Below are 265330 nucleotides of genomic sequence, written 5' to 3'. Positions count from 1 at the left end.
AACTCGCCCACGCCTCCCTGCCACCTCTTTCCCTCCTAACTCGCCCACGCCTCCCTGCCACCTCTTTCCCTCCTAACTCGCCCCGCCTCCCTGCCACCTCTTTCCCTCCTAACTCGCCCACGCCTCCCTGCCACCTCTTTCCCTCCTAACTCGCCCCCGCCTCCCTGCCACCTCTTTCCTCCTAACTCGCCCACGCCTCCCTGCCACCTCTTTCCCTCCTAACTCGCCCACGCCTCCCTGCCACCTCTTTCCCTCCTAACTCGCCCCCGCCTCCCTGCCACCTCTTTCCCTCCTAACTCGCCCACGCCTCCCTGCCACCTCTTTCCCTCCTAACTCGCCCACGCCTCCCTGCCACCTCTTTCCCTCCTAACTCGCCCCCGCCTCCCTGCCACCTCTTTCCTCCTAACTCGCCCACGCCTCCCTGCCACCTCTTTCCCTCCTAACTCGCCCACGCCTCCCTGCCACCTCTTTCCCTCCTAACTCGCCCACGCCTCCCTGCCACCTCTTTCCCTCCTAACTCGCCCACGCCTCCCTGCCACCTCTTTCCCTCCTAACTCGCCCACGCCTCCCTGCCACCTCTTTCCCTCCTAACTCGCCCACGCCTCCCTGCCACCTCTTTCCCTCCTAACTCGCCCACGCCTCCCTGCCACCTCTTTCCCTCCTAACTCGCCCACGCCTCCCTGCCACCTCTTTCCTCCTAACTCGCCCACGCCTCCCTGCCACCTCTTTCCCTCCTAACTCGCCCACGCCTCCCTGCCACCTCTTTCCCTCCTAACTCGCCCACGCCTCCCTGCCACCTCTTTCCCTCCTAACTCGCCCCCGCCTCCCTGCCACCTCTTTCCTCCTAACTCGCCCACGCCTCCCTGCCACCTCTTTCCCTCCTAACTCGCCCACGCCTCCCTGCCACCTCTTTCCCTCCTAACTCGCCCCCGCCTCCCTGCCACCTCTTTCCCTCCTAACTCGCCCCCGCCTCCCTGCCACCTCTTTCCCTCCTAACTCGCCCACGCCTCCCTGCCACCTCTTTCCCTCCTAACTCGCCCACGCCTCCCTGCCACCTCTTTCCCTCCTAACTCGCCCCCGCCTCCCTGCCACCTCTTTCCCTCCTAACTCGCCCACGCCTCCCTGCCACCTCTTTCCCTCCTAACTCGCCCACGCCTCCCTGCCACCTCTTTCCCTCCTAACTCGCCCACGCCTCCCTGCCACCTCTTTCCCTCCTAACTCGCCCACGCCTCCCTGCCACCTCTTTCCCTCCTAACTCGCCCACGCCTCCCTGCCACCTCTTTCCCTCCTAACTCGCCCCCGCCTCCCTGCCACCTCTTTCCCTCCTAACTCGCCCACGCCTCCCTGCCACCTCTTTCCCTCCTAACTCGCCCACGCCTCCCTGCCACCTCTTTCCCTCCTAACTCGCCCACGCCTCCCTGCCACCTCTTTCCCTCCTAACTCGCCCACGCCTCCCTGCCACCTCTTTCCCTCCTAACTCGCCCACGCCTCCCTGCCACCTCTTTCCCTCCTAACTCGCCCACGCCTCCCTGCCACCTCTTTCCCTCCTAACTCGCCCCCGCCTCCCTGCCACCTCTTTCCCTCCTAACTCGCCCACGCCTCCCTGCCACCTCTTTCCCTCCTAACTCGCCCACGCCTCCCTGCCACCTCTTTCCTCCTAACTCGCCCACGCCTCCCTGCCACCTCTTTCCCTCCTAACTCGCCCACGCCTCCCTGCCACCTCTTTCCCTCCTAACTCGCCCACGCCTCCCTGCCACCTCTTTCCCTCCTAACTCGCCCACGCCTCCCTGCCACCTCTTTCCCTCCTAACTCGCCCACGCCTCCCTGCCACCTCTTTCCCTCCTAACTCGCCCACGCCTCCCTGCCACCTCTTTCCCTCCTAACTCGCCCACGCCTCCCTGCCACCTCTTTCCCTCCTAACTCGCCCCCGCCTCCCTGCCACCTCTTTCCCTCCTAACTCGCCCACGCCTCCCTGCCACCTCTTTCCCTCCTAACTCGCCCACGCCTCCCTGCCACCTCTTTCCCTCCTAACTCGCCCCCGCCTCCCTGCCACCTCTTTCCCTCCTAACTCGCCCCCGCCTCCCTGCCACCTCTTTCCCTCCTAACTCGCCCCCGCCTCCCTGCCACCTCTTTCCCTCCTAACTCGCCCACGCCTCCCTGCCACCTCTTTCCCTCCTAACTCGCCCCGCCTCCCTGCCACCTCTTTCCCTCCTCACTCGCCCCCGCTCCCTGCCACCTCTTTCCCTCCTAACTCGCCCCCGCCTCCCTGCACCTCTTTCCCTCCTAACTCGCCCACGCCTCCCTGCCACCTCTTTCCCTCCTAACTCGCCCACGCCTCCCTGCCACCTCTTTCCCTCCTCACTCGCCCCCGCCTCCCTGCCACCTCTTTCCCTCCTAACTCGCCCACGCCTCCCTGCCACCTCTTTCCCTCCTAACTCGCCCACGCCTCCCTGCCACCTCTTTCCCTCCTAACTCGCCCACGCCTCCCTGCCACCTCTTTCCCTCCTAACTCGCCCACGCCTCCCTGCCACCTCTTTCCCTCCTAACTCGCCCCCGCCTCCCTGCCACCTCTTTCCCTCCTAACTCGCCCACGCCTCCCTGCCACCTCTTTCCCTCCTCACTCGCCCCCGCCTCCCTGCCACCTCTTTCCCTCCTAACTCGCCCACGCCTCCCTGCCACCTCTTTCCCTCCTAACTCGCCCCCGCCTCCCTGCCACCTCTTTCCCTCCTAACTCGCCCACGCCTCCCTGCCACCTCTTTCCCTCCTAACTCGCCCTCGCCTCCCTGCCACCTCTTTCCCTCCTAACTCGCCCACGCCTCCCTGCACCTCTTTCCCTCCTAACTCGCCCACGCCTCCCTGCCACCTCTTTCCCTCCTAACTCGCCCACGCCTCCCTGCCACCTCTTTCCCTCCTAACTCGCCCCCGCCTCCCTGCCACCTCTTTCCCTCCTAACTCGCCCCCGCCTCCCTGCCACCTCTTTCCCTCCTAACTCGCCCACGCCTCCCTGCCACCTCTTTCCCTCCTAACTCGCCCCCGCCTCCCTGCCACCTCTTTCCCTCCTAACTCGCCCCCGCCTCCCTGCCACCTCTTTCCCTCCTAACTCGCCCACGCCTCCCTGCCACCTCTTTCCCTCCTCACTCGCCCACGCCTCCCTGCCACCTCTTTCCCTCCTAACTCGTCCTCGCCTCACTGCCACCTCTTTCCCTCCTAACTCGCCCACGCCTCCCTGCCACCTCTTTCCCTCCTCACTCGCCCACGCCTCCCTGCCACCTCTTTCCCTCCTAACTCGCCCACGCCTCCCTGCCACCTCTTTCCCTCCTAACTCGCCCACGCCTCCCTTCCACCTCTTTCCCTCCTAACCCGCCCACGCCTCCCTGCCACCTCTTTCCCTCCTAACTCGCCCACGCCTCCCTGCCACCTCTTTCCCTCCTAACTCGCCCACGCCTCCCTGCCACCTCTTTCCCTCCTAACTCGCCCCCGCCTCCCTGCCACCTCTTTCCCTCCTCACTCGCCCACGCCTCCCTGCCACCTCTTTCCCTCCTAACTCGCCCCCGCCTCCCTGCCACCTCTTTCCCTCCTCACTCGCCCACGCCTCCCTGCCACCTCTTTCCCTCCTAACTCGCCCACGCCTCCCTTCCACCTCTTTCCCTCCTAACCCGCCCACGCCTCCCTGCCACCTCTTTCCCTCCTAACTCGCCCACGCCTCCCTGCCACCTCTTTCCCTCCTAACTCGCCCACGCCTCCCTGCCACCTCTTTCCCTCCTAACTCGCCCACGCCTCCCTGCCACCTCTTTCCCTCCTAACTCGCCCACGCCTCCCTGCCACCTCTTTCCCTCCTCACTCGCCCACGCCTCCCTGCCACCTCTTTCCCTCCTCACTCGCCCACGCCTCCCTGCCACCTCTTTCCCTCCTAACTCGCCCACGCCTCCCTGCCACCTCTTTCCCTCCTCACTCGCCCACGCCTCCCTGCCACCTCTTTCCCTCCTCACTCGCCCACGCCTCCCTGCCACCTCTTTCCCTCCTAACTCGCCCACGCCTCCCTGCCACCTCTTTCCCTCCTAACTCGCCCACGCCTCCCTGCCACCTCTTTCCCTCCTAACTCGCCCACGCCTCCCTGCCACCTCTTTCCCTCCTCACTCGCCCACGCCTCCCTGCCACCTCTTTCCCTCCTCACTCGCCCACGCCTCCCTGCCACCTCTTTCCCTCCTCACTCGCCCACGCCTCCCTGCCACCTCTTTCCCTCCTCACTCGCCCACGCCTCCCTGCCACCTCTTTCCCTCCTCACTCGCCCACGCCTCCCTGCCACCTCTTTCCCTCCTAACTCGCCCACGCCTCCCTGCCACCTCTTTCCTCCTAACTCGCCCACGCCTCCCTGCCACCTCTTTCCCTCCTAACTCGCCCACGCCTCCCTGCCACCTCTTTCCCCCCTAACTCGCCCCCGCCTCCCTGCCACCTCTTTCCCTCCTAACTCGCCCCCGCCTCCCTGCCACCTCTTTCCCTCCTAACTCGCCCACGCCTCCCTGCCACCTCTTTCCCTCCTAACTCGCCCACGCCTCCTGCCACCTCTTTCCCTCCTAACTCGCCCCCGCCTCCCTGCCACCTCTTTCCCTCCTAACTCGCCCACGCCTCCCTGCCACCTCTTTCCCTCCTAACTCGCCCACGCCTCCCTGCCACCTCTTTCCCTCCTAACTCGCCCACGCCTCCCTGCCACCTCTTTCCCTCCTAACTCGCCCACGCCTCCTGCCACCTCTTTCCCTCCTAACTCGCCCACGCCTCCCTGCCACCTCTTTCCCTCCTAACTCGCCCACGCCTCCCTGCCACCTCTTTCCCTCCTAACTCGCCCACGCCTCCCTGCCACCTCTTTCCCTCCTAACTCGCCCACGCCTCCCTGCCACCTCTTTACCTCCTAACTCGCCCACGCCTCCCTGCCACCTCTTTACCTCCTAACTCGCCCACGCCTCCCTGCCACCTCTTTACCTCCTAACTCGCCCACGCCTCCCTGCCACCTCTTTCCCTCCTAACTCGCCCACGCCTCCCTGCCACCTCTTTCCCTCCTAACTCGCCCCCGCCTCCCTGCCACCTCTTTCCCTCCTAACTCTCCCACGCCTCCCTGCCACCTCTTTCCCTCCTCACTCGCCCCCGCCTCCCTGCCACCTCTTTCACTCCTAACTCGCCCACGCCTCCCTGCCACCTCTTTCCCTCCTAACTCGCCCACGCCTCCCTGCCACCTCTTTCCCTCCTAACTCGCCCCCGCCTCCCTGCCACCTCTTTCCCTCCTAACTCGCCCACGCCTCCCTGCCACCTCTTTCCCTCCTAGCTCGCCCACGCCTCCCTGCCACCTCTTTCCCTCCTAACTCGCCCCCGCCTCCCTGCCACCTCTTTCCCTCCTAACTCGCCCACGCCTCCCTGCCACCTCTTTCCCTCCTAACTCGCCCACGCCTCCCTGCCACCTCTTTCCTCCTAACTCGCCCCCGCCTCCCTGCCACCTCTTTCCCTCCTAACTCGCCCACGCCTCCCTGCCACCTCTTTCCCTCCTAACTCGCCCACGCCTCCCTGCCACCTCTTTCCCTCCTCACTCGCCCACGCCTCCCTGCCACCTCTTTCCCTCCTAACTCGCCCACGCCTCCCTGCCACCTCTTTCCCTCCTAACTCGCCCCCGCCTCCCTGCCACCTCTTTCCTCCTAACTCGCCCACGCCTCCCTGCCACCTCTTTCCCTCCTAACTCGCCCACGCCTCCCTGCCACCTCTTTCCCTCCTAACTCGCCCACGCCTCCCTGCCACCTCTTTCCTTCTAACTCGCCCCGCCTCCCTGCCACCTCTTTCCCTCCTAACTCGCCCACGCCTCCCTGCCACCTCTTTCCCTCCTAACTCGCCCACGCCTCCCTGCCACCTCTTCCCCTGCTAACTCGCCCCCGCCTCCCTGCCACCTCTTTCCCTCCTAACTCGCCCCCGCCTCCCTGCCACCTCTTTCCCTCCTAACTCGCCCACGCCTCCCTGCCACCTCTTTCCCTCCTAACTCGCCCCCGCCTCCCTGCCACCTCTTTCCCTCCTAACTCGCCCCCGCCTCCCTGCCACCTCTTTCCCTCCTAACTCGCCCACGCCTCCCTGCCACCTCTTTCCCTCCTAACTCGCCCCCGCCTCCCTGCCACCTCTTTCCCTCCTAACTCGCCCACGCCTCCCTGCCACCTCTTTCCCTCCTAACTCGCCCACGCCTCCCTGCCACCTCTTTCCCTCCTAACTCGCCCACGCCTCCCTGCCACCTCTTTCCCTCCTAACTCGCCCCCGCCTCCCTGCCACCTCTTTCCCTCCTCACTCGCCCACGCCTCCCTGCCACCTCTTTCCCTCCTAACTCGCCCACGCCTCCCTGCCACCTCTTTCCCTCCTAACTCGCCCACGCCTCCCTGCCACCTCTTTCCCTCCTAACTCGCCCACGCCTCCCTGCCACCTCTTTCCCTCCTCACTCGCCCACGCCTCCCTGCCACCTCTTTCCCTCCTAACTCGCCCCCGCCTCCCTGCCACCTCTTTCCCTCCTAACTCGCCCACGCCTCCCTGCCACCTCTTTCCTCCTAACTCGCCCCCGCCTCCCTGCCACCTCTTTCCCTCCTAACTCGCCCCGCCTCCCTGCCACCTCTTTCCCTCCTAACTCGCCCACGCCTCCCTGCCACCTCTTTCCCTCCTAACTCGCCCACGCCTCCCTGCCACCTCTTTCCCTCCTAACTCGCCCCCGCCTCCCTGCCACCTCTTTCCCTCCTAACTCGCCCCCGCCTCCCTGCCACCTCTTTCCCTCCTAACTCGCCCCGCCTCCCTGCCACCTCTTTCCCTCCTAACTCGCCCACGCCTCCCTGCCACCTCTTTCCCTCCTAACTCGCCCCCGCCTCCCTGCCACCTCTTTCCTCCTCACTCGCCCCCGCCTCCTGCCACCTCTTTCCCTCCTAACTCGCCCCCGCCTCCCTGCCACCTCTTTCCCTCCTAACTCGCCCACGCCTCCCTGCCACCTCTTTCCCTCCTAACTCGCCCACGCCTCCCTGCCACCTCTTTCCCTCCTCACTCGCCCCCGCCTCCCTGCCACCTCTTTCCCTCCTAACTCGCCCACGCCTCCCTGCCACCTCTTTCCCTCCTAACTCGCCCCCGCCTCCCTGCCACCTCTTTCCCCCCTAACTCGCCCACGCCTCCTGCCACCTCTTCCCTCCTAACTCGCCCACGCCTCCCTGCCACCTCTTTCCCTCCTAACTCGCCCCCGCCTCCCTGCCACCTCTTTCCCCCCTAACTCGCCCACGCCTCCCTGCCACCTCTTTCCCTCCTCACTCGCCCCCGCCTCCCTGCCACCTCTTTCCCTCCTAACTCGCCCCCGCCTCCCTGCCACCTCTTTCCCTCCTTCCTCGCCCACGCCTCCCTGCCACCTCTTTCCCTCCTAACCCGCCCACGCCTCCCTGCCACCTCTTTCCCTCCTAACTCGCCCCCGCCTCCCTGCCACCTCTTTCCCTCCTAACTCGCCCACGCCTCCCTGCCACCTCTTTCCCTCCTAAGCTCGCCCACGCCTCCCTGCCACCTCTTTCCCTCCTAACTCGCCCACGCCTCCCTGCCACCTCTTTCCCTCCTAACTCGCCCCCGCCTCCCTGCCACCTCTTTCCCTCCTAACTCGCCCCCGCCTCCCTGCCACCTCTTTCCCTCCTAACTCGCCCACGCCTCCCTGCCACCTCTTTCCCTCCTAACTCGCCCCCGCCTCCCTGCCACCTCTTTCCCTCCTAACTCGCCCCCGCCTCCCTGCCACCTCTTTCCCTCCTAACTCGCCCACGCCTCCCTGCCACCTCTTTCCTCCTAACTCGCCCACGCCTCCCTGCCACCTCTTTCCCTCCTAACTCGCCCACGCCTCCCTGCCACCTCTTCCCTCCTAACTCGCCCACGCCTCCCTGCCACCTCTTTCCCTCCTAACCCGCCCACGCCTCCCTGCCACCTCTTTCCCTCCTAACTCGCCCACGCCTCCCTGCCACCTCTTTCCCTCCTCACTCGCCCACGCCTCCCTGCCACCTCTTTCCCTCCTACCTCGCCCACGCCTCCCTGCCACCTCTTTCCTTCTAACTCGCCCCCGCCTCCCTGCCACCTCTTTCCCTCCTAACTCGCCCCCGCCTCCCTGCCACCTCTTTCCCTCCTAACTCGCCCACGCCTCCCTGCCACCTCTTTCCCTCCTAACTCGCCCACGCCTCCCTGCCACCTCTTTCCCTCCTAACTCGCCCCCGCCTCCCTGCCACCTCTTTCCCTCCTAACTCGCCCACGCCTCCCTGCCACCTCTTTCCCTCCTCACTCGCCCACGCCTCCCTGCCACCTCTTTCCCTCCTAACTCGCCCCCGCCTCCCTGCCACCTCTTTCCCTCCTAACTCGCCCACGCCTCCCTGCCACCTCTTTCCTCCTAACTCGCCCACGCCTCCCTGCCACCTCTTTCCCTCCTAACTCGCCCACGCCTCCCTGCCACCTCTTCCCTCCTAACTCGCCCCCGCCTCCCTGCCACCTCTTTCCCTCCTAACTCGCCCACGCCTCCCTGCCACCTCTTTCCCTCCTAGCTCGCCCACGCCTCCCTGCCACCTCTTTCCCTCCTAACTCGCCCCCGCCTCCCTGCCACCTCTTTCCCTCCTAACTCGCCCACGCCTCCCTGCCACCTCTTTCCCTCCTAACTCGCCCACGCCTCCCTGCCACCTCTTTCCCTCCTAACTCGCCCACGCCTCCCTGCCACCTCTTTCCCTCCTAACTCGCCCACGCCTCCCTGCCACCTCTTTCCCTCCTCACTCGCCCACGCCTCCCTGCCACCTCTTTCCCTCCTAACTCGCCCCCGCCTCCCTGCCACCTCTTTCCCTCCTAACTCGCCCACGCCTCCCTGCCACCTCTTTCCTCCTAACTCGCCCACGCCTCCCTGCCACCTCTTTCCCTCCTAACTCGCCCCCGCCTCCCTGCCACCTCTTTCCCTCCTAACTCGCCCACGCCTCCCTGCCACCTCTTTCCCTCCTAACTCGCCCACGCCTCCCTGCCACCTCTTTCCCTCCTAACTCGCCCACGCCTCCCTGCCACCTCTTTCCTCTAACTCGCCCCCGCCTCCCTGCCACCTCTTCCCTCCTAACTCGCCCACGCCTCCCTGCCACCTCTTTCCCTCCTAACTCGCCCACGCCTCCCTGCCACCTCTTCCCCTGCTAACTCGCCCCCGCCTCCCTGCCACCTCTTTCCTTCTAACTCGCCCACGCCTCCCTGCCACCTCTTTCCCTCCTAACTCGCCCACGCCTCCCTGCCACCTCTTTCCCTCCTAACTCGCCCCCGCCTCCCTGCCACCTCTTTCCCTCCTAACTCGCCCCCGCCTCCCTGCCACCTCTTTCCCTCCTAACTCGCCCACGCCTCCCTGCCACCTCTTTCCCTCCTAACTCGCCCCGCCTCCCTGCCACCTCTTTCCCTCCTAACTCGCCCCCGCCTCCCTGCCACCTCTTTCCTCCTAACTCGCCCCCGCCTCCCTGCCACCTCTTTCCCTCCTAACTCGCCCCCGCCTCCCTGCCACCTCTTTCCCTCCTCACTCGCCCACGCCTCCCTGCCACCTCTTTCCCTCCTAACTCGCCCCCGCCTCCCTGCCACCTCTTTCCCTCCTCACTCGCCCACGCCTCCCTGCCACCTCTTTCCCTCCTAACTCGCCCCCGCCTCCCTGCCACCTCTTTCCCTCCTAACTCGCCCACGCCTCCCTGCCACCTCTTTCCCTCCTCACTCGCCCACGCCTCCCTGCCACCTCTTTCCCTCCTAACTCGCCCCCGCCTCCCTGCCACCTCTTTCCCTCCTAACTCGCCCACGCCTCCCTGCCACCTCTTTCCCTCCTAACTCGCCCACGCCTCCCTGCCACCTCTTTCCCTCCTAACTCGCCCCCGCCTCCCTGCCACCTCTTTCCCTCCTAACTCGCCCACGCCTCCCTGCCACCTCTTTCCCTCCTAACTCGCCCACGCCTCCCTGCCACCTCTTTCCCTCCTAACTCGCCCACGCCTCCCTGCCACCTCTTTCCTTCTAACTCGCCCCCGCCTCCCTGCCACCTCTTTCCCTCCTAACTCGCCCACGCCTCCCTGCCACCTCTTTCCTTCTAACTCGCCCCCGCCTCCCTGCCACCTCTTTCCCTCCTCACTCGCCCACGCCTCTCTGCCACCTCTTTCCCTCCTAACTCGCCCCCGCCTCCCTGCCACCTCTTTCCCTCCTCACTCGCCCCCGCCTCCCTGCCACCTCTTCCCCCTGCTAACTCGCCCACGCCTCCCTGCCACCTCTTTCCTCCTACCTCGCCCACGCCTCCCTGCCACCTCTTTCCCTCCTAACTCGCCCACGCCTCCCTGCCACCTCTTTCCCTCCTCACTCGCCCACGCCTCCCTGCCACCTCTTTCCCTCCTAACTCGCCCCCGCCTCCCTGCCACCTCTTTCCCTCCTCACTCGTCCACGCCTCCCTGCCACCTCTTTCCCTCCTAACTCGCCCACGCCTCCCTGCCACCTCTTCCCTCCTAACTCGCCCACGCCTCCCTGCCACCTCTTTCCCTCCTAACTCGCCAACGCCTCCCTGCCACCTCTTTCCCTCCTCACTCGCCCACGCCTCCCTGCCACCTCTTTCCCTCCTAACTCGCCCACGCCTCCCTGCCACCTCTTCCCTCCTAACTCGCCCACGCCTCCCTGCCACCTCTTTCCCTCCTAACTCGCCAACGCCTCCCTGCCACCTCTTTCCCTCCTAACTCGCCCACGCCTCCCTGCCACCTCTTTCCCTCCTAACTCGCCCACGCCTCCCTGCCACCTCTTTCCCTCCTAACTCGCCCACGCCTCCCTGCCACCTCTTCCCTCCTACCTCGCCCACGCCTCCCTGCCACCTCTTTCCCTGCTAACTCGCCCCCGCCTCCCTGCCACCTCTTTCCCTCCTAACTCGCCCACGCCTCCCTGCCACCTCTTCCCTCCTAACTCGCCCACGCCTCCCTGCCACCTCTTTCCCTCCTAACTCGCCAACGCCTCCCTGCCACCTCTTTCCCTCCTCACTCGCCCACGCCTCCCTGCCACCTCTTTCCCTCCTAACTCGCCCACGCCTCCCTGCCACCTCTTCCCTCCTAACTCGCCCACGCCTCCCTGCCACCTCTTTCCCTCCTAACTCGCCAACGCCTCCCTGCCACCTCTTTCCCTCCTAACTCGCCCACGCCTCCCTGCCACCTCTTTCCCTCCTAACTCGCCCCCGCCTCCCTGCCACCTCTTTCCCTCCTAACTCGCCCCCGCCTCCCTGCCACCTCTTTCCCTCCTAACTCGCCCACGCCTCCCTGCCACCTCTTTCCCTCCTCACTCGCCCCCGCCTCCCTGCCACCTCTTTCCCTCCTAACTCGCCCACGCCTCCCTGCCACCTCTTTCCCTCCTCACTCGCCCCCGCCTCCCTGCCACCTCTTCCCCTGCTAACTCGCCCACGCCTCCCTGCCACCTCTTTCCCTCCTAACTCGCCCCCGCCTCCCTGCCACCTCTTTCCCTCCTCACTCGCCCCCGCCTCCCTGCCACCTCTTCCCCTGCTAACTCGCCCACGCCTCCCTGCCACCTCTTTCCCTCCTCACTCGCCCCCGCCTCCCTGCCACCTCTTCCCCTGCTAACTCGCCCACGCCTCCCTGCCACCTCTTTCCCTCCTAACTCGCCCCCGCCTCCCTGCCACCTCTTTCCCTCCTCACTCGCCCACGCCTCCCTGCCACCTCTTTCCCTCCTAACTCGCCCACGCCTCCCTGCCACCTCTTTCCCTCCTAACTCGCCCCCGCCTCCCTGCCACCTCTTTCCCTCCTAACTCGCCCACGCCTCCCTGCCACCTCTTTCCCTCCTAACTCGCCCCCGCCTCCCTGCCACCTCTTTCCCTCCTAACTCGCCCACGCCTCCCTGCCACCTCTTTCCCTCCTAACTCGCCCCCGCCTCCCTGCCACCTCTTCCCTCCTAACTCGCCCCCGCCTCCCTGCCACCTCTTTCCCTCCTACCTCGCCCACGCCTCCCTGCCACCTCTTTCCTCCTAACTCGCCCACGCCTCCCTGCCACCTCTTTCCCTCCTAACTCGCCCCCGCCTCCCTGCCACCTCTTTCCCTCCTAACTCGCCCCCGCCTCCCTGCCACCTCTTTCCCTCCTAACTCGCCCACGCCTCCCTGCCACCTCTTTCCCTCCTAACCCGCCCACGCCTCCCTGCCACCTCTTTCCCTCCTAACTCGCCCACGCCTCCCTGCCACCTCTTTCCCTCCTAACTCGCCCCCGCCTCCCTGCCACCTCTTTCCCTCCTAACTCGCCCCCGCCTCCCTGCCACCTCTTTCCCTCCTAACTCGCCCACGCCTCCCTGCCACCTCTTTCCCTCCTAACTCGCCCCCGCCTCCCTGCCACCTCTTTCCCTCCTAACTCGCCCACGCCTCCCTGCCACCTCTTTCCCTCCTAACTCGCCCCCGCCTCCCTGCCACCTCTTCCCTCCTAACTCGCCCCCGCCTCCCTGCCACCTCTTTCCCTCCTACCTCGCCCACGCCTCCCTGCCACCTCTTTCCTCCTAACTCGCCCACGCCTCCCTGCCACCTCTTTCCCTCCTAACTCGCCCCCGCCTCCCTGCCACCTCTTTCCCTCCTAACTCGCCCCCGCCTCCCTGCCACCTCTTTCCCTCCTAACTCGCCCACGCCTCCCTGCCACCTCTTTCCCTCCTAACCCGCCCACGCCTCCCTGCCACCTCTTTCCCTCCTAACTCGCCCACGCCTCCCTGCCACCTCTTTCCCTCCTAACTCGCCCCCGCCTCCCTGCCACCTCTTTCCCTCCTAACTCGCCCCCGCCTCCCTGCCACCTCTTTCCCTCCTAACTCGCCCACGCCTCCCTGCCACCTCTTTCCCTCCTAACTCGCCCCCGCCTCCCTGCCACCTCTTTCCCTCCTAACTCGCCCACGCCTCCCTGCCACCTCTTTCCCTCCTAACTCGCCCACGCCTCCCTGCCACCTCTTTCCCTCCTAACTCGCCCCCGCCTCCCTGCCACCTCTTTCCCTCCTAACTCGCCCCCGCCTCCCTGCCACCTCTTTCCCTCCTAACTCGCCCACGCCTCCCTGCCACCTCTTTCCCTCCTAACTCGCCCCCGCCTCCCTGCCACCTCTTCCCTCCTAACTCGCCCACGCCTCCCTGCCACCTCTTTCCCTCCTAACTCGCCCCCGCCTCCCTGCCACCTCTTTCCCTCCTAACTCGCCCACGCCTCCCTGCCACCTCTTTCCCTCCTAACTCGCCCACGCCTCCCTGCCACCTCTTCCCTCCTAACTCGCCCACGCCTCCCTGCCACCTCTTTCCCTCCTAACTCGCCAACGCCTCCCTGCCACCTCTTTCCCTCCTAACTCGCCCACGCCTCCCTGCCACCTCTTTCCCTCCTAACTCGCCCACGCCTCCCTGCCACCTCTTTCCCTCCTAACTCGCCCCCGCCTCCCTGCCACCTCTTTCCCTCCTAACTCGCCCCCGCCTCCCTGCCACCTCTTTCCCTCCTAACTCGCCCACGCCTCCCTGCCACCTCTTTCCCTCCTAACTCGCCCACGCCTCCCTGCCACCTCTTTCCCTCCTAACTCGCCCACGCCTCCCTGCCACCTCTTTCCCTCCTAACTCGCCCACGCCTCCCTGCCACCTCTTTCCCTCCTAACTCGCCCCCGCCTCCCTGCCACCTCTTTCCCTCCTAACTCGCCCCCGCCTCCCTGCCACCTCTTTCCCTCCTAACTCGCCCCCGCCTCCCTGCCACCTCTTTCCCTCCTAACTCGCCCCCGCCTCCCTGCCACCTCTTTCCCTCCTCACTCGCCCACGCCTCCCTGCCACCTCTTTCCCTCCTAACTCGCCCACGCCTCCCTGCCACCTCTTTCCCTCCTAACTCGCCCCCGCCTCCCTGCCACCTGTTTCCCTCCTAACTCGCCCACGCCTCCCTGCCACCTCTTTCCCTCCTCACTCGCCCACGCCTCCCTGCCACCTCTTTCCCTCCTACCTCGCCCACGCCTCCCTGCCACCTCTTCCCTTTTAACTCGCCCACGCCTCCCTGCCACCTCTTTCCCTCCTAACTCGCCCACGCCTCCCTGCCACCTCTTTCCCTCCTAACTCGCCCCCGCCTCCCTGCCACCTCTTTCCCTCCTAACTCGCCCACGCCTCCCTTCCACCTCTTTCCCTCCTAACTCGCCCACGCCTCCCTGCCACCTCTTTCCCTCCTAACTCGCCCCCGCCTCCCTGCCACCTCTTTCCCTCCTCACTCGCCCACGCCTCCCTGCCACCTCTTTCCCTCCTAACTCGCCCACGCCTCCCTGCCACCTCTTTCCCTCCTAACTCGCCCCCGCCTCCCTGCCACCTCTTTCCCTCCTAACTCGCCCACGCCTCCCTGCCACCTCTTTCCCTCCTAACTCGCCCACGCCTCCCTGCCACCTCTTCCCTCCTAACTCGCCCACGCCTCCCTGCCACCTCTTTCCCTCCTAACTCGCCAACGCCTCCCTGCCACCTCTTTCCCTCCTCACTCGCCCACGCCTCCCTGCCACCTCTTTCCCTCCTAACTCGCCCACGCCTCCCTGCCACCTCTTCCCTCCTAACTCGCCCACGCCTCCCTGCCACCTCTTTCCCTCCTAACTCGCCAACGCCTCCCTGCCACCTCTTTCCCTCCTAACTCGCCCACGCCTCCCTGCCACCTCTTTCCCTCCTAACTCGCCCCCGCCTCCCTGCCACCTCTTTCCCTCCTAACTCGCCCCCGCCTCCCTGCCACCTCTTTCCCTCCTAACTCGCCCACGCCTCCCTGCCACCTCTTTCCCTCCTCACTCGCCCCCGCCTCCCTGCCACCTCTTTCCCTCCTAACTCGCCCACGCCTCCCTGCCACCTCTTTCCCTCCTCACTCGCCCCCGCCTCCCTGCCACCTCTTCCCCTGCTAACTCGCCCACGCCTCCCTGCCACCTCTTTCCCTCCTAACTCGCCCCCGCCTCCCTGCCACCTCTTTCCCTCCTCACTCGCCCCCGCCTCCCTGCCACCTCTTCCCCTGCTAACTCGCCCACGCCTCCCTGCCACCTCTTTCCCTCCTCACTCGCCCCCGCCTCCCTGCCACCTCTTCCCCTGCTAACTCGCCCACGCCTCCCTGCCACCTCTTTCCCTCCTAACTCGCCCCCGCCTCCCTGCCACCTCTTTCCCTCCTCACTCGCCCACGCCTCCCTGCCACCTCTTTCCCTCCTAACTCGCCCACGCCTCCCTGCCACCTCTTTCCCTCCTAACTCGCCCCCGCCTCCCTGCCACCTCTTTCCCTCCTAACTCGCCCACGCCTCCCTGCCACCTCTTTCCCTCCTAACTCGCCCACGCCTCCCTGCCACCTCTTTCCCTCCTAACTCGCCCCCGCCTCCCTGCCACCTCTTTCCCTCCTAACTCGCCCACGCCTCCCTGCCACCTCTTTCCCTCCTAACTCGCCCACGCCTCCCTGCCACCTCTTTCCCCCCTAACTCGCCCACGCCTCCCTGCCACCTCTTTCCCTCCTAACTCGCCCACGCCTCCCTGCCACCTCTTTCCCTCCTAACTCGCCCCCGCCTCCCTGCCACCTCTTTCCCTCCTAACTCGCCCACGCCTCCCTGCCACCTCTTTCCCTCCTAACTCGCCCCCGCCTCCCTGCCACCTCTTTCCCTCCTAACTCGCCCACGCCTCCCTGCCACCTCTTTCCCTCCTAACTCGCCCACGCCTCCCTGCCACCTCTTTCCCTCCTAACTCGCCCACGCCTCCCTGCCACCTCTTTCCCTCCTAACTCGCCCCCGCCTCCCTGCCACCTCTTTCCCTCCTAACTCGCCCCCGCCTCCCTGCCACCTCTTTCCCTCCTAACTCGCCCACGCCTCCCTGCCACCTCTTCCCTCCTAACTCGCCCACGCCTCCCTGCCACCTCTTTCCCTCCTAACTCGCCCACGCCTCCCTGCCACCTCTTTCCCTCCTAACTCGCCCCGCCTCCCTGCCACCTCTTTCCCTCCTAACTCGCCCACGCCTCCCTGCCACCTCTTTCCCTCCTAACTCGCCCACGCCTCCCTGCCACCTCTTCCCCTGCTAACTCACCCACGCCTCCCTGCCACCTCTTCCCTCCTAACTCGCCCACGCCTCCCTGCCACCTCTTTCCCTCCTCACTCGCCCCCGCCTCCCTGCCACCTCTTTCCCTCCTCACTCGCCCACGCCTCCCTGCCACCTCTTTCCCTCCTCACTCGCCCCCGCCTCCCTGCCACCTCTTTCCCTCCTCACTCGCCCACGCCTCCCTGCCACCTCTTCCCTCCTAACTCGCCCACGCCTCCCTGCCACCTCTTTCCCTCCTAACTCGCCCACGCCTCCCTGCCACCTCTTTCCCTCCTAACTCGCCCACGCCTCCCTGCCACCTCTTTCCCTGCTAACTCGCCCACGCCTCCCTGCCACCTCTTTCCCTCCTAACTCGCCCCCGCCTCCCTGCCACCTCTTTCCCTCCTAACTCGCCCCCGCCTCCCTGCCACCTCTTTCCCTCCTAACTCGCCCACGCCTCCCTGCCACCTCTTTCCCTCCTAACTCGCCCACGCCTCCCTGCCACCTCTTCCCCTGCTAATGGTGTTAACCCATCTCAATTAATAGTGACCAAAAGAAGCATCCCAATAGCCAGCTACAGGCTACTGTCCCACAGTCACTCCTACCACCCACTGTGACCAAGCACTGCCATCTACAGCACCTATTCCCTCACCTGCTGTATATAACGCTCCCATTTTACCACTTAGATTGTAAGCTCTCATGGGCAGGGATTTCCTGTCATAATGTCTAATTTTGCTGCGCTTCTTGTATTATTCCCTGTACTGTATTGTCTGTGTGAAGCGCTGAGTACATTGTCGGCACTATATAAATAAAGCTACACATACATACTATCACTTCAGATAAAGGCCACGAGACCAGACTTGAACACTTCATAATCTTTATTCAACATAAATATCTTTTCACTCCATCTTTTATTGTTCCACTTTTACATCTGCTCCATAATACTGTATACTTTATATTCGGCGACGTTTCCTTTTCCAAGCGACCGACATTAAATTGATGCCTACGAATGTGGAAAGGTTATGATCTAGAGACACAAATAGAGGCTGGTACCCTGGTGGCCAGGAGAATAGACAAACAAAAGGTTGACGTGATGCCTTTAATGGCCAACTCGGGGTTAAACGGAGTGCTAGCTTCCAGGACCAGAAAGGTCCCCAACATCTGCCTGATGATGGGACTCTTGTGGTCCTGAAAGCTAGCACTCCGTTTAACCATGAATTAGCTATTAAAGGCATCGCGTCTACCTTACGTTAGAACTAGAGACGCCGAGCCGGACGCAGGGAATGGGCCGGCGGCGCGGAATGGGCCGGCTGCGCGAACAAAAGTCGAACAATATATATATATATATATTAAGTAAGTATGTGTATATATATATATATATATATATATATATATATATATATATATATATATATATATATGTGTGTGTATATATATATGTGTGTGTATATATATATATATATCTCTATCATTTTGAATATTTCCCAATTAAATAAATGCTTTGGTGTCTTTTTTTACGCTCTCTACCTAATCTCTTGTGATGAGACCGTGTATAAGCTGTTTTGTGTACACACACGCCTTTTCCCCTTCTTCTGTTGCGATGCTTAAACTAATTAAGCCGCCATCGGTAGAGATAAAGGCGAGAACAGTCATTACCAGAAGAGGTTAGAATTAAACATCTTCAAGAAAATAGTAAATTATTCATTTTTTATTTATTTTTTTTAACCAGGGAAACACAAGCAAGAAATAGTACTTTTTCGGGGGGAATAAATGTTTGTAAGGAAAGCCGATTCTGGGGATACGTGCTTGGAAAATCCTTTTTTTTTTGTTGCTAGCAATGGGGGGCTGCCCTTTAAATCTAAGTTTATATACAGAACACATTTGTAACACAGGCAAAGCCTGTTTTTTTTATTTTTTAAATATAAAGTGCCTAAGGTTTTGACGGCTTCCGTGATGTTTCGGTGCGTGGCGGTTCAGAGACCATTCTTATCGGCCCTTTAAATACGTCCATGATATTAAGGGCTCAGCCTCTCAGAAATGGAAAATGACACAGACACTAAGACAAGGTACAAGAGAGCAGGTCTGGCATTATCAAAAGGTACAAAGGGGGTGGGGGGGAGGGAGTCGGAAGCGGAGCCATCTTGGCTTTATAACGTCATGTATTCCCCTCGCTGGCTGAAGTACATTAGGATTCCCTGCGGATCCTGGCTTCTACTTCTCAAACGACCGTGCAAACCCGTTCCCTCTTGCTTATTTCATGTGGCTACACCAGGAACTCGGGCGGATTTGTGCTGCTCCAGGAGACGCAGAAGGCAGATGGGTCAGCGGTGAATCTGGCATTTGTGATACTGAACGCATTAAACATGGCTGCCTTGGTAGTGGGTATCTGACATGGCTGATTCGAAGGGTGCCATCCTCTAACTTTATTTAAAAATAAATACATTTAAAAAAAAATGTATTTGTTGAGGCCAACTTCACATGCTCTGCACTGATTCTTGCTTATCTTTATATTATGCTCCAGAAATGTTTCTTTGTAACAGGTTTTTTTGTTTGGGAGGGTGGGATGTATAAAATATGGCTACAATTTTCTCCCAGAGAAAGCGTCTCCGTTGCTGCCACACGGTATGATACAGTTACTAAGAATACTGACTTTTTTTCTTCTTCACATTGCACCTTTAAAATAAACAGACTTTAACAATAACCCCACCCAGTGTCTCAGCTGCACAAGGGCGTAAGTCCCATACATTTACAAGGATCGCTACGTTAAATATGATTGTAGCATTTTATAGCTGTTCGGGTTGATAGCTCAGCCTCTATATTTCTGCATTTCATGCTTTGTCTAAAAAAAATATCTACTCATCTAAAACAGAACGTTCACCTAAACACATCGTACGTACGTACGTACGTGGCATGTGGAGGTTCCTCTAAGACAGGTTGGGCAACTCCCGTCCCCAAGGGTCACCAACAAGTCGGGTTTTCAGGATATCCCTGATTCAGCACAGGTGACTTAGTCAGACTGCCATCTGTGCTGAAGCAGGGATATCGTGGATATCTGGCCTGTTGGTGGCCCTTGAGGACTGGAGTTGGCCGTCCCTGCTCTAAAGTATGTGCTTTGTATTTCATTATTTTTTTTAAGTGTTTGATCACACCCCCTCCCCCCCTCTGTGCTAATTCGTCCCTTGTGTCAACAACCGGGGGAAAATATGGTGTTTTTTGGTACCATCTTCCTAGCCGGCACATGAACAGGACCTGTGCTTTTTACTGCTCCGTTAACCGCAGCTGATTTGGGGGCTGGAATTTTCAATTGAGGTATGAAGGAAATGTGTTATTTCCTTTATCATGACTTTTACGTTGCGATAAACCGTTTCTGTAAATATATAGCAAGGAAACACTTAAAGACTCCATCAGATGCGTCAACTTGCGCTTATTATCTGTATTTCACTGATTTGTAGCGCCAGCATCGAATACATTTCTGTGCTGTCTCACTGATTAAACATGAGAACTTTTCCATGACAATACCACTATTTGGTCCAGAAATCTCACTGATTTTTGTTTGGGTCCATCCGTACCTCCCCGTTTCCCAAACATCATACAAAACCGCTTGTCCGCCCCGATCCCATCTTCTGGGAACTGGGAGGATGCAGTGCCATTCATTGGCTTGCCACCAATAAGCATGTGGCTAAGGATCTGATTCGTGTTGGTCCTGGGCAGAGCTTGGGTTATACCTCCCTGCTGTGTTGGGGACCTTCAAGTGACTACCAGGAGTTTCCTGGAGATAATTCTCAATCATCGGGGTACACACATCAAGGCAAAGGGAGAGCAATTCTGAAACTCTTAGAGTCCAGACTGAGTCCAAGGTTAAGTGTGTGGGGAATAAGGCAGACAGAAATAAAACTACAATATGTTTTCTTTTCTGTTCCTTGTACCCAGAAACTCAGAGTGTATTCAAATATACTTTAATATAGTTTTAATGTGTTTAACCATTCGGAACCTATGCCCAAACAGGCAGCCAGTGCAAACCCATAGGCGCCGGTATGTCTGCTGGACATCGGAGTTCAAAGCAGCCAGAGGATGCCCAGAGGTGTGAACAGCATTTGGTCAGTGGGGAAAGGTGGAGTACTAAGTCCAGAGATCAATGGCAGTCCTCCGGGATGCCACTTGCTCTGCCAGACCTGGTGGAGCCTGTCCAGAGGGTGGCATTGGGGTGGCTGGGGGGGTATGTGGCAGGCTTGCACATGCCCCTTAGCTGTTTCAAATTTCCCGCTGACCCGGCTTTTCTAACCGTCTCAGCACCGATTGGCTGCTTGGGAAAGTTCCCACGTGCTGATTGGCTGTCCACTCTGCTTCTATCTTATGAATGAAGCAGAGAATACTATAAGAAGCCCTGAGCCAATCAGATTGTGTGTTCCCATTCAGTCTGAGCAGAAAGAGCGCGGGCCGGCTTTTCAAAGATGCTTTGTTTGTAATAGCAAAGCAACCGGCTTCGATTTCAAGCCTGAAAAGCCTGCCTGCCAGAGACTAGCATTTTTACATAGTTACATATAGTAGTTACATAGTAGATGAGGTTGAAAAAAGACATACGTCCATCAAGTTCAACCTATGCTAAATTTATGCAACAGATACTTTATCCTATATCTACACTTACTTATTGATCCAGAGGAAGGCAAACAAAAACCCCAGTGTCATATCATCCAATGATATCTCATAAGGGGAAAAATAAATTCCTTCCTAACTCCAAGAATTGCAATCGGATTAATCCCTGGATCAACATCTTTCCCATGTTTACTTATTTGGTATATCCCTGTATACCTTTCCCATCAAAAAAGATGTCCAACCTTTTTATGAACAAATCTATTGTGTCTGCCATCACAGTCTCCATGGGTAATGAATTCCACATTTTAACTGACCTTACTGTAAAGAACCCTTCCTTTGTTGCTGGTGAAATCTCCTTTCCTCCAGCCTTAAGGGATGCCCCGAGTCCTTTGTACTGCCCGTGGGATGAATAGTTCTTTTGAAAGCTCCTTGTATTGTCCCCGAATATATTTGTATATAGTTATCATATCCCCTCTTAGACGCCTCTTTTCTAATGTAAATAAATCTAATTTAGCTAGCCTCTCCTCATAAATTAAATTGTCCATCCCCTTTATTCATTTGGTGGCTCTTCTCTGCACTCTCTATAGTTACGTAATGTCTTTTCTTGGGATTGGTGCCCAAAATTGTACTCCATATTCAAGGTGAAGTCTTACTAATGCTTTGTAAAGGGGCATAATTATGTTTACTTCCCTTCCATCCATTGCCCGTTTGATGCAAGATAAGATCTTGTTTGCCTTTGCAGCTACTGCATGACATTGGGCACTATTGCTAAGCCTGCTGTCTACAAGCACTCCTAAATCCTTCTCCATCAAGGATTCCCCCAATTTATCCCCATTTAATTTGTAATTCGCCTTTTTATTCTTGCATCCCAAATGCATAACCTTACATTTATCTGTATTAAACCTCATCTGCCATTTACCTGCCCACGTTTCCAGTCTCTCCAAGTCCTTCTGAAGAGAAATTACATCCTGCTCTGATTCTATTACCTTACACAATTTAGTATCATCAGCAAAGATGGAGACTTTGCTCTCGATGCCAACCTCAAGGTCATTAATAAACAAGTTAAAAAGCAGGGGTCCCAGTACTGATCCCTGAGGTACTCCACTCACGACTTTAGCCCAACCTGAAAAAGTTCCATTTATGACAACCCTCTGTTGTCTGTCCTTTAACCAGTTTTCAATCCAGGTGCATATATTATTACTGAGTCCAATTTGCTTTATTTTGTACACCAACCTCTTGTGTGAAACCGTATCAAAAACCTTTGCAAAATCTAAGTAGACCACATCAACTGCATTACCCTGGTCCAAATTCCTACTTACCTCCTCAAAGAAACAAATAAGGTTAGTTTGGCATGATCTATCCTTCATAAATTCATGCTGACTATTACTAATAATTTATTTTCCATTAGGTATTCCTGAATATTATCCTGTATTAAACCTTCAAGAACTTACCCCACTATTGAAGTCAGGCTTACAGGTCTGTAATTCCCCGGTTGTGATCTAGCTCCCTTTTTAAATATAGGCACCACATCTGCTTTACGCCAATCTTGTGGTACTGAGCCTGTGGAAATGGAGTCCTTGAATATTAAATGTAATGGTTTGGCTATTACTGAGCTTAACTCCTTGAGAAGTCTTGGATGTATGCCATCGGGGCCAGGTGCCTTATTTACTTAAATTTTTTCACGTCGCTTATGAACTTCTTCCTCAGTTAACCAATTGTTCATTAATATGGAGGTTGTGGCTTCCTCCTGCGGCACTACTATTGAACTTGATTCTTCCCTGGTAAACAAAGAGGCAAAGAATTTGTTTAATACCTCTGCTTTTTCCTTATCTCCAATAATCTGCCTACCCATCTCACACTAAAAGGGTCCAATATTTTCTTTACTCATTTTTTTGTTATTAAGGTACTTAAAGAACTTTAGGGTTGACCATACTTTCTATTGCAATCCTTTTTTCATTATCCATTTTTGCTAATTTGATTGCCCTTTTGCAATTTTTGTTACATTCCTTATAATTCTGATACGATGTCTCCGTCCCTTCTGACTTAAAGAATCTAAACGCCTTCCTCTTCTTGTCCATTTCCTCCCCTACCTGTATATTTAGCCACATTGGTTTTGACTTATTTCTTTTATACTTATTACCCAAGGGTATACACTGATAAGTGTGCTTTTCTAACAATGTTTTAAAGACTGCCCATTTATCTTCTACATTTTTCCCTGCAAAAACATCATCCCAGTGTATTACTTGTAGATTAGACCTCAGTTTATGAAAATCTGCCTTTCTAAAGTTTAAGGTCTTTGTTGAACCCAAGTAATCTGTTTTTTTTGATAATTTATTTCAAATTAGACCATGTTATGGTCACTGTTACCCAAAATGTTCCAGGACTTGAATATTTGTTATTACTTCTACATTGTTTGACATGACCAAATCCAGTACCGCCCCTCTCCTGGTTGGTTCCTCAATAATTTGAGTCATATAATTGTCTTTAAGCACCCCCAAAAACCTGTTCCTTTTGTTGTAATGCTAATCTCATTGCCCCAGTCTATGTCTGGATAATTAAAATCCCCCATTATGCAAACATGACCCAGTTTTGATGCTTTCTCCATTTGCAAAAGTATTTTAGCTTCCTCAATCTCACAGATATTTGGTGGTTTATAGCATATTCCCACAAACATTTTCTTTATACTTTTACCTCCACTGCTAATTTCTATCCACAAAGTCTCTACATTTTCATCATTCCCTTCATAAACATCATCCCTTATAATAGGTTTTAGATCCGGTTTAACATATAAACATAGTCCACCTCCCCTTCTATTTGTTCGATCCTTCCGAAAAAGGGAATAACCCTCTAAATTAACTGCCCAGTCATGAGTTTCATCCCACCATGTTTCAGTAATGCCTATGATATCATACGGCTCCCTTGCAGCTATTAATTCAAGTTCCCCCATTTTATCTGTCAGGCGTCTTGCATTAGCAAGCATGCATTTAAGTTTTTGTTCAGCCTGTACTATTATCTTATCTGCTACTTCCTTTCTGCACCCACTTGGTTTAGTCTTTAGAAGTTTTCTAGTATTATCTGTAATTACTATGGGTGTCTCGCTGCTTGTCAAACTCGCACTTGCCCCCATTCTACCTCCATACCCCCTTGTATCCTCCTCTAGTCCATTTAGTTCATTATCTGTTTCATTCCCCTCCCCCCTCCATCCTAGTTTAAAATCTCCTCCAACCTTTTTAGCATTCTCCCCCCTAGCACAGAAGATCCCTCTTCATTGAGGTGCAATCCGTCCCTAGAATATAGATGGCACCTCTCAGAAAAGGAGTCCCAGTGCTCTAAAAACCCAAACCCCTCCTTCCTGCACCACTTTCTTAGCCATCCATTAACCTCCCTGGTCTCTGACTGTCTCCCTGCGGTAGCGCATGGCACTGGTAGTATTTCAGAAAATACTACCTTGGAGGTCCTTGCCTTAAGCTTTTGGCCTAGATCCCTGTAATCATTTTTTAGGACCCTCCATCTTTCTCTAACTTTGTCATTGGTGCCAACATGTACCAAGACCGCCGGGTCAATCCCAGCCCCCCCAACAATCTGTCTACATGATCCGCAATGTGCCGAACCCTGAGCACCCGGGAGACAACAAACTGTTCGGTTCATGCGGTCATGGCAACAGATTGCCCTATCTATCTTCCTATTAATGGAGTCCCCTACCACCACTATCTTTCTTTGTATCTGAGCATCCTGAGTCCCCACTGTGCTGGAGGAACTATTCCTCTGGCTGCTAGAGGAATTAGTCTCCCCCAGCCTTGCCATTTCTGCCCCGACATTCCCAATATCTTCACTCAACATGGCAAATCTATTGGGGTGGGTCAGCTCAGAAATGACCTGCCTCTCCCTATTGCCCCTGCTTCCCCTTCTGTCACCCAGCTACCTACCTGCTCCTCACTAACAGCAACCAAGCTACCTACCTGCTCCTCACTAACAGCGCCACCATCTGCACCACTAGTCGAAGCAAGGGCCTGCTCTAAACCCCTTTCAAGATTGCCACTGTCCCTCAATATTGCAAGATGCCTCTTCAGATCAGCAATCTCTAACTCTAAAGAGACCACCCGCTCACACTTCTCACAGCGGTATGCTCCTTGGAACAGCTGCTCCAAGTGCACATACATGTGGCAAGATGTGCATTGAGTGGCATTTTCAACCCTGCTCATCCTAGCAACTATGAAGTTTATAAGTACTAACAGTAAACTGTACTTCAATATACTATACCTTGTTTAACCGCCTCCTTGTTCAAACTGCTTTTGTTTCTAACTGCACACACTTGAAAAAACCAGCACTTCAAATCAAGCACACAGATCAGTCAGTACACATAAGCTCAGGATTCGTTAGAAGCCTCTGTTTAAATAGGGACACCCACCAGGTGTGTTAGGTTATCAATGAACTAACCTCACTCACCCTCTGCAGGTGTGTTAGGCCAGCCAATTAACTAACCACACCCACTCTGCCTCAGGAGAAAGGGAAAAAAAGCTTCAGTCTTCAATTACAACACACTTTAGATATAAATTAACCCACTGCACACTCCCCAAAAACAACCACCCCTGCTAGTATACACAGCACTTCCCTTTACTTCTGTTTCTAACTGCACACACTTGAAACAACCAGCACTTCAAATCAAGCACACAGATCAGTCAGTACACGCAAGCCCAAGTTCTCAGAATCAAACGTAGCGGTCGCGGCTGGGATTTCGTGCCGATTTGTGTTCCAGGAGATTTGGACTAACTCACGGTCAGGAGGGACCAAGTTCTCAGAAGAGAATGTAGCGGTGGCGTATGGAATTTTATGCCGACTTGGGTTCCAGGAGATTCCGGGCTAAGTCCCGGTCAGGGTAAAACTCTCCCATAGAGTTCCCTGCACCTAGGACAGTCTAGTTTCCAACCCTAGTCCCAAAGTAAGTGTGTCTTTTTGTCTGTATTTTGTGTTCCATTGTGTGTGTAAGCAATTTATTTAATTACCTTGTTTGCTCAATGAATGATCCCGGTAAAAAGGTGTAAATAACCTGGTCTCCCATGATAGTGTATAATGCGGAAGTACTTTGTATCTGCCTATGTGGACACAGCTAGCAGAACAAAAAGGGCCCCAGTAATTGCACTAGCTACTGTATCTTTGGATGGTACACTTTTCTTGTTATATTAGGGATTCTTCATAGCCTTAGATGTTGCAGATCGTACAGACAAGCCTCAGAGTAACCCATTCACAGCCAGGGGGCAAACAGAGATAAAGGGGCTTGCTAAAGTCATAAATATGTGATTGGACCCAACTGGGGTCTCTCACTTCAAAAGGCTGTGCTGCTACCACTAGAGAACTCCTTCTCCATAACTCAAGCCTTGTTATACACTGTATCTCTGCACAATAATATCCCGGAGAACATTGCAATTTAATTGTTAGTGCCGGAATAACAAGGAGGTTGGAACGTTCTATTAATCAAGGTCTCCACTGAAACAGTGTCAGTGGTTCCCGACCCAGCCCTCAAGAACCCCCAACAGGGATATCCTTCAAACGTGACCTCTTGGGAAACACTGGTGTAAGTGAACTGAACCCGCAAGCTCATGTATTTAGACTATTGGCCTTATTCTATAACTGCAGTAGTGGTCCATGGGGCTATTTTCACAAATCCTCAAAGACTTTATTTTCCCCTTATGACATATCATTAGATGATATTTCACTGGGGTTTTTTGTTTACCTTCCTCTGGGTCAATATACTGTAAGCACGGATATAGGATAAAGTATCTGTCGTCTAAATTTACCATAGGTTGAACTCGATGCACATGTGTTTTTTCAACCTCATCTACTATGTAACTTCAATATGGGTTTTAAGCGCAAATCGTCCTGAGTGGACTCTTCGGCTGATATATCATTTACCCCCAACACATGAAACCATTAGAGTGTAAGCTCTTTGGAACAGCGGTCCCTTTCTACCGGTGTCCCATTCTCTCATTGTGTGTTAAAATTGTTGTTTACCACCTAATGTAAAGTGATTCATAGGCTCTATAAAAAAATAAATAATAATATTATTCACTATGCCACATACCTCTCCTCCTATATATACTATGACCCACGCATCCCTTATATAATCCTAAAGCACCTTATAGAAACCATATCATCTTCTGTAAGCAGTTATGTTGCTTTCCAGCAATATACTGTATAGTGGACGACTTCTTTAAATAATACTGGAGTTGACCAGCTAAGGCAATAGCAGGATAATAATGACACGTGTACCGTTGGCCCTACTAATCCATTGGAATAACACCAGCAATAATACTAGCATATAACAGAGCAGACTCATACCATGAACGATGGTAAAACCATCGCTGGGAACCCCCCCTCGCTAGAAACATTAACTGATAATACAGATACTTTGAAACCTTTGCGGCCACAGAGGAATGGCAGGACCTTCGGGGTGTGAATGGGTAAACTCAGGGGGTTCACAACTCCAGTCCTCGAGACGCCCGAACAGGTCAGGTTGTCAGGATATTCCTGCTTCAGCACAGGAGGCTCAATCGGTGGCTGAGTTGGATGCTGAGCCACTGATTGAGCCAGCTGATTGAAGCTGGGATATCCTTAAAACCTGACCAGTTGGGGGGGTGCTTAAGTGGAGGACCCCCGAGTTAACCCCTAATGTCATGAAATCTGCGCGATCCTCGTAGTGTACGCAGAATATATTCTCTATATATTTACGTAACTGTAGGGTTGGGACTAGCTTTCCTTGGGTCATGAATGGATTTAAACATGGTGGTGCCTCTGTTTCCCCAACCAATTTAGTTAAACACAAAACGGTTACTCCGAAAACCCTCTACTTATAGGGGGATCAGAGTTAACCTCCCAGAAACCAAACCATGTAAGGGCACAGGGAATAGATTGGGTGCCCCTGAATTAGCCGAGTTCCTTAGTTAACGTATCCCTTTGAGCCTACGCTTAAAAAAAACGCAGCAATTTCTTGGCAAATGATCAAGTAGGGGATGAATAACGCAAGTAAACGCCGTGACGTCCCTCACTGGAGATGGATTTTTTTCTGCACGTTTGGGATCTTGATAAATTTTTTTGACATTTGCGGCTGTTGAAAAACCACATTAAAATCACAAATTTATTTCTTAGAGATCCCCTTTGACCCTGCAATGAGTGAATCTGACATCACACGAGTATCCATAACTCTTTACCAATTCATCTTTGGATACAACTATCCTGTACTCTTCAGTATATATCAAAGCACATCAGGAGTTATTCATTAAACTGCCATGCTGCCAATCGGGGGCTCAATCGCACAGAAACTTCTATTAGTTCCATATCCAATGAGTTTTCATGCAATATTACCCCGATCGGCACTATCACGGTGTAATAAATAACTCACGTTGTGTCTGACCAATAGTTATCGGATGTCATGAGATAAATAAGATAATATATCTGCAGAATGCACCCAGCTTGGCGTGCAGGAGACGGTTACCACGAAGCATACAATTCACTCTGTGGCTAGAGGTACCGAGTATGACAAATATTTGTAATACAAACAGTACAGCTTGATATGCATTGGGCAGCCGGCTTCAGGAAAGAGGGGTTTGTCTTATTTATTGTTTCCTAGATAAATTGGGATGCCAGCCTATACTATGCATGTGTACCCCCTCTGCTTGTATGCAGACCCCCCCTTAATTCAATTCCAAAGTACTGATGTAAGGGGTTGCAGCAAAAATATTGCAATCAACAACAGATACCTGGTTGCCCAACGCCAAAGCATCAAATGCAGTTCTTCTAACCCAGTCTGTCAATCTTAAATAAGCAAAATAAATACTCTATTACCTAGGGAGAGCAATTGTGAGGTTAGCAGTGTGCTGTTGTTTTGCCCTGGTAGTTCTCTAAAGTGCCACAGTATTCTTCCAGTATATGCTATCTCACTGCACTCTATCTGATCTATAGAGCCAGACGCAATCCTACCTACATTACGCACCTCTGCATTAATACACTTAGACACTCCTATTCCTGGACAATATGATTAACTTTCCATGTAAGGAATAGACTTGAGGAGAGAAGACGATTACAGAAGATGAGACATACAAGTGCGAGACCCTGGATTCCAATTGCAGGCCCTAATGCTTCTACATACAACGATACGACCCACAAGTTCTTTTCTACCGTCGGTCCCCATAAAGTGCGTTTTTGCAAAACCTTCTAGGGATGCTGTTTCCATGTCCTCCGTAAAAAAGATATCATTCAGCGAAACCAGAGAGCATCTTTCCTTGTTCAGAAGAACACACATTGTACAGCCGTCGAAAGAGACCGCGTCACCTTCCATCCATGATCAATGGTGCAAATCAACGAAAGAAGGCTGGTAAAAAAAAGAAGTGGTATGTAGAAGAGACAGTGTCCCATGTAGCACCTGGTGTCTGTGGAGCTATCTTCATCTGGGTCCAAAGCTGGACAAGAGTGTTTTAGATGCATGCTCCAAAATGGTTCGCCCAGCAGTTCGAGGTTAGTAGCACATCGGAGACGGATGATTTACATACTGGTGGGTTTTCCCCTTCATCTTCACTTTCCCACAGGGTCTCTTCACCACTCTAGTGTGATATGTTGATTGAGTGGATTGCAGGTATCTTTTCTTGCCGCATCCAAGACCGTTACTTTGTCACGAGGGAACTTCACACAGTGAGTAGAGACGTTTGATTATCTTCCCAGGAACAGGGTCCCATTACTAGATGGCTCTGTTCCTTATGCTTAACACGAGAAGCAGCTGCTGTATATAATACTCTGAACATAATTTAATTGGAAAAACCTGCTGGTTTCCGCTGATGTATTTTTTTCATCTTCTTTTTATTTTAAATAGTAGTATATATATTTATATTTAAAATATTGATATATATATTTATATACAGATTTCTGTGTATATCTCACTGGACACAAACACAAATAATAGGCTTCACACAGACATTCATATTTTTTTTTGCAAAGTGCCTCGGATATCCTTGAAATGCTACATCTGGACCAGTTTTCAAGAGAGGGGTCCGTGTTTCTTGGCTACAGTGATAAATTCACAGAGAACATCAACAGCAAAAAAAACAAGATAAGGAACCCTGAAGTTTGGTGTTCTAGTTGACCAGCCAACTTTGAAGAAGAGGTCCATCAGAGGCTTGTTTGATTCCAAGTCCTTCTTGTTCTCAATAACACTGCTTGCCATGAAGGCCTTCCAGACACACTCTTGTAAAGTATACGTATATTTGGCAACAGGTATTGGTGGTGGCACGTCCCATGGGGATACTGCACAGTTAACTCTGGGTATTGGGAGTCTTCAGGAGACCTCAGGTTCACAAAGAAGAGTCTGTCTGATACAAAACGGGGTTAGCAGCCTTCTTCCACCTTAATATGTAAGATCTTGGAAAACCCAGGTCTCTTCCTCAGCGCCTGAAACACAAGAAACATGCGTTTTCAACCCACGCTCAAATGAATCCGTCATGCAGCCCCAGTACAGATGCATAATGTCTGTTATCAATGTGTGGTACTTTAGCCCAAACCTTAGAGTGTTTCTTGCACGTTCTTTGGACGACTCAATAGAAAACCAAGCTCATGCTCCAAAATATCCAAAATACCCCAAATGAAATAAATGAAAATATTGGAGATAAAAAATAAATATTTGAAAATAATAATAATAATAATAACAACGTGCAAAGAAATATAAATAAACTAAAATAAATCACAATAAACGACGGGTGACTTTCTTTTTAATTGACTTAATTTTGGGTGGGCAGAGAATGTCCTGGGAAAGGACTACCTCATACTTACCCCGGTGGACACTTTGGACCAGCAGATGTTGCATTGGCACCATATAAACCAGGTGGCGAGGTTTGTTTTAACCTAAGTGCCGTAGGGAAACGCCCAAACTGAAACAAGCTACAACAGATCACTTTTATGGATGTTTTTTTTTATTATTTCTTGCAGAAGGTATTTAGAAAAAATATACCACAGCAATAGTACTGTTATGTGCAAAGAATACGGGGGTGAGTTCTTAAAGGGTGCCGCGGATCTTAAAAGTGGAAAACCTATGGGATAGGTGACTTATAGTTGTGCTGCCAAAATCTTAAGATCCTCCCGAATAAAACCCAACAAAGTATTCAGAGCTGTAACCAATGATAAGAATCAGCCCTCCTAACAGAGAGGCAAGAATTACGTATAGGTGCCGGGAACCCAGAGGAACCTCTGTATCCCTCAAAATCAATTCTAGACAAGAGAAGCTGGGAGCCGACACTCAAAAAGATGTAACGCAATCTCAGAATAAGAGTACGCCAGGTGCTGAATATCTGCTGAATATCTGCTGAATATCTGCTGAATATCTGCACAGTAGCACACAGATAAAGTAGCCTGCGGTTCCTGCAGATCGGATCCCACCATGGATGTGGCTGCGGGCGCTGTTCTGCTCTAGATTCTCCTGCCGGATTATTCTGCGCTACTGCTCCTGTGTATTGGTAACATATAAAAGGGTACCCGTCCAGGCGAGCTATAAAAGGGAAGCCCAACGGTTACACAGAAATGTTGGGAAGGGGCCTACAGAAAGGGGTTCCCCCCCCCCGAAACGTTACCCCCTGAAACATTGCCCCCCCCCCCTGTTTTGTTGTTTGTATACTGTTTTAGTTGTTGTTATTAGGAGGTTTTGCGCTGGCTGTCCCAGTGTTACCCGCCCTCACCTCTCACCGCTCTTTAATCCCTTTGTTCTCAGAAAGAAGTGTCGCTTATCCTTGTATCACTGCTGCACACGTCACTATTCCACCACTGCCCTTAGTTTCTGAGCTCTGACTTAGTACGTGTTCTGTTGCTACACGTCGCACAGTGCGCGCTATTGGGCAGATATTCACTAAATGACTTATTCTTCTTCTGATATTGATCTTTTTGAGTGCGGGATCCCACCTTCTATTTTGTATAAAGTATACAGAGATGTAGCAGACTTCATTTTACCCAATCATATCCAGTGCTTTTTTTGGGGGGGTTACGCCCCGGTATGGTCCCCTCGCTTTCCGAGTGACGTCACGCAATGCGGAGGGGCTGATAACCAGGCGGGAGAACCGGGACAATTGTCACAGTGACTGCGGGGGCCCGGCGGGGAGTGGCCGAGTCCCAACTCTCCCCAGAGGTTGCCTGCCGTTATCCTGGGCCACACCTCCCTCCTCCACCGTCAGCGCAACCTCCGAAATGGGAGCGCGGGATCCGCAGGACACCCAAGGCCTCTCCCAGAAGGTAAAATATTTTGTGCATTAACAAAATGTGGTAATATGGATTTATTTTTTTGTGGGGGGGGGAGGTTGTGGGGTATTGTGCTGTAGGGGAGGGGGGATGTGGGGTATTGCGTTGTAGGGGAGGGGGGATGTGGGGTATTGCGTTGTAGGGGAGGGGGATGTGGGGTATTGCGCTGTAGGGGGGGGATTGTGGGGTATTGTACGGTAGGGGAGGGGGGTTGTGGAGTATTGCGCTGTAGGGGAGGGGGGATTGTGGGGTATTGTACTGTAGGGGAGGGGGGTTGTGGGGTATTGTGCTGTAGGGGAGGGGGGATTGTGGAGTATTGTACTGTAGGTGAGGGGGGTTGTGGGGTATTGTGCTGTAGGGAGGATTGTAGGTATTGTGCTGTAGGGGGGTGATTGTAGGTATTGTGCTGTAGGGGTGTGATTGTAGGTATTGTGCTGTAGGGGGATGATTGTAGGTATTGTGCTGTAGGGAGGATTGTAGGTATTGTGCTGTAGGGGGATGATTGTAGGTATTGTGCTGTAGGGCAGGGGGTATTGTGCTGTAGGGGGGTGATTGTAGGTATTGTGCTGCAGGGGGGGTGTAGGTATTGTGCTGTAGGGGGGATTGTAGGTATTGTGCTGCAGGGGGGGGGTGTAGGTATTGTGCTGTAGGAGGGATTGTAGGTATTGTGCTGTAGGGGGGTGATTGTAGGTATTGTGCTGTAGGGGAGGGGGGATTGTGCTATAGGAGGGTGATTGTAGGTATTATGCTGCAGGGGGGGGTGTAGGTATTGTGCTGTAGGGGGGATTGTAGATATTGTGCTGTAAGGGAGGGGGTTTTGTGCTATAGGGGGACATTATGTGGTATTGTGCTGTGGGGTGGCAGGGTAGGATTTGTGGGGTATTCTGCTGTAGGGTGCTGGAATTGTGTGTGTGTTTCATTCTCTTTGGGGAGAGAGCCTCACCTCTATTTTTTATCTGGGACTGTGTGACTTTATATGATTTATCATTTGAGGTTTTTTAATTCTACTAATTTCTGTATTTACTTATCTCACGTGATCTGTAATGGTTTCATTTTTGGGAGTTTTACTGTCGGGTCGCACATCGACCATCTTCAGCTTGCGTTGGTCTTAGCGCCTGCGGCTTTTTTTGTGCTGTTCACAGGACTTTCTCCTATTTATTTTCCCGTTGGAAAGCCTTATAGTATTTCCGTCTTTGTTAATAAATTACCCCAACATTGAAAAAAAATAAAAATAAATAACAAGTTTCTTTTCACCTCCCGTGAATAAAAAAAAAAAAAATGCTAGAACAAGTGATGAAGTGACAGAAAAGGAATGAACTGTTCCCGTTTTATCTGTTGTGGAAGAGCAGGCCGGAGACGACACCTCGCTGCTGGACTTCAGATCAAAAAAAATGATTTTTTGCACGAAATACGATTGGCTATCTATTCGCAGTAAGAAATTAGGCTGAACGCCGTGCCGAAAAAGTTGGAATTCGCCGAGTCGAAAAAAAAAGACAGGAATGAAAGTATCTGAAATAACGGCCAACAACGAGATAACCGTAATCGGCAGTTTCGATCACAAGGAAACCGCGGGACATAAGAGCTGCGTGAACGTTGGTTGCCGAAGCCGACACAGACACCCTTGTCTCTGCGTATAAAGTGGCAAAAGAAACCCAATCGTTTCATCATTTTCAATCTGAAATTGATTTGCAAAAACTAAAACGGAATTGACACGGGGTCGTATGCTTCATTCTTCGACCGCGCGTATTAACATCGTGAATCGCATTAGTGAGGAAATGAGAATAAAATGTGGCTGAAGAAATCATTAGGTCGAAAAGTAAAATGTCATTGATAAATCGACACGTCAATTACCCTAAGCCAAAAATCTCCCCATATCGTGTACATTCGAGTTTGAGTCGCGGATAGTGGAATGAACTCATCGGTAAATTTATTTTTGGAGTTCAGAAACTACGGAAGGTTACATTTCCTTCTTTAATAGTGCGGCACTGTGCTAATCGCAGATTAGAACCATCGGTCGGTGATGCAGTAAATACAAAAATAGTCCCGGGAACCAATGAAAGAGTTAATTAATAAGTTTAATGTCTTGTATCACGCGTCAACAAAAAATAGTAGAAAGCGAACGTGTGCGCGAACTTGCTGGAGGTTCAACTGTTAAAATTGGCCGAATTTTAAGCACGCGATGGCTGGCATCCAGTTTGCGGTCAGTTTCAGCGGTGTGGGAAAACTATGACGTTTTGGTGCAACATTTGGAAGAAGCGAGGCATGATTATACGAGAGACAAAAAGGAGAAATGCACATCGGAGGGCTTACAGAGCGAAACGACATCGACAGAATGTTTATTGGATCTTGGATTGATGTGTGATGCTCTCCAAGAGTTATTCCAATTGAGCTTGGACTTGCAAGAGTGCCACATGGATCTGTACAGAGCAGATCAAAACATAAAAAGCTCTTGCACAGGTTTTTGAGAAAGACGAATGTTCCCACGCCCTTATTAAAATGATCTTCCAATTGATCCAGATGTTTTTTTTTTTTTTTACTGAAATTTAAAATAATCAATCGAAAAAAGGTCGCCTTGTAATGAAGATGCTGATTTAGGACAATGGTCTCGCGTGCTTGATTGTATTGTATTGTATGTCTTTATTTATATAGCGCCATTAATGTACATAGCGCTTCACAGTAGTAATACACGTGGTAATCAAATAAATAACAGATAATATAAATAACAGATCATGGGAAAAAGTGCTTTAGACATAAAAGAAACATTAAGGAAGAGGAGTCCCTGCCCCGAGGAGCTTACAGTCTAATTGGTAGGTAGGGAGAACGTACAGAGACAGTAGGAGGGAGTTCTGGTAAGTGCATCTGCAGGGGGCCAAGCTTTATATGCCATGTGTTCAGAATATCCACAGTGCTATTCATATGCTTCTTTAAGCAAGTGTGTCTTAAGGTGGGTCTTAAAGGTGGATAGAGAGGGTGCTAGTCGGGTACTGAGGGGAAGGGCATTCCAGAGGTGTGGGGCAGTCAGTGAAAAAGGTTTAAGGCGGGAGAGGGCGTTAGATACAAAGGGGGTAGAAAGAAGACATCCTTGAGAAGAACGCAAGAGTCGGGATGGTGCATAACGAGAAATTAGGGCTGAGATGTAAGGAGGGGCAGAAGAGTGTAAAGCTTTAAAAGTGAGGAGAAGAATGGAGTGTGAGATGCGGGATTTGATCGGAAGCCAGGAGAGGGATTTCATGAGGGGAGATGCTGAGACAGATTTAGGAAAGAGTAGAGTGATTCTGACAGCAGCGTTTAGGATAGATTGTAGGGGAGACAGGTGAGAGGCAGGAAGGCCGGACAGCAGGAGGTTACAGTAATCAAGACGGGAGAGAATGAGGGCCTGAGTCAGAGTTTTAGCAGTCGAGCAACAGAGGAAAGGGCGTATCTTTGTAATATTGCGGAGGAAAAAGCGACAGGTTTTAGAAATGTTTTGAATGTGAGGGGCGAATGTGAGAGAGGAGTCGAGTGTGACCCCTAGGCAGCGTGCTTGGGCTACTGGGTGAATGATGGTAGCTCCAACGGTAATATGGAAGGAGGTAGTAGGGCCAGGTTTGGGAGGAAGTATGAGGAGCTCTGTTTTAGCCATGTTGAGTTTAAGGCGGCGGAGGGCCATCCAAGATGATATAGCAGAGAGACATTCAGAAACTTTGGTTTGTACAGCAGGTGCAAGGTCGGGTGTTGAAAAGTATATTTGTGTGTCGTCAGCATAGAGGTGATATTTAAACCCAAAAGATGTTATTAGGTCACCTAGAGAGAGTGTATACAGAGAAAAGAGAAGAGGTCCCAGGACAGAGCCCTGGGGTACCCCCACAGAGAGATTGATAGAGGAGGAGGAGGTGTTAGCAGAAGAGACACTGAAAGTACGATGGGAGAGGTAGGATGAGATCAAAAACATTCGCCAGAAGATGTTAACAATCAATTGACATTCGGAGGGATGGAAGTTAGAAAGTTGTCAATCCTTGGGGAGAGTCAGTAGGAGTTGGGGAGGAGTTACATGGTGCAGAGATTATAATGAGATGTATCACATTCTGCGTCTCTGTCCCAGCATGCACCTTGGGGAGAGTCAGAAGGAGGAGTTGGGGAGGAGTTAAATGGTGAACAGATTATAATGAGATGTAACAGACTTCACGTCTCCGTGCGTCACTTTTGTATCTCTTGTATTTCCGTCAAACAAATCTTCCAGGTCAGAGGCGGGGTAAACTTTTCGGGCCAACAATCAGATGTAAGAAACACTTTGACGCACACGCGAGCATACACCTCCCCCCGCTTGTCCCAGTGCAAACCATTCTGATGAATTATTGAACTGATAAGGAGAAGACACCGGAGCTGCTGGTTATCCCTGAAAATAGAACATCCTATCACCTTACCTGCAATTTATTGACCATTTCCTCGAACAGCTTCCGTGCCTCGGTGCTGCTGGGGTCCTTGAAGTAATCTGCTATACCCACTTGCACCACGATGGACTTCAGGTTGCGACACACACCTGTGGAGTATGCATTGGAATGACTGCACTGCCCGGAGGGGCGATTCCAGCTTCAGTGCCAGGCCCTTGTGACCCCGAGCGGATCACTAACTCCCTGTGCTTTAGATGTCAGATTGAGCTGCAAAATCTAATATAAATAAGATTTATCCAAGTTTCCCCTGCTGCAAAATAGGGCAAAAAAAACCCAAAAGCACCTGATTTAGCAAAAGAAGAAAATACGATTGAACGCAACTGGACTGTTTTGCGCCAACATGGCCTCCGTTTCACAGCTGCGAGACTTCGACATATAACCCCCAAAGGGCTACGTACAAGGCACTACTTTGTAGGCGCACGGCCCGGAGAGACATTGGGGATTATTTCCTAAAGTGGGACAGAACCAGTGCACAAACAGCACCTGATTCATCAAAGACGAGGAATGGGATTGTTCCCTTTGATATATCTGGTGCTGTTCTTCTGGACTTGTTCTGCCCCAGTTTTGCAGTCAGAAGGCTATGACTACAGTAAATAAACCCCCTGTTGTCTCCAAACACAGGGAGAGCAGGAGCCGTCTCTGGCGGTACACTTGTGCAATGGGTGTGTGAGGGGTTAATATTGAGGTGGAAGATCATCATTTAAACCTAATAGGAATATCGTTTACGGATTCATTGAATCCAATAAATACGTCCATCAGCCTCATGGGAAATCTGAGGTGCAACACGTACTGTTAAAATGCAGCAGGGCTTTTGGGGTGACGGGGGTAGAAGTCAACACCAGCATCTCCAGCCCCTTCAGGCCCTCCCGGCAAACCTCCGCTGCCACCTCCTGGTTGATTTCTGTCACGTGGTCCAGCTCCAGCACCTGTAGCCGCATGCAGTTACGGGCTGTGGGGACACAAGACAGAGAGAGTCATGGATAAGAGAGACGATAGGGAAAGTTAGGGGGGGGGGGGGCGGGGGCATTTGGTGGTTATCCCTCATAGATACATAAAAATTGATGGCCGTTGAGGACCCGCGGGCCCATCTCACCTGCCGATTTTCCTACCTGCGGTGGAGCCTCAGACCTTTCACCAAAGTAAAGAGCCAGCCCTCCAGAAGACCTTTGGTGTAAAGTTGAAGGTTTATTGAGAGACTGTTTTCGTCCGTATTTGGACCTTCGTCAAGATACCTTATCTTAACTCAAGTATCTTGACAAAGGTCCAAATCGGGACCAGCTCTTCACTGTCCTCATCTGAACTCCGCTCCGTGTGGACATCTGAGCACCTGTGGCAGTTACCACTGGACTACTGCGAGTACTCGTTTTCTATTTATCTTTGACCTTGAAGACCTCTATTTCTTACACTATGAAAACATCTCACCCAAGGTGGAGAAGAGATAGGCTCCGTGGAAACGAACAAGGTTAAAATATTCTCTAGCAATGTGGAAGATGTCTTCCCGGCATATTGAGTAAGGGGCATCAGTGGTTAACAATAAAGTCTGAAGGAGAATTTTAGCACCCCCCAAAAAAGGTGAAGACAGCTACAGTGTTCAGTAGTGTAATGATCATGGTGAGGAGGGAGTGAAGATGGTACAAAGAGGCAGGGAAGAGGGGAGAGTGGGGAAGTGTCCACAAATATGCACGTGCTATTCAATAATCTCTGAAGACTGAATGCCACTGAGTCACATGAGATATATATCTCAATGTCTTTGTCGCGGGAGACCAGTGCTTTTAACACTTTTTTTTACCTTATCGGGATCAATTCACGAGGCAGGACAAGATTGTTGAATAAATTGCGTTTATTCGGGCAAGCCCACAAACATACATAAATTGCACAAAATACAGTAATACCAACTGGGGATCTGGGGTGAGTCTGTAGCCTCAACTAGGTGCAGGGCGCCCGCTTCAGAAAGGCTTACCCTGCCCACTGCACGTCCAGGAACACCCGGTCTTCTTTCCGGGAGAATCGCAGTGCTCTCCCCACTACGTTCTCCGCTCAGAAATTGGCCGCGAAATACGGGACTTAGCCTCAGATCGGCCAGGCTTTCCTCCGGCAACTCCGTGCCGAGCCCTCTGCTATTCGGAGCAGAGCACTTTCATAAAGCCCGCCATCGCTTCACCGGCTCAAGCCCAAGGTTGCTCTGGTTCTCTGGTCGGCCAGTCTCCTGACATAGACCCCGCTGGGCTATCTTTTACATGGAAGACAGACTGGCGACCAATCAGAGAGGTGGTGTGACGAACGGCCGCCACGGAGAGGTCTGGTCACGCCGGAGCGCCAAACCGTCGGTACCCAAAATAGTGGGACACCGGTATACGGAGTCTATCCAGGCTCCACCAGCTGCCAACGTGCTCGGGCTAGGGCAAAAAAGGGGCCCAAAAACATCCCCTGCTATCCCTAGCCTTACACTGCTAGAAGGGTAGTTACCACCCAGAACCACTAGGGGCCCACTCCAAGAGCCACGCTCTTATACCTGGGATACTGCCCACCCACTATGGGAGTCACTGACCCCAATTACACACCCCAAGAGCCACGCTCTTATACCTGGGATACTGCCCACCCACTATGGGAGTCACTGACCCCAATTACACACCCCCAGCCTGAACTCACTAGTGGGCAGCGTCTGAGCACATATCACCATACACAGTGTGTCAAACGTTACACAAACCCCTGTGGGCTCACACTCAGTCATGGCAATAGAGCGATTGAACAAGGGTTTAATCGGGAGGGTGCAGTACCCAGAATATAACATACAGCCAGCATCAGTAAATAAACTGGGAGGGTGTTATAACTCAGCGGTGCGCAAAGTGGGGGGCGTGAGACTCGCTGCGGGGGGCGCGGTGTGTACAGAGGCCCCCGCACGCTTCCCAAATTTAAATGAACGCCGGGGGAGCTGCGGGGCCTCTGTACACTTCTACTCACCTTGTTTCAGACGCTCCTGGTCACGCGTCTCCATGGCAAATTATGCCGCGGGGTCATGTGACGTCATGTTGCCGCATGATGCCTGGACGTCTGAAGCAAGATAAGCAGGGAGGGGCGTGGGGAGGGAGGGGCGCGGGGAGGGAGGGGCACGGGGAGGGAGGGGCACGGTGAGGGGGGAGGGGAGGGAGGGGTGCGGGGAGGGGGAGGGAGGGGTGCGGGGAGGGGGAGGGAAAGGCGCGGGGAGGGGGGAGGGAGGGGCGCGGGGAGGGGGGAGGGAGGGGCGCGGGGAGGGGGGAGGGAGGGGTGTGGGGAGGGAGAGGTGTGGGGAGGGAGGGGCGTGGGGGGGAGGGAGGGGGGGGAGGGAGGGGGGGGAGGGAGGGGGAGGGAGGGGGGAGGGAGGGGTGTGGGGGGGAGGGAGGGAGGGGGGGGGGAGGGGAGGGAGGGGGGAGGGGTGTGGGGGGGAGGGAGGGAGGGCCGTGGGGGGGATGGAGGGGGGGGAGGGAGGGGGGAGGGAGGGGAGGGAGGGGCGTGGGGGGGAGGGAGGGGGGAGGGGTGTGGGGGGGAGGGAGGGGCGTGGGGGGGAGGGAGGGAGGGGGGAGGGGTGTGGGGGGGGGGGAGGGGGGGAGGGAGGGGGGAGGGGTGTGGGGGGGGGGAGGGGGGGAGGGAGGGGGGAGGGGTGTGGGGGGGGAGGGAGGGGGGAGGGCCGTGGGGGGGAGGGAGGGGGGGGAGGGAGGGGGGACGGAGGGGGGGAGGGAGGGGGGAGGGAGGGGCGTGGGGGGGAGGGAGGGGCGTGGGGGGGTGGGGGGGAGGGAGGGGCGTGGGGGGGAGGGAGGGGGGAGGGAGGGGCGTGGGGGGGTGGGGGGGAGGGAGGGGGGAGGGAGGGGCGTGGGGGGGAGGGAGGGGGGAGGGAGGGGCGTGGGGGGGAGGGAGGGGGGAGGGAGGGGCGTGGGGGGGAGGGAGGGGCGTGGGGGGGAGGGAGGGAGGGGGGAGGGGTGTGGGGGGGAGGGAGGGGCGTGGAGGGGAGGGAGGGGGGGGGAGGGGAGGGGGGGGAGGGGAGGGGGGAGGGGCAGGGGGTTGCAGGGAAAAAAGATGGCGCTCCCTTGTATAAATGACAGTTTTTCCTGTCTAACTAACAAGGAGTCAGTGTCACCCGGGGGAGCAGTAACACAGTCTCTGGGAAGGTGCAGGGCAGTGAGGTAACTGTGCAGGCCGCCATGTTACATCGAGCTCACAGCAGCTAAAATGTCTTCCCCCAGACAGTCTCCCCTCACAGGCTGAGCTGAGCTGAGCTGAGCTGGCTCCATTCAAACCTATGAGAGACCGCTGCACCAATCAGGGACTGGTTGCTAGTGGAGGGGGGCCAATCAGGGGACTCTAACATGCTGACCTAATAGCCCTGCTCTGGGGCCTATGATTCGGGAAGGGGAGAGGCTTGTAGCAGGCCAATCGGAAGGCCCAGATTCACTAGCACAGAACTCTCCCCCTGGCGGGAAACCCCGCCCCTGCGCAGGGAGAGGGAGGTGCTGGGGTCTGGGAGAGAGGTGCTGGGGTCTGGGAGAGAGGTGCTGGTGTCTGGGAGAGAGGTGCTGGGGTCTGGGAGAGAGGTGCTGGGGTCTGGGAGAGAGGTGCTGGGGTCCGGGAGATTGGTGCTGGGGTCTGGGAAAGAGGCGCTGGGGTCTGGGAGAGAGGTGCTGGGGTCTGGGAGAGAGGTGCTGGGGTCTGGGAGAGAGGGGCTGGGAGAGAGGTGCTGGGAGAGAGGTGCCGGGGTCTGGGAGAGAGGTGCTGGGGTCTGGGAGAGAGGTGCTGGGGTCTGGGAGGGAGGTGCTGGGGTCTGGGAGAGAGGTGCCGGGGTCTGGGAGAGAGGTGCCGGGGTCTGGGAGAGAGGTGCCGGGGTCTGGGAGAGAGGTGCTGGGGTCTGGGAGAGAGGTGCTGGGGTCTGGGAGAGAGGTGCTGGGGTCTGGGAGAGAGGTGCTGGGGTCTGGGAGAGAGAGGTGCTGGGGTCTGGGAGAGAGGTGCTGCGGTCTGGGAGAGAGGTGCTGGGGTCTGGGAGAGAGGTGCTGAGGTCTGGGAGAGGGAGGTGCTGGGGTCTGAGAGAGAGGTGCTGGGGTCTGGGAGAGAGGTGCTGGGGTCTGGGAGAGAGGTGCTGGGGTCTGGGAGAGAGGTGCTGGGGTCTGGGAGAGAGGTGCTGGGGTCTGGGAGAGAGGTGCTGGGGTCTGGGAGAGGGAGGTGCTGGGGTCTGGGAGAGAGGTGCTGGGGTCTGAGAGAGAGGTGCTGGGGTATGGGAGAGAGGTGCTGGGGTCTGGGAGAGAGGTGCTGAGGTCTGGGAGAGAGGTGCTGGGGTCTGGGAGAGAGGTGCTGAGGTCTGGGAGAGAGGTGCTGGGGTCTGGGAGAGAGGTGCTGGGGTCTGGGAGGGAGGTGCCGGGGTCTGGGAGAGAGCTGCTGGGGTCTGGGAGAGAGAGGTGCTGGGGTCTGGGAGAGAGGTGCTGGGGTCTGGGAGAGGGAGGTGCTGGGGTCTGAGAGAGAGGTGCTGAGGTCTGGGAGAGAGGTGCTGGGGTCTGGGAGAGAGGTGCTGGGGTCTGGGAGAGAGGTGCTGGGGTCTGGGAGAGAGGTGCTGGGGTCTGGGAGAGAGGTGCTGGGGTCTGGGAGAGGGAGGTGCTGGGTCTGGGAGAGAGGTGCTGGGGTCTGAGAGAGAGGTGCTGGGGTCTGGGAGAGAGGTGCTGGGGTCTGGGAGAGAGGTGCTGAGGTCTGGGAGAGAGGTGCTGGGGTCTGGGAGAGAGGTGCTGGGGTCTGGGAGGGAGGTGCCGGGGTCTGGGAGAGAGGTGCTGGGGTCTGGGAGGGAGGTGCCGGGGTCTGGGAGAGAGGTGCTGGGGTCTGGGAGAGAGGTGCTGGGGTCTGGGAGAGAGGTGCTGGGGTCTGGGAGAGAGGTGCTGGGGTCTGGGAGAGAGGTGCTGGGGTCTGGGAGAGGGAGGTGCTGGGGTCTGGGAGAGAGGTGCTGGGGTCTGAGAGAGAGGTGCTGGGGTCTGGGAGAGAGGTGCTGGGTCTGGGAGAGAGGTGCTGGGTCTGGGAGAGAGGTGCTGGGGTCTGAGAGAGAGGTGCTGGGGTCTGGGAGAGAGGTGCTGGTGTCTGGGAGAGAGGTGCTGGGGTCTGGGAGAGAGGTGCTGGGGTCTGGGAGAGAGGTGCTGGGGTCCGGGAGATTGGTGCTGGGGTCTGGGAAAGAGGCGCTGGGGTCTGGGAGAGAGGTGCTGGGGTCTGGGAGAGAGGTGCTGGGGTCTGGGAGAGAGGTGCTGGGAGAGAGGTGCCGGGGTCTGGGAGAGAGGTGCTGGGGTCTGGGAGAGAGGTGCTGGGGTCTGGGAGGGAGGTGCTGGGGTCTGGGAGAGAGGTGCCGGGGTCTGGGAGAGAGGTGCCGGGGTCTGGGAGAGAGGTGCCGGGGTCTGGGAGAGAGGTGCTGGGGTCTGGGAGAGAGGTGCTGGGGTCTGGGAGAGAGGTGCTGGGGTCTGGGAGAGAGGTGCTGGGGTCTGGGAGAGAGAGGTGCTGGGGTCTGGGAGAGAGGTGCTGCGGTCTGGGAGAGAGGTGCTGGGGTCTGGGAGAGAGGTGCTGAGGTCTGGGAGAGGGAGGTGCTGGGGTCTGAGAGAGAGGTGCTGGGGTCTGGGAGAGAGGTGCTGGGGTCTGGGAGAGAGGTGCTGGGGTCTGGGAGAGAGGTGCTGGGGTCTGGGAGAGAGGTGCTGGGGTCTGGGAGAGAGGTGCTGGGGTCTGGGAGAGGGAGGTGCTGGGGTCTGGGAGAGAGGTGCTGGGGTCTGAGAGAGAGGTGCTGGGGTATGGGAGAGAGGTGCTGGGGTCTGGGAGAGAGGTGCTGAGGTCTGGGAGAGAGGTGCTGGGGTCTGGGAGAGAGGTGCTGAGGTCTGGGAGAGAGGTGCTGGGGTCTGGGAGAGAGGTGCTGGGGTCTGGGAGGGAGGTGCCGGGGTCTGGGAGAGAGCTGCTGGGGTCTGGGAGAGAGAGGTGCTGGGGTCTGGGAGAGAGGTGCTGGGTCTGGGAGAGGGAGGTGCTGGGGTCTGAGAGAGAGGTGCTGAGGTCTGGGAGAGAGGTGCTGGGGTCTGGGAGAGAGGTGCTGGGGTCTGGGAGAGAGGTGCTGGGGTCTGGGAGAGAGGTGCTGGGGTCTGGGAGAGAGGTGCTGGGGTCTGGGAGAGGGAGGTGCTGGGGTCTGGGAGAGAGGTGCTGGGGTCTGAGAGAGAGGTGCTGGGGTCTGGGAGAGAGGTGCTGGGGTCTGGGAGAGAGGTGCTGAGGTCTGGGAGAGAGGTGCTGGGGTCTGGGAGAGAGGTGCTGGGTCTGAGAGAGAGGTGCTGGGGTCTGGGAGAGAGGTGCTGGGTCTGGGAGAGAGGTGCTGGGTCTGGGAGAGAGGTGCTGGGGTCTGAGAGAGAGGTGCTGGGGTCTGGGAGAGAGGTGCTGGGGTCTGGGAGAGAGGTGCTGAGGTCTGGGAGAGAGGTGCTGGGGTCTGGGAGAGAGAGGTGCTGGGGTCTGGGAGAGGGAGGTGCTGGGTCTGGGAGAGAGGTGCTGGGGTCTGAGAGAGAGGTGCTGGGGTCTGGGAGAGAGGTGCTGGGGTCTGGGAGAGAGGTGCTGGGGTCTGGGAGAGAGGTGCTGGGGTCTGGGAGAGAGGTGCTGGGGTCTGGGAGAGAGGTGCTGGGGTCTGGGAGAGAGGTGCTGGGGTTTGGGAGAGAGGTGCTGGGGTCTGGGAGAGAGGTGCTGGGGTCTGGGAGAGAGGTGCTGGGGTTTGGGAGGGAGGTGCTGGGGTCTGGGAGGGAGGTGCTAGAGTCTGGGAGAGAGGTGCCGGTGTCTGGGAGGGAGGCGCTGGGGTCTGGGAGAGAGGTGCTGGGGTCAGGGAGAGAGGTGCCGGGGTCTGGGAGAGAGGTGCTGGGGTCTGGGGGAGAGGCGCTGGGGTCTGGGAGAGAGGTGCCGGGGTCTGGGAGAGAGGTGCTGGGGTCTGGGAGAGAGGTGCTGGGGTCTGGGGGAGACGCTGGGGTCTGGGAGAGAGGTGCCGGGGTCTGGGAGAGAGGTGCTGGGGTCTGGGAGAGAGGTGCTGGGGTCTGGGAGAGAGGTGCTGGGGTCTGGGAGAGAGGTGCCGGGGTCTGGGAGAGAGGTGCTGGGGTCTGGGAGAGAAGTGCTGGGGTCTGGGAGAGAGGTGCCGGGGTCTGGGGGAGAGAGGTGCCGGGGTCTGGGAGAGAGGTGCTGGGGTCTGGGAGAGAGGTGCTGGGGTCTGGGAGAGAGGTGCTGGGGTCTGGGAGAGAGGTGCTGGGGTCTGGGAGAGAGGTGCTGGGGTCTGGGAGGGAGGTGCTGGGGTCTGGAAGGGAGGTGCTGGGGTCTGGGAGGGAGGTGCCGGGGTCTGGGAGAGAGGTGCTGGGGTCTGGGAGAGAGGTGCTGGGGTCTGGGAGGGAGGTGCTGGGGTCTGGGAGAGAGGTGCTAGGGTCTGGGAGGGAGGTGCTGGGGTCTGGGAGAGAGGTGCTGGGGTCTGGGAGAGGGAGGTGCTGGGGTCTGGGAGAGAGGTGCTGGGGTCTGGGAGAGAGGTGCTGGGGTCTGGGAGAGAGGTGCCGGGGTCTGGGAGAGAGGTGCTGGGGTCTGGGAGAGAGGTGCTGGGGTCTGGGAGAGGGAGGTGCTGGGGTCTGGGAGAGAGGTGCTGGGGTCTCGGAGAGAGGTGCTGGGGTCTGGGAGAGAGGTGCTGGGGTCTGGGAGAGAGGTGCTGGGGTCTGGGAGAGAGGTGCTGGGGTCTGGGAGAGAGGTGCTGGGGTCTGGGAGAGAGGTGCTGGGGTCTGGGAGAGAGGTGCTAGGGTCTGGGAGAGAGGTGCTGGGGTCTGGGAGAGAGGTGCTGGGGTCTGGGAGAGAGGTGCCGGGGTCTGGGAGAGAGGTGCCGGGGTCTGGGAGAGAGGTGCTGGGGTCTGGGAGAGAGGTGCTGGGGTCTGGGAGAGAGGTGCTGGGGTCTGGGAGAGAGGTGCTGGGGTCTGGGAGAGAGGTGCTGGGGTCTGGGAGAGAGGTGCTGGGGTCTGGGAGAGAGGTGCTGGGGTCTGGGAGAGAGGTGCTGGGGTCTGGGAGGGAGGTGCTGGGGTCTGGGAGGGAGGTGCCGGGGTCTGGGAGAGAGGTGCTGGGGTCTGGGAGAGAGGTGCTGGGGTCTGGGGGAGAGAGGTGCCGGGGTCTGGGAGAGAGGTGCTGGGGTCTGGGAGAGAGAGGGGCCGGGGTCTGGGAGAGAGGTGCCGGGGTCTGGGAGGGAGGTGCTGGGGTCTGGGAGAGAGGCGCTGGGGTCTGGGAGAGAGGTGCTGGGGTCTGGGAGAGAGGTGCTGGGGTCTGGGAGAGAGGCGCTGGGGTCTGGGAGAGAGGCGCTGGTGTCTGGGACTCGGAGAGAGGTGCTGGGGTCTGGGAGAGAGGTGCTGGGGTCTGGGAGAGAGGTGCTGGGGTCTGGGGGAGAGGCGCTGGGGTCTGGGAGAGAGGTGCTGGGGTCTGGGAGAGAGGTGCTGGGGTCTGGGAGAGAGGTGCTGGGGTCTGGGAGAGAGGTGCTGGGGTCTGGGAGAGGGAGGTGCTGGGGTCTGGGAGAGAGGTGCTGGGGTCTGAGAGAGGTGCTGGGGTATGGGAGAGAGGTGCTGGGGTCTGGGAGAGAGGTGCTGAGGTCTGGGAGAGAGGTGCTGGGGTCTGGGAGAGAGGTGCTGAGGTCTGGGAGAGAGGTGCTGGGGTCTGGGAGAGAGGTGCTGGGGTCTGGGAGGGAGGTGCCGGGGTCTGGGAGAGAGCTGCTGGGGTCTGGGAGAGAGAGGTGCTGGGGTCTGGGAGAGAGGTGCTGGGGTCTGGGAGAGGGAGGTGCTGGGGTCTGAGAGAGAGGTGCTGAGGTCTGGGAGAGAGGTGCTGGGGTCTGGGAGAGAGGTGCTGGGGTCTGGGAGAGAGGTGCTGGGGTCTGGGAGAGAGGTGCTGGGGTCTGGGAGAGAGGTGCTGGGGTCTGGGAGAGGGAGGTGCTGGGGTCTGGGAGAGAGGTGCTGGGGTCTGAGAGAGAGGTGCTGGGGTCTGGGAGAGAGGTGCTGGGGTCTGGGAGAGAGGTGCTGAGGTCTGGGAGAGAGGTGCTGGGGTCTGGGAGAGAGGTGCTGGGGTCTGGGAGGGAGGTGCCGGGGTCTGGGAGAGAGGTGCTGGGGTCTGGGAGAGAGGTGCTGGGGTCTGGGAGAGAGGTGCTGGGGTCTGGGAGAGAGGTGCTGGGGTCTGGGAGAGAGGTGCTGGGGTCTGGGAGAGGGAGGTGCTGGGGTCTGGGAGAGAGGTGCTGGGGTCTGAGAGAGAGGTGCTGGGGTCTGGGAGAGAGGTGCTGGGTCTGGGAGAGAGGTGCTGGGTCTGGGAGAGAGGTGCTGGGGTCTGAGAGAGAGGTGCTGGGGTCTGGGAGAGAGGTGCTGGTGTCTGGGAGAGAGGTGCTGGGGTCTGGGAGAGAGGTGCTGGGGTCTGGGAGAGAGGTGCTGGGGTCCGGGAGATTGGTGCTGGGGTCTGGGAAAGAGGCGCTGGGGTCTGGGAGAGAGGTGCTGGGGTCTGGGAGAGAGGTGCTGGGGTCTGGGAGAGAGGGGCTGGGAGAGAGGTGCTGGGAGAGAGGTGCCGGGGTCTGGGAGAGAGGTGCTGGGGTCTGGGAGAGAGGTGCTGGGGTCTGGGAGGGAGGTGCCGGGGTCTGGGAGAGAGGTGCCGGGGTCTGGGAGAGAGGTGCCGGGGTCTGGGAGAGAGGTGCCGGGGTCTGGGAGAGAGGTGCTGGGGTCTGGGAGAGAGGTGCTGGGGTCTGGGAGAGAGGTGCTGGGGTCTGGGAGAGAGGTGCTGGGGTCTGGGAGAGAGAGGTGCTGGGGTCTGGGAGAGAGGTGCTGCGGTCTGGGAGAGAGGTGCTGGGGTCTGGGAGAGAGGTGCTGAGGTCTGGGAGAGGGAGGTGCTGGGGTCTGAGAGAGAGGTGCTGGGGTCTGGGAGAGAGGTGCTGGGGTCTGGGAGAGAGGTGCTGGGGTCTGGGAGAGAGGTGCTGGGGTCTGGGAGAGAGGTGCTGGGGTCTGGGAGAGGGAGGTGCTGGGGTCTGGGAGAGAGGTGCTGGGGTCTGAGAGAGAGGTGCTGGGGTATGGGAGAGAGGTGCTGGGGTCTGGGAGAGAGGTGCTGAGGTCTGGGAGAGAGGTGCTGGGGTCTGGGAGAGAGGTGCTGAGGTCTGGGAGAGAGGTGCTGGGGTCTGGGAGAGAGGTGCTGGGGTCTGGGAGGGAGGTGCCGGGGTCTGGGAGAGAGCTGCTGGGGTCTGGGAGAGAGAGGTGCTGGGGTCTGGGAGAGAGGTGCTGGGGTCTGGGAGAGGGAGGTGCTGGGGTCTGAGAGAGAGGTGCTGAGGTCTGGGAGAGAGGTGCTGGGGTCTGGGGAGAGGTGCTGGGGTCTGGGAGAGAGGTGCTGGGGTCTGGGAGAGAGGTGCTGGGGTCTGGGAGAGAGGTGCTGGGGTCTGGGAGAGGGAGGTGCTGGGGTCTGGGAGAGAGGTGCTGGGGTCTGAGAGAGAGGTGCTGGGGTCTGGGAGAGAGGTGCTGGGGTCTGGGAGAGAGGTGCTGGGGTCTGGGAGGGAGGTGCCGGGGTCTGGGAGAGAGGTGTTGGGGTCTGGGAGAGAGGTGCTGGGGTCTGGGAGAGAGGTGCTGGGGTCTGGGAGAGAGGTGCTGGGGTCTGGGAGAGAGGTGCTGGGGTCTGGGAGAGGGAGGTGCTGGGGTCTGGGAGAGAGGTGCTGGGGTCTGAGAGAGAGGTGCTGGGGTCTGGGAGAGAGGTGCTGGGTCTGGGAGAGAGGTGCTGGGTCTGGGAGAGAGGTGCTGGGGTCTGAGAGAGAGGTGCTGGGGTCTGGGAGAGAGGTGCTGGGGTCTGGGAGAGAGGTGCTGAGGTCTGGGAGAGAGGTGCTGGGGTCTGGGAGAGAGAGGTGCTGGGGTCTGGGAGAGGGAGGTGCTGGGTCTGGGAGAGAGGTGCTGGGGTCTGAGAGAGAGGTGCTGGGGTCTGGGAGAGAGGTGCTGGGGTCTGGGAGAGAGGTGCTGGGGTCTGGGAGAGAGGTGCTGGGGTCTGGGAGAGAGGTGCTGGGGTCTGGGAGAGAGGTGCTGGGGTTTGGGAGAGAGGTGCTGGGGTCTGGGAGAGAGGTGCTGGGGTCTGGGAGAGAGGTGCTGGGGTTTGGGAGGGAGGTGCTGGGGTCTGGGAGGGAGGTGCTAGAGTCTGGGAGAGAGGCGCCGGGGTCTGGGAGGGAGGCGCTGGGGTCTGGGAGAGAGGTGCTGGGGTCTGGGAGAGAGGTGCTGGGGTCTGGGAGGGAGGTGCTGGGGTCTGGGAGGGAGGTGCCGGGGTCTGGGAGAGAGGTGCTGGGGTCTGGGAGAGAGGTGCTGGGGTCTGGGGGAGAGAGGTGCCGGGGTCTGGGAGAGAGGTGCTGGGGTCTGGGAGAGAGAGGGGCCAGGGTCTGGGAGAGAGGTGCCGGGGTCTGGGAGGGAGGTGCTGGGGTCTGGGAGAGAGGCGCTGGGGTCTGGGAGAGAGGTGCTGGGGTCTGGGAGAGAGGTGCTGGGGTCTGGGAGAGAGGCGCTGGGGTCTGGGAGAGAGGCGCTGGTGTCTGGGACTCGGAGAGAGGTGCTGGGGTCTGGGAGAGAGGTGCTGGGGTCTGGGAGAGAGGTGCTGGGGTCTGGGGGAGAGGCGCTGGGGTCTGGGAGAGAGGTGCCGGGGTCTGGGAGAGAGGCGCTGGGGTCTGGGAGAGAGGTGCTGGGGTCTGGGAGGGAGGTGCTGGGGTCTGGGAGAGAGGTGCCGGGGTCTGGGAGAGAGAGCTGGGGTCTGGGAGGGAGGTGCCGGGGTCTGGGAGAGAGGTGCTGGGGTCTGGGAGAGAGGTGCTGGGGTCTGGGAGAGAGGTGCTGGGGTCTGGGAGAGAGGGGCTGGGGTCTGGGAGAGAGGTGCTGGGGTCTGGGAGAGAGGTGCTGGGGTCTGGGAGAGAGGTGCTGGGGTCTGGGAGAGAGGCGCTGGGGTCTGGGAGAGAGGTGCTGGGGTCTGGGAGAGAGGTGCTGGGGTCTGGGAGAGAGGGGCTGGTAGAGAGGTGCTGGGAGAGAGGTGCCGGGGTCTGGGAGAGAGGGGCTGGTAGAGAGGTGCTGGGAGAGAGGTGCCGGGGTCTGGGAGAGAGGTGCTGGGGTCAGGGAGAGAGGTGCTGGGGTCTGGGAGGGAGGTGCTGGGGTCTGGGAGAGAGGTGCCGGGGTCTGGGAGAGAGGTGCCGGGGTCTGGGAGAGAGGTGCTGGGGTCTGGGAGAGAGGTGCTGGGGTCTGGGAGAGAGGTGCTGGGGTCTGGGAGAGAGGTGCTGGGGTCTGGGAGAGAGGTGCTGGGGTCTGGGAGAGAGAGGTGCTGGGGTCTGGGAGAGAGGTGCTGCGGTCTGGGAGAGAGGTGCTGGGGTCTGGGAGAGAGGTGCTGAGGTCTGGGAGAGGGAGGTGCTGGGGTCTGAGAGAGAGGTGCTGGGGTCTGGGAGAGAGGTGCTGGGGTCTGGGAGAGAGGTGCTGGGGTCTGGGAGAGAGGTGCTGGGGTCTGGGAGAGGGAGGTGCTGGGGTCTGGGAGAGGGAGGTGCTGGGGTCTGGGAGAGAGGTGCTGGGGTCTGAGAGAGAGGTGCTGGGGTCTGGGAGAGAGGTGCTGGGGTCTGGGAGAGAGGTGCTGAGGTCTGGGAGAGAGGTGCCGGGGTCTGGGAGAGAGGTGCCGGGGTCTGGGAGGGAGGTGCCGGGGTCTGGGAGAGAGCTGCTGGGGTCTGGGAGAGAGAGGTGCTGGGGTCTGGGAGAGAGGTGCTGGGGTCTGGGAGAGGGAGGTGCTGGGGTCTGAGAGAGAGGTGCTGGGGTCTGGGAGAGAGGTGCTGGGGTCTGGGAGAGAGGTGCTGGGGTCTGGGAGAGAGGTGCTGGGGTCTGGGAGAGAGGTGCTGGGGTCTGGGAGAGAGGTGCTGGGGTCTGGGAGAGGGAGGTGCTGGGGTCTGGGAGAGAGGTGCTGGGGTCTGAGAGAGAGGTGCTGGGGTCTGGGAGAGAGGTGCTGGGGTCTGGGAGAGGTGCTGAGGTCTGGGAGAGAGGTGCTGGGGTCTGGGAGAGAGAGGTGCTGGGGTCTGGGAGAGGGAGGTGCTGGGTCTGGGAGAGAGGTGCTGGGGTCTGAGAGAGAGGTGCTGGGGTCTGGGAGAGAGGTGCTGGGGTCTGGGAGAGAGGTGCTGGGGTCTGGGAGAGAGGTGCTGGGGTCTGGGAGAGAGGTGCTGGGGTCTGGGAGAGAGGGGCTGGGAGAGAGGTGCTGGGAGAGAGGTGCCGGGGTCTGGGAGAGAGGTGCTGGGGTCAGGGAGAGAGGTGCTGGGGTCTGGGAGGGAGGTGCTGGGGTCTGGGAGAGAGGTGCCGGGGTCTGGGAGAGAGGTGCCGGGGTCTGGGATTGAGGTGCTGGGGTCTGGGAGAGAGGTGCTGGGGTCTGGGAGAGAGGTGCTGGGGTCTGGGAGAGAGGTGCTGGGGTCTGGGAGAGAGGTGCTGGGGTCTGGGAGAGAGAGGTGCTGGGGTCTGGGAGAGAGGTGCTGCGGTCTGGGAGAGAGGTGCTGGGGTCTGGGAGAGAGGTGCTGAGGTCTGGGAGAGGGAGGTGCTGGGGTCTGAGAGAGAGGTGCTGGGGTCTGGGAGAGAGGTGCTGGGGTCTGGGAGAGAGGTGCTGGGGTCTGGGAGAGAGCTGCTGGGGTCTGGGAGAGAGAGGTGCTGGGGTCTGGGAGAGAGGTGCTGGGGTCTGGGAGAGGGAGGTGCTGGGGTCTGAGAGAGAGGTGCTGGGGTCTGGGAGAGAGGTGCTGGGGTCTGGGAGAGAGGTGCTGGGGTCTGGGAGAGAGGTGCTGGGGTCTGGGAGAGAGGTGCTGGGGTCTGGGAGAGAGGTGCTAGGGTCTGGGAGAGAGGTGCTGGGGTCTGGGAGAGAGGTGCCGGGGTCTGGGAGAGAGGTGCCGGGGTCTGGGAGAGAGGTGCTGGGGTCTGGGAGAGAGGTGCTGGGGTCTGGGAGAGAGGTGCTGGGGTCTGGGAGAGAGGCGCTGGGGTCTGGGAGAGAGGTGCTGGGGTCTGGGAGAGAGGTGCTGGGGTCTGGGAGAGAGGCGCTGGGGTCTGGGAGAGAGGCGCTGGTGTCTGGGACTCGGAGAGAGGTGCTGGGGTCTGGGAGAGAGGTGCTGGGGTCTGGGAGAGAGGTGCTGGGGTCTGGGGGAGAGGCGCTGGGGTCTGGGAGAGAGGTGCCGGGGTCTGGGAGAGAGGCGCTGGGGTCTGGGAGAGAGGTGCTGGGGTCTGGGAGGGAGGTGCTGGGGTCTGGGAGAGAGGTGCCGGGGTCTGGGAGAGAGAGCTGGGGTCTGGGAGGGAGGTGCCGGGGTCTGGGAGAGAGGTGCTGGGGTCTGGGAGAGAGGTGCTGGGGTCTGGGAGAGAGGTGCTGGGGTCTGGGAGAGAGGGGCTGGGGTCTGGGAGAGAGGTGCTGGGGTCTGGGAGAGAGGTGCTGGGGTCTGGGAGAGAGGTGCTGGGGTCTGGGAGAGAGGCGCTGGGGTCTGGGAGAGAGGTGCTGGGGTCTGGGAGAGAGGTGCTGGGGTCTGGGAGAGAGGGGCTGGGAGAGAGGTGCTGGGAGAGAGGTGCCGGGGTCTGGGAGAGAGGTGCTGGGGTCAGGGAGAGAGGTGCTGGGGTCTGGGAGGGAGGTGCTGGGGTCTGGGAGAGAGGTGCCGGGGTCTGGGAGAGAGGTGCCGGGGTCTGGGAGAGAGGTGCTGGGGTCTGGGAGAGAGGTGCTGGGGTCTGGGAGAGAGGTGCTGGGGTCTGGGAGAGAGGTGCTGGGGTCTGGGAGAGAGGTGCTGGGGTCTGGGAGAGAGAGGTGCTGGGGTCTGGGAGAGAGGTGCTGCGGTCTGGGAGAGAGGTGCTGGGGTCTGGGAGAGAGGTGCTGAGGTCTGGGAGAGGGAGGTGCTGGGGTCTGAGAGAGAGGTGCTGGGGTCTGGGAGAGAGGTGCTGGGGTCTGGGAGAGAGGTGCTGGGGTCTGGGAGAGAGGTGCTGGGGTCTGGGAGAGGGAGGTGCTGGGGTCTGGGAGAGGGAGGTGCTGGGGTCTGGGAGAGAGGTGCTGGGGTCTGAGAGAGAGGTGCTGGGGTCTGGGAGAGAGGTGCTGGGGTCTGGGAGAGAGGTGCTGAGGTCTGGGAGAGAGGTGCCGGGGTCTGGGAGAGAGGTGCCGGGGTCTGGGAGGGAGGTGCCGGGGTCTGGGAGAGAGCTGCTGGGGTCTGGGAGAGAGAGGTGCTGGGGTCTGGGAGAGAGGTGCTGGGGTCTGGGAGAGGGAGGTGCTGGGGTCTGAGAGAGAGGTGCTGGGGTCTGGGAGAGAGGTGCTGGGGTCTGGGAGAGAGGTGCTGGGGTCTGGGAGAGAGGTGCTGGGGTCTGGGAGAGAGGTGCTGGGGTCTGGGAGAGAGGTGCTGGGGTCTGGGAGAGGGAGGTGCTGGGGTCTGGGAGAGAGGTGCTGGGGTCTGAGAGAGAGGTGCTGGGGTCTGGGAGAGAGGTGCTGGGGTCTGGGAGAGAGGTGCTGAGGTCTGGGAGAGAGGTGCTGGGGTCTGGGAGAGAGAGGTGCTGGGGTCTGGGAGAGGGAGGTGCTGGGTCTGGGAGAGAGGTGCTGGGGTCTGAGAGAGAGGTGCTGGGGTCTGGGAGAGAGGTGCTGGGGTCTGGGAGAGAGGTGCTGGGGTCTGGGAGAGAGGTGCTGGGGTCTGGGAGAGAGGTGCTGGGGTCTGGGAGAGAGGGGCTGGGAGAGAGGTGCTGGGAGAGAGGTGCCGGGGTCTGGGAGAGAGGTGCTGGGGTCAGGGAGAGAGGTGCTGGGGTCTGGGAGGGAGGTGCTGGGGTCTGGGAGAGAGGTGCCGGGGTCTGGGAGAGAGGTGCCGGGGTCTGGGAGAGAGGTGCTGGGGTCTGGGAGAGAGGTGCTGGGGTCTGGGAGAGAGGTGCTGGGGTCTGGGAGAGAGGTGCTGGGGTCTGGGAGAGAGGTGCTGGGGTCTGGGAGAGAGAGGTGCTGGGGTCTGGGAGAGAGGTGCTGCGGTCTGGGAGAGAGGTGCTGGGGTCTGGGAGAGAGGTGCTGAGGTCTGGGAGAGGGAGGTGCTGGGGTCTGAGAGAGAGGTGCTGGGGTCTGGGAGAGAGGTGCTGGGGTCTGGGAGAGAGGTGCTGGGGTCTGGGAGAGAGCTGCTGGGGTCTGGGAGAGAGAGGTGCTGGGGTCTGGGAGAGAGGTGCTGGGGTCTGGGAGAGGGAGGTGCTGGGGTCTGAGAGAGAGGTGCTGGGGTCTGGGAGAGAGGTGCTGGGGTCTGGGAGAGAGGTGCTGGGGTCTGGGAGAGAGGTGCTGGGGTCTGGGAGAGAGGTGCTGGGGTCTGGGAGAGAGGTGCTGGGGTCTGGGAGAGGGAGGTGCTGGGGTCTGGGAGAGAGGTGCTGGGGTCTGAGAGAGAGGTGCTGGGGTCTGGGAGAGAGGTGCTGGGGTCTGGGAGAGAGGTGCTGAGGTCTGGGAGAGAGGTGCTGGGGTCTGGGAGAGAGAGGTGCTGGGGTCTGGGAGAGGGAGGTGCTGGGTCTGGGAGAGAGGTGCTGGGGTCTGAGAGAGAGGTGCTGGGGTCTGGGAGAGAGGTGCTGGGGTCTGGGAGAGAGGTGCTGGGGTCTGGGAGGGAGGCGCTGGGGTCTGGGAGAGAGGTGCTGGGGTCAGGGAGAGAGGTGCCGGGGTCTGGGAGAGAGGTGCCGGGGTCTGGGAGAGAGGTGCTGGGGTCTGGGGGAGAGGCGCTGGGGTCTGGGAGAGAGGTGCCGGGGTCTGGGAGAGAGGTGCTGGGGTCTGGGAGAGAGGTGCTGGGGTCTGGGGGAGAGGTGCCGGGGTCTGGGAGAGAGGTGCCGGGGTCTGGGAGAGAGGTGCCGGGGTCTGGGAGAGAGGTGCCGGGGTCTGGGAGAGAGGTGCTGGGGTCTGGGAGAGAGGTGCCGGGGTCTGGGAGAGAGGTGCTGGGGTCTGGGAGAGAGGTGCTGGGGTCTGGGAGAGAGGTGCTGGGGTCTGGGAGAGAAGTGCTGGGGTCTGGGAGAGAGGTGCCGGGGTCTGGGGGAGAGAGGTGCCGGGGTCTGGGAGAGAGGTGCCGGGGTCTGGGAGAGAGGTGCTGGGGTCTGGGAGAGAGGTGCTGGGGTCTGGGAGAGAGGTGCTGGGGTCTGGGAGAGAGGTGCTGGGGTCTGGGAGAGAGGTGCTGGGGTCTGGGAGGGAGGTGCTGGGGTCTGGGAGGGAGGTGCCGGGGTCTGGGAGAGAGGTGCTGGGGTCTGGGAGAGAGGTGCTGGGGTCTGGGAGAGAGGTGCTGGGGTCTGGGAGGGAGGTGCTGGGGTCTGGGAGAGAGGTGCTGGGGTCTGGGAGAGAGGTGCTGGGGTCTGGGAGAGAGGTGCTGGGGTCTGGGAGAGAGGTGCTGGGGTCTGGGAGAGAGGTGCCAGGGTCTGGGAGAGAGGTGCCGGGGTCTGGGAGGGAGGTGCTGGGGTCTGGGAGGGAGGTGCCGGGGTCTGGGAGAGAGGTGCTGGGGTCTGGGAGAGAGGTGCTGGGGTCTGGGAGAGAGGTGCCGGGGTCTGGGAGAGAGGTGCTGGGGTCTGGGAGAGAGGTGCTGGGGTCTGGGAGAGAGGTGCTGGGGTCTGGGAGAGAGGTGCTGGGGTCTGGGAGAGAGGTGCTGGGGTCTGGGAGGGAGGTGCTGGGGTCTGGGAGGGAGGTGCCGGGGTCTGGGAGAGAGGTGCTGGGGTCTGGGAGAGAGGTGCTGGGGTCTGGGAGAGAGGTGCTGGGGTCTGGGAGGGAGGTGCTGGGGTCTGGGAGAGAGGTGCTGGGGTCTGGGAGAGAGGTGCTGGGGTCTGGGAGAGAGGTGCTGGGGTCTGGGAGAGAGGTGCTGGGGTCTGGGAGAGAGGTGCCGGGGTCTGGGAGAGAGGTGCCGGGGTCTGGGAGGGAGGTGCTGGGGTCTGGGAGGGAGGTGCCGGGGTCTGGGAGAGAGGTGCTGGGGTCTGGGAGAGAGGTGCTGGGGTCTGGGGGAGAGAGGTGCCGGGGTCTGGGAGAGAGGTGCTGGGGTCTGGGAGAGAGAGGGGCCGGGGTCTGGGAGAGAGGTGCCGGGGTCTGGGAGGGAGGTGCTGGGGTCTGGGAGAGAGGCGCTGGGGTCTGGGAGAGAGGTGCTGGTGTCTGGGACTCGGAGAGAGGTGCTGGGGTCTGGGAGAGAGGTGCTGGGGTCTGGGAGAGAGGTGCTGGGGTCTGGGGGAGAGGCGCTGGGGTCTGGGAGAGAGGTGCCGGGGTCTGGGAGAGAGGCGCTGGGGTCTGGGAGAGAGGTGCTGGGGTCTGGGAGGGAGGTGCTGGGGTCTGGGAGAGAGGTGCCGGGGTCTGGGAGAGAGAGCTGGGGTCTGGGAGGGAGGTGCCGGGGTCTGGGAGAGAGGTGCTGGGGTCTGGGAGAGAGGTGCTGGGGTCTGGGAGAGAGGTGCTGGGGTCTGGGAGAGAGGTGCTTGGGTCTGGGAGAGAGGCGCTGGGGTCTGGGGGAGAGGTGCTGGGGTCTGGGAGAGAGGTGCTGGGGTCTGGGAGAGAGGTGCTGGGGTCTGGGAGAGAGGTGCTTGGGTCTGGGAGAGAGGCGCTGGGGTCTGGGGGAGAGGTGCTGGGGTCTGGGAGAGAGGTGCTGGGGTCTGGGAGAGAGGTGCTGGGGTCTGGGAGAGAGGCGCTGGGGTCTGGGGGAGAGGTGCTGGGGTCTGGGAGAGAGGTGCTGGGGTCTGGGAGAGAGGTGCTGGGGTCTGGGGGAGAGGTGCTGGGGTCTGGGAGAGAGGGGCCGGGGTCTGGGAGAGAAGTGCTGGGGTCTGGGAGAGAGGTGCTGGGGTCTGGGAGAGAGGGGCCGGGGTCTGGGAGGGAGGTGCCGGGGTCTGGGAGAGAGGTGCTGGGGTCTGGGAGAGAGGTGCTGGGGTCTGGGAGGGAGGTGCCGGGGTCTGGGAGAGAGGTGCTGGGGTCTGGGGGAGAGGTGCCGGGGTCTGGGAGAGAGGTGCTGGGGTCTGGGAGAGAGGTGCTGGGGTCTGGGAGAGAGGTGCTGGGGTCTGAGAGAGAGGTGCCGGGGTCTGGGAGGGAGGTGATGGGGTCTGGGAGAGAGGTGCTGGGGTCTGGGAGAGAGGTGATGGGGTCTGGGAGAGAGGTGCCGGGGTCTGGGAGGGAGGTGCCGGGGTCTGGGAGAGAGGTGCTGGGGTCTGGGAGAGAGGCGCTGGGGTCTGGGAGAGAGGTGCTGGGGTCTGGGAGAGAGGTGCTGGGGTCTGAGAGAGAGGTGCTGGGGTCTGGGAGGGAGGTGCTGGGGTCTGGGGGAGAGGTGCTGGGGTCTGGGAGAGAGGTGCCGGGGCCTGGGAGAGAGGTGCCGGGGTCTGGGAGAGAGGTGCCGGGGTCTGGGAGAGAGGCGCTGGGGTCTGGGAGGGAGGTGCTGGGGTCTGGGGGAGAGGTGCCGGGGTCTGGGAGAGAGGTGCCGGGGTCTGGGAGAGAGGTGCCGGGGTCTGGGAGAGAGGTGCTGGGGTCTGGGAGAGAGGTGCTGGGGTCTGGGAGAGAGGTGCTGAGGTCTGGGAGAGAGGTGCTGGGGTCTGGGAGAGAGGTGCTGGGGTCTGGGAGAGAGGTGCTGGGGTCTGGGAGAGAGGTGCTGGGGTCTGGGAGAGAGGTGCTGGGGTCTGGGAGAGAGGTGCTGGGGTCTGGGAGAGAGGCACTGGGGTCTGGGAGAGAGGGGCTGGGAGAGAGGTGCTGGGGTTTGGGAGAGAGGTGCTGGGGTCTGGGAGAGAGGTGCTGGGGTCTGGGAGAGAGGTGCTGGGGTCTGGGAGAGAGGGTCTGGGGTCTGGGAGAGAGGTGCTGGGGTCTGGGAGAGAGGTGCTGGGGTCTGGGAGAGAGGTGCTGGGGTCTGGGAGAGAGGTGCTGGGGTCTGGGAGAGAGGTGCTGGGGTCTGGGAGAGAGGTGCTGGGGTCTGGGAGAGAGGTGCTGGGGTCTGGGAGAGAGGCGCTGGGGTCTGGGAGAGAGGGGCTGGGAGAGAGGTGCTGGGGTTTGGGAGAGAGGTGCTGGGGTCTGGGAGAGAGGTGCTGGGGTCTGGGAGAGAGGTGCTGGGGTCTGGGAGAGAGGTGCTGGGGTCTGGGAGAGAGGTGCTGGGGTCTGGGAGAGAGGTGCTGGGGTCTGGGAGAGAGGTGCTGGGGTCTGGGAGAGAGGCGCTGGGGTCTGGGAGAGAGGCGCTGGGGTCTGGGAGAGGGGCTGGGAGAGAGGTGCTGGGGTTTGGGAGAGAGGTGCTGGGGTCTGGGAGAGAGGTGCTGGGGTCTGGGAGGGAGGTGCTGGGGTCTGGGAGAGAGGGTCTGGGGTCTGGGAGAGGTTCTGGGGTCTGGGAGAGAGGTGCTGGGGTCTGGGAGAGAGGGTCTGGGGTCTGGGAGAGAGGGTCTGGGGTCTGGGAGAGAACGGCTGGGAGAGAGGTGCTGGGGTTTGGGAGAGAGGTGCTGGGGTCTGGGAGAGAGGTGCTGGGGTCTGGGAGAGAGGTGCTGGGGTCTGGGAGAGAGGTGCTAGGGTCTGGGAGAGAGGGGCTGGGGTCTGGGAGAGAGGTGCTGGGGTCTGGGAGAGAGGCGCTGTGGTCTGTGAAAGAGGTGCTGGGGTCTGGGAGAGAGGTGCTGGGGTCTGGGAGAGAGGTGCTGGGGTCTGGGAGAGAGGGTCTGGGGTCTGGGAGAGAGGGGCTGGGAGAGAGGTGCTGGGGTCTGGGAGAGAGGGGCTGGGGGCTGGGAGAGGGTCTGGGAGTGAGGTGCTGGGGTCTGGGAGAGAGGTGCTGGGGTCTGGGAGAGAGGTGCTGGGGTCTAGGAGAGAGGTGCTGGGGTCTGGGAGAGAGGTGCTGGGGTCTGGGAGAGAGGTGCTGGGGTCTGGGAGAGAGGTGCTGGGGTCTGGGAGAGACCGTGCTGGGGTCTGGGAGAGAGGTGCTGGGGTCTAGGAGGGGGCTGGGGCAGCCCCCACCATCACAGGGGGTTTGTCCCCAACCACCAATCACGAGCCGGGGGCTCTTCTGGCTTTACCCAATCAAAGAACGGGGCGTACTTAGGTTCAGGATGCCGGCAAAGCGGGAAATATGAACTGGCCAATGGAAATCGCGCCTGCGAGCTCCATCTCGGCAACGGCTTTCCCTGTCCCGCCCATTACCGCCCGCTGGCAGGCGCCTCAGTCTCTGCCAAATACAAAGGGTCTCACCCGCTGATAGCCCACCCAAAGACATGTTCCTCCACCCTTCCCCGCTGGGGTCTGGGAGAGAGGTGCTGGGGTCTGGGAGAGGGGTGCTGGGATCTGGGAGAGAGGTGCTGGGGTCTGGGAGAGGGGTGCTGGGGTCTGGGAGAGAGGTGCTGGGGTCTGGGAGAGGGGTGCTGGGGTCTGGGAGAGGGGTGCTGGGGTCTGGGAGAGAGGTGCTGGGGTCTGGGAGAGAGGTGCTGGGGTCTGGGAGAGAGAGGTGCTGGGGTCTGGGAGAGAGGTGCTGGGGTCTGGGAGAGAGGTGCTGGGGTCTGGGAGAGAGGTGCTGGGGTCTGGGAGAGAGAGGTGCTGGGGTCTGGGAGAGAGGTGCTGGGGTCTGGGAGAGAGGTGCTGGGGTCTGAGAGAGAGGTGCTGGGGTCTGGGAGAGAGGTGCTGGGGTCTGGGAGAGAGGTGCTGGGGTCTGGGAGAGAGGTGCTGGGGTCTGGGAGAGGGGTGCTGGGGTCTGAGAAAGAGAGGTGCTGGGGTCTGAGAAAGAGAGGTGCTGGGGTCTGGGAGAGAGGTGCTGGGGTCTGAGAAAGAGAGGTGCTGGGGTCTGAGAGAGAGAGGTGCTGGGGTCTGGGAGAGAGGTGCTGGGGTCTGAGAAAGAGAGGTGCTGGGGTCTGAGAGAGAGAGGTGCTGGGGTCTGGGAGAGAGGTGCTGGGGTCTGAGAAAGAGAGGTGCTGGGGTCTGAGAGAGAGAGGTGCTGGGGTCTGGGAGAGAGGTGCTGGGGTCTGGGAGAGGGAGGTGCTGGGGTCTGGGAGAGAGGTGCTGGGGTCTGGGAGAGAGGTGCTGGGGTCTGGGAGAGAGGTGCTGGGGTCTGGGAGAGAGGTGCTGGGGTCTGGGAGAGAGGTGCTGGGGTCTGGGAGAGAGGTGCTGGAGTCTGGGAGAGAGGTGCTGGGGTCTGGGAGAGAGGTGCTGGGGTCTGGGAGAGAGGTGCTGGGGTCTGGGAGGGGGCTGGGGCAGCCCCTACCATCACATGGGGTTTGTCCCCAACCACCAATCACGAGCCGGGGGCTCTTCTGGCTTTACCCAATCAAAGAACGGGGCGTACTTATGTTCAGGATGCCGGCAAAGTGGGAAATATGAACTGGCCAATGGAAATCGCGCCTGCGAGCTCCATCTCGGCAACGGCTTTCCCTGTCCCGCCCATTACCGCCCGCTGGGCAGGCGCCTCAGTCTCTGCCAAATACAAAGGGTCTCACCCGCTGATAGCCCATCCAAAGACATGTTCCTCCAACCTTCCCCGCCTGCCAGCTGTCCTGACACCTTGCCCATCCGTCCCTTTGATCCCCTATTGCCATGCAGACCCCTCGGCTAATTACATTACCTGTAATTGTCTGTCTGTATAGCAATGGATACCCATCTTTCTACATTGAGAACTTGGTCCTTAAAACATGGTCCCTAAAACTAGGTTTATTAAAACAGGCTCCTTCACTGTGTTTTAAAACTCGATTGTAGAACATGCTTGTGGGGTAAAGATTCCCCACAGAGTTACATTAATCCTCCTGTGACGGGGAGGAGGTAACCAGGCCATCAATAAAGGTCTTCTGCCCGGCTGGTTACCTCTGAGCCATACTGGGGAGATTAGAGTGTCAGCTCTTGAACCCAGTCATGGCACATGCATTGTACTGTAATAAAGAATTTGTGTGTGTTTTACCTTTGCAGGAGTGCTACCCAGCGGAGATTCCCAGGCAAGAGTTTCAGGGTGAGTTTTGCGGTGAAAGTGTTGTTGGAATGTGTCTAGGTAGAAGGGGTCTATAGTTGCTGGCCACCCCAAAAAGGTATCCGGTAATCAGGTCAGGTTCCCAGAGACATGTAGTCACAGACCTCCGGGCAAAATTCTCCCTGGAAAACAGTTGCGTGACTCACCGCCAGGTTCCCCTGCTTCAGCACAGACCAGAATGGTAAAAGACGGCATAGGGATATGTGTATCTCGGGTACAATCTGGGGTCCCTAGGTTAATGGGAGTCCCCCAGTATATGCCCAATCACCAGAACCAAGCAAAGAGCTTCTGGGGTGCTTCAACCATCAGTAAGGTTGCAAGCTGATTTTATTTTAAGCCATCAGCCAATCCGGTCCTGAGATTCTAAGCGCCAAGACAGCAGCGGCAAATTCAGAATCACCAAAAGATGCTCTTGGAGAAATAGACGCGAGCCGGCTTCAGAAATTTCAAGGCAAGAAATTTTCTAAGTCCCACTTTTCGGGGCCAAGTTCTGAGAATAGAACGCAGCGGTCGTGGCTGGAACTACACGCTGAAAAGAGTACCAGGACGTTTGGTACTATCTGCCGGTCATGGGATTTTGGCACCTCCGGAAGAGACACAGCGGTGGCGTCTGGAACTACCTGCCGATTGGAGTTCCAGGACTTTTCGGGCTAAACCCCGGTAACTTAAAGACTTTGTTTTATGGACTGTCAAAGTTAGGAAAGGCCAGTTTTCTCACACAGACCCCCAGTAAGTGTGTTTTTCCATTGTACATTGTAATCCACTGTGTGTACGTCTGTTTCCAAGGAATAAATCACAATTTATTTTACCTCCTTGTTTTGCTCAATGTTATAATCCCGGTTAAAAAGGGGTAAATGCCTGGTCTCCCGTGACACCTCCATAACACACCGTTTTATGTACATACGCGTACCCGCAAATCATACACTATTTGCGGGTAAAATAACAGTACTCCCAGTATAACCGGTCAGCAACACTTTACACCATTTTTAACCCTCTTTGTCCCCCCCCAACATACACCCTTAAACTCCCGTTCCCAAAGTCCCAGTCCTGCAGTTATTTCCTATAAGGGACCCTAACCACTCAGGGCATCCCCAGATTATAACCCTACAGGGGACAGTATAATGGGAACATGGTTACAGGGGAACACAATAATATACATTTACTGGACCCAAGAGCTAACACTCATAGCTCGTAACACACGGTTTTTAGGGGCAGCCAGCCGGGCTTCACCATTATTATGAAGGCCAGCTACCCCTACCGTCACACCTTCACCTCCATCACTGCGGCGAATTGAAATGCGAAGCTGCCTGGACCTGTGGTTTTCAGAGGGACAGAAAACCGAGGGATACATACAGAAACACATACAAGGAATGTATCCATTCAGCATATAATCACAGATCCAAAAGACATCTGGACCGATCCGGAGGGAGGCCAACTGAATTTAGTAGGACAGTCCGGAATTTGTAGGGAATGTCCCAATTCAAGCTAATCAGCACGGCATAATATCCCACATTAGAAGATGATATGCCTTTCTTTGATTCAAATGAATGGGTCATAAGGTGTATCAAGGCTTAGCACTGCTTAATAAGTAGGACCTATTGTTACCTAAATGTGCTGCTAGGTTGTCCACCAGTGGTGGCTGTGTGAGAGTACCTGAGTTATTACTGAGACCTAGTTGTACAATTCCTGGTATTCCTATATGGATGAAGCCTCTATATTATATTATGTGCATGTTCAATGTTATAATGCCCCCCAGGATGTCTCTGCTTCTGAGGCTGAACGTCGCTCAGCTCCCCCTTCTACTTACCTAAGGAAGACAGACCCTGCACCCCACAGCCCGCTCCCCCAACACCCAGCGCCCTCAGGTGGGGCCAGCATCGTCCAATCATCTGCAGGCATCGGTTACTGAAGCGCGTGGGCTGCTGGCTGGGAGAGAAGAGAACAGGCGCTGATTTACTGCACAATATCTTCATGGGAAATGAGACCGAGGAAATCGCAGCACTGTGGAAATAACCCGAGCTCAGGTTTTATTCTGCCCCACTAAGGAATAATGGTAAAACCGTGAAGATGGCGCCCGCCAGGATGCGGGAGAAAAGGACCATTGTTTTATTGAAGTCAACGATTCTGCGGTATAACCACACCTTCGTCAGGATTGTCATGTTCATGTCCCGACGAAGGTGTGGTTATAGCGCCACACACACACACACTCTGCAGTCCTCCCTCTCTACACACACAGACACACTCTGCAGTCCTCCCTCTCTACACACACAGACACACACTCTGCAGTCCTCCCTCTCTACACACACAGACACACACACACACTCTGCAGTCCTCCCTCTCTACACACACAGACACACACTGTGCAGTCCTCCCTCTCTACACACACAGACACACACTCTGCAGTCCTCCCTCTCTACACACACAGACACACTCTGCAGTCCTCCCTCTCTACACACACAGACACACACTCTGCAGTCCTCCCTCTCTACACACACACAGACACACACTGTGCAGTCCTCCCTCTCTACACACGCACACACACACTCTGCAGTCATCCCTCTCTACACACACAGACACACACTGTGCAGTCCTCCCTCTCTACACACGCACACACACACTCTGCAGTCATCCCTCTCTACACACACAGACACACACTCTGCAGTCCTCCCTCTCTACACACACAGACACACACTCTGCAGTCCCAGCCTCTTCACACACAGACACACCCTGCAGTCCTCCCTCTCTACACACACAGACACACACTCTGCAGTCCCATCCTCTTCACACACAGACACACACTGCAGTCCCATCCTCTTCACACACAGACACACTCTGCAGTCCCATCCTCTTCACACACAGACACACACTCTGCAGTCATCCCTCTCTACACACACAGACACACACTCTGCAGTCCTCCCTCTCTACACACACAGACACACACTCTGCAGTCCTCCCTCTCTACACACACAGACACACACTCTGCAGTCCTCCCTCTCTACACACACAGACACACACTCTGCAGTCCTCCCTCTCTACACACACAGACACACACTCTGCAGTCCTCCCTCTCTACACACACAGACACACACTCTGCAGTCCTCCCTCTCTACACACACAGACACACACTCTGCAGTCCTCCCTCTCTATACACACAGACACACACTCTGCAGTCCTCCCTCTCTACACACACAGACACACACACTTTGCAGTCCTCCCTCTCTACACACACAGACACACACTCTGCAGTCCTCCCTCTCTACACACACAGACACACACTCTGCAGTCCTCCCTCTCTACACACACAGACACACACTCTGCAGTCCTCCCTCTCTATACACACAGACACACACTCTGCAGTCCCCCCCTCTGCACACACAGACACACTCTGCAGTCCTCCCTCTCTACACACACAGACACACACTCTGCAGTCCCCCCCTCTGCACACACAGACACACTCTGCAGTCCTCCCTCTCTACACACACAGACACACACTCTGCAGCCCCCCCCCTCTGCACACAGACACACACCCTGCAGTCCCCTACTCTTCACACACAGACACACACTGCAGTCCTCACCTCTATACACACAGACACACACTGCAGTCCTCACATCTATACACACACAGACACACACTGCAGTCCTCACCTCTATACACACAGACACACTCTGCAGTCCTCACCTCTATACACACAGACACACTCTGCAGTCCTCACCTCTATACACACAGACACACTCTGCAGTCCTCACCTCTATACACACAGACACACACTGCAGTCCTCACCTCTATACACACAGACACACACTGCAGTCCTCACCTCTATACACACAGACACACTCTGCAGTCCTCACCTCTATACACACAGACACACACTGCAGTCCTCACCTCTATACACACAGACACACACTGCAGTCCTCACCTCTATACACACAGACACACACTGCAGTCCTCACCTCTATACACACAGACACACTCTGCAGTCCTCACCTCTATACACACAGACACACTCTGCAGTCCTCACATCTATACACACAGACACACTCTGCAGTCCTCACATCTATACACACACAGACACACACTGCAGTCCTCACCTCTATACACACAGACACGCTCTGCAGTCCTCACATCTATACACACAGACACACTCTGCAGTCCTCACCTCTATACACACACACACACTCTGCAGTCCTCACCTCTATACACACAGACACACACTGCAGTCCCCTCCTCTTCACACACAGACACACACTGCAGTCCTCACCTCTATACACACAGACACACTCTGCAGTCCCCTCCTCTTCACACACAGACACACACTGCAGTCCTCACCTCTATACACACACACACGGAATTTCATTAATGCCCAGAATTTAACAGCTTTAGCCTCTAATGTTTATTAGATTATTTATTGACAGAGCCACCTGTGCTGAAGCAGGGATACCCGGAAAACCTGACCTGCTGGTGGTCTTGAAGACTGGAGTTGGCCAGCCCTGTTACACAGTATTGTGAAGAAACCTTTAATTAAGAAATGAAGCCCACAGGGGGAACGGCCCCTTTTAAATCAGTAACACCCCTCAATGCCTCTTACCAAGGATGTAAGGGCGCCACCTGCAGGGAAATGATGTCTCTGCAGCCGGCCCCTAAAGCCCAAATGACCTCATGACCAACAGGGTCAGATGAACTCCTGAAAGTGAAGAATAAAACAAATCGTTACACTCGTATAAAGTGGGGGTCCCATGTGATTAACCCTTTCAGGCCCGGCGTGCCCGACTGTGCACATTACTTTGGTAATATAGAACCAGGGTTGCCACCACACCTGGGTTTGGCCCGGAGACCACGGGTTTTGGCTAGGAATCTTTGGGCTACAGGTTGAGAGGTGAAATCTCCGGGTTACAGCTGGGCCGCCTGGGCTGTTTGGTGCAGGGACATGTGCGGCACCTCGGCTCTTACCTTCTCCAGCGGCGGCATCGTCCGGCGGCATCTCCCCCCCTGCATGGTCCCATCAACAAGGCTCTGCCACGTCAAACGGTGTCGGGCTGCCACGATAACGGGACATCACGTGGCGTTGCGGAGCCATCTTGAATGGACCACATGGGAGATGCCGCAGGATGATGCTGTTTCCGGAGAAGGTTTGAGATAGGACGATTTCAAGCCAAATAATGAAGATGCTATATTGTCTATATACATATATATTCAACAGGTAACTTGTTAAAATAAGTCATTTAGTATTACGTTAGAAATGATATCGGAAATGATTAGCTGCCTCTGCACAGATAAGAAGATAAATCAGTCTGAAGACGGGCAGGTGTAGAAATGTTTTGAGCGATTTAAGAAACGTGGTATGTTTAATGTCTGCTAAGTTGAATAGTATATGATCTTGAGTTTGGAATCAAAGGTTAGTTAAATAGTTTGTTATTAGTAAAAGACAATACAATAGAGATAGGTCGTAAAATATAAGGAGCACAGGATTAACTATAGTTACATAGTGAGAGAACAAAGAAGGATCTGCTAAATCAAAGTAAATATTGCTAAAGGAAGAAACAGTGTTCTAATGCTGATGATTAACTAAGAACATTTCAGCTGACAGTGAGATAAAGAGGGATTGCTAAAATGTATAGAGATTGCATTTGCATTGGTAGAATTCAGAATCATTTAACACCTCAAAGCTAAGGGTTCTCCCCTCTATAACTAAATTCTATATGTACGCCGAAAGGATGGAACTGACTGACAAGAGGCTGAAAAGATGTTTTCTATTGTCTCTGAATACATTGAAAAAAAGAACTGGACCGTGGACTATTTGATATATCACTTAAAGCTGGGACATTTATTTGCACCCATCTAATGAATAGCACTCTGTTTCTGTATGAATTGGTGATTTATTTAAAATAACTTTATTAATTGACAATATCGTTAAAATATTGGGGTTTAAAACAATGATTAAATGATGCCAAGTGTGGCTAACTCTATGGATAGGTGTATCCAGAGGAGTATACAATGGTGTATTAATGCCCAGTGTTAGGGTAATTCACTGGCCCTAGTGTTCCTCATATGGAGAGAATGGGCTAGAGTTCTTGTAATGAAAGTAGCGGCTGTGTGGACCACAGATGTAGTGCCCCAGTATTGAAATACTAGTAGGTGCACTAGTTGATTGGACCTGTACTTAGCTGCTTTTGGGCTGCAGCTAATGGTACATTATAGACTTGTGTATACAGATCTAGGTCTATGTGCACCTATTATGAGTTTTTAACACCAGCATGTGTGGGTGGTGGTATTTAAATACAAGTGTGTGATACTTAACACGTGTACATCCCAAGTGTGTAATAACAGGGCTAGGATAGACACTAGTATTAGTTTTGCAATACTGGTAAGTTAGTGGCACTGCTGTAAATTCTGTATATACATATACCTAATTAACAGCTGAGTTTTGCTCCTTTTAGGGTATTAATATCGGTCTATTATGAAAGACCTTTCCCTAGTTGGTGTAGTGCTCTTCATATGTGGTAATGGTCTGGCACTCCAGAGGTTAATTGCTGGATTGGTTGCCGTTTTGCTCAATGTGTATACCCCTTTAAGCTAAATGCTGTGTTTGGGGATTAGCATTCAGGCTTCCTGCATTTATACTGTGATTTACTGCCAGATATTCTCTGTGCTTTACTGATGTGTGACTGCTAAGATCGTAGGATCTTGCAGCAGTCCATTACTGTGCACGGGCTGAGACACGCTGACTCTTTGAATCTCTCTGAGTCAGTGTACATGAACTTAGGCTCTGCTCGTGCACGTGGTCACGTGCTTGCCGACGCGCGCGTTTCGCGAGTGCTTTGTCAAGGCTAAGGTAATTAGAAGGTTTCCTATGTCTTTGGAGGTTATTTATAGCACTTGGATTAACCTGTAGTGACCCCATTCACTTTTAGCGCATGCTCACTGTGTGGCTGGTAATGGATAGGGATTCAGACCAGCACTATGTCTCCTTTGATGTACGAGACTGTGAATAGCTGTGGCATGTTGCTGTTAATTAATTATATATGTTGCAGTATGCTGTGTTAACTGTTTGTCATCTCAAATTTGCTACTGATAACTATCACTGTTGAGACACCATAATTCTGTTTCTTTATATTTCAAGAATAAATTATTTTACTGATGTTTATCTTTGACTGGTTTATTATTTATTTTGCTTCTATTTTATTTTAGTAGTTTTCTGTGTATGTGTATTGAATGGCAGAGTGTGAGGCAGGTATGATTGTATCCAGATGTGTGTTATTCAGAATGCAGTTATATAGTTTTGAAATATATTGTGTTTATACTGCATTACTTACAGTCTCTTACATTTGAATGAACTGGATAGCTTAGATGAAGGGACTATAGACAAATCCTTCATTGAGGCCTTTTGGTGTGAGTGCCTTGAGATTGTAAATCCACCGTGCTTCCTTCTGTAGGAGAACAGTGTCTATATCACCTTTCCTCTGACCTAAGGAGAATTGGTCTATCCCTGTGAAAAGTATAGACTTGGTGTTTCCTTGTTGGCAAGAGTTTATATGCCTCGCTAGTGGGGTGTCCACATTGTTGCGTATAGTGCCAATGTGCTCCAGTACTCGTTGTTTAAATTGGCGTTTTGTCTTGCCTATGTAGATCTTCCCACATTTGCAGAGGCCTTGATATATTACGCCAAAGCTTTGACAGGTAATGAATTTCCTAATCTGATAATTCTGTGAGTTATTCCAGTTTTGGAATGTTTTCGTAGTTGTGATATTTTGGCACGCTTTACAATGATGGCATGAATAACTGCCAAACGGTTTAGGTGGTAGCCATGTTTTTATGGGAGTTTCTGTATAGTGACTGTGGACTAAGATGTCTTTAAGGTTTTTCGCTCTTCTGCTCACCATTGATGGATGAGCAGGAATGACTTCCTTAATGTCCTCATCTGCCTCTAGGATGTGCCAGTGTTTGCGAAAAACCTCCCTGGCTAAATTCCACTGTTTGTTGTAAGTGCCTACAAAACGTATCACTTTGGTCTCATTAGTTGGTATTTTATCAGTTAGTAGATTGGAGCGTGGGGAGTATTTGGCTCTCTTGTATGCTGTCTTTATACTTTTGTTGCTATATCCTCTATTTTTGAAACGTTGGGTCATTGTTTTGGCCTGGATTTCATATTCTGCAGTCGTGCTACAGTTTCTCCTGAGTCGTAGGAATTGGCCTACTGGTATTCCCCTAATTAGAGTGTTAGGGTGATGGCTAGAGGCCTCCAAAAGGTTGTTTGTGGCCGTTGGTTTTCGATAGACAGTTGTTTCTATCAGATTGTCTTTCCCTCTTTTTAATTGTAAATCCAGAAAGCAAATGGATGCGTAGTCGTACTCTAAAGTGAGACGTAGGTTGAGTGTATTCTTATTGAGGATTCCAATGAATTCTTTTAACAACGTTGGTGTACCCTGCCATAACATGAACACGTCATCTATGAAGCGTGTCCAAAGTACGACGTGTGTCGTGTAGTGTTCCATTTCTTCAGTGAAAACGTGTTTTTCCTCCCACCACCCTAAGTAGAGGTTCGCATAGGATGGTGCACATTTCGTGCCCATCGCTGTCCCCTGTGTTTGATGATAGATTTTGGTATTAAATAGGAAATAATTTCTTGTTAAGACAAACCTCAGTAATTCTATCATAAAGTCGGAGTGGGCGGAGAAATGTCTACCTCTTGTTTGCAAGTAGTGATTCGTAGCTTCTAGGCCTATATGATGTAAGATGCTTGTATAAAGGCCTTCTACATCTAGGCTTACTAGAATGGTATCTGATGTGATTACTATTCCTTCAAGTCTCTGAAGGACATCCTTTGTGTCCTTCAGGTAGGAAGGTAATGATGCCACAAAGGGTCTCAGAATCTGATCTATATAGCTACTGGCATTTTCGGTGACATTTCCCAGTCCAGATACTATCGGACGGCCCGGTGGAGGTGTTTTACGTTTATGTATCTTGGGTACACTGTAAAATGTGGCTACTCTTGGGTTTTTGTTAAATATAAAGTCATACTCTCTTTGGGAAATGACTTTGTTTTGGAGTCCTTTCTCTAGAATGGTGCGAAGTTCTGTCAGATATTCTGAGGTGGGGTCCCTCATAAGGACTTCATAACAGGTACTGTCTGACAAGATTCTCAGATTTTTGGCCTTGTAATCTGTGGTGTTAAGTATAACTAAGTTCCCTCCTTTATCTGCTGGTTTTATTGTTATAGACGTATTGGATGTTAGTTCTTTTAAAGCTGTCTTTTCAGGGTTGCTCAGATTATCAGTCATCCTGAGCTTGGGTAGTTTCTCAAGATCTCTGGTGACGAGATCACAGAATACGTCTATGTTAGCAAATCTGTCCCCAAACGGTAGGAACTTCGACTTTGGTCTTAATTGGGTGAATGGCCCCTCTCCTGGGTTCCTGTTTGACTCCTCTAAAAGGGAGTTCAGGTCATTGATGGCGTCACTTTCTTGGAGGTTGAGGGGAGGAATGTCTAGGGATTGACTTATCCTCTGGTCTCGTAGGCGATGGAATTTATGTAATTTTAGTTTTCTGCTAAATAGATTCGTGTCCTTCACCCATTCGAATGTGTCTATATTGGATGAAGGTGAGAACGACAACCCTCTATTGAGTAGGCTTATGTGGTCCTTAGTGAGTTCAAAATCTGAAAGGTTCACTATAATGGAATCATTTAGTTCTGTAGGGGTTGTTAGTATCTGTGTTGTTTCCCTCTCTTTTTGCCCTGTGCCTGTGGGTTGTTGCTCCGCAAAACTCTTCCTTTTTCCTCTTCGAGTCTTCCTCGGCCTTTTGTCCCTGTTAAGACCTCTCTCTGTTGGTCTAAAAAATGTGGAACCAGGGATGTGAGAAATGAGCCTGAGGTGCCTTCACCACTTTCTAATCTTGTCTCCTCTGTGTCAGATGTTTCCCACTCTGTGGCAGATTCTTGTATTTCTACAGCTCTGGTTCTGTATTTGTTCTTTTTGGCAAATTTATATCTAAATATTTTGCCGTCTTTGAAATCCTTCTTATCTCTCTCGTACTTCCTGCGTTTCCTCTCTTTCAATTCTGCTGTGAATTTGGATATATTCAGTTCTAGCTTTCTTTCCAGTTCATTGAATTTTGGATCTTCTTTCCACTTTTCTGCCTCTTTTAGTTTGATCTCCAGCTCTGAGCTAAATGTTTCTAGCCTCTCTTTTTGGTGTTCTATTAACAGTTGCATAAGCATGATGGAGCATTGTTTAAGTATCAGTTCCCATGACCTATGGAATTCAGGGTCAGTTATGTAGTGGGCTGGTGCTACATTAGCTCTAAGGCCCCTTGGTATAGTTTCTGCTTTGAGGTAGTTCTCAAAGCTACTGACCTCCCACCAGGTTTTGAGGCGAAGTTTAAGTGTTCTGTCTAGTTCGTTAAAGAAGTTGGAGATGTTGGGTTTTGAAGTGGTTTCTAATGGTTCATTCTCTGAGGAAAACAGTCTATCTGACTCAATTTGCCATTCCTGGTAGTTCGGTAAGGTTGATAGAAAACCAGACATAATATGTTGTGGTTAGCGAGCTTGGGGCTAGAATGGGGTAGACTAGACCCCTATTTCAACAGGTTTATACGTATGTTTACCCCCGCTTCAGCTTTACTAATGGAACAATGAAACTGGTGCTGCAAAGGGCGTATAACTTAATACATAGTGGACAGACAGAGCCCCTGTAGATAGCACTCTGTTTCTGTATGAATTGGTGATTTATTTAAAATAACTTTATTAATTGACAATATCGTTAAAATATTGGGGTTTAAAACAATGATTAAATGATGCCAAGTGTGGCTAACTCTATGGATAGGTGTATCCAGAGGAGTATACAATGGTGTATTAATGCCCAGTTTAAGGGTAATTCACTGGCCCTAGTGTTCCTCATATGGAGAGAATGGGCTAGAGTTCTTGTAATGAAAGTAGCGGCTGTGTGGACCACAGATGTAGTGCCCCAGTATTGAAATACTAGTAGGTGCACTAGTTGATTGGACCTGTACTTAGCTGCTTTTGGGCTGCAGCTAATGGTACATTATAGACTTGTGTATACAGATCTAGGTCTATGTGCACCTATTATGAGTTTTTAACACCAGCATGTGTGGGTGGTGGTATTTAAATACAAGTGTGTGATACTTAACACGTGTACATCCCAAGTGTGTAATAACAGGGCTAGGATAGACACTAGTATTAGTTTTGCAATACTGGTAAGTTAGTGGCACTGCTGTAAATTCTGTATATGCATATACCTAATTAACAGCTGAGTACTGCTCCTTTTAGGGTATTAATATCGGTCTATTATGAAAGACCTTTCCCTAGTTGGTGTAGTGCTCTTCATATGTGGTAATGGTCTGGCACTCCAGAGGTTAATTGCTGGATTGGTTGCCGTTTTGCTCAATGTGTATACCCCTTTAAGCTAAATGCTGTGTTTGGGGATTAGCATTCAGGCTTCCTGCATTTATACTGTGATTTACTGCCAGATATTCTCTGTGCTTTACTGATGTGTGACTGCTAAGATCGTAGGATCTTGCAGCAGTCCATTACTGTGCACGGGCTGAGACACGCTGACTCTTTGAATCTCTCTGAGTCAGTGTACATGAACTTAGGCTCTGCTCGTGCACGTGGTCACGTGCTTGCCGACGCGCGCGTTTCGCGAGTGCTTTGTCAAGGCTAAGGTAATTAGAAGGTTTCCTATGTCTTTGGAGGTTATTTATAGCACTTGGATTAACCTGTAGTGACCCCATTCACTTTTAGCGCATGCTCACTGTGTGGCTGGTAATGGATAGGGATTCAGACCAGCACTATGTCTCCTTTGATGTACGAGACTGTGAATAGCTGTGCCATGTTGCTGTTAATTAATTATATATGTTGCAGTATGCTGTGTTAACTGTTTGTCATCTCAAATTTGCTACTGATAACTATCACTGTTGAGACACCATAATAGTGAACCTTTCAGATTTTGAACTCACTAAGGACCACATAAGCCTACTCAATAGAGGGTTGTCGTTCTCACCTTCATCCAATATAGACACATTCGAATGGGTGAAGGACACGAATCTATTTAGCAGAAAACTAAAATTACATAAATTCCATCGCCTACGAGACCAGAGGATAAGTCAATCCCTAGACATTCCTCCCCTCAACCTCCAAGAAAGTGACGCCATCAATGACCTGAACTCCCTTTTAGAGGAGTCAAACAGGAACCCAGGAGAGGGGCCATTCACCCAATTAAGACCAAAGTCGAAGTTCCTACCGTTTGGGGACAGATTTGCTAACATAGACGTATTCTGTGATCTCGTCACCAGAGATCTTGAGAAACTACCCAAGCTCAGGATGACTGATAATCTGAGCAACCCTGAAAAGACAGCTTTAAAAGAACTAACATCCAATACGTCTATAACAATAAAACCAGCAGATAAAGGAGGGAACTTAGTTATACTTAACACCACAGATTACAAGGCCGAAAATCTGAGACTCTTGTCAGACAGTACCTGTTATGAAGTCCTTATGAGGGACCCCACCTCAGAATATCTGACAGAACTTCGCACCATTCTAGAGAAAGGACTCCAAAACAAAGTCATTTCCCAAAGAGAGTATGACTTTATATTTAACAAAAACCCAAGAGTAGCCACATTTTACAGTGTACCCAAGATACATAAACGTAAAACACCTCCACCGGGCCGTCCGATAGTATCTGGACTGGGAAATGTCACCGAAAATGCCAGTAGCTATATAGATCAGATTCTGAGACCCTTTGTGGCATCATTACCTTCCTACCCGAAGGACACAAAGGATGTCCTTCAGAGACTTGAAGGAATAGTAATCACATCAGATACCATTCTAGTAAGCCTAGATGTAGAAGGCCTTTATACAAGCATCTTACATCATATAGGCCTAGAAGCTACGAATCACTACTTGCAAACAAGAGGTAGACATTTCTCCGCCCACTCCGACTTTATGATAGAATTACTGAGGTTTGTCTTAACAAGAAATTATTTCCTATTTAATACCAAAATCTATCATCAAACACAGGGGACAGCGATGGGCACGAAATGTGCACCATCCTATGCGAACCTCTACTTAGGGTGGTGGGAGGAAAAACACGTTTTCACTGAAGAAATGGAACACTACACGACACACGTCGTACTTTGGACACGCTTCATAGATGACGTGTTCATGTTATGGCAGGGTACACCAACGTTGTTAAAAGAATTCATTGGAATCCTCAATAAGAATACACTCAACCTACGTCTCACTTTAGAGTACGACTACGCATCCATTTGCTTTCTGGATTTACAATTAAAAAGAGGGAAAGACAATCTGATAGAAACAACTGTCTATCGAAAACCAACGGCCACAAACAACCTTTTGGAGGCCTCTAGCCATCACCCTAACACTCTAATTAGGGGAATACCAGTAGGCCAATTCCTACGACTCAGGAGAAACTGTAGCACGACTGCAGAATATGAAATCCAGGCCAAAACAATGACCCAACGTTTCAAAAATAGAGGATATAGCAACAAAAGTATAAAGACAGCATACAAGAGAGCCAAATACTCCCCACGCTCCAATCTACTAACTGATAAAATACCAACTAATGAGACCAAAGTGATACGTTTTGTAGGCACTTACAACAAACAGTGGAATTTAGCCAGGGAGGTTTTTCGCAAACACTGGCACATCCTAGAGGCAGATGAGGACATTAAGGAAGTCATTCCTGCTCATCCATCAATGGTGAGCAGAAGAGCGAAAAACCTTAAAGACATCTTAGTCCACAGTCACTATACAGAAACTCCCATAAAAACATGGCTACCACCTAAACCGTTTGGCAGTTATTCATGCCATCATTGTAAAGCGTGCCAAAATATCACAACTACGAAAACATTCCAAAACTGGAATAACTCACAGAATTATCAGATTAGGAAATTCATTACCTGTCAAAGCTTTGGCGTAATATATCAAGGCCTCTGCAAATGTGGGAAGATCTACATAGGCAAGACAAAACGCCAATTTAAACAACGAGTACTGGAGCACATTGGCACTATACGCAACAATGTGGACACCCCACTAGCGAGGCATATAAACTCTTGCCAACAAGGAAACACCAAGTCTATACTTTTCACAGGGATAGACCAATTCTCCTTAGGTCAGAGGAAAGGTGATATAGACACTGTTCTCCTACAGAAGGAAGCACGGTGGATTTACAATCTCAAGGCACTCACACCAAAAGGCCTCAATGAAGGATTTGTCTATAGTCCCTTCATCTAAGCTATCCAGTTCATTCAAATGTAAGAGACTGTAAGTAATGCAGTATAAACACAATATATTTCAAAACTATATAACTGCATTCTGAATAACACACATCTGGATATAATCATACCTGCCTCACACTCTGCCATTCAATACACATACACAGAAAACTACTAAAATAAAATAGAAGCAAAATAAATAATAAACCAGTCAAAGATAAACATCAGTAAAATAATTTATTCTTGAAATATAAAGAAACAGAATTATGGTGTCTCAACAGTGATAGTTATCAGTAGCAAATTTGAGATGACAAACAGTTAACACAGCATACTGCAACATATATAATTAATTAACAGCAACATGCCACAGCTATTCACAGTCTCGTACATCAAAGGAGACATAGTGCTGGTCTGAATCCCTATCCATTACCAGCCACACAGTGAGCATGCGCTAAAAGTGAATGGGGTCACTACAGGTTAATCCAAGTGCTATAAATAACCTCCAAAGACATAGGAAACCTTCTAATTACCTTAGCCTTGACAAAGCACTCGCGAAACGCGCGCGTCGGCAAGCACGTGACCACGTGCACGAGCAGAGCCTAAGTTCATGTACACTGACTCAGAGAGATTCAAAGAGTCAGCGTGTCTCAGCCCGTGCACAGTAATGGACTGCTGCAAGATCCTACGATCTTAGCAGTCACACATCAGTAAAGCACAGAGAATATCTGGCAGTAAATCACAGTATAAATGCAGGAAGCCTGAATGCTAATCCCCAAACACAGCATTTAGCTTAAAGGGGTATACACATTGAGCAAAACGGCAACCAATCCAGCAATTAACCTCTGGAGTGCCAGACCATTACCACATATGAAGAGCACTACACCAACTAGGGAAAGGTCTTTCATAATAGACCGATATTAATACCCTAAAAGGAGCAGTACTCAGCTGTTAATTAGGTATATGCATATACAGAATTTACAGCAGTGCCACTAACTTACCAGTATTGCAAAACTAATACTAGTGTCTATCCTAGCCCTGTTATTACACACTTGGGATGTACACGTGTTAAGTATCACACACTTGTATTTAAATACCACCACCCACACATGCTGGTGTTAAAAACTCATAATAGGTGCACATAGACCTAGATCTGTATACACAAGTCTATAATGTACCATTAGCTGCAGCCCAAAAGCAGCTAAGTACAGGTCCAATCAACTAGTGCACCTACTAGTATTTCAATACTGGGGCACTACATCTGTGGTCCACACAGCCGCTACTTTCATTACAAGAACTCTAGCCCATTCTCTCCATATGAGGAACACTAGGGCCAGTGAATTACCCTAACACTGGGCATTAATACACCATTGTATACTCCTCTGGATACACCTATCCATAGAGTTAGCCACACTTGGCATCATTTAATCATTGTTTTAAACCCCAATATTTTAACGATATTGTCAATTAATAAAGTTATTTTAAATAAATCACCAATTCATACAGAAACAGAGTGCTATCTACAGGGGCTCTGTCTGTCCACTATGTATTAAGTTATACGCCCTTTGCAGCACCAGTTTCATTGTTCCATAGTAAAGCTGAAGCGGGGGTAAACATACGTATAAACCCATCTAATGAAGCAAATCTTCAACGGTAAGAGAGTTAAATATATCAATAAAAACCTATTTAAAAAAGTCTCTGGGTTATTATCAAGCAAAGGTGGCAGCCCTGTATATAACTGTGTAATGGCTTGCAGTGCCCGGCAGTACCTGTATGTAACCGCTAGCAGTGCCCGGCAGTACCTGTATGTAACCGCGTGCAGTGCCCGGCAGTACCTGTATGTGACCGCTTGCAGTGTCCGGCAGAACCTGTATGTAAGCGCTATCAGTGCCCGGCAGTACCTGTATGTAACCGCGTGCAGTGCCTGGCAGTACCTGTATGTAACCGCTTGCAGTGCCCGCAAGTACCTGTATGTAACCGCTTGCAGTGCCCGGCAGTACCTGTATGTCACCGCTTGCAGTGCCCGGCAGTACCTGTATGTAACTGCTTGCAGTGCCCGGCAGTACCTGTATGTAACCGCTTGCAGTGCCCGGCAGTACCTGTATGTAACCGCTTGCAGTGCCCGGCAGTACCTGTATGTCACCGCGTGCAGTGCCCGGCAGTACCTGTATGTAACCGCTTGCAGTGCCCGGCAGTACCTGTATGTAACCGCTTGCAGTGCCCGGCAGTACCTGTATGTCACCGCTTGCAGTGCCCAGCAGTACCTGTATGTAACCGCTTGCAGTGCCCGGCAGTACCTGTATGTAACCGCTTGCAGTGCCCGGCAGTACCTGTATGTAACCGCTTGCAGTGCCCGGCAGTACCTGTATGTAACCGCTTGCAGTGCCCGGCAGTACCTGTATGTGACCGCTTGCAGTGCCCGGCAGTACCTGTATGTAACCGCTTGCAGTGCCCGGCAGTACCTGTATGTGACCGCTTGCAGTGCCCGGCAGTACCTGTATGTAACCGCTTGCAGTGCCCGGCAGTACCTGTATGTGACCGCTTGCAGTGCCCGGCAGTACCTGTATGTGACCGCTTGCAGTGCCCGGCAGTACCTGTATGTAACCGCTTGCAGTGCCCGGCAGTACCTGTATGTAACCGCTTGCAGTGCCCGGCAGTACCTGTATGTAACCGCTTGCAGTGCCCGGCAGTACCTGTATGTAACCGCTTGCAGTGCCCGGCAGTACCTGTATGTAACCGCTTGCAGTGCCCGGCAGTACCTGTATGTAACCGCTTGCAGTGCCCGGCAGTACCTGTATGTGACCGCTTGCAGTGCCCGGCAGTACCTGTATGTCACCGCTTGCAGTGCCAGGCAGTACCTGTATGTAACTGCTTGCAGTGCCCGGCAGTACCTGTATGTAACCGCTTGCAGTGCCCGGCAGTACCTGTATGTAACCGCTTGCAGTGCCCGGCAGTACCTGTATGTCACCGCGTGCAGTGCCCGGCAGTACCTGTATGTAACCGCTTGCAGTGCCCGGCAGTACCTGTATGTAACCGCTTGCAGTGCCCGCCAGTACCTGTATGTCACCGCTTGCAGTGCCCAGCAGTACCTGTATGTAACCGCTTGCAGTGCCCGGCAGTACCTGTATGTAACCGCTTGCAGTGCCCGGCATTACCTGTATGTAACCGCTTGCAGTGCCCGGCAGTACCTGTATGTAACCGCTTGCAGTGCCCGGCAGTACCTGTATTTAACCGCATGCAGTGCCCGGCAGTACCTGTATGTGACCGCTTGCAGTGCCCGGCAGTACCTGTATGTAACCGCTTGCAGTGCCCGGCAGTACCTGTATGTGACCGCTTGCAGTGCCCGGCAGTACCTGTATGTCACCGCTTGCAGTGCCCGGCAGTACCTGTATGTAACCGCTTGCAGTGCCCGGCAGTACCTGTATGTAACCGCTTGCAGTGCCCGGCAGTACCTGTATGTAGCCGCTTGCAGTGCCCGGCAGTACCTGTATGTAACCGCTTGCAGTGCCCGGCAGTACCTGTATGTAACCGCTTGCAGTGCCCGGCAGTACCTGTATGTAACCGCTTGCAGTGCCCGGCAGTACCTGTATGTAACCGCTTGCAGTGCCCGGCAGTACCTGTATGTAACCGCCTGCAGTGCCCGGCAGTACCTGTATGTAACCGCTTGCAGTGCCCGGCAGTACCTGTATGTAACCGCTTGCAGTGCCCGGCAGTAACTGAATGTGACCGCTTGCAGTGCCCGGCAGTACCTGTATGTAACCGCTTGCAGTGCCTGGCAGTACCTGTATGTGACCGCTTGCAGTGCCCGGCAGTACCTGTATGTAACCGCTTGCAGTGCCCGGCAGTACCTGTATGTAACCGCTTGCAGTGCCCGGCAGTACCTGTATGTCACCGCTTGCAGTGCCCGGCAGTACCTGTATGTAACCGCTTGCAGTGCCCGGCAGTACTTGTATGTAACCGCTTGCAGTGCCCGGTAGTAACTGAATGTGACCGCTTGCAGTGCCCGGCAGTACCTGTATGTGACCGCTTGCAGTGCCCGGCAGTACCTGTATGTGACCGCTTGCAGTGCCCGGCAGTACCTGTATGTCACCGCTTGCAGTGCCCGGCAGTACCTGTATGTAACCGCTTGCAGTGCCCGGCAGTACCTGTATGTAACCGCTTGCAGTGCCCGGCAGTACCTGTATGTAACCGCTTGCAGTGCCCGGCAGTACTTGTATGTAACCGCTTGCAGTGCCCGGTAGTAACTGAATGTGACCGCTTGCAGTGCCCGGCAGTACCTGTATGTAACCGCTTGCAGTGCCCGGCAGTACCTGTATATAACCGCTTGCAGTGCCCGGCAGTACCTGTATGTAACCGCTTGCAGTGCCTGGCAGTACCTGTATGTAACCGCTTGCAGTGCCTGGCAGTACCTGTATGTAACCGTTTGCAGTGCCTGGCAGTACCTGTATGTAACCGCTTGCAGTGCCCGGCAGTACCTCTATGTAACCGCTTGCAGCGCACGGCAGTACCTGTATGTAACCGCTTGCAGTGCCCGGCAGTACCTGTATGTAGCCGCTTGCAGTGCCCGGCAGTACCTGTATGTAATCGCTTGCAGTGCCCGGTAGTAACTGTATGTAACCGCTTGCAGGGCCCGGCAGTACCTGTATGTAACCGCTTGCAGCGCCCGTCAGTACCTGTATGTAGCCGCTCGCAGTGCCCGGCAGTACCTGTATGTAAACGCTCGCAGTGCCCGGCAGTACCTGTATGTAACCGCTTGCAGTGCCCGGCAGTACCTGTATGTAACCGCTTGCAGTGCCCGGCAGTACCTGTATGTAACCGCTTGCAGTGCCCGGCAGTACCTGTATGTAACCGCTTGCAGTGCCCGGCAGTACCTGTATGTAACCGCTTGCAGTGCCCGGCAGTACCTGTATGTGACCGCTTGCAGTGCCCGGCAGTACCTGTATGTCACCGCTTGCAGTGCCCGGCAGTACCTGTATGTAACCGCTTGCAGTGCCCGGCAGTACCTGTATGTAACCGCTTGCAGTGCCCGGCAGTACCTGTATGTAACCGCTTGCAGTGCCCGGCAGTACCTGTATGTCACCGCGTGCAGTGCCCGGCAGTACCTGTATGTAACCGCTTGCAGTGCCCGGCAGTACCTGTATGTAACCGCTTGCAGTGCCCGGCAGTACCTGTATGTCACCGCTTGCAGTGCCCAGCAGTACCTGTATGTAACCGCTTGCAGTGCCCGGCACTACCTGTATGTAACCGCTTGCAGTGCCCGGCATTACCTGTATGTAACCGCTTGCAGTGCCCGTCAGTACCTGTATGTAACCGCTTGCAGTGCCCGGCAGTACCTGTATGTAACCGCTTGCAGTGCCCGGCAGTACCTGTATGTAACCGCTTGCAGTGCCCGGCAGTACCTGTATGTGACCGCTTGCAGTGCCCGGCAGTACCTGTATGTAACCGCTTGCAGTGCCCGGCAGTACCTGTATGTGACCGCTTGCAGTGCCCGGCAGTATCTGTATGTAGCCGCTTGCAGTGCCCGGCAGTACCTGTATGTAGCCGCTTGCAGTGCCCGGCAGTACCTGTATGTAACCGCGTGCAGTGCCCGGCAGTACCTGTATGTAACCGCTTGCAGTGTCCGGCAGTACCTGTATGTAACCGCTTGCAGTGCCCGGCAGTACCTGTATGTAACCGCTTGCAGTGCCCGGCAGTACCTGTATGTAACCGCTTGCAGTGCCCGGCAGTACCTGTATGTAACCGCTTGCAGTGCCCGGCAGTACCTGTATGTAACCGCTTGCAGTGCCCGGCAGTACCTGTATGTAACCGCTTGCAGTGTCCGGCAGTACTTGTATGTAACCGCTTGCAGTGCCCGGCAGTACCTGTATGTAACCGCTTGCAGTGCCCGGCAGTACCTGTATGTAACCGCTTGCAGTGCCCGGCAGTACCTGTATGTAACCGCTTGCAGTGCCCGGCAGTACCTGTATGTAACCGCTTGCAGTGCCCGGCAGTACCTGTATGTAACCGCTTGCAGTGCCCGGCAGTACTTGTATGTAACCGCTTGCAGTGCCCGGTAGTAACTGAATGTGACCGCTTGCAGTGCCCGGCAGTACCTGTATGTAACCGCTTGCAGTGCCCGGCAGTACCTGTATGTAACCGCTTGCAGTGCCTGGCAGTACCTGTATGTAACCGCTTGCAGTGCCTGGCAGTACCTGTATGTAACCGCTTGCAGTGCCCGGCAGTACCTCTATGTAACCGCTTGCAGCGCACGGCAGTACCTGTATGTAACCGCTTGCAGTGCCCGGCAGTACCTGTATGTAGCCGCTTGCAGTGCCCGGCAGTACCTGTATGTAATCGCTTGCAGCGCCCGGCAGTACCTGTATGTAACCGCTTGCAGTGCCCGGTAGTAACTGTATGTAACCGCTTGCAGTGCCCGGCAGTACCTGTATGTAACCGCTTGCAGCGCCCGTCAGTACCTGTATGTAGCCGCTTGCAGTGCCCGGCAGTACTTGTATGTAAACGCTCGCAGTGCCCGGCAGTACCTGTATGTAACCGCTCGCAGTGCCCGGCAGTACCTGTATGTAACCGCTCGCAGTGCCCGGCAGTACCTGTATGTAACCGCTCGCAGTGCCCGGCAGTACCTGGCAGTACCTGTATGTAACCGCTTGCAGTGCCCGTCAGTACCTGTATGTAACCGCTTGCAGTGCCCGGCAGTACCTGTATGTAACCGCTTGCAGTGCCCGGCAGTACCTGTATGTAACCGCTTGCAGTGCCCGGCAGTACCTGTATGTAACCGCTTGCAGTGCCCGGCAGTACCTGTATGTGACCGCTTGCAGTGCCCGGCAGTACCTGTATGTGACCGCTTGCAGTGCCCGGCAGTACCTGTATGTGACCGCTTGCAGTGCCCGGCAGTACCTGTATGTAACCGCTTGCAGTGCCCGGCAGTACCTGTATGTGACCGCTTGCAGTGCCCGGCAGTACCTGTATGTAACCGCTTGCAGTGCCCGGCAGTACCTGTATGTGACCGCTTGCAGTGCCCGGCAGTACCTGTATGTAACCGCATGCAGTGCCCGGTAGTAACTGAATGTGACCGCTTGCAGTGCCCGGCAGTACCTGTATGTGACCGCTTGCAGTGCCCGGCAGTACCTGTATGTGACCGCTTGCAGTGCCCGGCAGTACCTGTATATAGCCGCTTGCAGTGCCCGGCAGTACCTGTATGTAACCGCTTGCAGTGCCCGGCAGTACCTGTATGTAACCGCTTGCAGTGCCCGGCAGTACCTGTATGTAACCGCTTGCAGTGCCCGGCAGTACCTGTATGTCACCGCTTGCAGTGCCCGGCAGTACCTGTATGTAACCGCTTGCAGTGCCCGGCAGTACTTGTATGTAACCGCTTGCAGTGCCCGGTAGTAACTGAATGTGACCGCTTGCAGTGCCCGGCAGTACCTGTATGTGACCGCTTGCAGTGCCCGGCAGTACCTGTATGTGACCGCTTGCAGTGCCCGGCAGTACCTGTATGTCACCGCTTGCAGTGCCCGGCAGTACCTGTATGTAACCGCTTGCAGTGCCCGGCAGTACCTGTATGTAACCGCTTGCAGTGCCCGGCAGTACCTGTATGTAACCGCTTGCAGTGCCCGGCAGTACTTGTATGTAACCGCTTGCAGTGCCCGGTAGTAACTGAATGTGACCGCTTGCAGTGCCCGGCAGTACCTGTATGTAACCGCTTGCAGTGCCCGGCAGTACCTGTATATAACCTCTTGCAGTGCCCGGCAGTACCTGTATGTAACCGCTTGCAGTGCCCGGCAGTACCTGTATGTAACCGCTTGCAGTGCCTGGCAGTACCTGTATGTAACCGTTTGCAGTGCCTGGCAGTACCTGTATGTAACCGCTTGCAGTGCCCGGCAGTACCTGTATGTAACCGCTTGCAGCGCACGGCAGTACCTGTATGTAACCGCTTGCAGTGCCCGGCAGTACCTGTATGTAGCCGCTTGCAGTGCCCGGCAGTACCTGTATGTAATCGCTTGCAGTGCCCGGTAGTAACTGTATGTAACCGCTTGCAGTGCCCGGCAGTACCTGTATGTAACCGCTTGCAGTGCCCGGCAGTACCTGTATGTAACCGCTTGCAGTGCCCGGCAGTACCTGTATGTAACCGCTTGCAGTGCCCGGCAGTACCTGTATGTAACCGCTTGCAGTGCCCGGCAGTACCTGTATGTGACCGCTTGCAGTGCCCGGCAGTACCTGTATGTCACCGCTTGCAGTGCCCGGCAGTACCTGTATGTCACCGCTTGCAGTGCCCGGCAGTACCTGTATGTAACCGCTTGCAGTGCCCGGCAGTACCTGTATGTAACCGCTTGCAGTGCCCGGCAGTACCTGTATGTCACCGCGTGCAGTGCCCGGCAGTACCTGTATGTAACCGCTTGCAGTGCCCGGCAGTACCTGTATGTAACCGCTTGCAGTGCCCGGCAGTACCTGTATGTCACCGCTTGCAGTGCCCGGCAGTACCTGTATGTAACCGCTTGCAGTGCCCGGCAGTACCTGTATGTAACCGCTTGCAGTGCCTGGCAGTACCTGTATGTAACCGCTTGCAGTGCCTGGCAGTACCTGTATGTAACCGCTTGCAGTGCCCGGCAGTACCTCTATGTAACCGCTTGCAGCGCACGGCAGTACCTGTATGTAACCGCTTGCAGTGCCCGGCAGTACCTGTATGTAGCCGCTTGCAGTGCCCGGCAGTACCTGTATGTAATCGCTTGCAGCGCCCGGCAGTACCTGTATGTAACCGCTTGCAGTGCCCGGTAGTAACTGTATGTAACCGCTTGCAGTGCCCGGCAGTACCTGTATGTAACCGCTTGCAGCGCCCGTCAGTACCTGTATGTAGCCGCTTGCAGTGCCCGGCAGTACTTGTATGTAAACGCTCGCAGTGCCCGGCAGTACCTGTATGTAACCGCTCGCAGTGCCCGGCAGTACCTGTATGTAACCGCTCGCAGTGCCCGGCAGTACCTGTATGTAACCGCTCGCAGTGCCCGGCAGTACCTGGCAGTACCTGTATGTAACCGCTTGCAGTGCCCGTCAGTACCTGTATGTAACCGCTTGCAGTGCCCGGCAGTACCTGTATGTAACCGCTTGCAGTGCCCGGCAGTACCTGTATGTAACCGCTTGCAGTGCCCGGCAGTACCTGTATGTAACCGCTTGCAGTGCCCGGCAGTACCTGTATGTGACCGCTTGCAGTGCCCGGCAGTACCTGTATGTGACCGCTTGCAGTGCCCGGCAGTACCTGTATGTGACCGCTTGCAGTGCCCGGCAGTACCTGTATGTAACCGCTTGCAGTGCCCGGCAGTACCTGTATGTGACCGCTTGCAGTGCCCGGCAGTACCTGTATGTAACCGCTTGCAGTGCCCGGCAGTACCTGTATGTGACCGCTTGCAGTGCCCGGCAGTACCTGTATGTAACCGCATGCAGTGCCCGGTAGTAACTGAATGTGACCGCTTGCAGTGCCCGGCAGTACCTGTATGTGACCGCTTGCAGTGCCCGGCAGTACCTGTATGTGACCGCTTGCAGTGCCCGGCAGTACCTGTATATAGCCGCTTGCAGTGCCCGGCAGTACCTGTATGTAACCGCTTGCAGTGCCCGGCAGTACCTGTATGTAACCGCTTGCAGTGCCCGGCAGTACCTGTATGTAACCGCTTGCAGTGCCCGGCAGTACCTGTATGTCACCGCTTGCAGTGCCCGGCAGTACCTGTATGTAACCGCTTGCAGTGCCCGGCAGTACTTGTATGTAACCGCTTGCAGTGCCCGGTAGTAACTGAATGTGACCGCTTGCAGTGCCCGGCAGTACCTGTATGTGACCGCTTGCAGTGCCCGGCAGTACCTGTATGTGACCGCTTGCAGTGCCCGGCAGTACCTGTATGTCACCGCTTGCAGTGCCCGGCAGTACCTGTATGTAACCGCTTGCAGTGCCCGGCAGTACCTGTATGTAACCGCTTGCAGTGCCCGGCAGTACCTGTATGTAACCGCTTGCAGTGCCCGGCAGTACTTGTATGTAACCGCTTGCAGTGCCCGGTAGTAACTGAATGTGACCGCTTGCAGTGCCCGGCAGTACCTGTATGTAACCGCTTGCAGTGCCCGGCAGTACCTGTATATAACCTCTTGCAGTGCCCGGCAGTACCTGTATGTAACCGCTTGCAGTGCCCGGCAGTACCTGTATGTAACCGCTTGCAGTGCCTGGCAGTACCTGTATGTAACCGTTTGCAGTGCCTGGCAGTACCTGTATGTAACCGCTTGCAGTGCCCGGCAGTACCTGTATGTAACCGCTTGCAGCGCACGGCAGTACCTGTATGTAACCGCTTGCAGTGCCCGGCAGTACCTGTATGTAGCCGCTTGCAGTGCCCGGCAGTACCTGTATGTAATCGCTTGCAGTGCCCGGTAGTAACTGTATGTAACCGCTTGCAGTGCCCGGCAGTACCTGTATGTAACCGCTTGCAGTGCCCGGCAGTACCTGTATGTAACCGCTTGCAGTGCCCGGCAGTACCTGTATGTAACCGCTTGCAGTGCCCGGCAGTACCTGTATGTAACCGCTTGCAGTGCCCGGCAGTACCTGTATGTGACCGCTTGCAGTGCCCGGCAGTACCTGTATGTCACCGCTTGCAGTGCCCGGCAGTACCTGTATGTCACCGCTTGCAGTGCCCGGCAGTACCTGTATGTAACCGCTTGCAGTGCCCGGCAGTACCTGTATGTAACCGCTTGCAGTGCCCGGCAGTACCTGTATGTCACCGCGTGCAGTGCCCGGCAGTACCTGTATGTAACCGCTTGCAGTGCCCGGCAGTACCTGTATGTAACCGCTTGCAGTGCCCGGCAGTACCTGTATGTCACCGCTTGCAGTGCCCGGCAGTACCTGTATGTAACCGCTTGCAGTGCCCGGCAGTACCTGTATGTAACCGCTTGCAGTGCCCGGCATTACCTGTATGTAACCGCTTGCAGTGCCCGTCAGTACCTGTATGTAACCGCTTGCAGTGCCCGGCAGTACCTGTATGTAACCGCTTGCAGTGCCCGGCAGTACCTGTATGTAACCGCTTGCAGTGCCCGGCAGTACCTGTATGTGACCGCTTGCAGTGCCCGGCAGTACCTGTATGTAACCGCTTGCAGTGCCCGGCAGTACCTGTATGTGACCGCTTGCAGTGCCCGGCAGTACCTGTATGTAGCCGCTTGCAGTGCCCGGCAGTACCTGTATGTAGCCGCTTGCAGTGCCCGGCAGTACCTGTATGTAACCGCGTGCAGTGCCCGGCAGTACCTGTATGTAACCGCTTGCAGTGTCCGGCAGTACCTGTATGTAACCGCTTGCAGTGCCCGGCAGTACCTGTATGTAACCGCTTGCAGTGCCCGGCAGTACCTGTATGTAACCGCTTGCAGTGCCCGGCAGTACCTGTATGTAACCGCTTGCAGTGCCCGGCAGTACCTGTATGTAACCGCTTGCAGTGCCCGGCAGTACCTGTATGTAACCGCTTGCAGTGCCCGGCAGTACCTGTATGTAACCGCTTGCAGTGCCCGGCAGTACTTGTATGTAACCGCTTGCAGTGCCCGGTAGTAACTGAATGTGACCGCTTGCAGTGCCCGGCAGTACCTGTATGTAACCGCTTGCAGTGCCCGGCAGTACCTGTATGTAACCGCTTGCAGTGCCTGGCAGTACCTGTATGTAACTTCTTGCAGTGCCTGGCAGTACCTGTATGTAACCGCTTGCAGTGCCCGGCAGTACCTCTATGTAACCGCTTGCAGCGCACGGCAGTACCTGTATGTAACCGCTTGCAGTGCCCGGCAGTACCTGTATGTAGCCGCTTGCAGTGCCCGGCAGTACCTGTATGTAATCGCTTGCAGCGCCCGGCAGTACCTGTATGTAACCGCTTGCAGTGCCCGGTAGTAACTGTATGTAACCGCTTGCAGTGCCCGGCAGTACCTGTATGTAACCGCTTGCAGCGCCCGTCAGTACCTGTATGTAGCCGCTTGCAGTGCCCGGCAGTACTTGTATGTAAACGCTCGCAGTGCCCGGCAGTACCTGTATGTAACCACTCGCAGTGCCCGGCAGTACCTGTATGTAACCGCTCGCAGTGCCCGGCAGTACCTGTATGTAACCGCTCGCAGTGCCCGGCAGTACCTGGCAGTACCTGTATGTAACCGCTTGCAGTGCCCGTCAGTACCTGTATGTAACCGCTTGCAGTGCCCGGCAGTACCTGTATGTAACCGCTTGCAGTGCCCGGCAGTACCTGTATGTAACCGCTTGCAGTGCCCGGCAGTACCTGTATGTAACCGCTTGCAGTGCCCGGCAGTACCTGTATGTGACCGCTTGCAGTGCCCGGCAGTACCTGTATGTGACCGCTTGCAGTGCCCGGCAGTACCTGTATGTGACCGCTTGCAGTGCCCGGCAGTACCTGTATGTAACCGCTTGCAGTGCCCGGCAGTACCTGTATGTGACCGCTTGCAGTGCCCGGCAGTACCTGTATGTAACCGCTTGCAGTGCCCGGCAGTACCTGTATGTGACCGCTTGCAGTGCCCGGCAGTACCTGTATGTAACCGCTTGCAGTGCCCGGTAGTAACTGAATGTGACCGCTTGCAGTGCCCGGCAGTACCTGTATATAACCGCTTGCAGTGCCCGGCAGTACCTGTATGTAACCGCTTGCAGTGCCCGGCAGTACCTGTATGTAACCGCTTGCAGTGCCTGGCAGTACCTGTATGTAACCGTTTGCAGTGCCTGGCAGTACCTGTATGTAACCGCTTGCAGTGCCCGGCAGTACCTCTATGTAACCGCTTGCAGCGCACGGCAGTACCTGTATGTAACCGCTTGCAGTGCCCGGCAGTACTTGTATGTAAACGCTCGCAGTGCCCGGCAGTACCTGTATGTAACCGCTTGCAGTGCCCGGCAGTACCTGTATGTAACCGCTTGCAGTGCCCGGCAGTACCTGTATGTAACCGCTTGCAGTGCCCGGCAGTACCTGTATGTAACCGCTTGCAGTGCCCGGCAGTACCTGTATGTAACCGCTTGCAGTGCCCGGCAGTACCTGTATGTGACCGCTTGCAGTGCCCGGCAGTACCTGTATGTCACCGCTTGCAGTGCCCGGCAGTACCTGTATGTAACTGCTTGCAGTGCCCGGCAGTACCTGTATGTAACCGCTTGCAGTGCCCGGCAGTACCTGTATGTAACCGCTTGCAGTGCCCGGCAGTACCTGTATGTCACCGCGTGCAGTGCCCGGCAGTACCTGTATGTAACCGCTTGCAGTGCCCGGCAGTACCTGTATGTAACCGCTTGCAGTGCCCGGCAGTACCTGTATGTCACCGCTTGCAGTGCCCAGCAGTACCTGTATGTAACCGCTTGCAGTGCCCGGCAGTACCTGTATGTAACCGCTTGCAGTGCCCGGCATTACCTGTATGTAACCGCTTGCAGTGCCCGTCAGTACCTGTATGTAACCGCTTGCAGTGCCCGGCAGTACCTGTATGTAACCGCTTGCAGTGCCCGGCAGTACCTGTATTTAACCGCTTGCAGTGCCCGGCAGTACCTGTATGTGACCGCTTGCAGTGCCCGGCAGTACCTGTATGTAACCGCTTGCAGTGCCCGGCAGTACCTGTATGTAACCGCTTGCAGTGCCCGGCAGTACCTGTATGTGACCGCTTGCAGTGCCCGGCAGTACCTGTATGTAGCCGCTTGCAGTGCCCGGCAGTACCTGTATGTAGCCGCTTGCAGTGCCCGGCAGTACCTGTATGTAACCGCTTGCAGTGCCCGGCAGTACCTGTATGTAACCGCTTGCAGTGCCCGGCAGTACCTGTATGTAACCGCTTGCAGTGCCCGGCAGTACCTGTATGTAACCGCTTGCAGTGCCCGGCAGTACCTGTATGTAACCGCTTGCAGTGCCCGGCAGTACCTGTATGTAACCGCTTGCAGTGCCCGGCAGTACTTGTATGTAACCGCTTGCAGTGCCCGGTAGTAACTGAATGTGACCGCTTGCAGTGCCCGGCAGTACCTGTATGTAACCGCTTGCAGTGCCCGGCAGTACCTGTATGTGACCGCTTGCAGTGCCCGGCAGTACCTGTATGTAACCGCTTGCAGTGCCTGGCAGTACCTGTATGTAACCGCTTGCAGTGCCTGGCAGTACCTGTATGTAACCGCTTGCAGTGCCCGGCAGTACCTCTATGTAACCGCTTGCAGCGCACGGCAGTACCTGTATGTAACCGCTTGCAGTGCCCGGCAGTACCTGTATGTGACCGCTTGCAGTGCCCGGCAGTACCTGTATGTCACCGCTTGCAGTGCCCGGCAGTACCTGTATGTAACCGCTTGCAGTGCCCGGCAGTACCTGTATGTAACCGCTTGCAGTGCCCGGCAGTACCTGTATGTAACCGCTTGCAGTGCCCGGTAGTAACTGTATGTAACCGCTTGCAGTGCCCGGTAGTAACTGTATGTAACCGCTTGCAGTGCCCGGCAGTACCTGTATGTAACCGCTTGCAGCGCCCGTCAGTACCTGTATGTAGCCGCTTGCAGTGCCCGGCAGTACTTGTATGTAAACGCTCGCAGTGCCCGGCAGTACCTGTATGTAACCGCTCGCAGTGCCCGGCAGTACCTGTATGTAACCGCTCGCAGTGCCCGGCAGTACCTGTATGTAACCGCTCGCAGTGCCCGGCAGTACCTGGCAGTACCTGTATGTAACCGCTTGCAGTGCCCGTCAGTACCTGTATGTAACCGCTTGCTGTGCCCGGCAGTACCTGTATGTAACCGCTTGCAGTGCCCGGCAGTACCTGTATGTAACCGCTTGCAGTGCCCGGCAGTACCTGTATGTAACCGCTTGCAGTGCCCGGCAGTACCTGTATGTGACCGCTTGCAGTGCCCGGCAGTACCTGTATGTGACCGCTTGCAGTGCCCGGCAGTACCTGTATGTGACCGCTTGCAGTGCCCGGCAGTACCTGTATGTAACCGCTTGCAGTGCCCGGCAGTACCTGTATGTGACCGCTTGCAGTGCCCGGCAGTACCTGTATGTGACCGCTTGCAGTGCCCGGCAGTACCTGTATGTCACCGCTTGCAGTGCCCGGCAGTACCTGTATGTAACCGCTTGCAGTGCCCGGCAGTACCTGTATGTAACCGCTTGCAGTGCCCGGCAGTACCTGTATGTAACCGCTTGCAGTGCCCGGCAGTACCTGTATGTAACCGCTTGCAGTGCCCGGCAGTACCTGTATGTAACCGCTTGCAGTGCCCGGCAGTACCTGTATGTGACCGCTTGCAGTGCCCGGTAGTACCTGTGTGTAACCGCTTGCAGTGCCCGGCAGTACCTGTATGTAACCGCTTGCAGTGCCCGGCAGTACCTGTATGTAACCGCTTGCAGTGCCCGGCAGTACCTGTATGTAACCGCTTGCAGTGCCCGGCATTACCTGTATGTCACCGCGTGCAGTGCCCGGCAGTACCTGTATGTAACCGCGTGCAGTGCCCGGCAGTACCTGTATGTCACCGCTTGCAGTGCCCGGCAGTACCTGTATGTAACCGCTTGCAGTGCCCGGCAGTACTTGTATGTAACCGCTTGCAGTGCCCGGTAGTAACTGAATGTGACCGCTTGCAGTGCCCGGCAGTACCTGTATGTGACCGCTTGCAGTGCCCGGCAGTACCTGTATGTGACCGCTTGCAGTGCCCGGCAGTACCTGTATGTCACCGCTTGCAGTGCCCGGCAGTACCTGTATGTAACCGCTTGCAGTGCCCGGCAGTACCTGTATGTAACCGCTTGCAGTGCCCGGCAGTACCTGTATGTAACCGCTTGCAGTGCCCGGCAGTACTTGTATGTAACCGCTTGCAGTGCCCGGTAGTAACTGAATGTGACCGCTTGCAGTGCCCGGCAGTACCTGTATGTAACCGCTTGCAGTGCCCGGCAGTACCTGTATATAACCTCTTGCAGTGCCCGGCAGTACCTGTATGTAACCGCTTGCAGTGCCCGGCAGTACCTGTATGTAACCGCTTGCAGTGCCTGGCAGTACCTGTATGTAACCGTTTGCAGTGCCTGGCAGTACCTGTATGTAACCGCTTGCAGTGCCCGGCAGTACCTGTATGTAACCGCTTGCAGCGCACGGCAGTACCTGTATGTAACCGCTTGCAGTGCCCGGCAGTACCTGTATGTAGCCGCTTGCAGTGCCCGGCAGTACCTGTATGTAATCGCTTGCAGTGCCCGGTAGTAACTGTATGTAACCGCTTGCAGTGCCCGGCAGTACCTGTATGTAACCGCTTGCAGTGCCCGGCAGTACCTGTATGTAACCGCTTGCAGTGCCCGGCAGTACCTGTATGTAACCGCTTGCAGTGCCCGGCAGTACCTGTATGTAACCGCTTGCAGTGCCCGGCAGTACCTGTATGTGACCGCTTGCAGTGCCCGGCAGTACCTGTATGTCACCGCTTGCAGTGCCCGGCAGTACCTGTATGTCACCGCTTGCAGTGCCCGGCAGTACCTGTATGTAACCGCTTGCAGTGCCCGGCAGTACCTGTATGTAACCGCTTGCAGTGCCCGGCAGTACCTGTATGTCACCGCGTGCAGTGCCCGGCAGTACCTGTATGTAACCGCTTGCAGTGCCCGGCAGTACCTGTATGTAACCGCTTGCAGTGCCCGGCAGTACCTGTATGTCACCGCTTGCAGTGCCCGGCAGTACCTGTATGTAACCGCTTGCAGTGCCCGGCAGTACCTGTATGTAACCGCTTGCAGTGCCTGGCAGTACCTGTATGTAACCGCTTGCAGTGCCTGGCAGTACCTGTATGTAACCGCTTGCAGTGCCCGGCAGTACCTCTATGTAACCGCTTGCAGCGCACGGCAGTACCTGTATGTAACCGCTTGCAGTGCCCGGCAGTACCTGTATGTAGCCGCTTGCAGTGCCCGGCAGTACCTGTATGTAATCGCTTGCAGCGCCCGGCAGTACCTGTATGTAACCGCTTGCAGTGCCCGGTAGTAACTGTATGTAACCGCTTGCAGTGCCCGGCAGTACCTGTATGTAACCGCTTGCAGCGCCCGTCAGTACCTGTATGTAGCCGCTTGCAGTGCCCGGCAGTACTTGTATGTAAACGCTCGCAGTGCCCGGCAGTACCTGTATGTAACCGCTCGCAGTGCCCGGCAGTACCTGTATGTAACCGCTCGCAGTGCCCGGCAGTACCTGTATGTAACCGCTCGCAGTGCCCGGCAGTACCTGGCAGTACCTGTATGTAACCGCTTGCAGTGCCCGTCAGTACCTGTATGTAACCGCTTGCAGTGCCCGGCAGTACCTGTATGTAACCGCTTGCAGTGCCCGGCAGTACCTGTATGTAACCGCTTGCAGTGCCCGGCAGTACCTGTATGTAACCGCTTGCAGTGCCCGGCAGTACCTGTATGTGACCGCTTGCAGTGCCCGGCAGTACCTGTATGTGACCGCTTGCAGTGCCCGGCAGTACCTGTATGTGACCGCTTGCAGTGCCCGGCAGTACCTGTATGTAACCGCTTGCAGTGCCCGGCAGTACCTGTATGTGACCGCTTGCAGTGCCCGGCAGTACCTGTATGTAACCGCTTGCAGTGCCCGGCAGTACCTGTATGTGACCGCTTGCAGTGCCCGGCAGTACCTGTATGTAACCGCATGCAGTGCCCGGTAGTAACTGAATGTGACCGCTTGCAGTGCCCGGCAGTACCTGTATGTGACCGCTTGCAGTGCCCGGCAGTACCTGTATGTGACCGCTTGCAGTGCCCGGCAGTACCTGTATATAGCCGCTTGCAGTGCCCGGCAGTACCTGTATGTAACCGCTTGCAGTGCCCGGCAGTACCTGTATGTAACCGCTTGCAGTGCCCGGCAGTACCTGTATGTAACCGCTTGCAGTGCCCGGCAGTACCTGTATGTCACCGCTTGCAGTGCCCGGCAGTACCTGTATGTAACCGCTTGCAGTGCCCGGCAGTACTTGTATGTAACCGCTTGCAGTGCCCGGTAGTAACTGAATGTGACCGCTTGCAGTGCCCGGCAGTACCTGTATGTGACCGCTTGCAGTGCCCGGCAGTACCTGTATGTGACCGCTTGCAGTGCCCGGCAGTACCTGTATGTCACCGCTTGCAGTGCCCGGCAGTACCTGTATGTAACCGCTTGCAGTGCCCGGCAGTACCTGTATGTAACCGCTTGCAGTGCCCGGCAGTACCTGTATGTAACCGCTTGCAGTGCCCGGCAGTACTTGTATGTAACCGCTTGCAGTGCCCGGTAGTAACTGAATGTGACCGCTTGCAGTGCCCGGCAGTACCTGTATGTAACCGCTTGCAGTGCCCGGCAGTACCTGTATATAACCTCTTGCAGTGCCCGGCAGTACCTGTATGTAACCGCTTGCAGTGCCCGGCAGTACCTGTATGTAACCGCTTGCAGTGCCTGGCAGTACCTGTATGTAACCGTTTGCAGTGCCTGGCAGTACCTGTATGTAACCGCTTGCAGTGCCCGGCAGTACCTGTATGTAACCGCTTGCAGCGCACGGCAGTACCTGTATGTAACCGCTTGCAGTGCCCGGCAGTACCTGTATGTAGCCGCTTGCAGTGCCCGGCAGTACCTGTATGTAATCGCTTGCAGTGCCCGGTAGTAACTGTATGTAACCGCTTGCAGTGCCCGGCAGTACCTGTATGTAACCGCTTGCAGTGCCCGGCAGTACCTGTATGTAACCGCTTGCAGTGCCCGGCAGTACCTGTATGTAACCGCTTGCAGTGCCCGGCAGTACCTGTATGTAACCGCTTGCAGTGCCCGGCAGTACCTGTATGTGACCGCTTGCAGTGCCCGGCAGTACCTGTATGTCACCGCTTGCAGTGCCCGGCAGTACCTGTATGTCACCGCTTGCAGTGCCCGGCAGTACCTGTATGTAACCGCTTGCAGTGCCCGGCAGTACCTGTATGTAACCGCTTGCAGTGCCCGGCAGTACCTGTATGTCACCGCGTGCAGTGCCCGGCAGTACCTGTATGTAACCGCTTGCAGTGCCCGGCAGTACCTGTATGTAACCGCTTGCAGTGCCCGGCAGTACCTGTATGTCACCGCTTGCAGTGCCCGGCAGTACCTGTATGTAACCGCTTGCAGTGCCCGGCAGTACCTGTATGTAACCGCTTGCAGTGCCCGGCATTACCTGTATGTAACCGCTTGCAGTGCCCGTCAGTACCTGTATGTAACCGCTTGCAGTGCCCGGCAGTACCTGTATGTAACCGCTTGCAGTGCCCGGCAGTACCTGTATGTAACCGCTTGCAGTGCCCGGCAGTACCTGTATGTGACCGCTTGCAGTGCCCGGCAGTACCTGTATGTAACCGCTTGCAGTGCCCGGCAGTACCTGTATGTGACCGCTTGCAGTGCCCGGCAGTACCTGTATGTAGCCGCTTGCAGTGCCCGGCAGTACCTGTATGTAGCCGCTTGCAGTGCCCGGCAGTACCTGTATGTAACCGCGTGCAGTGCCCGGCAGTACCTGTATGTAACCGCTTGCAGTGTCCGGCAGTACCTGTATGTAACCGCTTGCAGTGCCCGGCAGTACCTGTATGTAACCGCTTGCAGTGCCCGGCAGTACCTGTATGTAACCGCTTGCAGTGCCCGGCAGTACCTGTATGTAACCGCTTGCAGTGCCCGGCAGTACCTGTATGTAACCGCTTGCAGTGCCCGGCAGTACCTGTATGTAACCGCTTGCAGTGCCCGGCAGTACCTGTATGTAACCGCTTGCAGTGCCCGGCAGTACTTGTATGTAACCGCTTGCAGTGCCCGGTAGTAACTGAATGTGACCGCTTGCAGTGCCCGGCAGTACCTGTATGTAACCGCTTGCAGTGCCCGGCAGTACCTGTATGTAACCGCTTGCAGTGCCTGGCAGTACCTGTATGTAACTTCTTGCAGTGCCTGGCAGTACCTGTATGTAACCGCTTGCAGTGCCCGGCAGTACCTCTATGTAACCGCTTGCAGCGCACGGCAGTACCTGTATGTAACCGCTTGCAGTGCCCGGCAGTACCTGTATGTAGCCGCTTGCAGTGCCCGGCAGTACCTGTATGTAATCGCTTGCAGCGCCCGGCAGTACCTGTATGTAACCGCTTGCAGTGCCCGGTAGTAACTGTATGTAACCGCTTGCAGTGCCCGGCAGTACCTGTATGTAACCGCTTGCAGCGCCCGTCAGTACCTGTATGTAGCCGCTTGCAGTGCCCGGCAGTACTTGTATGTAAACGCTCGCAGTGCCCGGCAGTACCTGTATGTAACCACTCGCAGTGCCCGGCAGTACCTGTATGTAACCGCTCGCAGTGCCCGGCAGTACCTGTATGTAACCGCTCGCAGTGCCCGGCAGTACCTGGCAGTACCTGTATGTAACCGCTTGCAGTGCCCGTCAGTACCTGTATGTAACCGCTTGCAGTGCCCGGCAGTACCTGTATGTAACCGCTTGCAGTGCCCGGCAGTACCTGTATGTAACCGCTTGCAGTGCCCGGCAGTACCTGTATGTAACCGCTTGCAGTGCCCGGCAGTACCTGTATGTGACCGCTTGCAGTGCCCGGCAGTACCTGTATGTGACCGCTTGCAGTGCCCGGCAGTACCTGTATGTGACCGCTTGCAGTGCCCGGCAGTACCTGTATGTAACCGCTTGCAGTGCCCGGCAGTACCTGTATGTGACCGCTTGCAGTGCCCGGCAGTACCTGTATGTAACCGCTTGCAGTGCCCGGCAGTACCTGTATGTGACCGCTTGCAGTGCCCGGCAGTACCTGTATGTAACCGCTTGCAGTGCCCGGTAGTAACTGAATGTGACCGCTTGCAGTGCCCGGCAGTACCTGTATATAACCGCTTGCAGTGCCCGGCAGTACCTGTATGTAACCGCTTGCAGTGCCCGGCAGTACCTGTATGTAACCGCTTGCAGTGCCTGGCAGTACCTGTATGTAACCGTTTGCAGTGCCTGGCAGTACCTGTATGTAACCGCTTGCAGTGCCCGGCAGTACCTCTATGTAACCGCTTGCAGCGCACGGCAGTACCTGTATGTAACCGCTTGCAGTGCCCGGCAGTACTTGTATGTAAACGCTCGCAGTGCCCGGCAGTACCTGTATGTAACCGCTTGCAGTGCCCGGCAGTACCTGTATGTAACCGCTTGCAGTGCCCGGCAGTACCTGTATGTAACCGCTTGCAGTGCCCGGCAGTACCTGTATGTAACCGCTTGCAGTGCCCGGCAGTACCTGTATGTAACCGCTTGCAGTGCCCGGCAGTACCTGTATGTGACCGCTTGCAGTGCCCGGCAGTACCTGTATGTCACCGCTTGCAGTGCCCGGCAGTACCTGTATGTAACTGCTTGCAGTGCCCGGCAGTACCTGTATGTAACCGCTTGCAGTGCCCGGCAGTACCTGTATGTAACCGCTTGCAGTGCCCGGCAGTACCTGTATGTCACCGCGTGCAGTGCCCGGCAGTACCTGTATGTAACCGCTTGCAGTGCCCGGCAGTACCTGTATGTAACCGCTTGCAGTGCCCGGCAGTACCTGTATGTCACCGCTTGCAGTGCCCAGCAGTACCTGTATGTAACCGCTTGCAGTGCCCGGCAGTACCTGTATGTAACCGCTTGCAGTGCCCGGCATTACCTGTATGTAACCGCTTGCAGTGCCCGTCAGTACCTGTATGTAACCGCTTGCAGTGCCCGGCAGTACCTGTATGTAACCGCTTGCAGTGCCCGGCAGTACCTGTATTTAACCGCTTGCAGTGCCCGGCAGTACCTGTATGTGACCGCTTGCAGTGCCCGGCAGTACCTGTATGTAACCGCTTGCAGTGCCCGGCAGTACCTGTATGTAACCGCTTGCAGTGCCCGGCAGTACCTGTATGTGACCGCTTGCAGTGCCCGGCAGTACCTGTATGTAGCCGCTTGCAGTGCCCGGCAGTACCTGTATGTAGCCGCTTGCAGTGCCCGGCAGTACCTGTATGTAACCGCTTGCAGTGCCCGGCAGTACCTGTATGTAACCGCTTGCAGTGCCCGGCAGTACCTGTATGTAACCGCTTGCAGTGCCCGGCAGTACCTGTATGTAACCGCTTGCAGTGCCCGGCAGTACCTGTATGTAACCGCTTGCAGTGCCCGGCAGTACCTGTATGTAACCGCTTGCAGTGCCCGGCAGTACTTGTATGTAACCGCTTGCAGTGCCCGGTAGTAACTGAATGTGACCGCTTGCAGTGCCCGGCAGTACCTGTATGTAACCGCTTGCAGTGCCCGGCAGTACCTGTATGTGACCGCTTGCAGTGCCCGGCAGTACCTGTATGTAACCGCTTGCAGTGCCTGGCAGTACCTGTATGTAACCGCTTGCAGTGCCTGGCAGTACCTGTATGTAACCGCTTGCAGTGCCCGGCAGTACCTCTATGTAACCGCTTGCAGCGCACGGCAGTACCTGTATGTAACCGCTTGCAGTGCCCGGCAGTACCTGTATGTGACCGCTTGCAGTGCCCGGCAGTACCTGTATGTCACCGCTTGCAGTGCCCGGCAGTACCTGTATGTAACCGCTTGCAGTGCCCGGCAGTACCTGTATGTAACCGCTTGCAGTGCCCGGCAGTACCTGTATGTAACCGCTTGCAGTGCCCGGTAGTAACTGTATGTAACCGCTTGCAGTGCCCGGTAGTAACTGTATGTAACCGCTTGCAGTGCCCGGCAGTACCTGTATGTAACCGCTTGCAGCGCCCGTCAGTACCTGTATGTAGCCGCTTGCAGTGCCCGGCAGTACTTGTATGTAAACGCTCGCAGTGCCCGGCAGTACCTGTATGTAACCGCTCGCAGTGCCCGGCAGTACCTGTATGTAACCGCTCGCAGTGCCCGGCAGTACCTGTATGTAACCGCTCGCAGTGCCCGGCAGTACCTGGCAGTACCTGTATGTAACCGCTTGCAGTGCCCGTCAGTACCTGTATGTAACCGCTTGCTGTGCCCGGCAGTACCTGTATGTAACCGCTTGCAGTGCCCGGCAGTACCTGTATGTAACCGCTTGCAGTGCCCGGCAGTACCTGTATGTAACCGCTTGCAGTGCCCGGCAGTACCTGTATGTGACCGCTTGCAGTGCCCGGCAGTACCTGTATGTGACCGCTTGCAGTGCCCGGCAGTACCTGTATGTGACCGCTTGCAGTGCCCGGCAGTACCTGTATGTAACCGCTTGCAGTGCCCGGCAGTACCTGTATGTGACCGCTTGCAGTGCCCGGCAGTACCTGTATGTGACCGCTTGCAGTGCCCGGCAGTACCTGTATGTCACCGCTTGCAGTGCCCGGCAGTACCTGTATGTAACCGCTTGCAGTGCCCGGCAGTACCTGTATGTAACCGCTTGCAGTGCCCGGCAGTACCTGTATGTAACCGCTTGCAGTGCCCGGCAGTACCTGTATGTAACCGCTTGCAGTGCCCGGCAGTACCTGTATGTAACCGCTTGCAGTGCCCGGCAGTACCTGTATGTGACCGCTTGCAGTGCCCGGTAGTACCTGTGTGTAACCGCTTGCAGTGCCCGGCAGTACCTGTATGTAACCGCTTGCAGTGCCCGGCAGTACCTGTATGTAACCGCTTGCAGTGCCCGGCAGTACCTGTATGTAACCGCTTGCAGTGCCCGGCATTACCTGTATGTCACCGCGTGCAGTGCCCGGCAGTACCTGTATGTAACCGCGTGCAGTGCCCGGCAGTACCTGTATGTAACCGCTTGCAGTGCCCGGCAGTACCTGTATGTAACCGCTTGCAGTGCCCGGCAGTACCTGTATGTAACCGCTTGCAGTGCCCGGCAGTACCTGTATGTAACCGCTTGCAGTGCCCGGCAGTACCTGTATGTAACCGCTTGCAGTGCCCGGCAGTACCTGTATGTAACCGCTTGCAGTGCCCGGCAGTACCTGTATGTAACCGCTTGCAGTGCCCGGCAGTACTTGTATGTAACCGCTTGCAGTGCCCGGTAGTAACTGAATGTGACCGCTTGCAGTGCCCGGCAGTACCTGTATGTAACCGCTTGCAGTGCCCGGCAGTACCTGTATGTGATCGCTTGCAGTGCCCGGCAGTACCTGTATGTAACCGCTTGCAGTGCCTGGCAGTACCTGTATGTAACCGCTTGCAGTGCCTGGCAGTACCTGTATGTAACCGCTTGCAGTGCCCGGCAGTACCTCTATGTAACCGCTTGCAGAGCACGGCAGTACCTGTATGTAGCCGCTTGCAGTGCCCGGCAGTACCTGTATGTAATCGCTTGCAGCGCCCGGCAGTACCTGTATGTAACCGCTTGCAGTGCCCGGTAGTAACTGTATGTAACCGCTTGCAGTGCCCGTCAGTACCTGTATGTAACCGCTTGCAGCGCCCGTCAGTACCTGTATGTAGCCGCTTGCAGTGCCCGGCAGTACTTGTATGTAAACGCTCGCAGTGCCCGGCAGTACCTGTATGTAACCGCTCGCAGTGCCCGGCAGTACCTGTATGTAACCGCTCGCAGTGCCCGGCAGTACCTGTATGTAACCGCTCGCAGTGCCCGGCAGTACCTGGCAGTACCTGTATGTAACCGCTTGCAGTGCCCGGCAGTACCTGTATGTAACCGCTTGCAGTGCCCGGCAGTACCTGTATGTAACCGCTTGCAGTGCCCGGCAGTACCTGTATGTAACCGCTTGCAGTGCCCGGCAGTACCTGTATGTAACCGCTTGCAGTGCCCGGCAGTACCTGTATGTGACCGCTTGCAGTGCCCGGCAGTACCTGTATGTGACCGCTTGCAGTGCCCGGCAGTACCTGTATGTGACCGCTTGCAGTGCCCGGCAGTACCTGTATGTAACCGCTTGCAGTGCCCGGCAGTACCTGTATGTGACCGCTTGCAGTGCCCGGCAGTACCTGTATGTGACCGCTTGCAGTGCCCGGCAGTACCTGTATGTCACCGCTTGCAGTGCCCGGCAGTACCTGTATGTAACCGCTTGCAGTGCCCGGCAGTACCTGTATGTAACCGCTTGCAGTGCCCGGCAGTACCTGTATGTAACCGCTTGCAGTGCCCGGCAGTACCTGTATGTAACCGCTTGCAGTGCCCGGCAGTACCTGTATGTAACCGCTTGCAGTGCCCGGCAGTACCTGTATGTGACCGCTTGCAGTGCCCGGTAGTACCTGTGTGTAACCGCTTGCAGTGCCCGGCAGTACCTGTATGTAACCGCTTGCAGTGCCCGGCAGTACCTGTATGTAACCGCTTGCAGTGCCCGGCAGTACCTGTATGTAACCGCTTGCAGTGCCCGGCATTACCTGTATGTCACCGCGTGCAGTGCCCGGCAGTACCTGTATGTAACCGCGTGCAGTGCCCGGCAGTACCTGTATGTAACCGCTTGCAGTGCCCGGCAGTACCTGTATGTAACCGCTTGCAGTGCCCGGCAGTACCTGTATGTAACCGCTTGCAGTGCCCGGCAGTACTTGTATGTAACCGCTTGCAGTGCCCGGCAGTACCTGTGTGTAACCGCTTGCAGTGCCCGGCAGTACCTGTGTGTAAACCGCTTGCAGTGCCCGGCAGTACCTGTGTGTAACCGCTTGCAGTGCCCGGCAGTACCTGTATGTGACCGCTTGCAGTGCCCGGCAGTACCTGTATGTGACCGCTTGCAGTGTCTGGCAGTACCTGTATGTAACCGCTTGCAGTGTCCGGCAGTACCTGTATGTAACCGCTTGCAGTGCCCGGCAGTACCTGTATGTAACCGCTTGCAGTGTCTGGCAGTACCTGTATGTAACCGCTTGCAGTGCCCGGCAGTACCTGTATGTCACCGCTTGCAGTGCCCGGCAGTACCTGTATGTCACCGCTTGCAGTGCCCGGCAGTACCTGTATGTGACCGCTTGCAGTGCCCGGCAGTACCTGTATGTAACCGCTTGCAGTGCCCGGCAGTACCTGTATGTAACCGCTTGCAGTGCCCGGCAGTACCTGTATGTAACCGCTTGCAGTGCCCGGCAGTACCTGTATGTAACCGCTTGCAGTGCCCGGCAGTACCTGTATGTAGCCGCTTGCAGTGCCCGGCAGTACCTGTATGTAACCGCTTGCAGTGCCCGGCAGTACCTGTATGTAACCGCTTGCAGTGCCCGGCAGTACCTGTATGTAACCGCTTGCAGTGCCCGGCAGTACCTGTATGTAACCGCTTGCAGTGCCCGGCAGTACCTGTATGTAACCGCTTGCAGTGCCGGGCAGTACCTGTATGTCACCGCTTGCAGTGCCCGGCAGTACCTGTATGTAACCGCTTGCAGTGCCCGGCAGTACCTGTGTGTAACCGCTTGCAGTGCCCGGCAGTACCTGTATGTAACCGCTTGCAGTGCCCGGCAGTACCTGTATGTAACCGCTTGCAGTGCCCGGCAGTACCTGTATGTAACCGCTTGCAGTGCCCGGCAGTACCTGTATGTAACCGCTTGCAGTGCCCGGCAGTACCTGTATGTAACCGCTTGCAGTGCCCGGCAGTACCTGTATGTCACCGCTTGCAGTGCCCGGCAGTACCTGTATGTCACCGCTTGCAGTGCCCGGCAGTACCTGTATGTAACCGCGTGCAGTGCCCGGCAGTACCTGTATGTCACCGCTTGCAGTGCCCGGCAGTACCTGTATGTGACCGCTTGCAGTTCCCGGCAGTACCTGTATGTAACCGCTTGCAGTGCCCGGCAGTACCTGTATGTCACCGCTTGCAGTGCCCGGCAGTACCTGTATGTGACCGCTTGCAGTGCCCGGCAGTACCTGTATGTGACCGCTTGCAGTGTCCGGCAGTACCTGTATGTAACCGTTGCAGTGCCCGGCAGTACCTGTATGTTACCGCTTGCAGTGCCCGGCAGTACCTGTATGTAACCGCTTGCAGTGCCCGGCAGTACCTGTATGTGACCGCTTGCAGTGTCCGGCAGTACCTGTATGTGACCGCTTGCAGTGCCCGGCAGTACCTGTATGTGACCGCTTGCAGTGTCCGGCAGTACCTGTATGTAACCGCTTGCAGTGCCCGGCAGTACCTGTATGTGACCGCTTGCAGTGTCCGGCAGTACCTGTATGTGACCGCTTGCAGTGCCCGGCAGTACCTGTATGTGACCGCTTGCAGTGTCCGGCAGTACCTGTATGTGACCGCTTGCAGTGCCCGGCAGTACCTGTATGTGACCGCTTGCAGTGTCCGGCAGTACCTGTATGTAACCGCTTGCAGTGCCCGGCAGTACCTGTATGTAACCACTTGCAGTGCCCGGCAGTACCTGTATGTAACCGCTTGCAGTGCCCGGCAGTACCTGTATGTAACCGCTTGCAGTGCCCGGCAGTACCTGTATGTAACCGCTTGCAGTGCCCGGCAGTACCTGTATGTAACCGCTTGCAGTGCCCGGCAGTACCTGTATGTAACCGCTTGCAGTGCCCGGCAGTACCTGTATGTAACCGCTTGCAGTGCCCGGCAGTACCTGTATGTAACCGCTTGCAGTGCCCGGCAGTACTTGTATGTAACCGCTTGCAGTGCCCGGTAGTAACTGAATGTGACCGCTTGCAGTGCCCGGCAGTACCTGTATGTAACCGCTTGCAGTGCCCGGCAGTACCTGTATGTGACCGCTTGCAGTGCCCGGCAGTACCTGTATGTAACCGCTTGCAGTGCCTGGCAGTACCTGTATGTAACCGCTTGCAGTGCCTGGCAGTACCTGTATGTAACCGCTTGCAGTGCCCGGCAGTACCTCTATGTAACCGCTTGCAGCGCACGGCAGTACCTGTATGTAGCCGCTTGCAGTGCCCGGCAGTACCTGTGTGTAATCGCTTGCAGCGCCCGGCAGTACCTGTATGTAACCGCTTGCAGTGCCCGGTAGTAACTGTATGTAACCGCTTGCAGTGCCCGTCAGTACCTGTATGTAACCGCTTGCAGCGCCCGTCAGTACCTGTATGTAGCCGCTTGCAGTGCCCGGCAGTACTTGTATGTAAACGCTCGCAGTGCCCGGCAGTACCTGTATGTAACCGCTCGCAGTGCCCGGCAGTACCTGTATGTAACCGCTCGCAGTGCCCGGCAGTACCTGTATGTAACCGCTCGCAGTGCCCGGCAGTACCTGGCAGTACCTGTATGTAACCGCTTGCAGTGCCCGGCAGTACCTGTATGTAACCGCTTGCAGTGCCCGGCAGTACCTGTATGTAACCGCTTGCAGTGCCCGGCAGTACCTGTATGTAACCGCTTGCAGTGCCCGGCAGTACCTGTATGTAACCGCTTGCAGTGCCCGGCAGTACCTGTATGTGACCGCTTGCAGTGCCCGGCAGTACCTGTATGTGACCGCTTGCAGTGCCCGGCAGTACCTGTATGTGACCGCTTGCAGTGCCCGGCAGTACCTGTATGTAACCGCTTGCAGTGCCCGGCAGTACCTGTATGTGACCGCTTGCAGTGCCCGGCAGTACCTGTATGTGACCGCTTGCAGTGCCCGGCAGTACCTGTATGTCACCGCTTGCAGTGCCCGGCAGTACCTGTATGTAACCGCTTGCAGTGCCCGGCAGTACCTGTATGTAACCGCTTGCAGTGCCCGGCAGTACCTGTATGTAACCGCTTGCAGTGCCCGGCAGTACCTGTATGTAACTGCTTGCAGTGCCCGGCAGTACCTGTATGTAACCGCTTGCAGTGCCCGGCAGTACCTGTATGTGACCGCTTGCAGTGCCCGGTAGTACCTGTGTGTAACCGCTTGCAGTGCCCGGCAGTACCTGTATGTAACCGCTTGCAGTGCCCGGCAGTACCTGTATGTAACCGCTTGCAGTGCCCGGCAGTACCTGTATGTAACCGCTTGCAGTGCCCGGCATTACCTGTATGTCACCGCGTGCAGTGCCCGGCAGTACCTGTATGTAACCGCGTGCAGTGCCCGGCAGTACCTGTATGTAACCGCTTGCAGTGCCCGGCAGTACCTGTATGTAACCGCTTGCAGTGCCCGGCAGTACCTGTATGTAACCGCTTGCAGTGCCCGGCAGTACTTGTATGTAACCGCTTGCAGTGCCCGGCAGTACCTGTGTGTAACCGCTTGCAGTGCCCGGCAGTACCTGTGTGTAAACCGCTTGCAGTGCCCGGCAGTACCTGTGTGTAACCGCTTGCAGTGCCCGGCAGTACCTGTATGTGACCGCTTGCAGTGCCCGGCAGTACCTGTATGTGACCGCTTGCAGTGTCTGGCAGTACCTGTATGTAACCGCTTGCAGTGTCCGGCAGTACCTGTATGTAACCGCTTGCAGTGCCCGGCAGTACCTGTATGTAACCGCTTGCAGTGTCTGGCAGTACCTGTATGTAACCGCTTGCAGTGCCCGGCAGTACCTGTATGTCACCGCTTGCAGTGCCCGGCAGTACCTGTATGTCACCGCTTGCAGTGCCCGGCAGTACCTGTATGTGACCGCTTGCAGTGCCCGGCAGTACCTGTATGTAACCGCTTGCAGTGCCCGGCAGTACCTGTATGTAACCGCTTGCAGTGCCCGGCAGTACCTGTATGTAACCGCTTGCAGTGCCCGGCAGTACCTGTATGTAACCGCTTGCAGTGCCCGGCAGTACCTGTATGTAGCCGCTTGCAGTGCCCGGCAGTACCTGTATGTAACCGCTTGCAGTGCCCGGCAGTACCTGTATGTAACCGCTTGCAGTGCCCGGCAGTACCTGTATGTAACCGCTTGCAGTGCCCGGCAGTACCTGTATGTAACCGCTTGCAGTGCCCGGCAGTACCTGTATGTAACCGCTTGCAGTGCCGGGCAGTACCTGTATGTCACCGCTTGCAGTGCCCGGCAGTACCTGTATGTAACCGCTTGCAGTGCCCGGCAGTACCTGTGTGTAACCGCTTGCAGTGCCCGGCAGTACCTGTATGTAACCGCTTGCAGTGCCCGGCAGTACCTGTATGTAACCGCTTGCAGTGCCCGGCAGTACCTGTATGTAACCGCTTGCAGTGCCCGGCAGTACCTGTATGTAACCGCTTGCAGTGCCCGGCAGTACCTGTATGTAACCGCTTGCAGTGCCCGGCAGTACCTGTATGTCACCGCTTGCAGTGCCCGGCAGTACCTGTATGTCACCGCTTGCAGTGCCCGGCAGTACCTGTATGTAACCGCGTGCAGTGCCCGGCAGTACCTGTATGTCACCGCTTGCAGTGCCCGGCAGTACCTGTATGTGACCGCTTGCAGTTCCCGGCAGTACCTGTATGTAACCGCTTGCAGTGCCCGGCAGTACCTGTATGTCACCGCTTGCAGTGCCCGGCAGTACCTGTATGTGACCGCTTGCAGTGCCCGGCAGTACCTGTATGTGACCGCTTGCAGTGTCCGGCAGTACCTGTATGTAACCGCTTGCAGTGCCCGGCAGTACCTGTATGTCACCGCTTGCAGTGCCCGGCAGTACCTGTATGTAACCGCTTGCAGTGCCCGGCAGTACCTGTATGTGACCGCTTGCAGTGTCCGGCAGTACCTGTATGTGACCGCTTGCAGTGCCCGGCAGTACCTGTATGTGACCGCTTGCAGTGTCCGGCAGTACCTGTATGTAACCGCTTGCAGTGCCCGGCAGTACCTGTATGTGACCGCTTGCAGTGTCCGGCAGTACCTGTATGTGACCGCTTGCAGTGCCCGGCAGTACCTGTATGTGACCGCTTGCAGTGTCCGGCAGTACCTGTATGTGACCGCTTGCAGTGCCCGGCAGTACCTGTATGTGACCGCTTGCAGTGTCCGGCAGTACCTGTATGTAACCGCTTGCAGTGCCCGGCAGTACCTGTATGTAACCACTTGCAGTGCCCGGCAGTACCTGTATGTAATCGCTTGCAGTGCCCGGCAGTACCTGTGTGTCACGGCTTGCAGTGCCCGGCAGTACCTGTATGTCACCGCTTGCAGTGCCCGGCAGTAGCAGCTGGCCAGCCAGAGGGACCGGTCCGTGAGTATATTTGGGCAGTGCGATATACGGAGGATCAGCAGGTTTCCTCCCGTGGCTTTCAGCACAGATTCCAGGCCCGCTTCTAAACATCCTCTAGTAACAAGTAAACACAGAGCGGGGTCTGTACAGTATATCTCGCCACGTGCATCAGAGGACATAATCTCACTGCGCCACGTGCATCACTGCGCCACGTGTATCACTGCGCCACGTGCATCAGAGAACACAATCTCACTGCGCCACGTGCATCAGAGAACACAATCTCACTGCGCCACGTGTATCAGATAAACAATCTCACTGCGCCACGTGTATCAGATAACACAATCTCACTGCGCCACATGTATCAGAGAACACAATCTCACTGCGCCACGTGTATCAGATAACACAATCTCACTGCGCCACGTGCATCAGATAACACAATCTCACTGCGCCACGTGCATCAGATAACACAATCTCACTGCGCCACGTGTATCAGAGAACACAATCTCCCTGCGCCACGTGCATTAGAGGACATAATCTCACTGTGCCACGTGCACCACTGCGCCACGTGCATCAGATAACACAATCTCACTGCGCCACGTGCATCACTGCGCCACGTGCATCAGAGAACACATTAGAGGACATAATCTCACTGTGCCACGTGCACCACTGCGCCACGTGCATCAGATAACACAATCTCACTGCGCCACGTGCATCACTGCGCCACGTGCATCAGAGAACACAATCTCACTGCGCCACGTGCATCAGAGAACACAATCTCCCTGCGCCACGTGTATCACCTGTGCCCTGTGCCACGCCACGTGTATCTCCCTGTGCCACGTTTATCAGAGAACACAATCTCACTGCGCCACGTGCATCAGAGAACACAATTTCACTGCGCCACGTGCATCAGAGAACACAATCTCACTGCGCCACGTGCATCAGAGAACACAATCTCCCTGCGCCACGTGCATTAGAGGACATAATCTCACTGTGCCACGTGCACCACTGCGCCACGTGCATCAGATAACACAATCTCACTGCGCCACGTGCACCACTGCGCCACGTGCATCAGATAACACAATCTCACTGCGCCACGTGCATCAGATAACACAATCTCACTGCGCCACGTGCATCAGATAACACAATCTCACTGCGCCACGTGTATCAGAGAACACAATCTCCCTGCGCCACGTGCATTAGAGGACATAATCTCACTGTGCCACGTGCACCACTGCGCCACGTGCATCAGATAACACAATCTCACTGCGCCACGTGCATCACTGCGCCACGTGCATCAGAGAACACATTAGAGGACATAATCTCACTGTGCCACGTGTATCACCTGTGCCCTGTGCCACGCCACGTGTATCTCCCTGTGCCACGTTTATCAGAGAACACAATCTCACTGCGCCACGTGCATCAGAGAACACAATTTCACTGCGCCACGTGCATCAGAGAACACAATCTCACTGCGCCACGTGCATCAGAGAACACAATCTCCCTGCGCCACGTGCATTAGAGGACATAATCTCACTGTGCCACGTGCACCACTGCGCCACGTGCATCAGATAACACAATCTCACTGCGCCACGTGCACCACTGCGCCACGTGCATCAGATAACACAATCTCACTGCGCCACGTGCATCAGATAACACAATCTCACTGCGCCACGTGCATCAGATAACACAATCTCACTGCGCCACGTGTATCAGAGAACACAATCTCCCTGCGCCACGTGCATTAGAGGACATAATCTCACTGTGCCACGTGCACCACTGCGCCACGTGCATCAGATAACACAATCTCACTGCGCCACGTGCATCACTGCGCCACGTGCATCAGAGAACACATTAGAGGACATAATCATAAACCATGTGTATCACTGCGCCACGTGCATCAGAGAACACATTAGAGGACATAATCATAAACCATGTGTATCAGATAAACAATCTCACTGCGCCACGTGCATCAGATAACACAATCTCACTGCGCCACGTGTATCAGAGAACACAATCTCCCTGCGCCACGTGCATTAGAGGACATAATCTCACTGTGCCACGTGCATCACTGCGCCACGTGCATCAGATAACACAATCTCACTGCGCCACGTGCATCACTGCGCCACGTGCATCAGAGAACACAATCTCACTGCGCCAAGTGCATCAGAGAACACAATCTCCCTGCGCCACGTGTATCACTGTGCCACGTTTATCAGAGAACACAATCTCACTGCGCCACTTGCATCAGAGAACATAATTTCACTGCGCCACGTGCATCAGATAACACAATCTCACTGCGCCACGTGTATCAGAGAACACAATCTCCCTGCGCCACGTGCATTAGAGGACATAATCTCACTGTGCCACGTGCACCACTGCGCCACGTGCATCAGATAACACAATCTCACTGCGCCACGTGCATCACTGCGCCACGTGCATCAGAGAACACATTAGAGGACATAATCTCACTGTGCCACGTGCACCACTGCGCCACGTGCATCAGATAACACAATCTCACTGCGCCACGTGCATCACTGCGCCACGTGCATCAGAGAACACAATCTCACTGCGCCACGTGCATCAGAGAACACAATCTCCCTGCGCCACGTGTATCACAGTGCCACGTTTATCAGAGAACACAATCTCACTGCGCCACGTGCATCAGAGAACACAATCTCACTGCGCCACGTGCCTCAGAGAACACAATCTCACTGCGCCACGTGCCTCAGAGAACACAATCTCACTGCGCCACGTGCATCAGAGAACACAATCTCACTGCGCCACGTGTATCACTGTGCCACGTGCATCAGAGAACACAATCTCACTGCGCCATGTGTATCAGATAAACAATCTCACTGCGCCACGTGCATCAGATAACACAATCTCACTGCGCCACGTGTATCAGAGAACACAATCTCCCTGCGCCACGTGCATTAGAGGACATAATCTCACTGTGCCACGTGCATCACTGCGCCACGTGCATCAGATAACACAATCTCACTGCGCCACGTGCATCACTGCGCCACGTGCATCAGAGAACACAATCTCACTGCGCCAAGTGCATCAGAGAACACAATCTCCCTGCGCCACGTGTATCACTGTGCCACGTTTATCAGAGAACACAATCTCACTGCGCCACTTGCATCAGAGAACACAATCTCACTGCGCCACGTGCATCAGAGAACACAATCTCACTGCGCCACGTGCATCAGAGAACACAATTTCACTGCGCCACGTGTATCAGAGAACACAATCTCCCTGCGCCACGTGCATTAGAGGACATAATCTCACTGTGCCACGTGCATCACTGCGCCACGTGCATCAGATAACACAATCTCACTGCGCCACGTGCATCACTGCGCCACGTGCATCAGAGAACACAATCTCACTGCGCCAAGTGCATCAGAGAACACAATCTCCCTGCGCCACGTGTATCACTGTGCCACGTTTATCACAATCTCACTGCGCCACTTGCATCAGAGAACACAATCTCACTGCGCCACGTGCATCAGAGAACACAATCTCACTGCGCCAAGTGCATCAGAGAACACAATCTCCCTGCGCCACGTGTATCACTGTGCCACGTGCATCAGAGAACACAATCTCACTGCGCCACGTGTATCAGATAAACAATCTCACTGCGCCACGTGCATCAGAGTACACAATCTCACTGCGCCACGTGTATCAGAGAACACAATCTCACTGCGCCACGTGTATCAGATAACACAATCTCACTGCGCCACGTGCATCAGAGAACACAATCTCACTGCGCCACGTGCATCAGATAACACAATCTCACTGCGCCACGTGTATCAGATAACACAATCTCACTGCGCCACGTGCATCAGAGAACACAATTTCACTGCGCCACGTGCATCAGAGAACACAATCTCACTGCGCCACGTGCATCAGAGAACACAATCTCACTGCGCCACGTGCATCAGAGAACACAATCTCACTGCGCCACGTGCATCAGATAACACAATCTCACTGCGCCACGTGCATCAGAGAACACAATCTCACTGCGCCACGTGCATCAGAGAACACAATCTCACTGCGCCACGTGCATCAGAGAACACAATCTCACTGCGCCACGTGCAGAGAACACAATCTCCCTTAATAAGTAGGACCTATTGTTACCTAAATGTGCTGCTAGGTTGTCCCCCAGTGGTGGCTGTGTGAGAGTACCTGAGTTATTACTGAGACCTAGTTGTACAATTCCTGGTATTCCTATATGGATGAAGCCTCTATATTATATTATGTGCATGTTCAATGTTATAATGCCCCCAGGATGTCTCTGCTTCTGAGGGTGAACGTCGCTCAGCTCTCCCTTCTACTTACCTAAGGAAGACAGACCCTGCACCCCACAGCCCGCTCCCCCAACACCCAGCGCCCTCAGGAGCGGTCAGAGACAAGAATGGTCAGAGAGCCGGGATCGGTCAGAGAGACAGCAGCGGTCAGAGAGACAGGAGCGGTCAGAGAGACAGGAGCGGTCAGAAAGATAGCAGCGGTCAGAGAGATAGCAGCGGTCAGAGAGACAGGAGCGGTCAGAGACATAGCAGCGGTCAGAGAGACAGCAGCGGTCAGAGAGATAGCAGCGGTCAGAGAGACAGGAGCGGTCAGAGACATAGCAGCGGTCAGAGAGACAGCAGCGGTCAGAGAGATAGCAGCGGTCAGAGAGATAGCAGCGGTCAGAGAGACAAGAACACTCAGAGAGACAGGAAAGCTCAGAGAGACAGCAGCGGTCATAGAGATAGCAGCGGTCAGAGAGACAGCAGCGGTCAGAGAGAGCAGCGGTCAGAGAGACAGGAGCGGTCAGAGAGACAGGAGCGGTCAGAGAGACAGTAGCGGTCAGAGAGACATGAGCGGTCAGAGAGACAGGAGCGGTCAGAGAGACAGCAGCGGTCAGAGAGACAGCAGCGGTCAGAGAGACAGCAGCGGTCAGAGAGACAGGAACGCTCAGAGAGACAGCAGCGGTCAGAGAGACAGGAGCGGTCAGAGAGACAAGAACACTCAGAGAGACAGGAACGCTCAGAGAGACAGGAGCGGTCAGAGAGACAGGAGCGGTCAGAGAGACAGGAGCGGTCAGAGAGACGGCAGCGGTCAGAGAGACAGCAGTGGTCAGAGAGAGCAGCGGTCAGAGAGACAGGAGCGGTCAGAGAGACAGGAGCGGTCAGAGAGACAGGAGCGGTCAGAGAGACAGGAGCGGTCAGAGAGACAGGAGCGGTCAGAGAGATGGCAGCGGTCAGAGAGACAGCAGCGGTCAGAGAGACAGCAGCGGTCAGAGAGAGCAGCGGTCAGAGAGACAGGAGCCGTCAGAGAGATAGCAGCGGTCAGAGACAGGAACGCTCAGAGAGATAGCAGCGGTCAGAGAGATAGCAGCGGTCAGAGAGACAGCAGCGGTCAGAGAGATAGCAGCAGTCAGAGAGACAGCAGCGGTCAGGCAGACTATAAAATGACTCCGATATTAGAGGTCGCGGTCGGTCTTACCTTGTGCTTTTCATGTACTCCTCAGTGGTCTCTTTCTTCCCTCGCTGTCTGGGTTTGAGGTTCTGGAGCGTCAGGGAGTGAGTCTGAGTGCACCACTGAGACAGGGTGACCAAGAACTACAAAGAAGACCAATTAGATTGTCAGCTTCTAGGATTAACACTTCTATTCTCTACAATGTGGGGATCAATTATCCCGCAGGTCTACTGAGAAAACAAACAGGACAGGAACCCTCGTGTTACCAGAACATGGGACTTAGTGCAGGAAAGGGACCTTCTGCTCACCATAAGATAGGAGGATAAGAATAGGAGGATAGGAGGATAGGAGGATACGATGGGAGGATAGGAGGATAAGATAGGAGGATAGGAGGATAAGATAGGGAGAGGAGGATAGGGAGATAGGAGGATAGGAGGATAAGATAGGAGGATAGGATAGGAGGATAGGGATAGGAGGATAAGATAGGAGGATACGATGGGAGGATAGGAGGATAAGATAGGAGGATACGATGGAGGATAGGATAGGAGGATAAGATAGGAGGATAGGGACAGGAGGATAAGATAGGAGGATACGATGGGAGGATAGGAGGATAAGATAGGAGGATACGATGGAGGATAGGATAGGAGGATACGATGGGAGGATAGGAGGACAGGATAAGATAGGAGGATAGGATAGGAGGATAAGATAGGAGGATAAGATAGGAGGATAGGGATAGGAGGATAAGATAGGAGGATACGATGGGAGGATAGGAGGATAAGATAGGAGGATAAGATAGGAGGATAGGAGGATAAGATAGGAGGATAGGAGGATAGGATAGGAGGATAAGATAGGAGGATAAGATAGGAGGATAAGATAGGAGGATACGATGGGAGGATAGGAGGATAAGATAGGAGGATACGATGGGAGGATAGGAGGATAGGATAGGAGGATAGGATAGGAGGATAAGATAGAAGGATAGGAGGATAGGAGGATAAGATAGGAGGATAGGATAGGAGGATAGGAGGATAAGATAGGAGGATAGGATAGGAGGATAGGATAGGAGGATAGGATAGGAGGATAAGATAGGAGGATACGATGGGAGGATAGGAGGATAAGATAGGAGGATACGATGGGAGGATAGGAGGATAGGGATAGGAGGATAGGATAGGAGGATAGGATAGGAGGATAAGATAGGAGGATACGATGGGAGGATAGGAGGATAGGGATAGGAGGATAGGATAGGAGGATAGGATAGGAGGATAGGATAGGAGGATAGGATAGGAGGATAGGATAGGAGGATAGGAGGATAAGATAGGAGGATACGATGGGAGGATAGGAGGATAAGATAGGAGGATACGATGGGAGGATAGGAGGATAAGATAGGAGGATAGGATAGGAGGATAGGATAGGAGGATAGGATAGGAGGATAGGGATAGGAGGATAGGGATAGGAGGATAGGATAGGAGGATAGGATAGGAGGATAAGATAGGAGGATAGGATAGGAGGATAGGGATAGGAGGATAGGAGGATAGGAGGATAAGATAGGAGGATAGGATAGGAGGATAAGATAGGAGGATAGGATAGGAGGATAAGATAGGAGGATAAGATAGGAGGATACGATGGGAGGATAGGAGGATAAGATAGGAGGATAGGATAGGAGGATAAGATAGGAGGATAAGATAGGAGGATAGGAGGATAAGATAGGAGGATAAGATAGAAGGATAAGATAGGAGGATAAGATAGGAGGATAGGAGGATAAGATAGGAGGATAAGATAGGAGGATAGGATAGGAGGATAGGATAGGAGGATAAGATAGGAGGATACGATGGGAGGATAGGAGTATAAGATAGGAGGATAAGATAGGAGGATAGGAGGGTAGGATTGGAGGATAGGATAGGAGGATAAGATAGGAGGATAAGATAGGAGGATAGGAGGATAAGATAGGAGGATAAGATAGGAGGATAGGAGGGTAGGATTGGAGGATAAGATAGGAGGATACGATGGGAGGATAGGAGGATAGGATAGGAGGATAGGAGGATAAGATAGAAGGATAGGAGGATAGGAGGATAAGATAGGAGGATAGGATAGGAGGATAGGAGGATAAGATAGGAGGATAGGATAGGAGGATAGGAGGATAAGATAGGAGGATAGGATAGGAGGATAGGAGGGTAGGATTGGAGGATAGGAGGATAAGATAGGAGGATAGGAGGGTAGGATTGGAGGATAGGATAGGAGGATAAGATAGGAGGATAAGATAGGAGGATAGGAGGGTAGGATTGGAGGATAGGAGGATAAGATAGGAGCATAGGAGGATAGGATGGGAGGATAGGAGGATACGATAGGAGGATAGGATAGGAGGATACGATAGGAGGATAAGATAGGAGGATAAGATAGGAGGATAAGATAGGAGGATAGGAGGATAAGATAGGAGGATAAGATAGGAGGATAAGATAGGAGGATAAGATAGGAGGATAGGAGGGTAGGATTGGAGGATAGGATAGGAGGATAAGATAGGAGGATAGGATAGGAGGATAGGAGGGTAGGATTGGAGGATAGGAGGATAAGATAGGAGGATAGGAGGGTAGGATTGGAGGATAGGATAGGAGGATAAGATAGGAGGATAAGATAGGAGGATAGGAGGGTAGGATTGGAGGATAGGATAGGAGGATAAGATAGGAGGATAAGATAGGAGGATAGGAGGGTAGGATTGGAGGATAAGATAGGAGCATAGGAGGATAGGATAGGAGGATACGATAGGAGGATAGGAGGATACGATAGGAGGATAAGAGGATTTAAGCCTCCACCACATGTATATGGTTCCACAAAATATTCTCTTAAAAATCACATTTCCTTTTTCCACCGTCAAATCCGCCAGTGCTTTTCAACGTCACAGAAATATGGATGCCATGTATTTTGTGTGGGAATTAAACATGGACGCCCTCGTGCTTTGTATATGACATGCATTGTAACCCTGCTCCCTATGTATTCCTTTACAGCCTGCGCGCTCACACTGCTTAGCACGCACAACAATTGGAACTAGTGTAACCCCCCGGTGTCTGCAAGCAACACAGGGTACTGCCCCTAGCTGGTGTGCTCTCTATACTATAGGACATGTGACTGGGGTAAGTCAGTAGGAGGAGGACTATGAGAGGAAGTGAACCTTAAGTGCTGGGGCAGCCATTTTGGGATCAGAGCTGCACGGAGCTGAGACAGTGAGGTTGCATGCAGAGACCATCCTACATATAGGAACCTGCATGTGCCTCACAGAGAGCAGGAGAGCGGACTGAGTGGTGAGCCACAGCACAGGGAAGCAGAGCACAGAGAAACAGAACAGTGAGGAGCTGGCAGCACAGGGAAGCAGAGCACAGAGAAGCAGAACAGTGAGGAGCTGGCAGCACAGGGAAGCAGCACAGAGGAGCAGCACAGAGAAACAGAACAGTGAGGAGCTGGCAGCACAGGGAAGCAGAGCACAGAGAAGCAGAACAGTGAGGAGCTGGCAGCACAGGGAAGCAGCACAGAGGAGCAGCACAGTGAGGAGCTGACAGCACAGAGGAGCAGCACGGAGGGGCAGCACAGAGGAGCAGCACAGGGAAGCAGCACAGAGGAGCAGAACAGTGAGGAGCTGGCAGCACAGAGGAGCAGCACAGGGAAGCAGAACAGTGAGGAGCTGGCAGCACAAAGGAGCAGCACAGAGGAGCAGCACAGTGAGGAGCTGGCAGCACAGAGGAGCAGCACAGAGGAGCAGCACAGTGAGGAGCTGGCAGCACAGAGGAGCAGCACAGAGAAGCAGAACAGTGAGGAGCTGGCAGCACAGAGGAGCAGCACAGAGGAGCAGCACAGTGAGGAGCTGGCAGCACAGAGGAGCAGCACAGAGGAGCAGCACAGTGAGGAGCTGGCAGCACAGAGAAGCAGAACAGTGAGGAGCTGGCAGCACAGAGGAGCAGCACAGTGAGGAGCTGGCAGCACAGAGGAGCAGCACAGTGAGGAGCTGGCAGCACAGAGGAGCAGCACAGAGGAGCAGAACAGTGAGGAGCTGGCAGCACAGCAGTACTGGAGACTGAAAACTGAAGGGGGGAATCCCCCTGTAATCAGAGGAAATGGTACCACACTACATATGTCTCTGTGAAGCACAGGCCTGCAACTGATATCCCAACATGAGTGTCATGGAACAAGAACCACATTTCTGTTCCCTCCCCCCCCCTTTCCTTTGCAGCTTCTGCTTGCCACGTTCTCACTCCAGCTGCATGTATTTGGCTCTGTGCACTCACAGTGCTTGTGTGTTAGACACAGTGTTGCGATCCCTGTCTCTGCATTATGCCAGTGAGTTGCTACAGCAACCTCAGCCTTTCTGTCAGAATGGGTTAGTCTGCCTTCTCCCCCTCTGCTTTGCTGACAGATGGTCTGTCCCCAGGCTATCTTGCTACCCAGAATACACTGGCACTTCCTTTTCCACCTTCACACTGGCTGAGTGAGTACCCCTCCTGTAATTTGCTCCACTGGCAAGGACTTATCCTTTTTCACCTTTCCTCACTATCAAGCGCACTCACCATAGAGACATTCTCTCCCAACACCATCATCCACAAGTGCCTTTGTTAATCCATGTTTTTTCTCAATAAAGTGAAGAAAGACAAAGAACTTGTTGTGCTTGTAAAAAAAACGAGTTGAACCTATCTGGGCTAATCATACTACACATGACCCTGGCCTCCAGAATAGTGAAAAAAGGAGGACCGTGTGCCTTACAGACACTTAGAGGAGCTGCTACTCTAAGACTTTATGATAACACAGAGCAGTCTCTGCAGACTGACAAGCAGCAAGCAGCTTACACTGCACACGTAGCTTTGCAGACAGAAAGTTCATAACACACAGAACCTTGATTGCCTTCTCTGTTTTGTTGAGTCCACCCTCTGCACGATTTCTCAGTGAGGAGCTACCATCTCACCTACCCCCTGCTCACGTCTCCCGGCTAGCGCCATCAAGGGCCACGCCACCGGACACCCGCCAGGACACGGGTCAGAGCCACCGGACACCTGTGAGTACAGCTACCCCTATGCTGAACGCTGCAGGACACCACCCGGCATCATCTGAGACAGTCGCCCATCGCTGACACAGGTAAAAGACCGCACGCCACACGCACTGGCTAAAGGCCTACACACACCTACAGCATGGCAGAACTCAGAGCCTCACCAGATATCACGCAGGAGAGTGACCACTCAGACACAGAGACCGCTGCGCAACTGCAACAGGCGCAGGAAGACGCAAGGCCTAAACGGACAGTCACACTGACACAAAAGGCCTGCGAAAAATACGAGACTGACATTGAAGCGCACCACGCTAAATTAGAGTTGGCCTGGGAAACAACCACACTTGGGATACGCAATGTCGCCACCGCTGGCAATTCTGTACAACAGCTCGAGCAGGCAATAACTCAATTAAACATAGACCACTCATGCTACCAAGGGCTGTCAGAGGCATACGTCACTTACCTGGCCAGGGCTAACACCGGTGAAAGCCTGCAAGAAAGGGACTTACAGCACAATATTGACTTGACACGTGACAGCCGCGTGCGAACCGCCATCGTAGACGCCCAAAGCGAGAGAAAAGAGCTCCTCCTGGAGACCGCATCGCAGCGCTCAAGCACATCCAGGCACTCATCAAGGTCAGCAAGATCAGAGCAATCTAACGCGTCCAGCGCAAGCACAAACGCTACCAAGGCGCGAGCCGCCGCTGAGGCCGCACGTGCCAGGGCCGAATATAGTCGGAGAGAGGCAGCCATAAGAGCAGGAAGAGCACGCATAGAAGAGGAGGAGCAGACAGCCGCCGCTAATGCCGCCGCCACTGCTGCCGCCGCTACCGCCGCAGCCACTACACGTAGGAAAGCCGAATTTGATGCGGAACTAGAGGCACTTAATCAAGAGAAGGAAGCCGCCGCCGCTATAGCCCAAGCTGAAGTCCTAGAAGCAGCCGCGCAACAGGATGGCAGGGAGCAACCATACAGACGGATAGCCTCAGAGGATCCAATCCAACGCACTGAAGACTACGTAAGGAGCCTCTTCAGTGTAAACACCAGCGCACAATCTCAACACGGAGGGAGTGACTCCACAGACACAGAAGACTTGCTAGGTCCACGAGGAGAAGACGCTGCTCCTTCAATGGTACATGCTGCCTGGGATAGCTACAGCCGCAACAGTGATCCACACGCCAGCGCGCACACGGATGCACCACAACAGGCTCGCAATCCAGGTACACCCACACGGGAGAACACAGCCCCTCCCACTGACAAGCAGTCATCACGCGTCCACACCAAGGAAGAGGCGACCGCACGGACCCTCCCAGCAACTAGCTCAGAACGTGACCAACACGCCAATGCCTCAGGCCTGACAGACATAGCCAAGTACATGATCCGTCGTGACCTGGTGCAAACAGGACTCACCAACTTTGACGACCGTCCTGAGAACTACCGGACGTGGAAGTCCACGTTCAAGGACGCAATCAACAGCCTGGGCTTCTCAGCAAGGGAAGAGCTCAACCTGCTATCCAAATGGCTGGGAAACGAATCCAGGGAGCACGCGAAGATTTATTTATTTATAAAATATTTTACCAGGAAGTAATACATTGAGAGTTACCTCTCGTTTTCAAGTATGTCCTGGGCACAGAGTTAAGACAAATACAGTAATACATATTTACAAATACAGTTACATAAATGAACAGGGTATACATTATATACAAGACATTGCATGCACAGTTAAAGATAATTTGTATGAGACTCCGGACGGCAAACGCAAACCACCCCCAAGTAGGTCTTGACCTAGTGTGGGAAAGGCTAGAAGAGTGCTACGGTAGCCCCGAAGCAGTTGAGGATTCACTCTTTAAAAGAGTCGACAGCTTTCCCAAGGTCACAGCTAAAGACTACTCGAAGTTACGAGAGCTCGGGGACCTGCTGCAAGAGCTGGAGTTTGCAAGGAAAGACCATTCCTTAACAGGTCTCAACGTCTTGGACTCAGCTCGTGGAGTGAGACCCATCTTGGAGAAGCTACCCTACAACCTCCAAGAAAGATGGATTTCACAAGGCTCCAAGTTCAAAAGGGAGAAGCAAGTCGCCTTCCCTCCCTTCTCATTCTTCTTGAGTTTCATCCACGAAGCGGCAAGGACAAGGAACGATCCCAGTTTCATCTTGGGTGTGCAAACCACACACAGTGCAAGCAGCCTGAGGAATGAGAGACCAGTAGCGAGATACGGTAACACTCAAACACCCATCTCGGTCCACAGGACGGACGTGCCTCCCACGACCCAAACTACTCCCGATCAGTCGGTCGCCGGAGACAAGGAACCAAGGGACCCAAACAGGGAATGTCCCATACACAAGAAGCCACACCCACTTAACAAGTGCTTTGGGTTCAGGATGAAGTCCCTAGAGGAATGCAAGAGGTTACTTGGAGAATTCAGAGTTTGCTTCAGGTGCTGCGGTTCCACGACTCACCTAGCCAGAGACTGTAAAGAAGAAATCTAATGTACAGTGTGCAAAAGTGACAAGCACGTAAAATCGCTACATCCAGAGGCGCTGACACTCCACCAACTCAACCCATCCTCCGTATCTCACTCAACCCATCTCACCTACCCCCTGCTCACGTCTCCCGGCTAGCGCCATCAAGGGCCACGCCACCGGACACCCGCCAGGACACGGGTCAGAGCCACCGGACACCTGTGAGTACAGCTACCCCTATGCTGAACGCTGCAGGACACCACCCGGCATCATCTGAGACAGTCGCCCATCGCTGACACAGGTAAAAGACCGCACGCCACACGCACTGGCTAAAGGCCTACACACACCTACAGCATGGCAGAACTCAGAGCCTCACCAGATATCACGCAGGAGAGTGACCACTCAGACACAGAGACCGCTGCGCAACTGCAACAGGCGCAGGAAGACGCAAGGCCTAAACGGACAGTCACACTGACACAAAAGGCCTGCGAAAAATACGAGACTGACATTGAAGCGCACCACGCTAAATTAGAGTTGGCCTGGGAAACAACCACACTTGGGATACGCAATGTCGCCACCGCTGGCAATTCTGTACAACAGCTCGAGCAGGCAATAACTCAATTAAACATAGACCACTCATGCTACCAAGGGCTGTCAGAGGCATACGTCACTTACCTGGCCAGGGCTAACACCGGTGAAAGCCTGCAAGAAAGGGACTTACAGCACAATATTGACTTGACACGTGACAGCCGCGTGCGAACCGCCATCGTAGACGCCCAAAGCGAGAGAAAAGAGCTCCTCCTGGAGACCGCATCGCAGCGCTCAAGCACATCCAGGCACTCATCAAGGTCAGCAAGATCAGAGCAATCTAACGCGTCCAGCGCAAGCACAAACGCTACCAAGGCGCGAGCCGCCGCTGAGGCCGCACGTGCCAGGGCCGAATATAGTCGGAGAGAGGCAGCCATAAGAGCAGGAAGAGCACGCATAGAAGAGGAGGAGCAGACAGCCGCCGCTAATGCCGCCGCCACTGCTGCCGCCGCTACCGCCGCAGCCACTACACGTAGGAAAGCCGAATTTGATGCGGAACTAGAGGCACTTAATCAAGAGAAGGAAGCCGCCGCCGCTATAGCCCAAGCTGAAGTCCTAGAAGCAGCCGCGCAACAGGATGGCAGGGAGCAACCATACAGACGGATAGCCTCAGAGGATCCAATCCAACGCACTGAAGACTACGTAAGGAGCCTCTTCAGTGTAAACACCAGCGCACAATCTCAACACGGAGGGAGTGACTCCACAGACACAGAAGACTTGCTAGGTCCACGAGGAGAAGACGCTGCTCCTTCAATGGTACATGCTGCCTGGGATAGCTACAGCCGCAACAGTGATCCACACGCCAGCGCGCACACGGATGCACCACAACAGGCTCGCAATCCAGGTACACCCACACGGGAGAACACAGCCCCTCCCACTGACAAGCAGTCATCACGCGTCCACACCAAGGAAGAGGCGACCGCACGGACCCTCCCAGCAACTAGCTCAGAACGTGACCAACACGCCAATGCCTCAGGCCTGACAGACATAGCCAAGTACATGATCCGTCGTGACCTGGTGCAAACAGGACTCACCAACTTTGACGACCGTCCTGAGAACTACCGGACGTGGAAGTCCACGTTCAAGGACGCAATCAACAGCCTGGGCTTCTCAGCAAGGGAAGAGCTCAACCTGCTATCCAAATGGCTGGGAAACGAATCCAGGGAGCACGCGAAGATTTATTTATTTATAAAATATTTTACCAGGAAGTAATACATTGAGAGTTACCTCTCGTTTTCAAGTATGTCCTGGGCACAGAGTTAAGACAAATACAGTAATACATATTTACAAATACAGTTACATAAATGAACAGGGTATACATTATATACAAGACATTGCATGCACAGTTAAAGATAATTTGTATGAGACTCCGGACGGCAAACGCAAACCACCCCCAAGTAGGTCTTGACCTAGTGTGGGAAAGGCTAGAAGAGTGCTACGGTAGCCCCGAAGCAGTTGAGGATTCACTCTTTAAAAGAGTCGACAGCTTTCCCAAGGTCACAGCTAAAGACTACTCGAAGTTACGAGAGCTCGGGGACCTGCTGCAAGAGCTGGAGTTTGCAAGGAAAGACCATTCCTTAACAGGTCTCAACGTCTTGGACTCAGCTCGTGGAGTGAGACCCATCTTGGAGAAGCTACCCTACAACCTCCAAGAAAGATGGATTTCACAAGGCTCCAAGTTCAAAAGGGAGAAGCAAGTCGCCTTCCCTCCCTTCTCATTCTTCTTGAGTTTCATCCACGAAGCGGCAAGGACAAGGAACGATCCCAGTTTCATCTTGGGTGTGCAAACCACACACAGTGCAAGCAGCCTGAGGAATGAGAGACCAGTAGCGAGATACGGTAACACTCAAACACCCATCTCGGTCCACAGGACGGACGTGCCTCCCACGACCCAAACTACTCCCGATCAGTCGGTCGCCGGAGACAAGGAACCAAGGGACCCAAACAGGGAATGTCCCATACACAAGAAGCCACACCCACTTAACAAGTGCTTTGGGTTCAGGATGAAGTCCCTAGAGGAATGCAAGAGGTTACTTGGAGAATTCAGAGTTTGCTTCAGGTGCTGCGGTTCCACGACTCACCTAGCCAGAGACTGTAAAGAAGAAATCTAATGTACAGTGTGCAAAAGTGACAAGCACGTAAAATCGCTACATCCAGAGGCGCTGACACTCCACCAACTCAACCCATCCTCCGTAGCGGAGCATGGCGGGGAGGAAGGAGAAGGAGAGCCAACATCCGTCACATCTCAGCGCACCGAGGTTTGCGGAAAAGAAAGCGACAAAATGTCCTGCTCCAAAATATGCCTTGTCGCAGTGCACCCCCAGGGACAACCTGAGAAGGCTATTCGGATGTATGCAATCCTCGACGACCAAAGCAACAGATCATTGGCGAAGATGGAGTTCTTCAACTTATTCAACTTACAAGACAATGCCTCACCCTACACTCAGAACCTGTGCAGGGTTAACTGAGACAACAGGGAGAAGAGCAAGCGGTTACGTGATACGTTCAGTGGATAACAGAGTGAAGATAGCTCTCCCCACACTCATCGAGGTCAACCACATGGCCACAAACAGGGACGAGATTCCCACACCAGACGTGGCACGCCATCACCCGCACCTCAGAGGAATAGCCAACTACATCCCGCCGGTAGAACAAGGCGCCAAGATCTTGCTGCTGCTCGGTAGGGACATCTTGAAGGTACATAAAGTCCGTAAACAGCGTAACGGACCCCACAACGCACCATACGCCCAAAGACGACCTAGGATAGGTGATAGTGGGCAACGCGTGCACTGACAAAGGGCACGGACAAGACTATGTTGACGCCCGCAGAACGGTGATAACAGAATGTGGAGACACATCCCTCTCTGAACCATGTCTTGGCCATCTCCAAGTGACAGGAGGGCCATGTGAAGATAAGAGACAAGGTCATACCCCTGAGATCGACAAGAACATCTTCACATCAGGGGGATGTGACAATGGCCTAGGATGATTAGTGGTTAAGACAACCAAGGATAACGAGCCGACTCCACCGAAGGAAGAAAGTAGCCTCCCGAAAGTGACCGACAAAGGGATCTCCCAAAAGGAAAGAAACAATCAGACAGTTCCCCTGAGAGCAATGTCACAGCTGAGACGTACAGCCATTCCTCTCCACAGAGTATCAAGCGACAAAGCAGCCAGCTGTCACGGCTGGCATAGCCGCAAAAGATTGCGCCCTACAGGTGGAGCCACAGTGTCAAAAAGACTGTCCTCTCACACGTCAAAAAAGAAACAGTCGCAGAGACATCTCACAAAGGGATTTACAATGACAAAAGAGACTGTTTTTCGTCATGTCCAGGAAGGGAACAACCTCCTGAGGGCAGTCAACAAAGAGACACAAAGGCGTATCGCCAAAATGCGTGGAGACATTCTCTTGCAAGAGGAATGCACCAATGACTTAGGGTGCACAGCGTTCCAGACCACAAAGGACGACGACAAGCAAACACCATTGATGGGAGATGGAGAATTCACGATGTTAACGGTCAAGGAGCTCGTCAAAAACGGACCTGGCAGTTGGGCGAACCCGCTACCTTTCCGTTCACCAAGAAGGCGCTCCCCAAACAATGGAGAACATGCCATCTCTAGGTTCACTTCGCATCTCTGCGACCTACAAAGGGAACCAGAGACCAAAAACAACTTTGTGGCCTTCATCCAGAAGATATTCCTTACCGGCCATGCAAAGCCAGCCCCTCTAATAAAGGTGAAGAATGCTGGTACCTCCAATCATCTGGGGTCTACCACCCTCAGGAACCCAATCAAATCTGTGTAGTGTTCAGCTCCAGTGCTCAGCACCAGGGAGTCTCTCCGAACGACGCCCTCTTTACTGGGTTAGATTCAACAACTGATCTTCCAGGAGTGTCGATCCGCTTCCGCAAGGAGCCGAAGGCCATCTCCTTCTGCCAAACGCCAGGTGTTAGAGCGACAGGCTGCCACAGCTGGCATACCTACAAGGGGATGCACTCTGTAGGTAAAACCACAGAGACAAAAGGACTGTTCTTCCATAAGTTTAAAAAGAAACCGTGCCAGAGACTTTCACAGAGAGACATTGTGGTGAACCCAGCTAACCTGGACCGGTTCATCCGCCCAACATCCTTTGTTAAAAGACTTTGCCAAGGGATTTCAACGCCAGTGGTACCGGCCAGTATCGCCTCGTTATGTGGCCATGGACTTTGCATTATTATATTATGTTTGTTTGCATTACACATATGTTCCACATATTCAAGTTATATAGTGGTATCTCCAGATAGCAGACGATGAGTGTCATGGAACAAGAACCACATTTCTGTTTCACCCCCCCTTTCCTTTGCAGCTTCTGCTTGTCACGTTCTCACTCCAGCTGCATGTATTTTGCTCTGTGCACTCACGGTGCTTGTGTGTTAGACACAGTGTTGCGATCCCTGTCTCTGCATTATGCCAGTGAGTTGCTACAGCAACCTCAGCCTTTCTGTCAGAATGGGTTAGTCTGCCTTCTCCCCCTCTGCTTTGCTGACAGATGGTCTGTCCCCAGGCTATCTTGCTACCCAGAATACACTGGCACTTCCTTTTCCACCTTCACACTGGCTGAGTGAGTACCCCTCCTGTAATTTGCTCCACTGGCAAGGACTTATCCTTTTTTCACCCTTCCCCACTATCAAGCGCACTTACCATAGATATATTCTCTCCCAACACCATCATCCACAAGTGCCTTTGTTAATCCATGCTTTTTCTCAATAAAGTGAAGAAAGACAAAGAACTTGTTGTGCTTGTAAAAGGAACGAGTTGAACCTATCTGGGCTAATCATACTACACATGACCCTGGCCTCCAGAATAATGATCTCCAACGAGTTACACGTATCACACAGTACTGCCTGCTCACCCAGGACTGGGAGACTGGTTTCAGTGACACACACACACAAACACATGCGTAGCGCTGGGTTATTCTGGGGTGTTAGCAATTGTGTGGTGTGTTATACCCGTTCCTCTTATTCATAAGGCTGTTATATATATTCTGTTGTGGTGTCCCCCTTATTACTGGCCCGCACCAATGTGATACATTGTACAGTATGAACTCAGGTCCCCACCTCATAGACTGAGGTAGAGCAGAATAAAGAGGGTTTACACTAGCATACATGTTATATACAACATTCTGCATGTTTGACATATCTGTGTATATACAGTGCTCTACATAGTGATATAAAGGGACCTATGTATTAAGATTATATGTAACCCCCCCTGTGGGATGGACTCCATACACTCACTCTGACCCCTGGCAGGTTCCTCTCCAATGTGCTCTGGACATGTGACTGTGATGGACATGAGAGCAGCCAATAATAATGGCTGTGGAAGAGGAGGGACTATGAGAGAGAGAAGCCTTTAAAAAGTGGGGGGGGGGAGGGGGCAGCCACGTTGAGTCAGGTCTGCACGGACCTGAGTGCTATCAGGTTTGGTCAGGGATTGCAGAGTGTGAACGTGGCAGCAGGAGCAGCGAGGTACAGTCCGGACATAATCGCGAGTTTGAACGCCGTCAGAGGGGACACTCAAAGGCTACAAGACACGGTACGAAGCACCTTTTCGAAGTACAGGCCTGCACCAGTTAGTATACAAAGAGATGCCATGGTGTATATACCCAGGATTAGTCGGCTAACACACTGCTGACCCTGATTCACACCTGGGCAGTGTTATTGGGGACTATATTATTAGTAAGAGAGAGATAGCGAGGGGGGGAAGAGAGATGGGGAGAGAGGGAGAGGGGAGAAAGATAGAGGGGGAAGAGAGAGGGGAAAGAAAGACATGGGAGGAGAAAGGGGGGGGAAAGAGAGAGAGAGAGGGGAAGAGCGAGAGTGGGAAGAGAGAGAGAGGGGGAGGGAAGAGAGAGAGGGGGGAGAGAGAGGGGAAGAGAGAGGGCAAGAGAGAGAGGGGGAAGAGAGAGAGGGGGTGGAGGGAAGAGAGGGGGGAGGGAAGGAAGAGGGGGGGAGGGAAGGAAGAGAGGGGGGGGAGACAGAGGGGGAAAGAGAGAGAGACGGGCGGGGAGGGAGAGAGGAGGGGGAGAGGGGAGGAGAGAGAGGGGGGTGTGAGTGAGAGAGAGAGGGGGGGCATAGAGAGAAGGGGGGAAGACAGAGAGGGGGAAGAGAGGGAGGGGGGAAAGATAGAGGGGGAAGAGAGAGAGAGAGGGGGAATAGAGAGAAGGGATGAGAGAGAGAGAAGCGGGAGGGAAGAGAGGGGGAGGGAAGAGAGAAGGGATGAGAGAGGGGGAGGGAAGAGAGGGGAGGGAAGAGAGAAAGGATGAGAGAGAGAGGGGGAGGGAAGAGAGAGGGGGAAGAGAGGGGGAATAGAGAGGGGGAAGAGAGAGGAGGGGGAGAGAGATAGAGAAAGGCGGGAAAGAGAGACAGGAGGGGGAGAGAGATAGAGAAAGGGGGGAAAGAGAGATATAGGGGGGCAGAAATAGAGAGAGAGGGGGGAAAGAGAGGTGGGAAGAGAGAGAAGGGGGGAAAAGAGAGGGGGGGAAGAGAGAAGGGGGGAAGAGAGAGGGATGGGGGAAGAGAGAGGGATGGGGGAAGAGAGAGAAGGGGTGAGAGGGGAGGGGAGAGGGGGAGGGAAGAGAGGCGGGAGGGAAGTGAGAGAGGGGGAGGGAAGAGAGGGGGGAGGGAAGAGAGAGGGGGAAGAGAGAAGGGATGAGAGATAGAGGGGTTGGAGGGAAGAGAGGAGGGGAAGGAAGAGAGAGAAAGGGGGAAAGAGAGGGGAATAGAGAGGGGGGAAGAGAGAGAGGAGGGGGAGAGAGATAGAGAAAGGGGGGAAAGAGAGAGGGGGGGAAAGAGAGAGGGGGAAAGAGAGAGAGAGAGAGGGGGTGGAAAGAGAGAGAGAGAGGGGGTGGAAATAGAGAGAGAGAGGGCGGGGGGGGAGAGAGAGAGGGGGATGAAGCGAGAGAGAGGGGCGGGGGGAAGAGAGGCAATGTCCAAAAAGATGACATACATCATGCAGAAAGGCATTCAACAGATAAATCAATGGATTAAAACAACTAGTGTTGGATGTATATGGGGTAAAACAGGGTCACATAATAGGTAAATAATTTCACAGATTAATAGAGCTAAATATGATAGATGCCGACTGGGATAGGTGATAGACTGACAGGTATATGGAGATCAATTAATAGAGATGTATCAATGGTTATATAGTTGGATGGAAAGTCAGATAATAGATAGATATATAGACAGACAGGTAGACAGGGAGATAGATAGATAGACAGACAGGTAGACAAGCAGGTAGACAGGTAGATAGACAGACAGACAGATAGATAGACAGACAGACAGATAGACAGACAGACAGATATATAGACAGACAGACAGACAGATACAGACAGACAGACAGATATATAGACAGACAGACAGATAGACATATAGACAGACAGACAGACAGACAGACAGATAGATAGATAGATAGGCAGGTAGATAGTAAGACAGACAGACAGATATACTGTATAGACAGACAGACAGACAGATAGACAGACAGACAGACAGATATATAGACAGACAGACAGGTAGATAGTAAGACAGATAGATGGATTCCCAGTGATTCCCAGCTGCAGAGCAGTTTCAGTGTCCCCTGCCCTGCAGGGCCGCCGACAGGGTGGGGAGAGCCGGGACAATTGTCCCGGGCCTGGGGCCAGCAACCAACATCTGTGTCCGGATGCCGGGCCCCAGCATTCCCCCCCCCCCACCTGCAGCAGGCCTCTCTCCGCTGCTTTTGCGGCCTCCCGTGTAGGTCCCGCCCCCGCACTAGAAAGTTCGGCGGCTGGACAGCGCGGTACCAGAGGTGCGCGCACGTGTGATGTGTGTGTGTGTGTGTGTGGGGGGGGGGAATGTGTGTGTGTGTGTGGGGGGGGGGGGAATGTGTGTGGCGTGCAGGGTGTGTGTGTGTGGTGTGCAGGGTGTGTGTGTGGTGTGCAGGGTGTGTGTGTGTGTGTGTGGTGTGCAGGGTTTGTGTGTGTGGTGTGCAGGGTGTGTGTGTGTGGTGTGTGGTGTGCAGGGTGTGTGTGGTGTGCAGGGTGTGTGTGAGTGTGTGGTGTGCAGGGTGTTTGAGTGTGTGGTGTGCAGGGTGTGTGAGTGTGGTGTGCAGGGTGTGTGAGTGTGTGGTGTGCAGGGAGGGGGATGTGTGTGATGTGCAGGGAGGGGGATGTGTGTGATGTGCAGGGGGGGATGTGGAGGAAGGGGTATTATGTGTATGGGAGAGGGGTGTGAGGGAGAGAAGTGTGAGGGTGAGAGGTGGGGGATGTGGGAGAGGGGAGAAATGGGGGGGGGGGTGAGATATAGAGGGGGCGTCTCGCAAGGCCGCCAACACTGCGAGTGGGGGGGGGGGGCAGGGGTAACTGTAGAACCCAGGAGAGCTGTCTGCGGCCCCCCAGCATGCATCTCACCTTCGGGGACACTCTGGCATTTTCTAGAAACACACGGGTCCACACAGCGGGGTGCCGGGCTACGAACTTCCAGTCCCGGCTGACCTCGGCCGCCCGCAGCAGCGTCTTGGTGTCGAGGTAGGTGAAGATGCAGAACAACGCAGCTCGCATCTTCAGGATCTCCGGGCTGATCACCTCGTTAGAGCGGGACGGGCTCCCTCTCTCCGGCCTGGGCATCCTGCCATCGCAGTGACCTAACGCACAGGACGACCAAGAGAGTTACTCACCGCAGCAGCTCCAGTTGCGCAAGGATTTCCCACATGGGATATTACCGGGTATTTTTAAGGCTAAAACCTGAGTTTTTGTGTCCGTGGGAGTCACTGATCAGAGCTGCCATCGACTCGCAGATTACGAGATGTATTAAACCGGGGGTGGCCCAATCCAGTGCTCAAGGGCCCGCAACAGGTCAGGTTTTCAGGATATCCCAGCTTCAGCACAGGTGGTGCAGTCTTCCACTGAGGCTCTGATTAAGCCACCTGTGCTGAAGCAGGGATATCCTGGAAACCTGACCTGTTGCTGGCCGTTGAGGACTGAAGTTGGCCGCCCCTCGATTAAACTGTGCCCCTCTGGGCATCACCTTTTAAGGTGGTGTTAACCCCCTTGTTTAGAAAATCTGCAGATGTAGGAAATGTACAACCGGGCTACATGTGACACAGCTTGGAGCAGGAAATGGTGCGTGTGTGTTCTGCGTGCAATGAAACATGGGGGCAATGTACAGACCTTCCGCAGGTCAGAGTTGCGGTGGTGGGAGGCTACGGTTGTTGAGTGGGATGGTGAGGAGAGCCATGGCCAGAAGATGAGTGAGATGGTGAGGAGAGCCATGGGCAGCAGTTGATGAGTGGGATGGTGAGGAGAGCCATGGGCAGCAGTTTTTCAGTGGGATGGTGGAGAGAGCCGTGGGTAGCAGTTGTTGAGTGAGATGGTGGAGAGAGACATGGCAGCAGATGAGTGAGATGGTGAGGAGAGCCATGGCAGCAGATGAGTGAGATGGTGAGGAGAGCCATGGGCGGCAGTTGTTGAGTGGGATGGTGGGGAGAGCCGCGGGCAGCAGTTGAGTGAGATGGTCATGAGAGCCGTGGGCAGCAGTTGTTGAGTGGGATGGTGGGGAGAGCCATGGGCAGCAGTTGTTGAGTGGGATGGTGGGGAGAGCCGTGGGCAGCAGTTGTTGACTGAGATGGTGAGGAGAGCCATGGCAGCAGATGAGTGAGATGGTGAGGAGAGCCATGGGCAGCAGTTGTTGAGTGGGATGATGGGGAGAGCCGTGGGCAGCAGTTGTTGAGTGGGATGGTGAGGAGAGCCATGGGCAGCAGTTTTTCAGTGGGATGGTGGAGGGAGCCGTGGGCAGCAGTTTTTCAGTGGGATGGTGGAGAGAGCCGTGGGCAGCAGTCATTGAGTGGGATGGTGAGGAAAGCCATGCAGCAGTTGAGTGAGATGGTGAGGAGAGCCATGGGCAGCAGTTGTTGAGTGGGATGGTGGGGAGAGGCATGGGCAGCAGTTGTTGAGTGGGATGGTGGGGAGAGCCATGCAGCAGATGAGTGAGATAGTGAGTAGAGCCATGGGCAGCAGTTGTTGAGTGGGATGGTGGGGAGAGCCATGGGCAGCAGTTGATGAGTGGGATGGTGAGGAGAGCTATGGGCAGCAGTTGATGAGTCGGATGGTGAGGAGAGCCATGGGCAGCAGTTTTTCAGTGGGATGGTGGAGAGAGCCGTGGGTAGCAGTTGTTGAGTGAGATGGTGATCAGAGCCATGGCAGCAGATGAGTGAGATGGTGAGGAGAGCCATGGGCAGCAGTTGTTGAGTGGGATGGTGGGGAGAGCCATGGGCAGCAGTTGATGAGTGGGATGGTGAGGAGAGCCATGGGCAGCAGTTGATGAGTGGGATGGTGGAGAGAGCCATGGGCAGCAGTTTTTCAGTGGGATGGTGGAGAGAGCCGTGGGCAGCAGTTGATGAGTGGGATGGTGGAGAGAGCCATGGGCAGCAGTTGAGTGAGATGGTGAGGAGAGCCATGGGCAGCAGTTGAGTGGGATGGTGGGGAGAGCCATGCAGCAGATGAGTGAGATAGTGAGGAGAGCCATGGGCAGCAGTTGTTGAGTGGGATGGTGGGGAGAGCCATGGGCAGCAGTTGATGAGTGGGATGGTGAGGAGAGCTATGGGCAGCAGTTGATGAGTCGGATGGTGAGGAGAGCCATGGGCAGCAGTTTTTCAGTGGGATGGTGGAGAGAGCCGTGGGTAGCAGTTGTTGAGTGAGATGGTGATCAGAGCCATGGCAGCAGATGAGTGAGATGGTGAGTAGAGCCATGGGCAGCAGTTGTTGAGTGGGATGGTGGGGAGAGCCATGGGCAGCAGTTGATGAGTGGGATGGTGAGGAGAGCCATGGGCAGCAGTTGATGAGTGGGATGGTGGAGAGAGCCATGGGCAGCAGTTTTTCAGTGGGATGGTGGAGAGAGCCGTGGGCAGCAGTTGATGAGTGGGATGGTGGAGAGAGCCATGGGCAGCAGTTGAGTGAGATGGTGAGGAGAGCCATGGGCAGCAGTTGAGTGGGATGGTGGGGAGAGCCATGCAGCAGATGAGTGAGATGGTGAGGAGAGCCATGGGCAGCAGTTGTTGAGTGGGATGGTGAGGAGAGCCATGGGCAGCAGTTGATGAGTGGGATGATGAGGAGAGCCATGGGCATCAGTTGTTGAGTGGGATGGTGGGGAGAGCCATGGGCAGCAGTTGTTGAGTGGGATGGTGGGGAGAGCCGTGGGCAGCAGTTGAGTGAGATGGTGATGAGAGTCGTGGGCAGCAGATGTTGAGTGGGATGGTGGGGAGAGCCATGCAGCAGATGAGTGAGATGGTGAGGAGAGCCATGGGCAGCAGTTGAGTGAGATGGTGGGGAGAGCCATGGGCAGCAGTTGTTGAGTGGGATGGTGGGGAGAGCCGTGGGCAGCAGTTGGGTGAGATGGTGATGAGAGCCGTGGGCAGCAGTTGTTGAGTGGGATGGTGGGGAGAGCCATGCAGCAGATGAGTGAGATGGTGAGGAGAGCCATGGGCAGCAGTTGTTGAGTGGGATGGTGGGGAGAGCCATGGGCAGCAGTTGATGAGTGGGATGGTGAGGAGAGCCATGGGCAGCAGTTGATGAGTGGGATGGTGGAGAGAGCCATGGGCAGCAGTCATTGAGTGGGATGGTGGGGAGAGCCGTGGGCAGCAGTTGAGTGAGATGGTTATGAGAGCCGTGGGCAGCAGTTGTTGAGTGGGATGGTGGGGAGAGCCATGCAGCAGATGAGTGAGATGGTGAGGAGAGCCATGGGCAGCAGTTGTTGAGTGGGATGGTGAGGAGAGCCATGGGCAGCAGTTGATGAGTGGGATGGTGAGGAGAGCCATGGGCCGCAGTAGTTGAGTGGGATGGTGGGGAGAGCCATGGGCAGCAGTTGATGAGTGGGATGGTGAGGAGAGCCATGGGCAGCAGTTTTTCAGTGGGATGGTGGAGAGAGCCGTGGGCAGCAGTCATTGAGTGGGATGGTGGGGAAAGCCATGCAGCAGTTTAGTGAGATGGTGATGAGAGCCATGGGCAGCAGTTGTTGAGTGGGATGGTGGGGAGAGCCATGGGCAGCAGTTGTTGAGTGGGATGGTGGGGAGAGCCATGGGCAGCAGTTGAGTGAGATGGTGAGGAGAGCCATTGGGCAGCAGTTGTTGAGTGGGATGGTGGGGAGAGCCATGCAGCAGATGAGTGAGATGGTGAGGAGAGCCATGGGCAGCAGTTGTTGAGTGGGATGGTGGGGAGAGCCATGGGCAGCAGTTGTTGAGTGGGATGGTGGGGAGAGCCGTGGGCAGCAGTTGAGTGAGATGGTGATGAGAGTCGTGGGCAGAAGATGTTGAGTGGGATGGTGGGGAGAGCCATGCAGCAGATGAGTGAGATGGTGAGGAGAGCCATGGGCAGCAGTTGAGTGAGATGGTGGGGAGAGCCATGGGCAGCAGTTGTTGAGTGGGATGGTGGGGAGAGCCGTGGGCAGCAGTTAGGTGAGATGGTGATGAGAGCCGTGGGCAGCAGTTGTTGAGTGGGATGGTGGGGAGAGCCAGGGGCAGCAGTTGATGAGTGGGATGGTGAGGAGAGCCATGGGCAGCAGTTTTTCAGTGGGATGGTGGAGAGAGCCGTGGGCAGCAGTCATTGAGTGGGATGGTGAGGAAAGCCATGCAGCAGTTGAGTGAGATGGTGAGGAGAGCCATGGGCAGCAGTTGTTGAGTGGGATGGTGGGGAGAGGCATGGGCAGCAGTTGTTGAGTGGGATGGTGGGGAGAGCCATGCAGCAGATGAGTGAGATAGTGAGTAGAGCCATGGGCAGCAGTTGTTGAGTGGGATGGTGGGGAGAGCCATGGGCAGCAGTTGATGAGTGGGATGGTGAGGAGAGCTATGGGCAGCAGTTGATGAGTCGGATGGTGAGGAGAGCCATGGGCAGCAGTTTTTCAGTGGGATGGTGGAGAGAGCCGTGGGTAGCAGTTGTTGAGTGAGATGGTGATCAGAGCCATGGCAGCAGATGAGTGAGATGGTGAGGAGAGCCATGGGCAGCAGTTGTTGAGTGGGATGGTGGGGAGAGCCATGGGCAGCAGTTGATGAGTGGGATGGTGAGGAGAGCCATGGGCAGCAGTTGATGAGTGGGATGGTGGAGAGAGCCATGGGCAGCAGTTTTTCAGTGGGATGGTGGAGAGAGCCGTGGGCAGCAGTTGATGAGTGGGATGGTGGAGAGAGCCATGGGCAGCAGTTGAGTGAGATGGTGAGGAGAGCCATGGGCAGCAGTTGAGTGGGATGGTGGGGAGAGCCATGCAGCAGATGAGTGAGATAGTGAGGAGAGCCATGGGCAGCAGTTGTTGAGTGGGATGGTGGGGAGAGCCATGGGCAGCAGTTGATGAGTGGGATGGTGAGGAGAGCTATGGGCAGCAGTTGATGAGTCGGATGGTGAGGAGAGCCATGGGCAGCAGTTTTTCAGTGGGATGGTGGAGAGAGCCGTGGGTAGCAGTTGTTGAGTGAGATGGTGATCAGAGCCATGGCAGCAGATGAGTGAGATGGTGAGTAGAGCCATGGGCAGCAGTTGTTGAGTGGGATGGTGGGGAGAGCCATGGGCAGCAGTTGATGAGTGGGATGGTGAGGAGAGCCATGGGCAGCAGTTGATGAGTGGGATGGTGGAGAGAGCCATGGGCAGCAGTTTTTCAGTGGGATGGTGGAGAGAGCCGTGGGCAGCAGTTGATGAGTGGGATGGTGGAGAGAGCCATGGGCAGCAGTTGAGTGAGATGGTGAGGAGAGCCATGGGCAGCAGTTGAGTGGGATGGTGGGGAGAGCCATGCAGCAGATGAGTGAGATGGTGAGGAGAGCCATGGGCAGCAGTTGTTGAGTGGGATGGTGAGGAGAGCCATGGGCAGCAGTTGATGAGTGGGATGATGAGGAGAGCCATGGGCATCAGTTGTTGAGTGGGATGGTGGGGAGAGCCATGGGCAGCAGTTGTTGAGTGGGATGGTGGGGAGAGCCGTGGGCAGCAGTTGAGTGAGATGGTGATGAGAGTCGTGGGCAGCAGATGTTGAGTGGGATGGTGGGGAGAGCCATGCAGCAGATGAGTGAGATGGTGAGGAGAGCCATGGGCAGCAGTTGAGTGAGATGGTGGGGAGAGCCATGGGCAGCAGTTGTTGAGTGGGATGGTGGGGAGAGCCGTGGGCAGCAGTTGGGTGAGATGGTGATGAGAGCCGTGGGCAGCAGTTGTTGAGTGGGATGGTGGGGAGAGCCATGCAGCAGATGAGTGAGATGGTGAGGAGAGCCATGGGCAGCAGTTGTTGAGTGGGATGGTGGGGAGAGCCATGGGCAGCAGTTGATGAGTGGGATGGTGAGGAGAGCCATGGGCAGCAGTTGATGAGTGGGATGGTGGAGAGAGCCATGGGCAGCAGTCATTGAGTGGGATGGTGGGGAGAGCCGTGGGCAGCAGTTGAGTGAGATGGTTATGAGAGCCGTGGGCAGCAGTTGTTGAGTGGGATGGTGGGGAGAGCCATGCAGCAGATGAGTGAGATGGTGAGGAGAGCCATGGGCAGCAGTTGTTGAGTGGGATGGTGAGGAGAGCCATGGGCAGCAGTTGATGAGTGGGATGGTGAGGAGAGCCATGGGCCGCAGTAGTTGAGTGGGATGGTGGGGAGAGCCATGGGCAGCAGTTGATGAGTGGGATGGTGAGGAGAGCCATGGGCAGCAGTTTTTCAGTGGGATGGTGGAGAGAGCCGTGGGCAGCAGTCATTGAGTGGGATGGTGGGGAAAGCCATGCAGCAGTTTAGTGAGATGGTGATGAGAGCCATGGGCAGCAGTTGTTGAGTGGGATGGTGGGGAGAGCCATGGGCAGCAGTTGTTGAGTGGGATGGTGGGGAGAGCCATGGGCAGCAGTTGAGTGAGATGGTGAGGAGAGCCATTGGGCAGCAGTTGTTGAGTGGGATGGTGGGGAGAGCCATGCAGCAGATGAGTGAGATGGTGAGGAGAGCCATGGGCAGCAGTTGTTGAGTGGGATGGTGGGGAGAGCCATGGGCAGCAGTTGTTGAGTGGGATGGTGGGGAGAGCCGTGGGCAGCAGTTGAGTGAGATGGTGATGAGAGTCGTGGGCAGAAGATGTTGAGTGGGATGGTGGGGAGAGCCATGCAGCAGATGAGTGAGATGGTGAGGAGAGCCATGGGCAGCAGTTGAGTGAGATGGTGGGGAGAGCCATGGGCAGCAGTTGTTGAGTGGGATGGTGGGGAGAGCCGTGGGCAGCAGTTAGGTGAGATGGTGATGAGAGCCGTGGGCAGCAGTTGTTGAGTGGGATGGTGGGGAGAGCCAGGGGCAGCAGTTGATGAGTGGGATGGTGAGGAGAGCCATGGGCAGCAGTTTTTCAGTGGGATGGTGGAGAGAGCCGTGGGCAGCAGTCATTGAGTGTGATGGTGGGGAAAGCCATGCAGCAGTTGTTGAGTGGGATGGTGGGGAGAGCCGTGGGCAGCAGTTGAGTGAGATGGTTATGGGAGCCGTGGGCAGCAGTCATTGAGTGGGATGGTGGGGAGAGCCATGCAGCAGATGAGTGAGATGGTGAGGAGAGCCATGGGCATCAGTTGTTGAGTGGGATGGTGAGGAGAGCCATGGGCAGCAGTTAATGAGTGGGATGGTGAGGAGAGCCATGGGCAGCAGTTTTTCAGTGGGATGGTGGAGAGAGCCGTGGGCAGCAGTCATTGAGTGGGATGGTGGGGAAAGCCATGCAGCAGTTGAGTGAGATGGTGATGAGAGCCATGGGCAGCAGTTGTTGAGTGGGATGGTGGGGAGAGCCGTGGGCAGCAGTTGAGTGAGATGATGATGAGAGCCATGGGCAGCAGTTGTTGAGTGGGATGGTGGGGAGAGCCGTGGGCAGCAGTTGTTGAGAGAGATGGTGAGAGCCGTGGGCAGCAGTTGTTGAGGTGGATGGTGGGGGGTGTGGTGGTTGGGGGGAAATGCTTGTTGCAGTTGAGCAGCCGCCTGGGATATTAGTCATGGCTGTTCTTCCTTCTCCAGTCTCAGTGGCTCTTGTTATGTATCAAAATTTCTCAGTTGCAAAATTGGGGCAAAGGTGGAACAATATAACTGCACCAGATTTATCAAAGGGACGGTTCTTTTAGGAAGGAATTTGCTCTTTGATAAATGTGGTGTACTTTTTTTGTCCCCGTTTTGCAGCTGGAGACTTTGGTTTATGGTCCCCATAGACGTCTATAAATATTAATTAGGCTGCCAGACTGGGGAAAGATAGCCCCATTGAATCCCTATCCAATCAGTGGGAATGTAGTATTTGTCTCCGTCTACATTGTTTGTGTCCCAGTCCTGTCCCCGGAAGAGTTGTCTTGGCACACACCTTTTGGCCTGCAGCCTCCTGACCCTCTGTTTGAGTTGAGATCTGCTGACCCGATGCTCTCCTGTTCCCAAACCTCGGCCTCTGATTCCGTAGTCCTGGATCCCCCATCGGAGATGTCTCCTTCCTCCCCCTCTGTGCTGTTCCGGTACGGCCGGCGGTGCCAGTTCTGGATGGCCTGCCTGCGTAGGCCAGAGCTACGGCTGTTGCTGGTTCTCTCAAAGCTGCTGTCTTGACCCTGGTTGTTGTCGGGGTAACAGGGGCCCTCGGATTCCTCCTCCGCTTCCGGCTGCTCTGCGCAATCGCTGTCATAACAGCCAGAGCTCTGGGACATAGTCTTGATTCTGCCGGAGGCCCTGGGCAAACGGAATGAGCAGTGGTAATGCCAAGAAAACTTCTCACTCCTACGGACGGTACAGCACCACCTAGCTCACTCACAAAACATTTTGTCAACGCCATAATGATATTATCTGCAATGAACGCCTATGATGTCAAAGGCAACCTATAGGTTAAACTAGGGGGTCCTCAAACGTTTCAATATGACGTCCCAACATTTTGAAGGACCATCCTACTTACACTTAGCTGTGCTCATCAATAGATTTTTAAATAATTACAAATATATAACCTATGTTATTAAAACATATATACTGGGCCTGTACCAGCCATGCCAACCTCTCGATGATTGAAATCAGGGAGATTTGGTGGTTATATTTGAATGGGATAATACCGCTGTGATGGGAGGGGGTCACCAGGCTCTATAATAAAGGTCAAACCCGTTTAGGTTACCCCTGCTCCGTGTGTAAGGGTCCCAGAGAGTTAGCTCTTGGGCCCAGTAACATTGTATTATTGCATTATAGTGTCTGTAATAAAACCATTTTTTGTGTTTTTTCCCTTTCCGGGCATGCAGTCAAGCAGGGGTTGCTAGTGTATGAGTTTCAAGGGGGGTTTTGCGGAGGAACCGTTGACAGAATGTGACTAGGAGGTTGGGGTCCGGAGTTGTCGGTTCCCCCATAAATGTACCCGGGAATCATGCCTGATTCTCAGATACATGTAGGCACATTGTCCCAGCAATATCTCCCCTTGAAAACGCAAGCGTGACTCACCACTAGGGTACCCTGCTTCAGCACAGCCCAGAAAGGAGAATGAGGCACAGGGATAAACATGTATTCCTGTAGCTGAGGGAATCTCTAGGTTAAGGGGGATACCCCAGCTAGTGCCAAGGTGACCCACAGATAGTATAGGGTTTGTGGGTGCCCAACTGTATATAAGGTTGGGGGGGACTGTGAGAGTCCAGACTGAGTCCAAGGGAAAGTGTGTGGGGGATAAGGCCGATAGAAATAAAGAGACAACATTTTTCCTTTTCTGTTCCCTGTACCCCAAAGACCTTCACCTAGTCCCACATAGCAGAAGGGGTTCCCCGAGACTTAGTGGTTATTAAAATGTATTTCAGTGTGTTTTATATTTGGAACCGATGTCCAAACAGGCAGCCAGTGCAAACCCATAGGCGCCGGTAAGTGCTGGACATCGGAGTTCAAAGCAGCCAGAGGATGCCCAGAGGTGTGAATGGCATTTGGTCAGCGGAGAAAGGGGGAGTACTAGGTCCGTTGATCAATGGCAGTCCTCCGGGATGCCACTTCTTCTGCCAGACCTAGGGGCGTCTGCCCAGCGGGTGGCATTGGGATAGCTGGGGGAGGCTGGGGGGAGATGTGGCTTGCACATGTCTCATGGCTATTTCAAATTTCCCACTGACCTGGCTTGGTTCTGATTTGCTGCTGGAGAAAGTTCCCACGTGCTGATTGGCTGTCCGGTCTGCTTCTATTTTATGAATGAAGCAGGGAATACTATAAGAAGCTGTGAGCCAATCAGATCATGTGTTCCCCTTGAGTCTGAGCAGAAAGAGCGCGGGCGCTTTTCAAAGATGCTTTGTTTGTAATAGCAAAGCAACCGGCTTCGATTTCAAGCCTGAAAAAGCCTGCCCGCCAGAGACTAAGTCCAGCATTTTGCGCCCAAGTTCTCAGAATTGACCGTAGCGGACGCGCTGGGATTTTATGCTGATTTGAGTTCCAGGAGATTGGGGCTGACTCGCGGTCAGGAGGGACCAAGTTCTCAGAAGAGAACGTAGCGGTGGCGTGAGGAATTTTATGCTGATTTGGGTTCCAGGAGATTCCGAGCTAAGTCCCGGTCCGGGTAAAACTCCCAAAGAGTTCCCTGCACCTAGGAAAGTCTAGTTTTCAACCCCAGCCCCAAAGTAAGTGTGTCTTTTCGTCTGTATTTTGTGTTTCACTTTGTGTAAGCGAATTTATGCCGAATAAATTACAATTTATTTCTCTACCTTATTTTGCTCAATGAATGAGTCCTCCGGACTAGCATCCGCCCCACCAGACTGTGAGGGGCCCAACCCAGCGGGTGGCTTCTGAATAGCAAGTGGCAAACTTGCGCATGCCCATGGCTGATTCAGAAGTCCCGCTTGACCGTTTTCAGAAGACTGGCACCGCTCTGATTGGCTGGCATGAATGTTCCCACGCTGTGATTGGCTGTAGTATTTTGTGAATGAGTTCCAAAATACTATAAGAATCCTCCAGCCAATCAGTTCAGGGGATTCTCAGCGCCAGAAGGGAAGCGGGATATTTGAAACGACCAAAAGATGCTCTTGGAGAAATCGCAAGAGACCGGCTTCAGAAATTTCAAGTTGAAATATTTTCTAAGTCCAGCTTTTAGGGACCAAGTTCTCAGAAACGAACGTAGCAGTCACGGCTGGGATTTCATGCCGCATTTAGTTCCAGGACGTTTGGAGCTAAGTCCCGGTCATGTAAAAACTCTGGATTTAGAGTGCCAGCAGCTAGGAAAGTCTAGTTTTTTTACCCCAGTTCCCAAGTAAGTGTGTCTTTTCTTATGTACTTTGTGTATCATTTGTGTGTATCATTGTGTGTTTGCCTTTTCATGCGAATACATTTACAGTTTATTTCACTTATCTGTTTTGCTCAATGAATGATCCTGGTAAAAAGGTGTAACTGCCCGGTCTCCCATGACAGGGTTACATTGAATAAATATGGCGCTGTCTCCTGTTTGGTTTTGCCCCAGTGCTTAGTAAATAGATCGCTTGGAGAGGAGCTGAGGTCTGGGAAGGGGAACTGATATGAGGAGAACTTTGATGAAGCCAGGAAAGAATGGTGCAGCTCCAGAGAAGAACAGAAGGTGGCTTACCCGATGCTGGAGGAGCGCTGATTAGAGACTGAATATGAACCATGCACGGCCGAGCTGGAGCCGGAGTGTCTGTCCCTCTATGGAAAGAGAATGGAGAACGCATTGTCGCCGCTTCACACTAAGCACACAGACCAACGCAGGCGCAAAGGATTCTGGGTACGCATGGAGCCACAACAGGACGTTGCGATGCTCTGATGTGTCACGGTCTTCAGCCAAGTGGCAAATAAATAAAACAAGACACAAAATTTGAAAGGGGGCGTGAAAATGGAGCCACGCACACGTTAACAATAATTGGAATGTATGTAAGTAGTGTTTGGGTTTCACATAAAATATACAAATAGATCAGAGATGAGGCAGGGACAGATTATATCACATGCGATGCACATTGATAGCTTTTGAGGAAGTTATAGTGGACAAAGCTTATGAAATCTCAGAAGTTTCCTTAAGTGCAGATACCGCACACAATAGGGTAAAAGCCGCTCAGGGAAAATAACAAGGACTATTGTATACAAAATAAAATGGGGGAAGGGGGGGGAGGGGGGTGGATACGGATCAAAGTCTCCGGGCTGCAAAACTGGAGAAACAGGTTGCCCCTCATTTATTAAAGAAAATAGAGCTCACGATTCCCATTGCCTCCCAGTGCTTCCCAGTGCTTCCCATGGCTTCCCAGTGATCTTCAGTGCTTCCCAGTGATTCCCATTTCTTCACAGTGATTGCTTCCCATTGCTTCCCAGTTATTCCCATTGTTTCCCAGTGCTTCCCAGGGATTCATTCCCACTGCTTCCCAGTGATTGCTTCCCAGTGATTCCCAGTGATTCCCATTGTTTCCCAGTTATTCCCATTGTTTCCCAGTGATTCTCATTGTTTCCCAGTGATTCCCATTGTTTCCCAGTGATTCCCATTGTTTCCCATTGTTTCCCAGTGATTCCCATTTCTTCCCAGTGATTGTTTCCCATTGTTTCCCCATTGTTTCCCAGTGATTCCCATTGTTTCCCAGTGATTCCCATTGTTTCCCTGTTATTCCCACTGTTTCCCAGTGATTCCCACTGTTTCCCAGTGATTCCCATTGTTACCCATTGTTTCCCAGTGATTCCCATTGTTTCCCATTGTTTCCCATTGATTCCCATTGTTTCCCAGTGATTCCCATTGTTTTGCAGTGATTCCCACTGTTTCCCAGTGATTCCCATTGTTTCCCACTGATTCCCATTGTTTCCCAGTGATTCCCATTGTTTCCCAGTGATTCCCATTGTTTCCCAGTGATTCCCACTGCTTCCCAGTGATTCCCATTGTTTCCCAGTGATTCCCATTGTTTCCCAGTGATTCCCATTGTTTCCCAGTGATTCCCATTGTTTCCCAGTGATTCCCATTGTTTCCCATTGCTTCCCAGTGATTCCCACTGCTTCCCAGAGATTCCCACTGCTTCCCATTGTTTCCCAGTGATTCCCATTTCTTCCCAGTGATTGCTTCCCAGTGATTCCCATTGCTTCCCAGTGATTCCCATTGTTTCCCAGTGATTCCATCCCAGTGCTTCCCATTGCTTCCAAGTGATTCCCATTGATTCCCACTGCTTCCCTGTGATTGCTTCTCAGCGATTCCATTGTTTCCAGTGATTCCCATTGTTCCCCAGTGATTTCCAGTGCTTTCCAGTGATTGATTCCCATTGTTTCCAGTGATTCCCATTGTTCCCCAGTGATTCCCATTGTTTCCAGTGATTCCCATTGTTCCCCAGTGATTCCCATTGTTTCCAGTGATTCCCATTGTTCCCCAGTGATTCCCATTGTTTCCCAGTGATTCCCATTGTTCCCCAGTGATTCCCATTGTTTCCAGTGATTCCCATTGTTCCCCAGTGATTCCCATTGTTCCCCAGTGATTCCCATTGTTTCCAGTGATTCCCATTGTTCCCCAGTGATCCCCATTGTTCCCCAGTGATTCCCATTGTTTCCAGTGATTCCCATTGTTCCCCAGTGATCCCCATTGTTTCCCAGTGATTCCCATTGTTCCCCAGTGATCCCCATTGTTTCCCAGTGATTCCCATTGTTCCCCAGTGATTCCCATTGTTTCCAGTGATTCCCATTGTTCCCCAGTGATTCCCATTGTTCCCCAGTGATTCCCATTGTTTCCAGTGATTCCCATTGTTCCCCAGTGATCCCCATTGTTCCCCAGTGATTCCCATTGTTTCCAGTGATTCCCATTGTTCCCCAGTGATCCCCATTGTTTCCCAGTGATTCCCATTGTTCCCCAGTGATCCCCATTGTTTCCCAGTGATTCCCATTGTTCCCCAGTGATTCCCATTGTTTCCAGTGATTCCCATTGTTCCCCAGTGATTCCCATTGTTCCCCAGTGATTCCCATTGTTTCCAGTGATTCCCATTGTTCCCCAGTGATCCCCATTGTTCCCCAGTGATTCCCATTGTTTCCAGTGATTCCCATTGTTCCCCAGTGATCCCCATTGTTTCCCAGTGATTCCCATTGTTCCCCAGTGATCCCCATTGTTTCCCAGTGATTCCCATTGTTCCCCAGTGATTCCCATTGTTTCCAGTGATTCCCATTGTTCCCCAGTGATTCCCATTGTTCCCCAGTGATTCCCATTGTTTCCAGTGATTCCCATTGTTCCCCAGTGATCCCCATTGTTTCCCAGTGATTCCCATTGTTCCCCAGTGATCCCCATTGTTTCCCAGTGATTCCCATTGTTCCCCAGTGATTCCCATTGTTTCCAGTGATTCCCATTGTTCCCCAGTGATTCCCATTGTTCCCCAGTGATTCCCATTGTTCCCCAGTGATCCCCATTGTTTCCCAGTGATTCCCATTGTTCCCCAGTGATTCCCATTGTTTCCAGTGATTCCCATTGTTCCCCAGTGATTCCCATTGTTTCCAGTGATTCCCATTGTTCCCCAGTGATCCCCATTGTTCCCCAGTGATTCCCATTGTTTCCAGTGATTCCCATTGTTCCCCAGTGATCCCCATTGTTTCCCAGTGATTCCCATTGTTCCCCAGTGATCCCCATTGTTTCCCAGTGATTCCCATTGTTCCCCAGTGATTCCCATTGTTTCCAGTGATTCCCATTGTTCCCCAGTGATTCCCATTGTTCCCCAGTGATTCCCATTGTTTCCAGTGATTCCCATTGTTCCCCAGTGATCCCCATTGTTCCCCAGTGATTCCCATTGTTTCCAGTGATTCCCATTGTTCCCCAGTGATCCCCATTGTTTCCCAGTGATTCCCATTGTTCCCCAGTGATCCCCATTGTTTCCCAGTGATTCCCATTGTTCCCCAGTGATTCCCATTGTTTCCAGTGATTCCCATTGTTCCCCAGTGATTCCCATTGTTCCCCAGTGATTCCCATTGTTTCCAGTGATTCCCATTGTTCCCCAGTGATCCCCATTGTTTCCCAGTGATTCCCATTGTTCCCCAGTGATCCCCATTGTTTCCCAGTGATTCCCATTGTTCCCCAGTGATTCCCATTGTTTCCAGTGATTCCCATTGTTCCCCAGTGATTCCCATTGTTCCCCAGTGATTCCCATTGTTCCCCAGTGATCCCCATTGTTTCCCAGTGATTCCCATTGTTCCCCAGTGATTCCCATTGTTTCCAGTGATTCCCATTGTTCCCCAGTGATTCCCATTGTTTCCAGTGATTCCCATTGTTCCCCAGTGATTCCCATTGTTTCCCAGTGATTCCCATTGTTCCCCAGTGATTCCCATTGTTTCCAGTGATTCCCATTGTTCCCCAGTGATTCCCATTGTTCCCCAGTGATTCCCATTGTTTCCAGTGATTCCCATTGTTCCCCAGTGATCCCCATTGTTCCCCAGTGATTCCCATTGTTTCCAGTGATTCCCATTGTTCCCCAGTGATCCCCATTGTTTCCCAGTGATTCCCATTGTTCCCCAGTGATCCCCATTGTTTCCCAGTGATTCCCATTGTTCCCCAGTGATTCCCATTGTTTCCAGTGATTCCCATTGTTCCCCAGTGATTCCCATTGTTCCCCAGTGATTCCCATTGTTTCCAGTGATTCCCATTGTTCCCCAGTGATCCCCATTGTTCCCCAGTGATTCCCATTGTTTCCAGTGATTCCCATTGTTCCCCAGTGATCCCCATTGTTTCCCAGTGATTCCCATTGTTCCCCAGTGATCCCCATTGTTTCCCAGTGATTCCCATTGTTCCCCAGTGATTCCCATTGTTTCCAGTGATTCCCATTGTTCCCCAGTGATTCCCATTGTTCCCCAGTGATTCCCATTGTTTCCAGTGATTCCCATTGTTCCCCAGTGATCCCCATTGTTCCCCAGTGATTCCCATTGTTTCCAGTGATTCCCATTGTTCCCCAGTGATCCCCATTGTTTCCCAGTGATTCCCATTGTTCCCCAGTGATCCCCATTGTTTCCCAGTGATTCCCATTGTTCCCCAGTGATTCCCATTGTTTCCAGTGATTCCCATTGTTCCCCAGTGATTCCCATTGTTCCCCAGTGATTCCCATTGTTTCCAGTGATTCCCATTGTTCCCCAGTGATCCCCATTGTTTCCCAGTGATTCCCATTGTTCCCCAGTGATCCCCATTGTTTCCCAGTGATTCCCATTGTTCCCCAGTGATTCCCATTGTTTCCAGTGATTCCCATTGTTCCCCAGTGATTCCCATTGTTCCCCAGTGATTCCCATTGTTCCCCAGTGATCCCCATTGTTTCCCAGTGATTCCCATTGTTCCCCAGTGATTCCCATTGTTTCCAGTGATTCCCATTGTTCCCCAGTGATTCCCATTGTTTCCAGTGATTCCCATTGTTCCCCAGTGCTTTCCAGTGATTGCTTCCCATTGCTTCCCATTGCTTCCCAGTGATTCCCATTGCTTTGCAGTGATTGATTCCCAGTGCTTCCCAGTGTTTCCCAGTGATTGCTTCCCAGTGTTTCCCAGTGCTTCCCAGTGCTTCCCAGTGATTGCTTCCCAGTGATTGCTTCCCAGTGATTCCCACTGCTTCCCAGTGATTCCCACTGATTCCCATGGCTTCCCAGTGATTGCTTCCCAGTGATTGCTTCCCATTGTTTCCCACTGATTCCCATGGCTTCCCAGTGATTGCTTCCCACTGGTTCCCATGGCTTCCCAGTGATTGATTCCCACTGCTTCCCACTGGTTCCCATGGCTTCCCAGTGATTGCTTCCCACTGATTCCCACTGGTTCCCATGGCTTCCCAGTGATTGATTCCCACTGATTCCCATTGCTTCCCACTGATTCCCATGGCTTCCCAGTGATTGCTTCCCATTGCTTCCCATTGCTTCCCAGTGATTCCCATTGCTTTGCAGTGATTGATTCCCAGTGCGTCCCATTGCTTCCCATTGCTTCCCACTGATTCCCATGACTTCCCAGTGATTGATTCCCACTGCTTCCCATTGCTTCCCAGTGTGCACCAGTTTTGCAGCCGGACTGATTTGACACATCACCCCCAGCAGGGCGGCAGACGTGAGAGATCTGGGACAAGTGTCCCAGGCTCCACCGACCAGCACGGGAAGTTGATCCCTTTCTTCCACACCGGGCCTCTGTCCCCCGACGGTCCACATCTGTGCACGGGACCGGCACGGCTCCGGAGGCCCGAGTCCACCATTATCAGACTAGGGAAGAGTGTGTATGTTTTTGTGTGTATGTGTGTGGGGGGGGGGGCATTGTACGGGGGAGGAATTGTGGGGATATTGTGTGGGGTGGCAACCGTAGGAGTATTGTGTGAGGGAAGTGTGTGTGGGAGGAATTGTGGGGGTATTGTGTGGGGCTAGGATTGCGTGGGTATGTGGCACGTGGGAGGGGTGGCTGAATATGAGGGGGTGATTGTGGGAGAGGAATTTAGTGAAAGGTGGGGGTCATTGAGTTATAGAATGATACACACAGAGCGGGCTGACTCAGATACACACACATACACTGATACACACTGATACACACAGAGCGGGCTGACTCAGATACACACACATACACTGATACACACAGAGCGGGCTGACTCAGATACACACACATACACTGATACACACAGAGCGGACTGACTCAGATACACACACATACACTGATACACACAGAGCGGACTGACTCAGATACACACACATACACTGATACACACAGAGCGGGCTGACTCAGATACACACACATACAATGATACACACAGAGCGGGCTGACACAGATACACACACATACAATGATACACACAGAGCGGACTAACTCAGATACACACACATACACTGATACACACAGAGCGGGCTGACTCAGATACACACACATACACTGATACACACAGAGCGGGCTGACTCAGATACACACACATACACTGATACACACAGAGCGGACTGACTCAGATACACACACATACACTGATACACACAGAGCGGGCTGACTCAGATACACACACATACAATGATACACAGAGCGGGCTGACTCAGATACACACACATACACTGATACACACAGAGCGGGCTAACTCAGATACACACACATACACTGATACACACAGAGCGGGCTGACTCAGATACACACACATACAATGATACACACAGAGCGGACTGACTCAGATACACACACATACACTGATACACACAGAGCGGGCTGACTCAGATACACACACATACACTGATACACACAGAGCGGGCTAACTCAGATACACACACATACACTGATACACACAGAGCGGGCTGACTCAGATACACACACATACACTGATACACACAGAGCGGACTGACTCAGATACACACACATACACTGATACACACAGAGCGGGCTGACTCAGATACACACACATACACTGATACACACAGAGCGGGCTGACTCAGATACACAAACATACACTGATACACACAGAGCGGACTGACTCAGATACACATATATACACTGATACACACAGAGCGGACTGACTCAGATACACACACATACACTGATACACACAGAGCGGGCTGACTCAGATACACATATATACACTGATACACACAGAGCGGGCTGACTCAGATACACACACATACAATGATACACACAGAGCGGACTGACTCAGATACACACACATACACTGATACACACAGAGCGGGCTGACTCAGATACACACACATACACTGATACACACAGAGAGGACTGACTCAGATACACACACATACACTGATACACACAGAGCGGACTGACTCAGATACACACACATACACTGATACACACAGAGCGGGCTGACTCAGATACACACACATACACTGATACACACAGAGAGGACTGACTCAGATACACACACATACACTGATACACACAGAGCGGACTGACTCAGATACACACACATACACTGATACACACAGAGCGGGCTGACTCAGATACACACACATACACTGATACACACAGAGCGGGCTGACTCAGATACACACACATACAATGATACACACAGAGCGGGCTGACTCAGATACACACACATACACTGATACACACAGAGCGGGCTGACTCAGATACACAAACATACACTGATACACACAGAGCGGACTGACTCAGATACACACACATACAATGATACACACAGAGCGGGCTGACTCAGATACACACACATACACTGATACACACAGAGCGGGCTGACTCAGATACACACACATACAATGATAAACACAGAGCGGACTGACTCAGATACACACACATACACTGATACACAGAGCGGACTGACTCAGATACACACACATACACTGATACACACAGAGCGGGCTGACTCAGATACACACACATACACTGATACACACAGAGCGGGCTGACTCAGATACACACACATACACTGATACACACAGAGCGGGCTAACTCAGATACACACACATACAATGATACACACAGAGCGGACTGACTCAGATACACACACATACACTGATACACACAGAGCGGGCTGACTCAGATACACACACATACACTGATACACACAGAGCGGGCTGACTCAGATACACACACATACAATGATACACACAGAGCGGACTGACTCAGATACACACACATACACTGATACACACAGAGCGGGCTGACTCAGATACACACACATACACTGATACACACAGAGCGGGCTGACTCAGATACACACACATACACTGATACACACAGAGCGGGCTGACTCAGATACACACACATACACTGATACACACAGAGCGGACTGACTCAGATACACACACATACACTGATACATACAGAGCGGGCTGACTCAGATACACACACATACACTGATACACACTGATACACAGAGTGGGCTGACTCAGATACACACACATACACTGATACACACTGATACACAGAGTGGGCTGACTCAGATACACAAACATACAATGATACACACAGAGCGGACTGACTCAGATACACACACATACACTGATACACACTGATACACAGAGTGGGCTGACTCAGATACACAAACATACAATGATACACACAGAGCGGACTGACTCAGATACACACACATACACTGATACACACAGAGCGGGCTGACTCAGATACACACACATACAATGATACACACAGAGCGGACTGACTCAGATACACACACATACACTGATACACACAGAGCGGGCTGACTCAGATACACACACATACACTGATACACACAGAGCGGGCTGACTCAGATACACACACATACACTGATACACACAGAGCGGGCTGACTCAGATACACACACATACACTGATACACACAGAGCGGACTGACTCAGATACACACACATACACTGATACATACAGAGCGGGCTGACTCAGATACACACACATACACTGATACACACTGATACACAGAGTGGGCTGACTCAGATACACACACATACACTGATACACACTGATACACAGAGTGGGCTGACTCAGATACACAAACATACAATGATAAACACAGAGCGGACTGACTCAGATACACACACATACACTGATACACACTGATACACAGAGTGGGCTGACTCAGATACACAAACATACAATGATACACACAGAGCGGACTGACTCAGATACACACACATACACTGATACACACTGATACACAGAGTGGGCTGACTCAGATACACACACATACACTGATACACACAGAGCGGGCTGACTCAGATACACAAACATACACTGATACACACAGAGAGGACTGACTCAGATACACACACATACAAAGATACACACAGAGCGGACTGACTCAGATACACACACATACACTGATACACACAGAGCGGACTGACTCAGATACACACACATACACTGATACACACAGAGCGGGCTGACTCAGATACACACATATACACTGATACACACAGAGCGGACTGACTCAGATACACAAACATACACTGATACACACAGAGCGGGCTAACTCCGATACACACACATACACTGATACACACAGAGCGGACTGACTCCGATACACACACATACACTGATACACACAGAGCGGACTGACTCAGATACACAAACATACACTGATACACACAGAGCGGACTGACTCAGATACACACACATACACTGATACACACAGAGCGGACTGACTCAGATACACACACATACACTGATACACACAGAGCGGACTGACTCAGATACACACACATACACTGATACACACAGAGCGGACTGACTCAGATACACACACATACACTGATACACACAGAGCGGACTGACTCAGATACATACACATACACTGATACACACAGAGCGGGCTGACTCAGATACACACACATACACTGATACACACAGAGCGGACTGACTCAGATACACACACACAAACTGATACACACAGAGCGGACTGATTCAGATACACACATATACAATGATACACACAGAGCGGACTGACTCAGATACACACACATACACTGATACACACAGAGCGGGCTGACTCAGATACACACACATACAAAGATACACACAGAGCGGACTGACTCAGATACACACACATACAAAGATACACACAGAGCGGACTGACTCAGATACACACACATACAATGATACACAAAGAGCGGACTGACTCAGATACACACACATACACTGATACACACAGAGCGGACTGACTCAGATACACAAACATACACTGATACACACAATGCAAACGTACTCCGATATACACACATAGCAGACTGATTCAGATACACACACATACACTGATACACACAGAGCGGACTGACTCAGATACACACACATACACTGATACACACAGAGCGGACTGACTCAGATACACACACATACAATGATACACAGAGCGGACTGACTCAGATACACATACATACAAAGATACACACAGAGCGGACTGACTCAGATACACACACATACACTGATACACACAGAGCGGACTGACTCAGATACACACACATACAAAGATACACACAGAGCGGACTGACTCAGATACACACACATACAATGATACACACAGAGCGGACTGACTCAGATACACATACATACAATGATACACACAGAGCGGGCTGACTCAGATACACACACATACACTGATACACACAGAGAGGACTGACTCAGATACACACACATACAATGATACACACAGAGCGGACCGACTCAGATACACACACATACAATGATACACACAGAGCGGACTGACTCAGATACACACACATACACTGATACACACAGAGCGGACTGACTCAGATACACACACATACACTGATACACACAGAGCAGACTGGCTCAGAAACACACACATACAATGATACACACAGAGCGGACTGACTCAGATACACATACATACAATGATACACACAGAGCGGGCTGACTCAGATACACACACATACACTAATACACACAGAGCGGACTGACTCAGATACACACACATACAATGATACACACAGAGCAGACTGACTCAGACACACACACATACAATGATACACACAGAGCGGACTGACTCAGATACACACACATACACTGATACACACAGAGCGGACTGACACAGATACACACACATACAAAGATACAAACAGAGTGGACTGACTCAGATACACACACATACAAAAATACACACAGAGCGGACTGACTCAGATACACACACATACAATGATACACACACAGCGGACTGACTCAGATACACACACATACAATGATACACACAGAGCGGACTGACTCAGATACACACACATACAATGATACACACAGAGCGGACTGACTCAGATACACACACATACACTGATACACACAGAGCGGACTTACTCAGATACACAAACATACATTGATACACACAATGCAAACGTACTCCGATATACACACATAGCAGACTGATTCAGATACACACACATACACACACACACACACACACTATCCCTGCAGCCGCATACACAAAGGGCTCTGGGAGATTTGGCCAGTTCCCTGTCTGGACATTGATGGCCCACCGGGCATTTCCCCGGGCACCCAATGTTCCTGTTCGGACCTAGCTGGAGATGTGGTCATCTGGTGGTTACCTACCTGTCTGGGTGTCACTTTGTACTCGGGGACACTGGACCTCCCCAGGCTGCCGTTGGGGGTGTTCCCGCAGCTGGAGATGTGGTCCCCTGGTGGTTACCTACCTGTCTGGGTGTCACTTTGTACTCGGGGACACTGGACCTCCCCAGGCTGCCGTTGGGGGTGCTCCCGCAGCTGGAGATGTGGTCCCCTGGTGGTTACCTACCTGTCTGGGTGTCACTTTGTACTCGGGGACACTGGACCTCCCCAGGCTGCCGTTGGGGGTGCTCCCGCAGCTGGAGATGTGGTCCCCTGGTGGTTACGTACCTGTCTGGGTGTCACTTTGTACTCGAGGACACTGGACCTCCCCAGGCTGCCGTTGGGGGTGCTCCTGCAGCTGGAGATGTGGTCCCCTGGTGGTTACCTACCTGTCTGGGTGTCACTTTGTACTCGGGGACACTGGACCTCCCCAGGCTGCCGTTGGGGGTGCTCCCGCAGCTGGAGATGTGGTCCCCTGGTGGTTACGTACCTGTCTGGGTGTCACTTTGTACTCGGGGACACTGGACCTCCCCAGGCTGCCGTTGGGGGTGCTCCCGCAGCTGGAGATGTGGTCCCCTGGTGGTTACGTACCTGTCTGGGTGTCACTTTGTACTCGGGGACACTGGACCTCCCCAGGCTGCCGTTGGGGGTGCTCCCGCAGCTGGAGATGTGGTCCCCTGGTGGTTACGTACCTGTCTGGGTGTCACTTTGTACTCGGGGACACTTGACCTCCCCAGGCTGCCGTTGGGGGTGCTCCCGCAGCTGGAGATGTGGTCCCCTGGTGGTTACGTACCTGTCTGGGTGTCACTTTGTACTCGGGGACACTGGACCTCCCCAGGCTGCCGTTGGGGGTGCTCCCGCAGCTGCTGATGATCTGCAGCTGTTTCTCGGCTCTGTCCGCGCGGTCCAGAAGCTCCTCGATGAACTGCTGCAGGCGGACCTTGGCATTGGCCTCCCGGCTCGCCGTCTCCTTCAGGAAAAGGTCAATCTCCACCACCTCCCTGCGGGCAGTTATTATTAATGTAAGAGCTGTGAGGCTGGGGGAGCATCGGAAAAGCACCCCATTCGGTTTAACCCAGGGCGGCCAACAGGTCCAGTCCTCAAGGGCCACCAACAGGTCAGGTTTTAAGGATATTCCTGCTTCAGCACAGGGGGCTCAATCAGTGTCTCAGGCTTTGACTTAGCCACTGATTGAGCACCATGTGCTGAAGCTGTGACTGATTCAGCCACCCCCTGACCTCATCTCCTACCACCCCTTCCCACCCTCATCTACTACCCCAACCCTCATCTCCTACCACCCCTCCCCACCCTCATCTACTACCCCCCACCCTCCTCTCCTACCACCCCTCCCCACCCTCATCTACTACCCCCATCCTCATCTCCTACCACCCCTCCCCACCCTCATCTACTACCCCCCACCCTCATCTTCTACCCCCCCACCCTCATCTCCTACCCCCCCACCCTCATCTCCTACCCTCCTCACCCTCAGCTCCTACCACCCCTCCCCACCCTCATATCCTACCAGTTTCCCAACCCTCATCTCCTACCATCCCCCACATCTCCTACCCCACCCTCATCTCCTACCCCCTCCCACCTCCATATGCCCTTCCATCTTTCTTTATGTCTTTTCTCTCTCTTATGGGATTCAACCCCCTCCTGTCTCTCTTTAATCATGTGATACTAACCCCCCTTTCTCTTATTATGTGATACTAACCCCCCTTTCTCTTATGTGATACTAACCCCCCTTTCTCTTATTATGGGATACAATCCCCCCTTTTCTCTCTGGCCCTCCCCGTATAAGAAAATACTTCACATTCCTGTTCATTTGAATGGAGCTGAGCCCTTCCCCAGCACGGGGAAAGATGGCATCACAGCATATTAACTAGGTGCCTTTGTTCTGGAATTGGACCAAATCCTTGTCGATTGATAACAATTCCAGGGAGAATTTCTGCGCACTCCCCAGCCAGGAAGGAGTTAATTAATCGTGTCACAATAAATGAGATGTTCGCCTTCTCTGGTTTCTGGATTCATTGCACGGTGGGGAACATGTCTGTTTAACCCCTGCACTGCCGGGTGGACCAGCAAGGTAATGAATGCATCATTGTTTTGGGGACCTGATGGAAGGACGCTTGCTCAGCCTGTGGTTACTAGGGCGGTGCAAAGCAGGTAGGTATAATATAATCCTTCAAGTTAGGGTTAATCAGCCCAGTATATACACATGTACAATAGTCTGTGAACACTGGCAGCCACTTTATTATACACCATATCTTAGTGTTTGTTGGAAATAGAGTATATATTACATACATCAGTATTATAACTACATGCTTAGACATTTCGTTTGATTTCTTGCCAACAAATTCTAGGCTACAACACTGACTGTCCTTTGTACCGTTTTGTAATAACACAGGTTTTAAACTTGATTTCTATATAGATTACATTTTAATTTAATTCGTTTTAATTTTATGATGTTCTTATAAACTGCTGAGTTCACATTATATAATAGTGGGTCCTTTTGTGAGTGCATAATAACAGTGATCTTTTCTTATTTGTAATATTTAATTTAAGGGCTGCAGAACTCTGAGCCAGTGGCTCTACCATGGGCTTCAGCAGCTGGACAGCTTCTCTGCAGCTTGTGCTCTTTACTGAGCCCTGGAAGAACCATGCTTGTTATCACTTCTCTCTTCCTCCGGTGCCCAAATTAGCCTTGATCCTTGGTAAGCCCCTTTGGCTCCACTAGGTAACCCCCCCTCACCTGGCCACGGGAGGTACAAACTGACTCTCATTTTCTTAAACGGGGCGTTCACGCGTCAGTGTCGTCTCAGCTGTGATGCACTATTCCGATTCGCAGTTCTCGTGGAGCAGGGAGAACCAAAAATCGGGGACTTTTATATAAAATAAAACTCTTTATTAATGACAACAGGAGCAATGGATATGTGTAATCGGCAGTGCGTTCTCCTACTGTTAGATCACCTACCCCTCAATCTGATAGGGCACTTTATTACGGGGTGTTAAGATGGGGAGGTGAGCCCAAAATAGCCGTTACGTCATTTAGAAGAGGTGGCTTACCTTGGCTACACTCCGGGCTTCTCATGTTCTTGGAGCCTCTTGGTTCCTGCCTCAACTCAATATCGGGCACCTCATTAATATCCGGCACCCTAACATGGGTGGCTCCCAACTCTACACTGCCCACAACAGTCACTTGTGGGACCTTCACTGGGGCGACCGACCCAGAGGCCCCCACTTAACGCCATCCCTGAGCTAACTCACTAGCAGTGTTTCCACATTATGTTCATGTTATTTGCTCTGATTTAATAGCGCGTAGTGAATCTAGGCCTAAGTTGGCTATGAATCAAAGCCGCCTGGCTATAAACCTGGGGCAAAAAGTGGAACACTATATTTATCGGAGCATAATATCCCATTAAGACAACTACCTTTTTTTCCTTATCATTAATAAACCAGGCAATTGTCTTACCGCAGTTTTGCAGCCGAAAGGCTGATGCATAGTGAGTGCTGGTTTTCCAACGTCAAGCCACTGCCTTGTAATGTACAGTAGCACTTAGTATTTGTACCACCAGGGCTCCTAAATCCCAGATGAGGAACCGATGCTTTAATGCTGTGCTTTCCAACCTGTTCGCATGTATTGTGACTCCCCAGAGCCTCCCTGTGCTTCGTACATAAAGCCTCAATCACTGCAATAGGGGTAACGTTTTTACATAACATCTCTATCTGCCTCATAAATAATTAACCTTTATATATAAATAATAACTTTTCTGGACCATTAAATTACCAATCCAGAAAAAAAGGATGGCTTCCTGAAAAGCAGAATAACTGCCGTGATCAATTTATTTTTCATGGAACCGCCCAGGGTTTCCTTGCTCCCCCGCGGGGAACACAAGGTGAATCCCTTGGACTCATGGCATAAGCCGACCATTGGCTGAATGTAACCTCCTCGCACCAGCTCTGATCCATGCAGTAAAGCAGAGGACTTGAAGCCAATGAGAACCTTGCCCTCAGCCTTCTCCATGCAGAAGTACTGCCATCGAAAGCTCCGTCCCTTCTCACGCAGGAGCTCAGAACCAGAGCTGCCAACGTGTGCTTGTGATATTTAACCCCGTCACTGCCAGAGGGACGAGCTACACAGCGGCAGTGAAGGGGTTGGTCTCTTGGCTGCTGCCATGAAGACATTCTTCTGCATATTTATAACCTCCTCACTGTCAGTCGGGCCAGTAACACATTAATGATATACAGTTGTGTGAAAAAGAAAGTACACCCTCTTTGAATTCTATGGTTTTACATATCAGGACATAATAACAATCATCTGTTCCTTAGCAGGTCTTAAAATGAGGTAAATACAACCTCAGATGAACAAAAACACATGACGTATTACACCGTGTCATGAGTTATTTAACAAAAATGAAGCCAAAATGGAGAAACCATCTGTATGACTTTATCAGTCCCTAACACTAATATAAATTCTTAATAACCTGTGCATTAAACTAAAAGACCATTTTATTTAATAGATATCTATACATATATATTTAGGCACTGTTTGCACTGCTTGCAGTGTGATTGTGACAAATCTAATACAGAGTGCTTTTCCTGGTAATGTACAGGTTAATAAAAGCTTCAATCAGACTTAGAACTATGCAACTAATTTTGACAGATTTATTATAAATCATTCTTTCTGGTAATGCACAGGTTATTAAGAATTTATATTAGTGTTAGGGACCCTTGAGATGTGGTCTGCTGTGTAGTGGCTCAGAGGCTTACAACACTTTGGCTAAAATGTTAAACTAAAAGACCATTTTATTTAATAGATATTTATACATATATATTTAGGCACTGTACCGTGTATAGGTTTCACTGGATGTGCACTGAGCTCTGTCTGTGTTTCATGTTCTGTCTCTGGTTTTAAATATATATCGCCATGCTCAGTAGCACTCCTCTGTGACACCTGTATGCTTATATATGTTGTGGTTATTTTGGGGGTTTAATATGAGCTTGCAGGTATCCTGTATGCTTTACAGATTGATGGGCAGCAACAATTGCTTCTCTAAGATCATTGCTGATGTATTTCCTCCTTGGCATTGTGTTAACACAAACCTGAATGCTCCAGATCAGCAAACTGCTAAAACTTCGGCTTTTATAGAGGTGGTCACACCTGCTGATGATCAATTAATCAAGGGCATTTGATTAGCAGCACCTGTCTGCTACATCTTAATTCCTATGGAAGCAGTAAGGGTGTACTTCGTTTTTCACACATGGCTTCTCCATTTTGGCTTTATTTTTGTTAAATAAATCATGACACGGTGTAATATGTCATGTGTTGTTGTTCATCTGAGGTTGTATTTACCTAATTTTAAGACCTGCTAAGGAACGGCTGCTGGTGGTGGGGAATGTGACGTCATGCTCGTCTTGTTATTATGTCCTGATATGTAAAACCATAGAATTCAAAGAGGGTGTACTTTCTTTTTCACACAACCGTATAACAAAAGATGGCCACACTCGCTGAGGAATAGGGCCCTAAGGACCAGTTCTTGCATGGTAGGTAGTTAAGTATAAATCATTATTCATCCCAATGATGAGATGATTACCAGAACCAGATGGAGAAGTAGAATATTAAAATAATTACTTTATTGACACATGAATCACACCCAGATCTGATGTTTCAGTCTCCAGTGGGATCTTCATCAGAGTCCCTATGGGAATCCAAACGTGTGTGTGTACATATATACATATGCAAACACATATATACACACACACACACATACACATACACACACACACACACACACACACACACACACACACACACACACACACACACACACACACACACACACACACACACACACACACACACACACACACACACACACACACACACTTTCTGTCTCTGTGTGTTTGTGTGCATATAAATATAAATATATATAGGTTATTATATGTGGAGGAACAGATATTTCATACCCTTCTATCTAGCGCATAAAACCTAAGCGGGCGCCAGGCTTGGACTGGCCCTTAGGCTAACGGGAAGTCTCGGGTGGGCCGTGGAATTAGGTGGACTCTTTAGGTCTATGCTGACCAAGTATCCTGGACCTACCATGAGACTCCTGGAATATTGGGTAAACTCGGGACACTGACCAAATATCTCATTGCATTCTGAGAGTGCAGTCGGCTCTGTGTACTGTATGCATGCACCAATGAATGCATGTATAAGCCGATGTATGTACGCATAAGCAAAAACATTATTATAACTTTTTTGCCTATAACTGCCTAATATTGATGCCCTACAATCCGTGCCTCGATAGTCCAGTCGGACACTGGCTGACACACATAAATTCATCGGGGAAAGGAAGACTTACTGTTGTTTCTTGGTTAGTTCCTGCTCTTTCTGAACCAGGTCCTGTTTGAGGGAGGCCAACATCTCCACACTGACGTCCACCTGCCTCGTCAGCTCTGAGGCCCTGTCCTCCAGTTCCTGCTTCTCCTGGCCCAACATTACGCTCTCATGTTTGGCCTTCTCCAGCTCCGAGCTCTTCCTCTCCAACTCCACCTGCAGCCTTCCCACTTGGGTGGCTATCTTCTGTTCCACCTCTTCAGTCAGTTTCTCCAGCCTCTTGTCCACCTCCAGCTTCTCAAAGGCCCGGACCTTCAATCTAGCCAGACCTTCCTCGTAGGCTGCATCCACTGCGGCCGATGCCGCAGCCGCCGCGGCCACGGCTGCTGGTGGTGGGGAATGTGACGTCATGCTCGTCTTGGTGAATATCTCACCCAGGGGGATCTCTACCTCTTGCGTGTATTGGGGAGGGCTGGATTCCTCAGTTGGGACTAAGTCCCGGGTAAACCTCTGCTCCTTGCCCTGGAAAGACGTACTCTCGAAGACGTCCCTGCGGTGGGCCGGTGTTAGCAGGGCAGCCTCACTGGTCAAGGGGAAGACGGCGGCATCGCAAATGCTGTTGGTCTTGGACAGGACGTACAGGGTCTCGTAGGTGTGGTTGTATTCCAGATGGGCCCTCAGGGAGGACAGACTCCGGAAACGCTTGTGCTCACCGCACCGTGGGCACCGATAGGGCAGGTCCAAAGAGGCCATTCCTCAGCTCAAGAGGCGGTGCCTATCGGTCAGCCTCGAAAAGAGGAGGAAGGCGGTGAGGGTCATGGTGTGCCGGGGAGCCTGGACGTGGCAAAACCTCTAGGGGGGCACCACTGCGAAAATGTCTTTATCCACCAGGTCATTTCTGAGGCAGCTGAAAGATGAAACTGGCCCACGCTGCAAAGCTCCAGAGTTCTTCCGGTCGCCAGGTCAGATCTTCATGTTACGAGAGAGAGCTCCTTCTTCAGGGGGGTGCGACTGAAAAAAAAGACAGGAATCTGTATTCAAATGCAATGAAAAGATACTGTGCCTCAGTCCTGGCTGACACTGGTACTGCCTGGGCGATACTGTCTTTTAAACCAGGGGTGCGAAAACTTTTGACCCTGCGCCACTCTTGCCGTCTCGCTTCCCGGCTCGTGCCCCGCCTCCTGCAAGGCTCCGTCGTCAAATGATGCCACGGTGTCATGTGACGTCACGTGACCCCGCGGTGTCAATTGATGCTGGTTACCATGGCGACGTGTCGCTGAAGATCAGGTAGAAGCTGCAGAGGCCACGCGCGGCTCCCCCTCCCCCCTGGCACTTAATTTAAGTGCTTTGGTGGAGAGCACAGGACCTCTGTAGCCACCGCGCCCCCTCTGTAAATTCTCTAGCCTCCCACCGGGGGGTGTCCCTCCCATTTTGCGCACCCCTGTTTTAAACCACTTACTGCAGCACACTACGGGCCATGTTTACTAAGACGTGCTATGGCATAAGACCCGTTCTCTGCTGGAAGACCCTTAAAAACCACATACAGGTAAATGGGCCATAAAGGACCAAGTTTACTAAGCAGTGTTACTCTCTAAGACACCTTCCATGCCGCAAGAAACCTTACAACCTATTCACTTGAATAGGACCATGTTTACCAAGCCGTGCGGACGGGGTCTTCTGGAGCAGCACTTCTAAGTAACTATGGCCCTAAATCTATGAAGAACGTCAAGAGAGGTCTTCACTGATTTATTAGTATGTACGTTGCTTTCAGGTCTCAGGCCTCTTCTCCGTGAGTACAGTATAATACAGAACAATTCATGTACATATCAGTCTGCAAATACAGCATTGCCATGTTTCCCCTTGGCTCCCGGGAAGGACTACATGTTCAATTAAGACTTTATGCTAAGCTCAGATCAGTAGTCATGAAGCTGGAAGTGCTACCTAACGACAGGTTACTCCCCAGTTCAAGCAATATCCTGCATGTGTGTTCTTTCTTAAATAAATCAGTTCTGTACTATAAGAAAATACTTGTAGCATTTAAAAAAATCTAAATCAAAATGTAAACACCTTTTGAATGTATTCTAATTTAACAGGCATTTTTGTTTCTATAGAAACCATTTACAAAGTCCCACCCCCCTCCCCTTCTGACAGGCTCTGGCTCTTGAGCCCCGCTCTCTCTCTAGCGGTGCACCAATTGTATCTAGTGCCTGCCTGGTCACATGATCTTCCACACAGAACGTTGCATCGTGGGTAATGTAGCGCAGCAATAACTGAATTAAATAACCCAGAGCAAAGCGATCGATTACAGGAGAACGGATCGATCTGCAGCTTAGCCAATCACTTGTCAGTCTGCAGATTGTAATGATGCACATATTGAATGAAAAAAAAAAATATATATATTTTTTAAAGCGGCAGCTTTAAGAGAACGTTTAATCTGAATGTTTTCATGGGCGGTAATAACTTGGTGTACAGGCATACCCCGCATTAACGTACGCTTATATACATACATACCCCGCATTAACGTACGCTTATATACATACATACCCCGCATTAACGTACGCATATATACATACATACCCCGCATTAACATACGCTTATATACATACATACCCCGCATTAACGTACGCTTATATACATACATACCCCGCATTAACGTACGCATATATACATACATACCCCGCATTAACGTACGCATATATACATACATACCCCGCATTAACGTACGCATATATACATACATACCCCGCATTAACATACGCTTATATACATACATACCCCGCATTAACGTACGCTTAAGTTATATACATACATACCCCGCATTAACGTACGCTTATATACATACATACCCCGCATTAACGTACGCTTATATACATACATACCCCGCATTAACGTACGCATATATACAGGCATACCCCGCATTAACGTGCGCTTATATACATACATACCCCGCATTAACGTACGCTTATATACATACATACCCCGCATTAACGTACGCTTATATACATACCCCGCATTAACGTACGCTTATATACATACATACCCCGCATTAACGTACGCTTATATACATACATACCCCGCATTAACGTGCGCTTATATACATACATACCCCGCATTAACGTACGCTTATATACATACATACCCCGCATTAACGTACGCTTATATACATACATACCCCGCATTAACGTACGCATATATACAGGCATACCCCGCATTAACGTACGCTTATATACATACATACCCCGCATTAACGTACGCATATATACATACATACCCCGCATTAACGTACGCATATATACATACATACCCCGCATTAACGTACGCTTATATACATACATACCCCGCATTAACGTACGCTTATATACATACATACCCCGCATTAACGTACGCAATGGGACCGGAGCATGTATGTAAAGCGAAAATGTACTTAAAGTGAAGCACTACCTTTTCCCCACTTATCGATGCATGTACTGTACGGCAATCGTCATATACGTGCATAACTGATGTAAATAACGCATGTGTAACAGGCTCTATAATCTCCCCGCTTGCGCACAGCTTCGGTACAGGTAGGGAGCCTGTATTGCGGTTCAGGACATGCTGACAGGCGCATGCGCGAGCTGCCGTTTGCCTATTGGGCGATATGTCCTTACTCGCGAGTGTACTTAAAGTGAGTGTCCTTAAACCGGGGTATACCTGTATTTCATTTTCACTAAAGCCTTCCTGTCTTCAAAACCAAAAAACAGCACCAGATTCAGGAATGAAAATGAACCCCATGAAAAGCAATTGAAGTTTTCCCGTTAATATGTGGGGGGGGGGGGGGGGTGAGGGGGGCAATTCTTTAGTACTGATTCTGCCACGTTCAGTGTGCGCCACGTTCAGTGTTCTGCCACGTTCAGTGTTCTGCCACGTTCAGTGTTCCGCCACGTTCAGTGTTCCGCCACATTCAGTGTTCCACCACATTCAGTGTTCCGCCACATTCAGTGTTCCGCCACATTCAGTGTTCCTCCACGTTCAGTGTTCCGCCACGTTCAGTGTGCGCCACGTTCAGTGTTCCGCCACATTCAGTGTTCCACCACATTCAGTGTTCCTCCACGTTCAGTGTTCCGCCACGTTCAGTGTGCGCCACGTTCAGTGTTCCGCCACGGTCAGTGTTCCGCCATGTTCAGTGTTCTGCCACGTTCAGTGTTCTGCCACGTTCAGTGTTCCGCCACGTTCAGTGTTCCGCCACGTTCAGTGTTCCGCCACGTTCAGTGTTCCGCCACGTTCAGTGCTCTGCGTGTCACTTCTTGTGAAGTCATTCATCACTGTTTGAAAAGTGGCATTTTAGTCTAAAGTTTCCATCTGAACTTTGTCTTTGTAGCAGTGATGTATCTACAGCAGGGGTTCCCGTCAGTGACCGAGAACCCCCGCAACAGGCTAGTAATGCTTCAGCACAGGTGGCTCAATCAGGGGCTCCGTCATTTTGACTGCACCACCTGTGCTATTGGGGTTCTGCAGAACTTGAGTAGGGAACCCCTGATATACAGCGTCAGAAGGACTCGCATGGTGCTAGGTGATGTACATTAGTTACAGTGTCTGTTTCTGCCGTTTATGGAGAGTTGTGCAGCTAGAAAACAAACCCCACACCCAAACACCTTAGTGAATATCTATGTGGCCAGGCTCCCCCTGGCTCCCCCAACTCATGATCCAGACCAGATACCATCCGACAAACACCGGAATATCGTTCCCACCACGTGAGTGGGCATTCGCATGAGCTACCACTCACTTTAATACTTTGTTGCACTTTTGCACGATGTTACTTTCTTTCTTCTCACATGTTTGAGGGGAGTTTGTGCTTTTGGAGTTTTCTGTGACATTTATGGAGAGTTACAATATCGGTGAAATGACATTAAAGTCTGTGATACCTGAAGTGTCCTTCAGTTCCAGGGGAGGTCTTGTTCCCTGAGAAAGCAAGTACTATAGGCATGATGTACTGTACCTGGCACGTCTCAGGGATTTCTGGGTGTGCAACATGCCCCCAGGATGTACCAAGCGTGCCAATAAGGCGCTGTTTGGGGGAAATATTTTATTAAAACACAAGCACCTGTAGCACGGGTGTAGCTATCGCCCGGGCAAACCCCAGGGCCCCACTCTCTCCCCCCCTGCCGGCAGCACATTGCAGGGCCTGAGATGCAGGAAGGAAGCACAGAGGGACATTTCTTCCTCTGCAGGGCAGAGAGAGAGGAGAGAAAGAGGAGAGAGGGGGGAGAGAGAGAGAGAGAGAGAGAGAGAGAGAGAGAGAGAGAGAGAGAGAGAGAGAGAGAGAGAGAGAGAGAGAGAGAGAGAGAGAGAGAGAGAGAGAGAGAGAAGAGAAAGAGAGAGAGAGTGAGAAAAGAGAGAGAGAGAGGGGAGAGAGAGAGAGAGAGAGAGAGAGAGAGAGAGAGAGAGAGAGAGTGAGAAAAGAGAGAGAGAGTGAGAAAAAGAGAGAGCAGAGAGAGAAAAGAGAGCAAAGAGAGAGAGAGAGAGAGAAAAGAGAGCAAAGAGAAAGAGAGAGAAGAGAGAGAGAGAGAGAGTGAGAAAAAAAGAGAGCAGAGAGAGAGAGAGAGAAAAGAGAGCAAAGAGAAAGAGAGAGAGAGTGAGAAAAGAGAGAGAGAGAGAGAGAGAGGGGAGCGAGAGAGATAGAGAGAGAGAGAGAGAGTGAGAAAAGAGAGAGAGAGAGAGAAAAAGAGAGAGCAGAGAGAGAAAAGAGAGCAAAGAGAGAGAGCAAAGAGACAGTGAGAAAAGAGAGAGAGAGTGAGAAGAGAGAGAGAGAGTGAGAAAAGAGAGAGAGAGTGAGAAAAGAGAGAGAGAGAGAGTGAGAAAAGAGAGAGTGAGTGAGAAAAGAGAGAGAGAGAGTGAGAAAAGAGAGAGTGAGTGAGAAAAGAGAAAGAGAGAGAGTGAGAAAAGAGAGAGAGAGTGAGAAAAGAGAGAGAGAGAGAGAGAGAGAGAGAGAGAGAGTGAGAAAAGAGAGAGAGAGTGAGAAAAGAGAGAGAGAGAGAGTGAGAAAAGAGAGAGAGAGTGAGAAAAGAGAGAGAGTGAGAAAAGAGAGAGAGAGAGAGTGAGAAAAGAGAGAGAGAGAGAGTGAGAAAAGAGAGAGAGAGAGAGTGAGAAAAGAGAGAGAGTGAGAAAAGAGAGAGAGAGAGAGAGAGCAAAGAGAGAGAAAAGAGAGAGAGAGCAAAGAGAGAGAAAAGAGAGAGAGAGCAGAGAGAGAGAGAGATTCAGAGAGACACGAGGGGGAGAAAAGCAATAGAGAGAGACATGAGGGGCCCCTGACATTTTTTTGCCACACACGTCTAGCTGCGCCACTGGCCGGTACTGACAATGTGTGGCCTCCAGGCGGCTTTTAAGTGATTATAAAAGTTTTGATTAATACATTTAGTAAGTGTTATAAACCTGGTGTTTTTGTACCTTTACTGTACAATGTATACAGGACAGTAAGAAATGACATATACGCAGTGTAGGTAGCTGCTAAACTGAGGTTACCGTGACGAGGTTGGCGGCTTGAATCAGGTTTCGATAATAAAGATGTAACCAAATGACCCCTTTGTTACCCAGACTCAGGTTCTCAATGTAAACACGGCACTAATATATTTTAGCCCAATTGGTAGGAGCACAGGAACCGTTCTTGGTTTTCCATTACTGTATAATGCGCCAGATTCTGCCGGATTAGTATATATAGGGCATACTGTATATTACAACATCTCGTGGCTGCAAAAGTGGAGCAAAAAAGATTTGCTAAACCAACAGCATTCTTCCCTTTAATAAACGTGTCCGGTATGCAGCCGAGGACTTGGATAGACAAATAAACACGGTTGGTATCAGCATGGAATAAATCCGTGAGAGAGAGAGAGGGGGAAATTCTCCGTGCCGGAGTTTGCACACGTTCAGCCGATCTGGGGCTGCCGACAAAGTTTTCTAATTTGCCAAAAATGAGGAATCGAGCTTTTGATTGGTCAGAATTCTGGACATCAAACTCCTTCAGCGCCACGAGGACGCAGGGTGAACTTCTAGAAAACTGGCCTCTGCCAGTGTATTTAGGGGCTACACGTGATCGGATCGCGTATCACAATGGAGGAGGCTGCCCCCGTCCCCTCGCCGTCACGTCCGGCCCCGCGGCCGGAACGGAAAACTCATCACGCGATCGCTCCGAAAAAAGCTGTCACGTGATGCGGAAGCGCCGGAGGGTCCGTGGCCACGGAGGTGGCACCATGACCCCCTGGCACTGAAGGGGTTAAAGCAGCACTTCCCTCCCCTCCCCCCACTCCCTTCGCTGACCCCTGTTGTATTAAAGGTTTGTAACTGGCGGCCCACCGGAGCTAAACTGCAGCACCCCAAAGGGGGGATTTAAATGGCCGTCCAATGGGAAGTTGCAACTGCTGATGATGTGGCAGCGGACGATTGGCCAGAGATTTGGCAGCCATTTTGTTTCCCCTGGAGGCATATATAAATTCGGTTACTTCACTGATATCTCGGGATCCGGGGAAGATGGAGGACGGTGGCAGCAGGGATATCCCGAAAACCTGCCCTGTTGGTGGCCCTTGAGGACTGGAGTTAAGCTACCCCCTGCATTAGTGGGAAGAAGTGACAGATCAATGCTGACCCCGACGTGAACCAAATCACATCCGCTGAGTGCAGGATCTCTCTCTCCTGGTACAGGAGTAAGGTCAGACCAGTCCTGCTTCCTTTCCTCATCACCAGAACATGATCTTGTTAGCGGCCGTGCCTTTTTGTAACTGTAGCTTCCTACCTGGAGAAGCTGGATGCGTTTCCCACACACAGCTGTGCCGGGGTGAGTGGCACTCACTCCCTGTCCTGCCGCAGCCTGCAGGGTTGCAGGAGGGGGGTGTCGGATCGTTGCCACACGGCAGCGGGCTCATTGCTCTCTAGTTTACGTTTCCTCGGTGAGTAAATGGGACCTGGGAGGGATCTTCTGTAGATTTATTCCAAGCAAAGGCAGAAAGCCCGGGCAGTTACTGGGGTGGAAAGTGAGGAACAGGCGCAACATGTACCAGTGTGTTCCTGTACATACTTAATTAACCCCTTCTCTGCAGGTGTGGGGGGGGGGGGGGGAGCCTTTATTATAAAGGCAATAAAAATGCCCAATTTATTAAATCACAGGTGGACCCGGTGTGAGAGGCACCCAGGGCCGGCGCCAAGGGTCAGCAAAAGAGGCGACAGACTCAGGCGGCATTTTCTGTGCCGCCCGAGGAATAATACCAGGAACGAAATGAGACCCGGAAAACGCCGCCCCGGGGCTGGCGTGGTGGCACCGTGGCAGTGCCATCGGTGCCTCTGTAACCCCCGGCATCTCCTGCTGCTAACACACGGCGCCGCAATGTGACGCCACGCCACGTGGCACTGCGTTGTCATGGCAATGGGATTCCATGGGATGACGCCACGTAGCAGGAGGAGATGCCGGCTGGACAAGGTAAGATGCTCGCCTCGGGCGCCACATTCTGGCGCGCCGGCCCTGATGCCACTGTCACCTCGGGAAGGTCGTTTGATCTCCCCGTGCCTCAGGCACCAACATTAAATTACAAGCTCTTTGGCCCAGGAATTAATTCTGCCTCCAAACTCCTACATACTGTACAGCACTGCACACACTGTCAGCGATATATAAGAAATGTATACATACAGAACTGCACACACTGTCAGCGATATATAAGAAATGTATACATACAGCGCTGCACACACAGTCAGCGATATATAAGAAATGTCTACATACAGCGCTGCACACACAGTCAGCGATATATAAGAAACACGTCTACATACAGCACTGCATACACTGTCAGCGATATATAGGAAACACGGCTACATACAGCACTGCACACACTGTCAGCGATATATAGGAAACACGCCTACATAGAGCACTGCACACACTGTCAGCGATATATAGGAAACACGGCTACATACAGCACTGCACACACTGTCAGCGATATATAGGAAACACATCTACATACAGCACTGCATACACTGTCAGCGATATATAAGAAACACGCCTACATACAGCACTGCATACACTGTCAGCGATATATAGGAAACACGCCTACATACAGCACTGCACACACTGTCAGCGATATATAGGAAACACACCTACATACAGCACTGCACACACTGTCAGCGATATATAGGAAACACGCCTACATATAGCACTGCATACAATGTCAGCGATATATAGGAAACCCGCCTACATACAGCACTGCACACACTGTCAGCGATATATAGGAAACACGGCTACATACAGCACTGCATACACTGTCAGCGATATATAAGAAACCCGCCTACATACAGCGCTGCATACACTGTCAGCGATATATAGGAAACACGGCTACATACTGCACCGACACACTTTATTCGAGCAAATACCCAGTATGTACCTGGCAGATACCTGGAATGCGCCGCTCCTCACCTCTGACAAGCCCCGTTGCGTTTGCCTTCCCAGCCTGGGTTCATGCCTGGCTGACGGGCGGCTGATCTGTTAAATGATAATGATTAGGATTTAATAGGCTGCAATGCTTCGCGTGTCTACCAGATGGCATAAATTCATGAATTGTAATGCAGTATATATATATATACTGTGCAGTATTGCAGCCAGCGGGAATAAAATGCTTCAATCCCTGCCTGGAAAATACCTCAATGCACTCGGGCAGAAAACAGTCACAAACCTCAATACACCCGGGTATACCCGAATTCGTGGGACTAGCCGAGCTCGAATAAAGTGTGTCGCCAGTGTACAGCACTGCACACACTGTCAGCGATATATAGGAAACACACCTACATACAGCACTGCACACACTGTCAGCGATATATAGGAAACACGCCTACATATAGCACTGCATACAATGTCAGCGATATATAGGAAACCCGCCTACATACAGCACTGCACACACTGTCAGCGATATATAGGAAACACGGCTACATACAGCACTGCATACACTGTCAGCGACATATAAGAAACCCGCCTACATACAGCGCTGCATACACTGTCAGCGATATATAGGAAACACGGCTACATACAGCACTGCACACACTGTCAGCGATATATAGGAAACACGGCTACATACAGCACTGCATACACTGTCAGCGATATATAGGAAACATGGCAACATACAGCACTGCATACACTGTCAGCGATATATAGGAAACACGGCTACATACAGCACTGCATACACTGTCAGCGATATATAAGAAACACATCTACATACAGCGCTGCACACACTGTCAGCAATATATAAGAAACACGCCTACATACAGCACTGCATACACTGTCAGCGATATATAAGAAACACATCTACATACAGCACTGCATACACTGTCAGCGATATATAAGAAACACGCCTACATACAGCGCTGCATACACTGTCAGCGATATATAGGAAACACGGCTACATACAGCACTGCACACACTGTCAGCGATATATAGGAAACACGGCTACATACAGCACTGCATACACTGTCAGCGATATATAGGAAACATGGCAACATACAGCACTGCATACACTGTCAGCGATATATAGGAAACACGGCTACATACAGCACTGCATACACTGTCAGCGATATATAAGAAACACATCTACATACAGCGCTGCACACACTGTCAGCAATATATAAGAAACACGCCTACATACAGCACTGCATACACTGTCAGCGATATATAAGAAACACATCTACATACAGCACTGCATACACTGTCAGCGATATATAAGAAACACGCCTACATACAGCACTGCACACACTGTCAGCGATATATAGGAAACACACCTACATACAGCGCTGCATACACTGTCAGCGATATATAGGAAACACATCTACATACAGCACTGCACACACTGTCAGCGATATATAAGAAACACGCCTACATACAGCACTGCACACACTGTCAGCGATATATAGGAAACACGCCTACATACAGCACTGCACACACTGTCAGCGATATATAGGAAACACGTCTACATACAGCACTGCATACACTGTAAGCGATATATAGGAAACACATCTACATACAGCACTGCACACACTGTTAGCGATATATAGGAAACACATCTACATACAGCACTGCACACACTGTCAGCGATATATAAGAAACACGCCTACATACAGCACTGCACACACTGTCAGCGATATATAGGAAACACGCCTACATACAGCACTGCACACACTGTCAGCGATATATAGGAAACACGTCTACATACAGCACTGCATACACTGTAAGCGATATATAAGAAACACATATACATACAGCACTGCATACACTGTCAGCGATATATAAGAAACACATCTACATACAGCACTGCATACACTGTCAGCGATATATAAGAAACACATCTACATACAGCGCTGCATACACTATCAGCGATATATAGGAAACTCGCCTACATACAGCACTGCACACACTGTCAGCGATATATAGGAAACTCGCCTACATACAGCACTGCACACACTGTCAGAGATATATAGGAAACACGGCTACATATAGCACTGCATACACTGTCATCGATATATAAGAAACACGCCTACATACAGCACTGCATACACTGTCAGCGATATATAAGAAACACATCTACATACAGCGCTGCATACACTGTCAGCGATATATAGGAAACCCGCCTACATACAGCACTGTACACACTGTCAGCGATATATAGGAAACACGGCTACATACAGCACTGCATACACTGTCAGCGATATATAGGAAACACGGCTACATACAGCACTGCATACACTGTCAGCGATATATAGGAAACACATCTACATACAGCACTGCACACACTGTCAGAGATATATAAGAAACACATCTACATACAGCACTGCATACACTGTCAGCGATATATAAGAAACACGGCTACATACAGCGCTGCATACACTGTCAGCGATATATAGGAAACACGCCTACATACAGCACTGTACACACTGTCAGCGATATATAGGAAACACGGCTACATACAGCACTGCATACACTGTCATCGATATATAGGAAACACGGCTACATACAGCACTGCATACACTGTCAGCGATATATAGGAAACACGGCTACATACAGCACTGCATACACTGTCAGCGGTATATAGGAAACACGGCTACATACAGCGCTGCATACACTGTCAGCGATATATAAGAAACACGTCTACATACAGCGCTGCACACACTGTCAGCGATATATAGGAAACACGGCTACATACAGCGCTGCACACACTGTCAGCGATATATAGGAAACACACCTACATACAGCACTGCATACACTGTCAGCGATATATAAGAAACACGTCTACATACAGCGCTGCATACACTGTCAGCGATATATAGGAAACACGGTTACATACAGCGCTGCATACACTGTCAGCGATATATAGAAAAACACGCCTACATACAGCACTGCATACACTGTCAGCGATATATAGGAAACCCGCCTACATACAGCACTGCATACACAGTCAGCGATATATAAGAAACACGGCTACATACAGCAATGCATACACTGTCAGCGATATATAGGAAACACGGCTACATACAGCACTGCACACACTGTCAGCGATATATAAGAAACACGGCTACATACAGCACTGCACACACTGTCAGCGATATATAGGAAGCACGGCTACATACAGCACTGCACACACTGTCAGCGATATATAGGAAGCACGGCTACATACAGCACTGCACACACTGTCAGCGATATATAAGAAACACACCTACATACAGCACTGCACACACTGTCAGCGATATATAAGAAACACACCTACCTACAGCGCTGCATACACTGTCAGCGATGTATAAGAAACGCCTACATATAGCACTGCATACACTGTCAGCGATATATAGGAAACACATCTACATACAGCGCTGCATACACTGTCAGCGATATATAGGAAACACGGCTACATACAGCACTGCATACACTGTCAACTATATATAAGAAGTGTCTACATACAGCACTGCACACACTGTCAGCGATATATAAGAAACACATCTACATACAGCACTGCACACACTGTCAGCGATATATAAGAAACACATCTACATACAGCGCTGCACACACTGTCAGCGATATATAAGAAACCCGCCTACATACAGCACTGCATACACTGTCAGCGATATATAGGAAACACGGCTACATACATCACTACATAATCTGTCATCGATATATAGGAAACACATCTACATACAGCGCTGCACACACTGTCAGCTATATATAAGAAACCCGCCTACATACAGCACTGCACACACTGTCAGCGATATATAGGAAACACGGCTACATACAGCGCTGCACACACTGTCAGCGATATATAGGAAACACATCTACATACAGCACTGCACACACTGTCAGCGATATATAAGAAACACACCTACATACAGCACTGCACACACTCTCAGCGATATATAGGAAACACACCTACATACAGCGCTGCACACACTGTCAGCGATATATAAGAAACCCGCCTACATACAGCGCTGCACACACTGTCAGCGATATATAGGAAACACATCTACATACAGCGCTGCACACACTGTCAGCGATATATAGGAAACACGCCTACATACAGCGCTGCATACACTGTCAGCGATATATAGGAAACACGGCTACATACAGCACTGCACACACTGTCAGCGATATATAGGAAACACGGCTACATACAGCACTGCACACACTGTCAGCGATATATAGGAAACACGCCTACATACAGCACTGCATACACTGTCAGCGATATATAGGAAACCCGCCTACATACAGCGCTGCATACACTGTCAGCGATATATAGGAAACCCGCCTACATACAGCGCTGTACACACTGTCAGCGATATATAGGAAACACTGCTACATACAGCACTGCATACACTGTCAGCGATATATAGGAAACACATCTACATACAGCACTGCATACACTGTCAGCGATATATAGGAAACACACCTACATACAGCACTGCACACACTGTCAGCGATATATAAGAAATGTCTACATACAGCACTGCATACACTGTCAGCGATATATAGGAAACCCGCCTACATACAGCGCTGCACACACTGTCAGCGATATATAGGAAACACGGCTACATACAGCGCTGCACACACTGTCAGCGATATATAGGAAACACGCCTACATACAGCACTGCATACACTGTCAGCGATATATAGGAAACACATCTACATACAGCACTGCACACACTGTCAGCGATATATAGGAAACACATCTACATACAGCACTGCACACACTGTCAGAGATATATAAGAAACACGCCTACATACAGCACTGCATACACTGTCAGCGATATATAGGAAACACATCTACATACAGCACTGCACACACTGTCAGCGATATATAGGAAACACATCTACATACAGCACTGCACACACTGTCAGAGATATATAAGAAACACATCTACATACAGCACTGCATACACTGTCAGCGATATATAAGAAACACGGCTACATACAGCACTGCATACACTGTCAGCGATATATAAGAAACACGCCTACATACAGCACTGCATACACTGTCAGCGATATATAGGAAACACACCTACATACAGCACTGCACACACTGTCAGCAATATATAAGAAACCCGCCTACATACAGCACTGCACACACTGTCAGCGATATATAAGAAACCCGCCTACATACAGCACTGCATACACTGTCAGCGATATATAGGAAACCCGCCTACATACAGCGCTGCACACACTGTCAGCGATATATAGGAAACCCGCCTACATACAGCACTGCACACACTGTCAGCGATATATAAGAAACACGGCTACATACAGCACTGCATACACTCTCAGCGATATATAGGAAACCCGCCTACATACAGCACTGCACACACTGTCAGCGATATATAAGAAACACGGCTACATACAGCACTGCATACACTGTCAGCGATATATAGGAAACACGGCTACATACAGCGCTGCACACACTGTCAGCGATATATAGGAAACACGGCTACATACAGCACTGCATACACTGTCAGCGATATATAGGAAACACATCTACATACAGCACTGCACACACTGTCAGCGATATATAGGAAACACATCTACATACAGCACTGCACACACTGTCAGAGATATATAAGAAACACGTCTACATACAGCGCTGCACACACTGTCAGAAATATATAAGAAACCCGCCTACATACAGCACTGCATACACTGTCAGCGATATATAAGAAACACGCCTACATACAGCACTGCATACACTGTCAGCGATATATAAGAAACACGCCTACATACAGCACTGCATACACTGTCAGCGATATATAGGAAACACACCTACATACAGCACTGCACACACTGTCAGCAATATATAAGAAACCCGCCTACATACAGCACTGCACACACTGTCAGCGATATATAAGAAATGTCTACATACAGCACTGCATACACTGTCAGCGATATATAAGAAACACATCTACATACAGCACTGCACACACTGTCAGCGATATATAGGAAACACATCTACATACAGCGCTGCACACACTGTCAGCGATATATAAGAAACACACCTACATACAGCACTGCATACACTGTCAGCGATATATAGGAAACACATCTACATACAGCGCTGCACACACTGTCAGCGATATATAAGAAACACACCTACATACAGCACTGCATACACTGTCAGCGATATATAGGAAACACATCTACATACAGCGCTGCACACACTGTCAGCGATATATAAGAAACACGCCTACATACAGCGCTGCATACACTGTCAGCGATATATAGGAAACACGGCTACATACAGCGCTGCATACACTGTCAGCGATATATAGGAAACACGCCTACATACAGCACTGCATACACTGTCAGCGATATATAAGAAGTGTCTACATACAGCACTGCACACACTGTCAGCGATATATAAGAAACACATCTACATACAGCACTGCATACACTGTCAGCGATATATAGGAAACACGGCTACATACAGCACTGCATACACTGTCAGCAATATATAGGAAACACATCTACATACAGCACTGCATACACTGTCAGCAATATATAGGAAACACGGCTACATACAGCACTGCATACACTGTCAGCGATATATAGGAAACACATCTACATACAGCGCTGCATACACTGTCAGCGATGAATAGGAAACACGGCTACATACAGCGCTGCACACACTGTCAGCAATATATAGGAAACACATCTACATACAGCACTGCATACACTGTCAGCGATATATAAGAAACACACCTACATACAGCACTGCACACACTGTCAGCGATATATAGGAAACACACCTACATACAGCGCTGCATACACTGTCAGCGATATATAGGAAACACGGCTACATACAGCACTGCACACATTGTCAGCGATATATAGGAAACACGCCTACATACAGCACTGCATACACTGTCAGCGATATATAGGAAACCCGCCTACATACAGCGCTGCATACACTGTCAGCGATATATAGGAAACACGGCTACATACAGCACTGCACACACTGTCAGCGATATATAGGAAACACGCCTACATACAGCACTGCACACACTGTCAGCGATATATAAGAAAAACATCTACATACAGCGCTGCATACACTGTCAGCGATATATAGGAAACACGGCTACATACAGCACTGCACCCACTGTCAGCAATATATAAGAAACACGGCTACGTACAGCGCTGCATACACTGTCAGCGATATATAGGAAACCCGCCTACATACAGCGCTGCACACACTGTCAGCGATATATAGGAAACACGGCTACATACAGCACTGCACACACTGTCAGCGATATATAGGAAACACAGCTACATACAGCGCTGCACACACTGTCAGCGATATATAGGAAACCCGCCTACATACAGCGCTGCACACACTGTCAGCGATATATAGGAAACACGCCTACATACAGCACTGCATAAACTGTCAGCGATATATAGGAAACACATCTACATACAGCGCTGCACACACTGTCAGCGATATATAGGAAACACGCCTACATACAGCACTGCACACACTGTCAGCGATATATAGGAAACACGCCTACATACAGCACTGCACACACTGTCAGCGGTATATAGGAAACACGTCTACATACAGTACTGCATACACTGTAAGCGATATATAGGAAACACATCTACATACAGCACTGCACACACTGTTAGCGATATATAGGAAACACATCTACATACAGCACTGCACACACTGTCAGCGATATATAAGAAACACGCCTACATACAGCACTGCACACACTGTCAGCGATATATAGGAAACACGCCTACATACAGCACTGCACACACTGTCAGCGATATATAGGAAACACGTCTACATACAGCACTGCATACACTGTAAGCGATATATAAGAAACACATATACATACAGCACTGCATACACTGTCAGCGATATATAAGAAACACATCTACATACAGCACTGCATACACTGTCAGCGATATATAAGAAACACATCTACATACAGCGCTGCATACACTGTCAGCGATATATAGGAAACTCGCCTACATACAGCACTGCACACACTGTCAGCGATATATAGGAAACACGGCTACATACAGCACTGCATACACTGTCATCGATATATAAGAAACACGCCTACATACAGCACTGCATACACTGTCAGCGATATATAAGAAACACATCTACATACAGCGCTGCATACACTGTCAGCGATATATAGGAAACCCGCCTACATACAGCACTGCACACACTGTCAGCGATATATAGGAAACACGGCTACATACAGCACTGCATACACTGTCAGCGATATATAGGAAACACGGCTACATACAGCACTGCATACACTGTCAGCGGTATATAGGAAACACGGCTACATACAGCGCTGCACACACTGTCAGCGATATATAGGAAACACGTCTACATACAGCGCTGCACACACTGTCAGCGATATATAGGAAACACGGCTACATACAGCGCTGCACACACTGTCAGCGATATATAGGAAACACACCTACATACAGCACTGCACACACTGTCAGCGATATATAAGAAACACGCCTACATACAGCGCTGCATACACTGTCAGCGATATATAGGAAACACGGTTACATACAGCGCTGCATACACTGTCAGCGATATATAGAAAAACAAACCTACATACAGCACTGCATACACTGTCAGCGATATATAGGAAACCCGCCTACATACAGCACTGCATACACAGTCAGCGATATATAAGAAACACGGCTACATACAGCACTGCATACACTGTCAGCGATATATAGGAAACACGGCTACATACAGCACTGCACACACTGTCAGCGATATATAAGAAACACGGCTACATACAGCACTGCACACACTGTCAGCGATATATAAGAAGCACGGCTACATACAGCACTGCACACACTGTCAGCGATATATAAGAAACACACCTACCTACAGCGCTGCACACACTGTCAGAGATATATAAGAAACACACCTACATACAGCACTGCACACACTGTCAGCGATGTATAAGAAATGCCTACATATAGCACTGCATACACTGTCAGCGATATATAGGAAACACATCTACATACAGCGCTGCATACACTGTCAGCGATATATAGGAAACACGGCTACATACAGCGCTGCACACACTGTCAGCGATATATAGGAAACACGGCTACATACAGCGCTGCACACACTGTCAGCGATATATAGGAAACACGTCTACATACAGCGCTGAACACACTGTCAGAGATATATAGGAAACACGGGTACATACAGCGCTGCACACACTGTCAGCGATATATAGGAAACACACCTACATACAGCACTGCACACACTGTCAGCGATATATAAGAAACACGCCTACATACAGCGCTGCATACACTGTCAGCGATATATAGGAAACACGGTTACATACAGCGCTGCATACACTGTCAGCGATATATAGAAAAACACGCCTACATACAGCACTGCATACACTGTCAGCGATATATAGGAAACCCGCCTACATACAGCACTGCATACACAGTCAGCGATATATAAGAAACACGCCTACATACAGCACTGCATACACTGTCAGCGATATATAGGAAACACGGCTACATACAGCACTGCACACACTGTCAGCGATATATAAGAAACACGGCTACATACAGCACTGCACACACTGTCAGCGATATATAGGAAGCACGGCTACATACAGCACTGCACACACTGTCAGCGATATATAAGAAGCACGGCTACATACAGCACTGCACACACTGTCAGCGATATATAAGAAACACACCTACATACAGCACTGCACACACTGTCAGCGATATATAAGAAACACACCTACATACAGCACTGCACACACTGTCAGCGATATATAAGAAACACACCTACATACAGCACTGCACACACTGTCAGCGATGTATAAGAAACGCCTACATATAGCACTGCATACACTGTCAGCGATATATAGGAAACACATCTACATACAGCGCTGCATACACTGTCAGCGATATATAGGAAACACGGCTACATACAGCACTGCATACACTGTCAACTATATATAAGAAGTGTCTACATACAGCACTGCACACACTGTCAGCGATATATAAGAAACACATCTACATACAGCACTGCACACACTGTCAGCGATATATAAGAAACACATCTACATACAGCGCTGCACACACTGTCAGCGATATATAAGAAACCCGCCTACATACAGCACTGCATACACTGTCAGCGATATATAGGAAACACGGCTACATACAGCACTGCATACACTGTCAGCGATATATAGGAAACACATCTACATACAGCGCTGCACACACTGTCAGCTATATATAAGAAACCCGCCTACATACAGCACTGCACACACTGTCAGCGATATATAGGAAACACGGCTACATACAGCGCTGCACACACTGTCAGCGATATATAGGAAACACATCTACATACAGCACTGCACACACTGTCAGCGATATATAAGAAACACACCTACATACAGCACTGCACACACTCTCAGCGATATATAGGAAACACACCTACATACAGCGCTGCACACACTGTCAGCGATATATAAGAAACCCGCCTACATACAGCGCTGCACACACTGTCAGCGATATATAGGAAACACATCTACATACAGCGCTGCACACACTGTCAGCGATATATAGGAACCACGCCTACATACAGCGCTGCATACACTGTCAGCGATATATAGGAAACACGGCTACATACAGCACTGCACACACTGTCAGCGATATATAGGAAACACGGCTACATACAGCACTGCACACACTGTCAGCGATATATAGGAAACACGGCTACATACAGCACTGCACACACTGTCAGCGATATATAGGAAACACGCCTACATACAGCACTGCATACACTGTCAGCGATATATAGGAAACCCGCCTACATACAGCGCTGCATACACTGTCAGCGATATATAGGAAACCCGCCTACATACAGCGCTGCACACACTGTCAGCGATATATAGGAAACACTGCTACATACAGCACTGCATACACTGTCAGCGATATATAGGAAACACATCTACATACAGCACTGCATACACTGTCAGCGATATATAGGAAACACATCTACATACAGCACTGCACACACTGTCAGCGATATATAGGAAACACATCTACATACAGCACTGCACACACTGTCAGAGATATATAAGAAACACGCCTACATACAGCACTGCATACACTGTCAGCGATATATAGGAAACACATCTACATACAGCACTGCACACACTGTCAGCGATATATAGGAAACACATCTACATACAGCACTGCACACACTGTCAGAGATATATAAGAAACACATCTACATACAGCACTGCATACACTGTCAGCGATATATAAGAAACACGGCTACATACAGCACTGCATACACTGTCAGCGATATATAAGAAACACGCCTACATACAGCACTGCATACACTGTCAGCGATATATAGGAAACACACCTACATACAGCACTGCACACACTGTCAGCAATATATAAGAAACCCGCCTACATACAGCACTGCACACACTGTCAGCGATATATAAGAAACCCGCCTACATACAGCACTGCATACACTGTCAGCGATATATAAGAAACACGGCTACATACAGCACTGCATACACTGTCAGCGATATATAGGAAACACGGCTACATACAGCGCTGCACACACTGTCAGCGATATATAGGAAACACGGCTACATACAGCATTGCATACACTGTCAGCGATATATAGGAAACACATCTACATACAGCACTGCACACACTGTCAGCGATATATAGGAAACACATCTACATACAGCACTGCACACACTGTCAGCGATATATAGGAAGCACGGCTACATACAGCGCTGCACACACTGTCAGAAATATATAAGAAACCCGCCTACATACAGCACTGCACACACTGTCAGCGATATATAAGAAACACGCCTACATACAGCACTGCATACACTGTCAGCGATATATAGGAAACACACCTACATACAGCACTGCACACACTGTCAGCAATATATAAGAAACCCGCCTACATACAGCACTGCACACACTGTCAGCGATATATAAGAAATGTCTACATACAGCACTGCATACACTGTCAGCGATATATAAGAAACACATCTACATACAGCACTGCACACACTGTCAGCGATATATAGGAAACACATCTACATACAGCGCTGCACACACTGTCAGCGATATATAAGAAACACACCTACATACAGCACTGCCTACACTGTCAGCGATATATAGGAAACACAGCTACATACAGCGCTGCACACACTGTCAGCGATATATAAGAAACACACCTACATACAGCACTGCATACACTGTCAGCGATATATGGGAAACACATCTACATACAGCGCTGCACACACTGTCAGCGATATATAAGAAACACGCCTACATACAGCGCTGCATACACTGTCAGCGATATATAGGAAACACGGCTACATACAGCGCTGCATACACTGTCAGCGATATATAGGAAACACGCCTACATACAGCACTGCATACACTGTCAGCGATATATAAGAAGTGTCTACATACAGCACTGCACACACTGTCAGCGATATATAAGAAACACATCTACATACAGCACTGCATACACTGTCAGCGATATATAGGAAACACGGCTACATACAGCACTGCATACACTGTCAGCAATATATAGGAAACACATCTACATACAGCACTGCATACACTGTCAGCGATATATAGGAAACACGGCTACATACAGCACTGCATACACTGTCAGCGATATATAGGAAACACATCTACATACAGCGCTGCATACACTGTCAGCGATGAATAGGAAACACGGCTACATACAGCGCTGCACACACTGTCAGCGATATATAGGAAACACATCTACATACAGCACTGCATACACTGTCAGCGATATATAAGAAACACACCTACATACAGCACTGCACACACTGTCAGCGATATATAGGAAACACACCTACATACAGCGCTGCACACACTGTCAGCGATATATAAGAAACCTGCCTACATACAGCACTGCATACACTGTCAGCGATATATAGGAAACACGGCTACATACAGCACTGCACACACTGTCAGCGATATATAGGAAACACGCCTACATACAGCGCTGCATACACTGTCAGCGATATATAGGAAACACGGCTACATACAGCACTGCACACATTGTCAGCGATATATAGGAAACACGCCTACATACAGCACTGCATACACTGTCAGCGATATATAGGAAACCCGCCTACATACAGCGCTGCATACACTGTCAGCGATATATAGGAAACACGGCTACATACAGCACTGCACACACTGTCAGCGATATATAGGAAACACGCCTACATACAGCACTGCACACACTGTCAGCGATATATAAAAAAAACATCTACATACAGCGCTGCATACACTGTCAGCGATATATAGGAAACACGGCTACATACAGCACTGCACCCACTGTCAGCAATATATAAGAAACACGGCTACATACAGCGCTGCATACACTGTCAGCGATATATAGGAAACACGGCTACATACAGCACTGCACCCACTGTCAGCAATATATAAGAAACACGGCTACATACAGCGCTGCACACACTGTCAGCGATATATAGGAAACCCGCCTACATACAGCGCTGCACACACTGTCAGCGATATATAAGAAACACACCTACATACAGCACTGCATACACTGTCAGCGATATATGGGAAACACATCTACATACAGCGCTGCACACACTGTCAGCGATATATAAGAAACACGCCTACATACAGCGCTGCATACACTGTCAGCGATATATAGGAAATACGGCTACATACAGCGCTGCATACACTGTCAGCGATATATAGGAAACACGCCTACATACAGCACTGCATACACTGTCAGCGATATATAAGAAGTGTCTACATACAGCACTGCACACACTGTCAGCGATATATAAGAAACACATCTACATACAGCACTGCATACACTGTCAGCGATATATAGGAAACACGGCTACATACAGCACTGCATACACTGTCAGCAATATATAGGAAACACATCTACATACAGCACTGCATACACTGTCAGCGATATATAGGAAACACGGCTACATACAGCACTGCATATACTGTCAGCGATATATAGGAAACACATCTACATACAGCGCTGCATACACTGTCAGCGATGAATAGGAAACACGGCTACATACAGCGCTGCACACACTGTCAGCGATATATAGGAAACACATCTACATACAGCACTGCATACACTGTCAGCGATATATAAGAAACACACCTACATACAGCACTGCACACACTGTCAGCGATATATAGGAAACACACCTACATACAGCGCTGCACACACTGTCAGCGATATATAAGAAACCTGCCTACATACAGCACTGCATACACTGTCAGCGATATATAGGAAACACGGCTACATACAGCACTGCACACACTGTCAGCGATATATAGGAAACACGCCTACATACAGCGCTGCATACACTGTCAGCGATATATAGGAAACACGGCTACATACAGCACTGCACACATTGTCAGCGATATATAGGAAACACGCCTACATACAGCACTGCATACACTGTCAGCGATATATAGGAAACCCGCCTACATACAGCGCTGCATACACTGTCAGCGATATATAGGAAACACGGCTACATACAGCACTGCACACACTGTCAGCGATATATAGGAAACACGCCTACATACAGCACTGCACACACTGTCAGCGATATATAAGAAAAACATCTACATACAGCGCTGCATACACTGTCAGCGATATATAGGAAACACGGCTACATACAGCACTGCACCCACTGTCAGCAATATATAAGAAACACGGCTACATACAGCGCTGCATACACTGTCAGCGATATATAGGAAACACGGCTACATACAGCACTGCACCCACTGTCAGCAATATATAAGAAACACGGCTACATACAGCGCTGCACACACTGTCAGCGATATATAGGAAACCCGCCTACATACAGCGCTGCACACACTGTCAGCGATATATAGGAAACACGGCTACATACAGCACTGCACACACTGTCAGCGATATATAGGAAACACAGCTACATACAGCGCTGCATACACTGTCAGCGATATATAGGAAACCCGCCTACATACAGCGCTGCACACACTGTCAGCGATATATAGGAAACACGCCTACATACAGCACTGCATAAACTGTCAGCGATATATAGGAAACACATCTACATACAGCGCTGCACACACTGTCAGCGATATATAGGAAACACACCTACATACAGCGCTGCACACACTGTCAGCGATATATAGGAAACACAGCTACATACAGCGCTGCACACACTGTCAGCGATATATAGGAAACACGCCTACATACAGCACTGCACACACTGTCAGCGATATACACTGGCGACACACTTTATTCGAGCTCGGCTAGTCCCACGAATTCGGGTATACCCGGGTGTATTGAGGTTTGTGACTGTTTTCTGCCCGAGTGCATTGAGTTATTTTCCGGCAGGGATTGAAGCATTTTATTCCCGCTGGCTGCAATACTGCACAGTATATATATATATACTGCATTACAATTCATGAATTTATGCCATCTGGTAGACACGCGAAGCATTGCAGCCTATTAAATCCTAATCATTATCATTTAACAGATCAGCCGCCCGTCAGCCAGGCATGAACCCAGGCTGGGAAGGCAAACGCAACGGGGCTTGTCAGAGGTGAGGAGCGGCGCATTCCAGGTATCTGCCAGGTACATACCGGGTATTTGCTCGAATAAAGTGTGTCGGTGCAGTATAGGAAACACATCTACATACAGCACTGCACACACTGTCAGTGATATATAAGAAACACATCTACATACAGCACTGCAAACACTGTCAGTGATATATAAGAAACACGGCTACATACAGCGCTGCACACACTGTCAGCGATATATAGGAAACACAGCTACATACAGCACTGCACACACTGTCAGCGATATATAGGAAACACGCCTACATACAGCAGCGGCAGCTCTTATTCGAGCAAATGCCGCTGGCTGTATGAGGCTGGGAAGCGGGTAGCCGCGGCGCGTGGCGGCGCACTGTGACGTCACAGTCACAGGCGCGCCCGGCTTCCCCGTCTTCCCCGGCTTCCCCAGGCTTCCCCGACACCCCTGGACATCAAATTAAGGTAAGCGGGGGTGCGGGGAAGCAGAAGGGCAGAGCAGAAGCCGGGCTCGGGGTCCGGAAGGATAGTAAATTGCGCGCGAGGTGGAGGGGGGGTGCGTGTGGGAAACGCGGCGGCGCGCGGATATTACTGGCGGCAGCTGGGGTAGATCCCGGCATGCCACCGGCATTTAGTGCGATAAAGTATGTCGCTACTGTACAGCGCTGCACACACTGTCAGCGATATATAGGAAACACGCCTACATACAGCACTGCACACACTGTCAGCGATATATAGGAAACACATCTACATACAGCACTGCACACACTGTCAGCGATATATAGGAAACACATCTACATACAGCACTGCACACACTGTCAGCGATATATAGGAAACACGGCTACATACAGCATTGCATACACTGTCAGCGATATATAGGAAACCCGCCTACATACAGCACTGCACACACTGTCAGCGATATATAAGAAACACATCTACATACAGCACTGCACACACTGTCAGCGATATATAAGAAACACATCTACATACAGCGCTGCACACACTGTCAGCGATATATAAGAAACACATCTACATACAGCACTGCATACACTGTCAGCGATATATAGGAAACACGGCTACATACAGCACTGCATACACTGTCAGCGATATATAGGAAACCCGCCTACATACAGCACTGCACACACTGTCAGCGATATATAAGAAACACATCTACATACAGCACTGCACACACTGTCAGCGATATATAAGAAACACATCTACATACAGCGCTGCACACACTGTCAGCGATATATAAGAAACACATCTACATACAGCGCTGCATACACTGTCAGCGATATATAGGAAACACATCTACATACAGCACTGCACACACTGTCAGCGATATATAAGAAACACATCTACATACAGCGCTGCATACACTGTCAGCGATATATAGGAAACACATCTACATACAGCACTGCACACACTGTCAGCGATATATAGGAAACACATCTACATATAGTATACTAAATGACTTGCCTAGGCGCCACAGCTGTCTAATAAATTATAAAGTGTAATACAGTGGATAAAATGATGTTACCCGACAGGGTACTTCTCAAACCTTCCAGGGAAATATGCTCGGATTTCCCACAAGTACAGTCGTGATTGGTTGTGGAAAGTGAGCGACCCAGTCAGGAAAACAACATGTGAATAAAAAACATATATAGAAAACAAATTAATGTGCAGTATTGTGATTCAATACTAAATAAATGTGCATAGATCTTGGCTCTGGGGGAGAACCTACTTACAACACAGTGAAGGGTAAGTTAACTTATTTCTGATACTTATAGACGATGAAATGATTTGTGAGGTTTTCTTTGTGTAGGACTTTTTCTCCCCTCTTGAACTTCCCTTCTGAGGGTTACTCCAGGAAAGGTGTAGCTCAATTTCCCATGGTATGCATGTAAAAGAGGAGCAGAAAAAACGGCCAATAGTATAGCTTGCAGAGAACAAAGTTTTATAGGCAGTGAAATCGTAGGACATGTACTCACATTCAGTACACTGATATCATGCACATAAAGGTTTCTTTAGTGGACTGCGAGGCGCCGAACGGGGAATCACTGGGGAGTGCAGACGTCTAGGGTCTTTTGGTCTTCGCTTACAGTCAGCTGCAGCTTTGACTGAGTAAGCTCTGGATCAGGCTCTACGCGTTTCGCTGCGTCATACAGCTTCGTCAGGACTGCACTCCCCAGTGATTCCCCGTTCGGCGCCTCGCAGTCCACTACCAACGGATGCGACCAGATACCAACCGGAAGTGACGTCAGACGCCATTGGCGACGGCAGCACTAGGAACAGAGGAGGACAGGGAGACATCACAGCGGGCGCACACAGCGCAAAAGAAACCTTTATGTGCATGATATCAGTGTACTGAATGTGAGTACATGTCCTACGATTTCACTACCTATAAAACTTTGTTCTCTGCAAGCTATACTATTGGCCGTTTTTTCTGCTCCTCTTTTACATGCATACCATGGGAAATTGAGCTACACCTTTCCTGGAGTAACCCTCAGAAGGGAAGTTCAAGAGGGGAGAAAAAGTCCTACACAAAGAAAACCTCACAAATCATTTCATCGTCTATAAGTATCAGAAATAAGCTAACTTACCCTTTACTGTGTTGTAAGTAGGTTCTCCCCCAGAGCCAAGATCTATGCACATTTATTTAGTAATGAATCACAATCCTGCACATTAATTGTTTTTTATATATGTTTTTTATTCACATGTGTTTTTCCTGACTGGGTCGCTCACTTTCCACAACCAATCACATCTACATACAGCACTGCACACACTGTCAGTGATATATAAGAAACACGGCTACATACAGCGCTGCATACACTGTCAGCGATATATAAGAAACACATCTACATACAGCACTGCACACACTGTCAGTGATATATAAGAAACACGCCTACATACAGCACTGCACACACTGTCAGCGATATATAGGAAACACAGCTACATACAGCACTGCACACACTGTCAGCGATATATAGGAAACACGCCTACATACAGCACTGCACACACTGTCAGCGATATATAGGAAACACATCTACATACAGCACTGCACACACTGTCAGTGATATATAAGAAACACGGCTACATACAGCGCTGCACACACTGTCAGCAATATATAAGAAACCCGAATACATACAGCACTGCACACACTGTCAGCGATATATAAGAAACACGCCTACATACAGCACTGCACACACTGTCAGCGATATATAAGAAATGTCAACATACAGCACTGCATACACTGTCAGCGATATATAAGAAACACACCTACATACAGCACTGCACACACTGTCAGCGATATATAGGAAACCAGCCTACATACAGCACTGCACACACTGTCAGCGATATATAGGAAACACAGCTACATACAGCGCTGCACACACTGTCAGCGATATATAGGAAACACATCTACATACAGCATTGCATACACTGTCGGCGATATATAGGAAACACGCCTACATACAGCACTGCACACACTGTCAGCGATATATAAGAAACACACCTACATACAGCGCTGCTTACACTGTCAGCGATATATAGGAAACACGGCTACATACAGCACTGCACACACTGTCAGCGATATATAGGAAACACGCCTACATACAGCGCTGCATACACTGTCAGCGATATATAGGAAACCCATCTACATACAGCGCTGCATACACTGTCAGCGATATATAAGAAACCCGTCTACATACAGCGCTGCACACACTGTCAGCGATATATAGGAAACACGGCTACATACAGCACTGCACACACTGTCAGCGATATATAGGAAACACGCCTACATACAGCACTGCACACACTGTCAGCGATATATAGGAAACACATCTACATACAGCACTGCACACACTGTCAGCGATATATAGGAAACACGGCTACATACAGCACTGCATACACTGTCAGCGATATATAGGAAACACGCCTACATACAGCGCTGCATACACTGTCAGCGATATATAGGAACCACGGCTACATACAGCCCTGCACACACTGTCAGCGATATATAGGAACCACATCTACATACAGCACTGCATACACTGTCAGCGATATATAAGAAACCCGTCTACATACAGCACTGCATACACTGTCAGCGATATATAGGAAACACGGCTACATACAGCACTGCACACACTGTCAGCGATATATAGGAAACACGCCTACATACAGCACTGCATACACTGTCAGCGATATATAGGAAACCCGCCTACATACAGCGCTGCATACACTGTCAGCGATATATAGGAAACACGGCTACATACAGCACTGCATACACTGTCAGCGATATATAGGAAACACGCCTACATACAGCACTGCCCACACTGTCAGCGATATATAAGAAACACATCTACATACAGCGCTGCATACACTGTCAGCGATATATAGGAAACACGGCTACATACAGCACTGCACACACTGTCAGCGATATATAGGAAACACGCCTACATACAGCGCTGCATACACTGTCAGCGATATATAGGAAACACGGCTACATACAGCGCTGCACACACTGTCAGCGATATATAGGAAACACGCCTACATACAGCACTGCACACACTGTCAGCGATTATATAGGAAACACATCTACATACAGAACTGCACACACTGTCAGCGATATATAAGAAACACATCTACATACAGCACTGCATACACTGTCAGCGATATATAGGAAACACATCTACATACAGCACTGCACACACTGTCAGCAATATATAAGAAACACGGCTACATACAGCGCTGCACACACTGTCAGCGATATATAGGAAACACGGCTACATACAGCACTGCATACACTGTCAGCGATATATAGGAAACACATCTACATACAGCACTGCATACACTGTCAGCGATTATTTAGGAAACACATCTACATACAGCACTGCACACACTGTCAGCGATATATAAGAAACACGGCTACATACAGCGCTGCACACACTGTCAGCGATATATAGGAAACACGGCTACATACAGCACTGCATACACTGTCAGCGATATATAGGAAACACATCTACATACAGCGCTGCATACAATGTCAGCGATATATAGGAAAACCGCCTACATACAGCACTGCATACACTGTCAGCGATATATAGGAAACACATCTACATACAGCGCTGCACACACTGTCAGCGATATATAAGAAACACGCCTACATACAGCACTGCATACACTGTCAGAGATATATAAGAAACCCGCCTACATACAGCACTGCACACACTGTCAGCGATATATAAGAAACACGCCTACATACAGCGCTGCATACACTGTCAGCGATATATAGGAAACACATCTACATACAGCGCTGCACACACTGTCAGCGATATATAGGAAACACACCTACATACAGCGCTGCACACACTGTCAGCGATATATAAGAAACACGCCTACATACAGCACTGCACACACTGTCAGCGATATACAGTATAGGAAACACATCTACATACAGCACTGCACACACTGTCAGTGATATATAAGAAACACATCTACATACAGCACTGCAAACACTGTCAGTGATATATAAGAAACACGGCTACATACAGCGCTGCACACACTGTCAGCGATATATAGGAAACACAGCTACATACAGCGCTGCACACACTGTCAGCGATATATAGGAAACACGCCTACATACAGCACTGCACACACTGTCAGCGATATATAGGAAACACATCTACATACAGCACTGCACACACTGTCAGTGATATATAAGAAACACATCTACATACAGCACTGCACACACTGTCAGTGATATATAAGAAACACGGCTACATACAGCGCTGCACACACTGTCAGCGATATATAGGAAACACAGCTACATACAGCGCTGCACACACTGTCAGCGATATATAGGAAACACGCCTACATACAGCACTGCACACACTGTCAGCGATATATAGGAAACACATCTACATACAGCACTGCACACACTGTCAGTGATATATAAGAAACACATCTACATACAGCACTGCACACACTGTCAGTGATATATAAGAAACACGGCTACATACAGCGCTGCATACACTGTCAGCGATATATAAGAAACACATCTACATACAGCACTGCACACACTGTCAGTGATATATAAGAAACACGCCTACATACAGCACTGCACACACTGTCAGCGATATATAGGAAACACAGCTACATACAGCGCTGCACACACTGTCAGCGATATATAGGAAACACGCCTACATACAGCACTGCACACACTGTCAGCGATATATAGGAAACACATCTACATACAGCACTGCACACACTGTCAGTGATATATAAGAAACACGGCTACATACAGCGCTGCACACACTGTCAGCAATATATAAGAAACCCGCCTACATACAGCACTGCACACACTGTCAGCGATATATAAGAAATGTCAACATACAGCACTGCATACACTGTCAGCGATATATAAGAAACACACCTACATACAGCACTGCACACACTGTCAGCGATATATAGGAAACCCGCCTACATACAGCACTGCACACACTGTCAGCGATATATAGGAAACACAGCTACATACAGAGCTGCACACACTGTCAGCGATATATAGGAAACACATCTACATACAGCATTGCATACACTGTCGGCGATATATAGGAAACACGCCTACATACAGCACTGCACACACTGTCAGCGATATATAAGAAACACACCTACATACAGCGCTGCTTACACTGTCAGCGATATATAGGAAACACGCTACATACAGCACTGCACACACTGTCAGCGATATATAGGAAACACGCCTACATACAGCGCTGCATACACTGTCAGCGATATATAGGAAACCCATCTACATACAGCGCTGCATACACTGTCAGCGATATAAAAGAAACCCGTCTACATACAGCGCTGCACACACTGTCAGCGATATATAGGAAACACGGCTACATACAGCACTGCACACACTGTCAGCGATATATAGGAAACACGCCTACATACAGCACTGCACACACTGTCAGCGATATATAGGAAACACATCTACATACAGCACTGCACACACTGTCAGCGATATATAGGAAACACGGCTACATACAGCACTGCATACACTGTCAGCGATATATAGGAAACACGCCTACATACAGCGCTGCATACACTGTCAGCGATATATAGGAACCACGGCTACATACAGCCCTGCACACACTGTCAGCGATATATAGGAACCACATCTACATACAGCACTGCATACACTGTCAGCGATATATAAGAAACCCGTCTACATACAGCACTGCATACACTGTCAGCGATATATAGGAAACACGGCTACATACAGCACTGCACACACTGTCAGCGATATATAGGAAACACGCCTACATACAGCACTGCATACACTGTCAGCGATATATAGGAAACCCGCCTACATACAGCGCTGCATACACTGTCAGCGATATATAGGAAACACGGCTACATACAGCACTGCATACACTGTCAGCGATATATAGGAAACACGCCTACATACAGCACTGCCCACACTGTCAGCGATATATAAGAAACACATCTACATACAGCGCTGCATACACTGTCAGCGATATATAGGAAACACGGCTACATACAGCACTGCACACACTGTCAGCGATATATAGGAAACACGCCTACATACAGCGCTGCATACACTGTCAGCGATATATAGGAAACACGGCTACATACAGCGCTGCACACACTGTCAGCGATATATAGGAAACACGCCTACATACAGCACTGCATACACTGTCAGCGATTATATAGGAAACACATCTACATACAGAACTGCACACACTGTCAGCGATATATAAGAAACACATCTACATACAGCACTGCATACACTGTCAGCGATATATAGGAAACACATCTACATACAGCACTGCACACACTGTCAGCAATATATAAGAAACACGGCTACATACAGCGCTGCACACACTGTCAGCGATATATAGGAAACACGGCTACATACAGCACTGCATACACTGTCAGCGATTATTTAGGAAACACATGTACATACAGCACTGCACACACTGTCAGCGATATATAAGAAACACGGCTACATACAGCGCTGCACACACTGTCAGCGATATATAGGAAACACGGCTACATACAGCACTGCATACACTGTCAGCGATATATAGGAAACACATCTACATACAGCGCTGCATACAATGTCAGCGATATATAGGAAAACCGCCTACATACAGCACTGCATACACTGTCAGCGATATATAGGAAACACATCTACATACAGCGCTGCACACACTGTCAGCGATATATAAGAAACACGCCTACATACAGCACTGCATACACTGTCAGAGATATATAAGAAACCCGCCTACATACAGCACTGCACACACTGTCAGCGATATATAAGAAACACGCCTACATACAGCGCTGCATACACTGTCAGCGATATATAGGAAACACATCTACATACAGCGCTGCATACACTGTCAGCGATATATAGGAAACACGGCTACATACAGCACTGCATACACTGTCAGCGATATATAGGAAACACATCTACATACAGCGCTGCATACAATGTCAGCGATATATAGGAAAACCACCTACATACAGCACTGCATACACTGTCAGCGATATATAGGAAACACATCTACATACAGCGCTGCACACACTGTCAGCGATATATAAGAAACACGCCTACATACAGCACTGCACACACTGTCAGCGATATATAGGAAACACATCTACATACAGCGCTGCATACACTGTCAGCGATATATAGGAAACACGGCTACATACAGCACTGCATACACTGTCAGCGATATATAGGAAACACGGCTACATACAGCGCTGCACACACTGTCAGCGATATATAGGAAACACATCTACATACAGCGCTGTATACACTGTCAGCGATATATAGGAAACACATCTACATACAGCACTGCATACACTGTCAGCGATATATAAGAAACACATCTACATACAGCACTGCATACACTGTCAGCGATATATAGGAAACACATCTACATACAGCGCTGCACACACTGTCAGCGATATATAGGAAACACATCTACATACAGCACTGCATACACTGTCAGCGATATATAAGAAACCCGCCTACATACAGCGCTGCATACACTGTCAGCGATATATAGGAAACACATCTACATACAGCACTGCATACACTGTCAGCGATATATAAGAAACCCGCCTACATACAGCACTGCATACACTGTCAGCGATATATAAGAAACCCGCCTACATACAGCACTGCACACACTGTCAGCGATATATAGGAAACACATCTACATACAGCACTGCATACACTGTCAGCGATATATAGGAAACACATCTACATACAGCGCTGCACACACTGTCAGCGATATATAGGAAACACATCTACATACAGCGCTGCACACACTGTCAGCGATATATAGGAAACACATCTACATACAGCACTGCATACACTGTCAGCGATATATAAGAAACCCGCCTACATACAGCACTGCACACACTGTCAGCGATATATAGGAAACACGGCTACATACAGCGCTGCATACACTGTCATCGATATATAGGAAACACATCTACATACAGTGCTGCATACACTGTCAGCGATATATAAGAAACACGGCTACATACAGCGCTGCATACACTGTCAGCGATATATAGGAAACACATCTACATACAGCACTGCATACACTGTCAGCGATATATAGGAAACACGCCTACATACAGCGCTGCATACACTGTCAGCGATATATAGGAAACACATCTACATACAGCACTGCATACACTGTCAGCGATATATAGGAAACACATCTACATACAGCACTGCATACACTGTCAGCGATATATAGGAAACACGCCTACATACAGCGCTGCATACACTGTCAGCGATATATAGGAAACACGCCTACATACAGCACTGCACACACTGTCAGCGATATATAGGAAACACATCTACATACAGCACTGCATACACTGTCAGCGATATATAGGAAACACATCTACATACAGCGCTGCATACACTGTCAGCGATATATAGGAAACACGCCTACATACAGCGCTGCATACACTGTCAGCGATATATAGGAAACACATCTACATACAGCGCTGCATACACTGTCAGCGATATATAGGAAACACATCTACATACAGCGCTGCACACACTGTCAGCGATATATAGGAAACACGCCTACATACAGCACTGCACACACTGTCAGCGATATATAGGAAACACGGCTACATACAGCGCTGCACACACTGTCAGCGATATATAGGAAACACGGCTACATACAGCACTGCATACACTGTCAGCGATATATAAGAAACACGCCTACATACAGCACTGCACACACTGTCAGCGATATATAAGAAACACGCCTACATACAGCACTGCATACACTGTCAGCGATATATAAGAAACACGTCTACATACAGCACTGCACACACTGTCAGCGATATATAGGAAACACGCCTACATACAGCACTGCATACACTGTCAGCGATATATAGGAAACACGCCTACATACAGCACTGCATACACTGTCAGCGATATATAAGAAACACATCTACATACAGCACTGCATACACTGTCAGCGATATATAGGAAACACATCTACATACAGCACTGCACACAATGTCAGCGATATATAGGAAACACGCCTACATACAGCACTGCACACACTGTCAGCGATATATAGGAAACACATCTACATACAGCACTGCATACACTGTCAGCGATATATAAGAAACACATCTACATACAGCGCTGCACACACTGTCAGCGATATATAGGAAACACATCTACATACAGCGCTGCACACACTGTCAGCGATATATAGGAAACACGCCTACATACAGCACTGCATACACTGTCATCGATATATAGGAAACACGGCTACATACAGCACTGCATACACTGTCAGCGATATATAGGAAACACATCTACATACAGCGCTGCATACACTGTCAGCGATATATAGGAAACACGGCTACATACAGCACTGCACACACTGTCAGCGATATATAGGAAACACGCCTACATACAGCACTGCACACACTGTCAGCGATATATAGGAAACACGGCTACATACAGCACTGCATACACTGTCAGCGATATATAGGAAACACGGCTACATACAGCACTGCATACACTGTCAGCGATATATAGGAAACACATCTACATACAGCGCTGCACACACTGTCAGCGATATATAGGAAACACGGCTACATACAGCGCTGCATACACTGTCAGCGATATATAAGAAATGTCTACATACAGCACTGCACACACTGTCAGAGATATATAGGAAACCCGCCTACATACAGCACTGCATACACTGTCAGCGATATATAGGAAACACGGCTACATACAGCGCTGCACACACTGTCAGCGATATATAAGAAACACATCTACATACAGCACTGCACACACTGTCAGCGATATATAAGAAACACATCTACATACAGCGCTGCATACACTGTCAGCGATATATAAGAAACACATCTACATACAGCACTGCACACACTGTCAGCGATATATAAGAAACACATCTACATACAGCACTGCACACACTGTCAGCGATATATAAGAAACACATCTACATACAGCGCTGCACACACTGTCAGCGATATATAAGAAACACATCTACATACAGCGCTGCACACACTGTCAGCGATATATAAGAAACACATCTACATAAAGCACTGCATACACTGTCAGCGATATATAAGAAACACATCTACATACAGCACTGCACACACTGTCAGCGATATATAAGAAACACATCTACATACAGCAATGCATACACTGACAGCGATATATAAGAAACACATCTACATACAGCACTGCACACACTGTCAGCGATATATAAGAACACATCTACATACAGCACTGCATACACTGTCAGCGATATATAAGAAACACATCTACATACAGCACTGCACACAATGGAATCGATATATAGGAAACACGTCTACATACAGTGCTGCATACACTGTCAGCGATATATAAGAAACACATCTACATACAGCGCTGCATACACTGTCAGCGATATATAGGAAACACATCTACATACAGCGTTGCATACACTGTCAGCGATATATAAGAAACACATCTACATACAGCACTGCATACACTGTCAGCGATATATAAGAAACAAATCTACATACAGCACTGCATACACTGTCAGCGATATATAGGAAACACGCCTACATACAGCACTGCACACAATGTCGGCGATATATAGGAAACACGCCTACATACAGCACTGCATACACTGTCAGCGATATATAGGAAACACACCTACATACAGCACTGCACACACTGTCAGCGATATATAGGAAACACACCTACATACAGCACTGCACACACTGTCAGCGATATATAGGAACCACATCTACATACAGCACTGCACACACTGTCAGCGATATATAAGAAACACGCCTACATACAGCACTGCATACACTGTCAGCGATATATAAGAAACACGCCTACATACAGCACTGCATACACTGTCAGCGATATATAGGAAACACACCTACATACAGCGCTGCACACACTGTCAGCGATATATAGGAACCACATCTACATACAGCACTGCACACACTGTCAGCGATATATAGGAACCACATCTACATACAGCGCTGCACACACTGTCAGCGATATATAGGAAACACACCTACATACAGCACTGCACACACTGTCAGCGATATATAAGAAACACGCCTACATACAGCACTGCATACACTGTCAGCGATATATAAGAAACACGCCTACATACAGCACTGCATACGCTGTCAGCGATATATAGGAAACACATCTACATACAGCACTGCACACACTGTCAGCGATATATAGGAACCACATCTACATACAGCACTGCATACACTGTCAGCGATATATAGGAAACACATCTACATACAGCACTGCATACACTGTCAGCGATATATATATATAAAAAACACGTTGTACCAAATGTTACTCTGTGGGACGTGCTGTGGGGGGGGCTGTGGGACGCGCTGTGGGCCGCGCTGTGGGGGGGGCTGTGGGACGTGCTGTGGGACGCGGCTGTGGGACGCGCAGTGGAGGGGTCTGTGGGACGCGCTGTGGGGGGGGCTGTGGGACGCGCTGTGGGGGGGGCTGTGGGATGCGCTGTGGGGGGGGCTGTGGGACGCGCTGTGGGGGGGGCTGTGGGACGCGCTGTGGGGGGGCTGTGGGACGCGCTGTGGGGGGGGCTGTGGGACGCGCTGTGGGGGGGCTGTGGGGGGCTGTGGGAAGCGCTGTGGGACGCGCTGTGGGACGCGCTGTGGGGGGGGGGGCTGTGGGACGCGCTGTGGGATGTGCTGTGGGGGGGGCTGTGGGACGCGCTGTGGGGGGGGGGCTGTGGGAGGCGCTGTGGGATGTGCTGTGGAAAGGACTGTGGGACGTGCTGTGGGGTCGGCTGTGGGACGCGCTGTGGGGGGGGGCTGTGGGACGCGCTGTGGGGGGGGGGGCTGTGGGACGCGCTGTGGGGGGGGGGGCTGTGGGACGCGCTGTGGGGGGGGATGTGGGACGCGCTGTGGGGGGGGCTGTGGGACGCGCTGTGGGATGTGCTGTGGGGAGGGGGGGTGTGGGACGCGCTGTGGGATGTGCTGTGGGGGGGGGATGTGGGACGCGCTGTGGGGGGGGCTGTGGGACGCGCTGTGGGATGTGCTGTGGGGAGGGGGGGTGTGGGACGCGCTGTGGGATGTGCTGTGGGGGGGGTGTGGGACGCGCTGTGGGATGTGCTGTGGGACGTGTTGTGGGAGGGGGCTGTGGGGGGGGGGCTGTGGGACGTGCTGTGGGAGGGGGGCTGTGGGACGTGCTGTGGGATGTGCTGTGGGACGTGCTGTGGGAGGGGGCTGTGGGGGGGGGGGCTGTGGGACGTGCTGTGGGACGCGCTGTGGGATGTGCTGTGGGGGGGGGGTGTGGGACGCGCTGTGGGATGTGCTGTGGGACGTGCTGTGGGAGGGGGCTGTGGGGGGGGGGCTGTGGGACGTGCTGTGGGAGGGGGGCTGTGGGACGTGCTGTGGGAGAGGGTCTGTGGGACGTGCTGTGGGAGGGGGGCTGTGGGACGCGCTGTGGGAGGGGGGCTGTGGGACGCGCTGTGGGATGTGCTGTGGGGGGGGGGTGTGGGATGCGCTGTGGGAAGCACTGTGGGGGGGGGGCTGTGGGACGCGCTGTGGGGGGGGGCTGTGGGACGCGCTGTGGGAAGCGCTGTGGGGGGGCTGTGGGACGCGCTGTGGGACGCGCTGTGGGATGCGCTGTGGGACGCGCTGTGGGGGGGGGGCTGTGGGACGCGCTGTGGGGGGGGGGCTGTGGGACGCGCTGTGGGACGCGCTGTGGGACGTGCTGTGGGGGGGGGCTGTGGGACGCGCTGTGGGACGTGCTGTGGGGGGGGGGGCTGTGGGACGCCCTGTGGGACGCGCTGTGGGGGGGGGGGCTGTGGGACGCGCTGTGGGGGGGGCTTTGGGACGCGCTGTGGGACGCCCCCTGTGGGACGCCCCCTGTGGGACGCCCGCTGTGGGGGGGGGCTGTGGGACGCGCTGTGGGGGGGGGCTGTGGGACGCGCTGTGGGACGCGCTGTGGGACGGAGTTCCGCTTTGCTCCAGTAACATTTGGAGATGCTCAGGATGCTTCCGGGATTATTGGGGACAGGACGGGTAGAGGCTGTTACCTCATCAGCTATTTTCACCTCTGGTAATCAGGTGACTCAATTCAGTGTGTGTGTGCGTGCGTGTGCGTGCGTACGTGTGCGTGCGTACGTGTGCGTGCGCGTGCGCGTGCATACATGTACACATTTTAAGTTATGGTGGGGGAAAAAGGCGACAAGAAACCTCCACCATTAGCATATAGCCAATAAAGAATATCACTTGTGAGCACATTCACATGTCTTAGACAGGTCTGCAACCCTGCCTTTCATCCATTATCACCTAGTATACAGTGCTCCCCCTGCAGCAAGGGATTCTGGGAAATTACATACAAATGAGCACCCTGTGTCACCTTTTGCCTGAAATCCATTTTACAGGGAACCCTTATAAACGAATGCTCTGCTATTCCCATGCTGTGCTTAAACACTGTGTGAACAGCAGAGAAGCTGTATTTTCCCGTAATATTAATAGGCGACTTTTAATTGTACAGATCTGTGATCTCTCTCTAAACACCTTATTTCCACATTGAACTATGAAGATCATTTTAATAGTCTATTCTAGAGTTTCCCAACCCCAGTCCTTAAGGAGCATTAACAGTTAAGGTTTTAAGGATACCCCTGCTTCAGCACAGGTGGTTCAGTCAAAATGATTGTGCGACCTGTGCTAATGAGGGTTGTTTTAAAACGTGGACTGTTAGTGGTCCTTAAGGGCTGGAGTTGGAAGTCTATGGTATATATCTGACCTTCTAACCCAGGGGTGGGCAACTTCAGTCCTCAAGGGTCACCAACAGGTTTTAAGGATATCCCTGCTTCAGCACCGGTGGCTAGATCAGTCCCAGCTTCAACACAGGTGGCTCAATCAGTGGCTCAGTCTTTGACTGAGCCACCTGTGCTGAAGCAGGGATATCCTGAAAACCTGACCTGTTGGTAGCACTTGAGGACTGGAGTTGCCCGTCCCTGTTCTAACCCCTTGTAAATCTGGTGGTTCTTCTAACGTGTACTCCAAATTCAATGGCCCCTCGTCAGTATGCTGTGAAGTCACTTGTCCATGTCAAAAGTGCTTTTCTGATGTGGGCATACTGAGTGCAGGCCATGAGTATGAGTGCGGGCCATGAGTATGAGTGCAGGTCATGTGTCGCCTCCGTAGAGATGTATGAAAGGGTAACATTGTAATTCTCCTCCTTTTCATGCACAGTAATATCCTTGTAGCTCTTGCAGCTGCCCCCCACCCCCCAACCCCCCCGGGGCCGTTCCCAAGTCTGTTGCAGAATGGATTGAAAGTGATTTGGCATTTTTTTTTCCCCCTGACATTTCTGGAAACGTTTGAAAATTTGCTCATATTTTCAGCGTCAAATATTTGAGTGAAATTGTCCAATTTCTGGCTGTACAAATGACATGTGTGTGATGGTGAGGAGATAGCCAAGCTCATAATAAAAGTTCAAGCTCGCTTGGTTACCTCTGATCCATGCATTGGGTTTCTGGAGGGTCAGCTCTTCAGCCCAGTGATTATAAATGGATTGCGTGTAAATTATGCGACAATAAAGAATGTTTGTGTTTTTACCTTTCCAGGAGTGCCAGCAAGCAGAGATCGCTGGGCTATGAGTTCCAAGGGGGGGTTTGCGGAGAAAGTCTTGTCAGATTGTGCCTAGGTAGTCGGGGTCCAGAGATGCTGGATACCCCAATAATGTAACCGGAATCAGGTCGGAATCCCGGATACATACAAGCACAATTCTGAGGTCAAAATCCCTCCTTGAAAACAGTTTAGTGTCTCACCTCCCTGCTTCAGCATAGAGCAGAAAGATAAATGGGGCATAGGGATGTGAGGTGTCCCTAAACATGTCAAGGGGTCCCTAGGTGAAGGGGGATGCCCAGTTAATGCCCAGATCACCCAGAACCTGGTATAGGGGTTCTGCGGTGCACCAACCATACATAAGTGTGTGAGATATTTTTTATAAGTCCCTATTATAAGAGTGTGGGGAATATAACTAGTAAGAATAAATGTGCAGCCGCTTATTCTCCTCCCCATAACCAAGAGACTTAGAAAGTTAAAAGTGTATAGTTTATTAAACATTGTGGTTTAAAAGTTATACGCTTGTGCACTGTAGTATGAGCTGGGACTTCCAGGTCCACAGTTCCGAGAGACCATGTGGCTACCAAGCTTGGTGCCATCAAGTATCTTCAGACTCCGGATATGAAAGCCTCAGAGGTTGCCAGGAGTGAAAGCCATTTGGGCACCGGAGTTATGCTCAAGTACTCACGTCCTGGGGTGAATGGAATTCATCGGACCACCATTTGCCCCAACCCAGATTGTGAGGAGCCTAACTCCGCGGGTGGCTTCTGACTGACAAGTGGCAGAGGTGCCAGGTTGGTGCATGCCCTTGTCAGATTCTGAATCCACGCTTGCCCGGCTTAGACTGGCAACACTGATTGGCTGGTAGGATTTTTCCCACGATGATTGGCTGTAATATTTCATGAATGAACTCAGAAATACTATAAGAAACCCTCAGCCAATCCGGGCATCAGATTCTATGCGCCAGAACAGCAGCGGCAAATTTGAAACGTCCAAGAGATGCTCCGACAGAAATAGCAAAAGACACCGGCTTCAGAAATCCGCGGAGAAATATTTTCTAAGTCCAGCTTTTTGCGCCCAAGTTCGGAGAATTGAATGTAGCGGTGGCGGCCAGGATTGCAAGCAGAGTTTAGTTCCAGGACGATCGGAGCTAAATCCCGGTGAAGTGATTTCAGCACCTCCAGAGGAAGGACAGCGGTGGCGTCAGGAACTTCCTGCCGATTTGAGTTCTAGGACCTCGAGCTCAGTCCCGGTCACCTCAAGACTCTTGTTTCATGTCTATTTTACCTAGGAAAGTCTAGTTTTCTTGCCCAGGTAAGTCTTGTCTCTTCTTATGTAGCTTGTGTCCCACTGTGTGTATGCCTTTTCATGCGAATACATTTTCAATTTACTTCACTTATCTTGTTTTGCTCAGTGTATGATCCAGAATAAAAGGTGTAAATGCCTGGTCTCCTGTGACACTGTGTGATTCTTATTTTAATACGAAAACGCTAAGCCGCTTCCCTCCCCCCCCCCCCAACATGTTACCCCCCAAAACGACTTAATTTTGTAATTTTTCGTAATGAGTCTTTTGAAGAAAAAAATAATGTAAGCGGAGTTTATCTTTGCGCTCCGGGGATTTAGCGAATATTCGTATATGTTATTTGGGCGAATTTGTAGTTTGGCGAAAAAATGTGCCTGTCTCTAATTACTACTAAATCCGATTTGACCCTTTCCCTACTGGCAGCCGGGTCTTCGGCGACGCGTCGCCATGGCAAGACGCATCAAATGATGCAACGAAGCCGTCATTTGAAGCCGTGCCTTCGGGGGAGGATGGGCGCGAACGCTGCAGAAAAAGTTTGTGCAGCGCTGTTCTGTACTATGAGAAAATACTTGTAGCATTTTTTTTTTAAACAACTCAGAATTACATTTTTAATGGATTTTAATGTATTATAATGTAACAAGCATTCTTTGTTTTTATTGCAACAATTTACAAAGTCACATCCCCTTCCTCTTCTGAAACAGGCTCTGGCACACCCCTTTTTGAGCCCCACCCTCTCTCTAGCAGTGCACCAATTGTATTTAGTGACTGCCTGGTCACATGATCTTCCCCACAGAACGTTGCCTCTTTTGTCCTCTTCTGCTGCACTGACAGCCATTTAGTGAACCCCCGAGCTGAATCTTCACTGGTAATTACTTATCATTGTGTGGATTGTATTGATGCGCATATTAAAGGGAAAAAAATTAAAAAAAAAACAAAAAAGCTTAGACTGCTGCTTTAAGGGGTCCCCCGGGCAACGACATGATGTCATGGCATCGTGATGTCACTGTGTCACATGTCGCGTCGCCATGACTACGCAGTAGTTACACCACTTCACGTGCAGCTTTTATTGTACATTGTGCGTTATGTTTTTGATGCTTCCGGAAAGATCTCTCAGGGGTTAGTTTTGCGAGTCAACGCCTTGCAGGCCGCTCCGGCAACCAAGGGGATAATGACACAGTGTCCTGCAACTGGTCAGAGATCATTATTATTTCTTTAAACATCCATTTTTATTGCTTATTTCGAAAAAAGACAGAGTTTAAAATATATGTATTTTTTTTTTTTGCGAAGCTGTTTGAAATGAAAAACATGTTAATTGTACTCTATGTGTGTGTCTCAGGCTTCCCTGGCAGGGAAGGGGGGTATAATTGGGCTACTGTGGGGAAAACCGCCAGCCACCATTTTTTCCCCCTCCTGAAAAAAAGATGGAGTAGATTTGTGTTGGAAGATGGGACTCCCTGCTGTGATGGCTAGAAGGTGTTATATTCCCGCGCCCGCACAGCGTACACGCCGGCGTGTTAGGAGTGCTGTATTACAGATTAGGGAGAGCTCACTGGATATGTCTGCACTGATTACAGTTACGCCACTGTAAGCTGTCAGGCTGGGCAGGTTGCTAAGCAACGGACGTGTACCTGAATCGCCCAGCACATCGCCTCAGTATAAAAGCTGTTTTCTGATTGGCTATCTCAGGGCAGATATATTAAGGGGGGGGGGTAGAGGGACATTGCGCTGTTTCACCTGGTCTTAACATAGACAACAAACACTGGCTTGTTAAGGGGTGAAGGTAGCACAGCGCTGAAGGAGGAGCTTAGTGGTATGAATACTGGCTTTTGAAGTGGGTGAAGTATGTTTGGTTCATACTCGTGTAACCCTCCTTTGTTGACTACTAGTTACTATAAGGAGTTAACAGCCTCAATGGGTTAACTGTCCGGGATCCCTTATGTTACTCCCCTCCCCATCATGCAATGCAGAAAGGGATAGCCCCTCCTTTGTATGTCTTGTGACCAGTGAGGTCACTATAGGGAGATAGATGGGTGTATATAGCTGCCCTCAATGTTCTAGAAACGGGTTCCTCAGAGTTCTGACTGAAGCCTCACTGTGAGTCCTGTAAATAGGTTTGTGCGGATCAGTATGCATTTGCACCCCTCAAGAATTGCTATCGCACTTACAGAGGCCCCGCGCTCTTACACACAGCAATGAAACTAATCACCGGGGGAGAGAGCAGGGCCTCTGTAAGAGAGTCGCCCTGCCTCCATCCGCATCGCGGCGACATGTGACACTGCGTCATGTGACACTGCGTCGTCATGGCGGCGCGTTGCCGTGACACAGCTGCATCACTACACTGTGTCAGGTGGAGATGGCAGGGATAAAATACAGTAGCCATCGGCAAGGAGTACTTAGAACGTCGTCCATCTTTTTTTTATTATTGTTTATTTCTAGAGGGCCAACATATTCCGCCGCATTGTACAACGGGGGAAAATATTCTACTTCCCTGGTCTCAAAGCCTGCGAACTTAGCTTCCCGTGCACACCAGTTGGGGGTCTAGGGGAGGGAGAGAATTGGGCAGCCTAGAGGCCCAGCCGCTGGACACAAAAGAGTCCGGGCACCCTTCAGCCACCGGGACACTTGTCCCGGCTCTCCCCACCTGTCACAGCCCTAGATCTCAATGAAGTGTATAATGTGTGTGTAATGGGGTGATGCTATAAGTGTATAATGTGTGTGTAATGGGGTGATGCTATAAGTGTATAATGTGTGTGTAATGGGGTGATGCTATAAGTGTATAATGTGTGTGTAATGGGGTGATGCTATAAGTGTATAATGTGTGTGTAATGGGGTGATGCTATAAGTGTATAATGTGTGTGTAATGGGGTGATGCTATAAGTGTATAATGTGTGTGTAATGGGGTGATGCTATAAGTGTATAATGTGTGTGTGTGTGTAATGGGGTGATGCTATAAGTGTATAATGTGTGTGTAATGGGGTGATGCTATAAGTGTATAATGTGTGTGTAATGGGGTGATGCTATAAGTGTATAATGTGTGTGTAAGGGGGTGATGCTATAAGTGTATAATGTGTGTGTGTGTGTGTGTGTGTGTGTGTGTAATGGGGTGATGCTATAAGTGTTTAATGTGTGTGTAAGGGGGTGATGCTATAAGTGTATAATGTGTGTGTGTGTGTGTGTAATTGGGTGATGCTATAAGTGTATAATGTGTGTGTGTGTGTAATGGGGTGATGCTATAAGTGTGTAATGTGTGTGTAATGGGGTGATGCTATAAGTGTATAATGTGTGTGTGTGTAATGGGGTGATGCTATAAGTGTATAATGTGTGTGTGTGTGTAATGGGATGATGCTATAAGTGTTTAATGTGTGTGTAAGGGGGTGATGCTATAAGTGTATAATGTGTGTGTGTGTGTGTGTGTGTAATTGGGTGATGCTATAAGTGTATAAAGTGTGTGTGTGTGTGTAATTGGGTGATGCTATAAGTGTATAAAGTGTGTGTGTGTAATGGGGTGATGCTATAAGTGTATAATGTGTGTGTGTAATGGGATGATGCTATAAGTGTATAATGTGTGTGTAATGGGGTGATGCTATAAGTGTATAATGTGTATGTAATGGGGTGTATAAGTGTATAATGTGTGTGTAATGGGGTGATGCTATAAGTGTATAATGTGTGTGTAATGGGGTGATGCTATAAGTGTATAATGTGTGTGTGTAATGGGGTGATGCTATAAGTGTATAATGTGTGTGTAATGGGGTGATGCTATAAGTGTATAATGTGTGTGTAATGGGGTGATGCTATAAGTGTATAATGTGTGTGTAATGGGGTGATGCTATAAGTGTATAATGTGTGTGTAATGGGGTGATGCTATAAGTGTATAATGTGTGTGTAATGGGGTGATGCTATAAGTGTATAATGTGTGTGTAATGGGGTGATGCTATAAGTGTATAATGTGTGTGTAATGGGGTGATGCTATAAGTGTATAATGTGTGTGTAATGGGGTGATGCTATAAGTGTATAATGTGTGTGTAATGGGGTGATGCTATAAGTGTATAATGTGTGTGTAATGGGGTGATGCTATAAGTGTATAATGTGTGTGTGTAATGGGGTGATGCTATAAGTGTATAATGTGTGTGTGTAATGGGGTGATGCTATAAGTGTATAATGTGTGTGTAATGGGGTGATGCTATAAGTGTATAATGTGTGTGTAATGGGGTGATGCTATAAGTGTATAATGTGTGTGTAATGGGGTGATGCTATAAGTGTATAATGTGTGTGTAATGGGGTGATGCTATAAGTGTATAATGTGTGTGTGTAATGGGGTGATGCTATAAGTGTATAATGTGTGTGTAATGGGGTGATGCTATAAGTGTATAATGTGTGTGTAATGGGGTGATGCTATAAGTGTATAATGTGTGTGTAATGGGGTGATGCTATAAGTGTATAATGTGTGTGTAAGGGGGTGATGCTATAAGTGTATAATGTGTGTGTAATGGGGTGATGCTATAAGTGTATAATGTGTGTGTAATGGGGTGATGCTATAAGTGTATAATGTGTGTGTAATGGGGTGTATAAGTGTATAATGTGTGTGTAATGGGGTGTATAAGTGTATAATGTGTGTGTAATGGGGTGTATAAGTGTATAATGTGTGTGTAATGGGGTGATGCTATAAGTGTATAATGTGTGTGTAAGGGGTGATGCTATAAGTGTATAATGTGTGTGTAATGGGGTGATGCTATAAGTGTATAATGTGTGTGTGTGTGTGTAATGGGGTGATGCTATAAGTGTATAATGTGTGTGTAATGGGGTGATGCTATAAGTGTATAATGTGTGTGTGTGTAATGGGGTGATGCTATAAGTGTATAATGTGTGTGTAAGGGGGTGATGCTATAAGTGTATAATGTGTGTGTGTGTGTGTGTGTGTGTGTGTGTAATGGGGTGATGCTATAAGTGTTTAATGTGTGTGTAAGGGGGTGATGCTATAAGTGTATAATGTGTGTGTGTGTGTGTGTAATTGGGTGATGCTATAAGTGTATAATGTGTGTGTGTGTGTAATGGGGTGATGCTATAAGTGTGTAATGTGTGTGTAATGGGGTGATGCTATAAGTGTATAATGTGTGTGTGTGTAATGGGGTGATGCTATAAGTGTATAATGTGTGTGTGTGTGTAATGGGATGATGCTATAAGTGTTTAATGTGTGTGTAAGGGGGTGATGCTATAAGTGTATAATGTGTGTGTGTGTGTGTGTGTGTGTGTAATTGGGTGATGCTATAAGTGTATAAAGTGTGTGTGTGTGTGTGTAATTGGGTGATGCTATAAGTGTATAAAGTGTGTGTGTGTAATGGGGTGATGCTATAAGTGTATAATGTGTGTGTGTAATGGGATGATGCTATAAGTGTATAATGTGTGTGTAATGGGGTGATGCTATAAGTGTATAATGTGTATGTAATGGGGTGTATAAGTGTATAATGTGTGTGTAATGGGGTGATGCTATAAGTGTATAATGTGTGTGTAATGGGGTGATGCTATAAGTGTATAATGTGTGTGTGTAATGGGGTGATGCTATAAGTGTATAATGTGTGTGTAATGGGGTGATGCTATAAGTGTATAATGTGTGTGTAATGGGGTGATGCTATAAGTGTATAATGTGTGTGTAATGGGGTGATGCTATAAGTGTATAATGTGTGTGTGTAATGGGGTGATGCTATAAGTGTATAATGTGTGTGTAATGGGGTGATGCTATAAGTGTATAATGTGTGTGTAATGGGGTGATGCTATAAGTGTATAATGTGTGTGTAATGGGGTGATGCTATAAGTGTATAATGTGTGTGTAATGGGGTGATGCTATAAGTGTATAATGTGTGTGTAATGGGGTGATGCTATAAGTGTATAATGTGTGTGTAATGGGGTGATGCTATAAGTGTATAATGTGTGTGTGTAATGGGGTGATGCTATAAGTGTATAATGTGTGTGTGTAATGGGGTGATGCTATAAGTGTATAATGTGTGTGTAATGGGGTGATGCTATAAGTGTATAATGTGTGTGTAATGGGGTGATGCTATAAGTGTATAATGTGTGTGTAATGGGGTGATGCTATAAGTGTATAATGTGTGTGTAATGGGGTGATGCTATAAGTGTATAATGTGTGTGTAATGGGGTGATGCTATAAGTGTATAATGTGTGTGTGTAATGGGGTGATGCTATAAGTGTATAATGTGTGTGTAATGGGGTGATGCTATAAGTGTATAATGTGTGTGTAATGGGGTGATGCTATAAGTGTATAATGTGTGTGTAATGGGGTGATGCTATAAGTGTATAATGTGTGTGTAAGGGGGTGATGCTATAAGTGTATAATGTGTGTGTAATGGGGTGATGCTATAAGTGTATAATGTGTGTGTAATGGGGTGATGCTATAAGTGTATAATGTGTGTGTAATGGGGTGATGCTATAAGTGTATAATGTGTGTGTAATGGGGTGTATAAGTGTATAATGTGTGTGTAATGGGGTGTATAAGTGTATAATGTGTGTGTAATGGGGTGATGCTATAAGTGTATAATGTGTGTGTAAGGGGTGATGCTATAAGTGTATAATGTGTGTGTGTGTGTGTGTGTAATGGGGTGTATAAGTGTATAATGTGTGTGTAATGGGGTGATGCTATAAGTGTATAATGTGTGTGTGTGTAATGGGGTGATGCTATAAGTGTATAATGTGTGTGTAATGGGGTGATGCTATAAGTGTATAATGTGTGTGTAATGGGGTGATGCTATAAGTGTATAATGTGTGTGTAATGGGGTGATGCTATAAGTGTATAATGTGTGTGTAATGGGGTGATGCTATAAGTGTATAATGTGTGTGTGTGATGCTATAAGTGTATAATGTGTGTGTAATGGGGTGATGCTATAAGTGTATAATGTGTGTGTAAGGGGGTGATGCTATAAGTGTATAATGTGTGTGTGTGTAATGGGGTGATGCTATAAGTGTTTAATGTGTGTGTAAGGGGGTGATGCTATAAGTGTATAATGTGTGTGTGTGTGTAATTGGGTGATGCTATAAGTGTATAATTTGTGTGTGTAATGGGGTGATGCTATGTGTGTGTAATGGGGTGATGCTATAAGTGTATAATGTGTGTGTAAGGGGGTGATGCTATAAGTGTATAATGTGTGTGTGTAATGGGGTGATGCTATAAGTGTATAATGTGTGTGTAATGGGGTGATGCTATAAGTGTATAATGTGTGTGTAATGGGGTGATGCTATAAGTGTATAATGTGTGTGTAATGGGGTGATGCTATAAGTGTATAATGTGTGTGTAATGGGGTGATGCTATAAGTGTATAATGTGTGTGTGTGTAATGGGGTGATGCTATAAGTGTATAATGTGTGTGTAATGGGGTGATGCTATAAGTGTATAATGTGTGTGTAATGGGGTGATGCTATAAGTGTATAATGTGTGTGTAATGGGGTGATGCTATAAGTGTATAATGTGTGTGTAATGGGGTGATGCTATAAGTGTATAATGTGTGTGTGTAATTGGGTGATGCTATAAGTGTTTAATGTGTGTGTAAGGGGGTGATGCTATAAGTGTATAATGTGTGTGTGTGTGTGTGTAATGGGGTGATGCTATAAGTGTATAATGTGTGTGTAAGGGGGTGATGCTATAAGTGTATAATATGTGTGTGTGTAATGGGGTGATGCTATAAGTGTATAATGTGTGTGTAATGGGGTGATGCTATAAGTGTATAATGTGTGTGTAAGGGGGTGATGCTATAAGTGTATAATGTGTGTGTAATGGGGTGATGCTATAAGTGTATAATGTGTGTGTAAGGGGGTGATGCTATAAGTGTATAATGTGTGTGTAATGGGGTGATGCTATAAGTGTATAATGTGTGTGTAAGGGGGTGATGCTATAAGTGTATAATGTGTGTGTGTGTAATGGGGTGATGCTATAAGTGTATAATTTGTGTGTAAGGGGGTGATGCTATAAGTGTATAATGTGTGTGTGTGTGTGTGTAATGGGGTGATGCTATAAGTGTATAATGTGTGTGTAAGGGGGTGATGCTATAAGTGTATAATATGTGTGTGTGTAATGGGGTGATGCTATAAGTGTATAATGTGTGTGTAATGGGGTGATACTATAAGTGTATAATGTGTGTGTAAGGGGGTGATGCTATAAGTGTATAATGTGTGTGTGTGTGTAATGGGGTGATGCTATAAGTGTATAATGTGTGTGTAATGGGGTGATGCTATAAGTGTATAATGTGTGTGTAAGGGGGTGATGCTATAAGTGTATAATGTGTGTGTGTGTGTAATGGGGTGATGCTATAAGTGTATAATGTGTGTGTGTGTAATGGGGTGATGCTATAAGTGTATAATGTGTGTGAAATGGGGTGATGCTATAAGTGTATAATGTGTGTGAAATGGGGTGATGCTATAAGTGTATAATGTGCGTAACGAGGCGATTCTATTGAGGTGCATGGAGTGTATCCACAGGGGTCTGTCATTAACTTAACGAGGCACTAACCTAAGTTAACAAGGCATTAAGTTTTAGCACGTTGCATTAGTGAGCTTCTAAGATACACGTTAAGGGCTGTTCTTGTCTGTGACGGTGAGGGGGTAACCAGGCTCACTAATAAAGGTTAAGCCCGTTTGGTTACCTCTGATCCCTGTATTGGGGTTTGGGAGTGTCAGCTCTTGAGCCCAGTATTTGTAAATGCATTGTGTAAAATTATGCGACAATAAATAATTTTCTGTGTGTGCCAGCGAGCAGAGATTGCTGGGCTATGGGTTTCAGGGTGGGATTTGTGGCGAAAGTCTTATCAGATTGTGCCTAGCTTCCAGATTTGCTAGATAGCCCAAAAATGTACCCGGGAATCAGGTCGGAATCCCGGATACATGTAGGCACAATGCTCCGGTCAAAATCCTGCCCTGAAAACGCTTTCGCGACTCACCGCTAGGATTCCCTGCTTCAGCCCAGACCAGAATGGTAAATGTGGCATAGGGGTGCAAGGTGTCCCCAGAACGATAAAGGGGTCCCTAGTATAAGGGAGGATGCCAAGTTCACACAGAACCTGGTATAGGGGTTCTGGGGGTGCTCCAGCTATACAAAAGGCTGTGAGGATTGTAAAAGCTAGGTTAGGTTTTCAGTGTGTGGGGGATATGGCTAGTGGGAATAAAAGTACAGATTCTCATTCTATCCCTCATAATCAAAAGACTTAGCAGGTATAATAGTGTAAAGCATATTTTATTAAACAGGTATGTTTAAAGTGTATATATGCTTATGCACGGTATATGAGCTGGGGATATAAGGGCCACGGATCCGAGAGACCATGTGGCTACCAAGCTTGGTGCCATCCAGTCTGCTCGGGTCCCGGGCATGAAAGCCTCAGAGGTTGCCAGGTGTGAAAGCCATTTGGGTACCGGAGTCAGGCTCAAGTACCGACGTCCTGGGATGAATGGAAGTCATCGGACCACCATTTGCCCCAACCCAGACTGTGAGGAGCCTAACTCAGCGGGTGGCTTCTGCCTGACAAGTGGCAGAGGTGCCAGGTTGGCGCATGCCCTTGTCAGAATCGGAATCCACGCTTGCCCGGTTTAGCTAGACTGCCAGCGCTACGATAGGCCTGTAGGATTCTTCCCACGCTCGGAATGGCTGCCGTATTTCATGAATTAACTCTGAAATACTATCAGGGAGCCTCAGCCAATCCGAACAAGAGCTTCTAAGCACGAGAACAGCAGCGGTAAATTTGAATCGACCAAAAGATGCTCTCGGAGAAATAGCAGCGAGCCGGCTTCAGAAATTTCAAGTCTAAATATTTTGTAAGTCCCACTTTTCAGGGCAAAGTTCAGAGAATAGAACGTAAACTCGCGCGTGCGGCTAGGATTGCAAGACGAAAATAGATCCAGGACGTTTGGTACTATCACCCGGTAAAGGGATTTCGGTGTCTCCGGATGAAAGAGAGCGGTGGCGTCAGGGACTTCATGCCGATTTGAGTTCCAGGACAAGTCCCGGTCACCTAAAGACTTTGTTTTCTGTTCTATTTTACCCAGGAAAGTCTAGTTTTTTAGCCCAGACCCCCTGTAAGTGTGTTTTCTTCTGTATTGTGTAATACACTGTGTGTACGTCTGTTTCTATGGAATAAATGACCATTTGTTTTACTCCGTGAATGATCCAGGTAAAAAGGTGTAAATACCTGGTCCCCCGTGACATCGTCCAGCATGGGCATTGCGTTAACGATGATGGCTGTCAGTGCTAATGATATGCAAGAGACGTCTCCGCCTAACAGCGCATTTCCACAGAAGTTCATTACAGTTAACAAGATGCTATTTAAGTGATACCTGAAGGTGGCATTACTCCCACCCAGGCCCTAACATATAAGAGTTTAGTTTAACCCTTTGGCCAAAGCGTTGTAAGCCTGCGAGCCACGACAAGGCAGACCCAGTTCACAGGTCCTAACACTACCAGATAAAATACTAATATACCTCTATTAGGATGAAGATTCTCATTTACCTCTTGTAAGGAGTCGGGGAACACGTCCTTTGCGACGTGTTCCCTCCTTACCTGTCTCTGCACGGACCTCCGCTCTGGCACCAGCGCGTGTGCGCATCCCCGCTCTGTTTACAGAGCGCACGCGCATGCGCATCTCTTCTAATGTGGCCACGGACCTTAGCTCCGCCCCCTCGGACACACCAAACTTCTCTCGCGCGCGGCGCGCTGACGTGACGCCGTGCACCGCTCCCCGGCTGCGTGGCTAGATTTCCTAATGCCCACTTGTCTCCTGCAGCCTATCCTAGCCTCCGCAGAGGCCGCGCCTCCTCTCCGCCTCCTTGGCTATTGGTTCCTGTTCCTGTTATGTACCCTGCTCTCACTTCTAACCTTCGCTGAGCATAACTAGTTGTAGCCTTGAGCTCCTGCGTCTGTCTCAGTCTCTCTTGCAGGTTTTGGATTCTACGTGTACCGACCCGGCTTGACTACTGAACCCCCTCTGGACTTCGACCCCGGCTTACCCTCGACTCTGTGTACTTCTCCAACCCAGACCACGGCTATACGGACTTCTACTATTCTGACCTCTCCATCCCAAGACCTTGGCAAGTATCTGGACTAACCCGCTCTCTCCAACCCAGACCCGGCTAGGTTGACAATCCGCCTGCCGGGCGCGCCCCGCTGCCGTGGGCGCGTGGTTCCATACATCCAAACCTCAGTACCGGGGTCCTGTCTTGCTCGTGGGCAGCGCAAGCGTTACACCTCTATTAGGATTAAAATTCTCATTTACCTCTATTGGGAGGGAGAAAGACCAACAGTGGGTCTATATCCAGTAGAATGAAAGGACCTACTCACTTGGGAAGTGGGGAGGGGCGGGCTTAAAACCTGGGAAGGAAGAGCCACCAACCTCCACCAGCTGAGCAAGCTGAGAATGGGTTAACAGAACACAAAACCCCAGTAAGCTCTTTTTGGGAACCCCTGAGCCCACACAAAATATATATATGTATATAAGTGTCAAAATGGAGTGCTATTGAGCGTAGCAAATGTACACTACCGACACACTTTATTGAAGTGTGGTCGGTACCGCAAGCCGGGAAATCTCCCGGCTTGCTAGTGGCCGCCCCTCGGCGTGCCGCGCGTCATAGACGCGCGGTCACGCGTCATCGGGAGCGTGCGCCCCCTGCACGCGTGTCCAGGGGCTCCCCGAGGGAGCCCTGGTGTCCCGCGATCGCGGGACAGCGGCAGGGGGTTCCGGGGGACCCGGCGGACCCGGCAGCGGTAGGGAGAGCGCCCCGATCGGAGGGCGCTCTTCCGCTGCTTCGGCGTGCGCCCGTCACACTCGGGCGCGCGCCAGGCTACTGCTGCGGCACAGAACGGGCAAATGCTCGAATAAACTGTGCCGCAGCAGTATACAACAGACGACAGAGAAGCCTAATGCTACATCCAACATGACAAAAATACACAGTAAAATACTTATATATTCTCTTGAAACTACTATCTGGTAGTGTTAGGACCTGTGAACTGGCTCTGCCTTGTTGTGGCTCGCAGACTTACAATACTTTGGCCAAAGGGTTAAACTAAATGACCCTTTATTTATATAGCGCCATTAATGTACATAGCGCATCACAGCAGTAATACACGTGACAATCATATAGATAACAAATAATACAAATAACACATAATGAGGAGAAGTGCTTCAGACATAACAGTAACATTTTGGAAAGGGAGTCCCTGCTCCGAAGAGCTTACAATCTAATTGATGCTAATTTGGGTATGCCCCCTCTTCTCCTTTTCTTTTTATCTTTAACTCACTGATAAGATGTGACACCAATATATTAATAATAACAATAAAAAAAGCCCTGGCTTCCAATATTAGCAGTGAATAACAGTATATAACATGTGTGGGTCTGTGTGTGTCTTTGTACATGTGTGGGTCTGTGTGTGTCTTTGTACATGTGTGGGTCTGTGTGTGTCTTTGTATATGTGTGGGTCTGTGTGTGTGTCTTTGTCCATGTGTGAGTCTGTGTGTATCTTTGTACATGTGTGCACTACTGTAATACATTACTGTATACTCATTTATTTTAATTAGTTCTAAATGTGTGAACGCCGGTTAAATAGAACCAATTTATAGCCATTTTAACAGTTATTCTTAATTTAAGAAGGCTTCTTAATTGTTCCTCTACACGGACCAGGCACAGATTAGACTAAGCGATAAGAACATATACATTTCAGGATGGAGATGGATGATCCACGGCTGCTTTGCTGGTCTATTGATGCACTGATGCTACCCGGCACACACGGCTTTACAGGACAACTGACCAAGAGGCAGGAGAGGAAGGAGAATCACTAATAGGGCTACTATACAGACATACCAGGCGTGCACCAGCGGGTGCAATAGCCCCCCCCATTTCTCATATGCATCGAATGCACTTACAATGGCGACTACTCCCTCTGGCGCGTTGTGTGTGTGTCTCGCTGCAACGTGCCAGCGGGAGCAGTAATGGCTGCCACATCTGTAGTTGCAGGCAAAGGTCCCCCCTAAAAGAGTATTGTTTTTAAAGACGTCTGATGATGCAAATACGCGCAAATGTAACGCACACGTAATTTTCGTATAATTGCGACACGTAAAAATTGTGCATTAGCAATCGTGTTTGCCATAAAGTGCTGTAAATGTTAGCAATCGTGCGTATCTAAGACCCAATCAGCGGAATTGCAGACCAGATGCTACAACTCTAACTCTAGCTCGCATCATAAACCCCTGCCAGAGATTCCTACAGCTAAACTTTCACAACAGCATATCCCTGACAACACAGGCACTAAACTCACTGACTTTATTCTCACTCACAACTACTTATTTTGGGTGTCAGGCTCTTTCTGCAAATAATGGCACTGCCGTGGGCACACACATGGCACCACAATATGCCAACCTCTTTGTGGCCATCATAGAGACGGATGTTCTGGAAAAAGAACATGAACCGCTGGGGTAACCTTAGATACATAGATGACATATTTATCATCTCACATTCGGTGAACAATCACGTAGACAGTTTCATAAGGACTTCAACCATTCACACCTCCATAAAATAGACCTTGAATATTCCACCATTGCAGGTTAATTTCATGGACACTGCAATCACAATACTGTATAAGAAGATGGTTACATGGAAGCGGCCAACTACAGAAACCCCACAGGCCAACATAGATATTTACATATAACCGGCTCCTACCCGTCACAAACACAATCTGTAATGTTCAGCCAAAGCCTCAGATACCCCAGAATGTGCTCCAGCACCAGCACAAGGGACAACAACCTCAAGTAGCTTCATAATGCCGTCCTGGAACAGGCCCCCACATTGAAAGGGGAATACGAGACGCACTGGTCCCAAGAGAAGGGTTACTATAGTCAAGAGGAGAATTGAATGGATACCTCGAGATCAACTTACAACCTCATTCTAACGCTACTTATCATCAACAATCTACATGCTCTGTCGGGGTGCAAGGCTGAGAACTATCTTTACAGAACCACCAGTGATGGCCTACAAGCCATCCCCCAACCTCTCCAACATGATCAGCGGAAACAGATTGGCATCTGACACCAGAATACTGGAACATAGGGAACATAGCCCTGCAATCAAAAGAAATGCAAATATGATAGATATATATATATATATATATATATATATATACATATATATGTGTAGAGGTATCAGTACCGTGTTAGCCGAGCTTCAATAATCAAAAAATAAATAGATGATACTGTTCTGTGGCTAACAAAATGCTTTTATTTGTGCGAGCTTTCGAGATACACTGATCTCTTCTTCCGGCGATATATATTCTGTCCTTTAAAAACAATTGCTTAAGTCACCATACTGGATGTATAACAAATTACGGCAAACATTTAATCCACATTTTAAAGGTGTGAGGACACCCGTTTGACACCTCCTCACACCTCTGCTATTCATATACCTCTGACACATGCATATTTAGCTCCTGCTAATTTATGCTAATCTTCTCACCACTCCACTTAAAGACTTCTACAGAGTTTATGTATGTATATCTTTATTTATATGGCTCCCACAATGTACTCAGCGCTTAACAAATACAACACGGTATAGAGAATTAGAATACATTAAACGCAACAAAATCGGGCCCTAGGAAAGGAAATCCCTGCCCCGGAGATCTTACAATCTAAGTGGTATGTTGGGAGAGTTCCAGAGACAGCAAGTGAGGGAATAAGTGCAGTAGCTGGCAGTGCTTGGCCACAATGGTTGGTAGGAGCGACTGTTGGTGTGGGACAGTAGCCATGAGTCCAGGCTATTGAAATGCTTCATTTAAGAGATGAGTTTATAGGTTTGTCTTGAAGATGAGGAGAGAAGGTGCTTGGCATATACCGAGTGTGAGGGAGTTCCACATGTAGGGGGTAGTGAGAGAAACAGGATAAAGGCGAGAGAGAGGTGTAGAGGTGAAAGGGGTGGAGAGGAGACAGTTATGGGTAGAGCGCAGGAGACGAGCAGGGGCATAGCCAGAGATCAAAGCTGATATGTAGGAGTGAGCAGATGAGTGAAGGGACTTAAGGGTAAGGAGGAGAACTTTCAGGTGATCTGAAATTCGATGGGAAGCCAGGAGAGGGCTTTAAGGAGGAGATGATCGGACACTGTTTATGTGAGTTTATGTCCAGCCCTCGTCATCACTTGAGGATTTTTATATTTCTTCTCAACTGTGCTAAATGTTCGCCTCCACGTCCGTGGGCCCCGTAACGTCACTTCTTGTGACGTCACTTCTGGTTTGCAATTTCCGGTTTCGGCCACACAGGGGGAGGAAGAGAAACACTGCTCGCGCTGCCCAGATCCTCAGCTGTCTCTGGTGGAACTCCAAAACGCTACGCTTCCTCAGGAGTATCTCAGGCCCCACGGACGTGGAGGCGAGCGACGGTGAGACTGCAGCTTACCGAGCCCCCGAGACATCCACATACACCAATGCCCGTATTAATCTGAGCTGGTCATTTTTTCATTCTCTTTGTACAGTCCCCCAATCCCCTGGCTTTTGAAGAAAACGTTGCGAAGACTTTGGAGCAGTCTTACAAGGGGTGAGTGGAGGAGTACCTTGGTTATATTTATATTCATCATTTTATTGCACTGTTTTTGGCACATATTTATTCACTGTGCACTATAACTGTGCACTATCACTGTGCACCATCACTGTCACTGTGCACTGTCACTGTGTGCGTTTTGAGTTCAATAGAGCAGCACTCACAATCAGTGACAGATTTACCGTTCGGCCCGAGCATAGGGCGGCAACATTTTGGGTCGACAAAAATGTCCGCCCTGATATGCCTTTGCCACTTTCTTGGGGCCTATCAGACCAAATGGGAAGACACTTACATGTGTCCTGCCACCCCCTCCATCTCCTGGGGAATCCCAGATGCCAAAAGACGCCGCGGATGTACCAACGTGACGTCACACGGCGTGTCATTACCATGGCAACACGACACCATACAACGTCACGTTGATGACGCCCGCGGTGTCATTTGGGGCTGGGATTCCTAAGGAAATGGAGGGTGGCGGAAGCAAGGAGGCGACAGGACACAGCTACGTGCCTGGGGGCGGCGGATTTTCACGTCCGCCGCGGCTCACAATAACAGCGTTGCTTCAGCCACGGGTGCTCAGACTTCCACCGCTAGCGGAGATTGAAGGATTGACATTTTTTGGGTCCTGGTTTGGACCTTTTGTCAAGATATGACAAAGATCCAATGTGCTGTAGGACCAGAACATCGACCCCTCAATACAACTTGCACCAAGTCCACTGGAGGGCCGTCTCTTTGTTTTTTGCTTCGTCTTTCCACTTCCAGTAAACACGATGAAGAAATCTATGAGGTTTATTTAGCACTGGACAGGATCATTTCGTTTGTTGGTTCACTAAAAGGTATCACAACCTGCAGCAAATCCGCTTATCTCCAGAAACAACACGGCAAGAAGAACTTTGAACTACATTGTAAACACAGGGGAGTTATCCCTGTTCAGGAAATATGCCTCTAATCCAGCAGTGTGGTGGTTAACTGCTGGTAGTCAATTAACAAACACCACCTGCCTGATTAGGTTGCTTAGAAAAGCCTGCCCGTGAAACAGAACGGGAGATTGTGCCTGAATCTCACACAACTTGTGAGACTGAGCATGTGGACAGTTGTCTTGAGCCTGCCAGAAGAAACAGCAGTGCTGCTTTCAAGACACAGGGGAAACTTCTAAACCTGAATGCTGACAAACCCTGAGGAACAGGTAGCAACCAGGAACAGAGAAGATTTTCCCTACAAACCACAAGGAACAGATAAGACTTTCATTTAAAATACTTTTTATATCTGCTCATTTCATGATATATGTTTGGGGCTGGGAGACAGGCTTATCTAAAGGGAGTTGTGGACTGCATAGTATTTCACTAGAAATACTCCCAAGTGAATAGAAGCTTTGTTTACCCCTTGTTTGGATGGTTTCCTGATGTTAAGGAAATAGGCGCAATAAAAGTCTTATTTAATTTCACCATAACCAGTCTCCCTTGCAACCTCTGTGAGCGTCCGACTACATATGGTGTCAGAAGTGGGATGAGAGGTGGTTCTTGAAGTTAGAAGGGACCGGAGAGTGCCTGTGAAATGTTTTTGTGCTTTTTGCCTACAAACAGCTTGACCAAAGATCTCATGCAGCAGTGACAGAGTTAAAGTGATACACACCCAGGCAGGAAATTTACACTGCACCGAAACTTACAAAACCACAGATGGACTCTTTTCCCCAATCCCAAGAGGAGAGAGAGAGAGAGAGAGAGACTGCTGAAGCAGGTAAACCTTATTTGCCTATCACAATAAAGTGTAATATGGTAATTGAAATAGGGGGTTTGCCTTCCAGCCGTAGTCAGGGTTCAAGAAGTGAGTTAGCCCTTAAAAGGGATAGGCGTTTGTTGTTTTCAAATGTTTTGCTGAAGCAGTGAATACAGATGGTGACACACGAGCAGTACTGATTCTGCAAGTAAAGGCTGCCACACCGCATAGGACTACCAGTTGTGAATGGAGTATATGCAGAAAAGTGTGAAAATTGATGCAAGACTGCGCTGATGCAGGAGAATTTTCAGTAAACAAGTGCTGAGGGTAAAATTGCCCTACTGGGGAAAGGAATTGCTGAGCTGTGTAAAAGGTATCCCAAAGTGAGAAGAGTGAATGTCATAATACCCAAAGTTGAAACTGAACTCAAGCAGAAAACCACATTATTTGGCTGAAGCAGAGATTGGACCTAGCAAGTAAATGGTGTAAAGCAAACAGAAGTTTTTACCTAGCAACTGCACATCCAGCATACCTAATGAGAGATTATACCTAGCAAGTAAATGGTGTAAAGCAAATAGACGTTTTTACCTAGCAACTGCACATCCTGTATACCTGATGAGAGAAAATGCGTGCACAGTACTGCTGATATTGTAAAACTTTCCCAAGAAAGAAAATGTCTACAGAGATGCCTGTGAGAGCTACGACCTCTACAAGCAAAATATGCCGACCTGTAGGACTACCACAATTGGGGGTTCTAGCAAATACAGTGGCAACAGCTGCAATAGCGCCTCCTGAGGTCAGGAAGAAAATTACACCTGGTAGCCCCAAAATGGAGGACAAGATGCAGCGTTCCTGTAATGAACCCTACCCCACGGAAGAGTGGCCCTTCCAGTCCAATAAAGAGGAAGACATCTCTTATGGGGAACCCGAACCGAGTCACACCCACAAAACACCCCAAGAATGGTGGGGGGCCTGAACTCGGTACGAACCGAAAAGACCGCTCCCTATGATGACGAATATGATCAGCAGGAGAAAGAGCGGGAGCAGTGGATCACTGAATATTTCCGTCAGCTATTACAGTTGCAAGAAAAGCCGGGTGGATCCAGTGACGCTGCAAAAATTTCAAATGAAGATGGAGACCCCAGTATCCCTGAGGGGACGGTGTCATCCAAAACAAAAAGGCGAAAAAAGAAAAAGAAAAGCGGTTCTTCATGTACCGTGGAAGGAACATACACGTACGCAGATCCTGTGGAGAAAAAGGGGGACCGAGATGCCCTGCAGCCTAGAGAAAATGGAGAGTGCGTCCTGTGGATAACCGAATATCCAGAGGGCCCAAGGCAGAGGTCGTGTACCCCAAAGAAGTGTCTGTCCGGTGCCAACATTGAGGAACCCTCAACCATCCCAGGGAAGCGGAGCCGGAACCAGTGAGTGACGATCCCTTGACCAGCCCTGAAGATGCCCTGAAAATTGCCAGGCGTGACTGTAATCTACTCCAGGAACAATTGAAACGTGAAAGGGAAGATAATGCTGAGTTACAGAAAACGGTGCTCACAATGTACTCTGAATCTGGAATAGAGTTGGACGATCTTAACACTGAGCTAGATACTGCAAACGCTACTATTTCTGCCATGGATGAAAAGCAAAGCCAATCTGATAAAATGATGACTAAGCTGAAGCGGAAGTATGAGGAGGCAATAAAGCAGATGACAGTCTTTCAGCAAGAGGTTCACACTCTTCGCGTAGAGCTGAATGCCTCACAACAGGAGGTCAACAATGTCCGGACAGTGGTGGATGTATCTCAGAAAGAGGTTCAGACACTCCGCAGAGCACTGGATGCCTCACATCATGAGACCAACAGCTGCCACACAGACCTGGAAGTTTCCAGAAAGGAACTACACAGTCTCACTGAGGAGCTGGACATTTCTAAAGAAACGATTGTCAATCTTAATACAGATCTCAAAGTCTCTCAGAAGGAGCTTCAGACCCTCAACCTAGAGAAGGAAGTCTCACGCCAGGAGACTGTCATTCTCAAAGCAGATGTGCGTAAATGGAAGGAGGACTGCAAGGTAGCCCTGAATAGTACAGAGACTGAAAAAGGAGAAAATTTAAGATTAAAAAAAGAAAACTTAAAACTGGAAGAAGAAAATTTTCATTTGACAGACGAAGTCAAGGAAAAGAATGAAAAGCTGCACGAGCTTAAAGAAATAAATAGACTTTTGGAAGGTGAGAAGTTTGAAGCAGAACACCGACTGCAGAACCAACTGCAAGGTCTGCGTACGCACCTCCAGATCTCTGAGGAGAAGCAGCGAACTCTGCAGGAAGACAATCTGCAGGCTGTTAAAGAAATACAAGTGCTGCATGAACGTCTGATTACCAAGTATGTCCCCGCAAAGCAGCATGAGAAACTGAAGGCTACCCTGAGCATCACCAAAGCATCGCTTAAGGCCAAGCTTAGAACCCAGGTGACTCAGCACAAAAGGGAGCACAAGAAGGTCCAGAAACTGAAACAAGTAACTGTGGCCCAAGCAAAGAAGTTCATAGTGCTTCACAATGCAATAAAAATGTGGCAGCAAGCTCAGAAAAAACAAAGTGTACAGATAAATTCCTTGAGAAGAGACTTGCAAGACGCACTCAAAAAACAGGGATCTCTCGCGGATGAGATGACAGTTCTACAAGGACAAGTATTGACCCTGACTAAGCGTCAGTATCCCACAGCCACAAAATCCCTTGAAGACAAGGGTGCAGTGAGAACTGGGAATACCGCTCATCTGAAAGACAAGGTTGCAAAATTTGAACCACCTAAACGAGCACTAGCAAAACCTTCAGCCACCCAACAGGCAACAAAAAAAGGTACACTTGCTGAATCAAAACCAGAAGAATCCTTTGCTGATGAAGCTGAAAAGATGGGACATTCTCTGGAAGTGGATATGGATTTGCAACTTAATCCCAAAGAGGCTGAACTAGCAACTCCATTAAGTGGAAAAGTGCAGAGAGACAGCTTCAAGAGCGGAAAACTGAAAGGGCTGTTTTTAAACGCTCTGCAACTGCTGCCATACAGTCTACCGGCAATAAAACGAGCACCCGATGCGAGGGAAATCTCATGACCGCGCACGTAGCAAAAAGACTATACTTAGAAAAAGTCCTCCTTGAGCGACTGAGGAGTGCTGATCTCAAGCACCTTCGGGAGGAGACACGAATGAACTGGAGAAAGGGCTCCGATCCCCAGCGGGACTGAGGGTTCTCTTCCTCCATCCACTCTCATTCAAGTCACAGAGATATCTAGAATGAGAGTGGAAGGATGGGCTTTGGCCGTGGCAAGCCCAAGCTTCCCACAAACAGGGGAGGTATGTAACAGGGGAGTTATCCCTGTTCAGGAAATATGCCTCTAATCCAGCAGTGTGGTGGTTAACTGCTGGTAGTCAATTAACAAACACCACCTGCCTGATTAGGTTGCTTAGAAAAGCCTGCCCTTGAAACAGAAAGGGAGATTGTGCCTGAATCTCACACAACTTGTGAGACTGAGCATGTGGACAGTTGTCTTGAGCCTGCCAGAAGAAACAGCAGTGCTGCTTTCAAGACACAGGGGAAACGTCTAAACCCGAATGCTGACAAAACCTGAGGAACAGGTAGCAACCCAGGAAAAGAAAAGATTTCCCCTCCAAACCACAAGGAACAGATAAGACTTTCATTTATAAGACTTTTTATATCTGCTCATTTCATGATATATGTTTGGGGTTGGGAGACAGGCTTATCTAAAGGGAGTTGTGGACTGCATAGTATTTCACTACAAATACTCCCAAGTGAATAGAAGCTTTGTTTACCCCTTGTTTGGATGGTTTCCTGATGTTAAGGAAACAGGCGCAATAAAAGCCTTATTTAATTTCACCATAACCAGTCTCCCTTGCATACCTCTGTGAGCGTCCGCCTACAGTGCAGCACAAATATTTTACTGTTTTTCAATTCCACATAAAACCTGAAATCAGCCCCCCTGTGTACAGCAGGCGTGCGCAACTCTAGCCCTCAAGCCCCCCACCCGCTTCAACAGGTAAGGTTTTTTGAAGATCAGTCTCTGCTTCAGCACAGATGGCTCAATCAGTCAAAGTCAAAGACTGAGCCTCTGATTGAGCCACCTGTGGTGAAGCAGGGATATCCTCAAAACCTGACCTGTTGGAAGGGTTTGACAACTGGAGTCGAGAAACCCTAGTGTAGAGCAAACAGTCAAGGCCTTTACATCTACCTTCCCAAATTCTAAAGCTGCTCTGGATATGTCAGAATAACCAAGAGTAATCTGGCAACTTTCCGGCCAGCGGTCAGCCGGACCCTGATATTCCTGTGTGGGAGCGCTCATTCTGCAGAGCAAAGTCTATGGCAGAATCTACAGGAGAAACCAGGGCCCTTTAGCACTTTTTAATCGGGTAAATGTCTAGTGCCGGGGTTCTCAACCTTTCTCTCTCGGGGCGCCCCTAACCACAGTGCTGAGCTGCTGAGGCGACCCTATAGCAGGACAGGGTCACAGAATACACAGGGCAAGGAGACTGTCACAGGAGACAGACAGAGTCACAGGAGACTAAGACAGACAGTCAGATGGGAAAGGGAGTCACAGGAGTCAGACGGGACAGGGAGTCACAGGAGTCAGACGGGACAGGGAGTCACAGGAGTCAGACGGGACAGGGAGTCACAGGAGTCAGACGGGACAGGAAGTCACAGGAGACAGATGGGACAGGGAGTCCCAGGAGTCAGATGGCACAGGGAGTCACAGGAGTCAGCGGGGACAGGGAGTCACAGGAGTCAGACGGGACAGGGAGTCACAGGAGACAGATGGGACAGGGAGACACAGGAGTCAGACGGGACAGGGAGTCACTGGAGTCAGACGGGACAGGGAGTCACAGGAGACAGATGGGGCAGGGAGTCACAGGAGTCAGACGGGACAGGGAGTCACAGGAGTCAGACGGGACAGGGAGTCACAGGAGTCAAACGGGACAGGGAGTCACAGGACTCAGACGGGACAGGGAGTCACGAGTCAGACGGGACAGGGAGTCACAGGAGACAGATGGGACAGGGAGTCACAGGAGTCAGATGGGACAGGGAGTCACAGGAGACAGACGGGACAGGAAGTCACAGGAGTCAGATGGGACAGGGAGTCAGATGGGACAGGGAGTCACAGGAGTCAGATGGGACAGGGAGTCACAGGAGTCAGATGGGACAGGGAGTCACAGGACACAGATGGGACTGGGAGTCACAGGAGTCAGATGTGACAGGGAGTCACAGGAGTCAGATGGGACAGGGAGTCACAGGAGTCAGATGGGACAGGGAGTCACAGGAGTCAGATGGGACAGGGAGTCACAGGAGTCAGATGGGACAGGGAGTCACAGGAGTTAGACGGGACAGGGAGTCACAGGAGTCAGATGGGACAGGGAGTCACAGGAGTCAGATGGGACAGGGAGTCACAGGAGTCAGATGGGACAGGGAGTCACAGGAGTCAGACGGGACAGGGAGTCACAGGAGTCAGATGGGACAGGGAGTCACAGGAGTCAGACGGGACAGGGAGTCACAGGAGTCAGGCGGGACAGGGAGTCACAGGAGTCAGATGGGACAGGGAGTCACAGGAGTCAGACGGGACAGGGAGTCACAGGAGACAGATGGGACAGGGAGTCACAGGAGACAGGGAGTCACAGGAGTCAGATGGGACAGGGAGTCACAGGAGACAGGGAGTCACAGGAGTCAGATGGGACAGGGAGTCACAGGAGTCAGATGGGACAGGAAGTCACAGGAGACAGATGGGACAGGGAGTCACAGGAGACAGGGAGTCACAGGAGTCAGATGGGACAGGGAGTCACAGGAGACAGGGAGTCACAGGAGTCAGACGGGACAGGGAGTCAGATGGGACAGGGAGTCACAGGAGTCAGATGGGACAGGAAGTCACAGGAGACAGGGAGTCACAGGAGACAGATGGGACAGGGAGTCACAGGAGTCAGACGGGACAGGGAGTCAAAGGAGTCAGATGGGGCAGGGAGTCACAGGAGTCAGACGGGACAGGGAGTCACAGGAGAAAGATGGAACAGGGAGTCACAGGAGACAGATGGGACAGGGAGTCACAGGAGTCAGATGGGACAGGGAGTCACAGGAGTCAGATGGGACAGGGAGTCACAGGAGTCAGATGGGACAGGGAGTCACAGGAGTCAGACGGGACAGGGAGTCACAGGAGTCAGACGGGACAGGGAGTCACAGGAGTCAGACGGGACAGGGAGTCACAGGAGACAGATGGGACAGGGAGTCACAGGAGTCAGACGGGACGGAGTCACAGGAGTCAGATGGGACAGGGAGTACCAGGAGACAGACGGGACAGGGAGTCACAGGAGTCAGACGGGACAGGGAGTCACAGGAGTCAAACGGGACAGGGAGTCACAGGAGTCAGACGGGACAGGGAGTCACAGGAGTCAGACGGGACAGGGAGTCACAGGAGACAGACGGGACAGGGAGTCACAGGAGTCAGACGGGACAGGGAGTCACAGGAGTCAGATGGGACAGGGAGTCACAGGAGTCAGACGGGACAGGGAGTCACAGGAGTCAGACGGGACAGGGAGTCACAGGAGTCAGACGGGACAGGGAGTCACAGGAGTCAGATGGGACAGGGAGTCACAGGAGACAGATGGGACAGGCAGTCACAGGAGTCAGATGGGACAGGGAGTCACAGGAGTCAGATGGGACAGGGAGTCACAGGAGTCAGATGGGACAGGGAGTCACAGGACTCAGACGGGACAGGGAGTCACAGGAGACAGATGGGGCAGGGAGTCACAGGAGACAGGGAGTCACAGGAGACAGATGGGACAGGGAGTCACAGGAGTCAGACGGGACAGGGAGTCAAAGGAGTCAGATGGGGCAGGGAGTCACAGGAGTCAGACGGGACAGGGAGTCACAGGAGACAGATGGAACAGGGAGTCACAGGAGACAGATGGGACAGGGAGTCACAGGAGTCAGATGGGACAGGGAGTCACAGGAGTCAGATGGGACAGGGAGTCACAGGAGTCAGATGGGACAGGGAGTCACAGGAGTCAGACGGGACAGGGAGTCACAGGAGTCAGACGGGACAGGGAGTCACAGGAGTCAGACGGGACAGGGAGTCACAGGAGACAGATGGGACAGGGAGTCACAGGAGTCAGACGGGACGGAGTCACAGGAGTCAGATGGGACAGGGAGTACCAGGAGACAGACGGGACAGGGAGTCACAGGAGTCAGACGGGACAGGGAGTCACAGGAGTCAAACGGGACAGGGAGTCACAGGAGTCAGATGGGACAGGGAGTCACAGGAGACAGATGGGACAGGGAGTCACAGGAGTCAGATGGGACAGGGAGTCAGATGGGACAGGGAGTCACAGGAGACAGATGGGACAGGGAGTCACAGGAGTCAGATGGGACAGGGAGTCACAGGAGACAGATGGGACAGGGAGTCACAGGAGTCAGATGGGACAGGGAGTCAGATGGGACAGGGAGTCACAGGAGACAGATGGGACAGGGAGTCACAGGAGTCAGATGGGACAGGGAGTCACAGGAGACAGATGGGACAGGGAGTCACAGGAGACAGATGGGACAGGGAGTCACAGGAGTCAGACGGGACAGGGAGTCACAGGAGACAGACGGGACAGGGAGTCACAGGAGTCAGACGGGACGGATTCACAGGAGTCAGATGGGACAGGGAGTCACAGGAGTCAGATGGGACAGGGAGTCACAGGAGTCAGACGGGACAGGGAGTCACAGGAGTCAGATGGGACAGGGAGTCACATGACACAGATGGGGCAGGGAGTCACAAGAGTCAGACGGGACGGAGTCACAGGAGTCAGATGGGACAGGGAGTCACAGGAGTCAGACGGGACAGGGAGTCACAGGAGTCAGACGGGACAGGGAGTCACAGGAGACAGACGGGGCAGGGAGTCACAGGAGTCAGACGGGACAGGGAGTCACAGGAGTCAGACGGGACAGGGAGTCACAGGAGTCAGACGGGACAGGGAGTCAAAGGAGTCAAACGGGACAGGGAGTCACAGGAGTCAGACGGGACAGGGAGTCACAGGAGTCAGACGGGACAGGGAGTCACAGGAGTCAGACGGGACAGGGAGTCACAGGAGTCAGACGGGACAGGGAGTCACAGGAGTCAGACGGGACAGGGAGTCACAGGAGTCAGACGGGACAGGGAGTCACAGGAGACAGACGGGACAGGGAGTCACAGGAGTCAGACGGGACGGAGTCACAGGAGTCAGATGGGACAGGGAGTCACAGGAGACAGATGGGACAGGGAGTCACAGGAGTCAGATGGGACAGGGAGTCACAGGAGTCAGATGGGACAGGCAGTCACAGGAGTCAGATGGGACAGGGAGTCACAGGAGACAGATGGGACAGGGAGTCACAGGAGTCAGATGGGACAGGGAGTCACAGGAGTCAGATGGGACAGGGAGTCACAGGAGTCAGATGGGACAGGGAGTCACAGGACTCAGACGGGACAGGGAGTCACAGGAGTCAGACGGGACAGGGAGTCAAAGGAGTCAAACGGGACAGGGAGTCACAGGAGTCAGATGGGACAGGGAGTCACAGGAGTCAGACGGGACAGGGAGTCACAGGAGTCAGACGGGACAGGGAGTCACAGGAGTCAGACGGGACAGGGAGTCACAGGAGTCAGACGGGACAGGGAGTCACAGGAGTCAGACGGGACAGGGAGTCACAGGAGACAGACGGGACAGGGAGTCACAGGAGTCAGACGGGACGGAGTCACAGGAGTCAGATGGGACAGGGAGTCACAGGAGTCAGATGGGGCAGGGAGTCACAGGAGACAGATGGGGCAAGGAGTCACAGGAGACAGATGAGACAGGGAGTCACAGGAGTCAGATGGGACAGGGAGTCACAGGAGTCAGGTGGTTAGAAAGTCACAGAAAAAAAAACACACACACCAGAACATATAGAACACATACAGGACAGAGACACAGCCTCACCTATACTGCCCACGCTGCTTCCTCATCCTCTGCTTGACCACACCCTGCAGGATTCTGACACTTCCTCCTGATTGGCTGCCTTACCCAGCAGCAGCCAATTAGGATAGAGGAAATTGCCCTGCTCTGTGAGATTGGGGGAATCCGCGGAACGCTTTGATCCTCTCACGGAACCCCAGGGCAGGGTCGCGGAACCCCAAGGCAGGGCCGCGGAACCCCAGGACAGGGCTGTGGAACTCCAGAACAGGACCGCGGAACCCCAGCGCAGGGACGTGGAACCCCAGGGCAGGACTGCGGAACCCCAGCGCAGGGACGTGGAACCCCAGGGCAGGACTGCGGAACCCCAGCGCAGGGACGTGGAACCCCAGGGCAGGACCGCGGAACCCCAGGACAGGACCGCGGAACCCCAGCGCAGGGACGTGGAACCCGAGAGCAAGGTCGTGGAACCCCAGGATAGGGCTGCAGAATCCCAGGGCAGAGTCATGGAATCCCAGGGCAGGGCTGCGGAATCCCAGGGCAAGGCCGCGGAACCCCAGAGCAGGGTCGTGGAACCCCAGGGCAGGGCTGCGGAATCCAAGGGCAGGGCCGCGGAACCCGAGAGCAGGGTCGTGGAACCCCAGGGCAGGGTCGTGGAACCCCAGGGCAGGGCTGCGGAATCCCAGGGCAAGGCCGCGGAACCCCAGGGCAGGGCCGCGGAACCCCAGGGCAGGGCCACACTGGTCTAGCGGCAAAAAGTACTCCCAACATGTTGGCTCAATTGCCCCTGTGTCTCTTCCTCTGTTAAATCCTCCACTTAAAGTCTTATTATCATAATTTATTTATAATGCACCAACATATTCCGTAGCGCAGTACAATGGGGCTGGAGGACAGATAAGAATAAAATAACACAATAACATACAGTGTTACAGTAGGTAATGAGGGCCCTGTCCCAAGGAGCTGACACTCTATAAGGAAGGGCAAGTTGGAACATAGGGTACAGGGGGGTGAGAAGGTTGGTGTGTTTTGGACAGAGCAGCTGTAACATCAGCGAACGGCAGCGAACAGCTGACACCCTTTGGCTTCCGCCCCCTTTGGGGCGCCCGCAGATATGGGAGTTATGGATGTCCTTTAATCCAGGGCAATAACATTGCGGGGGGGGGGGAGGGGCTGCCGAAACACAGTAAGCAAGCCCAGATGTTAATCCTTAGCACGCTGGTTCTGTGCAGAGCGGTGCAGCTCTTGGGGACCCCTTTCGACGTCTGCCTTTGGGGCGATGCAGATGTAGGCTGAAGAGGTTCTCAATGAATTCAGCTGTCCTTCCAAGCACTGCGCTGCTGGACCCGCTGGCAGTTACAGGGTTAAGGTCAGTTAACTCCATTTAGCTCCAGGAAGGGCACCAAATTAAATGTCGTACCGAGAACCAGCCCGTGTGCCATTCTCAAGAGGGCATAACGGCACTGAAAAGATTAATCTTCTCTCTCTGTCAGCCCAGATCAGGGGATCTCTATAACCATAATAAAGGCGCGTCACTTTAATTATCTGTGTCGCTTGTTTGGCTTTGAGACGTATACAGGGAGTGCCAGGGTTTGCCTTTCCAGGGCCTGAAACGGTAAGCCATTGTGACTAGTGTACAAGTCTGTGACGCGGCGGCCTTCAGGGAGAAGAGATTGGGAGTGACGGGCAGGCAGCAGGGATCTGCACATAGAGAGCAGCCACAGACCCACGGACATGCCAGTGCAGAGCTCCCTCCTCTCTCACCAGCCACAGACCCACGGACATGCCAGTCCCAGAGCTCCCTCCTCTCTCACCAGCCACAGACCCACGGACATGCCAGTCCAGAGCTCCCTCCTCTCTCACCAGCCACAGACCCACGGACATGCCAGTCCAGAGCTCCCTCCTCTCTCACCAGCCACAGACCCACGGACATGCCAGTCCAGAGCTCCCTTCTCTCTCACCAGCCACAGACCCACGGACATGCCAGTCCAGAGCTCCCTCCTTTCTCACCAGCCACAGACCCACGGACATGCCAGTCCAGAGCTCCCTTCTCTCTCACCAGCCACAGACCCACGGACATGCCAGTCCAGAGCTCCCTCCTCTCTCACCAGCCACAGACCCACGGACATGCCAGTCCAGAGCTCCCTCCTCTCTCACCATCCACAGATCCACAGACATGCCAGTCCCAGAGCTCCCTCCTCTCTCACCAGCCACAGACCCACGGACATGCAAGTCTCAGAGCTCCCTCCTCTCTCACCAGCCACAGACCCACGGACATGCCAGTCCAGAGCTCCCTCCTCTCTCACCAGCCACAGACCCACGGACATGCAAGTCCCAGAGCTCCGTCCTCTCTCACCAGCCACAGACCCACGGACATGCCAGTCCAGAGCTCCCTCCTCTCTCACCAGCCACAGGGAGCTGCTGTCAACACAATCACGCTGCCTAGCGGAGAGTCCGACTCTTTCCATGACTAGTCTCAACAAGCACAAACCAGTGACAAGAAACCATCAACAGAACCCGTTCATGTCTGCCACGTTGGCACACTGATTCCGTGTACCCAGGAGGCTGCCGTCCAGCCTTTGGTTTCTACCATTCAAAGCTCTCGCACAGGGAAGCACAACTCCAGTCCTCAAGGGCCACCAACACAACAGGTTTTAAGGATATCCCAGCTTCAGGCCAAGGGGAACGATCAGTGGCTCCATCAACGACTGCACCACCTTTGCTGAAGCAGGGATGTCCTTCAAACCTGACCTGTTGGCGGCCCTTGAGGACTGTAGTGGTAGATGTGTTTCAGGTTGTTTAATAAGACAACATGAGAATTGTTCATAGATGGAAATGATAAAGTACAGAGAGCCCGGGACTGAAGACTCCCAAGCCTCCTGAAGAAGAGACCTGTACGCAGTGTTATACTGCTGTCTTTTTTTTATTGCGGTATATGCCATATCGAGGGGGAGACCGGAGAATTTCCCACGATAATGTATCTGTGAATGTGACACTGCTTAGATTGTTATTTTTCTGGGTGTTTTTTTCTGTACAATTGAACAAAAGACCCGCGAGGTTTTCAAAGCTTTGTACACGATACAAAGAATAAAACAAATCAACCCAATATGTGGATAAAAAGAGAAAAAAAATAAGCAGATGTAAAGAAAAAAACAAGGAGCACTGCAGCAAAGAGAACTGGAGGCGGGTGAAGGTTTGAAAAATAAAAAAAACGGTTTATTCAATAAATCATGCCCATGAGAGAGCTAAAAAAAAACTCTCTGACAGAGTATTGAATAAACCTTTTTTTATTTTTCAAACCTTCACCTGCCTCCAGTTCTCGTTGCTGCAGTGCTCCTTGTTTTTTTCTTCACATCTACCTTGGACTTCTACGCTGGGAGGCACGCCAGGATGGACACATTAACAGCTGTCCGTGAGTACTTGTGGTTCTCTCCTGCTGTTGGTTAAATGCCGATGGAAGATCACGGAACTGACCTAGAGTAGCTGGCTGTTTATTTGACTCCAAAGAGTTTCCCCTTCATTGTGAGACACTACTTGGCCTCTATTCCAGCACTTCAATTACTTGGCCATCCATACAGCCCACAGTCTGTATAAACTACACCCTATGAACTACTCTTACAAAAGCATTTAGAAGATGTACATTTGTTATTTTGGATTTTGATTAGTTCCTGTTGCACCACAAGGGGGATTTATTTCTCCGTTACATATTGGGAAAAAAATCAGCAGCAACAGTTGGATAAATGAGGTGTACACAGGGGCGGACTAACCCTAAGCCCAGACAATAATCAGAAGAACGAACAGGCCCTCCCCAGCACCCAACGGAGAGCACAAGGATGAACATGTGTATTTTAGGATAGAATATTTACTTGAAGCCCCAAAGTATGCGCTGATCCTGGGCCCTTAAAGACCCTGACCCCCTAAACAAGATGACGCACACACTAATACCACCCTCAGTAGAATGAATGCTGTATCAGGATACCTTATCTACCTGTATATGCACATATTTAATTACAGAAAAAACACAATGTTGCTGAAACCCGCTCAACCCCAGTTAGGTAAGGAAGGTGCACTAGGGGAATATATATATATATATAAAACAGCAAAACAACCTGCCCCCAAAGCAAGAGAGTAGGGGGAGAGAACAAAGGCCCCAATTATATGCACACTCAGGCTGAGGCCCCGGTGTCGGCGCTGCACGTGCGTCTGCCAGGCTGGCGGCGCGTGCAGCCGGGATTCCCGGGCTGCAGTGGGCTGCGGGGGGGGGGGGGGGGCATGGCCACGATGTCACCCAGCAGGTTAGCCCTCATTGGCTGAACCGTGGGGGGGGGGGGGGGGGGAAGCGCGCCGGCGCAAGTTGTGAGCACAGATTTCCTGTCTTCCAGGAAATCTGTTCGCACAACGCAGCGGGCGAGGCAGCAGCAAGCGGGACGGCCCCACCGAGGGGCGGCTCCTGTCCCTGCAGCGGGGAGCTGGCCTTAACCTAAGGTTCCTATAGTTGTCTATATGTAGCACCGTAGTGTATAACGAAAGGGGTGAGGAGTCACACACATGCAAATCTTGGCATATTACCAATACGATTTAAATGATTTTTGGTTTGAAATGGTGGGATTTAACCATTCTACCGTGTGTTTAATAAATTGATATAATTATAATAATGACTTTATTTCATGTAGCGCTTTTCTCCCAATGGGACGCAGCGCGTCACAATGACAGTATAGCGCGCGGTACGCAGCACATAGGAATGTTACAGTATAGCGCGCGCTACGCAGCACGTAGGAATGTTACAGACACAGTCACAGTATAGCGCGCGGTACGCAGCACGTAGGAATGTTACAGACACAGTCACAGTATAGCGCGCGGTACGCAGCACGTAGGAATGTTACAGACACAGTCACAGTATAGCGCGCGGTACGCAGCACGTAGGAATGTTACAGACACAGTCACGGCCCAGAGGAGCTTATAATGTTTTTGATGCCTGAGGCACAGGGAGATAAAGTGACTTTCCCAAGCAGCTGACCCCCCGCTTCACCCTCAGTGTCATTGTTATCAGTCAGTGTCTTTACTCCCTGAGCCGCTCCTCCGTCTCCCATATAGGGAAAGGTTTAAAATGAATGTTTATTATAAAATACAAGTGTAGCCCTGGTAAGAAATGGGGCTATAGTTCTATCCTCCTCCTGGTATAATCCCTGGTAAGGGCAGGTTGCCAGAAGTTATCATGGGTTTCCCCCACTTCAAGCACTGGTCCTGAGTGGTGGAGGTAGGTCACCTGACCCTGGGTCAAAGCAAGAGACACAGGGGCGGTGCCTGCTGAGATCATAAAAGAGCAGTGCAGTTCCTATTGAGTGTGTTCTGTCAGTCTGACAGTAGTGATAGTGAGTTAGGAGGAGAGGAGAGATCAGCTCATGAGTAGAGCTGATCTAGCTACAGTTAGTGAGGTGGACCAAATACCTCTCACCCTGCGTAGGGGGTGAGGGAAGTGCTAGCCCCATTCTGGATGCCTTTGGTCCAGAGTGGTGGCAGGGAACATCCAGAGGGAGAACAGTTAGTGGACTGTGCATCAACTGTACCTGTCGGCTGCTGCTGCTGCCCAAGAGAATAAAGAGACTGCTGCTTTTAAAGATAATCCTTGTGTGAGACTCGAATCTCTCATCCCGATGGGGAAACTCTGTGGTAAGGATTTCACCCCGCATTCCTGGGGCTTACTATAGATGGAGGCGCTGCACCATTGAACCAAGACGAAGGCATCCACCCCAGTAACCTGTTCCTGTTATCCCCCATGTCATCGCGGGAGACTCAGGCCCTCCTGTTGCCAGCAGGTATGCACCACACAGAGACACCTAGCCAGACCCCAGAACACCTTAGGGGACCTGATCTGCGATCAAGGGGGGGAAGAGGGGCTAGACAATGTTAAAAGGAAATGCACACAGGGAAACAAAAAGATAATCAGTAAGCGCAATGTGCAAATAATATACTGTGAATGACATTTCCCAAAAAAATTAGGGTTATGCTACGCCAGGGTGCGCAAAGTGGGAGGTGCAAGATTTTTCAGGGGGGGGGAGGGGGCGCGGCGGTTGCAGAGGCCCCCGCGCTCTTCCCCACGCCATTCAAATTAAATGCCGGGGGGTCGTGTGAGGCCTCTGCAATGTTTCCTACCTTATCTTCAGCGACGCAGCATCAAATGACGCCACGGGGTCACGTGACATCGCGTTGCCATGGCAACGTGAAGTCAACGTGACGTCACGTGACCCCACTGAGTCATTTGATGCCAAAGACAAGGAAGGACAGGGGGGGAGGGGCGCGAGCCGTTGAGAGCAGGCAGGGGGGCGCCGCGGAGAAAGTGTGCGCACCCCTGTGCTATGCCACAAGACCCCTTCCACACTGGAAGATACCTTACAGGTCTATTCAAATGAATGGGCTATAAAGGACCGTATTTACCGAGCGGTGTTCCTCCACAAGATGTCGTCTGTGCTGGGAAACACCTTGCAGCCAATTCCCATTGATTAAGTAGTGCACGCAGACGTGGGGTAGCACTGCTTAGCAAATGTGGCCCATAATGTCTTTGCCATGAGGTCAACAAAACAAGAAGCTCGTCTCAATGTCTCTATGAAGAGCGGTCTTGTAAAATGCATCCCAACAACAATTCTGTGATTATCCAGGACAGGCCCAGAGAACTTTGCACTGCAATAAATACTGTACCAGTCCCTCATTCGCTCTATATCTAAAACAGCCTCTTTCTGTTCTGTGTAATACAGACCGCCAGCCAACTCGTTACAGAACCGTTCCGGTCACTGCTATGATGATAACGATAATGGACTTATATGATGATCCAATTAAAGTCTAGGGGGAAACTTTTACTAGTTACAATTTACAGAAAAAGCAATAGGATTTCAAAACGAGTTGCAGGTCAGTAATTTGTATCCATTTATCAGCCTAACATTTATAAGGGGAACTCCCTATCGGCGATGAAATGGAAATCCTCTCACGTAGATTTGTTGCACCTTTTAAAGAATCGCGTGTTCTCGCCTGAAACGCAGCGGTTCTTCTGTTTCATTACGATTTGCGAGACGCTGACATCGGGCGTTATTGCGGTTTTTATCCGCCTAGGAGTTCGAGGAGATATTTGACTTCTGCTCAGTCCCAACTTCTTGTCCAGGCAAGCCGGCCCCCCTAACCCCCCCCCCCCCAGATCCGCCGGGGCCCCCCAGATTCGCCGGGCCAGGGACACTTGTCCTGGCTCTCCCCTCCCGCCCCTGTCAGCTGCCCTGATGTTGGGCAATCTCTATAGAAATAAGTCCACCCTAAATTGCTTGGCCAGAAGACAATTAAACCAACACACATTGAGTCATTCCACAACTACGGAGACAGTGCTTATGTTACAGCCCATCTCTGTAAACGGGACACGCTGCTCCCCTCCGTCTGCTGTTCTGCTCCGTCATGTAATTATAGCGCCCATCATTGTGATACATACAGTATGTTGCATTAGGGTTGTCACCCCTACAATTCACAAATCGGAACATATTTACTAAGTGGTGCTATGGCAAAGGACACCTTCAAGTGAAACGACTGGAAGGCATCTTATGGCATAGCACCGCTTAGTAAACATACTGTTTAAGTGTTTCACCTTCATCTGCACCCCACTTCTGGGACCATTCTCTCTCAAACCCGCCCCGTGTCGGAGTTCTCTCAAGGCTGCAGCTGTTTCCAATTTGAAACATTGTAACTGTAACTTATAGAAAGGGGAGAATTAGGTAAAGCAACTCGGGAGGCCCCTAAAAAGGGGGTCTAGGGTAGAGGAGAGTAAAAAAATGGGTGCTAAAGCAATCCTGGTCAAGGAATAGCAATATGCAAAGAGGAGCCAAGCACAGCAAACGGAGGGAAAATTCACAATGTAGCAAAAAAGGCCATTTAATTACTAAAGCCGTGAGGATACCTAAAAACGCCGGCGGCATTGCACGACGCCACGCGGCTCAAAAACAACCTACAAAAAACAATGAATGTGCACATACCTGTAGCGGGGTGCGTGCGCCCTGAGCTGCCGGGCGCAGACTCCTCAAGAGACTTTCATATTTGTTTGTGGCAGTCGACGGCCGCGTCACGGGAGCGGTTCAGCCAATGAGGGTGAACCGCTCACGGCCACGCCTCCCTGTCTCCTCTCCTCTCTCACTGCCTCCTCTCCTTGATCAAGATGCCACTTGGCGGCAGCGTGAGGGTAATGTCACCGAATGGCGCTGCCGCTCAGCGTCATCTGGTATAATCATAGCCTAAAGAGTTCCCTACCCTGCCCCGGTGCGAGGAACTGGCCAGCTGCTCGGCGGGACCCTGCGCGATCGGGGAGAGGTGGCAGCGGCCATTGCGGAGCTCAGAGCGCATGCGTAGTGGCTGCCAAAGCGGCGGCCATCTTGGATTGCCTGAAAGTCCCAGAACAGCTTGCGAGAGTGCGCGGCCATCTTAAATTAAGGATATCCTCCCCGGGACTAACGGAGTATAGGCAGTCTGACGGAGGCATCCAGGGAAGAAGGTGGTGTCCAGGGAGCAGTAGCTTCCTGGATTAGGCCTTGACCTTGCCCCCAGGCCCCAGCTAGGCCCTGAGCCACTATAGCTCCATATTGTAGGGAAGGCCCCAGATAGGGACCCTCCTCACCTTAGTGCTACTGCTGCTCTACTGCGCCGTTGGACAGACGTCCACGCGGCGGTCTGCGGCCCGGGACCCGGCTGCACGTGGCAGCACTGGAGAGGAATCCTTCCACTGGAGATCACCACGTGAACCGCTCCTTGGTCAAGGTGTGAGGGGAATTGTTGGATGCTAATACAGCATCCTACCGTCAATATACCCTGGTCAGGCCTGTGATCAGGAAGGAACGCACCGTGCAGTACTTTGGGGGAAACATATTGGGGTATTACCGCAGTGTTGGGTATTACAGCAGTGTATTATCATCCGTGTGTGTTATTGTTGCATTGCGTGTAGTAAAGATCAGTTATATTTATATGGTGTGGTTTTGTATTGTTATTACGGATTGTATTGGTTCCTATGAGTAACCATCCCGCCCACGCTGGGATCCCTCACAGGTGGAGGCGCTGCACAGAAAGAGAGAGAGCTCACCCCCGGCTCCCAGAGGCGGAGGCTCAGGCCTCCTGTGAGCAGATAGGTACAGCAGCATGCGTAGTCGCCCGCGGTTTCCCTTAGGCACAGGGAGGGGGGGAGGGGGGGGGAGGGGGAGGGGAGGGGGGGGAGGGGGGGAGGGGGGGAGGGGGGGGGGGGGCTACACTGCTCTGGCTCTTTAGTCATTAAATGACCTTTTTTGCTACATTGTGAATTTTCCAATCACTTGCTGTGCTTGGCTCCCTTCTGCATGTAACTGTAACTTGTTTGTTATTTTGTACCCGGACATACCTGAAAACGAGCGGCAACTCTCAATGTCATCAATGAATAAGCATTACCTGGATAAATTACTGTCACGTAAGTAACTTACTACACAACATAAACCCACGTGCAGATGTAGCAGGCATTACGACCTCTGTTAACGCGCAAAATAACACATGAAGTCAGGGGTTCTCAACTCCATGCCTCAAGGGCCACAAACAGGTCAGGTTTTAAGGATATCCCAGCTTCAGCACAGGAGTCTCAATCAGTTATCCCTTATTGAGCCACCTGTGCTGAAGCTGGGACTGATTGAGCCACCTGTGCTGAAGCTGGGACTGACTGAGCCACCTGTGCTGAAGCTGGGACTGATTGAGCCTCCTGTGCTGAAGCTGTGACTGATTGAGCCACCTGTGCTGAAGCTGTGTCTGATTGAGCCACCTGTGCTGAAGCTGGGACTGATTGCGCCGCCTGTGTTGTAGCTGTGACTGATTGAGCCACCTGTGCTGAAGCTGGGACTGATTGAGCCCCCTGTGCTGAAGCTGGGACTGATTGAGCCGCCTGTGCTGAAGCTGGGTCTGATTGAGCCCCCTGTGCTGAAGCTGGGACTGATTGAGCCGCCTGTGCTGAAGCTGGGTCTGATTGAGCCCCCTGTGCTGAAGCTGTGACATTCTTAAAGCCTGACCTGTTGGTGACTCTTGAGAAGAGGAGTTGAGCAGCACTGCATTAAGTAACATGCATTATCTCTTTAACCATCATTTTCTACAGCACTACTGTTACATAATGCCCCAGCGTTAACACAGCTCCCTGCCTTCACAGGTGCAATAACCTCCGTTACACAGGTACATACCCCTAACACAGCTCCCTGCCTTCACAGGTGCAATAACCTCCGTTACACAGGTACATACCCCTAACACAGCTCCCTGCCTTCACAGGTGCAATAACCTCCGTTACACAGGTACATACCCCTAACACAGCTCCCTGCCTTCACAGGTGCAATAACCTCCGTTATACAGGTACATACCCCTAACACAGCGCCCTGCCTTCACAGGTGCAATAACCTCCGTTATACAGGTACATACCCCTAACACAGCTCCCTGCCTTCACAGGTGCAATAACCTCCGTTACACAGGTACATACCCCTAACACAACTCCCTGCCTTCACAGGTGCAATAACCTCCGTTACACAGGTACATACCCCTAACACAGCTCCCTGCCTTCACAGGTGCAATAACCTCTGTTACACAGGTACATACCCCTAACACAGCTCCCTGCCTTCACAGGTGCAATAACCTCCGTTACACAGGTACATAACCCTAACACAACTCCCTGCCTTCACAGGTGCAATAACCTCTGTTACACAGGTACATACCCCTAACACAGCTCCCTGCCTTCACAGGTGCAATAACCTCCGTTACACAGGTACATACCCCTAACACAGCTCCCCGCCTTCACAGGTGCAATAACCTCCGTTACACAGGTCCATACCCCTAACACAGCTCCCTGCCTTCACAGGTGCAATAACCTCCGTTACACAGGTACATACCCCTAACACAGCTCCCTGCCTTCACAGGTGCAATAACCTCCGTTACACAGGTACATACCCCTAACACAACTCCCTGCCTTCACAGGTGCAATAACCTCCGTTACACAGGTACATACCCCTAACACAGCTCCCTGCCTTCACAGGTGCAATAACCTCTGTTACACAGGTACATACCCCTAACACAGCTCCCTGCCTTCACAGGTGCAATAACCTCCGTTACACAGGTACATACCCCTAACACAGCTCCCTGCCTTCACAGGTGCAATAACCTCTGTTACACAGGTACATACCCCTAACACAGCTCCCTGCCTTCACAGGTGCAATAACCTCCGTTACACAGGTACATACCCCTAACACAACTCCCTGCCTTCACAGGTGCAATAACCTCCGTTACACAGGTACATACCCCTAACACAGCGCCCTGCCTTCACAGGTGCAATAACCTCTGTTACACAGGTACATACCCCTAACACAGCTCCCTGCCTTCACAGGTGCAATAACCCCCTAACACAACTCCCTGCCTTCACAGGTGCAATAACCTCCGTTACACAGGTACATACCCCTAACACAGCTCCCTGCCTTCACAGGTGCAATAACCTCCGTTACACAGGTACATACCCCTAACACAGCTCCCTGCCTTCACAGGTGCAATAACCTCCGTTACCCTGGTACATACCCCTAACACAGCTCCCTGCCTTCACAGGTGCAATAACCTCCGTTACACCGGTACATACCCCTAACACAGCTCCCTGCCTTCACAGGTGCAATAACCTCCGTTACACAGGTACATACCCCTAACACAGCTCCCTGCCTTCACAGGTGCAATAACCTCCGTTACACAGGTACATACCCCTAACACAGCTCCCTGCCTTCACAGGTGCAATAACCTCCGTTACACAAGTACATACCTCTAACACAGCTCCCTGCCTTCACAGGTGCAATAACCTCCGTTACACAGGTACATACCCCTAACACAGCTCCCTGCCTTCACAGGTGCAATAACCTCCGTTACACAGGTACATACCCCTAACACAGCTCCCTGCCTTCACAGGTGCAATAACCTCCGTTACACAGGTACATACCCCTAACACAGCTCCCTGCCTTCACAGGTGCAATAACCTCCGTTACACAGGTACATACCCCTAACACAGCTCCCTGCCTTCACAGGTGCAATAACCTCCGTTACACAGGTACATACCCCTAACACAGCTCCCTGCCTTCACAGGTGCAATAACCTCCGTTACCCTGGTACATACCCCTAACACAGCTCCCTGCCTTCACAGGTGCAATAACCTCCGTTACACAGGTACATACCCCTAACACAGCTCCCTGCCTTCACAGGTGCAATAACCTCCGTTACACAGGTACATACCCCTAACACAGCTCCCTGCCTTCACAGGTGCAATAACCTCTGTTACACAGGTACATACCCCTAACACAGCTCCCTGCCTTCACAGGTGCAATAACCTCCGTTACACAGGTACATACCCCTAACACAGCTCCCTGCCTTCACAGGTGCAATAACCTCCGTTACACCGGTACATACCCCTAACACAGCTCCCTGCCTTCACAGGTGCAATAACCTCCGTTACACAGGTACATACCCCTAACACAACTCCCTGCCTTCACAGGTGCAATAACCTCCGTTACACAGGTACATACCCCTAACACAGCTCCCTGCCTTCACAGGTGCAATAACCTCCGTTACACAGGTACATACCCCTAACACAGCTCCCTGCCTTCACAGGTGCAATAACCTCCGTTACACAGGTACATACCCCTAACACAGCTCCCTGCCTTCACAGGTGCAATAACCTCCGTTACACAGGTACATACCCCTAACACAGCTCCCTGCCTTCACAGGTGCAATAACCTCCGTTACACAGGTACATACCCCTAACACAGCTCCCTGCCTTCACAGGTGCAATAACCTCTGTTACACAGGTACATACCCCTAACACAGCTCCCTGCCTTCACAGGTGCAATAACCTCCGTTACACAGGTACATACCCCTAACACAGCTCCCTGCCTTCACAGGTGCAATAACCTCCGTTACACAGGTACATACCCCTAACACAGCTCCCTGCCTTCACAGGTGCAATAACCTCCGTTACACAGGTACATACCCCTAACACAGCTCCCTGCCTTCACAGGTGCAATAACCTCCGTTACACAGGTACATACCCCTAACACAGCTCCCTGCCTTCACAGGTGCAATAACCTCCGTTACACCGGTACATACCCCTAACACAGCTCCCTGCCTTCACAGGTGCAATAACCTCCGTTACACAGGTACATACCCCTAACACAACTCCCTGCCTTCACAGGTGCAATAACCTCCGTTACACAGGTACATACCCCTAACACAGCTCCCTGCCTTCACAGGTGCAATAACCTCTGTTACACAGGTACATACCCCTAACACAGCTCCCTGCCTTCACAGGTGCAATAACCTCCGTTACACAGGTACATACCCCTAACACAACTCCCTGCCTTCACAGGTGCAATAACCTCCGTTACACAGGTACATACCCCTAACACAGCTCCCTGCCTTCACAGGTGCAATAACCTCCGTTACACCGGTACATACCCCTAACAAAGCTCCCTGCCTTCACAGGTGCAATAACCTCCGTTACACAGGTACATACCCCTAACACAGCTCCCTGCCTTCACAGGTGCAATAACCTCCGTTACACAGGTACATACCTCTAACACAGCTCCCTGCCTTCACAGGTGCAATAACCTCCGTTACACAGGTACATACCCCTAACACAGCTCCCTGCCTTCACAGGTGCAATAACCTCCGTTACACAGGTACATACCCCTAACACAGCTCCCTGCCTTCACAGGTGCAATAACCTCCGTTACACAGGTACATACCCCTAACACAACTCCCTGCCTTCACAGGTGCAATAACCTCCGTTACACAGGTACATACCTCTAACACAGCTCCCTGCCTTCACAGGTGCAATAACCTCCGTTACACAGGTACATACCCCTAACACAACTCCCTGCCTTCACAGGTGCAATAACCTCCGTTACACAGGTACATACCCCTAACACAACTCCCTGCCTTCACAGGTGCAATAACCTCCGTTACACAGGTACATACCCCTAACACAACTCCCTGCCTTCACAGGTGCAATAACCTCCGTTACACAGGTACATACCCCTAACACAGCTCCCTGCCTTCACAGGTGCAATAACCTCCGTTACCCTGGTACATACCCCTAACACAACTCCCTGCCTTCACAGGTGCAATAACCTCCGTTACACAGGTACATACCCCTAACACAACTCCCTGCCTTCACAGGTGCAATAACCTCCGTTACACAGGTACATACCCCTAACACAGCTCCCTGCCTTCACAGGTGCAATAACCTCCGTTACCCTGGTACATACCCCTAACACAACTCCCTGCCTTCACAGGTGCAATAACCTCCGTTACACAGGTACATACCCCTAACACAGCTCCCTGCCTTCACAGGTGCAATAACCTCCGTTACCCTGGTACATACCCCTAACACAGCTCCCTGCCTTCACAGGTGCAATAACCTCCGTTACACAGGTACATACCCCTAACACAGCTCCCTGCCTTCACAGGTGCAATAACCTCCGTTACACAGGTACATACCCCTAACACAGCTCCCTGCCTTCACAGGTGCAATAACCTCCGTTACACAGGTACATACCCCTAACACAGCTCCCTGCCTTCACAGGTGCAATAACCTCCGTTACACCGGTACATACCCCTAACACAGCTCCCTGCCTTCACAGGTGCAATAACCTCCGTTACCCTGGTACATACCCCTAGCACAGCTCCCTGCCTTCACAGGTGCAATAACCTCCGTTACACAGGTACATACCCCTAACACAGCTCCCTGCCTTCACAGGTGCAATAACCTCCGTTACACCGGTACATACCCCTAACACAGCTCCCCGCCTTCACAGGTGCAATAACCTCCGTTACACAGGTACATACCCCTAACACAGCTCCCTGCCTTCACAGGTGCAATAACCTCCGTTACACAGGTACATACCCCTAACACAACTCCCTGCCTTCACAGGTGCAATAACCTCCGTTACACCGGTACATACCCCTAACACAACTCCCTGCCTTCACAGGTGCAATAACCTCCGTTACACAGGTACATACCCCTAACACAACTCCCTGCCTTCACAGGTGCAATAACCTCCGTTACCCTGGTACATACCCCTAGCACAGCTCCCTGCCTTCACAGGTGCAATAACCTCCGTTACACAGGTACATACCCCTAACACAACTCCCTGCCTTCACAGGTGCAATAACCTCCGTTACACCGGTACATACCCCTAACACAGCTCCCTGCCTTCACAGGTGCAATAACCTCCGTTACACAGGTACATACCCCTAACACAGCTCCCTGCCTTCACAGGTGCAATAACCTCCGTTACACAGGTACATACCCCTAACACAGCTCCCTGCCTTCACAGGTGCAATAACCTCCGTTACACAGGTACATACCCCTAACACAGCTCCCTGCCTTCACAGGTGCAATAACCTCCGTTACACAGGTACATACCCCTAACACAGCTCCCTGCCTTCACAGGTGCAATAACCTCCGTTACACCGGTACATACCCCTAACACAGCTCCCTGCCTTCACAGGTGCAATAACCTCCGTTACACAGGTACATACCCCTAACACAACTCCCTGCCTTCACAGGTGCAATAACCTCCGTTACACAGGTACATACCCCTAACACAGCTCCCTGCCTTCACAGGTGCAATAACCTCCGTTACACAGGTACATACCCCTAACACAGCTCCCTGCCTTCACAGGTGCAATAACCTCCGTTACACAGGTACATACCCCTAACACAGCTCCCTGCCTTCACAGGTGCAATAACCTCCGTTACACAGGTACATACCCCTAACACAGCTCCCTGCCTTCACAGGTGCAATAACCTCCGTTACACAGGTACATACCCCTAACACAGCTCCCTGCCTTCACAGGTGCAATAACCTCCGTTACACAGGTACATACCCCTAACACAGCTCCCTGCCTTCACAGGTGCAATAACCTCCGTTACACAGGTACATACCCCTAACACAGCTCCCTGCCTTCACAGGTGCAATAACCTCCGTTACACAGGTACATACCCCTAACACAGCTCCCTGCCTTCACAGGTGCAATAACCTCCATTACACCGGTACATGCCATTAACACAATTCTCCCAGTCTGTACTTACTGTTCCTTGGGGGTCTCCAATTCTGGAACCGTGCCTGGCACTATCCGAGAACGCGCGCCCTCCGAGTGACCGCGTGCAAAACACATTCCTACTTGTTGCCTCTGCTCCTTTGTTCTGCTCCTGTTCCATATCCCGGACTGGAAAGCACGGGGTGTACCTCCATGTACCTTCCTCGGGTGTACCTCCGTGTACCTTCCTCGGGTGTACCTCCATGTACCTTCCTCGGGTGTACCTCCATGTACCTTCCTCGGGTGTACCTCCATGTACCTTCCTCGGGTGTACCTCCATGTACCTTCCTCGGGTGTACCTCCATGTACCTTCCTCGGGTGTACCTCCATGTACCTTCCTCGGGTGTACCTCCATGTACCTTCCTCGGGTGTACCTCCATGTACCTTCCTCGGGTGTACCTCCATGTACCTTCCTCGGGTGTACCTCCGTGTACCTTCCTCGGGTGCACCTCCGTGTACCTTCCTCGGGTGTACCTCCGTGTACCTTCCTCGGGTGTACCTCCATGTACCTTCCTCGGGTGTACCTCCATGTACCTTCGTCGGGTGTACCTTCATGTACCTTCCTCGGGGTGTACCTCCATGTACCTTCCTCAGGATTTACCCCCTCAATAAAGTCAAAAGAAATTCATCCCAAACCATAAACCCACCGGCTGCAACATGTTTATTTTGAGGGGAGGGTTGGTTTTTGGTTTGTAAAAATGTTTTTAGGTTTAGGTTTCCATGGCAATGTATCCGTGCGAGGTTTACATGGGAGGGAAAGGATTTGGGGCGGCTTGTCCTTCTTTATCAATTGATAATAGCAGAGTCGGAGTAACCGCCTGACCTACTCCCTACTCCAAACTACTTAGGCTCACATCCACAAAAAGGTGCTTAGTGATATCATATATCACTACTAAAGGAGACACAGCGTGTAAACCATGATGATGTATCATAAACAATAGGCAGACTTATCATTGTTATAACAATCAACATGCAACATTATTACAGTAACGCGTCTAAAAAACAGTTAACATACACTGGCGACACACTTTATTCGAGCTTGGCTAGTCCCACGAATTCGGGTATAACCGGGTGTATTGAGGTTTGTGACTGTTTTCTGCCAGAGTGCATTGAGTTATTTTCCAAGCAGGGATTGAAGCATTTTATTCCCGCTGGCTGCAATACTGCACAGTATAGATATATAAACTGCATTACAATTCATGAATTTATGCCATCTGGTAGACACGCGAAGCATTGCAGCCTATTAAATCCTAATCATTATCATTTAACAGATCAGCCGCCAATCAGCCAGGCATGAACCCAGGCTGGGAAGGCAAATGCAACGGGGCTTGTCAGAGGTGAGGAGTGGCGCATTCCAGGTATCTGCCAGGTACATACCGGGTATTTGCTCGAATAAAGTGTGTCGGTGCAGTACATGGATCAGACTTCCACTTAGCCCTGTAAGTTAGGAGTGGCAGACTTCAGTCCTCAAGCCCCCCCAACAGGTCAGGTTTTCAGGATATCCCTGCTTCAGCATAGGTTGCTCAATCAGTGCTGAAGCTGGGATTGATTAAGCTACCTGTGCTGAAGCTGCGACTGATTGAGCCCCCTGTGCTGAAGCAGGGTGTCACGGGAGACCAGCACTTTTAACACCTTTATACCTTTCTGGGATCAGTCACGAGGCAAAACAAGGTTGTGAAATAAAATGGGGTTTATTTGGATAAAACCTCGGAAATACAACAAAACACAAGGTACAGGAATATACACACTTACTGGGGTCTGGGGATATGAGATCTAGCCTTTCCTAGGTGAAGGGAGCCCGCTTGCCAGGGCTTACCCTGATCGGAACATTGTTCCGAACGTCCTGGACCGAGATTCCGCGGAAACTCCTGATCGGGGCCTAGTCCCGATACTCCTGTAACTATTTTCGGCAGGAACCCCTGACCGCGACGTTCTCAGATGAGAACTTGGTCCTCGTGTCTGACATAGTCTCTGCAGGGCAGACTTCCCTAGCTTCAAAACAAAGCCGGTTGGTCTATTATTTGGGACAGAGCATCTTTGAAAAGCCCGCCCTGGCTTCACCGACTCAAGCCACCAAATTGTCTGGTTCTCTGACTGGGGCTTCTCCTTACTTACCTTCTGCTGTTCTATGTTCAGCATGGAGGAAGGAGGAGCGACCAATCAGAGCGTGGGATTTACTCCCCGCCAGCCAATAGAAGCAGGGGCTCGTCTCTGGGCTGACGTCAGAGGAGGGGGCGTGTCAAGCCGTCTCGAGATGCCCCGTGGGCGGGACATATGAATCGACCAATGGGAAAAGCACCGACATTCTGCCGCTTCCCGTGGTGAACCCATTGCCACCTACTGGGGAGGCCCCACTGGGTCTGGCAGACCAGAGGGTCCTCCCCACAGGGGGTCTCTGTTCTCCGGTCTCGGTACTCCGCCCTGCCCTGTCCACTTAGCACCCCGACACCTCTCAACACCCCGTCTCCTCTTTGAACTACGGACTGTATGCAGACCGGCTGGCACCTTAAGCAGATGCTCGGCCTGACTGCATAGAGCCTTATAATGTATCAAACGCATAAAACATATTTTAATACATGGGGGACCTTGGGGAGACGCATGACTGTATGGGATATAGTACTGAGATATCGGGGATCGAAAACCAGGAGTCTGGGGGACACGGGTCAGCCCCGGTGTAATTCACCATGCGTACCGGAAATCATGCCTGCTCGCTGGGTAGAATTAAGGTACTACTGGTAGCTCCGGTCCCCGAACTCCTGCAAACAAAATAATTGCATTCTTACCCAAATATCCCACCTAAAACTGACACACAAGAAATCTCACCGTTATAGGGCTAAGGGAACATGGAAACAGAAAAAAACAGGGGTCACCTTATTTTCCACATGTATTATCCCTGGTCCCTGGCTTATGGAGCTACCAGGGACCCCACGGTTCCAGGGGTAACCAAAGGGCGTAACCTTTATTGTATAGCCTGGTTACCCCCTCCCGTCACACGACCGCTATGTTCTATTTTGAGAACTTGGACTTAGCGTCTGACAGTCTCAGCAGGGCGGGCTTTCCTAGCTCCAGAAATGAAGCGGATGCTCTGCTATTAGCAACAGGAAAGACCACCATCGCCTCACCGACTCAAGCCTCAGAAGGTCTGGTTCTCTGATCGGGCCGTCTCCTTACATACCCTCCGATGACCAATCTCTAACATGGAAGTCAGAGCGGCGACCAATCAGAGCGCGGGAATCTGGGGGCTCGTCTGGCTGCTGATGTCAAAGGAGGGAGCGGGCTTGAGAAGCCGGGCGAGTGGGAAATATGAATTGGCCAATGAGAAACGCACCTTACGAGCTGCACCTTCCCCCAGCCAACCCATTGCCACCCGCGGGGCAGGCTCCACCAGGTCTGGCAGTCCAAAAGGTTTCCCCACAGGGTGCCCTTTGATCTCCGGACCTGGCATATCGCCCTTCCCCGCTCACCAAACGGTTTTTGTCACCTCTGGACATCCCTTCTCACCTTTGAACTCCGATGTCTATGCAGACATCCTGGCGCCTATGTAGATGCCCGGGCAGACTGTATAGACATTAATACATACAGTATTAAACATTAAAACACTGTTCTAATAAACTATAGCTTTTGGGGAACCTTATACCTGTGAGGGAAATGGGCCTGGGATACTTGGGCTCGAAAACCAGGATTCTGGGGGACACTGTGTAGCCCCGGGGTAATTCCCCTCGCGTACCCGCAAATCATGCCTGCACATCGGGGTGAATTACGCGACCTCCGGTAACTTTGTCCCCCGAACTCCTGCAAATAAGAGAAATACATTTTGACCTAAATATCCCACCTAAAACTTGCACTCCCCAAGTCTCATGTTTATTGAGCAAAGGGAACATGTAAAAACCCCACACAGGTCAGGGTTTTGCTATACATTACACTGTACTTCTACAACCCACCACGTCTTTATCTACAGATACGTACCCGCAAATCATACACTATTTGTGGGTAAAATATCAGTACTACTGGTATCCCGGTCAGCAACATGTTATACCGATTTTAACTCTAGTTGCCCCCCAAAATCTACCCGTATTCTACAACCTTGCTACCTCATCGCCCAGCCGCCTGAATCCAGCCCCTGAGTCAAGGTAACCCAAGCGCAGTCGCTATACATAACACAAGGATGTAATCTCCCTAGAAGCCGGGCAGGAAGGGCTACATGTGGCTGGAACCTATATATTGGCATCCGAGATTGAAGCGTAAAGCAATGTAGCATATTAGTGTAGCCAGGTCACATGATGGCTACTATTCTGCCTTAGGCTGGCATTAAACCCTGGTACAATCAGGTTGCCAGTAGTTGATATGGGGTTTTCACCCTTCGAGAAGCTGCATTTGAGTGACAGCGGGAGGCGGTGACATCAGGCCCGGGCATGACCAATTATGAGACAGACCTGGTGCCCTCCTCCTGGCTGTACTTAAGGGCAGTGCCACCCCTAATTCAGTAGTGCCTCTACCCACTTGAGAGGGGCAGGTCACACAACCCAGAGCCTGACTATTGGGCCTTGTCTGGTCCTCTTCTCTCTGGGGGAGAGTGAGTGTGTATAATACCTCTGCTAGAGGAGTAGGGAAGAGCTGGGAATGCTGCGGGTGCCCTTGGCCTGTAGTGAAGGTCCAGGGACCATCCTTCAGCTATAGCTGAGAGACTGCATTGGGCAGAACTCTGTCTTGTTACTGTGCTGTACAGTGGAGATAATAAACCGTTCCTGTTGTTATACCTCCTGCCTGGTCTGTGATCTTACTGGGGGGAGAGGTAATCGCTCTACCGTGGGAGATCACTTCAGTTCCTGGAGCCTACGGCAGATGGAGGCGCTGCACTGCTAAAGAGATATGTGGGGTATGAACCACAGAAGCCTAGTCCTGTGTCCCCACTACAATCGGCGGACGACTCAGCCCTCCTGTTACCAGCAGGTGTCATGCACCACATGACCAGTAATGGCAGAATCTCCCACCAGGTGAGGGAAACACTGTTACATTAGTCTCACACAATAAAATATAATATTAACTTTATGAAAATACAACAACACAAGTAACCAATCAACTTTGTGTAGCACACAAAGTCATGCTATTCATTTAGAAAAAAGCAACAACAAAGATATACAGTTAGGTCCGGAAATAATTGGACACTGATACAAGTTTTGTTATTTCGGCTATTTACCAGAATACATTCAAGTTACAGTTAATTAATGAATATGGGCTTAAAGTGCAGTCTATCAGCTTTAATTTGAGGGTATTCACATCCAAATTGGAGGAAGGGTTTAGGAATTACATCTCTTTAATATGTAGCCCTCTCTTTTTCAAGGGACCATAAGTAATTGGACAATTGACTCAAAAGCTGTTTCATGGACAGGTGTGGGCTATTCCTTCGTTATTTCATCATCAATTAAGCAGGTAAAAGGTCTGGAGTTGATTCCAGGTGTGGCATTCGCATTTGGAAGCTGTTGCTGTGAACCCGCAACATGCGGTTAAAGGAGCTCTCAATGCAAGTGAAACAGGGCATCCTTAGGCTGCAAAAAAAAAAAAGAAAATCCATCAGAGAGATAGCAGGAACATTAGGAGTGGCCAAATCAACAGTTTGGTATATTCTGAGAAAAAAAGAACGCACTGGTGAGGTCTGCAACACAAAAAGGCCTGGACGTCCACGGAAGACAACAGTGGTGGATGATCGTAGGATCCTTTCCATGGTAAAGAAAAACCCATTCACAACATCCAGCCAAGTGAAGAACACTCTCCAGGAGGTAGGCATATCATTATCTAAGTGTGCCCTAAAGAGAAGACTTCACGAGAGCAAATACAGAGGGTTCACCACAAGGTGCAAACCATTCATAAGCCTCAAGAATAGAAAGGCCAGATTAGACTTTGCCAAACAATATCTAAAAAAAGCCAGCCGAGTTCTGGAACAGCATTCTTTGGACAGATGAAACTAAGATCAACCTGCACCAGAATGATGGTAAGAAAAAAGTATGGAGAAGGCTTTGAACGGCTCATGATCCGAAGCATACCACATCATCTGTAAAACACAGTGGAGGCAGTGTGATGGCATGGGCATGCATGGCTTCCAATGGCACTGGGTCACTAGTGTTTATTGATGATGTGACAAAAGACAGAAGCAGCCGGATGAATTCTGAAGTGTATAGGGATATATTGTCTGCTCAGATTCAGCCAAATTCAGCGAAGTTGATTGGATGGCGCTTCACTTTACAGATGGACAATGACCGAAAACATACTGCGAAATCAACCCAGGAGTTTTTTAAGGGAAAGAAGTGGAATATTCTGCAATGGCCGAGTCAATCACCTGATCTCAACCCGATCGAGCATGCATTTCACTTGCTGAAGACAAAACTTAAGGCAGAAAGACTCACGAACAAACAACAACTAAAGACAGCTGCAGTAAAGGCCTGGCAAAGCATTACAGAGGAGGAAATCCAGCGTTTGGTGATGTCCATGTGTTCCAGAATTCAAGCAGTCATTGCCTGCAAAGGATTCTCGACCAAGTATTAAAAATGAACATTTTAATTATGATTGTGTTAATTTGTCCAATTACAATTGAGCCCCTGAAATAAGGGGACTGTGTATGAAAAAGGTTGAAATTCCTAAACGTTTCATACGATATTTTTGTTCAACCCCTTGAATTAAAGCGGAAAGTCTGCACTTCTATTGCATCTCGGTTGTTTCATTTCAAATCCATTGTGGTGGCGTACAGAGCCAAAATTATGAAAATTGTGTCAGTGTCCAATTATTTCCGGACCTAACTGTATAATCCAAAGATGCATTGGCAGAATCTACCCCACAACTTAGTCCAAAAAATGCCAAAATAAGTCATTCATCTCAACAACACCACAAGTGTCTAACACGTGAAAAAGTCTCAAGTACAAGACATTTTTAAAAGTGAAAACACACCATTACACCGTTGGGAGTGCTATACGATCAAATGGGAGCACGCACTGGCTGGGGCCGTAGCCTTAGGGCAGGTCCATACAGGCTTCGCCCGCGCGGAGGTGAGCGCGTCCGTGACGGCACCCGCGTGAAGCGGGTGCGTTTTTTGGACATGCTAGACGCGTAGTCGGGGGGCATGTCTAGGGGCGTGTCAGTGACGTCATAGAGATGGTTCGCCCTCATTGGGCAAACCGCTCACGTGACCTGCAAGTTGCCCCTAGAAATCAGTTTAAACTGATTCCTTGCGCAACGCGCGCCCCCTCCTGCTGCTGCCCTCGTGGTCTATGGGCAAGATCAATGCCTTAAGGCAATGTGATTAAGCCGCACGTGGGCGCCTCCGCGCAGTCTGCAGGAGCATGGACTCAGCCTTGGGCCGCTCACTGTGACGTCGGCAAGAGGAAAGCCCTTTTCTTGGTATCAGGTGTAGCACTGTTTCCACCCTCCCTTCCCCCTCAGTGGGTGATACACAGCTTCTGCTACCTGGTGTGTGGTGCGAGTACCTGTTAGGGTCAGGAGAGCTGAGTTTGATCTGCAATGGTGGGATATAAGGACAGGTTTAGGTTCTTTCTCTGAGATTCTTCTCAGGGTGCTTAGCGCCTCCAGCTGTAGTGGGCTCCAGGGTGCTCGGAGATCAGCCCCCACTATTGCATGCTTCTTTCCCTCCATCCCAGGGACTGACACTTAGGCAAGAGTATGATGAGCAATTATTAGGGTATTAGGGCAATCACTGCAGATGTTCCACATACAGCGGTGCAGGGTCTCAGAGGCTACAGGCATCTGGATGATGCTTGCCTCAGATATTACAGGGTATCTTCTGGGTTTCAATCAGATGTTCCCCCAGCCCCAGGGGCTGTGAGTGGGCACGCTCATCCCTGATGGGAGAGACTCACAGCTCTACTGGACTCTTCCTCCTCCAGACCAGGACTGAATAAATTTGGCACTGCCCCTCATCAGGAACCAGAAGGGGCGGGCTCATGGTCTATACCTATCCCTGAAAGAAGGGAGAAGACTTTGGATATGATGAAAATCTGTGAAACAATCAGAAAGGTGAGGGACAATCCTGAAGGACACAGAAAGGTGAAGGACAAGACTGAAGGGCACAGAAAGGTGAGGGAAAAGCCTGAAGGACACAGAAAGGCGAGGGTCAAGCCCAAAGGACACAGAAAGGTGAGGGACAAGCCTGAAGCACACAGAAAGGTGAGGGACAAGCCTGAAGGACACAGAAAGGTGAAGGACAAGACTGAAGGACACAGAAAGGTGAGGGACAAGCCTGAAGGACACAGAAAGGTGAGGGACAAGACTGAAGGACACAGAAAGGTGAGGGTCAAGCCCAAAGGACACAGAAAGGTGAGGGACAAGCCTGAAGCACACAGAAAGGTGAGGGACAAGCCTGAAGGACACAGAAAGGTGAGGGACAAGCCTGAAGGACACAGAAAGGTGAGGGACAAGCCTGAGGGACACAGAAAGGTGAGGGACAAGCCTGAAGGACACAGAAAGGTGAGGGACAAGACTAAAGGACACAGAAAGGTGAGGGACAAGCCCAAAGGACACAGAAAGGTGAGGGACAAGCCCAAAGGACACAGAAAGGTGAGGGACACAGAAAGGTGAGGGACATGCCTAAATGACACAGAAAGGTGAGGGACAAGCCTGAAGGACACAGAAAGGTGAGGGGGAAGTCTGAGGGACACAGAAAGGTGAGGGACAAGCCTGAGGGACACAGAAAGGTGAGGGACAAGCCTGAGGGCCACAGAAAGGTGAGGGACATGCCTGAAGGACACAGAAAGGTGAGGGACATGCCTGAAGGACACAGAAAGGTGAGGAACAAGCCTGAGGGACACAGAAAGGTGAGGGGCATGCCTGAAGGACACAGAAAGGTGAGGGACAAGCCTGAGGGACACAGGAAGGTGAGGGACAAGCGTGAGGGACACAGAAAGGTGAGGAACAAGCCTGAGGGACACAGAAAGGTGAAGGACACAGAAAGGTGAGGAACACAGAAAGGTGAGGGACAAGCCTGAATGACACAGAAAGGTGAGGGACATGCCTGAGGGACACAGAAAGGTGAGGGACATGCCTGAGGGACACAGAAAGGTGAGGGACATGCCTGAAGGACACAGAAAGGTGAGGGACAAGCCTGAGGGACACAGGAAGGTGAGGGACAAGCCTGAAGGACACAGAAAGGTGAGGGACAAGCCTGAGGGACACAGAAAGGTGAGGGACAAGCCTGAAGGACACAGAAAGGTGAGGGACAAGCGTGAGGGACACAGAAAGGTGAGGAACAAGCCTGAGGGACACAGAAAGGTGAGGGACAAGCCTGAGGGACACAGAAAGGTAAGGGACAAGCCTGAAGGACACAGAAAGGTGAGGGACATGCCTGAAGGACACAGAAAGGTGAGGGACATGCCTGAGGGACACAGAAAGGTGAGGGACATGCCTGAGGGACACAGAAAGTTGAGGGACAAGCCTAAAGGACACTGAAAGGTGAGGGACATGCCTGAAGGACACAGAAAGGTGAGGGACATGCCTGAGGGACACAGAAAGGTGAGGGACAAGCCTAAAGGACACTGAAAGGTGAGGGACATGCCTGAAGGACACAGAAAGGTGAGGGACAAGCCTGAGGGACACAGAACAACGATGCTGCATTTTAGATGATTGAACTAATGGAGCCTTAGAGCAGCACTGTTGGTAGCACTTTTTTTGTGTGTGTTTTTTATCTATTTTAAAAAATAGGCTTGAAGCAGGGGGTCTCCGCAGATGAACCGCGTTAATTTATGCTCTGGGGATCCCCTGCTTCCTGAGAAATTTACATCGGAAGGGGGGTGCCGGTAGCAGTCCAGACTAGTTGGGGTTATCAAAATGGCAGCTTGAAATGTCCTGCGCTCTGCGGGCCAATAGGAAGGCGTGACATCATCCCTTGCGGCTTCCTATTGGCCCATGCGGGACAGATACCGGCAGCACCTACAGAGGTGAGTATCTCAGGAAGCAGGGGGTCCCCGGAGCTGAAATTAATGGGGTTCAGCATCCGGAGACCCCCTGCTTCAACCCACACACAATCCGAATATGTTTTTTTCTTATATAGTGCTGACGCCGCGCAGCATATGGAATTTTACAGGGACACGGAGTCTCTGCCCCACAGAGCTCACACTCTAATCGCGGTGCTTGACGCACAAGGAGGAAGGGTAACTTGCGAAAGGTCACACTGACCAGCTGACAACCGGGATTCGCATTCGAACCAGGTTCACCTGTTGATAAGGCAGTAACATTACCGCTGAGCATCTCCTTTATAGCATTTCATTTGTACATTGTAAGTTATAAAGAGAAAGGAATAAATAAAACAGCACTTTGTCTTCTGTGCCTTTTTGGGGGGGTGCGGTAGAGGGGGGGTGGAGGGGTGGGGGGGGTGGTTTGAACCTAATCCCTTCAGTGCTAAAAGGGTTAAGGCAGCGACCTGCCAAGCTACAGGGAGGTTCCCAGAGGAAACCCCCATTATTTTAGCCTTGGGGAAGCTCCCAGCTCCTGGGAATCTTACCGTATCATTTCACGTGTCCGGAGAACCTCTCGGTCGCCACTCGGCCGCAGGGATAATAGGAAGCAGTGACAGCGTTGGGACTGTCAGCGATACTTGTAATATACACAAGGAGGGTATCTTAAACTCGCCACGGCCCCAGGGCTTCCCACCGGGCAGGAATGATGGCAGACTACATGTTAAAGTTTGGGGGTCCGCTCAGAGGCTGGGATTTTTCGGGGGGACTTTCATTTGGATCCTTTTAGGCTATTATTTTTTACAAGAAGATGGAGATGTTGCTTGCGATATATATGTTTCTAAATATATATGGCTTCTTTTTCTGTTCTGTAGTGACGGCTTTCCCTTGATGTTGGGAATGTATTTTCTCTGTTGCCATGGGAATGTGTAAGTGATGCTCACAATGGTGTCATGTCTTCTAATGCATCTTTCATACGTCGCTGCTCATCAAATATCCACTCACCCTTTGTGATAAGGGCAGGTCCCTGTATCTATCTTATAGCTGGACAATATAGTGCTTTTAAAAAGCATATTTTGTACATAATATATATATATATATATATATATATATATATATATATATATATATATACATACATATATATATATATATAAAATGGGGAAAGGCGGGGTTGCAGACCTGCCTAAGACATGCAGATGAGCATACAGTTATATTTACATTTGTATATATATATATATATATATATATATATATATATATATATATATATATATATAAAAGCATATTTTGTACATAATATATATAAAAGAAAAAGAGACATAGAGAGAGAGAGAAACGAGGGGTAGATGTTAATCTTTCCTTATATGCCACTGACACTAGTTAGATCAGGGGTTCTCAACTCCATGCCCCCCCCCAAACAGGTCAGGCTTTCAGGATACCCCTGCTTCTGCATAGGGGGCTCAATCAGTCCCTTCTTCAGCACAGGCGGCTCAATCAGTCCCAGCTTCAGCACATGTGGCTCAATCAGAGGCTCAGTCTTTGATTGACTCTCTGATTGAGTCACCTGTGCTGAAGCAGGGATATTCTTAAAACCTGACCTGTTGGGGGGGGGGGGGGGCTTAAGTTGAGCACCCTTGAGTTAACCTATGTAATTTTGGTGAGATGTATTCAATAACGAGTTCTAAACGCAAACATTAAAAACATCTGCATGAGAAAAGTGACTCCTTGCCTCTCACACTGGGGGCGACGCAATAAAGACATAAAGACATATAATGCTGATTTGCCACAAGCGCACAGAAACGCCTATTGACGTAAACGGGATTGGCGCTATCGCACCGCATTGGATGAGCCCCATTGAGTCTTTTGACATAGATCATTTCTACTGAAAACGGTGACAACTCAACTCAAGTAGGAGCGGCTCAGTGAGTGAGTGAGTCAGTGAGTAAAGACACTGACTGGTACTGAGAGGGGAGTCTGGTGTAATTCCCGGTGTCGGCTCCTTGTGACATTGGGCAAGTCACTTTTATCTCCCTGTGCCTCAGGCACCAATAACAGATTGTAAGCTCCACGGGGCAGGGACCTGTGCCTGCAAAATGTCTCTGTAAAGTACTATGTAAAACTAGCAGCTCTATACAAGAACATGCTATTATTATTATTATTAATATTTATTTTCTGCTTTCTCTATTTTTATCGCTTCGGTTTTTGAGTGCCGAGTTTTAGAAACGTCACAGGTCTCTTCTTCAAGTGCGTCTGTCTCACTGATTTTAGCATCATCAGCGTTATAGACTTCAACCGAGCGGCACCGATAGAAATCAGTGGGTTTCCCACTGAAACAATGTTGCTGACGGATTTCGGTGCTTGGGGGATGTTATCTCTGCTCTGGCAGGTCAGCGGCTTCCTCTGTACATCTCCAGCCCCTTATAATCTCCATAACTAAAGCCAGGTGTCCAGCGAGCCAGCCATTCATTGGCAGTAAATGAATTGTTAACCTTTCTCCCTCATTGCCCCGCACCTCTGGAATGCCCTTCCCCTCAATACCCGACTAGCACCCTCTCTATCCACCTTTAACACCCATCCTATTACACACCTACATTAACGAAGCATGAGTAGCTCCGTGGCTGATACTTTACACCTCACACATAAAGCTTGGCCCCCTGCAGACGCACTTACCTGAACGCCCTCCTACTGTCTCTGTACGTTCTCCCTACCTATCAATTAGAGTGTAAGCTCTTCGGGGCAGGGACTCCTTAACCTAATGTTACTTTTATGTCTGAAGCGCTTCTTCCCATTATGTGTTATTTATATTATTTGTTATGTATATTATGTCACGTATTACAGCTGTGAAGCGCTATGTACATTAATGGCGCTATATAACGATAGACATACATAGTTACCGTACCAGGGTATATGTACCGAAAAGGGTCTCAGCTGAAGCATATGTGGTTTGAAAAAGTATAATTTGGTATGTGTGTGTGTGATTCCCGGCTCGGGTATAAAGAGTATTAATGCTGTTGTAGCATTTAGCGCATTGCTGTTACGATACGTACATTATTGCTGCGCTACCTATGGTTGCGTCACCTTTAAGTTAAAGGAGAGAATACCGGCGCAGAGAAACGCACGCCGCACACTTATTTATACGTAAATAAAACTCCGCCCTAACTCCTCCCACTTGCCTCATCAACCCCTCCTCTCTGCGCTGACGGAGGCAGACACGGGAGGAAATGCCCCAGGTAACAGTAATAGCGAGCTGCCGCCAGTCGCTAGTGCAGTTCCAGCGCAAGATGACAGAAGAAGCCCTTTGCGCTAATATTTTGGCAACGATACACAGACCCCACAGTTCTGACTATCAGTCCGGTAACGCGGCGACTGTACCAAAGAAATCATTCAGCCCACGGAGATGTCTGCCACAGCGATCACCTCATTATAATGATTCCCGAGGTTTATATATGCTGCTCGCGGCCCACGGTCGAGGTGGCTTAAAAATGTAATATTAGTGGGGGGTGTGGGGGATTTAAATTAGGGATAACAGTTATGACGTGTTTTGGATATAGGGGTTTTTGTATTGTAGCGGCACAGATAATCATAAAAAATACATTGAAAAATTCTACATTTATTCAACTTTGGGACAGATCTCTGAATCCTATTTTAGAAAGACGTATCCAATATTGTGCTCTGAACGCAGAAATAAGCATACAGTGGTCTGGCTAAAATAAATTGTTAGTGAGTAAATAAAAGGCAGTGGTTACATAGTTACATAGTTACATATTTACATAAATAAAAGGCAGTGGTTACATAGTTACATAGTTACATAATTACATAAATAAAAGGCCGTGGTTACATAGTTACATATTTACATAAATAAAAGGCAGTGGTTACATAGTTACATAGTTACATAAATAAAAGGCAGTGGTTACATAGTTACACATTCACATAAATAAAAGGCAGTGGTTACATAGTTACATATTCACATAAATAAAAGGCAGTGGTTCTCAGAGCGGCCGCCTTCTGTCCCAGGATAACCCTGAGACTGTTTGCAATTCTATGACATTTTTTTGACGTGACGCGTTATGTCTTGGCGTGATGTTACATTGTCACGGCAATGTGACGCCAGTTGACAATGCGGAGCCATACAGGTAGGTCTCGCTATCCAACGTTTCACTTTACAACAAATGGCATATCCAACGCTTTACAATGCGACCCTTTGGGACGTTTTTCGACGCGGAATGCGTTATCCGACGCTCGCCGCCACTGAATAACATGGGACTCACGTTACAACGGTTTCACTATCCAGCGCTACTTCCAGCACGGATTCCGTTGGATAACGAGGACTGCCTGTATTGACAGGACCATGCAGGGGGGCGATGCCGCCAGCGGAGAAGGTAAGACCTGAGGCCCCCGCACAAGTCCCTGCACCGATCCCCGGAAACGGCCCCGTCGGCCCTGCTCCGCCCCCGGCAATTTCCAATCTAAACCCACAGCCCGGAGATACCTAACCGAGTGCTGTGGCAACACTAGTGGTACTCCATACCCACTTGTTACGGCACCATCGCACATTGACCACCGCTCTTATCCCTGTATTGTGCCTGCATTGCTGTTCTATGTCACTGATATGGAGACACTGCTGTGTTACTCCAATAACGGGGTCGGGGAGGACGGCTGCCACGAAAGCAGGATTTATGCCACACTAGCCACTCGTAACAGCAAATAAGAGTATCACGTGTGAGCACATTCCCACGTCTCAGACAGGCCGGCCTTCCCCCATTATCTCTTAGCAAGCAATGTCTCCACTGCAGCCAGGGATTCTGGGTAATGACAAGCAAATGAGCACTCACGGTGTGTCACCTTCTGCTTCTTGTCCATTGTAACATGGGCCCCCTATATGCTTACGCCTGCCGCATCACACAGATTTTCAGCACAGCCTGGGTTAAAGAAGTGCCGAGTCAGTAACCCTACTCACAGACAGCTTTTCTACCTTTTGAGCCTCGTCATTATGAATGGTCACTGGCTTTGCAATGTGTGGAGCTGGTAGTGGGTACAGACGGGGGAAACTGTCATAATCCATTTAGCGGAATTTCCCGAGTTTTTTATTCACAATCCGTTCCGCGGTGTAAAACGCGTCGGCGGATTGTTCCGTATTCAATCCGTGCGGGTGAATCCAAAACCGCCACTGGATACAATCCGCTGGTGGATCTAAAGAATTCAATCCGTGGCTTCACCCATCCACCAGCTGACTGCGGAATCCGCGGATTGTCACTGATAAAATCGCACTTTTTGCGATTGATCCGCAGATAAAAGGAACCAACCGATCGGCGGCCGATTCAAACCCACATAAGAATTTGCCCATCTCTAGGTGTGGGTTTAACCAGACACACAACAAGTTATGGTGAGTAAAAAAGTGACCCAAACTCTCCACCGTGCAGTGTGCAGCAAAAACAAATATCACGTGTGAGCACAGCCCAGTCTCAGAGAGGTCTGCAGCCCTAAATAAGAACTCCTGCCAGGAAAAGTCCCAGGCTCCCACCGGCAGGGGCGCAGGCTTACCGGCTCCCACCGGCAGGGGCGCAGGCGTACCGGCTACCACCGGCAAGGGCGCAGGCTTACCGTCTCCCACCGGCAGGGGCGCAGGCTTACCGGCTCCCACCGGCAGGGGTGCAGGCTTACCGGCTCCCACTGGCAGGGGCGAAGGCTTACCGGCTCCCACCGGCAGGGGCGCAGGCTCACCGGCTCCCACCGGCAGGGGCGCAGGCTTACCGGCTCCCACAGGCAGGGGCGCAGGCTTACCGGCTCCCACCGGCAGGGGCGCAGGCTTACCGGCTCCCACCGGCAGGGGCGCAGGCTTACCGGCTCCCACAGGCAGGGGCGCAGGCTTACCGGCTCCCACCGGCAGGGGCGCAGGCTTACCGGCTCCCACCGGCAGGGGCGCAGGCTTACCGGCTCCCACCGGCACGGGCGCAGGCTTACCGGCTCCCACCGACATGGGGCGCAGGCTTACCGTCTCCCACCGGCAGGGGCGCAGGCTTACTGGCTCCCACCGGCAGGGGCGCAGGCTTACCGGCTCCCACCGGCAGGGGCGCAGGCTTACCGGCTCCCACCGGCAGGGGCGCAGGCTTACCGGCTCCCACCGGCCGGGGCGCAGGCTTACCGGCTCCCAACTGCAGGGGTGCAGGCTTACCGGCTCCCAACTGCAGGGGCGCAGGCTTACCGGCTCCCAGCGGCAGGGGCGCAGGCTTACCGGCTCCCACCGGCTGGGTCGCAGGCTTACCGGCTCCCACCGGCAGGGGCGCAGGCTTACAGGCTCCCACCGGCAGGGGCGCAGGCTTACTGGCTCCCACCGGCAGGGGCGCAGGCTTACAGGCTCCCACCGGCAGGGGCGCAGGCTTACAGGCTCCCACCGGAAGGGGCGCAGGCTTACCGGCTCCCACCGGCAGGGGCGCAGGCTTACCGGCTCCCACCGGCAGGGACACAGGCTTACCGAGTCTCACCGGCAGGGATGCAGGCTTACCGGCTCCCCCCAGCAGGGGGCGTAGGCTTACTGGCTCCTCCCTGCAGGGTTGCCGACTTACATGTTCCCAACTCCAGGGGTGCTGGCTTACCGGCTCCTCCCTGCAGGGATGCAGGCTTACAGAAATCTTGAACACCCTGTTGCCTGTTAGTTGCCCCTGAGGGCTGAACATGAGCACCCCCTGCCTTACAGTATCAGCCTCTACCACCTCGGCTGGGAGGCTATTCCATCAATCCACTACCCTTTCTGGGAAGAAGTTCCTTCTCCCAGGGTCACTCAGAAGAGACCAATGATGCAACTCCTCATGACATTACGCCTTTGCATTGAAATGAGACGGACCCCAGACCCCCTTCTGCATACTTAACAGGGTGATTAAAATCAGGAAGGGGGGGAGGGGGTAAAAAGTTCTGCCCCACGACTTCCACCTTAAGAAAATGCTAGAAATAATAGCAAGTAAAAAAATAAATAAACCAATACAAAAGTGACAAGTATAGTTACATCAGCAAATCAGCACTTTGCTTTCACTGGTTAAAAATAAATGTGTACAGGGAGAGAAAAGGACAAGTGATTCATACAACACCCAGGAGGGGTCTCAATACAATCTGTGTAATACCTGCAGCAAACTGAGCCAACCCTCAGCACCACACACTGTGTCATACACCTTACATCACAGATAATGAGCTAACGACACCTCTGTACTGTACTGCATGTTACAATCAATAAGAAACGGTACATTTCACTGTAAGGTCTGTAATCTTACATAACAGGCAGTGACTGTGTGGATACGTCAGCCAGAGTCCTTTATACTACTCCTACATACACGAGACACTACAGGATTGATCTTTGTAGATGACACGGAATGGTTGTGGGTTGAGACACCTTATTACAGGGTACATTAAGTTACATAGTTACAAAGTAGATGAGGTTGAAAAAAGACGTAGGTCCATCAAGTTCAAGCTATGCTAAATTTAGACGACAGATACATTATCCTATATCTATACTTATTGATCCAGAGGAAGGCAAACAAAAACCCCCAGAGTCATATCATCCAATGATATCTCATAAGGGGAAAAGTAAATTCTTTCCTGACTCCAAGAATTGGCAATCGGATTTATCCCTGGATCAACATCCTTCCCATGTATACTTATTTGGTATATCCCTGTATACCTTTCCTTTCTAAAAAGATGTCCAACCTTTTTTTGAACAAATCTATTGTATCTGCCATCACAGTCTCCATGGGTAATGAATTCCACATTTTAACTGCCCTTACTGTAAAGAACCCTTTCCTTTCCCATTTTTACGATGGTAATAATAATGTTGATTGGACTATTTGTGGTCACGAGCAGACCTCGGGGTAAGCCTGGTTCTGTACCAATGGTACATAGATGACATCCTTTTTGTTTGGAGAGGAAGCGTTGAGTCTTTGGAGGCCTTTTTGATTTAGCTAAATCATAATCCTTTAAATTGGGTTTTCAATACAATGTATAGCAAAGAACATGTTGAGTTTCTTCATCTTGTCATTTATGTTGAACAATGGAAAATTGAAACAAAAACATTTAATAAAACGGCGAAAGGAATAATTATATATTTTGTAGCAGCAACCACCACCGTACGTGGCTCAACAATGTACCTTACATAGTGACATAGTTACATAGTAGATGAGGTTGAAAAAAGACATAGGTCCATCAAGTTCAACCTATGCTAAATTTTGACAACAGATAATTTATCCTATATCTATACTTACTTATTGATCCAGAGGAAGGCAAACAAAAAACCCCATTAAGGGGAAAAATTAATTCCTTCCTGACTCCAAAAATTGGCAATCGGATTAATCCCTGGATCAACATCCTTCCCATGTATACTTATTTGGTATATCCCTGTATACCTTTCCCATCTAAAAAGATGTCCAACCTTTTTTTGAACAAATCTATTGTATCTGCCATCACAGTCTCCATGGGTAATGAATTCCACATTATAACTGCCCTTGCTGTAAAGAACCCTTTCCTTTGTTGCTGGTGAAATCTCCTTTCCTCCAACGTAAAGGAATGGCCCCAAGTCCTTTGTACTGCCCATGGGATGAATAGTTCTTTTGAAAGCTCCTTGTACTGTCGCGAATATATTTGTATATAGTTATCATATCCCCTCTTACACGCCTCTTTTCTAATGTAAATAAATAAATAAAGTGTATTACATTGTATCCATTAGCGCCGGGCTCATCCACCACTTCTCTGAAGACAATTAGCGGTAGAAGGGCCACAAGCCTATAGCAACGTCATGTTAGATACATTGTGGAAGCATGTGTAACATCTGTACCATATACACTGACATGACCTTAACTTACAAGTGCATTTTAGTGTGAGAATTTGCACTTTGCGCCTGCTAATTTCATACTAGTTGCTTGGGCATCTGCGAGTCCGATAACCCCATGAAGGCCCTTTCCAGTCGCCAGTAAAAGAGCCCTGCATTAGGTATCCCAGTCTACAACAGAGACTCTTCATCAGGGTCCTGGCTGCTAGAATGTGGGACCTTGTATCACTGACACTGTATATATACACTGCAGCATGGTGGCAGCAAGTCAAATTGGGGGTCAGGAAGGAGTTCAACTGCCCCCCGGATATTAACTGAGGGGTGTAGAGTTCTCTTCTTGTTCTCTGCTTTTCCAAACAATTCATTTGTAATTAAACTCCGTGGATTAATTGGTGGGATTCTTTGTTCGCTCTGGCTACACATTAAGCACTGTAACGATGTGTGTTTATGATGAACAGCTGGGCTAATAATAAATAGTTGTTACTATTAAGAAGTCAGGCACACTGTTTGCTTTTGATTATAGTGTTTCCTCGGCCCCATCAGTTACTTTGTGTCTGCTGCTCGTCTACCTGTGTTATTCTGTATATACACGTGTCGTGTTTGCTACAAAGTACCTCACTACACATGTACAACACCAATAGTTACCATCACTTTACTACCACAGGCTTTAGCATGGCTGCGATTCTTGCACCAAATATCAATGGTATCAGCAAGCAGCACAACAGCTGGTTCCACCATGAGTGACTAATCTGGAGAGCCTCAGCCAGTCTCGTGAGACATCACACACTCCCAGTGATAGAGTGCTCTCCTCATACACATCACACACTCCCAGTGATAGAGTGCTCTCCTCATACACACCACACACTTCCAGTGATAGAGTGCTCTCCTCATACACATCACACACTCCCAGTGATAGAGTGCTCTCCTCATACACACCACACACTCCCAGTGATAGAGTGCTCTCCTCATACACATCACACACTCCCAGTGATAGAGTGCTCTCCTCATACACATCACACACTCCCAGTGATAGAGTGCTCTCCTCATACACATCACACACTCCCAGTGATAGAGTGCTCTCCTCATACACATCACACACTCCCAGTGATAGACTGCTCTCCTCATACACATCACACACTCCCAGTGATAGAGTGCTCTCCTCATACACACCACACACTCCCAGTGATAGAGTGCTCTCCTCATACACACCACACACTCCCAGTGATAGAGTGCTCTCCTCATACACAGCACACACTCCCAGTGATAGAGTGCTCTCCTCATACACATCACACACTCCCAGTGATAGAGTGCTCTCCTCATACACACCACACACTCCCAGTGATAGAGTGCTCTCCTCATACACACCACACACTCCCAGTGATAGAGTGCTCTCCTCATACACATCACACACTCCCAGTGATAGAGTGCTCTCCTCATACACATCAAACACTCCCAGTGATAGAGTGCTCTCCTCATACACACCGCACACTCCCAGTGATAGAGTGCTCTCCTCATACACAGCACACACTCCCAGTGATAGAGTGCTCTCCTCATACACACCGCACCCTCCCAGTGATAGAGTGCTCTCCTCATACACAGCACACACTCCCAGTGATAGAGTGCTCTCCTCATACACAGCACACACTCCCAGTGATAGAGTGCTCTCCTCATACACACCACACACTCCCAGTGATAGAGTGCTCTCCTCATACACACCGCACACTCCCAGTGATAGAGTGCTCTCCTCATACACATCACACACTCCCAGTGATAGAGTGCTCTCCTCATACACATCACACACTCCCAGTGATAGAGTGCTCTCCTCATACACATCACACACTCCCAGTGATAGAGTGCTCTCCTCATACACATCACACACTCCCAGTGATAGAGTGCTCTCCTCATACACATCACACACTCCCAGTGATAGAGTGCTCTCCTCATACACACCACACACTCCCAGTGATAGAGTGCTCTCCTCATACACATCACACACTCCCAGTGATAGAGTGCTCTCCTCATACACAGCACACACTCCCAGTGATAGAGTGCTCTCCTCATACACAGCACACACTCCCAGTGATAGAGTGCTCTCCTCATACACAGCACACACTCCCAGTGATAGAGTGCTCTCCTCATACACATCACACACTCCCAGTGATAGAGTGCTCTCCTCATACACATCACACACTCCCAGTGATAGAGTGCTCTCCTCATACACATCACACACTCCCAGTGATAGAGTGCTCTCCTCATACACACCACACACCCCCAGTGATAGAGTGCTCTCCTCATACACACCACACACTCCCAGTGATAGAGTGCTCTCCTCATACACATCACACACTCCCAGTGATAGAGTGCTCTCCTCATACACAGCACACACTCCCAGTGATAGAGTGCTCTCCTCATACACAGCACACACTCCCAGTGATAGAGTGCTCTCCTCATACACATCACACACTCCCAGTGATAGAGTGCTCTCCTCATACACAGCACACACTCCCAGTGATAGAGTGCTCTCCTCATACACAGCACACACTCCCAGTGATAGAGTGCTCTCCTCATACACACCACACACTCCCAGTGATAGAGTGCTCTCCTCATACACATCACACACTCCCAGTGATAGAGTGCTCTCCTCATACACAGCACACACTCCCAGTGATAGAGTGCTCTCCTCATACACAGCACACACTCCCAGTGATAGAGTGCTCTCCTCATACACACCGCACACTCCCAGTGATAGAGTGCTCTCCTCATACACACCGCACACTCCCAGTGATAGAGTGCTCTCCTCATACACACCACACACTCCCAGTGATAGAGTGCTCTCCTCATACACAGCACACACTCCCAGTGATAGAGTGCTCTCCTCATACACACAGCACACACTCCCAGTGATAGAGTGCTCTCCTCATACACACCACACACTCCCAGTGATAGAGTGCTCTCCTCATACACATCACACACTCCCAGTGATAGAGTGCTCTCCTCATACACACCACACACTCCCAGTGATAGAGTGCTCTCCTCATACACATCACACACTCCCAGTGATAGAGTGCTCTCCTCATACACATCACACACTCCCAGTGATAGAGTGCTCTCCACATACACACCGCACACACTCCCAGTGATAGAGTGCTCTCCTCATACACAGCACACACTCCCAGTGATAGAGTGCTCTCCTCATACACATCACACACTCCCAGTGATAGAGTGCTCTCCTCATACACACAGCACACACTCCCAGTGATAGAGTGCTCTCCTCATACACAGCACACACTCCCAGTGATAGAGTGCTCTCCTCATACACACCGCACACTCCCAGTGATAGAGTGCTCTCCTCATACACAGCACACACTCCCAGTGATAGAGTGCTCTCCTCATACACATCACACACTCCCAGTGATAGAGTGCTCTCCTCATACACAGCACACACTCCCAGTGATAGAGTGCTCTCCTCATACACACCACACACTCCCAGTGATAGAGTGCTCTCCTCATACACAGCACACACTCCCAGTGATAGAGTGCTCTCCTCATACACAGCACACACTCCCAGTGATAGAGTGCTCTCCTCATACACACCACACCCTCCCAGTGATAGAGTGCTCTCCTCATACACACCACACACTCCCAGTGATAGAGTGCTCTCCTCATACACACCACACACTCCCAGTGATAGAGTGCTCTCCTCATACACATCACACACTCCCAGTGATAGAGTGCTCTCCTCATACACAGCACACACTCCCAGTGATAGAGTGCTCTCCTCATACACAGCACACACTCCCAGTGATAGAGTGCTCTCCTCATACACAGCACACACTCCCAGTGATAGAGTGCTCTCCTCATACACAGCACACACTCCCAGTGATAGAGTGCTCTCCTCATACACACCACACACTCCCAGTGATAGAGTGCTCTCCTCATACACATCACACACTCCCAGTGATAGAGTGCTCTCCTCATACACAGCACACACTCCCAGTGATAGAGTGCTCTCCTCATACACATCACACACTCCCAGTGATAGAGTGCTCTCCTCATACACACCACACACTCCCAGTGATAGAGTGCTCTCCTCATACACATCACACACTCCCAGTGATAGAGTGCTCTCCTCATACACAGCACACACTCCCAGTGATAGAGTGCTCTCCTCATACACACCACACATTCCCAGTGATAGAGTGCTCTCCTCATACACAGCACACACTCCCAGTGATAGAGTGCTCTCCTCATACACAGCACACACTCCCAGTGATAGAGTGCTCTCCTCATACACACCACACACTCCCAGTGATAGAGTGCTCTCCTCATACACATCACACACTCCCAGTGATAGAGTGCTCTCCTCATACACATCACACACTCCCAGTGATAGAGTGCTCTCCTCATACACATCACACACTCCCAGTGATAGAGTGCTCTCCTCATACACATCACACACTCCCAGTGATAGAGTGCTCTCCTCATACACATCACACACTCCCAGTGATAGAGTGCTCTCCTCATACACATCACACACTCCCAGTGATAGAGTGCTCTCCTCATACACACAGCACACACTCCCAGTGATAGAGTGCTCTCCTCATACACAGCACACACTCCCAGTGATAGAGTGCTCTCCTCATACACATCACACACTCCCAGTGATAGAGTGCTCTCCTCATACACAGCACACACTCCCAGTGATAGAGTGCTCTCCTCATATACATCACACACTCCCAGTGATAGAGTGCTCTCCTCATACACATCACACACTCCCAGTGATAGAGTGCTCTCCTCATACACAGCACACACTCCCAGTGATAGAGTGCTCTCCTCATACACACCACACACTCCCAGTGATAGAGTGCTCTCCTCATACACATCACACACTCCCAGTGATAGAGTGCTCTCCTCATACACAGCGCACACTCCCAGTGATAGAGTGCTCTCCTCATACACAGCACACACTCCCAGTGATAGAGTGCTCTCCTCATACACATCACACACTCCCAGTGATAGAGTGCTCTCCTCATACACATCACACACTCCCAGTGATAGAGTGCTCTCCTCATACACATCACACACTCCCAGTGATAGAGTGCTCTCCTCATACACAGCACACACTCCCAGTGATAGAGTGCTCTCCTCATACACACCACACACTCCCAGTGATAGAGTGCTCTCCTCATACACACCACACACTCCCAGTGATAGAGTGCTCTCCTCATACACATCACACACTCCCAGTGATAGAGTGCTCTCCTCATACACATCACACACTCCCAGTGATAGAGTGCTCTCCTCATACACAGCACACACTCCCAGTGATAGAGTGCTCTCCTCATACACACCGCACACTCCCAGTGATAGAGTGCTCTCCTCATACACAGCACACACTCCCAGTGATAGAGTGCTCTCCTCATACACATCACACACTCCCAGTGATAGAGTGCTCTCCTCATACACATCACACACTCCCAGTGATAGAGTGCTCTCCTCATACACACCACACACTCCCAGTGATAGAGTGCTCTCCTCATACACATCACACACTCCCAGTGATAGAGTGCTCTCCTCATACACAGCACACACTCCCAGTGATAGAGTGCTCTCCTCATACACATCACAC

General features: G+C 51.6%; 1 protein-coding gene across 1 annotated transcript; it reads right to left on the bottom strand.

Moving 5' to 3' along the window:
- Window positions 1-27821: 27821 nt before the first annotated feature.
- Window positions 27822-183222, bottom strand: FBXO41 (F-box protein 41). Its single transcript, XM_075584279.1, has 13 exons — window positions 182638-183222; window positions 155946-156931; window positions 150377-150584; window positions 138203-138279; window positions 135002-135354; window positions 127116-127348; window positions 110650-110765; window positions 105121-105273; window positions 64790-64885; window positions 62011-62129; window positions 37119-37277; window positions 36302-36417; window positions 27822-30068 (listed from the first exon to the last, which is right to left on the bottom strand). The coding sequence occupies exons 2-13, from the start codon at window positions 156671-156673 to the stop codon at window positions 30006-30008; spliced, it is 2421 nt and encodes an 806-aa protein (XP_075440394.1). The 5' UTR covers window positions 156674-156931; window positions 182638-183222; the 3' UTR covers window positions 27822-30005.
- Window positions 183223-265330: the final 82108 nt, after the last annotated feature.

The sequence above is a fragment of the Ascaphus truei genome, unplaced genomic scaffold (assembly GCF_040206685.1).
Source record: "Ascaphus truei isolate aAscTru1 unplaced genomic scaffold, aAscTru1.hap1 HAP1_SCAFFOLD_525, whole genome shotgun sequence".
NCBI classification, from domain to species: domain Eukaryota; kingdom Metazoa; phylum Chordata; class Amphibia; order Anura; family Ascaphidae; genus Ascaphus; species Ascaphus truei.
The sequence above is the reverse complement of the archived record's forward strand: the minus strand, read 5'-3'. Positions and strand labels throughout refer to the sequence as shown.

Coding starts and splice junctions, on each gene's coding strand:
- FBXO41 (XM_075584279.1), bottom strand. CDS start 156,673: ATGGCCTCTTTGGACCTGCCCTATCGGTGCCCACGGTGCGGTGAGCAC. Junction 138,280..150,376: donor ACAAAGTGACACCCAGACAG/GTACGTAACCAC, acceptor CTCTTTCCATAG/AGGGACAGACACTCCGGCTC. Junction 105,274..110,649: donor GAGTACATGAAAAGCACAAG/GTAAGACCGACC, acceptor ACTTGTTACTAG/AGGATGTTTAGAAGCGGGCC.